Source organism: Eptesicus fuscus, chromosome 5, assembly GCF_027574615.1.
Source record: "Eptesicus fuscus isolate TK198812 chromosome 5, DD_ASM_mEF_20220401, whole genome shotgun sequence".
NCBI classification, from domain to species: Eukaryota; Metazoa; Chordata; class Mammalia; order Chiroptera; family Vespertilionidae; genus Eptesicus; species Eptesicus fuscus.
In genome coordinates, this window is record NC_072477.1 from 10,537,719 (window position 1) to 10,793,303 (window position 255,585).

General features: G+C 43.4%; 1 protein-coding gene across 2 annotated transcripts; it reads left to right on the forward strand.

The window, feature by feature from the left end:
- The first annotated feature begins 310 nt into the window (after positions 1-310).
- On the forward strand, positions 311-130,287 carry EFCAB11 (EF-hand calcium binding domain 11). 2 transcript variants are annotated; one of them, XM_008148416.3, is made up of 6 exons: positions 311-502; positions 1,008-1,103; positions 7,429-7,474; positions 22,046-22,147; positions 23,996-24,086; positions 130,099-130,287. In XM_008148416.3, exons 1-6 carry the CDS (start codon positions 428-430, stop codon positions 130,172-130,174), a joined length of 486 nt encoding a protein of 161 aa, XP_008146638.2. In that variant the 5' UTR covers positions 311-427; the 3' UTR covers positions 130,175-130,287. The 2 variants fall into 2 exon arrangements, with proteins under 2 accessions (XP_008146638.2, XP_054571813.1); XM_054715838.1 differs by lacking the exon at positions 130,099-130,287 and adding an exon at positions 31,890-32,023.
- Positions 130,288-255,585: the final 125,298 nt, after the last annotated feature.

A 255,585-nucleotide genomic window follows, 5' to 3' on the forward strand; every position in this document is an offset into this window, starting at 1 on the left:
TGTTCAGCTCCTATTATGCTTTGCTCACACTCTTTTTTGTGTGTCTCATAATAGTTAGCACAATGCTGTAGATCAAAATTATCAACAGTAATTTTTTACGAGGTGTGGGGGCCGAGGATGAGAAGCATCATTGAAGCAGCACCCGGGTGAGCTAGCTCCCCAGCGGCGCGCGTGGAGTTAAGGGGGCCAGACTGGGCGGAGCCTAGCGCTGGGGGCGGGCCCGGGAGCCTCTCCGCCATAGGCTGCTCCGGGGAAACGTTATAAACAAAGCGTTTGGCCAATAGAACTGCGGGACGAGCCGTCCAATGGGAGGAGACGTTGGAGGTGCCCGGCCACTTTCAGCTTCCAGACCCGCAGGGTGCGTGGCGGGTGGTCTGCAGCTCCTCGTCGGGGTCTGACGACCGAGGCCGCTGGTTTGACCGTCGCGATGTTTTTCTCCGAGGCCGGAGCCCGGCCACGCACGTGGGAAGCCAGCCCCTCGGAACACAAGAAATGGGTGGAAGTAGGTGTCTCGGATTTTAACTTGATTCGGAACTCTCTCACTTTGGTCTGTCTGAGCCGCGTTGCAGTGACTTTGTTAGTGACTGAGCCTAAGGCTGCAAGGCTCTGCCTCTCTGTCCTGTGTTCTGGCTCCTTGTCAGTCCTTTCCCTTCTACGCCACACAGTCCATTAAGTAATCTGCATCTCTTCCCGCCTTTCAAAGCAAGCCCCTTTGACTCACCTTCCTGATTCTAGGGCCGAATTTTGGGTTGAAGTTATCCTAAGAGTTTAAAGGAATTAACTTGTGTCCGTTTAGCGATTAAGTCGTTGGCACTCTCGAGGGGGTGCATGTTAGCCCATTCATTAAGATTTCTGGAGCATTAAAAGTAGGATAATGAAACTCCATTTCCGAGCCTACTGGTGGGCCGAGTTTTAGATTTCGGAGGTTCAAATGTAATATAAGCTGGTAATAAAAATAATAGGACAAACGGTTTCGGTCTGAACTAAAGATATTTAATGTTCTTTAGGTATTCAAAGCATGCGATGAAGATAACAAAGGCTATCTAAGCAGAGAGGACTTTAAAGTTGCTGTTGTAATGCTGTTTGGGTACAAGCCCTCCAAGGTACAGCTTTCTTTATTTGGGGGTGGGGCTGACAGTAGAAAGATCCTACTGGTGAGTGGATCCTACTGGTTAAGTGCAGAGGGCTTGCTTACCATGTTTATAAAACTAATTGCTGGGTGGCGGAGGGTGGGGATATAGGGGAGAGATCAACCAAAGGACTTGTGTGCATGCATATGAGCCTAACCAGTGGTTAAGGACAACAGAGGGGTGGGGGCATGCGTGGGGAGGGGTGTGGGATGGGAATGGGGGAATGAGGACAAATATGAGATACCTTAATCAATAAAGAAATTAAATAATAATAATAATACAAAAAATAAAATAAAAATAAAAACAAAGATTATATCCTAAACACACACACACACACACACACACACACACACACACTAATTGCTGCCTTATAAGCAGTTTCGGAGATGTGCCCAGTGCTGAATTTTACTTTTTTCTTCAGAATCCAATTCAGGGGTGAATTAGAAAGCTATCTCACCACCAGACTGCTAATAATTATAATAAATATGAAATGCTAGAAAGGTATGAAGAGGGAAGGCTGGGAAGGGCCGTGCTGGTAATAGGAATTCACAGAGGAAATGACATGCAGGTTGGTTTTGAAATTTAAAAAATATTTTTGTTTGTTTAAATTATAAAAGTAATACATGGCCCGGCCGGCATGGCTCAGTGGTTAAGCTTTGCCCTATGAACCAGGAGGTCACGGTTCGATTCCCGGTCAAGGCACATGCCTGGCTTGCAGGCTCAATTCCCACTGTGAAGCGTGCAGGAGGCAGCTGATCAATGATTCTATCTCATCATTGATGTTTCTCTCTCTGTCTCTCACTCTCCCTTTCTCTCTGAAATCAATTTAAAAAAAAAAAGGAATACATGAACAACTAAAAAATTCAAACAGTGCAGAACCGTGTAAAGATGAATGTAAAATGCCCTCCCTCCTGTGGAGGAAAAAGAGACCACATGCTAACCTGACAAGCTCAGGGGAGGCCTGCGTGGCGGTCTTGCAAACTCAGAGACCTAAAGAAACCACAAAGGATGGTCTGAAATTAAAACTTCAGCTGAAAGCAGTTTATAGTGGGCACTCACTTCCTAAGCCTGTGCCTTCTCTGACAAAGGTCAGTCTTTACCTTGACTGAGCCTATTGTCTTTTTGCATCTAAAATAACATACCTGTGGCCCTAACCGGTTTGGCTCAGTGGATAGAGCATTGGCCTTCGGACTGAAAGGTCCCAGGTTCGATTCCGGTCAAGGGCATGCACCTTGGTGTCGGGCACATCCCCAGTAGGAGGTATGCAGGAGGCAGCTGATCACTGTTTCTAACTCTCTATCCCTCTCTACCCCTCTCTCTTCCTCTCTCAGTAAAAAAAAAAAAATCAATAAAATTTATTTTAAAAATAAAATAAAATAACATACCTGTGAAATGTCAGGGTAACTTGTAACTTCCCTTTTTCTGGACCCCTCAGGCCACAACCAAAGGCAGGAGGGCTCCTGGACACAGACCACAAATGCCTTCTTTGTTATTGAGTTAATTGTTGACTGTTAACTATCCTACACCCACCTCAGGAAAAGAAGTATGTGCCTGTCATTTTACTTTTTATCCAATCAAAGAGGTTCCCCTACCACCTTTGCTTTCTCCCGCCTCCCTAATCTGTCACCAACAGATTTCCTGTAACCCACTTACGAGAGTCTCCTCCTTTGATTGTAATACATAAAACAAGGTTAATAACTGTCATTCTCCGGAGCATTATCCCAATACATTGAGATTCTGCATCACAGCAGTTGTCAACAGTTTGGCTCGAATAAACTCACAAAAATTCTTTATAGGTTTGAATGGTGTGTGTGTGTGTGTTCTTTTTTTATTTTTACATTAACACTCCCTACTAGAGGGTCCCACTTAGGGGTTACCATTATTAAGTTTCTATGTATCATTCAAGATTTTCTATGCATGACCAACATATACATGCATAGCATTCTTTGAAAACAGAACTTTCTTTTTTGACTTAACCATAGGTGAACATAAAAGCACACACCATCACCACATTTTTTTTAAAAGTTGCACAGTATTTTCATTAGCCAGTTTTCTGTTTTTGGTCATTTAGATTCTTTCCCTGGTTTTTATTTCCTACAAACATTGCTGCTCTGTGCATCCTTTATATCTGTATCTGTGCTGTGGATGCACATCTGTGGAATAAATTCCCAGAAGTACAATTGCTAGGTACATTTGAAATTCTGTTGAATATTAGTCTCCAGGAAAGGTTGCATTAATTCATGAATAATAAGGGTTGAGCTGAATTTCAATGAATCTCTTACTTTAGCAGGGCAAGTTTCCTATCCACCCCCACCCCGATCTTATTTTTTTATTTTATTTAAAGTATATTTGTATTTATATTTTTTAATTGATTTCAGAGAAGAAGGGAGACAGAGAGAGAGAGAAAACATCAGTGATGAGAGAGAATCATTGATCAGCTGCCTCCTGCATGCCCCCCAGCTGGGGATCAAGCCTGCAACCCGGGCATGTGCCATGACTGGGAATTGAGCCATGACCTCCTGGTTCATAGGTCGACACTCAACCACTGAGTCAAGTCAGCTGGGTTCCCACCCCCATCTTTGTGCTGCTCCCCTTACTATTACATCCCATTTTAGAAATGCGTTCTTGTTAAGCTGCTGAACTGGAATTAATCAGAGACAAGACCTCGTCCAGGATTAACAAATTTAACTGCAGTCATCAGGCAGAGGGACACTCAGAACTCTGCCTGAACCGCTCTCCATCATAGCCTTGTTAGACCAAAAACAGCAATCGCTTTGACCCGCTGTTGCTCATGGGTGGCACACCTGTCAGATTGCAAGCTCAGTGAGGCCAGGCACCATGTGATGTCCACTTCTCCATCCTTCGTTATGCTTAAATGCATCACAACTTCACAGTCAACATGGTGTGTTGACACAAATAGGTCCCCTGAATAGCCCAGGTGGGTTCAGCTACCAGGGGATGTTAGTTACAGAGCTCGGAGAAGTAGGGCTGGCTTCTAGAAACTACAGCTCTCCTGTTTACCTGCAAGCATTTCAGCTGGAATTTTAAAGCCGGTCAGCTAAGCAGACTCAGCCTTTGAAGCACTGTATTTAACCTGGTTCAGCTGGAAAGAAATCAGGTCTCTTGCCTCTATCACCCCTGTATCTACTTAGTTGGTTTTAATTTTAGAACCTAAGTGAGGAACTTAATGACAGTGGTGTGGTAACTTATGTATGTATGCTCCATGACATTTAACAGACTTTAGCTTGTGTTTTCATAACCGATTGAGGTTTTGGATTTTGTTGTTGATGTTGTTAATCCTCTCTGGAGACTATTTTTTCCATTGACTTTTTTTTTTTTTAAGAGAGAATGGAAAGGAGGGAGGGAGGGGGAGACAGAGAGAAACATCAATGTGGGAGAGACACATCAATCAGTTGCCTCCTGCATATGCCCCGACCTGGGCCAAGTATCAAACCTGCAACCCAGGTGCATGCCCTTGACTGGGAATCAAATCCTCGACTTGACCCCTCTGTGTGCAGGCTGACGCTCTAACCCCTGAGCGACACGGGCCAGGGCTGGATTTTATTTTATTTTATTTTTATTTATTTATTTTTAAAATATATATTTTATCGATTTTTTACAGAGAGGAAGGGAGAGGGATAGAGAGTTAGAAACATCAATCAGCTGCCTCTTGCACACACCCCATTGGGGATGTGCCCGCAACCAAGGTACATGCCCTTGACCGGAATTGAACCCGGGACCCTTGAGTCCGCAGGCGGACGCTCTTTCCACTGAGCCAAACCGGTTAGGGCTGGATTTTATTTTTTAACCTAATGAAATGTTTATTGTCTGCAGATCACTAAACAGTAAAGTACTGACACAATAAATCAACTATGTACTTAATCATTTGTACAGTGAAGTCTTATTAAATAAGTAACACTTATGTGTACCCTTGGTAAAATTTAACAGGTTTTTACTTTTATACTGGGTTGAGGTTTGGGGTTTTATTTTTGAGTATTGCTTTTGAGCAAATGAAATATTTACTGAATGCTGGTTATGAAGCAGTAAAACACTTATGTAATAAATCACTTATACACCTATGCAATTATTTACATGATGAAATTTATTAAGTGTTCCTACTTAATAAAAAGAGCATTTGCTACTTGCTAGAGATATAAAGGTGAATAAAACTTAGACCCTACTTTGAAGCTGATTACAATTTAATGCAGAGAGACTTATAAAACTATAGTAAATACTAAGATAGAGAGGAACAGGAAGTGAAGGAGACAAGAGGAGGCAACTGTAATAGGAGTCCGGGCATTGTTTAAAGGAGCAAGTTCTGGCCGGTGAGCTAAGTGTTTAGAGCATAGGCCACTGCACCAAAGGGTGACCGGTTTGATTCCCGATTGATCCAGGGGCTTTTGCGGGAGGCAGCCAATTGATGTGTCTCTCTCACATCAATGTTTCTCTCTCTCTCTCTCTCTCCCCCACACACACATGTCCCCCTCCCTCCCCTTCCCCTCTATCCCACTCTCCCTCTCTTCCTCTTTCTCTCCCTTCCACTCTCTAAAAATCATTGGGGAAAACATCCTTAGGCGAGGATTAACAACAACGTAAAATAGACTAGTGGAGCTAGACCTCTGATAGGAAGTGTCTGGGAGCACTTGGTGGTGGTGGGAGGAGTTGCGCCCTTATGGTTGATTGGATAAGGTGGTGGTAAGAGAGTGGCGTGACACCAGGACTGAAGCAGTTGTGATGCCACCAAGTAAGAAAATTCGGGAGTAGATTCAGGGAAAGGGCAGTGCGTTCAGGTGGGGGCACACTAAGTTTGAGGAGGCTATGAGCGTGCAAAGTGCATTCACTCATTAGATGCTGTGCTGGCGCCGGGGTTACAGTGGTAAAGACCTGCTCTCAGATTGTGCTGCCTCTTAGATACAGGAATCTGAATTGGGTGGAGAGGGGAGGACTGGAGACAGATTGGAGACTCCTCCGTTTCCAGGTGGTAATGCAGAACAGGAGACTGGATGGCATTGCCCAAGAAGAGTATGCGGAGTGTGAAGGGCAGTAGCTTGAGGGTAGAACATTGGGGGTGCACCAACATTTAAGGGGAGGCAGGGGGCCCATGAAGAAAATGTAGTCAAAACCATCTGGGGGAGGCAAGAAGAACCAGGAAAGTGTTGGGTCTGGATTAATCAAAATTAAAAGAACTAAAGAGAGAGATAGAGATACTATCCAATATAGAGATACTATGTCAAGTACTGCCAAGTTCTAATTCTATACTGTTTATACTGTATTTTTCAGTATTTTTAAAATTGATTTCAGAGAGGAAGGGAGAGGAGAGGGGAGAGAGAGAGAGAAACATCAATGATGAGAAAGAATCATCAATAGGCTGCCTCCTTCACACCCCCTACTGGGGATCGAGCCTGCAAGCCGGGCATGTGCCCTGACCAGGAATTGAACTGTGACCTTCTGGTTCATAGGTCGATGTTCCATCACTGAGCCACCCTGGCCGAGCTATACTGTATTTTAATATTTAGTGAAAGCAGGTCCCTAAACTTCATATACAGTGTGTTCTCAAATATGTTTAAAATGCATAGACAAAAAAGTTAGACCAAAATGTCAATAGTTTTCATTGGATGGCTGAATTAAAAAATTTTTTTCTTCATAATATTTTATATTTTTAAAATTTCAATATGTTACTTTTACAATTAGGGGGAAAATTAAAAATAAAACGGTTGTAACAATTTCTGTATTTGTGTAAAATGGAAAAGTTACCTATTAGGTTATGCTACCTGAGTGACAGCCAGGTTGATTTCACATGCTGAAACTGTTTTGGTCAATGGAGTGAAGCTTTGGGGTCATTAGAGTCTGTAGCAGATTAGAGTCTGGTCAATGAAAGATACTGATGGCCTAACCGGTTTGGCTCAGTGGATAGAGCATTGGCCTGCGGACTGAAGGGTCCCAGGTTCGATTCCGGTCAAGTGCATGTACCTTGGATGCGGGCATATCCCCAGTAGGGGCTATGCAGGGTGCAGCTGATCGATGTTTCTCTCTCATCGATGTTTCTAACTCTCTATCCTTCTCCCTTCCTCTCTGTAAAAAAATCAATAAAATATATTTAAAAAAAAAAAAGAAGAAAGATACTGATGAAGAGTAAAGTGACTGTTATCGCTGTCCTGTGACATGACTTGTCTGCAGGGCTCAACAAAGTGGGTTTCTCATAAAATACATCCTGTCCCCACACCCTAGGAATGAAGAACTTGCACTGTGAAAACATTCAATGGAATGATGTGCCCTATTATTCTTCCTTCTTTTCTAGATAGAAGCCGATGCTGTGATGTCTTCAGTGAAGCCAGACACTTCCGGTAATTCATGAAGTTAATATTAATTTTTTAGTACTCTTATTTAGACATTTATGAAACTAAAACTAAGGGCAAACATGGAGACTAATAAAACATTGTGTTTAAGCACATCTTTGTTTTGTTCGGTTTCAAATAAGTTTTGGTTCTTTTAATTGTGATTAATTCATGTATTCATAAGTATACACTGAGTGGCCAGTTTATTATGATCTCTGCACGCATAATAATCTGGCCACTCAGTGTATCTGTATCTCCAATGGGTACCAAAAGTATTCTAGACTTTTGCTGGAGATCAACCACCTATTTGCCCTGAGCTTTCTATCAGCCAGTGCAAAGGGGAAAACTGATCAGGTACACGATTTATAGTATCTTTGATATCAAATAAATGAGGTACTCAAGAGAAGTACACTGAGTGGCCAGATTATTATGCTTTCAGAGATCATAATAATCTGGCCATTCAGTGTATGTTTATTGTAGGAAAATTTTAAACCGTTGAAAAGCGTAAAGAAAAGAAATGTTGCTTATCATTTCAACATCCAACGGATGACCTGGGTTTTGTGATGTGGGCAGCTCAAGTGGCGCTTACTGAAGAGTGGAGGAGACTAAGAGTTCCATTTTGAGGAGATGCAAGCCACGAGGGCAAGACAGTTGGAGCAAAGCTGAGGGCTGAAGAAATACATTCGGGAGACATCAGCATGGAGGAGGTTTTGCAGCCCCGGGAATGGATGAGACCACCTCGTGAGACAGAGGGAGGGGCCTGAGACCCTTAGGCACTAGAAGCATCACAAGTCAGGCAGAGGATGAGGAAATGGAAGAGTTTGGAGGGGCAGAGGGGCAGGGGGAAAATAAGCGTGTTTGCTCCGAAGCCCAGAGAAGTAGGTATTTCAAGGAAGAGGGTGTGGCCAGCCCTATCGGATGCAGTGGGAGAGTAAGTAGCATAAGGACGGAAGAGGATCCCTCGGTGTTGGCAGCCGGCGGGTGTTTGGTGACTAGTGAGAGCAGTGTAAGTGTGGTGATGGCAGAGGCCAGGCTGGGAGGTGAGAAAGTGTGAGAGTGTGAGTAGCTAGGTCTTTCAGTAGGTCCAGAGTGGCTATGGATCAAGAGCGATATTTGCTTTTTTTTTTTTTTTTTTAAGAACATGATTCTAAGCTTAGCAGAATGATCTAGAGAAGAGGGAAAAGGAGGATGAGAGAGAAAGGGAGATGAATACCTTTTGTTTGAGGAGATAGGGGTCAGTGCATGCTGGATTGGCTTTTTAAAAATTACTTTTTTAAAAAAATAATGTAAAGTAGTATAGAGAATAGCTGTATACCCTTTATCCAGATTCACTTAATGTTAACATTTTACCCCATTTGCCTTCTCATTTGCACTTTCTACCCTCTCTTGCTGCACTGTCCATAACTACACTTAACATTGTCATAAATTTATATTGATACTATATTTTTATCTAATTTCTCGTCTATATTCCATTGTCACTTTATTATTATTTTTTTGCCTTTAATTTTTTTTAAAAATTGATTTCAGAGAGGAAGAGAGGGAGGGAGAGAGAGAGAGAGAGAGAGAGACATCAATGATGAGAGAGAATCACTGATCGGCTGCCTCCTGCATGCTTCCTACCGGGGATCAAGCCCACAACCTGGGCATGTGCCCTGACCAGGAATCAAATTGGCAACCTTTGGGTGCACAGGATGATGCTCAACCAACTGAGCCACACTGGCCAGGGCTAGTTGTAACTTCTTGGTGAAGGCTTCCCTACAGTTTTTTCCTTGGGTTTCTATGTCAATATTCTGTCATCTGGACATTTCCCACATTTTGTTGTTGTTGTTGTTGTTGTTGTTGCTAAGGTTTTGCTCCTTTAGGAGTCCCCTGATAGACAGTGAGCGATTTTGTCTGTCTGGATGAGTGTGGATTGTACACACCCATTGTATGCACTCATTATATGTATATAGCGTTTCTCCATTTGTGGCTTTTCTGATGCATCAGGTTTGACTGTTGCTGAAGGCCCTCTCACATCCATGTTCTCACAGATTTTCTTCCTTATGTATAATCTCTGAGTCCGAATTCTTTCCTTCACCAGTTCCTTGATGTATAGAGAGGTATTATTCTGGAAGAAAGATTTCCCATGTTCTCTGCAGGTGTCGTGAGTTCTGACGTAAAGATTGACTTCTAGCAGAACTTTTCCCACATTCAGTATCATAAGTCCCCCTCCCCCACACTCTCCAATATGTATGAACTCATGTTTAGTAAGATATGACTTCATAAAAAGAGTTTTTCACATGTATTGATGTTGGAAGCTGCCCATTGTCTTCACTAGCAGAGAGGTGTGGACAAGGAGCCCGAACTCTGGTGAACCTTGAGCCCTGGCAAAGGTCAGAGCTATGCACTGACTATTTAGTCGAGACAATGGTAGCTGAAGCAATTTCCCGACCAGATAGTCATGTAAATCCTTACTGATAAGATAGTCTGTCCGATACTGGAATTGCCTGCCTAAGGGCTATAGATGTATCCCAAACTGAATAAAAGGATGGCAAGGCCTGAGCACAAGTGGAGTCCTTCCTCTTGCGTTGGGCTCCTGCCTGGCCCCCCAATTTCCAAATTATTATTTCTTGTCTCGTCTCTGTCATTTGCGCGTGGCCCTTCTCCAGAGCCCAAACCTGAACCACACGGCATGTGGGTCATTCACATATTAACATTCGTATGGTTTCTCTCCTGTGTGAGTAATTTTATATACAATGAAGAGTCAATTCTGGCGGAAGGTTTTCCCACCTTCTTCCCTGATGTAAAGTGAGGACTGATTTGTGGGAAAAGGATGCTCCAAGTATCCATCGTAACACCCCCCCCCCCCTTGTGTTTTCTTTCTTTCTGATGTTTGAGAGATTTGGCTTGTGGCTGGAGATATGTTTATGAAACATACAAAATATTCTCTCCTTTATGAGTTCCCTAATTATTGAATTTTTACTTTTTTTAGAAATATTTCTCACATTTGTTGCAGGGATAGAGCTTCCTTTTGCTATGCATTCTGATATTCACGTGGTCTGTTCCATGCCTGGGTTCTCTCAGATATACTGAAGGCTGCTTTATTATGGAACGTTTTCTCAAATTCATTATGGCCTAAAGATTGCTTCAGAACTGGGATTTTTTAAAAACATATTTTATTGATTTTTTTTTTTTTACAGAGAGGAAGGGAGAGGGATAGAGAGTTAGAAACATCGATGAGGGAGAAACATCGATCAGCTGCATCCTGCACCCCCCCCACTGGGGATGTGCCCGCAACCAAGGGACATGCCCTTGACCGGAATCGAACCTGGGACCTTTCAGTCCTCAGGATGATGCTCTATCGACTGAGTCAAACCCGGTTAGGGCTGAACTGGGATTTTTTAATACTAGTACTGAAAGCAGTCTTCCCTCGGAGGGCTTTCTGACTTGGATGATATATGCTCCTTCTCCCGCTCCCGCCTCTGCCCCCGCATGCATTCCCTTGCATTTCATATCCAGGATATTACATCTGCTCTCACACCCACTTCTCCATCAGATCATTACGATGCTTCCCTTCACAGCATCTTTTCCTAATAACTAATTTAAAAATATATTCCAAAAGGTTACAATGTAAATTAGTCATCTGAGAAACTCAGGGGAAGATCGGGTTAGAGGGACGAGATTAAAATGTAGGTGTATAGTACCTTGCTCCGAAATTACCATGAAGGACTCCCCTTAGTCTACAAGCTGCCAGTGTTCCCCCTTCCTCTTCTGGTCTTGATATCAAAGTCCAATTAACTTCTCACAGCACCGCTTTCTTCATGATGTAAGGGAATAGACTTGCAGCCGGGATGCTAACTAATTAGCTTCAATTCACGTTCACTGGAAAGGGGCGACTCAGGACCACAAGCATCCAAGAGAAAGAGGAAAACAGCCATCCCAGCAGGAAATAACTGCTGAACTCTGATTACTGCGAACATTTGTTTCAGAACTTCCAATGCCTAGCCAATTTCAGGCCACCAGCTCCCTCTTTTTCTCCCTCTCAGTGACGTAAGTCATCTTTATGTTCTTTTTCTTGCAGAAGGAGGGTTTATGCACAAATTCAATGTTTTATTTTTTTCTAAATATATCATTTCTCTCAATATTTTGATCTTGAAGAAGAACTGAAATGTTGGACTTGGCTTTCCGGGAGCAATTTTTTCAGGTAACTTTCCAGAGTTGTCTGGGTAGCTGTGACGTGGGGATTCTCCTGCTACCAACAGCTTTTCTTACATCTGGACAGGGTTGGGCCTCACCTGCACATGCCACCTCCAGGATTTTCTGTGTAGTGCCCAGTTGCTGCCCAACCTTCCTGGGTGAGGTCCAGATCCACATCCTGGACTGACCCTGACTCAGCAGAGACTTGATGATGCACACACTTCACATATGACCTAAACCTAAAAGGGACCCTAAAGGGGACGCGGAAAGCTGGCCAGCCAGGGAGGGACTGCGGGAGGGCTCCAAGGCATGCCCGGCCCGTCTCGCTCAGTCCTGGCCGGACCCCAGCAGCAAGCTAACCTACTGGTCGGAGCGTTTGCCCCCTGGTGGTTCGTGCACGTCATAGCAACTGGTTGACCGGTTGACTGTCTGCCTCCTGGTGGTCAGTGCACATCATAGCAAGAGCTTCTGGTCTCTAAGTCGGTCGTTTTTGTAGGGGTTCCTTGTGAAAATCAAGATGGAAAGTTAAGTTAAAGCTATTAGAAATAGGAGTAGAATGTCTCAAGGAAAGTCACTCTAGAAGAATCTGAAGAATCTGAGGAGCCAGAATGAGGAGCAAAAAGGTGCTAATACCATTTGTAATGCTTTTAACAAGCGAGTGTCCGCAAAAACTGTTTAAGTACCAGGAACTAGGGATTAAATTAGTGGGAGAAAAAAATCAAGGCATTTGTTTAAGGAAGCTGCAGATTGCTGTTGGGGTTGGATCCCGTATTCACTATTGCTGCCTCTCTTATAGTATTTTATTTCATTACAACCCTTGTTCTCTAAGTACAGAGGATAAAAAAAGTTTGCAACTGGAAGAAACCTAACAATCTGTCATTGTTAAAATGAGGAAACTGGACTCCAGAGAGAAATAATAAAATATCTTAATCCTGACATTTGATGGTTCTTTATTTGTTTACAAACACCTTTACATGTGTTTATTACTATTATAGACTAGAGGCCCAAGTGGGGTCCCTCGGCCTGGCCTGCGGGATACGGCTGAAACTGGCTCTGAGACATCCCCTGAGGGGTCCCGGATTGCAGGAGGGTGCGGGCCAGGCCAAGGGACCCCACTGGTGCATGATCAGGGCTGGGGAGGGACGCGGAAAGCTGGCCAGCCAGGGAGGGACTGCGGGAGGGCTCCAAGGCATGCCCGGCCCGTCTCGCTCAGTCCTGGCCGGACCCCAGCAGCAAGCTAACCTACTGGTCGGAGCGTTTGCCCCCTGGTGGTTCGTGCACGTCATAGCAACTGGTCGACCGGTTGACTGTCTGCCTCCTGGTGGTCAGTGCACATCATAGCAAGCGTTTGAGCGGCCTTAGCATATCATTAGCATATTACGTTTTGATTAGTTGAATGGCCAACTGGACGACCGGACGCTTAGCATATTAGGCTTTTATTATATAGGATATTATAACTCCGATTGCTAATGCCTACCACTGTGATGAGCAATATTCATGGATTGTTAAATTTGAGGCAACTATATGACATGGGGATTACCCTATAAGTTTAAAAACCCCTGAAGCTTAGAGAGGTTGTGTAATTTGCCCAGGGTGGCCCAGCTGGCTAGTAGCTAGCAGACCAGTGGTCTGACCTCCAAGCTTACCCTCTCAAGCAGCCAGTAACCCATTCCCTTGCTTTTAATAGTGCCATGAGTCATTATTAGTCATTGTGGCCGAGTTGAGGCCACTGTTCATTCCCTTAGAAACTTAATGAGTTGAAGTCAGGAGTGGTCAGAATGCAAAAGGCAGGTTCTATGTAGTTGGTAGATGTTGATGTCTGATTTGGTTCTGAGCTACCCAATACAGAGCAAATAGGGAACCACAACCAAGTATAGCGGTCCGTACAATAGAAACTCCTTTCTGGAGGGACATTGTTTTCCATGATGCGGGAGATTTCTTCTGTGATGTCTCATGATGGAGAGACTGATGAGTGGACATTGATGTCCACAAAATGGTTCAATAAATAAATTAGTGAATTTGTATGCCAGTTCCTTCAAATTCCTTTAGTGTAGTAGGCCAGGGGTCTAACATCAGACATGTCTGGGCAGTTCCATGAAGGACAGAGACCATGTATGATCTCAGATGATTTGACTTTATGGTGGGATACATTGTAGAGCATTTTGTATACATAGCAACAGCTGAGAACCTCATGAACGTTGCCCCACGGAATCCTCCCACAGCTGTCTGTGTGTTATCCCAGATCCATATAAAGTATGCCTTAAGGAAAAGGGCAGAACAAAGGACACCAGAATTTTGTTTTATCTGGGTGATTAGATTGAGGTTTTTGGTTTTTTTCCCCCCTTTCTGTTTCCTTACATTATTACCCTTTTAGAGCAATGAACTTATTTTGCTTTCATGCTTAAACAAGAAAAAGCTTTCTAGGAACTTTTAACCTTTAACTTTGAATGATGGCAAAATCAAAGAGATTGATTTATCATAAAGGTGATTATGGACTGTTTGACGCAGTCATGCTATCGGGCGTCAGTTCGATTGAAAAGTAATTTGTGGGTGCTGAGGTGAATGGCCAGTTGGCTTGTGTGCTTTCACTTATTACTATCCTGTCTGATTTGTTTTGAACCAGTTTACTATTAAATATATTCTTGGTCTAAATTTAAATTTCCATTTTCTAGTCTTTTAAGTTCTATGTAAACATCTAAGGCCATGCTATACCCAGTATAACTAGGTTTTGTTTGTTTGACTTACGATGTCAAGTGACTCCTTAGTTCTTTTCTATAATCAGGAAACTGCATATGCTTTAAGGTTTCCTTTTCTTGAAACTGTAATCATATAGGACCATTTTGTGGTATCGCCAGATATTCATCCCTAAATTAGTTTATTTATTCACCCATTTAGAGGACGTTAAGTTTCATTGTTGGGATAGAAAAGAAAAATTAGGAGACATAGACATTGACCTAAAGACATTTTAAAAAGACACAATACAGGGTAGGGAGGATGAAAGAAGTATGGTCCCTTCTTTCATGGCGAGGTGTCACATGAGTACACATGAGTGTGCAGGCCACACTCCCTGCACAGGTGTAGGCAGGAGCCGGATGTGGAAGGATGGGTGGGATTGGAAAGGTGGAGAAGCAAAGAAGAGAACATAGTGAGTGAATGCATGCAGTGCCCACACCAGCTGGGAGCTTTCCCGCCAGCTCCCGGCGCTCTCCCTGTACCTGCCCGCACCAGAGCGGATGTGGAACTCGGCGTGAATTTAGACGTATCCCACACACTCCACTCCTGTAAGTCAGTAGACTTTGCGGAGGCATTTTGTTAATGGTACAGAGGAAGGGGCTTTATCCCTCACTCTCCACAGCTGGCAATGGCAAAGGCCAGGGTAGCTTTGCTCCTCTGTGGGGGTTCTTTCTCCCAACCTCCCCTGCGGAGTTTCTCAGAGGGCCTCTTCCTCCATGGTGTCCATCTTTTTTTTTTTTTAATTTTTAAAATATTTTTATTGATTTCAGAGAGGAAGGGAGAGGGAAAGAGAGATAGAAACATCAATGATGAGAGAGGATCATCGAACAGCTGCCTTCTGCACACCCCCTACCGGGCACCGAGCCCGCAACCCAGGCACGTGCCCCTGACCAGAATTGAACCTGGGACCCTTCAGTCCGTAGGCCAACGCTCTATCAACTGAGCCAAACCAGCCAGGGCTGCAGTGTCCATCTTAGTGGCTGAGATTTCTTCTCTCAGATCCCTGTCCTTCATTTTACAATACCCCACTTCTCTGCCCCCCATCAGATTCACATACCCAGAGCTGTCGGCTGTCATCTATATATATATTAGAGGCCCGGTGCACGAAATTCGTGCACTTGGGAGGGTCCCTGAGCCCAACCTGCGCCCTCTCCCAGTCTGGGAGCCCTGGGGAATGTCCGTCTGCCAGCTAAGCTGTCAGTCGGACGTCCTTAGTGCTGCTGCAAAGGTGAGAGAGGGTCCCACAAGTGCTGTTGCCCTCACCAGCTATGAGCCTGGCTTCTGAGCGACACTCACCCTGGGAAGTGCACTGACCACCAGAGGGCAACTCCTGCATTGAGCATCTGCCCCCTAGTGGTCAGTGTGCATCATAGCGACTGGTTGTTCTGTTGTTTGGTCGATTTGCATATTAGCCTTTTATTATATAGGAAAAGCCTAATATGCAAAGTGTCCCCTCAGGAATTTGACTGACCAGGAGTTCGATCCCTCACTATGATGTGCGCTGACCACCAGCGGTGGCGCAGAACGAAGGGAGGCCCCAGCTGGCAGCTGGCAGCTGCTAGGGACCCTACCTGTGCACGAATTTCGTGCACTGGGCCTCTAGTACTGTTAATAATGAGTCCTACATTGGAATCCACACCCTTGGAATATTTTTACTTCCTGCACTACCAAGGAGTAAGGAATCATGAAGCTTCAAATTCCAGAATAAAGTATCAGGACTTTGCACTATTAACACCAAGGAACCTTTGAAGGGTTATGGGCAGGAGATGCACATAATAAAGAAGGTAATGAGTCCTGTCCGCGTTTGATTGAAATAAAGTTTTATTGGTTCAGGTTTCTCTAGTCTACTATAACCTGTTTTACTATTTCTTGTCAATTTCCTCCCCAAGATATAGTAAAACTTGATTTCTTCCATTAAGGACGATTCTCTTCTCTTTATTCCCTTACTCTTTCTTATACAGGAAGCTGAAATATTAGTTCTCTGAATTTTCTTGCCCATTTTACTGTGACAACACGTCACGGATGCCACTTTCACCTTCTGTCCTTACTATATTTTTATGTGCACACATTTTATTCCTTTTTCCCCCCTCGTGGCCTCCAGAAGTCATAATCTGAATTTTATTTCTCAAACTAGAGAAGGCTTGCATTATACCTTTTAAAAGGTAAGCCTTTTAAACCCTCATTTTCAATCCCTAGAAAAATTAATATGTGGCATAATGAACGCAAACCCTCCCTTTTCTACTAAATCTAGGGTCAGACTTACAGTCTTAAGCAATTTGGCATTTTTATTGTTTTCTCCTTCATCCCCCAGGTTTATTGCAGTTTCTAATTTTAGCTCCTGCGATGGCCAAACCTAGAACAGTGCTTCATTTTCCACAGGGTTTCTCTGTGTGCATGGGCCCTGAAGCTTACACCCGTGAACCACAAAAAATATCTATACATGATGAAACTTTCAAGGAAAATATTTGTATATTTTTATTGGACTTTTTGAATATATCCATCTTGTAATGAAAGATGATTACCTTCCTAGGAAATTGCTTAGAAGCAAAAAAGAAAAAAAAGAAAAGATAACATTTCCTAGTTTGTCTCTTTATATGACACTAGAGGCCTGATACACAAAATTCGTGCACTTGTGTGTGGGGGTGGTCCCTCAGCCCAGCCTGAGCCCTCTCGCAGTCTGGGAGTCCTTAGGGGATGTCTGACTGCTGCTTAAGCCATCAGTCGGACATCCTTAGTGCTGCCGTGGAGGCGGGAGGGGCTCCCGCCACAGCCGCTGCGCTCACTCAGGGCTTCTAGCTGAGCAGCGCTCCCCCTGTGGGAGCGCACTGACCACCAGGGGGCAGCTCCTGCATTGAGCGTCTGCCCCCTGGTGGTCAGTGCGCATCATAGCGACCAGTCGTTCCACCGTTCTGTCGATTTGCATATTAGTCTTTTATTATATAGGATATCTATATCATAGGCATTAAGTAGTTTGGAAAGTAAAATATATGCATTCATTATAAAACATGAAAAGGGTCCATTTTGCCAAGAGTGGTTTAAATTATTTATTGATTGATTTGAGAGAGAGAAGCATCGATTTGTTGTTCCATTTATTTATGCATTCATTGGTTGCTTCTTGTAAGTGCCCTGACCAAACCCACAACCTTGGCGAATTCGGATGATGCTCTAACCAACTGAGCTACCTGGCCAGGGTCGCCAAGAGTGGTTTATAAACTGGGAGGGACTGTTTCCAGTGGTGTGGAAAGTGCAGAGACTAGCAGAGTCTAGCAGGATTTGTAAAGATCATTGGTCCCGTGGTTTCTAAGGCATAATCCTCAGCCCTGGGTCCTGTTGGGGTATTTCTGGGAGCACTGCTGGCCAGGGAATAGTGGGGAGACCACCTCACTCCAAACCGAATAGCTGTTTTCATCCCCTCTACACATTATACGCATTAGGGTTCCTACAGCTTAAAAGAAAAAAAAGTCTGCAAACTACTGATAGAACCCAACTGCCCAGGCGATTTCTGAACACCTTCTGGAGACAAATTAATAATAAACTCAGATAAACGCATTGTTCTGTGTGGTTCCTGACATTTTTGTGATCCTCATCGTATATAATAAAAGGCTAATATGCAAATCAACCAAACTGCGGAATGGCCGGTCACTATGACGCACACTGACCACCAGGGGGCAGACGCTCAATGCAGGAGCTGCCCCTTGGTGGTCAATGCGCTCCCACAGGGGGAGCTCCGCTCAGCCAGAAGCCGTGGCAAGCGCAGCAGCAGTGGTGGGAGCCTAAGGATGTCCGACTGATGGCTACATCCCTCAAGGGCTCCCAGACTGCGAGAGGGCACAGGCCGGGCTGAAGAACCCTTCCCCCCACTCCTCCCATGCACAAATCTTGTGCACCGGGCCTCTAGTGTAACTATAATAAAGTGCGTTTAGGTGACTGTGATTAGTGCACAGTATGCATGGAAGACCCAATGTTGTGTTTGAAACATATTGTATCCCTCCAGGAGTGGGCACAGGTAATGCACGTTTCATTGGAGATGAAAGCCGATGGCAGTAGAATCTCTGAAAGTGTTCGTGAAGTGACGTGGTAATTTTAGGTTTGACTGTTGGAACAGCAGGTGGAGCTAGTGGGAAGACCTCTATTTCTAGGCCATTTAAAGAGCAGCAAGATGCCCAAAACTTTCCTTCATGTGTTTGCATTTCAGAGCTGCAGGCAGGAACGGCAGACGGTTCTGCATTGGCTTTGAAAGGGATCGCAGTACTACAGTGTGAGAGCCACGCTGAATGCAGTGTGAGAGCTAGCCCTTTAGAGAAGGGGCTTGCATTTCCATGTGGGTTGCCATGGAAGTTTAAAACAAGTTAAGGGCATGTGGGGTAGCTTCCTATTATTTTACTTACTTATTCAGCACACATTAATGAACGCCTGCCTATGTGCGAGGTATTGTGATAAGCACTGGGGATAACATTTTAGACAATAAACAGTGCTTTCCCTCAGCATGTCTCAGGCAAACGTGTGGCCAAATAATTACCATAGGATGCAACAGAGTCTATGACTTTTTTTTTTTTTTTAATTTTCCTCTTGTGATGAGAACTTTTAAAAAATATATTTTTTAAATTAATTTTAGAGAGGAAGGGAGAGGGAGAGAGAGATAGAAACATCATTGATTGGCTGTCTCCTGCATGCCCCCCACTGGGGATCAAACCCACGACCCTTGAGTCCGCAGGCCAACGCCCTGTCCACTTAGCCAAACCAGCCAGGACATGACTATGTTCTTGTTGAGAGAGACAGACATTGATGTGAGAGAGAACATCAGTGGGAAAAAGAAATACCAATTGGTTGCTTCCTGAACTTGCCCCGACTGGGGATTGAACTGCCAACCTGGGAATGTGCCCTGACTAGGAATCTAACCCGCCACCTTTTGGTGTATGGGATGATTCTCCAACCAACTGAGCCACCTGACCAGGGCTGGTTATGTCTGTGTTATAAATAGTGGGCTGTTGGGTCACAGAAGAGGGACTCAGTTGAAAGAAATCAGGGTAGTCTTCAAAGAGGAGGTCAGGCCCTCGTTGCACCTGGAGGGAGATGTAAAAATTCACTAGGAGAAAAGTAGAACATGCATTCCGGGCAGGGTGTCCAACATGCGCACAGGTATGGAGGTGTGTGTGTGAAAGAGCTGACTGTCTTGGGGAAACATCGGGAAATTTGCTAGGGAGGTTAGCAAGGTAGACTGAGGCCAGATTGTGAAGGGACTCCTAAAATATGCCAGGGTCAGTGAGTACATTAGTCAAGAATTCCAACTAATCTGGACGCTATTTAATTGATTAGCTTTCGGTGTTCGTGAAACTAGTTATGGATTTGGTCCTGTGGGAACATGGCATGATGACTTCAGTTTTAAATATGTCCTCTGCTCACAAGGGTGCATGGATGAGAATGAAGCTGTATCCAGACATACATGTGGGGAAATGCTACATGTGCTAATTCCATGCAATGCATAGGTATTGAGCACACCCCAAGCACTCTGGTAGGTGCTGGGAGACAGGCCTTGTTGCCTAGAGCAGTGGTCGGCAAACTCATTAGTCCACAGAGCCAAATCTCAACAGTACAACGATTGAACTTTCTTTTGAGAGCCGAAAACCGACTTCTGCGCATGGGCCACGAAGTTTCAATTGCACTGTACGTGCGCGCCCGCACGTGGTATTTTGTGGAAGAGCCATACTCAAGGGGCCAAAGAGCCTCATGTGGCTCGCGAGCCGCGGTTTGCCGACCACGGGCCTAGAGCATATCCAGCTGCCTCCTTGAGTTTTGCTCTTGGTTGTCTCCAACGCATCAAACACTTAAGTCCAGATCACAAGTCTCATCTCAACCCCAAATCCTGCTCTTTCCCAAGTCTTTCTCAGCTCTTTAAAGGACTCTACTTGACATCTCCCTCTTTCTCACCTGCCTCATCTAACCCTGCATCTGTCGTGAAACAGGTCCGGACACCTTCCTCTCCTCCATTCCCACTGCCAACATCCTAGCAACCATGTCTCTTGCCAAAGGCTCCCAGTGGGTCTCCCTGTTTACCGTTCACTCTCTCCCAGTTCTTGTCGAGGTAACAGCCGGGAAGATCTTTAAAACATCTAAATCAGATCATGCCACTTCCCAGTTCAAACCTTGTATTTTTTTTATTGACTTCCTATTGCCACTTAAATGAAAACCAGACGACTTCCTGTGGTCCACAAAGGCCTGCCCACCTCACCAACCCCATCCTGTCCTGCTCTCTCACTCGCTACATCCCGACCACAATAGCCTTTTCCCATTTCCCCACTTCTCCCCACCATGGCCTTGGCACCTGCTGTTTCCGCTGCCTGGAATGCTCTTCTTCCCATCCTTCAGCCGCTTGGTATTTTATCACTTAGGCTTACAGATTACCTGCTCTGAGAGATCTCTCCTGCACGAGGCCGCTCTGGAGGAGGGTTCCTGGGACTCTCTGACCGCCTCCCTTTTCCCCTCATTGCATGTGCCACAGCTTATAATTATGTGCACGTTTGCACCTGAACCTGTATAGTCACTGTGCTCCCCACTAGCCCAGGTACTCCCTTGGGACTGGAATCCGGGGTGTTCTCTTCTCCCCTCTCTGTCCAGAGCTTGACACGGCGCCTGGCACACGGTGAATCCTAGAGAGTTGTAGAAGCATCATTTCAACACATAAAGATAGATGGGCACTTTTAGTTTCTAAATCTCTAACTACAAACAAGAAAAACGTGGAAAATTAAAACGATTTTCTATGTTTCCCCCCACCCTTGGAACTATTTTAGGAAGGGTATGCAGCTCTGTGTGACCTCACCACCGAAAGGAAGAGGGTGCAGGTTTTTAGAAATCAGCACATGGTTTTTGTGTGATTTGGGGCTATTTTTAAGACAGTGATATTTTATTTAAAAATGGAAATCCTGAGGTATAAAAATGAACTGCTCTTTTTTTTTTTATATATATTCAGGGCTCAGGACACTAAGATGTTTTAACTTCTTGGCTCCGCTCTTTAAACCTATTACAAAGATCACATTAGAATTCATTTTAATAGACTTTGTAAGCACAGTACCCAATCTCATATGATCCTGCTGGGCTCTTTTATTATGAGAGTCACGGGAAGCAGAGCCAGAGGCTGCAGAGCAGTCCCCGGGAGGACCCAAGGCTGGGGACCGTGCCAGCTCCATTGTTTATGGAATATTCTCTCCACTTTTATCTGTGGGGTGCAATTGGTATTGACTTTTGAGAAACTACTTCTTTGCCCCGATCTCGCAGCTGGAAAAAAAACCTGCGGTAATGACATCTGGCTAGGAAAAAAGGCATCAAAGCTGCAGAAGGAAAGAAAAATTATGAGACCTTGTTTGATATATAGTTTGGGCCCGTCTGTTAGATCTGTTAAAGGGACGTGTGTTACATTTTTGCAAGGTCACCATTCTTTTATCCCTAGGAAATGCCCAGTGAAGTAAAACTGTCTATTGTTTTTGCTGTTGACTGCTGGTGTTGGGCCTCCTTAACATTTAGCGAAATGTCTTTTTGATTTTATAGATCTTCAGGGATAAATACTGTTCACCAAAATCAAGATAAAATTTGTGATATGTATTACCGTTTACTTATGTTTTTTTCTTGAAGAGTAAGGCAGTCATTTTTGAAAAAAATTTCCCCCCCAACTTTTAGGTCTAACGCTTGAGGAGTTTTTAAACATTATAAGGAAAAAGAAGGAAGCTCAGCTGTATCGGAATGAAATAAGACACATCTTCACAGCTTTTGACAGGCACTGTAAGTCTCTTCAAAGTGTTTTGAAATTAAAAATTGCTGTTAAAGAACTGTAAATGGGCACATATACTCAGTACATGAAATTAATATACTTGGAAGTTTCTTTTACTGTCCTCATTAGCTGTTACCTTAGATGTTGGTGTGAAAATTTTTTCTCCACTGTGATTTTAATTTCTTGACATTTACCATGGATAAAATAAAGTTAATAGTTATATAATTGTACTTAGCGGTTATAATCCAGGCAACAAAAGGGCTGGCCATGTGGGGTTATAGGTCACTCACTAGCCACCTACACATGGCATCTCCTTCGGCTCCTGCTGTGACCCACATTTTACTGGAGGAATTGTTTTCCCACACTGGGTGTGGCCGAGAGGAGTGACTTCAGGTCCCCTACAACCCATACATCTCACACAGGATGAAAATGCTCATGTAGTCCAGGTTCCGTATCTTGGCTGTCGTTATGGCTTCCCTCTCAATATGATCTATACTAATAAAAGGGTAATATGCTAATTAGACCGGGAGACCTTCTGGACGTCCTTCTGGACAAAGCCATGGTGGCGGGGCCAAGGCAGAGGCGGTTAGGGGTGATCAGGCCAGGAGGGGAGGCAGTTGGGGGTGATCAGGCCGGCGGGGGGGACAGTTGGGGGCAAGCAGGATGGCAGGCCGAGTGGTTAGGGGCGATCAGGCAGGCAGGCAGGTGAGCGGTTAGGAGCCAGTAGTCCCGGATTGCGAGAGGGAGGTCTGACTTCCAGTTTAGGCCTGATCCCACAGGGGTCCCAAATTGGAGAGGTTGCAGGCCGGGCTAAGGGACATCCACCCCTCCCACGTGCATGAATTTCGTGCATGTGGGATTTCCCTCAGCCCAGCCTGCACCCTCTCCAATCTGGGACCTTTTGAGGGATGTCCGACTGCCTGTTTAGGGCAGTTGGACATCTCTCTCACAATCCAGGACTGCTGGCTCCCAACTTCTTGTCTGCCTGTGCCTGATTGATCCTAAGTATTCTGCCTGCCAGCCTGATCACCCCTAACCACTCCCCTGCCAGCCTGATCAATGCCTAACTGCTCCCCGGCCGGCCCAATTGCCCCTAACTGCCCTCCCCAGCTGGCCTGGTCACCCCTAACTGCCCTCCCCTGGCAATCTGGTCACCCCTAACTGCCCTCCCCTGCAGGCCTGGTCACGCCCAACTGCCCTCCCCTGCAGACCTGGTCCCCCCTAACTTCCCTCCTCTGCCAGCCTGGTCACCCCTAACTGCCCTTCCTGCCCCACAACTGCCCTCCCCTGCAGGCCTGGTCCCCCCCAACTGCCCTCCTCTGCTGGCCTGGTCACCCCTAACTGCCCACAACTGCTCTCCCCTTCTGGCCATCTTGTGGTGACCATCTTGTGTCCACATGGGGGTAGCCATCTTTGACCACATGGGGACAGCCATCTTGTGTCTTGGAGTGATGGTCAATTTGCATATTACTCTTTCATTAGATAGGATTCTAATATCAAGCAAGAAAATAAAAGAATTTTGAAGAATAAATTGTTTTGGCAATTTACAAAGACTTGAACCTGATGCTGTTACTGCAGTGTATGTCTCTACAGTCCTCTCCCTGGGACTCAGAGAGTCTGAGAATGATCGGGCTGGAAGTGGCCTTCCGGATCACCCCGACTGCACTGAGGGAGAGTACGACTGGATTCGTAAATTCTCCCAATGAGACAATCTCAGATTACCTAACATGTAAAATCGACCGTACGTTGCTGTTCTTTTCCTAATAACATATTAAAGCATCATGCAAGTTTTATGGCTGACGTAACAGTTCATAGGGTTAATCGAGGTAAGTGAATGTTTACATTTTGTTTTCAAATAGATCGTGGATATTTAACTTTGGAAGATTTCCAAAAAGCATTCAAGCAGGTGGCTCCCAAGTTACCAGAACGGATAACTCTCGAGGTTTTCAGGTAAGGCCCCCAGATCCTCACATGCACCCACCCCTTGATTTACCATGTCCTCTCACACGTTTTCAGTTTTATGGAGAACACCTTTTTATGCTGGTTTCTTCGCGAATGAACATTTTCATCTCACAGTATATGATCATGACCCCGGAGAGAAATTATTTACAGTTAGCTCTTCATGCACCGATGCCCTCGATGCTGGGTGCCTGCCCACCTGGGAGGTGCGTAAGAACGTTTGGTAGGGGTGGGAAAGGGACAGGAAGAGAGTGGAACTTGTTTGTGTATTTACGTGTTGACCAGAAACAACGAAGCTTTAGTGTGTAACATGGATGCTGGTGTTCTCCCGTGGTCAGTATTTCATCAGACACGGGCTACGCATATTCTCCAGAGAGAAGAGTTGATATTGCTTAAAGGAGCCCCCCTGACTCCTGCTTGTCGCAGTGCACGCATACGTGATAAAGTAGATTTGAAGAGTCTATTATGTTACCTTTACGAACTAATTTGGACACAGTGGGCAAGTGGCTTGAAAGCAGCCCCTGTTAGGAAGCTGCCGATTGAAGGTACCACGCTGACATGAGAAAATAGCAGAGCTGCCTCTTCTGTGACTGCCAGTGTGAGCGCGTCATCACCTGTGGCCAGGTGTATGCGTCAGGGCGCGGAACAGCAGCAGGAGCCAGAGATCCAGAATAGCACAGCCCAGGAAAGGTGGCGGTGGACTGCTCTCGCATAAACACAGGCAGTCAGGGCCGATTCGATGGCAACAGAGCCACGAACGACCCAGGTGCCTCCTTTCTTGTTCTGGCTGCCTCCACACCCAGCTTCGCCCTCCTGCTTCAAGGATTGCTTACATTTCAGCCATCCAACTTGAACTCCAGCCAGTTAGGAGGAAAGGGAACAGAAGATAGGACCCTCCCTCTAAGGCACTCGTCCCTATGACCAAGACTCAGTTCCAAGGCCATGTGCACAATGCCATCTTTGCTCTGGGCGGTCATGTGCCCTCTGAGTTTCTGATACTGAAGGAGAGAATGGCTGCTGGGGGACATCTGGCAGGTGTTCCCATTTGGGATAAAAATAATTTAATGAAATCTGACCAGCCGTCAGCCCTGCCCATTAGAAATGATCAAGTAGGTTATTTGAAATAAGGATTTGCACTCACTGTTATTGATAGTGACATATATGAAATTGTTTTGCTGTGTCATTCACAAGCAAGTCGTTGAGCAAACTATCGAAGGAGAGCAGTTAAAGGCACATGCAGACAGTGCCATAAAACAGTTTTGCTATTCTGGACCAGCGGGTTCTTTAAAATATAATGGAATCTTTGTACACACTTTGTGATGAGATGAATAATGAATGTCAATGTATTTCTACCACACAAGGGTTGTTTTAACAAAAGAACAAAGACTTGTTACTTTATTTTCCTTTTACTAAAAGACAGGTGTCCACAATTGCTGACCTTTCTGTGTTAAGTGGTTTCAGGAGGAGCTCATAGAAATTTTTTAATAATACACTTAAATATAGCCCTTCAAGGTATAAGCAATGTTTTAACAGGGAGTGAGCGAGTACCTGCTTCTCCAAAGAAACCTGTGCTACCTGGAGAGCATTTTTGGAATTGGGTATTTGGAAATGTGATTAAAAAAAAAAAAAAAAAGGATGGCCCGGCTGGCATGGCTCAGTTGTTGAGCATGAACCAGGAGGTCACTAGTTCAATTCCCAGGCATGTGTGGGTTGTGGGCTCGATCCCCAGTAGGAGGCGTGCAGGAGGCAGCCAATCAATGACTCTCTTCATTGATGTTTCTATCTCTCTATCTCTCTCCGTTCCTCTCTGAAATCAATAAAAATATATATTAAAAAAAGATGCATGTCACCTATTAAAACCCTTCACATCTGCATGTTTAATAAGTTGAAACTGGAATGTCCTAATCTGGTGGGGAAAAAAATCTTACAATGTTTTATTGGTTTTAGGACACAGTTTTTAAAAATATAAACATTTGATAGCTTTCATAAGCTTTCAAGAGAGACTGATTTTGGGAAAGATGGACATTTACTTGCTGAATGTCAGTGAGCAGTAACGGCAAAATAATAATAATAATAATAATAATAATAAACTTTAAACTTTTCCTTATCAGAGAGAGGTTGGACTCAAAACCAAGGGCTCAGTGCCATGGTGCCCTTTTCCATTCATATCTGCATATCTTCGTGACATGACTCTGACAGCCATTCAAACCAAGGATTAAAACAAATTGCTCAACCACAAAGGATTAAACTGAGATGTTCAGAAATAATAACGGATATTAAGTCATGTTCTTGATAAATATCATGAGTCATTTCTGTGGATAGCAGAAAGTTGTTTGCCATTAAATAAAATATTTGCATCTTTAATTCTTTAGAATTTCTATAATATGTTTTATAATGTGCACCTAAAAATAAATGTATTGCCTGGCTGGCATGGCTCAGTGGTTAAGCATCAACCTGTGAACCAGGAGGTCATAGTTAGATTCCTGGTCAGGGGCACATGCCTGGGTTGTGGGCTTGATCCCCAATGTGGGGCATGCAGGAGGTAGCTGATCATTGATTCTCATCATTGATGTTTCTCTCTCTCTCTCTCTCTCTCCCTTCCTCTCTGAAATCAATTAAACAAAAATAAATAAATGTATTCATAGGTCCATACATCTTATCTTTTCCAGGATTATGTGATCAACGCATTTTGGGGACCCCTGCAATATACAACCTAGCAAGGCATTTTAGTTCATTGAACGTGCCCTGTTTAAACTCTCCTTTGTATTATTTTTTTTTTATAGCACTACAACCCCTAAGCCAGAATAAATGATGCATAATAAGTATTAAAGGAAGTTATGAAACCAAGGAAGGATAGAAAACTATGTCCTCCAAGTGTGAATTGAAGTAGGCCCAACTGGCACCCATACCTCTGATCCGGTGGTGCACACAGGTTTCAAGGATAAGGAAAAGAAAACCAGGGATGCCAAATCCCGTCATGTTTCTAAGGTTAGACACTTGCTCTTCGAGAAGCTTGAGCGGCATTTGACTTAATTGACGAGCACAAATGGGGTTCATTGCCCAGGTCCGTGGTTACCCAGAAGCACGCTGGTGTCTGAGGATCCCTAAAGGCAGGCAGCTCGGTGGGGAGCCTTCTCCTTAAAGCAGCAGAGTGGTCTGTGCGGTAACGACTGAGGGAGTTTTCATAATCTTCCATTCCTGGGCTGCCAGACTCTCACCAAAGAAACTTCTAAAGATCAAGAGCCGTCTCTCTCAGAAGTACTTGCCCATGTTGCACTTCCCTTTCACAAGCTAAACCAACAAAGCACAACAGTAAAACCAACCAGACAACTCAAAAAGACAGGCTCGGGGCATCAGGCATCAGAGAAGCATTTCACTTCATAGCTCGATAGAAACACTGGTGCGTCATTGATTAAATCCGAGGGCGTTCCGGGGACCAAAGGAGAGACTTTGATCCGGTTTGTGCGTTGCTGCCTGACTGCTTTGGTTACGTCTACCTTAGTAACGTAAGGTAGACATAACCAAATCATGAGTGAAAGCAATGTCTTTTTAAATATCTCTGGTCAGGGTCTGTGACAGTCACATTCTGTTCTGCAATCATCACCTCTTTTGGTTTAATGTGACTTCTGTAGTTAAATGGATTCAGAGCTCACCTCCAGGCCTTGTGACGTGGCTTCTGTGTAGCTGAAGTTGATCATAAGAACTACCTTCCCTGGTGCCTTTCACGTTCAACAATGTTTATCTGGGCCGTTGTCCTTGAGTAAAGGTATATAATGGATTGAGCATTAACACTTCATGTCATGTTCTGTTTCTTTTTCTTTTTAAAAAAAATATACATTTTATTGATTTTTTTACAGAGAGGAAGGGAGAGTGATAGAGTTAGAAACATCGATCAGCTGCCTCCTGCACACTCCCTACTGGGTATGTGCCCGCAACCAAGGTACATGCCCTTGACCAGAATCGAACCTGGGACACTTCAGTCCGCAGGCCGACGCTCTACCCACTGAGCCAAACCGGTTAGGGTACGTTCTGTTTCTTTAAGAACACTGGCTATGCTTATGTTGGAAGTCCTTTTAAATTTTATGTTAACTTCTGTTTCATTTGCTTGTTTTGCTCACACCTCTCAGTATACGTATTCTCCGCAGTGTCTATTCTCCCGCGTGCTGCATCTAATAGGGCATTTCCCCTCCAGTTACAGTTCACTAGTATTTTTCTCTGACATTTCTTTCTTGAGCTACATCTGCAGATGTTTCACTTCTTCTTGTTATTTTGCTGTATCTTGTTATTTTATGTTTCCCCTAAGGTTTTCTGTATCTACTTTCAACTCTTGTTTTATGGAGGTGCTTGCTTTTTTTGGGAGAAGCAGTGATTTTTGAGATTTTATTTTTAATGGGTGATTGCTTGGGGCCTGCTGTTACAGCTTTTTACGTTTAAATTAAGGATAGCAAGTTTTCTACCGAAGGAAGGGTTTTGAGGAACAAGTTACTTTCTTAAACCAAGAGATGATACCTTGTGTAGAAAACAAACACAAAAAAAGTTGGTACAAGCTTGTTATTTCTAAGATATAAAATGTTTAATATTTGGATTTCAAAATTTGAGATTCCTTTCAGTGTTTAAAACATAATTTCCACGTAGAGCCGATAACCAGGATTTGTGTATTTGTGTTCTCAAAGAACGGAGTGTGTTTGCGTAACTGAAACAGCTTTTTTCTACCCACCACCCATGGCAGAAGTTCAAGCGGCATGTGAACTGACAATACTATGTATACAATAGAATCAGTGTGAGGTAATAGGCTGTTTCTAGCACAGAAAGGTTGAAACAAACAAACAAAAATACCTTTCCTTTTTTAAAAAATATATTTTTATTGATTTCAGAGAGGAAAGGAGAGGGAGGGAGGGAGGGAGGAGAGAGAGAGAGAGAGAGAGAGAGAGAGAGGAACATCAATGATTGGCTCCCTCTAGTACGCCCCCTACTGGGAATTAAGCCCACAACCCAGGCATGTGCCCTTGACCGGGATTGAACCCGGGACCTTTCACTCTGCAGGCTGACGCTCTACCCACTGAGCCAAACCAGCCAGGGCCCTTTCCTTTTTAATATTAATAGAACTTGCTGAAAACTTCATAGTGCTATCTTTTTAAAAAAAGATTCAAAATCTTTCACGATGAATGGGTTAAGTTAAACGTATTTAACTTGGCTAACATCTGGTCACCTTTCTAAACTCCTCCTTCATTAGTCCCATATTCCTGTGTTGTCCTTGGCCTGGTGCTTGTTCCTGTGGATGTGTGATGTGTATTTAAACTTTGTTCTGTTTCCCTTGCTGACTGTGCCTTTGTCTACTTCCTATCTGTCCAAGGTAGACCTGTCTTCTCAAGGTCCTGCTCAATAGAGCCCCTTTGTCCTTTACATTGAACATTCTTCTCTCCTTTCTCTAAATTTTTATTGTACTTACTTAGAGGCCCGGTGCACAGATTCGTGCACCGGTGTGGTCCCTCGGCCTGGCCTGTGGGATCAGGCCGAAACCGGCTCTCTGACATCCCCCGAGGGATCTCGGATTGCAAGAGGGTGCAGGCCAGGCCGAGGGACCTCACCAGTGCACAATCAGGGCCGGGGAGGGACTGCGGGAGGGCTCCAGGGCGTGTCTGGCCCATCTTGCCCAGTCCCCTTTGGGGCTGATCGGGGCTGGCCGGCCAGGGAGGGGCCGTGGGAGGTTGGCCGGCTGGGAAGGGACCGTGGGAGGTCTCCAAGGCGTGTCCAGCCCATCTCGCCCAGTCCCCATTGGCCGGACCCCAGCAGCAAGCTAACCTATTGGTCAGAGTATCTGCCCCCTAGTGGTCAGTGCGCATCATAGCAACTGGTCGAACGGTTGAACAGTTGGACACTTAGCATATTAGACTTTTATTATATAGGATGGTTGTGTATTTTTTTCAATCCCTTACTTGGTAAACAAAAATACTGTGTTGAGGATTATCTCCGTAGACTGCTACAAGTTCCTTGAGTTTATGAGCTTACCTACAGCGTTCACTGTTCCAGCGTATTGCTTTATGCATTGTAGTTACTTAATAAGTCAGTGGTGTTGGTCCATTGTCACTCTACATACCCAGTGACGGTAAAATTCTCACTTACAGTTTCCTCTATAATTAATTTACTTCTTATCAATGAAGAAAGAGGACATTAAAATACAGTCAGGAGCTTTATAACCACATGTGGCTTTGCTTCCCATTTTTCTCTTTCTACGTGGGATTTTTATGCATCCATCTCTGATGGCCCCTTTTGCTTTATTTGGGGGACATTTTCTGCTCATGATTTAGCCTCTGCTGTCGTCAGGAAGCTGGCTTAACGTTCTCTCTTGACTTTGCCCGCCAGCAGTGCCCTGTTATACATCTGGCTGGCATTTTCCTCTGAGAGGATGTTTCCTCCACGCCGGGGAGCCTTCTCCATCGCATGTAAGCACTGAAATTTGCACCTTCCCACCCACCCCCTGTCAACTGGCAAAAATCTCTGGGAATCTTCTGCTTCCCTGCCATGCAATGAAACCTGGCTGTGCAGAGGGCCCACTTCCTGGCTGGACGGGCAAGGTTCTGAGTGGACAGGCGGGCTGTCAGATATTAATGGAACGTGGAAATACTGAGGCACCAAAGTGCTCTCCAGGCTCGACAGAAGGCATTTAAGTTATATCTGATATTTCTGGGGTAAAAATTCCATTCTTCATGCTACGTGGGAAAGGCAGAAAACATAGAACATATACTTCTCCTTTTTGGGGCATTAAAACTTGTTGACAGTAAGAGCGTTGTGACTTGTAGACTAATGCGTTTTCAGTGTCAGTGTCAGTGGGGGTGGGGCGTAGGCAGTTTTGTTTATTTAGTTAGTTAAGTTGGTCCTCACCTGAAGATACTTTTTTCTATTGGGTTTTTAGAGAGACTGGAAGGGAGGGGGAGAGAGAGAGAGAAAGATCGATGTGTCATCGATTGGTTACCTCCCGCATGCGCTGTGGGGCTGGGTACAAGGCTGGGATTTAACCTGCAACCCAGGCACGTGCCCTTGACCAGGTATCCAACCCGAAACCCTTAGGTTCACAGGCCGATACTCTAACCACTGAGCAAAACCAGCCAGGGTGGTTTAGGCACTTTTAAAAGGGAGTGATGGATAGTCTCTTGGCAGAAAGTTCATCTATGCTTTATATCGCAGCCATTATAAAAGGAAGGATTGTCATGAGCTTGGATAAGAGGAACGAACAGACTCTTCGGTTACGCTGCATGGAAGGGAGTCTTAATGAGCCCAGGGTCCTATAGGAAAGCGATGTAAGGTAGCATTTATTTTTGCAAATCATTTGCATCTCTTTTTTTGAGTGTTATTCCTCACTGCGTTCTTTAAGTTCCTAGGATTCCTTCCAGCTGACTTGTTAAACAGCATTTTCTCGGACAATCTCTAACAAGAGAATTTCCCAGTCATTATTTTATGCATCAGAATGATTCTCTTATCAGTGTAGTCATGGGACCTCAACAAAATCGCAGTTATTAAGTGAGGGCCTACTTTGGTGAATACGATTTTTGATCTGTAAGGATCTACATGCTTCTGTATCTAGAAAAGTATAAAGAAACGACTAGAAATCCTCTCTCGTTCTTTGTAACCACACATAGCCGGCACCAGCTCTACCTGGTGCGTGAGTGTAATGGCCAAAGAAGGAGCCTTCTTGAGTTTCCAATTTTTATTTTATGAATTTGTGTATTTTCTTTGCAATGGTAATGCTTTAGTTTTCATTTCAACTGTTTGGTTTTAAAATTTTATTGTCTTCAGGTGAGGATCAAATTGTCAGAGATCCCCTTTTCTACTTACCCTTTCGCACGCGATCACCGTGGATGTGTGTAGCTTTTCGAGATGACCTCAGAATGTCCTTCCTCTCACATGTAACATATTGAATAAAACTGGACTTTAAAAACCCAGCTACAGAAACAATCACAGTCTAATCATTTCAAGAAAATGTTTGTGTTTCAGAGGGTTCTTAATCCATATTGCTCTTTGGACAAAAATGATATCCTTGTGTTGGAGGATAATCCTTTTACCAGCATAAACTTTAGAACTGGTGATGCAGGAATGAAAGCTCAGAAACTGGACCAGAAAACGCGTAGAGAACAATAATGACTTCATTACATGGATTTGCGAATAGAACGTGTTGTTTTGATGTCTTCAGTTAAGCTAACTTAGTTCATGTTACCCCGGATATATTGTTTCATCTCTTTCATATTTGGGATGTCCAGGTATTGTATTCCTCTCTTACATTCAACCCATTCAGATGTCCAGTCTACTCCTCCTTCAAGGCCCTGATGTTAAGATATTTTTCTTGAAAGCTGGCCCTACCCACCACTTCCCAACCCTCTAAGAGGAAATCGACTCCAGCTTCGGCTTTAAACTCCCAATCTGTCATAAATAGCTTTCTTGTTTATGCTTATACCTAGGTATTGGCGTACCCATATTATTTCCAGTACCAGAATGTGAGCTTAACATAAGCAGGCACATGAGGGCATGCATCATCACGCTCCCCGCAGCGCAGTTTTGTACGTGTCGAATAGTGACTCCATTTTATGTAAATGAGCGGCATATGTAGTGAACATGCTTTTTGTGATGTATTTTTGTTTTCCTCTCCAAATGCCACACTATCGCCACGTTAAGGTCACGAGGTGCAGTGAGCCCCAGGGCCTGGGTATCGAGGGACTCACGTTCTGGTCCCAGCTCAGCCACTTCCCTGACTTCCCACACATCTCCGAGCCTCTCCGGCCTGCACTCTCCTCATCTCGGAAATGAGGGTGTCGTCTTACAGGGTCTGGCAGGCCTCTTCCAGCCCTGAAACTCACGGATGCGGTTATCTATCCTGCAGAGTGGCCTGGCAGTCTTCTTTCTTTTCTCTGCGTTTCACAGATTTTATTCAGAATCCACCGCCCCGTGAATACAGATGTGCTCTGTCGGTGTGGCAAAGCCCGCTCTCCAGAGGACACTGCTGGGTCTGACAGCCACCCAGCCCAGGGTGGAGGGTTTGAGATGTCCCTGTAACAGGTGTTACGGCCGGCGTATCCCATCTCTCGTCTGCATCTGTGGCTGAATACGCTGTTCTCGCTGTAGTAGCACCCAGGCTGTTTTTCTCTTCATCCACCTGTCACACGAGAAACGGCTGCCGTGGTGTCTTTCTTGTGACCTGATGTTGCTGACCCTTCCAGTCACCCTTGAAGTTATTAATGGCCGCACATCATGAATGTATTCATGCCATTTTCCTTTCTACAAGAAGGAATCCATTTCTTAACGTTTTTCTTTTGTAGTTGATAGGTAACTCCAGGTGAAAATTTTGATGAAATTGTGTGTTGTGTTTATAAAATAAGAAAAATGTGTACGGCCCTAGCTGCTTGGCTCAGTGGATAAAGCGTCAGCCTGCGGACTGAAGGGTCCCAGGTTTGATTCCAGCCAAGGGAACATGCCTGGGTTGTGGGCTCGATCCCCAGTAGGGGGCGTGCAGGAGGCAGCCGATCAATGGTTCTCTCTCATCATTGATGTTTCTATCTCTCTCTCCTTCTCCCTTCCTCTCTGAAATCAATAAAGAAATATATATTTTTAAAAAATGTGTACATAATTGGAGAAATTTCTATTTTGTATGAGATTTTTAAATTAACATTGTTTTCGATGTCAAGAAAAAAATAAGGTCAGAATGAAGCGTTACATTTCAAAGTTTTGGTTATTCTCTGAACATATAGCCTAAAATCAGAACCAAAGATTTCCAGGACTGGGTTTGTCTGTGACAGGCTGGCCTGTGGCTTTGCTACCTCGTGTCTAGCCATCTTGTCTACCTGACTCCTCTGCAGTCACTCTCCTCCACTCAGCTACCTTGAATAGATACGTTCTTGTCATTCATACAGGCTCCAGAGACCAGCAGCAGCCCAGCAGGGAGCTTGTCAGCAATGCCCAATCTCAGGCCTCACTCCCAACTACTGAATCAGATGTGTTCTCTTTAATGCGATCCCTGGGCAATCCATCTGCACATTAAAGTTTGAAAATCACTGGTTACTCTTCTAGTTAAATTTTGGATAGTGAGAGTAATTTAGCGTTACTGTTTTTGTGTTTTCTAAAATATGTTTTTATTGATTTTAGAGAGAGAGAAAGGGAGGGGGGAGTGAGACAGAAACATTGATGAGAGAGAAACAGAAACATTGATGAGAGAGAAACATCAACATCCATCAGTTTTCTCCTGCACATCCCCCACTGGGGATCGAGCCCGCAACTAGGGCATGTGCCCTGACTGGGAATTGAATCGGCGACCTTGTGGTGCCTGGGACAACACTCAACCACTGAGCCACAGTGGCCGGGCTTTAGCATTACTTTTTGTTGTTACTCCTTAACTTCAATAGCTCTTCATTGCCTACCTGGTAACGTCTAGATTCCTCAGCCTGACTTACAAAGACCCTACACACAGACCTGGCATGCCTTTTTAGCAATTCTCCTAGCATTTCACTCATACCACAATCCACTTCCCTCTCCCCCTCTCAAAAATTCTACTCCCTCCTTCTGACATGCTTGCTCTATACTGATCCTGTCTCATTTCTCTTGTAGCATTTTTGCTCACGTCAGGTTCACTTCCCTCTCTTCTCTTGCTCTGACTTCCCATCCACTTACCCAAATGGTGTCCGTGCCTTAGAGCTTCGCCTTCCTGGATCACTCCAGCCCACATCAGCTCTCTTCTTCCTTAGCACTCCAGCAGCACTGGCCACATTGATGCATCTAACAGCAGCCACGTGACACTGGCAGCTGGCATTTACTGAGTGTTTAGTATGTACCAGACACTGTGCTGAATGGATCCTCCTCATGGGTTAGGGTCTGTCCTAATGATGAGGAAAAAGCCCGCAGAGGTCAAAGGACTTGTCCAAGGTCACCAGCTGGTGAGTAGTGGAATCAAGTTTCATACTCAGGCAGGCTTGTGCTCTTGATTTTCTTCTAACTTCGTGTGTGTGTGTGTGTGTGTGTGTGTGTGTGTCCGTCCCAAACCCTCTCTCCCTCTCCCTCTCCTTCTCCCTTCCTCTCTCTAGAAATCAATAAAAAATTCTTTTGAAAAAAGAATACCACTGCCTAATAACAATAGTACAGTAGATGGAATTTACAATTAAAATGTCTAAGTACACTTGACATTAAGTGTCATTCAGGAATCAAGTTAAAGAATGTATTTAGGAAGAAAAATACAAGTTAAAAAAATGCTTGTCTTAACCCAAGTCATCTTCTTGTTAGGGTTCCTGGTAACCCATTTGTGATTTCAAGCAGAAATCTTCTCTGACTTGGAGATGGCAGATCAAGGCTCTCTGCCAAGGAGGGGAGGGGGCAGTAGAAGTCTCGAACTTGTTCCCTTTTTGTAGAAATTCACCTGTTTGATGGAGAAAGTATTCAGTGAATGCAGGAATGAACGAGTGAATGAATAAACAAACGAGCAAAGGAATAGAATGAGGTTGAGCAAAGTTTGCATGTTCAAAGTATGTCGTATTAAATTGGGTAGAGCAGCTGCTGGCCCTTAATTTTATCTGGGCCTATTACAGATTGTCTTCTTCCCTGGGTTTTCAATTGCAGATTTAGACTCAGAGGCTTTTAATTTTTTTTTAATATATATTTTTTAATTGATTTTTTACAGAGAGGAAGGGAGAGGGATAGAGAGCTAGAAACATCGATGAGAGAGAAACATCGATCATCAGCTGCCTCCTGCACACCTCCCACTGGGGATGTGCCCGCAACCAAGGTACATGCCCTTGACCGGAATCGAACCTGGGACCCTTGAGTCTGCAGGCCAACGCTCTATCCACTGAGCCAAACCGGTTTCGGCAGACTCAGAGGCTTTTAAAACATATGAACCTGACCACGCATTTGTATAGAGATTTAAACTGCTATCATTATAAACTTACTGTAGTAGTTTTATACTCTACCAGAGGCCCGATGCATGAAATTCATGCAAGACTAGGCCTTCCTTCCCTCAGCTGCCAGCACCGGCTTCCCTCTGGCACCCGGGACCCAGGCTTCCTTCCCAGCCCTGGCTTCCTCCGGAAGGTCGTCCAGAAGGACGTCTGGTCTAATTAGCATATTACACCTTTTTTTATTACAGATGAGAAAACTTGGTGACAGAACTCTGCCATCAGGATCAAATTCAGTTAACTGGACGGAACCTTTTTCTTCTTGTACATTGTGTAGTAGAGAAGTTTCTGCAAATTTTTACAGTGTAGAATCATTCTACTGGTTACAAATTTGTCCTGACAACAAGTGGCTGGATGTACTTTTCATAGACATCTTGTATCCACAAATTGGTTGTTTTTGGGGGGAAATTGGACTTCTTCAGGAATACTTATTCTCACAGATGGATTTATTGTACAGAGATCAGTTTTGAGCCCCCAGGGCTCAGTTGTGCTGTATACTGCTCTCCGTTGCCAGATATGGATCAATTAAACAGGGAAGAAGGATAAATGGCAACATATAGCCATACCTCAAATGGTAGACTCCATCTTTGAGTCAGGAATCTTGGTGGAAAAGGCTCAAAATTCTTGAAATGTGAAATTGCCTCTTCATTTTCATTTCCAATTAAATGAATGTCTTACATAGACACTGTAGGCTAGCATAGTATTCCGTACCATTTACCTTGCTCTCTTTCTCTCTTAGTTTCTAATTTTCATTATAGTTCTTATTAGTCCTTGCTTTTGGAGTGTGAGCTTATGGTCGAATAAATCAAATTAGCTTTAGTGAGTAGATTTCGTTGTCTCTAATGACTTACTAACCGAACTATACCTTCTTATGTGAAAAAGCCAAAGTGGATTGTTATTTATTTGACTGACAAGGAAAGTCATTTCTAATTTTATTTAGAGACGGAAATAAATTACTTTGCTGTAAATTAATTGTGAAATAAATGTATGATCCTCTCTTAATGAACAAAGCAGATGGGAGAGCCAAGCAAATGTGTAGTAGATCCAGGCCACCAGGTGGTGGTGCTAAAAAACTCCGATAAGAAATTAATTGGGAGGAGAGGAGGCTCACCTGGAGCGTTTCCTAATAAATGTTATTAGTTTTTGAAAAATTAGTACTGAAAATATATGCCCAAATGATTGCATCTTCTAAGCTTAGGAACCACCCCACATCTCTGACGAACAGCAGAATACATTTCTACACGGTGAAGATGTCATTGGCTCTCGTCCCGTTCCTTTTGGAAATTGCATGTTGGGTGGCATCTGGCTCCATCCGGGGAAATGGCCTTTAGCCTGCGGCCTGGGGAATGGAGGTGCGGGCAGTCACGTATTCCTGGTCCTATTTAGGTGCCGGGTTTAGATGGAAGAAATGTCGATTCTTGTTAGCACTACTCTTACTTCACTATGATGTGCTTTCTAGGGGCTGGATTTGTTTGTTAAACCCTTTTTGGCCCATTGTTTTCAGCGCCCAGGAGGTCCCATAGAGCAGTAGTCTGCTGGTTGAATGTGGCCGGAGAGGCGCTCAGAGCCTCGGAGTCAGGGAGAGCGGGTTTTGAATTTCCCTACCTATTTCGTAACTGTCAGTCACTTATATAAATTCTTTACAGCCCAGTTTCCCCAGTGTGTAACAGCTCTCCCCACAGTTGGCATAGGCGTTAGATGAGGGTCAGGAGTGCTCTTTGGATCTTGTTTACCCTTCATTCAAGCAGAGACTGCGGCTCAGATATATATTTATTTACTTTAAACTAGAGGCCCAGTGCACAAATTCGTGCACAGGTGGGGTCTGGCCGGCCCGCCCCAATCAGGGCCAATCAGGGCCAGGCCAGCTGGGGGGAGGGAATGCAGGAGGTTGGCTGGCCAGCCCCATCCCCAATCGGGGTGCGGGGCACCAATCGGAGGCCAGGCTGGCTGGAGAGAGGGGCCTCAGTAGGTTGGCCAGCTGGACCCACCCCCAATCAGGCCAGTTGTCCAGCTGCAATGTGCATGATAGCGACCGGTTGTCCTGGTCATTCCAGTCATTCCAGTTATTCCAGTCGTTCTTGTCACTTGGCTTTTATATATATAAATCCTCACTTGAGGATAAGTTTTATTGATTTTAGAGAGAGAGGAAGTTTGGGGTGGGGGGAGAGAGAGAGAGAGAAACATCATGTAGGAGAGAAACATGGATTGGTTGCCTCCTGTACGCGCCCTGACCAGGGATTGAACCCGAAACCTGGGTATGTGCCCTGACCAGGGAATCGAACCTGCGACCCTTCGGTGCACGGGACGATGCTCCAACCAACTGAGCCACACCAGTCAGGGCAGTGGCTCATTATTTTTGGGCCCGCACCATACCCCCAGGCGTGGACTGGGCCTTAGGACAATGACTCGTGCTTCACTAGTGGAAAGATCTTTCTAGGTTGTAAAGTTCCACACAGATTTTGTAAGGACTCAGACTCACAAAAGAGATACCTAGTTATATCTGCCCGTCTGTCCTGGAGATATTTATGTGTTGGCCTGAATCTGACTAAACATTGAAAATTGAGGAAGGGAATGCATGATTGCTGAAGGGCGGAGCGAAGGTGTTACTCAGAGTTTGTCCACTCATTTACTTGTTCCACACACTTTTATTGAGCATCACTGTTCCCAAGATGACGCCAGGGGCGCCTCAGCTCGCCTCTGAGAGCTGCGGCCTTAAAGAAGCAGGTGCTTCGCCCTAACCGGTTTGGTTCAGTGGAGAGAGCCTCAGCCTGAGGACTGAAGGGTCCCAGGTTCGATTCCGGGTTGGGGTCTTGACCCCCAGTAGGGGGCATGCAGGAGGCAGCCGATCAATGATCCTCATTGATGTCTAAGTGGGGGTTGAGCCTGCAACCAGGGCATGTGCCCTAACCAGGAATTGAATCGTGACCTCCTGGTTCATAGGTGGACAGTCAACCACTGAGCCATGCCAGCCGAGCACATGATTGATTTTAGAACTTTTAAAAACTCTGATTGTACTCTGGCCCCTGTGGCTCGGTTGGTTGAGGGTCATCCCATGCACCGAAAGGTCACCAGTTCGATTTCTGGTCAGGGCACATGCACAGGTTGCAGGTTCAATCCGGGCCAGGATGTGTGCAGGAAGGTAAACCGATTGTGTTTTTTGTTTTTTTTTTTTCTCTCTCTCCCTCTTCCTTCTTCTCTCTCTAAAATCAATAAAAACATATTTTAAAAACAAAACTGAGTGTTTTTATTACATTTTCCACAGCATATTCTGTGTTTGGAAAGTTGAAACAAGTCCAAAGAAGGCTTCAATAAACAGTAAAATTATAAAACTCTTAATAACTAGGTGCCTTAGCCAGTATAGCATTTAACTGTTATATGGACAGTATAAGGAATATATATATATATATATTTATAATATATATTATATATTGATTTCAGAGAGGAAGGGAGAGGGGGAGAGAGCTAGAAACATCAATATTAACCCTTTGCATTCGCTTTTTTTCTCGATTCCTTTATTCTACTCGGGATTCAATTTTTTAAATATCCCAGATTTTACAAAGCGTGGTAGTAGAATAAAAAACTGGAGTTTCTTTTCATACAAACTTATTTATTTGGATTTTTTTATATTTCAAATTATTGATACATTCAAAGAGTAATTTTAATCTCGATGCTAACCGTGTCGAGTCACACTCGACATCCGAGTGCAAAAGGTTAAGAGAGAATCATTGATGGACTGCCTCCCGCAAGCCCCTACTGGGGATCGAGCCCACATCCCTAGGCATGTGCCCTGACTGGGAATCGAACTGTAACTTCCTGGTTCATAGGTTGAGGCTCAACCACTGAGCCACGCCAGCTAGCCAGGAACATATTTTTTGAGGAACAGCACAGCTAACATCTTTGGTTAGATCGGGTTGATAGATTCAGACCTTTGGGATTTAGAGTTTCCAGAATCATGGAATCCGGTGGTGGCAGCGACCTGAGCAATCACAGATGCCCGTCTGTCCTGTTGTGTAGCTCAGAAGACGGAGACTAGGCGAACTTAATCACTTATTCACAGTGGCATAGACCTGGATCAAAACTCAGGTCCCCTGACCCCCAACTCTGTGCCTGAGCATTATTGTCCCATCCTAACTGCCACACGATGAGCCATTTTCAATAAAAACAAGTGGATGCCTGTTCAGCCTCCAAAAACTTTCCTATTAAATACGGAGTATCATTTCTGCCCAACTGTCAGAATGCAAACTTCGACGGTATCCAAGGCAGTTAATTAAGGTGCTCCAACCGACACACGTTTCAGAGCAGAGAGAGCTAAGGGGAGGGCAGTGCTCAGCCCGAGCAGCCGAGCGCCCGCGTCTGCGCCCTACAGGGCAGGCAGGGCTTTCATTCAGCCTCTGCCTCGCCTGCCTCTGTCTCTCGCTGGATGAATGGCATCCCCCGCTGCAGGTGTATTAGTAATTTCTGAGTTTGTTCCCCACGAAAAGTGACCTCATTGCTTTGTGCTTCTTATCCATAATTATGCAGCAACAGGAAAATAAACCGGCTCTGAGCACAGCCCACAGCAGAAGCCGTGTGCTCTTTATGCAAGTTTGATTTATAGACGCTCACTGCAGCACCGAGTGACTATGAAACATTCATCTTCCCCTTGCTGGTTGCCATGGAAATCAAGTACACAGAGCAGTGTCATTCCGGTCCTGGTGATGCCTGCAGTAGTTTATTCCTTTGTTGTTCTCGTTTCTTAAGCAACTGCCTAGCGTTCTTTCATCGTCACAATTAATCTCACACATGAGTTTTTATCTTTCATCTCAAATAGGAAGCACTAAAAATGTAGGGGCAAAATAGGGAGAATTTAAATATTTTTGTGGCTTTAAATATGCATGTGTGATTTTTTTTCTCTCCCCTCAGTCCCGTCGGAAAATAGGTCATGTGAAGAAAGAAAAAAGCACACATTAATGTACAGAAATTTCAATAAAGAAAGCAATGTAAAATTTGAGCGAAAAGCAGTGCTGTACTAAGGAGATTTTAAGGAACTTTAGATCCTCAAGTCTCCCAGTGTTTGAAGCTAAATAACTCTGTTATTTTGGGTCCTGCCACCAAAAAAAAGCCTCTGAGCTGTCTCTTATCAACTCTCCTTTTGTTTTGTTTTGCTAGTCTCCGTAGGGGTTGGAACAACCTAAATATTTGCTGGATAGATGTGGTAATATTAAGAGTAGGGGGTCATTTAAAAAAAAAAGGCTAATAAAGTTCAATAATTTTTTTACAGTGTAAGTGAAAGGAATTCTTGGTCTTCTTGTTTTTAAGGAATCCATCTTATCCCTGTTTCACCTCGCCTGGTCCATAGTACTGCATACCATGCTGCAGTTAAATAAGTCTTGTTGATGATCTGCCTTCTTTGTGGGCTTCTGGCCAAGTCTGTTGTGAGAGAGCACGTTCCGGGAGAACTGTCTGGGTCTGAAGCTCGGCCCCGTTGCTTACTGGCTGTGATACCTTTGAAAAGTGTCTCCATTCGCCTTGGCTCCCTTGTCTGTAGAGTGAGTGGCTATGAAATGAAGATGATAAGGGGTTGTGGGGAGGGTTCTCCGAGCTGATTCATGCCAAGGGCCTAGCTCTGTGCCTGGCACAGAACAAATGCTCAGGCAGGGGCCTGGGTGTAGGGGGACTGTTTTGGTGGCGGTGAAGGTCATTACTGCTAGGGTCACTGCTCTGACTGCTGTGCCTATCCCAGGGCAAAACTGAGGAGCACGCTGAGCTCTAACCCAGAGGACCCTGTCCCCAGCACCCAGGTCCACAGAGAGCTGCCCAAGCCTTGTTTCACTTGGGCTACCTGGCTGGATTCATTCATCTCTACACTTTTAAAAAAAATACATATTTTATTGATTTTTTTTTACAGAGAGGAAGGGAGATGGGATAGAGAGTTAGAAACGTGGATGAGAGAGAAACATCGATCAGCTGCCTCCTGCACCCCCCTCCTGGGGATGTGCCCGCAACCAAGGTACATGCCCTTGACCGGAATCGAACCTGGGACCCTTCAGTCCACAGGCCGACACTCTATCCACTGAGCCAAACCGGTTAGGGCCATCTCTACACTTTAGATACCAGGGCGGTAGCCTGGATGTATTTACAAGGGTCTTCCTGTCTGCACACGGAGAAGAGAAGGCTGTCAGATTTCTCCACTATGACCTGGACTTGGTTCTTATCCCTGGCAGTGCATGGGGGGAGAGAGGGCGAGGGGAGTGGCCTGTCTGATCCTGTCTTGCTAGGGGAAGGTTCCAGTGTTTGTCTACAGCACCTGAAATCACACGTGACCTGCCGCCTCTCCACCCCGTGCTCCCCGTGTCACCCACAGTGGCTGCCGCCTTCCCCCAGCCTTTCAGGAGCTGAAGTTTTCCGAGCTGGCGGCCTAAGCATTCTTTGTTGAAAGGCACTCTCCTGGGCCGTCCTCCAGGGCGCAGGGCAATGCCCATTTATTGGGTTTAGCGTTTGTTGGGTTAGCCTCGTATTTTGTCTGTTTTGCTTTGTGCAGTTCTTCTCCCCCCAATTTTCATGTTGAAATTCCTTCGACTGCATTTCTGTTTATTTTATTGCTGGCTTCCGAGTGTTGCTAAAAGTGGTTTGCTTTAAGCTATCACAAAGTGAGTAACCTTAGGTTAATTTGTCTTGCTTCCCCCCAAGCCTGATCCATAGCATGTGACCGAGGTGCACTTTTGTTAATGATGAAAACAAAATAGCCTTGATGGTTTGTTTCCCTTTGCCACATCCCAATACTGGAGCTCAGCGTCCCCAGTTCTCTTTATTTCGTTCTTGGTTTTTCCCGGTCCCCCAATCAGTGGGCTCAGGTCAAGGTCGGTTCTAAAGAGATAGCCGTGTACTTTGCTGAATCCTTGGGTTCTCCCTCCTCTTTCTTCTTGCTTCTCCCACGAGATAAAAACTCCAGAGTCAGCTTCTCGTGTCTTCGGAGTGAAGCTCTGGACACTCAAAGTGACCTGGGTACTCAGCAGACATCTAGATTCTTGGGACTCCAGTGGACACACTGTGTGTGGCTTTCAAATCAGAGCCTGAACTTGATTTGATATTTGCCAATGTTTCCACTTCCTCCCTGGACTCCTGATTGGAAGTATGGCCCTCACCTCCTACTTAACACGCAGCATACCCTCTTGTCTCTTTGCCCTCCAGTCACTAAAGGAGGTGGCTCTGCCCTGTGTACTTCTCCCCTCAGTCTTATATCTTCCTTGGTTTTGGTAACAAATATTTGTTAGCATCTACTGCATTGCTGACACTGGGAATATATGACAGCAAACAAAACAATGCCCCACCCTCTAGGATAGGGGTCCTCAAACTTTTTAAACAGGGGGCCAGTTCACTGTCCCTCAGACCGTTGGAGGGCCGGACTATAGTTTAAAAAAAAAACTATGAACAAATTCATATGCACACTGCACATATCTTATTTTGAAGTAAAAAACCAAAACGGCAAAAACACCCGCATGTGGCCCGCGGGCCGTAGTTTGAGGACGCCTGCTCTAGGAGCTTGTAGTCCAGTTGGGGAGATAGGTAGTTAGAATCTAAGATAGTTAATCCCGAAAGATGACCACCAAGCATTGTGGGAAAATATAGGAAGGGCACTATAGGCTGGGGACGGGCGGTGAGAAAGTGACAGCCGGTGTGAGCCCTGAGGGATGGAAGGAGCCAGGCCGGGAGAGGGAGGGTGGGTCCTGGGCCAAGCGCCTCTGCGGAGGTCAACAGGAGAGCACTTGGGATAGCTGAGGGGTGGTGGGACAGTCTGCCCTCGAAGACACTTGTTTTCATTTGTCTGGGTGGGTGGGTGGGTGGCACCAGAAGGATACATGCAGAGTGATGAGAGTGGAGAGGTAGGCAGCGGCCAGATCACGAAGGGCCTTGTAAATTGCTGAGAAGTCTGAACTTCATCCTGAGGACTTTGAGAAGCCATTGAAACGTGCAGGGAAGTGACATGATCAGATTTCTGGTTTTCCCCACCTCTCCTATTGCGGTGCGGAGAATGGCTCACTCGAATGTGGCAAGGGTGGCCTCTCTTTGGGTTGATCCCAGGCACCACCTTCCCAAACTCACCTTCTCCTTTTCCCCACAGTGTGTGTCCAGCTCAGCATGTCCAGCTTCTTGCGTTTTCCTGATTAGCACGAAGGCTTCTTTCAAACTCTAACTCCCCTTTCCTAGCTTCCTGCCTTGAAGGCCAGAACTCTGCCTTCTCCCAAGCTCCTGGCTGTCTCTGCTCTAAAATGAATGTGTCATCTGGAACATCCACTGGGTCTCCCATATTACTGTTGCCCAGAGACTCCATTGCTTTGCCTATCAGCTTGCATCCCCTAGGATTTGGGGTCAGCTTGCATCTAGCCTGAGCTCCTCTGACCCCTGAAATTCATTGTAACTCACACGGTTGGCCCTTCCTGCCCACCCAGTCCAGACCAGACCTGCACCCGAGAGAATTCCTCTGACCCTCGTTTTCCAACTAGCTGTTGAGTACCCTAGGTATTCCACACTGGTCCCCACTGCACCCCATATTGAACAATACATGTGGGAAGATGGATTGAAATAAGATGAGTTGAACTAGCCAATATACTTTGGGAAAGTTACTTAACTTCTCTGTGCCTCAGTTTCCTTATCTGTAAACTATAGAAATGAAGAGAATCGACATCATAGTGTTGTTTGGAGGATTAAATGAGCGACTGCATATAAAAACACTATGCCTGGCCCATAGTAGACACTCACTGTTTATTGATGATTTTGTGAAGGTGTCTACATTTTCCTAGAGAAAGAGGCAGAAGAATGTACAAGGTTTGTGACTGCAGGAATAATTGGCCCCAGCCAGGTGAGCATTTATCTTGGAAGGTCCACTCCTCTTCACTTTGGGTAATTGAGAGATGACAAAAATGTACACCCTGTCCATTTTGGGGGGTTGGGGGTGGGAAGGGGATACAGACCAAGTGGGCTTTCTTTTAAATCTGAGGTTTTTTTTCTGTACTGATTTTGTTCCAGAAATTCCCTTAGTTTTCATGAAGTCAAACTACCTCTGCATTTCATAAGTTATGCTTTATTCCAGAGGGCAGTCGTGATGTTTGTCTCAACTTTGCAGTTTGGGCCTCCTAAGACCAGCCTTTCCTCCTCAGTACTAGTGATAACAGCAGCTCCTCGTTGGTAAGGCAATAGAAGACGACTCTGTATGTCGATTTATCCCACAGATAGTTATGAGCACGTGCAAGTGCAAGGCATTTTCGGGGCCACCAATCGGGCAGGGACAGTCCCATGGAGTGGCCATAAGGTAAGGCAGAAAGTGGTGCCCACTGTGGAAGGACAAAGTATTTCGTTTCAGCCAGGGCAGTCCAGGAACTTCACAACTGAGTTAGGTTTGGAAGAATCCCTAGATGGAAAGATGTAGTTGGTAAGGTAAGTAGACATGAGGGAGCGATCAGAATACCTAACACATATCAAGTGCCTACTGCGTGCCAAGACCTGTTCCACGTGCTTGCTTGTCTTAACTCATTTGATCCACACAACAAGCCCCTGAAGTGGCTGCTGTTATCACCCCATTTTACAGATGAGGAAACTGAGGCACAGAGTGGCTGAGTAACTTGGCTAAGGTCACATTAACTGATAGACTCTGGCTTTGATCCAGACAGCCTGACTCCAGATTGGAAACGCCAATAAACATGCCCATCATGCAAGGGACAACCTTCGCCTCCTCTTTTGTATCTTTCCCCATGCGCACCCTTTAAAGGGATTTTGAGTCTTTTTATCAGTCAGATCTACTACAGTTTACAGATTTCGAAAGAATCATTTTATTGAAGTCCCTTTTCCAGTTCAATTTCAATAGAATAAAGATCTAGACAGCATATAAATTTTCACAGTCAAAAATAGAGCTATATAATCTATGGCTATAACCCTTTTCATAGACCTACGGCTGTGGATATAGGAAAACACTAGCTGAATTGTACATTTTACCCCCCTTGATTTCTGACAATTTGGCCATAAAATCTTTTGATAAAAATATCAAAAAACCCTCATACTGCAATGCTGTAAGATGTGACTGCGCTAATGGCAAAAAAGTCCGTATTTTAGACTGTCATGAACGGTTTAAACATCATAATGGGAAACATTTATGGCTCAAATAATTGAAGTCCACGTTTCTCGGAATCTATCTCAGCCTTTTGTTAGACCTTGAAACAAATCACAAAATTGACTGGCTTGAGTTTCTCCATAGCTCTTTCTTCGCCTCTGGGGGGTAGCGGGATGTGCCCGGGGCCGTGGGGCCGTTCTTCAGGCTCGGATCCCATATTAGGGGGAACCGACTTGGGCAAGCCTGTTAGCCTCTCTGGATTTCTGCCTCCTCTTCTGAAGGACTTCGAGTCTCTGTTTCCATGCCTTTTGTCTACCGACTCTAAAGAAAGTGATCATTAATAGTGCGCATGATCTAATGGCAAGAAATGAAGAACAAAAGAAAAAGCAGATAATTTCGTTTCTTCCATTTCATTCAGCATTATTTAACAGATGTTTATTAAGCACCTACTGTGTACGTGATAAATATTTGTGCTCATCTCTTCCCAGGCTTGCTAAGAATTGCAGTGTTAAATTCTCAGACTTCCCTGGGGTTTACCTTCTCTCAGTTTCCCCATTTCTAATGTCCCCTTTGTGGCTACATTATTACTATAGAAGCGTATGCTATTTAATCTTATTTTTTAAAATCCCAAACAAAGAAAGCAAAAGAGAAAACTTTCATCTCAAAGTGATCCCTTAGAATGTTGCAAATTATTATTAAGTCATGTATGATATATATACAGATTTTGAAAGAATCATTTTATTGAAGGGCCCTTTTCCAGTTCAATTTCAATAGAACATGACATATATATATATATATTTCAAGCTTTTCAATGTACAGAAGCCCCATTTAAACTACTGGGTAATGCTTTTTAGGAAAAACCACAGTCGCAGCCTGGACCAGTGGCGCGATGGATAGCATGTCTGACTTCGGGTTAGAAGATTCCAGGAAAGACCACAGCCATCCAATGTTCACATTTAATCCTGATGGGCCAGCTGACATACCGGTTTTAATGGTTTGCAGTGATAAATTTGTCGTAGAAATTGGAGCTTTCTCCAGGTTATAAATTGCTCAGACCCAAACGCTGTGGAAAATTTATAAGGACTGCCATTAGCATAGAATGTTTTAAATTATCTGTTGTATTGAGAGAGAGAGAGAGAAAAAGGACCCAATAAGAGGTTTATCAGATAGTCATGAGTTCATGTGACACAAAAGAGTCATTGGGCTATTCGTCAAGTGATAAATTGGATAATGATGACAAAAGTATGTCATTTTTTTTTTTAGTGCTTTAATGGGTGCCAGGTATCCATTATTTTATCCAATCCTCACAATAACCGAATGAGGTGTACACTCTTCTTATTCCTATTTTACAGATATGAAAACTGAGCTTAGAGAGGTAAATAATGTTCCCAAGGCCACACAGTTAATAAATGGCCGATAATGTTCCCAGGTGCTTGTTGTCCCCTTCAGTTCGTCATCTTTGAGGTGGAAGTCATTATCCTTGTCCTCGAGTCAGCTCTTTCGATTTCTGTCAGTGATACCGCGATTTTCTCAGATTTGTTCTTGCAGTCACCATTGATTTTTCCTTCTGTCTTTGCTCGGATCCATTCGATCACCCACTCCCTCTGCGTGTTCTGTGTCTTTCTATTGTCAACCCTCTTCCCATCTCCTTAGTCCAGGGGTCTAGGCCTCCACCTAGGTGTACAGGGTAAAGGCCGAAGTCCTGAACTCAGAATTCAAGGTTGGCTACCCTCTGGCTCCTACCCTCCTCTTAGGTGCTTCTGCTAACTTCTCCCCTAACCGAGGAACCAGTTACCTCAACACATCCTGCCTTTTTCCCACGTGGCCCCTTCGGGCATGGTGACTCCTTTCTGGGATGTGCCTTCCACTGTACCTGCTGTCTGAGCCCTGCCCCTTCCTCGGGTCCCCTCCCCGATAGGCGTTCTGATCATCCTCTGTGATGTCGGGACCTCTCAGTTTGCGCTAAGCGTGTGCTGCCTGCCTGCATTGCGGCACAGCTCTTCCCGTCTGTGATCTGCCGCTCAGTGGTGCCCAGGGGTGGGGACGCAGCCCCTCACACACCTAGAACATTGCTGTGCATGCCAAAGTGCAAGGTCCATGCCCATGTGCACGTGTGAAGATAGAAGGTTTTATGGTAACTGCAGTAAATCTCTCACATTGAACTCATTGAGTGAAGATCTCCCATGAATCCCCCAAGCCTTATTCAGAGAGCCACTACACTGGAAAAGGACCACACGCATTCACAGGTTGTGGGGATTGGTTGTTTGTAAGGATGGTCACAATGCCCTACCCCTGTCAGTAAGCCCTGTGCAAAGTGGCTTGGCCTTCTTCCCATCAAGAGGTAGAGTTGAGCCCTGCCCAGCATGGATCAGTGGTGAGAGCATAGGCCTGCGAACCAAAGGGTCGCAGGTTCGATTCCTGTGAAGGGCACGTACCTGGGTTGCAGGTTCCCTGCTCCAGTTGGGGCGCGTGAGGGAGGCAACCAATAGATGTGGCTCTCTCACATCTCTCTCTCTCTCTCTCTCTCTCTCTCTCTCTCTCTCTCTCTCTCTCTCTCTCTCTCTCTCTCTTCCTCTCTCCCCCTCCCCCTCCTTTCCACTCTCTCTTAAAAAAAAAATCAATGGAAAGAATGTCCTTCAGTGAGGATTAACCAAAAAAATAAGAGTTGATTTCTCTGCTCTCTGAATTTGAACTGACCTGTGACTGACTTTGATCAAAGACTGTAGCAAAAAATACCAAATCACTATACCTGAAGGTGATCTTGGGAATACACCTCCCCTCTCAAAAGCTCCCATCTGCTGCCGAGTTCCCACTGTGTGCACACAGAAGATGAGGTTTGTTTGTGTTTTTTTTTTTTTTTTTTTTTTTTTAATATTTTTTATTGAGGTATTATATGTGTACATATCTTACCATTACCCCCCCACCCCACACCCACACATGCCCTCCCCCCCCCGAGTTTTGCGTCCATTGTTTATGCTTATATGCATGCATACAAGTCCTTCATTTGATTTCATAACTCCCCCCCCTCTCCCTAACTTTCCCCCTGTAATTTGAAAGTCTGTTTGATGCTTTACTGTCTCTGTATCTATCTTTTTGTTCGTCACTTTATACTGATCTTTACTATCCCTAAATGAGTGGGATCATGTGGTATTTTTCTTTCATTGACTGGCTTATTTCACTTAGCATAATGTTCTCCAATTCCATCCAGGTTGCTGCAAATGATGAGAATTCCTTCTTTTTTATGGCAGCATAGTATTCCATTGTGTAGATGTACCACAGTTTTCTGATCCAGTCATCTGCTGACGGGCACCTAGGCTGTTTCCAAATCTTAGCTATGGTGAATTGTGCTGCTATGAACATAGGGGTGCATATATCCTTTCTGATTGGTGTTTCTAGTTTCTTCGGATATATTCCCAGGAGTGGGATTACTGGGTCAAATGGGAGTTCCATTTTCAGTTTTTTGAGGAAGCTCCATACTGTTCTCCACAGTGGCTGCACCAGTCTGCATTCCCACCAGCAGTGCACGAGGGTTCCTTTTTCTCCGCATCCTCGCCAACACTTGTCGTTTGTTGATTTGTTGATGATAGCCATTCTGACAGGTGTGAGATGGTACCGCATTGTTGTTTTGATTTGCATCTCTCGGATAATTAGTGACGTTGAGCATGTTTTCATTTGTCTCTTGGCCTTCCTTCTGTCTTCTTTTGAAAAGCTTCTATTTAGGTCTGTTGCCCATTTCTTTATTGGATCATTTATCTTCCTTTTATTAAGTTGTATAAGCTGCATGTAGATGTTGGAGATCAAACCTTTATCAGTGATGCCATTTGCAAATATGTTCTCCCATGCAGTAGGCCTTCTTGTTGTTTTGTTAATGGTTTCTTTTGCTGTGAAAAAGCTTTTTATTTTGATGTAGTCCCATTTGTTAATTTTCTCTTTAGCTTCCATTGCCCTAGGGGCAGTGTCAGTGAAGAATTTCTTTTGGCATATGTCTGAGATTTTGCTACCTGTGGATTCCTCTAGTATTTTTATGGTTTCCCGTCTTATGTTTAAGTCCTGTATCCATTTTGAGTTTATTTTTGTGTATGGCGTAAGTTGGTGATCAAGCTTCATTTTTTTGCATGTATCTGTCCAATTTTCCCAACACCATTTATTGAAGAGACTGTCTTGACTCCATTGTATGTTCATGCCTCCTTTGTCAAATATTAATTGAGCATAGTGGTTTGGGTCAATATCTGGATTCTCTATTCTGTTCCACTGATCTATATGTCTGTTCTTGTGCCAGTACCAGGCTGTTTTGAGAACAGTGGCTTTGTAATACAGCTTGAAATCTGGTATTGAGATCCCTCCTACTTTATTCTTCTTTCGCAGGATTGCTGTGGCTATTCGGGGTCTTTTTTTATTCCAGATGAATTTTTGGAGAGTTCTTTCAAGGTCTGTGAAATATGCCATTGGTATTTTAATGGGGAGTGCATTGAATCTATAGATTGCTTTGGGTAGTATGGACATTTTAATGATGTTGATTCTACCAATCCATGAACATGGTATGTTCTTCCATCTGTTTACGTCTTCCTCTATCTCTTTTTTCAGTGTCCTGTAGTTTTCCGTGTATAGGTCTTTTACCTCCTTAGTTAAGTTTATTCCTAGGTATCTTAATTTTTTTGGTGCGATGGTAAATGGAATTGCCTTTTTAGTCTCTCTGTCTGTAAGTTCACTATTGGTGTATAGAAAGGCCATAGATTTCTTGGCGTTAATTTTGTATCCTGCTACATTGCCAAATTCATTTATTAAGTCTATTAGTTTTTTGACGGAGTCTTTCGGATTTTTTATGTACAATATCATGTCGTCTGCAAATAAAGACAGCTTTACTTGTTCTTTTCCAATTTGGATGCCTTTTATTTCTTCTTCTTGTCTAATTGCAATGGCTAATACTTCCAGTACTATGTCAAACAGGAGTGGTGAGAGTGGGCATCCCTGTCTTGTTCCTGTTCTTAGGGGAAATGTTTTTAGTTTTTGTCCATTGAGTATGATGTTTGCTGTGGGTTTATCATATATAGCTTTTATTATGTTGAGGTATGAGCCTTCTATTCCCACCTTGTTGAGAGTTTTTATCAAGAAAGGGTGTTGGATTTTGTCAAATGCTTTTTCTGCATCAATTGATATGACTATGTGATTTTTATCTCTCAATTTGTTTATGTGATGTATCACGTTTATTGATTTGCGGATATTATACCATCCTTGCATTCCTGGGATAAATCCTACTTGGTCATGGTGTATGATCAGGTTTGTTTGTGTTTGTGATACTTCTTTATATCGCAGTCAATGCATTTTAAAATTTATATTTCTATAGAAAGGGTCTTAAAAGTAGATAATAAATTGTGATTATTTACATGCCCCAATACAATAATTCTGTTTTGTCTCTTATACTTTCCTGAATACACTGAGTGGCCAGATTATTATGATCTCTGAACGCATAATAATCTGGCCACTCAGTGTATATCCTATTTAATAAAAGGCTAATATGCAAATTGTCCCCTCCACCAGGAGTTCGACCAGCAGTCAGGCCGGCCTGCCAACCGCCCATGTCCCCTCCCCCTGGCCAGGCTGGCCAGACCCCACCCATGCACGAATTCATGCACCGGGCCTCTAATATATATGTACCGAGTGGCCAGATTATGCGTTCAGAGATCATAATAATCTGGCCACTCAGTGTATAATCCAAAGCTAATATCGATGTTTAAAATGCTAATATTTTCACAAGTCTAAGTTTAAAAAACCTTGTGTTCTAGGTTTGCAAACAGCTGGAGTTGCCTCTTCCCCTCTCTCCTACCCATTATATGGAAACAAGCTCTGTATCTGCCACATAGCAAAGCAGCCTTTATTTGACAGTGTATATTTCACTTTTGTGATACTGCTGTGTCCCAGTAACATTTTCTTTCACGGGAAATGACGATGGCTTCCAGGAGTATATGTGTTTTTTCAAAATCATGAAATTTAAAAAATGAAACTTCATTTCAGACAGAATGATCTTTGCTTTTATAAAAGTGGAATTTTTTTCTTTTTTATGGTTCTGGGGCTATACAAAATAAACTAACAAAATAGAAACAGACTCATGGATACAGAGAACAGACTGACAGCTGTCAGAGGGGAGGGGGCAGGGGAGTCGGGGTAAAAAAGGTGAAAGGCTTAAGCAGAGCAAAACAAAACAAAAAATCCTCATAGACACAGATAACAGTATGGTGATTACCAGAGGGAAAGGGGGGTGGCAGAGGTAGAAGAGGGTAAATGGGGGAGGGGGCGGTAAACAGACTTGACTTGGGGTGGTGAACACAATACAATATACGGATGATGTAGTACAGAATTGTACACCTGAAACCTTTATGATTATATTAGAGGCCCAGTGCATGATTGAATCATGCACGTGTAGGGTCCCCTACACGCTTTCGCTTTCGATCACGGGGGAGCTGGGTGCCTGTCCACTGGTGCATCAGGCCTTTCAAAAGCCTCCAGCGCAGCGGAGGCTTCTGAAAGGCCCGGTGCCTGAGTGGACAGGCACCCAGCTCCCACGCTTTTGCTTTTGATTGCTGGTGCACCAGGCCTTTCAGAAGCCTCTGGCATGGCGGAGGCTTCTGAAAGGCCTGGTGCCTGAGCGGACAGGCACCCAGCTCCCCCGCTTTTGATGGTCCACGCAGCGGGATATGAGCTCGCTGCCCCAGAGGCCCCTTCTGTGCCGCAGCACAGCCATGGCACAGACGCTGAGCTCGCACCGCCGCCATCAACACAGCTCAGTGTCCCGCCGGCCCAATCGGCCACCCCGGCCACCCTGAGTCCCGCCCCCCCGCGCCTCCTGGCCAATTGTGGGCATAGCGAAGGTACGGTCAATTTGCATATTTGTCTATTATTAGGTAGGATTAATGTCACCCCAGTAAGTTCAATAACATTTTAAAAAATAAAATAAAACCTATTAGTTTTAGCAGGTCAGCTTGAAAAATGAGGAGTTTACATTTAACATAGACAAAGTAGCTCACAATAGTTAGACTCAGAAACTGTGCCAGTAAAATTGTGTTTGAATGATTCTTGAATTTGCTTTTTTAAGGGATAGCTTTCCCCTTTAAATGTGTACTCAGTAAAACCGTTATTCAAATCCTGGTAGACGTGTCGGAGCATCAGATTCATGCCTCACACAGGCAGGGCTCTTCGTGGGCTTTTACTCCTAACGACTGACCTAATGTGTTGTGTCTCCTTTTTCTGGCTGAGAGAAGGCATCCCATCTCATAGGCATTTTACTCAGTAATATGTTCATATTGCATTTCACCTCTTACTGTTTCCCAGACGACAAGAATACCTGCAGCATTGAGATAGCTTGTATCATTGCTAGAAAAGTACATGGTAATTTGGATAGAAAATAATGTAAGAGCTTTGGTAACAAAATATAATTAAATTAGTGCCTCGTGTAAAAATAGTGAAAGGATTTTTTTGTTTGTTTTGTTTTTAATGGATCAGATCCGTGTGATTAAAATATGTAAATGAAATAATATCCACTTCGGTGATCTGGGTGATGTCTGCTCTCTCCGATACTCCTTCTAAGAATTCCATTTTCTTCTACTCTCCCCCATTTTTAAGTGAACCCAATATTAACAGTTTTGAATTTGATAAAATAGGGAATGCATCTGCTCTAGTCTTAGAAGCCTTGAAATGAGGACTTTTAAATTGGGCAGGCATATATTCACTAATCCATTCAGTCGGTGGTTATTGAGCACCTACTGTGTGCCTCATATCTTTCTGGATGCTGGGGTTAGAGCCCTGAACAAAGCAAAGTAGGTCCCTGCTGCCCGGGAGTTCACAGTTCACAGAAGTCACAGTAAGAAGGCAGACGATGACTGAGTAAGCAGGTGACTTCAGACAGAGATAGGCTGTAAGGGAGTAAACCGGAATAAATGACAGAATGACTGAGTTGAGAGCGGGGGTAGTTTTAGATGGGAGGTTAGGGAAAGCATTTTTTTGTTGTTGTTAATCCTCACCCTAGGATATTTTTTCTATTGATTTTTAGTGAGAGTGGAGGGAAGGGAGGAGAGAGAGAAACATCCATGTGATAGACATATCGATTGGTTGCCTCCCTCAGGCGCCCTGACAGGGGCCAGGGATTGAACTTGCAACCCAGGTAAGTGCCCCTGACCGGGAATCAAACCTGAGACTCTTCAGTGTGCGGGCCAGTGCTCTAACCACTGAGCAATGCCAGGCAGGGCAGGGAAGGCATTTTTGAGGGACATTTGAATAGGACCTAAATGATGAAAAACTGACTGCCATGGGGAGAAGAGCCACCCAGAAAGAGGAAAAGCAGTTGAAAAGGTTCTGAAGTGGGTCTAACCTTGGGACTGAGGAACAAAAAGGAAGCTGGACTGTAATGAGCAAGAGGAAGATCTGAGGTGGGATTTGAAAGGTAGACTGGGGCATGCTGATGCATCATTCATGGATGTCAGCTCATATTGTTATATTATGTTCTATTATATATTACTAGAGGCCCGGTGCACGAAATTCATGCGGGGGGTAGGGGGTGGGGAGTGAGGGGGCGTGTGTGTCCCTCAGCCCAGCCTGCACCCTCTCCAATCTGGGACATCCCTCTCACAATCCAGGACTGCTGGCTCCCAACCGCTCGCCTGCCTGCCAGCCTGCCAGCCTGCCAGCCTGATCACCTCCTAACCACTCCCCTGCCAGCCTGATCGATGCCTAACTGATCCCCTGCTGGCCCGATTGCCCCTAACTGTCCTCCCCTGACAGCCTGGTCACCCCTAACTGCCCTCCCCTGCAGGCCTGGTCCCCTCCAACTGCCCTCCCCTGCAGGCCTGGTCCCCCCCAGCTGCCCTCCCCTCAGGCCTGGTCACCCCTAACTGCCCTCCCCTGCAGGCCTGATTGCTCCCAACTGCCCTCCCTTGCAGGCCTGGTCCCTGTCAACTGTCCTCCCCTGCTGGCCCAATCGCCCACAACTGCCCTCCCCTGCTGGCCATCTTGTGGTGGCCATCTTGTGTCCACATGGGGGTGGCCATCTTTGACTACATGTGGGCGGCCATCTTGTGTGTTGGAATAGTGGTCAATTTGCATAGTACCACTTTATTATATAGGATAGCATGTCATGTTATATATTATACTAAAGGCCCGGTGCATGAAATTCTGCACAGGGGGGTCCCCTCAGCCTGGCCTGCACCCTCTTGCAATCTGGGACTGCTGGCTCCTAACCTCTCACCTGCCTGCCTACCTGATCGCCCCTAACCACTCGCCTGCCTGCCTGATTTCCCCTAACCACTCTGCCTCCCTGCCTGGTGCCCCTAACTGCTCGCCTGCCTGCCTGATCGCCTCTAACCACTCTACCTGCCTGTCTGATTGCCCCTAACTGCTTGCCTGCCTGCTTGATCACCCCTAACTGCCTCTGCCTCAGCCCCCGCTGCTGGGGCTTCGACTGGAATGACGTCCAGAAGGTCGTTCGGCTGTCTGGTCTAATTAGCATATTATGCTTTTATTATTATAGATTCTGTATTTTAGTATATTGTATATTTCATGTAGTTTGTACATTACATTTACACTGAGTGGCCAGATTATTACGATCTCTTAACACATAATAACCTGGCCACTCAGAGTCTGCCATCTTCGTCTTCGCTGCTTCGCTGCAGACTCCAGCCAGAGTCTGCCGTCTTCATCTTTGGTGCAGACTCCAGCTGGAGTCTGCCATCTTTGCTGCAGACTGCCGTCTTTGTCTTTGCTGCAGACTCCGGCTGGAGTCTGCCATCTTTGTCTTCACTGTGGCCAGAGTGCTGCTCCTGTAGATCCCTTTGCCCCTCGCCCTCCCTCTCATAGCAGGTGGCCTGCCCAGCCCAGCCACTCCGGGCCTGGAGCAGCTGGACAGCCACCATCTTTCTCCTTCTAATTTGCATATTTCCTCCTGATTGGCTGGTGGGAGTAGCGGAGTGATGGATAATTTGCATGTTTCTCTTTTATTAGTGTAGATTAGAGGCCTGGTGCATGAATTCGTGCATGGGTGGGGTCCAGCCAGCCTGGCCAGGGGGAGGGGACATGGGCAGTTGGCCAGCCTGCCTGCTGGTCGAACTCCTGGTTGAGGGGACAATTTGCATATTAGCCTTTTATTAAATAGGATATACACTGAGTGGCCAGATTATTATGTGTTCAGAGATCATAATAATCTGGCCACTCAGTGTATATTGTATTAACATTGTTTAGGTTTCGAACCTTGTAAAAAGGGAGATGAAGGTTAAAGGAAGATGTTATGGTCCTGAAGATGTTTAGGATTTCTGCGCATCCCTAGTATACAAAGGCATGCCAGTGGCCAGTCTTCTCCTTTCTTGGATCCCCGCCTTCTTCCCGTGTTTGTTTCTAATTATCAGTTCAATTCAGTCCGTACTGGGCCTGAGACGCTGCTGCATCCGCCGGGCTGTTGCAGACGAGTGCGCAGGAGATGTGGAAGGCCTTCACGGGACAGCGGCCCTCCTGGGTTGTATCTGTTACTCCAATCAGCGGTCAGCTGCCTTTTCTAGCATCTCATTGGTCCTTAGTTACATATTGTAAAATGATATCAAGGACCACGCATCCAGTATGGATGTCGGTGATCTGTGACGTTAGTGTAGTCTTCCGTTGTTCCCCGTCCTCGGAGACACAGACATGAAAAATTGGGTTCGAGGCCTGTGCACGCGTCCGTCCAAAAGGGTTTATCATTTGAATGCCTCTCTTCTGGAGGAAGGAAGTTGTTAAAAATTAGCAAATAAATACATGAAAGGCTAAAAATATCCGTTTTATTTTTTATTTTTTGGTTAATCCTCACCCGAGGATATTTTTCCATTGATTTTTTTAGAGAGAGTGTAAGGGAAGGGGAGAGAGAGAGAGAGAGAGACATCAATGTGAGAGAGACATCCATCAGCTGCCTCCCACACACAGCGAGGGCCAGGAATCAAGCCTGCAACCCAGGTACATGCCCTTGACTGGAATTGAACCCGGGACCCTTCAGTCTGCAACTGAGCCAAACCGGCAAGCGTTAAAAATACACATCTTTTTAAATGAAGCGATGCAGATTTGTAGACTCTGTTCTGTTATTACAGTTAAGATTCAGGGTGTCTGATTGAGACAAGGGAATCGGGAAATAATATAGACTGTCTTCTTTCTGTGTCCCTCAGAGCATAGGTGGTCATAATATGTGGACTTAGAATTTCCACTGAATTAAACTTTCCAGTGATTTCAAAGACACTGAGATGCATTACTAAGAGCACTTACCGGCTCTTCCTTCAGGTATCATTAATAAAAATATCTTGTTATTTTTAAAAAGGCAGCCGTTTGGGCAAGATCTAGAAGCCCGTCCCCGGTTTGCTGCTGGAAACTCCACTGCTCGGGTGCCTGCTTGGCTTCGTTCGTCCCGACTCCCCCAGTCCTGTGGTTTACCAGGTTTTCCTCCTGGCTGGGAGCACACCCCGCCGGCGCTACCTTTAGTATCTATCTCCAGGCACGGCCAGCGCCTCTTCCCCTGTCCTTGCTGTCTGGGCTCTGGGAAGGAGCTGACGCCTGGCGGTGGCAGGGCACACAGCTCTGGTAGCAACTTCAGCTCTGCTGTGTTTCCCCAGTAGATGGGCGTGTGGTATGTAAGTCTGTGTACGCGTACATACGTGAAATATTTGAGGCGGGAAAAAAACAAAACTCCGTGTGTTCCTCCCAGGGTCAGAAGCAAAGCGTTCCATTCCCAACAGGGTTGAGGCCCCTTGGGCAGCCTGGCCAGTTGCCTTTCCCTCCCTCTTCCCCTAGCTCAATTTTAAAAAATATATATATTTTATTGATTTTTTTACAGAGAGGAAGGGAGAGGGAGAGAGAGTTAGAAACATCGATGAGAGAGAAATATCGATCAGCTGCCTCCTGCACACTTCCTGCTGGGGATGTGCCCACAACCAAGGTACATGCCCTTGACCGGAATCGAACCTGGGACCTTTCAGTCCGCAGGCCGACGCTCTACCCACCGAGCCAAACCGGTTAGGGCCCCTAGCTCAATTTTAAAAACCACTCATGTGTGCTTTTATATTTTATGACACAGATTGATGCATTTTAAATAATACGTAGTATTGTTCTGTATATTTTTAAACCTTACATAAATGCAAGTTGCTTTTTCTCGTCTGATAGTTTTAAGACTTATCCATGTTAACACATATGTCTCTCCTTTATTTTCCCTGCCGTCTAGTGTTCTGTTGGGGCGCAAAGGGGCACACTAGCTAGCCCCCTCTCTTCCCCTCTAGACCAAGCTGAGAAATAGATGCAAGTGTTAGAGAGTAGTGGGCAAAAGTGTCAGCTTTGTTTGTGAGATAACCTCTCGGAGGGATGGGCTTGCTAGAACGCAGCCAGAAAATTAAATAGGTTTTACCCTTCCTGGCACAGGGTGTGCAGTTAGCCGGGGACTCCCCCCAGGAGGGCGCCCCTGTGACATGGGGGAGCAGAGCATATAGAGAGCAGGAGGAGGGGCACCGAGGAGATAAGTCACTTCTCTAGGAATGATGCGTGTGGAGGTGGAGGGAGGCTGGGAACGTTACTCCTGAAGCGGTTCCTCCGCGTGGAAATACGAGGACGGGGAAAAGGGCGTCTCCCCCAGACATTCTTCTCCATCATATCTGTATGTTCATCCTCCTACTGGTGGACTCCTCTGTTGTTGTTGCGAATGGGGCTGCAGTGCGTATTCTGGACCACGGTGGGAGAGCGTGTGCAGGGCACCTACGTGGAGGGTGATGGCAAGGTCATCGCTGTGCGTGTCTGCACCTGACTCCCTTCCTCGGTGGCCCTTCACCTTCTCACTTACCAGCACGTTAGAATCCCTCCCCGCCCTGTTCTCATCAACACGTGTTATTCAGCTCTTGAGTGTGTGCCAGTCCGCTGGGTGGGAAATGGCATCTTATTGTAATGTCAGTTTCTCTGATTACTCGTCAAAGTCAACATCATGCCTGCTAGCCGGTTGGTTATTCATATTATTGGACCACATAAATAGGTTGAGTTATTTTTTTATATCAGTTTAAAGGGATTCTTTATATGTTCTGGATACTAAGCCTTTCTCATTTTTGAGTCACAATAATTTTTACCTGTTTGTGGCTTGTCTTTTCCTTTTCAAAAATAGGATACCTTTGATACATATCTGATAGACATGAATGATTTGGAAATTTCATTTGACATTATATATATATTTCCCCCCAGAGGGCTTAGAGGGAACTTTAAAAAAGAGAAAGTATATAGCCCAGCCGGCATGGCTCAGTGATTGAGCGTCGACCTATGAACCAGGAAGTCACGGTTTGATTCCCGGTCAGGGCACATGCCTGGGTTGCAGGCTAGAACCCCAGTGTGAGGCATGCAGGAGGCAGACGATCAATAATTCTCTCTCACCATTGATGTTTCTATCTCTCTCCCTCTCTCTTCCTTTCTGAAATCAATAAAAATATATATTTTAAATAAAGAGAGAAAATATATGACTCTGCTTGTCCAGAATCTAAAATTATGTGGAGAATGTGTGAAGTATCACCTGAGCATACGAATAGGGTCTCTCTTGGGATTTTCTGCCTGTTGGAATGTTCATATTCTCTTTGAACAATTGCTCGTCTTTCTTTCTCATATTAGGCAGTTTGAGCAATATTTCTGCAAGATTTACCTTACTTTTCAAATTCTTTGACATCCTAGAACTGAATGCTTAATGTTTGAACCCTAATGCTTAAATTATGAATTTTTGCCTCAGCGTAGTCACATGAAAAGGCTGTACCACAAAATACCTCTGCTCTACCAAAAATCAAATTTATCTACCACTTGCAAATTCTTCTGTGTAATAAAACGTTCCCACTTTGACTAGTCCCCGGTAGAGCTGAGCTGATGCTCCATTCTCTCCTTAGAGCTTGTGGACGTTGTTAGCATCGAAAGGCACTCAAGTACTAAGTCATATATATGCTCCCATTGCAGTGGTCGGCAAACTCATTAGTCAACAGAGCCAAATATCAACAGTACAACGATTGAAATTTCTTTTGAGAGCCAAATTTTTAAAACTTAAACTTCTTCTAACACCATTTCTTCAAAATAGACTCGCCCAGGCCGTGGTATTTTGTGGAAGAGCCGCAGTTTGCCAACCACGGTCCTATTGCATCTTTTTAAAAATATATATTTTTATTGATTTCAGAGAGGAAGGGAGAGGGAGAGAGAGGAACATCAATGATGAGAGAATGATTGATTGGCTACCTCCTGCATGCCCCACACTGAGAATCGAGCCCGCAATCCGGGCATGTGCCCTGAACGGGGAGCCAAACCGCCACCTCCTGGTTCATAGGTTGACGCTCAACCACTGAGCCACAGCGGCTAGGCAGGAAATTGCATCTTGACTTTGGCAATTATTGATAAGAAATTTTTTCACCACTAAAAAAAAATCCTTACAGAGCAATCCATGCCATCTCTTATTTTACGCATGTGAGAGTAAATGACCCACCCAAGGTCACACACCGAGGCGGGCAGATTAATTTATGATCCGGGTCTCACCTTGCCACCGTGTACTCTCCATTGCAAGGGTGTCAGTGTCCCTTGGGGACGCTGTGACAGAAGACCCTAGGCTGGGGCTTAAGCAAGAGACGTTCTGGAGGCTGCAGTCCCAGGTCAGGGTGCTGGCAGAGTCAGTGTCTGGTGCGGACCCGGTTCCGGGCTCACAGACCACCGTCGTCCTGGTGTGTCCTCACCTCGGGGTCCCTTTCATAAGGGCACTAAGCAACGCCCAAAGGCTCCACCTCCAGATGCCGTCACATGCTAGGTTTCAATGTATGAATTGTGTGTGTGTGGGGGGGAACACTCACATTCAGTCTATGGCAGATGGGTTGTAGATAGAACCATAGCTTTGTTCTCTGTCTTTATAACCGTGTAGATTTTTACAGCTAGATATCTTTGAGAGGTTTCATTGCACTTGGCTTTTTGTTGCTGGCAGCTTTTTTGTTTCTTAGCGCTGAAGGAACTACGTATCATACTTCCTTAAGTTAGCTCCATGGGAGTAACGTTCACTGTTTTCCTTCCTTATTTTCGACTGGTGTTTACATGCTAGTCTTTCCAATAGGTGGTATAAATAAGTTAAATGTTATGGTAAATTATTCCAAAATGGCATATTAACAGTTTGCATAAATTAAAACGAGGCTGTAATAGTTTGAATCAGATTAGAACAACATGTAAATTTGTAAATGTGTGCAGTTAATTTCTTTTAACAGAATTTTTTTTTTTCATGCTTGGCTATCATTTGTTTATTTAAGTCAATGTGTTTAACATTACAATGAGTGCATTTAATCCAAGAATTAAAATATTACCATTAACTCACGTACACCCACTTGCTCCTCCATCTTATCTTCCTGCTTTCCTACCCTAGGAACCACTATCCGGAATTAAGTGATTATTATTTTCCTGCTTTAAAAATACATACATACATACATACACATACAGACACACATACATACATGTGTATACACTCACATGCCTGTGTATTTCCCTAATTTTAAAACTTGCTCATTTTAAAACTATATAAATGAGTGTCAAATGTATAGTAGTCTTTTGTGACTTACATTTTTCACTCAATATGTTTCTAATATTTATCCTTGTTTTGTATATAACTAGAGGCCCAATGCACGAAATTCATGCAAAAGTAGGCCTTCCTTCCCCTGGCTGCCGGCACCGGCTTCCCTTTGGCACCCGGGACCTGGGCTTCCCTCCGGCTGCCGGCAGGCACCGGGGACCCAGGCTTCCCTTGCAGCCCCGGCTTCGTCCGGAAGGACATCCGGTCTAATTAGCATATTATGCTTTTATTATTATAGATTATAATTCACTCATTTTAAATGTGTATAGCATTCCACTGTACGACATTTACCATAGTTTATCTATTCTCCTGTTGACGAGCATTTAGTTTTTCTCTCCCCAATTCTGTTTGTTTTTGCTGTTGCCAGTAATAGTGTCTGACGGTCTTGTATCCTCGCTCCCGGTGCCCGTGTGCAAGTGTTTCTCTCCGATACGTACGTAGGAGTAGAATTCCTGCGTTATAATGTATGCGTGTGTTTACTTGGTGCCAAAATAGTATAATGCCAAATGATGTTTCCAGATCGTTAGTATTAATTTACACAAACAACAAATTGGGCAAGCCCGGAATCTCGACGCCTGGCCTCTTCTCCCAAGAAGCCACCAAACCCAAGTTCCAGTGCAGCTATGGACCCACAACCTCGGGCAAAAGTGGCTTTGGGATGCCAGCTTTTCACTAGCCGCTTTGGGCTTGAGCTACCCCAACAGTATCGCCTGGCCCCACTGTTTTAGTGTCTTCTCCAGCATTTTTGTGTGTGTGTTTCAGTGGGGGAATTGATCTGACAATCCCAAAACAGAAACTCAACCTAAATTATTAAATACGTTTTTCTCAAACTTTTCTTTCTAAACTCTCTTTTCCAGATATTGATTTATTGAGCGGAACACCGGCTTTGTTAAGCGCTGGAAAAGACTAACCACTCATTTGTAAGAGATGTAGAGAATTCTTAAAATTAGTGATGCATTTCTAAAGCTCAGGGGCTCCGGCATTTTAGTTGTGCTGTTTTCTCTGATTGCTATTGGAAGGCTATGCCCAACTATTCGACCATTCACTGTTCTCCTGAATATCAGTTAGAAGGTGTAAACTATTTTGTTGTGTCATAAAGCACTTTACCAGGAAATCTCTATATATAAAAGCCTAAGCAACTGGCCGACCGGTAGCTATGACACGCACTGACCACCAGGGGGCAGACACTCAACGCAGGAGCTGCTGAGCTGCGGTGACTTGGCAGCTGTTGTTCTCTGGTGACACACCCAGAACCAGAGAGGAGGGAGCCTGATTCTGGGGTGCGTCACCCGAGAACCACCCTCTCACAACCTGAGACCCCTCAGGAGATGTTGGAGAACCGGCCAAGGGACCCCACAGGTGCACGAATTTGTGCACCGGGCCTCTAGTAGTGATATAATGTAATGAACATGCCACTAAATCTCAACCTTTTAATTTCCTACATTATCTGTAAGAAGAAACAGTGCAATGTTTTCTCTTTTCATCACGGAATTAAGTCTAAAAATCACGCCTTGAACTTGTCTTCGAGATTTATTAAAGTGCATTTTTACTGTAGTTACACCCGGGATAAAACCGTTAGCTGTGTCTGAGTGTGTGGATGGGTCCTCAAGACCACCACCATTCTGACGATTCACTGGCAGGGCTCGGCATGTAATTGTACTTGCGACGGCCGTTTGTTACAGCGGGAGGGTGTGGAGCAAGATCAGCAAAGGGAAAGGCAATGGGGCGCAGTCCGGGGGACCCAGGTGCAAGCTCCCAGGGGGCCTCTCTCGGTGAAGTCACAGGACACGCTGCATTCCCCCAACAAGTGTGTCAACACGTGTGAAATGTGGCCAGGGGAGCTCATCAGAGACCCAGCACCCAGGGTTTTTATTGTGGGACGATCATGAAGGCAGTCTCTCTGTCTGGCATGAACCCAAATTCCAGACTCCCCAGAAGGAGAGCAGGTGTGCCACATAAACCCTATGGCTGCACAGTCTCAGGCCCAGTGACCCATTCTTACGAGTTAAACTTCCGGAAATCCAGGTTCTCAGATGCCGGCCAAGGGCCATCCTCGTAAGCAGGACAGTCAGGGCTGGTGTGTGAGCTCTCTTCTGCACGTGGAGTTACGGCTGAAATGTTTTAAACCGCTTGCTATTTGTCAGGCACTGTTCTTCATTTATCTCATCCTCACAGCAACCATTTCATTGGTGAAGACCTGAGACACAGAGAGGTTAAGAAACGTGTCCAAGGCAGCACAGCTAATAACTAGTAAATCAGCATTCAAACTCAGGTTGCAGAATCTGTGATTTATCAAATGCTGTATTGGTGTGTGTGTGTGTGTGTGTGTGTGTGTTACTTGTTTCATTTTATCCTACCTCATGGATAAGATGTTTCATACATTTCCATAAAACTGTGATGAAAATAAATTGTCTTTATACAGCCTTGTCTAATCTTTAATGTTTCATGGCTCTTAATTTTCAAGTTTGGAAAATCATGCTAATTATTGTATACAAACCTTTCCTGGTCGCATACGCTTTTCTCAGCTGTTCCTGGATCTGAGGATCTGAATTGTTCGTTTCCATTTTTCTACAAGAAAGGGTCCTCTGGTCTTTGACTACAATGTAGTCCCCCTGTTCCTTCTGTGCCTCCTTCTGGTCTCTTAGAATTGCTATAATAATAAAAGCGTAATATGCTAATTAGACCAGACGCCCTTCTGGATGAAGCCAGGGTTGCAAGGATCGAGCCCCTTGCACGAATTTCATGCACCAGGCCTCTAGTGGTTTATAAACGAAGACACGGCAGCATTTTCTGTTTTATTTCCTTTCTTATAATTCTCATCAGTGTTGGCCTTATTTAGTATCTTGGACAATGACTTGGGTCTGGGATAGAGATGGGAACTCATAGCGTTGGAAGAGCTTGCCTCTCTATTAGTGTGCTCCAGATTCTTTTTTTCTGAAATGAAGAGATCAACTGTTTATTCTATCCATTCCCAAGAAAATACATTATAGCTTCAAGAAAAGTTTGAACGTTTACACATGTGCTCAGATATGACACAGATGTTGAAATGCCTTACTCTGATATTCTTTTACTGTTCATAGTCACCTGTTTTGATCCCTGCCTGAACTTGCTCGCTTTATTCCGTAACACCTGTTCTCAAGAATACATTTACAGTCTGTTGTCTTTTTTCAATGGATGGTACATCCGTTAGAAAAAGGTTGATTTTCGCCAGTGTCATTCAATGAATACCTCAAGGAGTCCTTGCTATTTTGTTTTCAGTGTTATTTTAGTTCAGTATAATACCGTCATGCTGTTTTTACTTAAATACTGTATGAGAAGTCCCGCTGTACGACTGAGGTATGATGCTTATTTAGATGTTCATGGATAGGAAAGAAGTTACTTTTAACTTTATAGAAAGAATTGTCAAACTTTTAAACTACTGCCCGATGACAAATGTGCCTGCATTTCTATAGGCTTAGAAAGCTTACGTCTCTTTCTTTCATTATGAGGACCCGAGCTTCTAGCTGTTTGAGGCATTTGCTTCTTTCTATTCTGGGTCTTTGCATTTGTGGTTCCCTGTTTAAACATTGCATCATCCGAGAGGCCTTTCCTATCCAAAGTGACTTCATCCTGAACTCCCTCACCCAGCAGTAAATCTCTACCACCCGGCTTTCTGCCATTCGTGGCACTTACCGGTCTCAGAGATGGTCTTTCATCTCCTTTGCTTATTGTCTGTTTCTCACACGTGACTCTAGAGCTCACCAGAGCAGGAATGCTGTCTGTTCTGTTTTGATTACCTCTGGGTGTTCAGGTCAGCACAAAGCACGTGGCCATTTAGTTCTGGTTGGATGAATGAATGAATGAATGAATGAACGAATTTATTAAAGACTGTCAGAAAAATAAGTTATTTAGGTTAGATATGGTATTTGATTTTTACCGATTTAAGCACATCAGATTTTCTTTGGGTTTCTTCAAGAGGGTATCTCATTGAAAAAATAATTCTACATTTTTTTTAATCCAGTTGCCTGTGGATGGGCTTAAATATTTAAGTTGTTTTAAGTTTTCCATACCTTTCTGTTGGTGCGTATGTGCAAGAATTCCTCCAGGGCAGTGCTTTACAGTCTTTTTCGCCTTATTTGCCCCCATATAGGCACAACAAGATTATTTATAAAGCACAATTAGGTAAACAGACAAGTTTCTATTGGCTGAAAGCAAATTGCCTGCCTGCCCTAGAGACTTTGGGGCCCAGCATCTTGCCACACCTGTAAACCCTCCGCGGCCAAGTTTTGGGAAGTATTCCAGGCAGCGGTCTTCGTATTTCCCTAAAAAGATCCTTAGAAACTATGTACTTCCTCGTGCGTCTTTAGTTCGATAGCTGATGGTTGCCTAGCATATCATTTCCAGTGTATTGTAAATATTGGCATTTAAAAATAAAACTGTTATATCACTCTTAAATGTATCCAGTGGAATCTAAATACCATAGTGATTTGATACTCTTCATTTTTCTTTCAAAAAATGTGTGAACAAGCATTGAAAGTGATGTGAACACAATCTTCTTTAACAATTTGAAATTTTATTCTAATGTAGTATTTTTTTCATCTTTCTGGCTTTCACTGGCAGTATTTTAAAATTAGGTTTATTAAATTACTAGAGGCTTGGTGCACGACATTCGTGCACTGGTGGGGTGGGGGGGGGGGGTTTGTCCTCAGCCCGAGCCTGCTCCCTCTTGCAGTCTAGGACCCCTCCGGGGATTTCTGCCTGCCACAGAAGCAGGAGAGGTGCTCGCCAGCTGTGAGCCCGGCTTCTGGCTGAGCAGAGCGCCCCCTGTGCAAGCACACTGACCACCAGGGAGCAGCTCCTGCGTTGAGCATCTGCCCCCTAGTGGTTAGTGCACATCATAGCGACCAGTCATTCCGCTGTTCGGTCGATTTGCATATTAGTCTTTTATTATATAGGATAATTTACATATTGTAGAATTCTCCATTGATAGGTGTACAGCTATATGAGTTTGACAAGTGTACGTCGTGTATAACCAGCACCACAATCAACATATAAAATATTTCTATCCCTTTTGATTCCCTCTCTCTACTCCAGTCTCTGGCACCACGGATCTCATTTCTGCCCCCATGTTATTGCCTTTTCCAGAATGTCACGTTAATGGAATCACACAGTTTGTAATCTTTAGTATCTGGTTTTGTTCACTTTACATAATGTTTGAAATTCATCTATGTCGTTGCACGTATCCGTGGTTAGTTCCTTTTAATTGCTGAGTTGTATTCCATTGTATGGATGGACCGTAGTTTGTTTATCCATTCACCACTTGATGGACATTCGGATTTTTTTCAAGTTTGGGACAATTATGAATAATGCTGCTATAAACATTTGTGTTCAGGTTTGTTTTGTTTATTTTATTTTTCATGATCTCAATTTATTTATTTATTTTTGTATTTCTCTTTTTTTTTTTACATTTTTTTTTATTGAGGTATTATATGTGTACATATCTTACCATTGCCCCCCACACCCCACACCCATACATGCCCTCACCCCCCTGTTTTGTTTATTTTTTATGTGTTTTTTTTTTAATTAAATTTATTAGGGTGACATTGGTCAACATGAATGTATAGGTTTCAGGTGTGGTTTCTCTGTTAGAAGATCTGTATATTGCGCCCTGTGCCCACCACCCAAAGTCAAAGCTTCTCCTGTCACCATATATTGGGACCCTCTTCTCCCCTCACCCACTTTGTTCAGGTTTTCATTTGGATATTTGTCTTCATTTTTTTTTTTAATATATTTTATTGATTTTTTACAGAGAGGAAGAGAGAGGGATAGAGAGTTAGAAACATCGATGAGAGAGAAACATCGATCAGCTGCCTCTTGCACACCCCCTGCTGGGGATGTGCCCGCAACCAAGGTACATGCCCTTGACCGGAATCGAACCTGGGACCCTTGAGTCCGCAGGCTGACGCTCTACCCACTGAGCCAAACCGGTTTCGGCTGTCTTCATTTCTTTTGGGTTAATAAGTGCGATTTCTGGGTCACGTGGTAGGTGTATGTTTTAATTTTATAGGAAACCGGTGAACTTTTTTTTTTTTTCAAGTGGCTGTACCATTTTGCATTCTCATACGCAAAATAGAAGACTGCTGTTCATTGTTGCTGACACTTGGCATTGTGAACATTTTTGTTTTGTTTATGTTTTTAGCCAATTCTCATAGGTGTGTATTGGTATCTCATTGTGCTTTTAATTGGTGTTGCCCTAATAACTGACTTAAATCGTTATTTCTTGTCCTTGTTTGCCATCCATATCTCTTGTAATGAAATGTTTATTCAAATCTTTGGCCCATATATGTGTATATATAACTACTGCATTGCAAGAGTTTTATATATTCCAGGTACAGTCCAGTCTGTAATCTTTGTTTTTATTTCCTTAACATTTTCTTTTTTAGAGACAGAAGTTTTTTATTTTGATGAAGTTCAGCTTATTTTTTTTTAATGATTCATGTCTTTTTATCTTATTTTAGAAATCTTTGCCTAACGCCAGTGTGGTGGTGAATTTTCTACGTGAACTTAGCTAGGCTGTGGTATCCGATTTTTTATCAAACTCCAGTCTAGATGTTGCTGTGGAGATGTTTTTAAAGTGTGACTCACATTAAATCAGTAGACTTTGAGTAAATCAGTTTACTTCCATAATGTGGGTGGGCCTCACCTAATCAGTTAAAGGCCATAAGACTGAGGCCCGTGAGAAAGAAGAAATTTTGCCTCTAGACCACCTTTGAACTTGAGAGACTGCAACATCAGTTCTTCCTGGACTGTGTTATTTTGCATTGGTCTCCTTGTCTACCCTTGAGCCAATACCACCCCCTCTTAATTATATGATTTTATAATAAGTCTTGATATCTAGTAGAGCAAGTCCTAGAGCTTTGTGATTCTTCAGAATTTTCTTGACTTTTCTTAACTGATTGCATTTTCTTATAAATTTTCAACTTTACACTCTCAACCACTGTGTTCTACTGCCCTGTGAGTAATATTAGTTTTCATTTTAATGAAATAGCCAAGATTGCCAGGCCAACTAACTCTAAAGTCTGTATTCTTATTTTTTAATCCTCACCCAAGGATATGTTTTCCATTGATTTTTAAAAAGAGTAGAAGGGAAGGAGGAGAGGAGAGAGAGAGAGAGACAGAGAGAGAGACAGACAGACAGAGAGAGAGAGAGAAAAAAAAAAACATCTACATGAGAGAGACACATGGATTGGTTGCCTCTCATTTGAGCCCTGACCAGGGCCGGGGATTGACCTGCAACTTGATGGGGAATTGAACCCGAGACCCTTCCATCTGCAGGCCGACACTCTAACCACTGAGAAAACTGGCCTGGGCTAAAGTCTGTATTCTTCACTAAACTACCTGCCTCTCAGTAAGCCATAGAGTTTATAGCTAGACAGAGCTGACACATTTTAGTCACTTGTTTTCTTTTAAGTAATTAACATTTATTTTCCCTATTTTATTATCTAGTTTCCATTGATACTTTTCAATTTATTATAAGCCACATTCAAAAGAAAAGAAAAATGAAAACAAATTCTCAATTTAGGATCAATTTGAAATATGGTAAGAACCTTTGAGTGTGAGAGCAATTAATTTGACCCCTTCACCTGGCTATGCAGTCCAGTGTTCAGGAGAAAGGAGTCATGCAATAAGTATTAAGAAAGCTATACTTGCAAAATTTAGAATAAATGGAAACTAAGAGTTATTAATAGGCCAGATGTGAGAGGAGGATATGCTAATACTAACACGCACTTCTGCTTACATCTGTCTGACATTTCTGATAGAACAGCTTTGTTCCAGAGAGTTTATTATATACAATGACTTTTGCTTAAAATCCCTGTTTTGTAATAGGGGAAGAATCATCACTTTTTTTTTCTTTTTATAATTAGAAAAAAAGAAGGCTGTATAAAGTTATGGCCAGAATAGCAGATAATCTTGAATACTAAGCCAGTCCACACTCTACTTAGAAATCATTGTCTACGAGAGTGCTGAGAGGAACAAGAGCCATGAGCCCAGCAGTGCAGATTAGCCTTGGAATTTGGTTTGGCGAAAGGAAAGCATGCGCATTGTGTTCTTTAAGACTGTTGACTCAGACATGTATATAAGAGAAAATGATGGTATATGTTTGTAAGTAATTGAGGTATTTGTTTTTTGTTTTGTTGCTTTTTGTGTGTTGTGTGTGTAGGGAATTTATTATTTTTTTTTGGGGGGGGGCATCTTACCACAGCTAAATAAATGCTTATAGCTCATTGAAAAATAGAGCAAATTTAAGTTGAGTACGTGGTAGGGTTTTATAGGATTATCCCACAGTTAATATTACAATCACTAAAGCAAACATGTGAGATGAGGAAGAGAGCAGTAACAGGTGTTATGGTACAGAAAGAAACCAGGTTGGGGAACCGCGAGGACGTGGTAAAAGGAAAATAAGAGGAAGTGACCTAAATTTCGTAGAAGAGGTGTCTTTAAATACAAATGAAAGACGTAAGACAAAGCGAGTAGATGAAAAAGGAAAGTAGTCATATGTTATGAGTCTGTCCACCAGAAGTTAACAAAAACAATGGAGAGTAGGAAAAAATGTGGCTAAACACTGAACACAATAGCTATTGAGTAATGATCAAAGGAGAGGAAGATGGGGGAGGTATTTTGGCAAAAAGAATGGTCAAAAGAAAGCAGAAGGTACAGTTTAGGTCAATTCAAATGAGGTAAAGGAGTAGAAGACAATAATTCCAGGCAGACAGTGTTTGAGGTGATAATGTATATCCTAATGTTATGCATATCACTTAACAGCAGGCAATTTGTTTAAAAAAAAAAAAGAATGAAAAAGGATGTACAAAAAGCAATTAGAGGAAGAAAGGGACATGTCTTGTAAATTTGTAAATAATCGACACAAGGTGAAAATGAGAAAAGCCAAGATGAAATGTGAAATTAGACCTCAAAGAAGCTTAAGATAAATATTCACATTTGTTAATTGTCTCTTAGGTCAATTTAAAAAAGCAGTTCGACACTGAATTGCAATAACCATTATAAAACTGCCCAAAGTAGGCATATTGATTGCTGGCAAAAATGTACTTTGTAATAGTCTATGTAAAGTATTGAAAATGGATCTAGATATTCATGTTTTCATATTTTTAAAATACATTTTTATTGATTTCAGAGAGGAAGGGAGAAGGAGAGAAAGAGAGAAACATCAGTGATGAGAGAGAATCACTGATGGGTTGCCTCCTGCACGCCCCTACTGGGGATCGAGCCCGCAACCCAGGCATGTGCCTTTGACCGGAATTGAACCTGCGATCCTTCAGTCCACAGGCCACGGCTCTAGCCACTGAGCTAAAGTGGCTAGGGCCGTGGTTTCATATTTAAGAAGACATATGTTAATTCAGTAAGATGAAAACAAATCTGTGAAAGTGTTTATTTTTAAAATATGATTTAGGAAGGCATTTGGCAATGATTTCCACCTTTCACTTTCTTATTTTGGATATGGATTGTTGCTTTGTACATACTTAATACCTCACTTAAAAATATTTGGGCAGTAGGTAGCATCCAACCTGTTTGTAAAGTTCAAAAGCACCTTTATGTAAATAATAAATAGCATCTAAAGGCCAGTAGACACATTTAAAAATAAGCAAATAAATCGATTCCTCTCATACTCAGCAGTTAAAATAGAATGCATTTCTAATGTATGAATTTAGATTTGAACTTGTAAACACTGAAGGCAGTAGAAACCCCAAATACCACAGTTATCGCAGCGTTCATCTGGTAAAAGATTTCAGTCTTAAATGTTTTTCGGAACCATCTTTCAGTAAGTCCCAACTTCAAGCTAGAATTTGTCGTCTGTCTTTTGAAATAGCAGAGTCCCCAAGGCATACCCTCCCCCGGCCCCGTGTCGTAAGGGAATGGCATTCCTCAGTGTTGGAATGAAAGCACAAACTTAATTATAAACACAGAAATAATTGAACACACAAAAAATGATAATAATCAGGCTCTTTTTATTGAGTTGTGGGACCTGGATGTCATCAGTCATGATAGAGCATAACTGTTTTTTGTATTTTTTCCAGTTGGAGTTCTTGCAGGTCAGTGTTTTGAGAGGGTAAATTACATGCACAGCGGGCTCTCCTGGGAGTTACTCGGAGTTGTAATATATGAAGGGGTACCTTTGAGCCACTCTGTGGAGAGAGAGAGCACTTAGAGCTTGTGTGTTACAGGAGTGATGTCCACACTATACCCTCCTCAGTAGCCCTAGAGTCTGCCCATCGCTAAATCTGAGTACTGTTAGTTGAAGCAGCAGGTCAAACGAAGCAAATGCCACAGCCTTTTCTAGAGTAGAATCCCATAGCATTAAGTCTGAGACACCATTGATTCCAGGGCCCCATGTATATGGTGCCACTAATGAGAGAAAATATTCTGCCCGTTCAACTGTGAAGATACCAATGACTATAAGACGCTTCCCAATTTTAGGGATTTTAAAATGTGGGAAAGGTGTCCTGAGAGACAATGGATTAAGATCATGTGCGCCGTAAGCCCTAACAAACATGTCATAGCTATGGTGTTCTGAATTGTTTTCAAATTCCGTATATTAAATGCTATCCTCAGTTTCCTTTCTTCTGCCTTTTAAAACCCTCCTTGGCCTCATTGTCTTAGTTCCCTGGCTGTAAACTTGACATCGCTCAGAAATAGTTTTGGTCATCTACCCGAGAGTTGCTCTCTGACAGTCTCAGTTATCCGTCCCTCCCTGACCCGTCCTAGTCTCATGAGAGGGTACAGACCTCAGGGGTGGACACTCACTGGGCTCATTCTTGCCTCGTGAGCAGGACCCGGCATGAGGCATGCAGCCCTGGCTCTGGGGCCTTCCCCTCTACACAGCCATGGTAGGGCTTTCACTCGGTATTGCTCGGGCTCCTCGGTGCCTGCATCGTGTGGGGACTCTAGGTAACAACACTGACGTACCTTGCAGCCTGGTAGGAGAGTAAATGTGTAGAAAGCGACTAGAATTCACCTAACTTTAGCCATGGCAGACAGCTCTGTCAGGTGATAAAGTTCCTCCCATCTCCTTCTTGATTCACTGATCCCCTCTTTCCCCAACCCAGCTTACCCCTTCATAGTATCCCATGAGTCTGTATCATCTACCTCACATGGCCGAGAAGCCTGTGAGGAGCTGTCCGCAATGGGCTACCTGCCCCCATGAGCACGACCTGCACCCCTGAGCATGCTTTGAACAGGAATCTGCTCTAATCCAAATCTAACAGGCCCCTCCCCATGGGCGCAGGAACAACTCATTGTAAGGATGATGTTTGATAAACACTTAGAGGGATAATAAGTCCAAGAGGCCCAGTGCCCTCTGACCTTAGGATATGACCACTGAGCCCCATCTGCTTACACCACCACCACCACCACCACCATCACTACCACCCATCAGAATCATAGAGCCCTCTCCGGACCCTGCATCACCTCTGGCTCCAACTCAGCCAGGCTTCTGGCAAGAATAAATACGTGCTTGCTGTTTTTATTTCACCCCACCCTCTTCACGTCTCAACGCAGCATCACATGGCTTTCACCTCTGACAGCTCTACTGAATCATTTTGCCAAGTTCACCAATGATCTGCCAATTGTCCAATTCAGTGGACACTCTTCAGTCTCGGACCTCTGTCCCGCATTCATCCCTGATGACCACTCCCTCCGTGGAACACCCTTTTCCACTGGTGCCTGTGAGGGTACTGGTTCCGGGGTCTGGTCCCACCCATAGCAGCCATTCCCTCCCACCTCCTTCAGTGGCTGGCCTTCGGCTGCACACCTCCCCACCCCATATTCTCCTCTTTACCAACATGCCATCTCTGGGAGGTTTCATTCACAGCCTCTACTTCCATGTGGAGGACTCCCCAGTGCTGTGCCTTTATCTCGGTCCTGTTTTCTGAATTTCAGACCCATGCCTTCATTTCCTACTGATTCTCTCTCTCTGGATGTCTCCATTGACCCCTCAAACTCCACATGTTGTAAATGTCTAATATCATCTTCTACCTTGAGTTGCTAGTCTTTCTCTTTTCTTATATGACATTTCTGGCTTCACAATATCATCATCTACCCAGGCAGCCCCATCCCAGAATCCTCTAGATCCACTTCTTTCTTGACTGCTTCTAGCCCACAGATCTTGTCTGTTCTACCAGCCAAGTCTGTCTCCGGTTTCTTCTCCTCACCCTCCTTGGCCCATGCTGTATTAGTTTGCCGTAACAAATACAGAGTGGGCGGCTTAAACCACAGAAATGGATTTTCTCAGAATTCTGGGGGATGGAATCATCAGGGTTGGTTTTTTGGAGGCCTCTGTCCTCGGCGTGCAGATGGCATCTTTCTCTGGGTCTTCTGCGGGTCTTCCATCTGTGTCCTCATTTGTGGTTCTTGTAAGGACACCTCGTGACCTCATTTTAACTTAATTAACTCTATAAAGACCTGGCTCCAAATAGAGTCACATTCTAAGGTGTAAGGGGTTAGGACCTCAGCATGTGAATTTTAGGGCGGCAGCAGTTCAGCCATTGATACGTGCCCTCATCATCTCCTTCTCGCTAATAGTGTGCTCACCTAATTTGCTGTCCTACCTCCAGTGTCATCTCCATTCTAACATGTCCTCCTTACCACCGTCTGAGAGATTATTCTGATTTCGGATGCGAGCTCACTACTCTCCTGCTTAAACTCTTCAATGGCTCCCACTTACACTGAGTGGCCAGATTATTATGATCTCTGAACGCATAATAATCTGGCCACTCAGTGTGTGTGTGTGTGTGTGTGTGTGTATTAGAGGCCCGGTGCATGAATTCGTGCATGGGTGGGGTCCAGCCAGCCTGGCCAGGGGGAGGAGACATGGGCAGTTGGCCGGCCTGCCTGCTGGTCGAACTCCTGGTCGAGGGGACAATTTGCATATTAGCCTTTTATTATATAGGATATATACTGAGTGATTATTATGCATTCACAGATCATAATAATCTGGCCACTCAGTGTACACTGAGCGTAATGTCCACGTTCCTTCAGGGGGCTCTTTCATGACCCAGTAGCTTCAGCACCTTCCTACCCAAATGTTTTCCAACCCTTTGGACGTGTTTGAAGTTCCCTAGAGGTTGTAGACCTGCACCTCTGTGCCTTTGCATGTGCAGTGTTTTGCATCTGGAATTTTCTTAACTCGACTCCCTTTGTCTCGCCAACTCTAAGTCATGTGAGACTCAGCGGAGGTAGCACATTCTGCAGGAAGCCTCACCTCTGAGTGACCAGGAGGAAATATGGCAAACAGCCGTAGGACCCTCTGAGGGGAATTGATAACATATGAGCAAGCATCTCTTTCATATGGATGCAATAAAAGAGAAGGCGTTAAATGTAAAGTGTGCTAGTTGTCATGGACTTTGCTCATTCTGCGGAGTCCCTGAAGCTTTCTTAAAGGACGGATGATACAGTTTACATCTTTCTCTCATCATTTACTTAGCCATCAGCTCAGGATGCAGCTCATCATATTTAATCACATCCTAACGCCTTTCTAAATTGGGAGCCCAGTCCAAAGCCCTCACTCTGAGCAGTCTGTTCCTTAGCCCTGGACACACGGTAACAGTGCAGTTTTTCTTCAGTACAAATTGCAAGAAATGCAGCACAAATTGTGAGATGCCGGTACATTAGCAGTGGCATGGGAAATCTGATGGGGTCGGGGGAACAGGTGTAAATTGCGGGATAATAGAAAGGGGAGGTCAGCCCGTTGGTAATGCAAGGAATACGGCGGACTTAAAGGAAAGGGCCAAATTGCAGGGTGATATAAGGAAGAGGTCAGTGCATTAGTAACATGGGAAAACTGACAATTTGGGAGGAAAGGGTGCAAATTGTAGGATAATGTAAAGCAGGGGCTTAGCAGTAAGGGTGAGCTTCCATTATATCAAGGAGGCTCGCTAGCCATGCAGACCCCGGATAGAACTTCCAGCATTTTTATGGTTGTGTGTCACAGCAGATCTTTATGTGTCTTAGAATTATGAATTAAATTCCAAACGAATATTGGAGAGCAAAACTGTTTTTGTCTAATAGAGGAATCCGAAAGATTCCCTCCAAGCTTCTGAATGCCTGAACCTAGAAACCTCATGTGTGTCAGCCCTAATAAACACACACCTTTTTGGGGAACCCTTTGCACCACACAGACATGCATCCCTCCACGAGGCTTTGTAAATAGGAATGTCATCTCTGGGCTCAAGATAGAATTTAAAAGCAATCATACAATAAAAAAAAAAAATTAACAGGAACTTTAAAGGATAGCAGGTGATGGGAGACTGTGGGGACTCGCCGGACCTCTCTCGTTTCCGCACATCTTGGGAGTGAGGCGCTGACTGCCCTTTGTTCCCGAATGCCTTTTCAAGGACGTTTGTGTGGTGAACAGCCTGGGAAGACAGAGTTAGGGTCTCCCTCTAGAACAGGGGCGGGGAACTTTTTTTTCTGCCAAGGGCCATTTGGATATTTTTGACATTTGTGGGCCATCCAAAATTATCCACTTAAAAATTAGCCTGCTCCATGTGGTCAAATACTGAATGGACTCACCCCTAATGCCTTGGCAGGGCCGCACCAGATGATTTTGCGGGCCTTATAGGGCCCACGGGCCGGATGTTCCCTACCCTTGCTCTAGAACAAGAAGCAGGCATGCTTACTAATGGTTTAGGCCAGTGGTCGGCAAACTCGTTAGTCAGCAGAGCCAAATATCAACAGGACAACGATTGACATTTCTTTTGAGAGCAAAAACCGACTTCTGCGCATGGGCCACGAAGTTTCAATCGCACTGTACGCGCGCGCCCGCACGTGGTATTTTGTGGAAGAGCCACACTCAAGGGGCCAAAGAGCCGCATGTGGCTCGCGAGCCGCGGTTTGCCGACCACTGGTTTAGGAAGATTCCTCTCCTGTAACACACCCTCTGTATGTGCAGGCATCTACCGGGGCGTGTCTGCATCCCACATAGAATTGGGGGCGGGGGGGCGGAGAGGGACTGAAAAAAATGTGCCGATCCTCATGCTGCTTGCTATGCCCTGAGCAGTGAAGTCCTTTGTCTATGATCCAGTTGTCCTGGGTCTTCTGCCAGCAACCGTGAGACTGTGGCAGGCTCCTTGATAGCTTGCGAGGAGGCTGAATTCTCAGATCCGTCTCATCAATGAGGATGGGTTGCCGACCGTGACATGGTTTCCTGGAAGAAGGATGAGGAAACCATGGTCCCTACGAGGACTGGAAGGAAGTCCGTGGGAATTAGTAATGAATGTGTTGACCAAATTATATGGTCAATCAGGCAGTAAGGGTCCTCTGCTTTGTTAGTTGTTAATGAAGGGGAATTGGGGAGGTGGTGGCTGTAGATGCACAGACAGCAGCCCAGACAGTGTTGGGGCTGTTGCAACTCTCCTCCAGGCAAGAGTGTCCGCTCCGTTGTAACCACTAACACAAAGATTCCTATCGGGTGAGCAGAAGGTTCTCAACCCATTTCCGACAGCAGCTACAAAGGCAGACACTGTCCTGAGTGAGAACGAAGGTAATCGGTGACTGCTACGAGTGGGGTCAGGGCAGGCACATGACACTTGTTAAGGAAGAATGTCAGCTGCTGAGGCCAGCCCCTCCTACACCCTGTAGTACAAACTTTAGACCCATTTGGAAATAAGGCCTCAAATTGTTTAGCCAAATTAAACAATATGCATTTCAAGGTCCATATTTGGAAAAATAATTATTTTGAAAAGCAAGGGAAGGATAAATGCAAAATTGAGGAGAGTGATGACTTCTGAAGGCAAGGCACAGGGCTGAGATCAGGAAGGGAGCACGCAGCTAGCTACAATAATATTGGCCATTTTCTGGTTCCTACGTTGGGGGTGGGTTCACAAGTTTTGGTTTTATTATCCTGCTTCATAATGCAGCTATCGTTACATGTATTCATTCTTTGGTATGTAATAAATTTTTACGACCCGCTTTGGGAAATTTAGTTTATAGTTAGAACTATTGGATTGCTATGAATTACACAACATCTGTTAGGTTCCTATGTGGATTTTGGTAGAGTGGAGGATAATGTCTTCTCTTAAGAATCCTCAGGATCCAACAGGAAAAGGGTATATCTACCCACCTTAACGGGAGAAATACTGGGGTGGTGGGGGAGAGGTTGAGTGATTGACCTTTCTTAGTAGGTATGAATTTTGTTACAATTTAATTGTTCTCATATTTGCCTAAGTTAAGATGAATTAAAATTATTTTAGCTTGTTCTCCTAGGCCCGTGGTCGGCAAACTGCGGCTCGCGAGCCACATGCGGCTCTTTGGCCCCTTGAGTGTGGCTCTTCCACAAAATACCACAGCCTGGGCGAGTCTATTTTGAAAAAGTGGCGTTAGAAGAAGTTTACGTTTAAAAAATTTGGCTCTCAAAAGAAATTTCAATCGTTGTACTGGTGATATTTGGCTCTGTTGACTAATAAGTTTGCCGACCACTGGTCTAGGCAGAATGCAAACTCGGTTCTGCGGATTCTAAAACTCCTGCTTTTAACAATGTCAGAACCTTGTTTAATCCATTCTGATAACATCACATGAGCATATAGATTTTTTTTTTTATCCCAAGGAAGTGAGAATTCCACACCGTTGTAGCCATCAGAAGTTACGTAGCAGGACAAGTGGGCCCAGCTCTGTGACCTCCAGGAGGGTGACTGCAGCGGGGGTGTTCTAAGATCACGTTACCCCTCTTTTTAATGACTTTCATGCCTTTTCTTCTCACCAAAATGGTATCGTTGGTATCCGGGGAGTTCATATGTTTTATAAACTGGATTTAACGTTCTAAAGTGGGAGGAGGAGGAGGAGGGAACAAGCACATTAGAGATATTTTTATTTCGCTGAACGTGGTTACGTTTCTTTAACCTGCTGGAACGCGACGTGTGTGCACACATCTGTGTCTATAAGAAAGGAAGCGGGTTTGAATGGCGTTTCAGTCCCTGGCATTCCAGTTAATGGCGTGGATGTCACTTTCCTCCTGACTTATAATTGGTCCCTGTGAGGGAAGTCAATTACTTAATGGGAAATGCGCTTCAAAGGCAGAGTCGGAAGTGTCTTTATCCTTAGTTGGCAAATATATCTTTATTCAGCTACAGAAAAAATACACAAACAAAAAATACTTTAATCTGACTCACCGAGCACTCAAAACAAGGACGTGCAGCATAAAGATAGCAGGAGGGGGCCCGCCCCGGGAGGCACCTCCTGATGGCAGCCTTGTTGGGGACAAACCCTCGGGCTCCAGAAACCAGAGAAATCGGGGAGAGAAGCCTCGCTCAGTGCTTTCAGGAGAGCCTCTCACAGGAGGCAGTTCCCTGCAGAACTCTGTGGAGGACTTTCATCTCGATACGTACTTACCCAGGCCTCATTTTGGTGGGGCTTGGTACAAAATCAAAATACCTTTCTTCATAGTAGGAATATTGTCTAAGTGTCATGAGCTCTTCCCGAAGACCGCACAGCCCCATATGCATTAGTAGTTGAAACAGAATGCCTACTTGGAATTGCAGGCCACCCCCGCCTGTAGACTGCACGAAGGCCTCAGACAGTGATAAAAGGGAAGCCTTTATTTTCGTTGAGTGCTGGGGCTCACCCCAGGGGCCAGTTGTTTTGATTCCGTGATCAGACGGCTCATAGCTTTAAACAGGTGTTTGTTGCACAGTTGTTACGGCCTTCGTTCAGAGTTTTTCTCTTTGAAAGAATCAGTGAAAGAATAGCTGCTAGCAGAGAGGGCATTGGTTTCCTGAGTTTGGGAAAGTTGAATCTGGAACCTGGACTGTAATGACTGGACAGTGCAATCAAATGATGCTTATTTTTCCAGGCCTCTCCTCCCTAGTGGGGTTGACTCATGCCAATGCCTATGGGTCCTGTGGGTGTTAAAATACAGAAAGGAAAGGAGGGGGGCCCTTTCCCCTGCCTTAGACTCTAGGCTCCCCCTTTCTTCAGTGCCGTCCTCTCTCACAGGTTCCCATGTCCGTGGATCACTCTGCTCCCAAATCACCAGCCTCTTCTCCCGGGCCCCCACCCCGTCTCCAGTCCATCAGAGCTCTGGTTTTCTCAGCCGAGCTGGTCTCAGGGAGGTGTTCGTGGGCAGGCATTTTGATTTCACTAATTCATACTACAGTGTACATAACCGATAGACCCCTAACCCTCCCGGAGGCATTTGTATTAAAAGAAAATACTTTTATGAAGTGCTTATTAAATCAAACAAGTATAGAGTATTCAGAGCATAGCACACAGTGAAATAAGAGTTAAAGGCCGAGCGAGGGAAGTTAGGTTGGGGCAGGAGGAGACAGAATAGCCCCATGTGGAGTTTGTTCTCCAGGGAGAGCGCCCCCCAAGCCAGTCCTGCTTTTCATCATTCCTTCCTTGTGCTGAACTCCTTCGTCCTAGAAAAGGCCAAATGCTGACATGGTGAGGCAGCAGTCCAAGCTCCCCGGTGGAGGTGAGGTTTAGCGAGGGGCTGGGGAGGACCGGGGTGTCGGCTGAGGATGTCACTGACCCGTTGTAGGTGTGAGTTTTGCACAAGCCGGCTAGAAGGCGTGGGCCCTGGAGACAGAGGTATCACACTAAATAGAGAGCAGAAGTCACGAGATCCTTCAGCAGATTCAGGCCCCGTAAACGTGATGAGCAAATAGCCCTGAACCTGCCCTTGTACTTAGGGACAGACGAGTCAGGAAAGAAGACCTGGGTAAACAGTTTACGCTGAAACTAGATCGTCACAAATCTCCACCTGCTGTGTTCGAAAAGCAAAGGATGAGATGGGGTTCGCTGGCATCTCTGAGGGAGGGACACTTTCAGCCAACCCTAACCCACCTAACCCACCCCCCAGCCATGGGTGTGGGAGGGATCCTTCCCTCCCAAACCAGGGGGCTCCTGGATGCTGGCACTGGGAGCAGGATTTAGTGGCTTCTCGGGAAGCACCCAACAATGCTGGCAGCATAGGGGCATTTGTATGTTAAGTCTACGTCTACTTGTAGAATGTAGAACCGAAGGGAAAGGAGTGGACAGTGGGACCATCTAAGAGTCCCTGAAACGTGTGCTCCCCACACCAGCCTCCCCCCGCCCCCACACCCAGACAGTCACTTACCTGCTGGTTTGGCTCTGATCGCCCCGTGATTTTTGTCTCTGACACGCCTGTACCTACCTGTGGCGTTTGAACCAGAGAGTCTGTGAAGTTTAAATAGGCTAAGTGTGTGGGTGTGGTGGGTGGAATTTTAAAAAGGCATAGATCCCATTTGTTTAAGACACTTATGCATTATTTAAAATTATTTGTCATTTTAAAATTTTTAAATAGTATTCCTCATTGGATTTATTAGAATTACTTTATCAACTGGGGTTTGGCAGGAGGGGGAAGGAGATGAAAAGAAAGGTTATTGGTTAATGAAATGTTTGATGATCTTTTGTTCTCTGTATATCTTATCAAAGTTTAAAGAGATTTTAAAATTCAGAATAGCCCTGGCCGGTGTGGCTCAGTTGGTTGACTATCGTCCCATGTACCAAAAGGTTGGTGGTTCTATTCCCAGTCAGGGCATGTACCCAGGTTGTGGGTTCGGTCCCTGGTTGAGGTGCATATGGGAGGCAACCGATCGATGTTTTCTCTCGTATCGGTTTTTCTTTCTCTCTCTCCCTCTTCTGTCTCTCTCAAATCAATAAAAAACTATTTTTAAAACTTCAGACAACTGAATCTTCATTTTTTTCAATGGGAATGGTTTCATTTCTTACCAGTTTTACTTGTCTAAATAAGACAGGGCTACATTTGAATTCCTCAGAAATCTCGCCAAGTAAAGCAAAATATATAGCATATAACATGTTTAACCTTTCTTCGCAACCAACTGTATTTTGTTACTATTTGCGGAAATATTGAAACTAAAATTAGCGTATTGGGTTCTCCTCCACAAGCATTTATCGTGTGCAGAGCCTTTCTAGTTGCCAGAGAACTAGGAAGCATACTTCCTGTCCTCAGGGAACGGCATGTGATTTATTTGGGAAGAGAGGCAAAAACATGGAAAATAAAGAGTCACTCACTGCTAGTTCCACTGGCTGAGCTGAAACAAGGAGTTCAGGAAAGGGAACAATTGCTGGGGTGGGAGTGGGGGCGGGGGGGGGGGGGCGGCGGACTGCAGAGAGCGGAGAGGCACAAACATTGGCAAGGAAGGGAGGCCATTCTGGGCCACCAGGTTAGTCTGCTTTTTCATTCTGCTTCCCCTAAAATTATTGTGGGAGCATGTTGTTTAATTTCACGATTTCCTTTGTTAATGTACTTCCCGGAGAATCGTTAGGATTTGGTCGTATGGTTCACTTCCCACTACTTGTGTATTTTTCCAGCGTTTCTGTAATAATTTCCTGTTACTCTTTCAGAATTGTTTTATGATGACATAATAATGATGAAGAAAGTATTGCCAAGAGCAAACTAGAAAACAAAACGATCCACGGTTATTTCTTATGAAATAAACGTAGGGACAGTTTATTGGTGGTTGCTAAACACTGTTCCTACACAGGCACTGTTTGGCAGCATCTTAAAATGCTTGGGACCGTCACTCACTGTTGCCTTGGCCTGCCACGTTCAGACAGGAACCTTTCAGAGAACGGAACCTGCCGTCAAGCTGCCCGCGTTCTTCACTGGCTTCGTTTAGCATTGAGCTGTTGGGTTATTCTTCCTTTAATACATTTAGGAGTAAACCTGAAATTTTCCATTGAGTGTTTTCTTCCCCCTTTTAGTTATTGCCTGTCCTTGACTCTCCATTTCTTTCCACTGAGCCTGGGAGCTCCCCTGTTTGGCAGTGAATGCCTTTTGGACGGAGATCATTGAATATCTGTCGCCTTTGAACAGTGTTCAATAAATGCTTAGTGAATGAATGAAAAAAGACTTTCCACGTGTGATTAGAAAGAAATAATGCAAAGGAAATGAGATACAAGCACACATGTGTGATTTTCATTTTTCACACGTGATTTTTTGAACAATCTTATTATAGCCAGCTTCCTGCCCGCTGTACCCTGCCCGGGAGCTAACCTTGACATGAAGGCTGTAAGATTTAGACGCCTAGCAAAGAACTCTTGAGCGTCACTCACTTTGTAAGACAGACCCGTTCACCTGTGGCATATTAACACGTTTGATGATGCGGATGCTCAAATTTGAAAAGATCTTTGGCTTCCTCTTCTGCATAAAATTCTTCGCAGAACAACTTATGTATTGTAGATGCCGCGTGTGTATTTCAGACCAGTCAACACAACTAAAATTTGATCGTGATTACTCGCTTTTCACAGCCTCCCTTCATTTCCCAGCGGGCTGCTTCCTGTCAGAATTCATTTTCCGTTTGGAAAAGATCTCTCTGACCCCCAGTTTTTTTGGACACAAGTCATCCTTCACATATTTGAGTCTACCCATTGTCATCAATCCTGAGCTCCTCAAATGCCAGAAGACCCCTTTATATTCAGAGTGATAAGATCTTTCTAAAACATCAAAGGAGAGACAAGAATGCTTAAGATTGTGCTCCAGTGATATTTCCAATTAAAACAAAATGCTTTGAGTGTGTATTCATCTCCGATTTTACATTTTAAGAAATTAAAGTATAACTGTTACATTTGAAACAAGATGTGCTTTCTATTTCCCCTCAGTCTTTATAGAATTAAAATGAAAGCTTTGGCAGCGCTGTGGTATAATTACGTTCAATTTAGCAAACGTTTATGGGGACCCTGTTGTCGGCCCCTCATTACCGAGGTCTCTACAAGCACTGCCCTTGGGTTGCAGAGAGCCGGTGTGGGAGACTGTGATCCAGATGTGACAGGAAATTAAACTTCACTGTGGAAGGGGGTTCATTGGGAAGGCCTCACGTGAGAAGGAGTTTCTTGTCGGGTCTTGGAGGAAGTATTGGATTGGACTTGCAAAGGGGAAAGTCATTCCAGGTAAGGTTGGCATCAGCAGGGACCGTACTGATTCCTGGACAAGGAAGGGACATGTGAGAACGGCCCTCATCTGGCTCCAGGCCGCAGGATGTACAGAGAATGAAGGGACTGGTCCCCAGGGAGCATTGAAACTGACTAGGGGAGCGGTCGGCAAACTCATTAGTCAACAGAGCGGCAAACCGCGGCTCGCGAGCCACAGTTTGCCGACCACTGGACTAGGCTTAATCATCGAGGTCCTGTTTTGAGGGTAAAGGAGATGGACATGTGAAGGGAAGGTCAAATCTTACAAATGTTACACAGCAAGAATCAGACAGCTTCGAACACTGATTGGCTATTGGGAAGCAATGCCCAGGGAGCCGTCGAGGTGAGCTCCGGGGGCTGGGGAGCCTCGGTGGATAGGAGAAGCCTGGTGCCTGTCAGCGTGTGTGGAGGGCTAGAAGGGGACGTGGACCGGTGGGGCCTTGGGAGGAGGCCCAGGGTTCGGAGGGAAGCCAGACACGGGGGATGGTCAGAGGAGAGCAGGAACCTACGGTTTCATAGAGACAGAGGGAAGGCGGTGTTTCAAGACATGGTGACCGGAGGTGTCAAGAAATCCAAGATTTGGGACAGAGGGCGCCATGCTGACCTTGGAGAACTTAGAAGAGTGGTGGACGGAGGTGCCTGCTGGCAGAGACTCTGCAAAGGGAGAGGAGTTTGTGTTATTGGTAACACAGGATCCTTCAGGTATTTCCAGCAATAAGCACCTTTGGCGGAAACCCACTCCCTACCCAGCCAGTGTTATGGAACAAACTGCCAGCGTGTTATTAGTACCTGTAGATGTAAAATGCACCTATTTCTCCACCGAAGCCCCAAACATCATTTTTACAAACCATTTGGCACCAGCATTTTTATTTTCTTTGATTCTACTCTTTCAGGATTTCCCTCGTCCCTTCCTGAGATTTATTTCTAGGTCACTGATTTGGATTCCAAAACCAGTGTTTTCTATAAGCTTATTTTATGCCTACTAGACTTTAAATTCATACGTTTTTTTCTGACAGCAACAACTGAAATAGCTTCAAAGACATTTTTTACAACTACCTTGCTTTTTCTTTGTTGATTGTATCTTTCTGAAAACGCCCCAGATTGATAGCTCCTGAGAGAGTGTGCTGTAGTAACAACAGGAAAATTGTGTTGTGCTTTTCAGAATTGAGAAGTATGCTTTGACCTTCTGGTTCTCGAAGACGCCCTGCACTCCTTTGGTCTCTCGCAGTTCATTCCCGGCCCCAGGGTAATGTCTGGCAGAAACTGGGTATACAAATAAACATTTGTAAATAAAGTGAATCCAAATTTTGAGATAAATATCAATGAGAATGAAGTGCCCTTTATGTTTGCTGCAGATGCAACACCTTGAAACTTTAAATACGAGTTCACTCTATCCATAAAAAAATATTTTTTTTGCTTGTTTGGTTAATTCTCATCTGAGGATATTTTCCCCATTGATTTTTAGAGAAGCTGGAAGGGGAGGAGGAAAGGGTGTGGGGGGGGGGGGGAGAGAGAGAGAGAGATCAACGTGAGAGAGACACATCAATTGGTTGCCTCTCACATGTGCCCCAACCAGGGCTGGGGATCAAGCCTGCAACCCAGAAAGGTACCCTTGACTGGGAATCGAGCCTGTGACCCCTCAGTGTGTGGGGTGACATTCTAACCACTGAGCTTACCAGCCAGGGCAAAACAAAAATCTGTATTTTTAAAAACATGAAATAAATTATTTAAGTGCCCAAAATCACCAGTCCTAATAAACTTCAAAACTCATGGTTTGTTACCTAATAATCGTGGCTAAGACTACTTTGCTCTATTTGCCCAATTCTTACAATTTTGTGATAAGTCATTGCCTATTATATACCTTGTTTTTTTATTTTTTTCTAGTATCACACACTTTTTTTCAGTTACACTTTACATTCAATATGATTTTGTATTAGTTTCAAGTGTATTAGTTTCATAGTGGTCAGACAATCACATCCTTTACAAGTATATGTTCATATACCTGTGTTTTAAATTGCATTTTAAGAAGTCACAACCCATCACGCTTCTGCAGTTACGTAATTCTAGTATTTTAAACTATAGTTTCTTTCTTTGGGGGGAATGAAGCGGAACCATCATTAACTCTGTGTTGTCTCACAACCTGCGATTATGCATGTCATGTTTCTATGCTCCAGAGGAAAGAAATTGAGGGAATTGTTTTCTAAGAAAATCATGCTATCCTGAATACAAACACTTACCGCTAATAGCCTATTGACCTGTGTCTTCGTTATCTGCAGGCCTGCCTCTTTTTATTGCGCTTTTTGCTTGATCACCATTCACAGATACTGCATTTTTTTAAACAAACCTAAGGCAAGACCCTCCTTTGACTTGCTTGATTGCAATAGGTACTCACTTTATTGCGGTGGTCTGGAACCAAACCCGCAATATGTCCGAGGTCTCCCTATATTTCTGAGCCACAAATTACCCCGACTCTTAGGCACATTAAAGCAATGAACATTTAGCACTTCACCTGTGGGTCAGGAATCCGGGCGTGGCATAGTCTGTGGTCCCGGCTCAGGTCCTCTCATGAGGTCACATTCAAGACGCTGGCGGGCGCTTGGGCCATTTGAAAGCTGAATGGGGCTGGAGGACGGACTCCTGGCATGGCTCACTCAGGCGCCTGGCATTTAGTGCCTGCTGTTTGCAGGAGGCCTCGGTTTCTCTCCACAACGAGTCAAAGACTTTCATCTTCGAGTTCCAAGAGGTCATCGTCAGGGCTTCTTGAATGTCTTCACGACATGGCATCTGGCGTTCCCCCAAAGCAGGTGACTCAGGACGGGGAGAGCAGGAGGAAGCGCAGGGCCCACAGTTAAGGGGCGGGCGCTCAGGCTCCACTGCTGGGGGAACATGAAAGAATTTGAGGACGTGTTTTAAAACCACCACAGCCAATATAAACATAAAACAAAGCCTTTGACGCTTTGTCTAGGATCTGAAAGTGTCTGGGAGCCAAGTTATTTATTTCATTTCTTATCCACAAATAGAAGGTGGATATCAGAATTTCTGTTTCCCACCGTATTATTCCCAGTGCCTGCTAGTATTTTCTTTTTATTTTCTTGTATAAGATAATGAGGTGTGGTGGTAAAAATCCTGAAGTGTTAGCATCAAAAGATGCCTTTTCTCTCTGCATTCCACACTACAAGCTCTCCCCATCTAGAATACAGTTCAGAGTTTACCCTCTCTGGGGAGCCTACTCAATGGAGGCGGGAGGGAGTTTAAGAAACCTGCCCAATTTCCCGAGGAACCAGTGAGCACCACTTACCTGGTACTCATGGGTGGTTAGAAGACAGGTGTCCAAAAAACAAGCCTTCAGAGGAGCATCGTACAATTAAAGGATAACAGCTCCAAAAATGGAACCAGTGACCTGGCCGGCGTGGTTCAGTGGTTAGAGCGTAAGCCTTCAAACCAGAGGGTCGCAGGTTTGATTCCCAGTTAAAGGCATGTGTACCTGGGTTTCAGGTTCCATTCCCCGCCTCAGTCAGGTTGCATACAGGAGGCAACCATCAATGTGTCTCTCTCACATGAATGTTTCTCTCTCTCTCTCTCTCTCTCTCAGGAGGCAACCATCGATGTGTCTCTCTCACATGAATGTTTCTCTCTCTCTCTCTCTCTTAAAAAAAATCAATGGAAACATTATCCTTGGGTGAGGATTAACAAAAAATAAATTTGAAGTGCTATGGGAAGGTCCCTTTATCTTTTCCCATTTTTCCCCAGGGATCTTGCCCTGGTTGATGAAGGAATCAAACATGGTATTTAGATATGAAGTGGGAGCTCAGTAAATGAAAGATCGGATATCAGACCCCCTGGCCACACTGAGCATTGCTAAGAAGAGTCCTCTAAGCAAGAGTCTAGGCCCTAAACTAAGGGAGAAGGGAAGAGCAGATGAAGTCAAGGGATATTTTATGTCTAAATCCACAGGACCTGGTGACAGGTGTGTGATGGAGGGAGGTAGGAGCGTGGAGGAGTGGAGGAGTCTGTGCGAATGGTGGTATGACGTAGAACATGGGGAAAGGAGCAGGTGCAGGGTGGATGACGCCGCCCATCTGGGATGTGTCTGTGGGACCACAGGGAAGGTGTTCTGTCCAGAAATGGGCCTCCAGGTCAGATGGTTCCACGAAACAGAAGTTGTCGCAGAATATCTGGGAGGGAGCCTGGTCCTTAGATGTGGTTCTATTGGTGTCCACTCCGTGGATTGTTGGACAGAAAAGAGCCAACTGGCCCGGCAGCCTTTCTCTGCAGTGCTGTTGCGCTGGGAATCCCTGCTGCTGTCTGTATCCCAGTGTCCTGGCTGAGGAGGGGAGCAACGGGTGACCTCCTGTTTGCAGATGTAGAAGGTGTGTTGTCCTGGGGGAACGGCCCTTCTGTCTGCCAGGTCTCCCGTAGGCTGTTGCCTGGAGCTTGCTTCTACTCACTAGGATTTTATGATTTGGCAATCTTAAGTCTTTCTTTTGGGGGTTTGCTTTTCATGTCTGTATCTGTTTGAAATGTCATTCACTTTTCTTCTTAATAGACAACCACAGATTCATGCATTATTTTCCTGGGGAAATACTTCTAATAAAACTGCAGCTTGGTTTTTCCATGTGGGTGTTGATATGGATGGTTGTAATGAGACCTCTTTGATTAGTCACTTTCTGTCTGACTATGAATTATTTCAGATGTGCCGGCTTCCTTTTTTATTTTGATTGAAAGAGTTATCTTGAGACATAACACACTTAGCTTTTATTATAGTCTACAAACTTTCCAGCTTACTCCCTCTTTTGTGCTAATCTGATCGCATAATTAAAATGTCTGACTTCAGTTCTTACAAATATCTGTCTTTCATTAAGTGAAATCAATCCTGTGTAAACAAATAACAATTGCAGATTGTCCTACCCACACTCCTTTCCTGTGAGGCCTTCAGTGCCTCCCTTGTTTGTTAAATTACAGTTTTTGATAAAACCTAGATGTGGCATATTTTCTCACTTTGCATGATGCCGGTAGAAAACAAAGGTTTCCTGTACATAAAATGAAGACAAGGATAGTTGCCTCGTGGATTATGGAGATTAAGTGACATGATGCATGTCACGTGCTTCTCACAGTGACTGGCGCATAGTAGGTGCTCATTAAATGCTAGCGATGTCATGCTATGCAGCGATATAAAAGAGCTACCAATACGGGCAACAACATAGGTGAATCTCAAAACCATTATGCTGAGTAAAAGAAGCTATACAGAAGATACAAAATGCTGTATTGCTCCATTGATAAGAAATTCTAGAAAAAAGAATCTAATCTATTGGCAGTTGCCCAGCCTGACAGTGGGGAAAAGCCATGGAAATCGAAGGAGCGGGAGGGCATCTGGGGAGTAACCAAAATCTTCTGTGTCATGGCTGTGGTGGTGGTTACGTGATTGTGCGTATTTTTCTAAACTCGTCAAATAGTATACTTAAAATTGGTCTTTTTTATTGTATATAAATTATGCTTCAATGAAATTTATTAAAATAAAATTCATCAGACTGTACACTAAAAAAAATAAAATAAAAAAAAAATGCTAGCGATGTCTATTTTTGTTTAGTAGAAGAAGCTCTCTTAACCAGTTCGCCAGCATAAAGGAAACTCACAGTCCTGATGCCGAGCAATCCGGTGGGCACACGGCAGCCTTATGCTGGGGGGCTTCTCTCCTATGCTTCTCCTACGAACTGATGTGTATTTGCCCCCCAGCCTGTGTATGTTGTTTGTTCTCAAGCCTATTTATGCCCGTTGGACTTGCTATTGTATTTATGTAATTTAATTAAATATTAAGCAAACAGAATGCCAAAATCAAGTTTTGAAGGCTTTGGGAAGACTTAATAAAGATCAGTCACTAAATTAGAGACAGAAAGTAGAATAGTGGTTGCCAGGGGTGGAGGGAAAGTGGGGGGTGGTCAGGAGTTATTACTGAATGGTTACAGAGTGTCAGTTTCGTGAGACGAAGGGTTCTGGCGATGGATGGTGGTGACGGTTGCACAATATGAATATACTTAATGGGCTGAAAAGTTAAAAATGGTTCTAATGGTTAGGTATTATATGTATCTTATTACAGTCGAAAAAATTTAAATGTCGCATTAGCTGTGGGTGAGATAACTGTTCAAGGTTGGGGGAAGGGGTAAGAAATTCAGAGGGGTTCCACATGTGGGTTGTTCTCCAAGGGTCTTTAAGTTTTCATGCTTTCAGGAAACCAACACAGAAAAGTCACCGGGGACGCACTGTTAGGCGCAGCTTATGCAAGAAGGAGAGCGTGCCTGCCCCTCCACGGGCTTCGACAAAGGGCAGAATCTCAGGGATGCGTGCATGTTTATGTTTGAAATTTAAAATTTAGCATTTAAGTTATGGGAATGCCTTCGTTTGGGCCTGGGACACAGACTGGGAGCTCTCGGAATCAGGGAAACGGGACTCACGGAGAACTGAAGCTCAGGCGAATCGAAGCTCAGGCGGGCTGGTGCCGACCCAGCACCATTCAGAGATCTGGCAGAGAGAGGCAATTTGCGTTTGTCCTCGGCCTTGACCAGACATTGGGTGTGGGCTTCCCCAGGGGAGGGCCGTCACCTTGAACAAGGCAGCTTCCCTCAGCTGAGGCCCACAAGGTTCTCCGCTGCGAACGCTCAGCAGGTAGCCGTGTCCGCCCGGGATATGATGGTATGCCAGAGCATCCACAATTGTGTGTCTACATTTGTTGAGCATGTCCCCCTTTCTACAGACTTTTGAAAATCAGCTGATTGGCTATTGTCCAGACTGCTTCAGCTAAGAGGATCTCCACCTCCATGCACAGTCTCCTGAAGGTGTCATTGTGTTTGATCTTCCTTTCCTACAGATGCCAGTCGTCCCATTTGTGACAGAGCCTCTCTGTGGCTTCAGGACAAGTAGTAAATGTGGGTGATGTGTTTGAACCTCCACTGACGTTAGGACTGTCGACTTTTAAATACTCGCCAGTGTGTATTTTGAGATGCATGAAACCTCAGATTTTTGCTTCTTAAATTTCCAGGCCTTTTTGGCATTTGATGATTTTTTTGTGTGTGTCAAATTCCCCATTTTTATACGAAAGGTCATGCCCTATGTATGACCTGTGGCTCTATATCCGTATATTCTTCAGTTATTCTTCCATCGGCCACAATAACTTTCCACCCCTGTTCCTTTCAGACCTGCATTTTCCATTCATTCATTCATTTATTTATTTATTTATTTTTATTGATTTCGGAGAGAGGAAGGGAGAGATAGAAACATCAATGATGATAGAGAATCATTGATTGGCTGCCTCCTGCAGGCCTCCTACTGGGGATCCAGCCTGCAACCTTGGCATGTGCCCTGAACAGGAATCAAACTGTGACCTCCTGGTTCATAGGTTGATGCCCAACCAGACAGGCTGCATTTTTCCTTTAGACCTCATCCCGTTATCCTGATCCTAGTCTCGCGATGTGAATGCTGACCAGAACCCAGGATGCCCAAATTTCATTTCAGATGCACTCTTTCTATCCTGAAAACAGGAGTGCTGTTCATGTGATTTTTTTTTTTTACAACCATCTTAACCAGTTTTAAGTGTATAGTACAGTAGTGTTAACTATTCATATTGTCATGTAACCAGTCTCTAAAACTATTTCCTCTTGCAAAACTGAAAGTCTGTACATCCATTAAACAACGTCCATTTCCCCCTCCCCCAGGCCCGTTCTACTTTCTGTTTCTATGAGTTACACTTCTCCTGGTGGTCCTTCTTATAGACAAGTCCTACAGCATTTATCTTTTCTAACTGGCTTATTTCACGGAGCATAATGTCCTCAAGGACATCCGCCTACATAGTGTCGGGATTTCCTTCCTTTTAGCCAGTTAACTGCCGCGATAGTTTGAATTCAATTAAAAAATATCCGCTGCTTGCGTCTATAGACGCTTATGGCGTACAAATGGTTAAAGGCTGAATAATATTCCATTGTGTGTGTACACCACGTTTTGTCTAACCATTCACCTGGCGACAGACTTTTGGGTTGCTTCCATCTTTTGACCGTTATGAATAATACTACGGGCACGGGTGTGCAAATTTTTATCTATTTTTAAATGCATCGTTTTTGTTTCTATCCGCTTGTAGACGATAGAGAGGAAGCCCGAATCCCTTTGCAAGTGCGACCATAAATACAGCACAGAGCTGCGGTGATTACCCCACGGCGTCTCTTTTCCTTTCGCATTTGGGCGGGTGCTGACCTTTCCGTAGGAGGGCTATTCGGTCTCATTTATCCTCAGCTCTTCATTTCGCCACGTTTTGGTGTTTCCTTGGTTTCAAATTTTATCTCTTTAGGTGAACTGGGAACTGGAGCTTTTCATTTGACTTGTGATCTTGTACATTCTGGAAGCTCATACATGTAATCGTGGAACAAATAAAGCAGCTGGAAGAAATCTTTCCTGAACAAAACCCAAGTGGGGCAGTTGGGCGTGAGCCAAGATTTCAATAGCTGCCGAGGGAGATGTGAAAAGGCTGCCCATATTCCAGCGCCAACAAATCACACCTGGCCCGACAGGAATGCCCTGTGGGTCAGGATCAGATAGAGGCGGGAGACCTTTGCACAGTTCATCGCCTGCCCGCAAGATAAAGCGTTTGCGGCCTCCTCCCAAGGTCTCTGCGCCAGGTTAAGTGCCGTGATGAGGCTGAAGGCAGAGCAGCACTGTGGCTCCGTGGGCCCCGCCGTGGGTGGACACGTCGACACGTGTCTGGACAGACACAAAAGCAAAAGCTTGGGATGGAGGTAGGTTTAAAAAAACATCAAGGGAGTGTCCCAGGTTTTTCATCATTTGTCCGTTTATTTAGCCAACATTAACAGTTCCCTGGAGTAAAATTGCTTCTCAAATGTTAGGTGCAGAAGTCAGTTGGAAGGCTTTTTAAACACCTTTTTTTCTGGGGCCCATCCTCAGAGTGGCTGATTGAGTAGGGAGCAAGCCCCTGTGGCTGAATGTTGAGGAGCAGGAGTCAGCCCGGCAAAGACGGGAGGACCCTGAAAATGTGTGTCTCTGTCTAGCAAGCTGCGGGCAATGGTGTCGCTTCGGGTGTGCCAGAGACACTTAGAATACCAAGGTTAAGAAGACACATCACACCCAGCCGGCGTGGCTCAGTGGTTGAGCGTTGACCTATGTACCAGGAGGTCACGGTTCAATTCCTGGTCAGGGCACATGCCGTAATTGCAGGCTCCATCCTCAATGATCAATGATTCTCTCTCATCATTGATGTTTCTTCTCTCTCTCTCGCCCTCTCCCTGAAAATCAATAAAAAAATATTTTTAAAAGACTACACATCATATCCATACCACAGAGGGGGTTAATAATAATACTTGATACGACCCCATCGTATCATGCATGTGTACACACGTGTGTTTTCAGAGAACACAGCATATGTGAAGGTATAGAGACTGAAACCACGGGACATGTTCAGGGATGTAGAGTTTGCATTACTGGAGCAAAGAGTTCATGGCCAGCCAGCAGGTGTTTTGGGGGAAGGTAGGGGAGTTGAGGAGAACATGTGTCTAGAGAGATGCCAAGAGCTAGACCGAGCTCTGATCATAATGGCTCTGTGTCTCCTGAGGAATTTGATTGTTTTTCTAGCCTGGTAACAAAGGGAATGGAACAGAGAAAATTGGAAGATTCACAGGAAATCTCAAGGAGGTAGAGTTAACAATAGCATTTGGCCAAATATAATTTAGTCAACCCAGGAATCTCTCTCAAATCGCACTTTAGTTCAAAGTTAATCTCCCTAATGTCTGGTTTCTTCCGTTCTGGTCATTATTATACGCTATAGGATGATTTACCTGTTCTTAGAAATTACCCACTTTTCATTATTTTCCGGGTTCTTTTTCTATCTAGTGAATAGACGGCCAGTCATCTTTGTTCAAAATTGCTTATAATAGTTAGCAATTGGAATGCAAAGGCATTAACAATACAAGTATCTTACAAAAACAGGTTTTCTTATTACAACGCATGCTTACAACAGATACTATAGATAAATAAAGAAATAAAATCGCACATAAGCCCACCCACTATCTAGAACGTCTTTGCTAAAACCCCTAAAGATGACCTTTTCAGGCCCTTTTCTGTGTCTATTGCATTTTTCCCTGCTGACCCAGATAGGGTCAGACCTCGCATGTTTGGAAAAGCAGCATAATTTAAGAGCCTGCCAGGCGATGGGCATGTGCACTGGTCCAGCCAGACTCCCGCTGTCTGATACGTAGTCTGTTCCGAGTAACCCCTGTGGCTGCTGACCAACCTGAAAGTAGGAATCAGCCCGGCAAAGACCGCCAGTGGAGGAACAGAGGTCCCAGGCCCCGGGCACTGCCAACGCCGAGCCTCGGAGGGGAGACCGTAGCACCCGCAGGCGAGGGGAGTGGAAGCTGGAGAGATGGAAGCCTTGCAACCAACACCTGTGGTTGGACATCCTGGGGGATAATTGGCCCAGATTAAGTTAGCTAGGAGGGGGGAAAACAAGTAAAGTAAAAAGTCAAAGAAAAATTTAAAAGTATTGCAGCCTGCCTCTAAACAGTATTCCTTTTCAACCAGATTGTGTTAACATGTTGCTTTCACCACCTTGATGTTCACTTCGTTGTTTTCAGCAAATTGCTTTCAGTCACATTGTCTGGATCCAAATTGACAGGATTTGGGGGCTCACTGGGTACGGTGGGGTGCTGAAGGCGGCTTGTGCCCATCTTTTCCCACCTGTCATTGTGGTGTCGTCTTGGTAGCTTTAAATCAGCAAAGGCTACAAATCAGGGCCCATCTTCAGCCTGCTTCTCCCTGGAGCGCAGACGCACCATGCCTTTGAGCACCCATCGCCGCGTTCCACACTGCTTTCCCACGACAGCGACCCTCCCTGCCAGGGCCAGCATGAGGCGCCTTCCCAGAGTTCCCTGGAGATTAAACCTCTGGCCTCTACTTACAACCTTCCTGTATTTCCGAGGTCCAGGTGTCAACACCCAGGGGTTGAGCCCAAAACCAGGTGTTGGGCGGGAGGAAGCAGCTGGGAAGCCCGAGGAGGAGCAGAGGAGTGAGCCGTGCAGCAGGCGCTCAGGGTGGATGTAAAGTTGGATGGGCCAGTGCCCCAGGTAGCACTGTCACAAGTACCCAAGCTGGCCGGTGACCTCCCTCCGTCCCTGTGTTCACTCATCTAACCCAGGGTCAAAACCATTTTCATAAAACCAAGACACTGTTTACCTCGGCTCACTCTGTTGGCATTAACATTGAAGATGCACAAGGTAAAGCTGCGTGAATCGTTCTCCCTGGTTTGCGTGAATCAAGGCAGCAGCACCAAAATGTGCTAGTCGTCATTGTACTCTTCACTACCTTCTGCTCACGGTTTCACTGCAGAATATCCTTGATGGAGCAATGGAGATTATTTTGTTAAATCTCAGTCCTCAAGTGCACATCTTGTTAAGCTTGGGAAGTATCCGCACCGCATTTCCGCTACGTGCTGAAGCACGGCGTTGCTCCAGAAGCACTTGCCCGGTTGTTTAAGTTGAGCTCTGAACTGGCCACTGTCTTAATGGAACGCTGATTTTATTTGAAGGAATGACTGACAGGCAAAACTACCGTTATTCAGACCTAAGTATTTCGTCAACATTTTCTCCAAAAATGAACGAAGTAACCCTGTCATTTCAGGAAAACAACTGACAGGATTTGTTGCCTATGATCAAATTCAAGCTTACAAGTGAAAATTAGAATTTGGGAAATTTGTGTCCACCACTGTGAGCTTGACAGTTTCTCAATACTTAAAGACTTTCCTCATGAGTTCAGTGGTGATATTAACAAGTGTGATTTCTTATATTGTATAATGAAATCTGTTAACATTTAGAAGATCTATATAACTCAGTGAATTAATATTTTTCAGAGAACCAATGTAGATACTACAAAATCATGCTCTGGTAAAAGATTTATTGAAAGTATAAGATACACCAGTGGTTTTTAATATAACAAAGTATGAAAAGTTAATTGATATGGTTTCTATTTCTGTTATATCTAGCCTTTAAGAAACTACCACTTATTGAGTTTTCGTATCAGAAAAGAACATGTACAGTTATCTGAAAAGACTGTGCAGCACTCCTGTCCTTTCAGGAGCGTGTCTGCGTGAGGCTGTTTTTTTTTTTTTTTTTTTACTAGAATCATACCGCCACAACGGGAACTCGGAAGCAGATATGAGAATCTAGTTGTAATGTATTAAGCAATATATTTAAAAGACTTGCAAAAACAAACAAACAAACAAAAAATAATTCTTTCCTTGCTATTTTTGTTTGTTTGTTTTGGAAGCTTTACTTAGTTTCCATAAAAATATCTGTGTCCAAATGCAATGGGCTCATTGTTATTTTTAAATGAATTAATGTTTTAAGGTTTTTTTTTCAGTTTTAATAACTAGTATGGCAAATATTGATAGATATAGCTGATGTAAACAGTAGGATTCTCAATTTTTAAGAGTGTAAAGGAATCCCAAAGCCAAAACATTGGAGAACCACTGACCTAGTTCATACTGACTGCCCACCACGTCCCGGGCCTGGGCTGGTACAGGGATAGTGTGGCGTACTCGTCAGATGTGGGTCTTACCCACGGAGGTAATAGTCACCCACAATTAAAGAGATAATTCCCATAGAGTGTGGGAGGTGCAGTGATAGGAGAAGCACCAGGTGACATGGGAGCCCATTGTAGGGCCACCTGGCCCTGTGAAGGGAAGACTCCCAGGAGGAGTTAATGCCTCTGCTGACTCTCGAAGGATGAGGTAGAGTTAGCCAGACAAAGAGGAGAGGCTGGTTGTGTGGGGTGTGTGGAAGAGCATGGACAAAGCCCCCATGCAGAAGATCAAGTGAGTGTAACCGGAGCACAGAGTGGAGGGGATGGTGAGGCATGAAGTTGAACTAGAGGACAGCAGCCAGACTGTGAAGGGCTTTGTGAGTTCAGGAGTTAACACCTCCTCCTAGGGCACATGGAGGGTCCTGGAGGGTTTTACGACAGGAGAGTGACATCAGATTGCATTTTAGGCAGATCTCTCTGGCTGTAGAGAATGGCTATCAAGAGGCAGGGAAACCCATTAGGGGTCATCGTGGCAATCAAATAGAGAGATGATGGAACCTGGGCTAGGGCATGGCTGAGTTGTTGGAGTGATGTGGATAGGTTTACGAGACATTTGCATGGAGAAATGTACATATCTAGGTGAATAGCCTGGATGTGGTTAAAGCAGGTAGGATGGGATCAAGATTGAATCTAGGTTTCAGATTTAGACTGGGGAGTGGTGATAATGTTCCTCAACAGAGGGAACGCAGGAGGTACAGGTTTAAAAAGGAGAGGGATGAATTCCATCTGGGTTGCCCATGGCTATCCAAGAGTGATGCCCCGTCAGCATTGGGATATGTGGTTCAGAAGCTGAGGAGGGAGATCTGGACTAGAGACGTAAATCTGAGGATCACCAGCATACACTCGGTAACTGAAGCCATGGGCTGAGTGAGAGGTCCCAGAGAGGATATTTAAACAAGAAGGGAAGACTGCCTAACAGAGAGCTGTGGTAAGTACCAATGTTTAGGGGATGAGCAAAGAAAGGAAAGTGTGCAAAGATGTCTGAGAAAAGTGCCCAGAGAACTAAGAGAATCCAGAAACCATGTGGTCATTGAGACCAAGGGAATAGAATTTCTAGGAGGAAGGAGGGGTCAGTGGTGACCAATACTGTCTAGAAGTCAATAAAGTGAGGATTAAGAGGGTCTTTTTGACTTAGCAACAAGGAGGAAGTTGTTGAGTCAGAGAGAATGGTAGGCTCCAACCGCGTGAAGAGTGAGGAAGAGGAGAGAGCAGAGGATTGGTGAAGGAAGGGGGAGAGAGGGAAGGGAGTGAGGAGAGAGACATGAGATCATTGTAATTCTGTGGAAGAGCCCGTTAGAGAAGGATGAAGATACAAAAGAGAAGGGGAAGTCAATAGAGTGAGCTTCCAGAAGGGCCAGGAAGGGAGGGGATTTGGGGGACCGGTGGAGGGAAGCCATGTCTCCATGGAGAACCAAGTTCCAACCAAGGTTCGAGGTGGAAAGAGCATTAGCTGAAGAAGTTGAGGATGTAGGATCAGTTAATTAAAAATGGCAGCTCCATGGTGCTCAATGGAAAGGTTTAGAGGAAGAGTGGGAGCTTAGATTAAAGGAGAGAAAACACAGAGCAGTGAGAGGAAGAAGATAGGGGAGACTGGAAGGCCAGAGGGACTCATCAGAGTGACCATGCATAATAGTTACAGGAGGAGACAGATAGGCAAGATGGACAGAAAGCTGTATCTCATTTTAGATATCGGTAATTTAATTACAACAGTGATCTTATCGTTTTACACAATAATGCATTTGCATCACAACCTAAAAATTTCCCTCAACAATAGTGATTCATTTTTTCTTTTTAACCACCAAAACATCATTTTCTGGCCAATTTAAATAATCCGTATGCATTTCTGTTGTTGGCTTTAACAGTTACCAGGTTAAATCTTCAGTGGTGTTCCTGCCAGGAAGAGTTCCTAGGCAGAAAAATCTCTTCATTATGAGCACATTTGTTGCTTCATTGAGTTGCCTATTTAAAATGCAGAGAACCACAAATTAAATGTAGTGCTTTTCCATTTTGAAAAAAGCAGATGAATGGGTACTATTTCCTTGAATACATCGTGTTTGTTGTACATAATTAACAGTCCAGATTCATAGGCTCACGGATGCCAGTCCTTGCTTGTTGTGATATCTGTCCCTTGTGGAAAGGAATGCTTCCTGAGACTTGCACGTGCCATTACCTGCATCGGGAAATGATCAGGCTGATGGGATGGAGGCGATTGCTTTTGGGGAGCAGTTCCATGGTCAAGAAAGAGGTCGGTCTCCAAAATCTATTTCTCTGAGGTTAATTATGCAAAGGATAAAACGATTTCTTCATTGAAGTGGTAAAATAAACGATCTTATGTAGCTCCGATATAAGATTAACCTTTTGCACTCGGATGTCGAGATTAAAATTACTCTTTGAATGTATCAATAATTTGAAATATAAAAAAATCCAAATAAATAAGTTTGTATGAAAAGAAACTCCAGTTTTTTATTCTACTGCCGCGCTTTGTAAAATCTGGGGTATTTAAAAAATTAAATCCCGAGTAGAATAAAGGAATCGAGAAAAAAGCAAGCGAGTGCAAAGGGTTAATCTATGAAATATTTCCATGTTTCAAGTCTAGAGCCCTCTGCTAGAGAGTTATTGTGTTGAAGACTTTGGTGTTTATTGCAGATGCATTCTTGAGTGACATATCCTAATTTCTCTAGATTCCTAATACTGGTAAATTGGAATACACCTGTGTTGAATATGTGTAAGCGTGGACGGCCGTAGAGTACAAGGGCACCATTAAATGAGAACTCTGCAATCAGTATTTAATGGATCTGACCTGATGGCCAGAGTTTATTTATTTATTTTTATTTCTTCTTATTGTTGCCCCAAAGAGGCCTTGTGTTGCATTTCTGAACCCATACGATGGACTCTCCTGTCAGTATCAAGGCTGTGGAGAGAGCCACCTACTCCCACCAGGCTCATAACTCCACCATCTCTGTTAAGAACGGAAGGCCCTCCATTCTCTCTGGCTGCCTCATCCCCTTTCACTTTGATCTTCACCTGTTCTGATCAGCCTCCTTCAGACTCTTCAAAGACATTCCTGGAACCCCTTTTCCATTGTAAACAAACTTCTTTACATCCTTCCCTGGGGGGTAGAACATTGCATCTGCCTTCTTGCTTTAACGGACATGGCTCCTCCCTGAGAGCTCCGCCCAGTGGGTCTTCGGAGGAAACACTGCTGCAGAAGCACAGTGCCCCTTGGAGACCACCATCTCCCACCCTGTGGGATGCCCTGCTCTTCTGATCACCTGTCATCAGACCGATTTTCTCTCTGCGTCCATGGCACTGTCATCCACCAACCTCCGGGTCACCTGCATCCCATGTAGCCTCCCCCCAGACTCCAAGCCCTGACCTCATCCTGGGTGCTACCTAGCACGTTAGATTTCCAGGTCCTTCCCTCTCTGTTCTAATGACCCTTGTCTCCATTATGTTAGCCATCTGTCCCTTGAGCTATACCTTGGACCGTTACCAAGAAATGCAACATCTCTAACATTTCACGTTCACGTGACTCTTTTCCATGGGTCAGGACCTCTGATACAATGTTGGGTAGTAGCGATGGTAGTGGGCATCCATATTGTGTTTCTAGCTTTTTGTGGAAATGCTTCTAAAGTCTCACTGTGTAGTATGATACTGCTAAAGGGTTTGGGTGGAAGGAAAAATCTCTTATATTTCAAATCTTATACATTTTTCCATTGTAAATAGGTGTTAGACTTCTTTGAGTGTTTTTTCTTGTATATATGTACATGCTCATATTTTTTCTCCTTTATTCTGATATTTGCAGCATTAAATATTTTCTCTCATCCATTTTATTTTCTCTCTCCTGAAACTTCTTTTAGTTTAATGTCAGTGCTTTGCCTTACATCTTCTGTGTCACCTTACTTTTCCTTTCTGGTTTTTCTCCCTTTTTAAAAATCTCTCTCTACTGCATTCTGGGAGATTTCCTCAGTTCTGCCTTCCAGTTCATTAAATCTCTCTAAAGTAGTGTCTAACTCGCCAATTACCTTCTTTCATTCCAAGATTTTCAATTGGTCCTTTTTCATTTCTATCTCCTTTTATCTTACAACCTTTCTTTATCCTGCGTACTTCTTGTTCTGTGGAGAAGAGCCGGAGCAGAGCCCTCTAAAATGCAGGCCCAGGTCAGGTCCCCTCTGGCCTGGGTCTAGAGCTGGTCCCATTGCACCTGATCTTCACCTCCATCAAGACCTGCAGTCCTTTGACCCTCTATGTTTTTCTCAGACCACCAACCTATTGCGAGGCTCCCTCCTCTCCCTGTTTAGTCCGGAGCCTGTGATCCGTCATACCCGCAGCAGTGCCCTGCACCTCCTGGCCCCCTTGATCTTCCATCACCCCCACCTAGCAAGACCTCACCCGTGGATCCACCCGACTCTCCATCTTCCTGCTTTACACTCAGGTTGTTGAGTACCTGCAGAGTAAATAGCATAAGCGGTGTGTACATGCCCATCCCAGCTGGACCTCTGCATCTCCAGGGCTTCCTCAATGGTTTCATAAGCAGTTCTTCCCTTTGTACCTTCGCCTCTCTTCTCAGGCCCCTGCCCCACCATCTTCCCTGTCACTCTCAGCGATGGCCTTGCTCCCTACTTCCTGAGAAAACACAAGTCACCAAAGCAACCATGTCTTTTCCTTCCCACTCCCCTCTACCGTTTCACTGTACACCACTGGAGATGAGGGAGGCGGAGAGTGATGGGCAACCTTTTTACACCACTAGCACTGACCTGCTACTGTGACTCCTCCCCGCCTGTCACATGGTAAAGGTGCTATTTCCCACCCCCTCCCCCCACAGCCTCAGACAAATCCTTCCACCAAAGCTCTGGATTCTGCCCCTTTCTGCTTCCTCTGGGCCTGGCTGCATCCATTATCCTCTCGGTTTAAAGCGCTGCAGTCACTCTGCTTCTCAAATCAAGTCCCTTCCAGTCCACTGCGATCTTATTTCTGCCCCAGGAATTCCAGGTTCAACACTGTTGCTGAAGCCCATGGGTACGTGAGTCCTCTCCGCGGTATTTGACACTAGTGAGCGCGCCTTCTAAACATGCTCTCTGCCCTTGACATCTGTGCTCTTCCTGCTTTCCCGGCCCACTTTCTAAGCCTCCATCCCTACAAGGTTGTCTCCCTCAGAGTTCTGCCCTCTGTTTCTCTTCTTATACGCTCAGTGCTTGGCCTGAAGAAGGTCCTCCATCAACATCAGATTATGTATGCAAATCTGCTGGTTTCAGATGCTCAAAAGTCTTTAAAAGTGTGAGCAAGGAGGAACTAACTTTTCAGAGGGATACACATTTCCCATTATAAGTGATGTATTACTTATTGCAACTGGAGCCCACTGAAGGGGAAAAAAAATAATAGCTTATTTCAGAACTAACATGGCTATACGTTAGCAACAGAAATGATGTAGCTATCTTATTAGAAATACAACAGAGATTACTTAGCAGCTGTCTCCCCACGCTGTCATTTCATTTTGCTCTGTAGTTCTTGGCAGCGATTCTAGAAAAAGAAAAAAAAAAATGATTAAACCAAAGTGTGTTCTCCTGGAGTAAATGATTTCTGTTGTTCTGAGAATCCAATCTGAAAAGGCAATGCACGTCCCATGATTATTGGAAATAGAACATGTTCGAAGTATTTTTTTTCTTTTTTCTTCCCTAGAGACAACTGATTAAACATTATAGCCCTTCCCCTCCCATGTTTTGTGGTAAAGTTTCTCTTAGCTCCATGTTCCGCCCTCAGAGCTTGAGGGCCCACACACCCAGCAGCAGCCCGGGGGCCATACTTAGACCTTGAAACCGCACTTTGCAAAGAGAATTCCGCCCAGAACTCTTCCGTGTTCTCTTTTTATCGCGATCAAGAGATGCCACATGCAGAGCCTTCATTTGTTTATTCATTCATCATTCATTCAACGAGTAATTGCGTTAATAACCACTTAGAGTCATCTTAGGACAGATATTATTTAATGTGTGGAAAGACGCCTGGCAAACAAGACGCTGAGTTTATGTTCTACTTTATTTGGTCTTCACCTGCCACTGTTTCTTCTCCCCGCCTTCAGAGCGTGTCAGTCAGCAGGACCTGCTTTGCATAGTCACACATCGTACTGTTATGCTTCCATCGGTCTCTGCCAGTCACTTTATAATGATCTGTGTTGTGATTTCTCTATACTTAAGCAAAGGGAAAATCCTACCAGCCCAGGAAAAGAAGAAGTTGTCAAAATTAATTGGAAGTCAGGGTTTCGTTGCCTACTGATTTGTATAGTTCACATCGTTACGATATAATTGTGAACCAAAAAGGTGAAATTATGGTCACTTTAATTTTTTTATATATATTTTTATTGATTTCAGAGAGGAAGGAAGAGGGAGAGAGAGAGAGAAACATCCATGATGAGAGAGAATCATGGATCGGCTGCCTCCTGCAAGTCCCCCACTGGGGATCGAGCCCACAACCCGGGTATGTGCCGTTGACTGGAATCGAACCTGGGACCTTTCAGTGCGCAGGCCGACGCTCTATCCACTGAGCCAAACCAGGGCAGTGGTTGGCAAACCGCAGCTCGCGAGCCACCTTCGGCTCTTTGGCCCCTTGAGTGTGGCTCTTCCACAAAATACCACGGCCTGGGCGAGTCTATTTTGAAGAAGTGGCGTTAGAAGAAGTTTAAGTTTAAAAAATTTGGCTCTCAAAAGAAATTTCAATCGTTGTACTGTTCATATTTGGCTCTGTTGACTAATGAGTTTGCCGATCACTGGGCTAGGGCATGGTCACTTTAATTTTTCTTGACCTGTCCAAGAAAACGCATATGGCTAAAAGAGGGGTAGATGAGACACGTGAAGGTTTTGTGGGGAAAATGATTAATGTTCCTAATCTGCTGGCTTTATCTGTGTGCCCAAGACAGCACAAGGCAGAACTGAATGCGGTGCCTAGCCTAGGGGAAGAACTCATGCATGTTAGTTCAGGAATGTAAAATCATGGCCCACGGTAACAGAAATGTGTAACTAGGCTGGATGGTGCTGTTGGTTATCGATCCAGGAGGTACAGAAATTGAGAGTGAGCATTAGAAGCTTTTCAAACAGTTTGAAATTGTCACAGTGGTGAACTCGTCTCATTGAAGAGGGCCTAGACCAGCGGTCGCCAACCTTTCAGACCTCACAGACCACCAGTGCTCCACGGACCACCGGCTGGCGACCGCTGGTCTAGACCACTTCAGTCCTGCAAGGCTCAGTGGCGATACGTGGTGCACGTTGCATTGTCAGTCATCACATGCAGTAGGACCCTATTACAACATGTGGTATTTTATGATTAGTTTGACAACTGTATGCTAGAAGTGCAGGAAAACCTGTGAAAATATAAGAATTTATTTTAACATATATATGTGTATATATATACATATGTGTATATATATATTTATGTTATTGATTTCAGAGAGGAAAGGAGAGGGAGAAAGAGAAACATCAATGATGAGAGAGAATCATTGATCAGCTGCCTCCTGGACGCCCCACACTAGGGATCGAGCCCACAACTCAGGCACATGCCCTTGACCAGAATTGAACCCAGGACCCTTCAGTCCCCAGGCCAACGCTCTATCCACTGAGCCAAACCGGCTAGGGCAGCATTTATTTTTATAACATATTGACACATTTTCATTTAAAATTTTTTTTCATTTTATTAACATTATTAGTTAATTGGGGAGGTAAAACTTTTATATTAGTTATGTTCACCCTCAATTTGCCGAAGGTAAAACTAGCCTGCCTGGAGTTTTTGTTGTTGTTTTTTGGTGAGAAAATATGTTTTCTGAATGTGGCGAGAATAACCACGTGGGGAAGATGGAAGTGATTCTGAAGAAACACCCAAGAGCTCATGTTGATTTTCCTCAAAACTATGATCCCTCACACACTGAGGTCCGTTTATAGCTGTTATTGATGCCGACATCCTAAAAATAGTACTTAGTTACTTGTAGAGATGTACTTACTGGCTATGAAGCAATGGAGCCATCAAAATGTATGGGGCATTTACTTATAAAAATTAAGTGTAAACCCACAAGAATGTATTGAAAGAAAGGATATGGGTCAAAAAGCTGATGGACACAGATGTTCCATATTTCACATATAAGCTGTAGGGTACTCCAGGCTTCTTAACAAGTCGCATTTCAGCTGCCAAGACTACAGTCCATACACAGCCGCCGAGGCCTTGGTGAAGGACTGTGGCAGAGGGTTTGCTTGGAAAGGTTGGGTGAGTCTGCAGCACAGCAGGTAGCTCACTGCTACTTCCAGGGCCTCCTCGCTCAGCCCACTCAGGGACCGGCTAATGACAGGGAAGACTGACTCACGGAGCAATCAGAGCCAGCACCAATAATTTTTAACTGCAGCGTGATAATTTCACTTTATTCCTGTGCATGTGCAATTGGCCCGCCATTGTGATATGAAGGAAGAATTCCCGTCCACGGCTTTGTTGCTGACAATCAACTAAGTCTGAACTGAATAAAACAGCTAAGGATTACATCATCAACAAATGTGGTTTGGCGTTTACGTTTTGTGGAGGAGCGTGTTCTGAGGGTGCAGGAAACATCGTGGAGTTTGAAACCCTGATTAAGAGCCCATGTCAGGATATAAATCACTGTGCTGATTCTCTCATGAGGGAGTCCCTCGATGAGGACCGTCGGTGGAACTAAGTGGTGGGCTCTGTGTCATCCTGAACATCATGCATTAGGGAAACGCCGGTCATGTGATCCTGTGGAAGGATCTCCAGCAGCTGTTAGCGTGTGCTGAGGAGTGATGATAACCGAGAAGACAAATGTTGGAGAACGTTTGATCCACAGACCAACTCAGTGTTTCTTGCAAAACCAGACGATAGGCTGGTCCCGGCTTGTTGAAGACATGAACTGGACCAGCAGGACTGCTCATGTGTCTCAGATCTTCAGCACCTTTAATGATCTCCGTACTTTCATAGAAGGGAGAATGCACCCTGGTTTTCAATGGCAGATAAGATTAAAGGGCAAAAATGGAAGTTAGAAGCTCGGAATAAAAGTTTCTACAGATTATTATGACACATGTTCCATAATTTAACACGGATCAGTGACATAGGTGGTGATCTTGATGTTGCACATCTGTGAAAAGCTATCGTGAACACTTTAGAGTTTGATAAAGCATTTCTAATTTTATTTTCCATCAAAAGAAGGTTGATGTCTTAAAAAAAAAAAAAAAAAAGCATGGATCCAGAATCCATTTCTCTCATCAAAAGATAATTTAAATTTAACTGTAACTTACAGGATACATTGCTGGAACTGACTTCTAGTGAAAGCTTGCACTTTCTCCTTTTAATTTTATTTCTTTTATATTATTGATTTTTGAGAGGGGTTGGGGAGAGAGAGAGAAACATTAATTTGTTGTTCCACTTCGGAATGCACCTTGGTACGTTGGAGCGATGCTCTAACCTGTTGAGCTACTGGCCAGGTAAAGTTTAAAAATGAATAAACTGAACTCACTGAAATTGCTCAAAAATCTCTTATTCTATTCCATTCTATGAGACTAGTTTCTTCCTTTCTCTTTCCCTCCTTTCCTTCCTTCCTTTCTTCCTCTTCTTCTTCTTCTTCTTCTTATTATTATTACTAGAGGCCCAGTGCATGAAAATTCATGCACTGGAGTGGGGGGGGTCCCTCAGCCCGGCCTGCTTCTTCTCACAGTCCGGGAGCCCTCAGGGGCGGGAGGTGACCCGGCGATCAGGGGAAGGCGATGCCCCCATCACACCTCTGCTGCTGCCACTGCTGACAGCGCAAGCCTTGGCCAGCCATGGTTACCTGAGCCTCGGGCAGCCCTGGGCGGCTGGGCAGCCGGTATCCAAGGTTGCCTCGCCTCGGGCTGGGCAGCCGACATCCGAGGCTTGCCTGTGCCTCGGGCTGGCCCTGGGCAGCTAGGGGGCTGAGGGGACTGGGGGACTCCGGAGGCAGGTGCCCTGGCGGGGCTGAGGGGATTGGGCGCTGCCATCTTGTGGCTGTGGGCGCCACCATCTTTGAGGGCATGGCAGTCAGTTAGCATATTCCCTCCTTATTGGCTGTGGGTGCCACCATCTTTGTGAGGGTGTGATGGTCAATTAACATCTTCCCTCTTTATTATATAGGATTCTTATTGTTATAAAGACAGAAACAGTTTAGATATACATTATACTCTCCAGGTAGCCTTGTTGGCAATCCCATCTAGATTAGATAAAGTATCAAGCAAGAAGCAACTCAGTTTGTCATATTAAAAACTTTGAATATTTATATACACTTTGCTCATTCAAAGTGTATCTATAGACATTTAATATGGGGATTTACTTTCCCCTTCAAAATGAAAAAAATGTTACAAGTGTAATAGTGGGCCTATATATCAGTTGCCTCTGTGCACACTTTCAATGAATAAACAACATGTACAATTTCATACTTCCCCCCCCCTTTATTATGTTTACCCTGGTGATATTTATTGCAGGGTAATTTCCTATTTGTTGAACTAATAATACAAAACTACAGCTTTTATCGTGTCTTTTTTTAATTTTGTTTTTCTAGTAATTCATTTTTATTAATTTTTACCAAGTATCAGTTTGCAACAGACTGGAAAAAATTTAACAGTGCCCTTTACCGCAGAGAATTTAAGCAGCACTGACTTATGGGACTGAATATAAAATGAGGCTTTTCTTGTAAACATACCCCTCTGGAAAGCATCAGTTCTCTTACAGAGTCGCTCAGACTACCAAGCATGCTCTCCGTTACTTTGTTTTGAACAAGAAAATAGTAGTTGAGCCTGAGACAGCCTCCTCCAGTTTGAGGTTTTGATGCTCACAGAGGTCACTTGACGAAACTGGCAAATAAAGGAGGAAAGGAAGTTAACACAGATGCAGTTTTTATGCCTGGTCTTGTAAACTCATCATTGCAGATACTGGCCATCATTGTAAACAAGCCTTTAAACATCATGTTAAAAGCAATACCCTAAGTCCGTGGTCGGCAAACTGCGGCTCGCGAGCCACATGCGGCTCTTTGGCCCCTTGAGTGTGGCTCTTCCACAAAATACCACAGCCTGGGCGAGTCTATTTTGAAGAAGTGGCGTTAGAAGAAGTTTAAGTTTAAAATATTTGGCTCTCAAAAGAAATTTCAATCGTTGTACTGTTAATATTTGGCTCTGTTGACTAATGAGTTTGCCGACCACTGCCCTAAGCGATTACATATCGGAAAAATACAGATGTGTATCTCATATTAAATGGGGTAGGGGAGACCCAAAACACCCCTTTTATAATGTTACACAAATAGCTAGTAAGTGGCTTTAGGTAAGCATTTCTAGTGTCAGTAACAGGCATGGAATGACTAAGTCCTCTGCCCCAGGCAACTTTAACAGATGTGAGGATGACATGCCCCGAACACCGGAGTCAGTGTCTCAAAAGTGGCTCTGTGTGATACAAAAACAGTTATCTGAAGGCGCATGGCAAGAATGAATAAGATTATTTGGTGAGACTTGGTCATGGAAGAAGCAGGGTATGTTGGTGGTGAGCCATGATCCCTCAGCCCCGAACCCCCTCCACACTCTGCATGCTGAGGCCTGGACTAAGGCTGACATCACGGTTTCCTCACCAGCTGCCTCTCATCAGGCTCGTCCTCCCGGGTGCAGGGGATCCGGACGCTGCAGGATGGAGAAGCCATGGCTCCTTCCTGTCTACTCCGTTCCCGGGAGGGTCGCCCGGCAACAGCTCTTCACTCCAGCACCTGCCATTGGTTCTAGTTCCCGTCGTTTCCACCCCAGCCCAGCCTCCGGCTCTGTCCCCAGCGTCTGGTCTCAGCTTCCCAGGACTTCCCACAGGCCTTCTAGGTCCTTCCAACCTCAGTCTCTTTTTCTCGTGGTTTCTCAGCCCTGCTGATGATTGAGGCTTCATGTATTCATCATCACTGCCATCTTTTTTACCATCTTCTTTTGTTTTACATTCACTATTATTTTGTGTAAGTTTCAGATGTGCAGCATCGTGGTTAGACAGTCATGTACTTTACAAAGTGTTCCCCCCAATATTTCTAGTACCCACCTGGCACCGTACATAATTATTACAATACTAGTAGCCCATCGCATGATATCGCACGCAGTAGTCTGCCCGCCGCTTCCGCAGGAGCCGGGAGGGACCCGTGCCGATTCCACGGGAGGTGGGAGGGAGCCGCACCTCCTGCTTCCATGGGAGGCGGGCCCGCCGTCTCCTGTCCGGGCGTCTCCTGTCCGGGCCTGCGCTCGGCTGCAGAGGGTGCGGGCTGGCATCCCTGTCCCTGTCCGTGTTCGCTCCGGCTCCGGGGGGCCAGCCCGAGCCGGGGCACAGCGGCTCGCTGGCCCCCCTGTCTCTGTCTCCGTCTCCGCTCCAGGCCTCACCTGCACACGCAACCTCCTCCTGTCTGGTCGTGACCCATTACAGCGTCCTGGCCTAATTTGCATATTTTCTCTTTATATAGATAGATGACTAACTATATTCCCTATGCTGTAGTTTACAGCCCCATGACTGTTTTTGTGCCCCATTGGAGGGAATGCAGATTGGTGCAGCCAGTGTGGAAAATAGAATGGAGGTTTCTCATAAATTAGAAATGGAACTGCCTTGAACTGACAATATGATGTTTTTTAAAGCAAGTTTTCCCTTATTGTCCAAACCAGTCTTCAATTTTTAGAAATTTTATGGAACAAATTATCCTACTATTACTTGAAAGTGTATTAAATATGTAAATTAACTTGAAATATTGCCATGTTTATGATAGTTTTTCTTCTATAGGATATTTGTAGCTTATTTTTATTGGGCTGATATAATCCATCTTAGGTTCGTTACCAATAGGTACTCAATAAATGTGTATTAGGTACTGATATACGTTGACCTTGTTATAAGGGAAATGTATTTCAAAGCAAAATTTTTAATAGTTGCTATTGTTAAAGAATGCTATTGTTAGTTTTGAATGTATTTCATATGGTAAATATTCTTGAATTATTTTATTTCCAAAATTCTTAGTAGATTCCTTTGAGTTTCCTGGGTTATATATATCATCATGATTTCAGCATCTAGTGACTTTTATTTTCTGTTAATTTTCTTACTTGTTTTTTCTGCCTTATCGCCATGGCAAGACCCTCCAACAAACAGTGTATTAAATAACATGTATGACTAAGCATGTCTTTGCCTTGACCTTGCTTTTGGGAAACATGTCACTACTGTTTGTAGCTGCACTAAAAACAATTTTGGCTTTTTATTTTAAAGGTTTTGTTTTATTTGGTTTTCAGAAATGAAAAATCAAGACTCTGTGCCACATTGTATAAAATTCCCCTTTTAAGCCATCTGATATACAAATAATTACGGGTTTCAGCAAAGTATGCCTGGGGTGGATTAACTGTCTTTGATTACTTCCCATTTCTGGTTCACACATTTTTCATCTTTTGCTCTGAACTTCCCAGGCTTTTCTTTTTGAGGAGACGGGCACTCATCCGCCTCGTTGCCAAGGCTTTTGGAGACGATCACGTTCTCCCCTGGAGTCCGGCGCTGCCTCTGATCTCCTCACTCGCTTTTCCCCTGGACACGCATTGTTTCCTAAGATGCTCTATCAAGTCAGTCAGAGCCCTAATCTTCAGGAAGTTCCAGGAGCCCTTTTCTCCTCTCACCGTGTACTTCCTCCCCATTGCTCAGAGCGATCGACACAGTATTAATTAAAGAGGATTTTATAAAGAAACCCCTCTAATTCTGATACCCGTGCTTCTGTTAAATTCAAGTTTTTGCTAAGGGCTCTTTTCTTAAGCACCACCCGGCATCTGGGGGAGAAAACATCATTAGGAACTTTAATGGAAACGTTTGAAATGTACACTTACGACAACATTTCGAAGTGCTAGTATTTTGAAATGTTCTTGGGCTTTTTCTCCCCTGGCCCCCGCTACTCTCCTGCGGGGCTCTGGGGAGGATGCTGGAGGTGATGCCGTGATCAGGGCATTCCAGGTCCAGGTCTTATTCAGCCCGTAATTCTGCGTGGCTGTGGGAAGCTTTCCAGCGACTGCACAGCAATGGGATCGGGGCCCAGAGTTTGTCCCATTCCCTCACATAAGAGGAGACTGATTGAGGAGTTGGAGGTGAGGAGTCTCCAAAGTCGAATTTATTCCTAGGCCGGCAGGTCGTGTGTACATAGCTTTGAACTCGAGGTGTTCTGCAGCTTGGCTCTCCTTCTGTGTAACACGAGACCCGCGATCTCCGAAAGCCCAGAATTGTTAGCTAGGCGTAGAGGCCTGGCTTATTCCCCGGCTGGTTTGGCTCAGTGGATGGAGCATCGGCCTGCGGACCGAAGGTTTTCCCCGGTTCAATTCTGGTCGAGGGCATGTACCTCTGTTGCAGGCTCCTCCCCAGCCCGGGCCTTGGTCAGGGCACATGCAGGAGGCAACCAATCGATGTGTTTCTCTCACATGGATGTTTCTCTCTGTCTTCCCTCTCTTCCACTCTCTCTAAAAATCAATGGAAATATATCCTCAGGTAAGGATTACAAAAAAAGAGAGAGAGAGAGAGAGAGAGAGAGAGAGAGAGACCTGCTTTTCTATTCTGGTTATGTTGTCAACTGGATATGTAACGTTAGGAAAGTTGCTTGATGCTTCTGAGCCTCAGTTTCCTCATCTGTAAAGGGAAAAGAGCCGGCAGGGTGATTCCTACAGTCCCTTACAGGAAAAAGGGACTAGTGCTGTAACTCTGGAGGGAGGGTCAGAATTGGGGAGCATGGTGGAGCGTTAGAAGTGGCCTTTCTCCCAGTGCACCGGGGCGGTGGGACTGACAGGTGGCAGGCCTGAAGACCGCAGCTCAGCAGGTCACGTAGCTGTGCAGGGGGCGGTGGTGGGCTGGGACACAGAGAAGCCACGGGAAGAAAAGGTGTGACAGTTCTGTATGGTGCTGTGAAGCTCAGGGTTGTTCTAGCCCCGTGATTTGGTCCAAACCAAGAAAAAGGTTTTGTTTAGTTTCCTCTCCCCCGGGGAGGTGTTTTCAGAACAACTTCCATACAGGGATGTATTTCTTACGAAAGAGTGTCGAGTGAGCCGAATAGTCAGACCATGCGGTCACGGAAAGGCGGGGGCCGCTGGGAAATGCACCCAGACAGGGCACCCTGGGACCCGCTCCTCTCTCCAGATTGGAACACACATGTTTCTTGAAAGGTTGTAGCCGTAACATCTCTCTTTTTCATTCCTTTCTTATAAACTCATGTTATGTAAGCCCTCAGAGTGCTAAATGTTTTTCCTTTGTTGGCCATCGCGCTCAAGATGATTTTATCAAACATGAATTTTCCCTGGGCTATCAGCTGCGTGCCAGGGAAGCTAGCGGAATCACAGAGAGGTGGCCGTGTGTGTGTGTGTGTGTGTGTGTGTGTGTGTGTGTGTGTGTAGGACTCGGGCACTCTGCTCTGTGTGCCCACGCAGGTGTGCATGTGTATGGGGTGGGGGACACCTGGTTACAAAAGGGACAACTGCTCCTTCTAGAATATTTTGAAAATAGGGAAAGGTAGGAAAGAGGAAATAAAACCCAACCATGTTCCTATCAAACCAAAGATAATCATTGTAAGTATTTTGGTATTTATTTTTCCGGTTTCTCTCCATGTTCTTCCTATTAAAATAAATGAGAGTTTTATAGCCCATGCTTTTCTATTATTTTGCTAGTTTCACTTTATAAATAACCCTACAATCAACATAGTTGTCTGCACTTTGAAGTTATTTTCTTAGGAGAGGTTCCTAGATGTGGGAATACCATATTAGAGACTCTGAATTTATTTTGTCATTTTTATGACTCCTGATTCTTCTTCCTAAATCACTTAATTAACAGATTATACTCCCTCTGGCAACATCTACCCCCTCCCCTCACCATGTTCTTGCCACTGATTGAATGGTAATTTATTTTTTTCAAATCTTTGCTAGTCTAAAAGTTTAATATAGTGTCTCATTTTTTGTTTTATTTCACTGATTGCTAGTAATGGAGAACATTTTTATAGGTTTATTAGCTCTTTAATTCCCTCTTCTGTGAATTATCTATTCATGTCATTTGCCCATTTTTTTCTTTCTGTAGTAAAAATATGTACCTGCTTCGATTTTTATGATAATTATTTTTCCAGTTTATTGTTTGCTTTTTTATTTTTATGATTTTTGATGTGCAGAAATTTTAATATCCTCAAATCTGTGATCATTTCCTTCACAATTTCTGCCATTGCATTTTTACTAAGAAACCTTTCCTCGTCTAGAAACCAAGTTAACACTTTGCACTTGCTTGCTTTTTTCTTGATTCCTTTATTCTACTCGGGATTTAATTTTTAAATACCCCAGATTTTACAAAGCGCAGCAATAGAATAAAAAACTGGAGTTTCTTTTCATACAAACTTATTTGGATTTTTTTATATTTCAAATTATTGATACATTCAAAGAGTAATTTTAATCTCGATGCTAACCGTGTCGAGTCACACTCGACATCCGAGTGCAAAAGGTTAATGTTCACTTCCATTTTCTTGGTTGGTTTGAATCTGTGGTTTGGTTTTTAAAACTATCTAGCCCTTTAATATATTTGGAATTTATTTTGGTATATAGCATGAGGTGGTAATTTAAACATTTTTGTTCCAAATAGCTAGTTTTTCCATTATCATTTGTTAAATAACCCCTTAAACAAAAATGAATAATAATTCATTATCGTATTCGGTATTGAGTTCTTTTACATACTAGGAGACCTCTCCCGGCTGACTGGTCTAGTCCCTGCTGTCCTTATTCTTACATCAAGGATGCACCTCCCCCCCCACCCCCAACCCGGTGTTTCTTGTTTTCAAATTATTCTCGGCAGTTCTTGCTTGTTTATTTTCCGGATGAATAGTGGAATCATTTTTGTGGAGTTCCAAAAACCTCCCTTTGGGGTTTTGATGAAAATTGCATTCAACCTATAAATTAATTGGGAAGGACTTGGCTTCGTTACAACGTTCAGTCTTCCCAGCCAGGAATACACATATGGCTGTCCCTCCGCATTCTCAAACATCCTTTTGTACGTCTCGGTGGAGTTTTGTAGTTTTCTTTACATAAATTTGACAGATTTCTTATTAAGGTATTCCCAGATTATTTTATATTTGGGGTACTGTTTTTTTTTTAATATATTTTATTGATTTTTTTACAGAGAGGAAGGGAGAGGGATAGAGAGTTAGAAACATCAATGAGAGAGAAATATCGATCAGCTGCCTCCTGCACACCCCCTACTGGGGATGTGCCCGAAACCAAGGTATATGCCCTTGACCGGAATCGAACCTGGGACCCTTCAGTCTGCAGGCCGATGCTTTATCCACTGAGCCAAACCGGTTAGGGCTTGGGGTACTATTTTTAATGGAATCTCCCCCCTTTAGTTTAAACCCACTATTTTTAAAAAAATTATTTATTTATTATTTTTAAAACTTATTTTTAATTATAGTGGACACACAGTATATTAATTTCAGATATACAGCATAATGATTCAACATTTATATACCTTACAAAGTGATCACCACAATAAGTCGAGTAACCATCTGTCACCATACTTAGTTGTTGTGATATTATTGACTATATCCCCTATGCTGTACTTTATATCCCGTGAACTTATGTTATAACTGGAAGTTTGTACTTCTTAATCCCCTTCCTTTTCCACCCTGAACCCCCCCCCCCCCCCCCCACTCCCTGTCCTCTGGCAACCATCAGTTTGTTCTCTATGACTTTGTTTCTATTTTTAATTTCACTTTTTCCCAAATGATTGCCAAGAACTGACAGGAATCTAAGTGAAAATCGAATTTGTTTCTTTCCAAGCTTATAAACTCAGAGATTTAGAACTGGAACCAACCTGAAATATGTTGTCTTTTTCTATGAAAGTCAAATAATTTATATACCTATCCTGTAACTTGTTAAGAGAGTAGCTAAATAGATGAGTACTCCCACGTGCCCATATTCGTTGTCTCAAGGACATGTGCAGCTTCAACATCCCAAGCCTCAGGGCCCTTTGGATTTCAACCAGAATCCTTAAGTGGCTTACAGGGTCCCGAGACCGTTCACTGCGTTCCCTCTCCCCCCTCACTGCGCTCCATGCTCCACCTCACTCTGTACTGAGGCCACGTTGCCTTCTTCCAGCTCCTTGACTGTACTTGGCTCTCTCAGGCCATGAGCCCTTTGCACATGCAGTCCCCTCTGCCTGGAAAGCTCTTCCCCGACCTTCACCTCCCAATGATCTCCCTGCTCCTTCTTCGGTTCTTAGCCTGCAGGGATTTTCCTCCTGACCTTTTCCCTTTATGCCACCCTGTCACAGCACCTTCTGTCCCTCCTTCAGACTGGTCATTCTACTTTGTGTAGAGGATTATCTCATTCTCCGCCTGGCTGCACTAAAGTTGCAAGGGACCCTGTTTCTTTTCTGCTCACCCCTGCAACCTCAGAACCCAGTGCAGCTAGCTGGCCCATCCTGGGCTCCAGGTTTGTCTGATGAATGAATACGTGAACTCAAGAACCTATTTTTAAGAAGAAAAAGCATTGCCCTTGCTAGTTCGGCTCAGTAGATAGAGCATAGGCCTGCAGACTGAAGGGTCCTGGGTTTGATTCCAGGTCAAGGGCACATGCCTAGGTTGTGGGCTTGATCCCCAGTAGGTGGTGTGCAGGAGGCAGCCAATCAATGATTCTCTCTCATCATTGATGTTTCTCTCTCTCTCTGAAATCAATATATATATATATATATATATATATATATATATATATACACATACACATATATAAAAGAAAAAGCATTAATGTATTCATTGACACATTTATAAAGCAAATAGACTGAGGTATTTTAAAAGTCCAACAACTAAGGAAACTATTGTAAATCCACTTGATAAAATTATATAGTGCCATTGAAGAATGAAAATGATGGCTCTGGCCACGTGGCTCAGTTGTTTGGAGTGTCATCCTGTACACCAAAAGGTTTCGGTTCAGTTCCCAGTCAGGGCACATACCTAAGTTGTGGGTTTAATCTCCAGAAGAGGTGCATATGGGAGGCAACTGATTGATGTTTCTCGTTCTCTCTCTCTCTCTCTTTTCCCCCCCCCCCTTTCCTTCCTCTCTCTCAAAAAAAATCAATAAAAACATATCCTTGGCTGAGGATAAAATGAAAATGATAAAGACTAATGTGGGGGGTATGTTTATATTATGTTTAGAATATCAGGATATAAAATATATTTATGTTAATAAGAAGGAATGGTGCCAAAATGATCATAGCAATTGGTTTAAGATAATGGAATGGGTCCTATCCGGTTTGGCTCAGTGGATAGAGAGTCAGCCTGCGGACTGAAGGGACCCAGGTTCAAGGGCACATGCCCGGGTTGGGGGCTCGTTCCCCAGTAGGGGGTGTGCAGGAGGCAGCTGATCAATGATTCTCATCATTGATGTTTCTATCTCTCTCTCCCTCTCCCTTCCTCTCTGAAGTCAATAAAAACATATTAAAAAAAAAAAAAAGCTCATGGGATGGTAAGTGATGTTTCTTTTCTCTCATACCCACACTTTTCCCATATATTCAGCACATGTTTCTTGAATGCCAGCATGTGGCGGGCACTGTGTCAAGTGCAAAGAAAGGCACGGTGCACAAGGTGTGTGTGGTCTCTGCCTGCTGCAGGTTTACAGTTGAGGCGGGAGGACACTGATGATCATCATCAGACAGACGGTGCCGTGTTCATGGACTGCAGCTGTATTTGAGAAAACATGGTTCCTTTACCACAGTGGATATCACAAGCTAAAGAAAATACTTTTGGGGATTGGATCCATCATTATTATTGCATTAAAATTTTAATTGTGGGGGAAGTTATAGGAGTAATAGACCCATTTTCTTTAGTTTTTAGGCTTTGTAGGAGATTTCCTAAGTCATATCTTCAATCCTTAATCACTGCTTTCCAAGACGTAGACTGTACACGCTGGGAGCAAACGCCTGGGGTCGGGAGGAACTTTTCCTGGTTGCCTTCATTCAACTCCATTAAAAAGATTTTAGTAGCTGGAAAATCAGTACCTTCCTCATATGTACTAGCCAAGGTGGTTAAAGCTCAATAAAAGGAGAAGCGAGTCATTTCGGCACCTTTTAAAAAAAAGAAAGATTTGTGGAGGTGATGGTTAGGACACCATGGGTGCCTGCCCACCCACCTCAGACTCATTCCCAAGCATGCGTTGGGTCCGCAGCACCCGCTTCGGGGAAACTGAAAAAGCCGAGTTCTCCCAACATCAATTCTCTTGGCTTCATCTCCTCCTACTGATGCCCTCATGGCTGTGCCTCTGTGCTTGGGCATAATGTAAATACTTAACTTGTTTAATAAATATCCTGAAATAGCCTCTTGCAGTTGTTACTAGAGGGCCACGAACCTTTTAACTCACTTAGCCAGCACAGATCAACACTTAATGTCTTTAATGATGATCCAGGTCTTTTTTAGTGGCTGAGGCGCAGGGTAATCAATGATGTGGCCCTGCCTGCAGGCACGAGGGACTAGATAATCGGCAGAAAATGTCACGCTGGATGGGGCCAGTCATTTGAATCCCTGAAATTGGTATTAGTGTGGCCATTTCCGGGAGAGTTTCTCCCCAAGGCTAGGAAGAGCCCCCTCATTACTGAAACCCCTCATGGCCAGTTTTTGTTTTCAGCCTGAAACCTCTGAAGATTCTTCTCCCCACCCCGCAACCACCCACTAAGGCAAATGCCATGCCAACTGATGGCACAGTGGGGCCCCCGCTTTAAGAATAATTCTCTCCCGGCCGGTGTGGCTCGATGGTTAAGCATCAACCCATGTACCAAAAGGTCCCCGGTTGGATTCCTGGTCAGGGCACATGCCCAGATTGTGGGCTTGATCCCCAGCAGGGGGCATGCAGGAGGCAGCCCATCAATGTTTCTCGATTTCCCTCTCCCTTCCTGTCTCTCTAATCAATAAAAACTTCTTTTTTTGTTTTTTAAGAATAATTCTCAATGCTGGGCAGCAAGAGAGAGGCCTGTCAGGGTTGGGGCAAGGGGGTGTCATATGCAGTTTGTCAGACCTCATTTAGGGGGGGTTACATCCCCTTTCTTCCCCACCCCTATGATCAACCCTGAGAATTATTATTTCAAGGACAGAAAGCAAATCCCGTTTCAGGGTTTCGGTCCTAAAATATCCACTCTGAACTTGTACTTAGAGCCCCTTGGCCTTAGCCTAGGATTTGAATTATTTTGATTATTTGATTATTTTGGCCGCGTTGACATTCTCTGTGCGTTTCATAATTTTCTAAACACTTATCATGTGCCCTCTGAACTTTCATTTCTTTCTACTGAAATTCTCGTATTTAAAGGCCCCGTAGTCATCCCATCTGGTGTGACTTTGCGATTATAGGTGGGCTTTTATTAATAGAGTCCTTCTGATCATCTGAGGGAACTGTTTCATTATGAAATATTCATTTCTTTATGTTGTTTATCATTGTCCACAGACCTGAGGTTTTAAATGCTGGGAGCGTGTTGTAGATGAAAACATAAATAATTTATAATAATTATGCTGAACTAAGGCCAGAGTTTCTATTGGCTCACTGATGCACATCAATGAGAAATGGGCTGGGATATAAAATTCTTATTTTCCCGAGTGTTTCATTTAAAACTAAAGTGTAAACAAAGAAGAATTCGTAATTTTTGTAAATTTCTGCATCCTCATTAAATGAAGAACGTGACCTGATAGAATTTTCCCATCTGGAGGAAATCCCTGGGATCACCCGTGAGGCTGTTACACAGTATACAAGTATCTTTCAGGGTTTGGCCATGGCACAGCCCCTGGGCGACTGTCAGGTCCTGCACACTCCTTTGAAATGGGAGTGCTCTTAATTAGATGGAGCAATGGATATTCTTTGTTTCTATTTTCTTTTTTTAAAATATGCTTTTATTGTTAGAGAGAGAGGAAGAGAGAGAGAGAAATATCGATCAGCTGCCTCCTGAACACCCCCTACTGGGGATCGAGGCTGAAACCTGGACATGTGCCCTGACCGGGAATAGAACTGGTGACCTCTTGGTGCATGGGAGGATGCTCAATCCACTGAGCCACGCTGGCTGTTACTATCCTATCTAATAAAGATGGAATATGCAAATTGACTGTAACTCCATGACAAAGATGGTGGCACCCACAGCCAATAAGGAGGGAATATGCAAATTGACGCGACAAGGCAAGAGACGGAAGGCGGCTCCAGGCCAGAGCGAAGGTGGTGCCGGCAGCCAGGGGAAGGAAGGCCTATTGCACAAATCTTCATGCATCGGGCCTCTAGTGTTCTTATATATGATCACTAGAGGCCCAGTGCACGAAATTCGTGCATGGGGTGGGGGTAGGGGGTGTCCCTCAGGCCAGCCTGCACCCTCTCCAATCTGGGACCCCTCGAGGGATGTCCGATTGCCCATTCAGGATCGGGCCTAAACGGGCAATTGGACATTCCTCTCACAATCCAGGACTGCTGGCTCCCAACTACTTGCCTGCCTGCCTTCCTGATTGCCCCTAACCACTTCTGCCTGCCAGCCTGATCACCCCCTAACCACTCCCCTGTCAGCCTGATTGATGCCTAACTGCTCCCCTGCCAGCGTGTTTGCCCATAACTGCCCTCCCATTTAGGCCTGGTCACCCCTAACTGCCCTCCCCTGCAGGCCTGGTCCCCCCCAACTGCTCTCCCCTGCAGGCCTGGGTCCCACCCAACTGCTCTCCCCTGCAGGCCTGGGTCCCACCCAACTGCCCTTCCCTGCAGGCCCGGTCACCCCCAACTTCCCTCCTCTGCTGGCCTGGTCACCCCTAACTGCCCTCTCCTGCAGGCTTGATTGCCCCCAACTGCCCTCCCTTGCAGGCCTTGTCCCTCCCAACTGCCCTCCCCTGCTGACCATCTTGTGCCGGCCATCTTGTGTCCACATGGGAGCAGGATCTTTGACCACATGGGAGCAGCCATCTTGTGTGTTGGAGTGATGGTCAATCTGCATATTACTCTTTTATTAGATAGGCTAGAGGCCTGGTGCATGGGTGAGGGCCTGCTGGTTTGCCCTGAAGGGTATCCCGGATCAGGGTGGGGGTTCCCTTGGGGTGTGGCGTGGCCTGGGTGAAGGGCCTGTGGTGGTTTGCAGGCCGGCCACGCCCCCTGGCGACCCAAGCAGAGGCCCTGGTATCTGGGATTTATGTATCTTCTACAATTGAAACTTTGTAGCCTGGAGCGGAGCCAAGCCTCCTGCTCGCTCCGTGGCCGGCAGCCATTTCTGTTTGGATTTGTTTACCTTCTATAATTGAAACTTTGTAGCCTTAAGCAGAGGCCTGGGCAGGCCAGGGCTGCAGAAGCTTTGCTTCCTCCATTGCCGGGGGCAACCCTTGCCTCCTGCTCTTTCCAGCTCCGTAGCTGCCGCCATTTCTATTTGGATTTACCTTCTATAATAGAAACTTTGTAGCCTTGAGTGGAGGCTTAGGCCTGGTAAGGGCAGGCAGAAAGCTTGGCTTCCTTTGTTACCAGGGAAACCCAAGCCTCCCTCCTGCTCTCTGTGGCTGTAGCCATCTTGGTTGGGTTTATTTGCATATTTGCTCATGATTGGCTGGTGGGCGTGGCTTGTGGGTGTAGCGGAGTTAGGGTCAATTTGCATATTACTCTTTTATTAGGTAGGATTCCATTGCTAGTTGAGTCTAATTGCAAGGGAGGCTTAGCTATGGGGCTTAGCTAAACTCTCGGGAAGGGAAGGAAGTCAGTTTGTTGAACACATAGCAGGCTTTGCCATGAAATCAAACTCCACCCATCCCCAAAACGGATATCCAACAACACCAGCTCCTTTTCCTACCAACCTGCTTCATCCCCACCAATTGGAAATGCTGCCTTTAACCTTTGCTGGGTTCCTGTGTGTTTACATGCTCTGGGTGCTGTTCCCACACACTGATTCCTGGGTCCTAAATCACACTGTTTTAATCGACCAGGCATTGTATTTTGTTTTTGTTTTGATATTACTGTTTTTTGAAAAATCTTCTGACATTGTGGTGTGTTTTTTTTTTTTTTTCAGGTAAACTTTAAGGGTTCAATTTACCAAATTTCCTTTATAAAGGAAAAAATAAGCAAACAAAAATCCTACAACTCCTGTGTCGTATTAAAAACATATTCCACTTGGAAAATATTATCCTATTAGAGAAAATAAGCACTGTCGGACAATTGGTGTCTTCTGACTCCGAGGAAATGTGCTTTTAAAATAGCAGGCTTCCCATCAAACGGCGGCTAACAATGCCATTAGCGGGGCCTGGATAAATGGCTTGATGTTTGTAGTTCCTATGTCCACTTCAGCTCTATTGGTTGCATTAGCAGAATGAAGCTCATTAAGCCTTATTCTCTTAGTCCATCTCCCCAAGCCTCTGAACCCACGACTACCCAGTTCTCTTGTCTGGAAGGAGGTCATCTTTCCTACATTACCCTTGAACGCTCGGCTCATTCCTACACCCGCAGCCAGAGATGGGAACTTGTTGCTCTCAGAGAGGCCGCGTCTGTGCTCGCAGCCTGTGCTCAGAGCCGTTACGCCATCTGTTAAAGTGGTCAGAGTCCCTTTCATTGCCTCCTTTGTGGAAGGGCTTGTACTGTGAAAGTGTGTGTTACTGAAAACAGCATTTTCCTCATCATTATGCTTTCTCTCTGGCCGGATCATAACCTGCCAGAAATCTATTGAGCTTGGAGTGAAAAGCTTTTCAGAATAGCTGTTCTTAAAGAGATTAAATGATTGCCATCTCTGTCCCATTTCTTTTATCTCATAATCAAGTTCAAGATGGTACTAGATGTCTCCGCTGAAGTGATTATGTATTTGAACCAGAAGTGGCTTTATCTCCATTCATAGTTTACACCGTGGAAGGTAGGATGGGTTTTTCCTCCCCCCGCATTTACATTTATATATGTGTATGGCTCTTTACAACTGCCCACAGGTTGAAAGACTCTAACTCCTTTTTAAAGGCTACCAATGGCTCGCAGGAGTTGGAGTGCTTTTTAAAATTTTCTGTGTACACAGTCGCCCGTTGTCTAATAACACCCAGCCTACAGCCATGGAAACGTAGAGCTGTATCGACGCTTAGTATTCATAGCCCTCTCATTCAGCTTGACAAGTGAGGAGCTGGAGACGCACAGCAGCTAAGCGACTTGCCCAGGGTCACACGGCTCGCCAGCAGCCTCGCTGAGAGGACAGCGCACGCCCCGGCCGTTTCTGGTGGGCCCACCGCCTCCCTGCCATATTCAGAGTATTCGTATTTTTCAGATTTGGCGTGGGGGGGGTGGGGGGAGAATGGGAGCTCTCGGCACCCCAAAGCACAGGAACCAGGCTTTTTATGACTCGTTCAAAGATGTCTACTTCGGCTTTTTGTTCTTGATCTCTAGAGCTGCCTGATCGGTGCTATTTTCTGACATCCCGCTTTCTCTTCCAGAGAGGCAAGCTGAGGAAAGAGATCATGTCACTATTTATTAGCAGCTCTGCTAAAACACTTGATGGAGGAGGACTCGGGAACCCTTTGCCGGAAATGAGCCTCTGGGCTCCCTGTTGATTGCATTTACCCACATGCCCACAAGTCGTCTGTAGTCAGATGCAGGGAGATAACATTCTTTCCTGCTCTTAAAATATTTCTAGCTGTAAATAAGACTCCTCATTTTTAAAACCTAGGAAATAGGAAAAAGTGAGTCATTATTATGGATAATCACTTTTGCCAGCTGTGACTGCATTTTACATCCATTTATTTTTTTTCCTTTTTCTTTCCTTTTTTTTTTTTTTTTTTGACTAGAGAATCTGTCTTGTCACTCTTTAGGGAAAAAGCCATATTGGTCCTATCAATAGCCTCTTTTAGCACATAATCACAGTTAAGGCACTGTGAACAGAGATTTTTCTTAGAGACAGGAAAAAAATGACTTTAGAATGCAGAACTATGGAGAATAATCCAGAATCACCTAAAGAGAAAACGGACTTATTTCAGAGTTCTTTCCAAAATGGAATAATCATTTCAACAATATGATGGGTATCGAGTGTCTGCTCTATGTCTACCACGTTCCAAATGTTGCAAGGCTAAGTGGTTTCAGGTGGGACACCTGGTATCGGGACACTTGTTTGCAAGTGGCAGGAAATCCATTTCAAACAGCCGTAGCCACCCTGGGAACTCCAGCGTCAGGCACAGTTTGATTAGGCTCTAGCTCACTCTGCAATTCTTCCGACTCTTCCCCTCACTGTGGACAATTCCATTCTCGGGCTGATAATCGACACGTAAAGACATGTGCGTGAATGTTTGGGTCAGTGCACCATTGCATCAAAGAACTTGTGGAGGTTGCATCCTTACGGTAGGCAAAGGGCTGTTGTAATACCAAACCTCCCTTTTGCATCCCAGCTGTCCAGTGGAAGAGCTGCTTTCTCAACTCAAACAAAATTCCTGGGCTCCCTTATGGTTGGACCAACGCTTTACCAATTAGTGGTGCCAGGGGGGGGGGATGCCATGTACTAATTGGCTTAAGCCAATCTATTAATCCTTGAACCATCACTATGCTAAGGAGTATGGGATTATAATGACTGGCATAGGCCAGTCAAATCCCACTTCTGGAGCTTGGGGTGGGGATCCCGCCACACCAGTCACACAGCTGCTGCCTGGCACAGAGAACAGATCATTTCAAATAGATCCCCTTCACCTGAGTGAGAATCTGAGCATGTGACATGCTATGGCTGATGGCAGTTTAAAATGCCCCATGAGCCCTGGCCGGTGTGGCTCAGTTGGCTGAGTGTCGTCCGGTACACTGAGAGGTCGCTGGTTCAATTCCTGGGCAGGGCATATGCCTGGATTGCGGGCTTGGTCCCCGGTGTGGGGGCTGGGCAGGAGATGGTCGATCGATGTTTCTCTCTCATCAATGCCCCTCTCTCCCTCTCCCTTCCTCTCTCTCTAAAATTAATAAAAATATTTTTAAAAAATAAAAACAAAATGCCCCACGAGAACGTCACCTCTCAGATAAGCTCTCTGCTGTGTCTCAGCCTGGGTTCCTCCTGAAAGCAGAGTGGTAGATGAGGGCTTGCCTGCAGGTTGTTTGGGAGATAAGCTCTGTGAACAACAGTGGAACAGAGAATGATGGGAAGCCAACTCAAGGGTCTGGGTCCCAGTTTGGTACCTCTGTGAGCGACTGGAGCTGAATCTCACCAGAACCGAGAGCCGAGAGAAGGACCGCCGAGGCGTCTGCCCGTCTGCCCGAGGGACAGAAGCACAGAGCATTTACCCATTGGCGCCTGTTCCCTCCTTGGTCAAGCGCTGCCTATGGGACCAAGTCCTTCTTTTTTCATTCTTCTAGAGAGCTCTCTGATCTGTGTGAGGGCCACCCCAGGTGTCAGAGCAGCCCCGGCCCACCAGCAAGGGGCCCTTGGTGCAGGGGGGCAGCTGGGAGAGGGACTCGGGCAGTGTGACAGGTGGGGCACCAAGGAAGTCGGACACACTCCGAACTTAGGGGCCCAGACAAGACGGAAACCACCTACACGTCTCCTTGTCTTTCCTGCGTGTCTCAGTGGCTTTTCCTAACACGTGCCTTTAGAAAGGTAAAATTAATGAACTGAATTGAGTAGAGCCTGCAGAACTCTCATCGACAAAGAGGCAAGGATGCCGGTGGGAGGCACCAGCGGGTTCCTGGAGAGCAGGCTGCTCTCTGGAGAAGCAGTCATCATCATCCTGGCATCTGCAATTGGCGGGTCCTCTCAGGCCCAGCAGGGGCTCCCTGCGTAGAGGGTGATTTCTACTCTCCCTCTCCAGTCAGCGTGACAGCTCTGTCCCCATGTAATGGCAGTTTTGACTTGAGTTTAAATTATTCCGAAAAGAATCAAAGAGAAGGAGAGTCTCTCTCCCTTTGCCGTTCCCCAGAAATTCCACTAAGGAAACTTTGCTCATGGAAATCTTTGCCTCCACATTACATTTCTCATGGATGTTTCAGGTGAATCCATAAGGCATCAGCTTTCACAGCCCTGCGTGGCTGTCACAGGGACTCAGAACTTGCTGCCTGTCGGTGGCTTACGCTGGGAGCACAGGTCCATGCACCCATCACTGGCTCTGGTACCGCCACCAGGAGCTGGCCTCTGAAGCGGGGAAGGGGGGCGGGGGGGGGGGGGAAGGTCTTCTCTGCACTCAATTTGGAACCTAGTGTTGGTGAGGCAGTTCTCTGCATAATCCATCCAAGAAACACATATGCCTCAGCTGCCCCCAAAATCACTTGTCAAAAAAAAAAAAAATCTTTAAAGCAATTATAGTAAGTGCAGATGTAGCTGGAATGTTCCAAAGAATTGCCTCCAATTTTGGTTCCTCTAGCTCAGTGGCTTTCTTTTTTGTTTTTGTTTTTTTTAATTTATTGATTTGAGAGGGGGGGGGGGGGAGAGAGAAACATTGATTTGTTGTTCCACTTATTTATGCATTCATTGGTTGATTCTTGTATGTGCCCTGAGCAGGGATCCAACCCACAACCTTGACATATGGGGAAGGCACTCTAACCAACTGAGCTACCCGGGATGATTTTGTCCCCCAGGGGACACTTGGCAATATCTAGAGACAATTCTGACAGTCACAACTGGAGAGGAGAGGGCTAGTGGGTAGAAACCAGGGACGCGGCTAAACATCCTCCGTGCACAGGACAGCCCTCCAACGAGGAGTTATCCAGCCCAAAACATCAGCTGAGGTTGCAAAACCCTCATCTGGCTACTGGGGATCTATCCTTGAGAAATAAGGTCACTTGTTTAGAAATTCAGACTAAAGAGAAAGAAAATATTCCTTCAGTTGAAAAATAGATCAATGTTAAAGAATATTTTAAGGCAGATTACTCATAAGACAAAGTTTCTGGTGAGCATATAACTTTCAACTTTTACCCAAATAAATATATATGTGTATGACATCGCAATTGTAATATATGTGCTAGTTTGTATTCTTGTTTCCACTGAAAAATGTCACTTTTATAGTCTTTATATCATTATAATAGAAAGTATGTTATTGTTTCAATGTAATGAAATTCAACCATTTCCTCTTTCCTTTTTTTTTTTTTTTTTAAGTAACTTGGCCAAAAACAGCTTATTCCAGTGTGAAATCTGACTTTGGAGAGCTGGCCATGGAGGACTCTCTCAACTTATTTTACAGCAAAAAATATTTTCAAAGAAATAACTACTTTCAGAACATTACAAGAAATGTTATGATGTAAATATTTTTGTACAAAAGAAAACATTTACTACTTGTGAGAAACAGTCACTATTTACATATTTTTTAAATTAAAAAAGCAACAACTTATGTTTCTCTTCAGAGTGTATTAGAGCAACATTACGCCTTCACTTAAAGATTCTCACTGTGAAACCCTGGCTCTTTCAGGAGGGGCCACTCAGCTCCTGGTCACCGGGGCCCATCTGGTCTGGGCTGTTGAAGTTCTCACAGCGTCACAGAAAGGGACAGAACAAAATCTTGGCTAACAAATCAGGATGTGAAAGAGGCAAATGCGAAGGCTTATGCTGATGAAAATAATTATAACCACTTCTGTGATGAGTCAGAAAATGTATTTTAACAGATATGAAAACTGTCAGAACTCAGCTGAATAGACCGAGTCTACTCCTGCCTGAAATTCCATGAATCCCAGGGTCATCCGAGGTCTTCCTATGCCTCCAAGGCTTGATAGAATTGCCAGGAACCCCCATTCCACACCCTGTGGGATTTTAAAGCACCTCCAAGATTTATTTATTTATTTATTTTTTATTTATTTATTTATTTATTTATTTTGCAAAGTTCTGGACAGCTTTTGGCTCTGAATTCTTATCTCTCTTAATTCATTCAATGGATAGATCATCTTACCGTTCCCCACTTGCTTCTCTTGCACTCTTCTGCGCCCACTCAGACCAAACTCATCATCTAACTCAAATAGATACCCCCAACACACCATCCCCCTTTAGAGTGTCTGCCTGTTGCACCCCTTGGCAAAGATGGGGAGAGGTGAAGTCATACAAACAACTGCAGGTAACTCAAGGACTTCTGATCACTGCACCACTGGGGATTTTTTCATGGTCCAGTTCTACTTGTACAGTATCCTAGCCTCCCCCTACATTTCTCTTGGTAGCCCCCTCTTCCTGCACCCTCTTATTTTGCTTGTCATCCCCTTCCACCCAGATGGTCCTAGGAGATCTGTACCGATTACAGAGCAGTTCAGCTCTCTTGAATGACTACTTCCAAAATCAATTCTGGATCTTCCTTTTGCATCTCAAAAAACAAGCAAACCAGCCTTGGCTGGTTTGGCTTAGTGGGTAGAGCATCAGCCTGTGGACTGAAGGGTCCTGGGTTTGATTCCAGTCAAGGGTACATGCCCGGATTGTGGGCTTGGTCCCCAGTAGGGGGCATGCAGGAGGCATTCTCTCTCATCATTGATGTTTCTCCCTCTCCCTCTCCCTCTCCCTCTCCCTCTCCCTCTTCCTCTCTGAAACCAATAAAAATATATTTTAAACAAACAAACAAACAAAAAAAAAAACCCAAGCAAACCAGAAAGTCTTTCATTTAATTGGATCTACATTTCTAAAAGCAGTTATTATCGATAACCATTTATATTTCTCTCACACATCTATATAAGCTTTGTTAACTCCTTTGAAAAGCCAGTTCTGAAATATAAGCTTGTTTATATGTCTACAATTGACACTTGAACTGCAGGAGTCCACTTATACATGGATTATTTTCAATAAATACTTCAAATGTAATTTCTCTTTCTTAGGATTTTCATAATACCATTTTCTCTTCTCTCGCTTACTTTATTCTAAGGGTACCGTGTATAGTACATAGAACATACAGAATCTGTGTTAACTGTTTATGTTCCGGTCAGTAGGAGGCTGTTAGTAGTTAAGTTTGGGGGGAGTCAGGTTACATGCAAAATTTTTGACTGTCTGTGGGGGAGTCAGCCCCTAACACCAGCATTGTTCAAGGGCCACCTTACCTATATCCACATGTCTGGTGAGAGCGCAGCCAGGTGCCTGGACTGAAGTGCTCAGATTTCACCTGCAGGCAGGATTCTCCCTGTTCTGCCTTGGCGTCCAATTTCCTGCTCTTTATCTCCAAACCGTCCAGCCTGCCTCTCAGTGGGGTCCCTTCCGTCCGGTGCTGTCCTCTGCAGCCTCATTCCCCAGAGCTCACCCCGGCCTTGGTCTCTCTTGTGCCTCGTCTGGGTTTGTATAATGGGGTTGGGCATAGACCATAACTGCCATTGCTTTTAGGACCCTAGGGGGCCTCGTCGGTGTGTATTATCTCTCTGGCCAGTCAAGACAGTGGTGATATACTCTTTCCTTAACCCCCCAGTACCTCCTGGAGGGTAGTTAGGTATTCCATCACGTTGTCCACTGTTTGCTCCAATTCATTCGTCCCACAAGTCCATTCATTGCCTGCTTTGCACTAAAAGGTGGGGACTGGGAGGGGGGTGTGTGAATGAGGGAAAGTTCTGGCCATGGTAGAGTTTCCTTCTGGTCGGGGTGAGGGGTGGTAGCTGGTTTCCTGCTGAATACACACTCTCATTTCATAACCTGAATACACTCCTTTTAGGGCTGAATGCTGCAAACGGAAGCAATAAAATTTTTCTACCCAGCACCATTATCTCCACCTCCTCCCCACGCCACCGAGTCCACCCGCCGGCCACATCTGTTCTTCCTTTGCACCGTGCTTGAGTGTGGGTGCCGTGAAACCTTCCTTCGTTGCAATAATTCCGTCTGCGATGCACAACAGTATATTTTAGCTTTTAAAATGATAGCTCTCAAATGCGAATTTCCTCTTCACACTCCCCGAAGCAACCAGATCTGCTCATATAAATGTGCGATGAGGAAGAAAAGTTGGAAGGCAGGAAAGTATTTTACCATGTCTCCTTCTAAATATAAACATAATGTTCCTCCATTCATTACATAAATAAAATGCCACTCCACACCTTATGAATAAACCTTTCCATTTTAGCACCTCTCGGCTATGCTGTGCCCATTTTAGGATGGGACGTTTTGGCAAGGACAGCAAAAAAATAAAAAGAAGTGAATGCTATTTCAGTGAAGGCCATTTGCTGAGAAAATCAGGCAAAGGGATTCCCTTTTTCTACAAGCATGCAGTGTCTCCATAAGTGAATAAACACACCAAAAAATATTATCAGAAGCCATTTATTCTGAACATTACTTTTCTCCGTTATCCACTTAACTCACCCTCTGAGATGTAGAATTCAACCATACCAGTTCAGAGCGGAAAGAAAAAAAGGCCATTTATCTAATCCAATTCCTGGAGGAAAAAATACTTAGGCAATATTAAGAATCTTCAATTATCTAATTTAATACAAGCGATGGTTTCTGTTCTGTAGTCAGTAACATGTGATACTGATTACTTCTAATCCCTTAGAAGAGATCTGACATTCTGCTTTTGGTCCTGTATAGCATGAAATTGTCATGTATATTTTACCAAAAGAAGTAACAAGAATAATGGCCTCCACAGTCTGCAATCATTTTATACTAACACACTGCAACATGGTTTTGCCCTGGGGCAGAGAAGTGGGGGTTTTCTCTACTTCAAAAGAATGAAAAATTATCATCGCTCCATCCAGGACCATTAAAGACTTCAGAGACTTTGGCATGAAATATTCAGAAAGTTTATTTTAGAATTCAATATTTTAAAAGCCTGCTTTAAAACGGTTCCACTGATTAGTGGCTCTGTTACTTGGGCCAGTCTTGGTTTTAAAAAGCTCTGTGTCATGGTGGAAACCATTTGTTGTTTCAACGGAATATAATTTCCATAAGTCATGTAAAGCTTTGTTTTAGAATGCCCCCCAAAGAGGAATTGTGACCACGACTCATCAGTTATCCTTTCAAACACTCTGTTTAAATAAACATTACTTTTCCTGGTAAGGGTTGAATGTGTGGCATAGGCAGCAATCATGTCCTTCTGCCATGTGGTAACCTACCCACGTGGGTGCCATTCCCCTGCTCCCTGTTTGGGTGGCAATCCTGTCTCAAGGGAGCATAGGCCAACCCCACTGAGGCCACCCACCCCATCAGACTGCCAGCCAGAGGCTCACATCCTCACTGCTCTTTACAGGAGCCAGAAAAGGTGCTGGGGTGTTGGTGAGGATTTAGCAGAGCTTACGAGGCCACGAATGAAGCCAGTGAGAACTTCAGGAGCTAGTGTGAGCCCCATGGAAACTGCGGTACAACCACTTCTCTCCTGAACGTCCTATTCACGTAGGGAGGCAGCATGCAGTAGTGTGTAGAGCCCTGGTTTTGGAAATTAATGACCCTGATTTGATTTCCAAGCCTGCCACTCACCAGCAGTGTGATCTTGTGAAACTATTAACCTCTTTAAGCTCAATGTTTCTATCTGTAAAAGGGACCCCTCCTAGCATCAGTGCACAGACTCAATGAGAGAAGGAACGTAAAGGCAATGTGAGGCACGATGTCAATCATTGTTCCCTTCATTACTGTTCCCCAAATGTTCTGACCTCTTATTGGTTTATTCCTCATTTCTGTTGGGTAATGCATATATGTTTTATCGATATATCACAGAAAGAATTTGCAAAATGACTGGAAGAACCATCAGTCCTGCTTTTCTTACATAACCTGTGGGTTGGCTTCATTCCATGCAGTGTGTAGAATATATTATTTCAGTAGGTTTTCGTAAATACCTTTCTCTTTCCATCCCACTTATCAATGTAAGCGAAAAACTAGGCATTAACCTTAGCCTTCAAGTAAATGAATAGGTGCCTCTCCCATAAACACGCAAAGACCTCTCCTGAGGTGCCCCTGATGCACACGTGGGGCGAAAGAAACCTGTGAGTAACTTCTTGTTTCATTTCCCAGGGAAGTAGACCGAGACTCAGATGGCCATGTCAGCTTTAAAGACTTCGAATATGCCATGAACTACGGACAGAAGTGAAGCCTGACGCTGTGAGCAGCTCTCGGCAACTTCCGGGGAGACCAGTAGACTGTCGTGTATTTAAATGTCAGCATTCACTCTGCATACTTGCGATTAAACTCTTCCTCGCGGTTTTCAGATGCTGATCATTGGAAGCGTCTCCGAATCCTAGAGGTGGTCATTACAGTCATTCCAGGTAGTTTCCTGCATGTGGCTAGCCGCCCTGAGTCAGGCTCTGCCACTGGGGAGGCCCCCACCCCCTCCTCTTCACTCTCAACCCCCCACTGCAAACCTCCACTCCTCTACTAGTCCTTGCCAGGCCACCTGGGCTCCCTGATTCTCATCAGTTCCTAATTTCAGGAGGACAGCCGCTTTCTCCTGCCAATGGGCCAGTTTCCTTCATGCCTTCAGTTTGGTTGAACAAAAATAGCACCTACTTGTACTGTGTGCTCATTAGGTTCGGAGTAATGAGCAAGGAGCTGGGAATGCAAAGCCTTAAGACTTCTCTATGATAATGTATCCAGAGTCAACGGCATCAAAAAATGCCCCCAGGGCACTGGCTGTGCAAGACAGACACAGGTGAGTCTTCTCCAGCTGTACACGGAGGAAGAACAGAGTGGAGTAAAGATATTGGGGAAGGACTTGTTGCAGAACCCTTTATGCTGGGCCAGTTATTACTAAACTGCAACAAAAACTGTGACACTGGCCCTAACCAGTTTGGCTCAGTGGATAGAGCGTCGGCCTGTGGACTGAAGGGTCTCAGGTTCAATTCCGGTCAAGGGCATGTACCTTGGTTGCGGGCACATCCCCAGTGAGGGGTGTGCAGGAGGCAGCTGATCGATGTTTCTCTCTCATCGATGTTCCTAACTCTCTATCCCTCTCCCTTCCTCTCTGTAAAAAAAAAAAAAAAATCAATAAAATATATTTTAAAAAACACACAAAAACCGGTGATACTGGACATTCAGCATTTATTTAAAATAGATACCGGCATCAATATTAATATTTTATCTCTAGATGTTCAGAATTCCTAACATTAACAACATGAGGAAAATATCTAATGTAATTCCAATTATAAAAGTATTAAATATTTAAAGATGGATAAAAATGTAAATTTGTAAAATAGAACCATTAAGTAAGCATCATTCTAACACAAATTATTAGCAGATAAACTTAGTAAAAATAAGGTCTTAAGTGGTGATAAATCAGAGGAGCCTAAAGAAACATAACGAAATGTAATTTGGTATTCTGGATGGGATCCTGGAATAAAAAAGGACATCAGGGAAACACTAATAGAGTATGGACTTTAGTTAATAATATTGTATCAGCAGTGGCTCATTAGTTGTGACTAATATGTCATACTCATATAAAAGGTTAATGATAGGGGAAATTGGCTGAGGTGTTTATGGGAACTCTACCATCTTCAAAAATTTTCTATAAATCTCAAGCTATTCCTGCTAATGGGGCCAGGATGGTATCATGTGTGTTTTAGTTCAGATTGTTCTGGCTGGTGGAAAGCCCTTTCTGACTTTAGGTAGAGTTTTGTTCAGCAAGTATTTTCATCATAAATTGAATCATTGAGTCGTTGATCCTTATCTTCATACATAAGTCATGCTGATTTTCAATTTTTTAAATATCAAAGTTGGAATAATACACCATCAAGTGCCAGTATGTCAGTCATTGCCAGCACACCAAAACCTCCTATTGCAAGCACTAGGGTGGGACCTCATTTCTCCCAGGAAACGTGACAAGAGAAAGGGAGGGGTCACTTTCTCCAGTTGAAATGGGAGGTTAGAGGCCAGGCTGTGAATAGCTATTGGATAACTCCCTTGATGTTAGATTAGCCCAGGCTCCCAGAAACCTACTAGCAGTAGCTTAGACCAGCGGTCGCCAACTGGTGGTCTGTGAGGTCCGAAAGGTTGGCGACTGCTGGCTTAGACATAGAGAGAATGTACTGGAAAGTGGTGGGCCAGTCTGTAGAGTCTAACAGGGCGGACAATGGTACAGCTGGTGTCCAGGATAACTAGGACTAGCACCCCTGACTCCATCTCTGTGCCGTAGTCACCATCGGCCTCCCACCATTCTAAATCGCACCTGACCTGGGATCTGTCCAGTCCCAAGTTCAAAGACCACAGAAACAGGCTCAGTTGGCCCCTGAAACAGTCAACTCTGGTTCCCCAAGAGTAGACATGGCCAATGGGTGCTCACCAAGGTCCACGGAGGGCTGCCTGGTCCTGGGGGAAGTTGATAAGAGCTGGGCAGTTGTTCGGTTTTCTTTCTTAGCAGAAAACAATATGGCTGGCATCTGATCTAGGAAGGAGAGCACCCCTAGGATTTACTGCTGAGGAGGACCCAAGCTTTCAGAGCACAGACCAGAAAGAAAGAGGGGAGGTGAGAAGCTGCTCATGCCACCTTCCCTGCCTTATCACTCCCTCAAGCCCAATCCTTATGCCCATCCTGTAAGCTTCTCCCTCAGCTTCTCCCCCAGGCCCCAGGCCCTGCCCTGTCTGTGCAGCATGACCTGGTGGGTCTGCCCTTAGTTGGATGGCTCAAGGGTGGGCATCTATGCAAGTTGGTCAACTCATTCTCTTCCTTTGGAAGACATTAGGAATGAAAGTGAGACAGCAGGGCTCCTGAGTGGCTGAGGGAGTGGGTATGACTCAGAGCGACGTTTTCCACCACGTGGCCTGGAATCTGAGACAGCTGATCTGTGATGGAGGCAGGAAATGAAATAGACACCAAGAGGGGAATAAGAAAGAAGCTGCAGAAACCCTATGGTGCTTGATTTCTAGTTAAAGCTAGTGTGCAAAGTCCAGTCATAACCCTTAGGTCCTGTGAGGTAACCTTGTCTCCTTCCCATAAATCTTTCTGCTCAAGCCAGCTGGAGTTGCTGCTGTTATTTGAAACCAAGAGAATCCGAACTGTTAGGAGCCAAGGATAGAGTCCTAGGTAACATCAACATTTACTGGGCAGCAAAGAAAAGAGCCTCTAAAGCGACTGAGGAGTAACTGAAGATGGAAGAGGAAGCTGTCGCTACTTCTCTCTCCAGTGCCCCAGCCTGAACCTGCCCTCCACTACAATCAGCTCCAGTCTTCCTCCGTGGCCACGGCTCTCAAAGAGGTCACCAGTGACCCACTAAAGGTCAAACCCACCAGCCCCTCTCAGACCCCTTCTGGGATTTTCTCTCTTTAGCCTCCATAACATTGGCCTTTTGTGGTATTTCTATGTCCATTTTCTCCCACTATCTTTTCCTGTTTTCTCTCCTACAACCATCCACAAAGTGTTAGTATTCTCCATGGTCCTGTAGTTGGCCAATCTTCTGGATCAACACCTTCTCCAACCAAGGCTGATTTCATCCCAGGACTTCAGCTGTCACCTTCCCGAGTATGATGCCACAAACAAATCTCTCCTTTAGTCTTGACCTCTGCTCAACCCCAAACCTGTTTTTTGTTTTTATTTTTGAGCCTGGAGCATCTTGTAGTGCCAGAAAGTGAGGAAGTACTTGAAAACAAACAAACAAACAAAAAACCAGGCACACAAAAACCCTATGTTGGTAGGACATATGTCAAAGGGACACAAGAACCAACAGAAAGAGCTCCTGGTGACCAAAGCTGAAACAATTTGAGCAACAAAATATAGTATTGGATTATAACCCAAAGTCTAAAATAAATATCTCTGAGTCCATACTGATTCAAATAAATCATCGAATAACTAAATAAATGGAAGAGTAGAGATAAATCTCAACTTACAGAAGAATTCTGAGTCGTTTATGTAGGTACCCTGCCCTCAAAGAGGAAGCGTAGCTCTCTTTTCCGTCAGTGTGGACTGCGTAAGGTGACCTTCTTCCCAAGAGTGCAGTGCAGAGGGCGGGACAGTAACAGTGAGAAAACCTGACAGTCACCACCTCAGCCAGGTGATCAAGGTCAATATCAATAGTGATAAGTCATGTTGACACTATGCACCTTTATGTAGGTGATGAAAATGACACTTTACCTCTCTGGTTCTCCTGCCCAAAACCAACAATCCCAGCCTAATCAGAGAAAAACATCCGACAAATCACAACTCAGACACATTTCACAAAATACCTGGCCAATCCTCCTCAAAACTGCCAAGGTCATCAAAAAAACAAGAAAAATCAGAGAAACTATCCCAGCCAGGAGGAGTCTAAGGACCCAGGATGACTAACTGTAATGTGAGAGCCAGAACAGGATCCTAGAACAGTAAAAAGACATTTGGTAAAAAAACAGGAAATCTGAATAAAGTATGGACTTCAGTTAATAATGATGTATCAATATATTTCATTAATTATGACCAATGTACCATACTAACATAAGATGTTAATATTAGGGAAAACTGGGTGTGAGGTGTATGGGAACTCTGTATTCACCTTTTTTTTTTTCTGTAAATCTAAAATTGTTCTAAAATTAAAAGTTTATTATTTTTTTCATTTTAGATCTTACTTTATGATGGAATTTCTATCCCTTTCCACTATTTACATTTTAAAATAATGATATAGGACACATTTGTTTATTAGCAAAAAACTTTAATGACCAACGTTTTATGGCACCTTTATAAAACTCTCTCAACTCTCAATGATGACCCACTGGGAAGTACGTTCACAGCCTTTCCTATGATTTGGGCTGGTTTCTGACAAAGAAGAGACCTCACGTAGTTTAAAGCATTTGCTTTTGAATGGCATTTGGAGAACCTTAAAAAAACCCAAAAAACACAAAAAGGCTCCGTAAGATGAGTAAGTTCTGGGGACCTAAGGGGCAGCATGGTGACTATATCTAACTATATACTTGAAAGGTTCTAAGAGCGTCAATCCTAAATGTTCTCACCCTAAAAATAAAAAAGGTTATTATGTGAAGTGATGGAGATGTTAACGAACCTTATTGAGGTAATCATTTTGCAATGCATACATGTATCAAGTCATCACGTGTGCACCTTCAACTTACAATGTTATATGTCAGTTATATCTCAGTAAAGCTGGGGCAGGTACCTGTTATGATGGAACATGTATATTCTCTGCAGTCACAGCAGCTTGGCCTCAGCGTGGCACTGTGTCCTAGCCACTGTAGCCAGGGCGGTCACTGTGAGACTATTCAGGGACAAGTTTGGTTTTACCAAGTTTATATTTTATTCATTAAAGTTATAATGGTGCTTTAGTCTGTGCCAGCTGCTATAACAAAGATACCATAGACTGAGTGGCTTATAAATAATAGGCAGGCATTTCCCACAGTTCCGAGGGCTGTGAGTCTGAGACGATGGCATTGGCAGGTCTGGTGTCTGGTGGGTGCCTGCTTCTTCATAGATGCCAGTGTTCTCACTGTCACCTCATAGACAGTCAAGGAAGCTCTCTTGGGCCGCTCTTATAAAGGCACTAATGCCATTCACATAGGCTCTGCCCTCAGGATGCAATCACCCTCTAAGGGCCCTACCTCCTGGATTGCTACATATGAATTTTAAGGGGGACACAAACATTCAGACCAGAGCAAATGGTAATAAGCCTAGTTCTTCCTTAAGCTTTCATCTCATATGCAGATCATATTGTTTTATTTATGCCATAAAATGTTATTAATCACTTTAAGGTGATTAAGGCTTTTATAATTTGATCCTAAGTTCCTTCAGTTTTAACTGCATGTATAAATAATGTATTCGGTTATCTTTTCTTGATTGGTCTTTCTAGGGGCTTATCAATTTTATTAATCTTTTAATTTTGGGTTGTTGCTCTTCTTTACTTTTGGATTCATTATTTCTGCCCTTATTATCATTTCCTTTATCTTTTGCTTTTCTTATGTCTAGCTATGTGAGAGGCTAAGATCATTGATTTTCAGTCTCTATTCCAATACTTATATTTATGGCTATAAATTTCCTCTAAACACTGCTTTGGCTGCATCTCACAAGTTTTAATATGCCTTATCTTCACTATTATCTTCAAAATATGTTCTAATTTCTTGTGATTTCTTTTTTGATGCATAGGCTATTCAAAACTGAATTGTTAAGTTAAAAACTTTTTTTCCTTCCAGTTTCATTATTGAATGCTAGCTAATTCCTTGAATGTTTTTGATTCTCCAATGAAAAATACATCTTCCCATGTATTACATTGTTATATTTAATTAAAATCTACAATCTGATATTTCTTAATTCTCTTAAATGTTCCAACACTACTTTTAAACTTAGATTTCAACATCAAATCATAACCCTAGAGCAACTTGTATTTTAAATTGTTCACCAGTCTGGAGAGAGGAACCAAGATGGCGGCATAGGTAAACACCTGAACTTGCTGTCTCGCACAACCACATCAAAACTACAACTAAAAGAAAAAACAGATATCATCCAGAACCATGGGAAGGCTGGCTGAGAGGAAGTTCTACAACAAGAAGCAAAGAGAAAAGCGCATCTAGACTGGTAGGAGGTGCAGAAGTGTGGAAGAGTGAAGGTACAGAGGCGCGTGCGGAAACGGGCTGGCAACTGAGTACGCTGTGGTCTTTTTCAATCAGGAGGGAGATACAAACTCCTGACTGCTCTGAATTCCAGTACCGGGCCAGACTCTGGGGACCCAGACTCATACGGGGAGAAATTGGACTGTCTGGCGTCTGACCAGAACACGAGGGCGGCTTTCTCTCAGAGGTGGTCGCAGCGTTCATTGTTCCTGCATGGTGCTGTGGGACACAGAGACCCGGGGGGCCACTTTGGGGCAGGGCTGATGGGAAGCCATTGCTGTTTGCTCTGCCCTAGTGATTCCCTGAGACCCCGCCCCACCCAATTTACAACCCCACCCAAGCTGAATGCAGAGGCGTTTGCATATGAATGGTCTGGCCTTTTGCAACCTAACCTTACAAACCAGCTGGGTCAAAGATCCCCAGAGCTTCCAAAAGTCGGCCTAAGGCTCATCAGCAGCCTGCATTGCTTCATAGCTGCGCCTCATCTGGGCACCTCCAAACCCCAAACTAAGAGGAGGAAACTGCAGATCTCTCTGTAGCTCCTGCTGGGTGGCCTCAGGCAGGGGTCGACTTACCACCTCCTTGGAGATCCAAGAACCAGTGCACCCAGTGGTCAAAGGAGACGACACCAGATTACAACTCTTCAGATCCATAAGAGACACACTCAACGGGCAGACTCAGTGAGCACCAAAGCCCCACTGATGCAAGTCCTGCCCCATAAGGGTGTCTCCAACACAGCAGTTCTCCCATTGTAGACACAACTGGTCCTCACAGCCAATTGGTCTGGAGGTCAATTCCACCCAGTGATATCAACAGCAATCAAGGCTTAACTACAACAAGACTGTGCACACAACCCACAAAGGGGTGCACCAACAGCGTCCACCTCAGGTGACTGGGGAGGCTGAGCCACTGGGCCCTATAGGACACCTAGCACACAAAGCCATCCTATCAACACAGGGAAGCGGCCAAAATGCAGAGACAAAGAAACATGTCACAAATGAAAGAAATGGAGGAACGCAAACTACAGGATAAGGTTACTAAACCACAGTTACAAGATTACTAAAGAATCTTCTAGAAACCTCCAAGAAATTTAGTGATATCCTCAAGGATATGAAAAAGGACCAATTAGAAATTAATCATACACTGACTGAAATAAAGAATAATATACAGAGATCCAACAGCAGACTAGAGAATCCCAAGAATCAAGTCAAAGATTTGAAATACGAAGAAGCAAAAAACACCCAACCGGAAAACCAAAAAGAAAAAAGAATCCAAAAATATGAGATAGTGTAAGGAGCCTCTGGGACAACTTCAAGAGTACCAACATCTGAATTATAGGGGTACCAGAAGAAGAGAGAGAACAAGATATTGAAAACCTATTTGAAAAATAATGACAGAAAACTTCCCCAACCTGGTGAAAGAAATAGACTTACAAGTCCAGGAAGTGCAGAGAACCCCAAACAAAAGGAATCCAAAGAGGACCACACCAAGACACATCATAATTAAAATGCTAAGGGCAAAAAACAAAGAGAGACTATTAAAAGCAGCAAGAGAAAAACAGTTAGTTACCTACAAGGGAGCACCCATACGATTGTCAACTGATTTCTCAACAGAAACTATGCAGGCCAGAAGGGAGTGGCAAAAAATATTCAAAGTGATGAATAGCAAGAACCTACAACCAAGATTACTCTACCCAGCAAAGCTATCATTTATAATTGAAAGGTCAGATAAAGAGTTTCACAGATAAGAACAAGCTAAAGGAGTTCATCACCGCCAAACCAGTATTATATGAAATGCTGAAGGGTATTCTTTAAGAAGAGGAAGAAGAAGAAAAAGGTAAAGATAAAAATTATGAACAACAAAGTGACAACAAATACATATCTATCAACAAGTGAATCTAAAAATCGAGTGAAAAAAATATGATGAACAGAATAAACTGGTGAATATAATAGAATCAGGGGCATAGAAAGGGAGTGGACTGACAATTCTCAGGGGAAAGGGTGTGTGGGGGGTGCGGGGAGAGACTGGACAAAAATCGAATACCTATGGACGAGGACAATGGGGGGGTAAGGACATGGGGTGGGGTGGGAACCGGGTGGAGGGGAGCTATGGGGAGAAAAAAGAGGAACAACTGTAATAATCTGAACAATAAAGACTTATTTAAAAAAAATAAATTGTTCACCAGTCAAAAACTGCTAGCCAATGTGGTCGCCACCAGTATGTGTGACTATTTAAACTTAATTTTTAACTGATCAAAAAATTACATTAAAAATTCAGTTTCTCACTGCAAAGCCATATTCAATAGCCATATTATGAGTGTCCAGCAGCTATATGTGATTGGCAGCTACTATATTGAACATTGCCCAGTAAAACATTTCCATCCTTGAACAAAGTTCTATTGGACAGTGCTCTCTGGACATCCTATAGGGTGCTGGCCAACCTTTAGATTGGCTGCTGTATGGTCCTGATCCTGGTCCAATCGGGTGACAAAGTAATGTGGCACCAGCATGGTGATTTATGCAAACATTACCCCAAACAAGGGAGTTATTGTAAGAACCTCTTAGAAAGGGATTGAGGGAAGGGACAAATATTCTGAGGCAAACTCCTGGTCACCCTTCAAGGCCCCATACCAATGTCACCTCCTGTGTGGCTACTCTCCCAATTCCTTTAGGAGATTAGTCCTACTTTCTTCTGGACTCCTACAGCAATCTCTTCAGAGTTCTCCCATGTTGTAGTACAATGGGTACATTTCCATATCTATCTCCAAATCTAGCTTATGAGCTTTCCCAAGCCAGACACTATTGTCCTTTTTATCTTTGTGTCTTTAGCGGCTGGCACCGTGCCTGGAGCATGACAGTTCTGCGTAGATTGACAAATGAGAGGTAACTTCTTCTGAGAGGCAGTGTGGTATGGAGCTAAGCATCAGAAGATCTGACTTCTACTCTCTACTCAGGCCCTACCTCCTATGCTCTTCAACAAGCCACTTGTCTGAGGCCTCAGTTTCCTCTTCCTTATCAATTTCCATGAGGAGGTAGACTTAGGTGAGGTTGCTCATTGCCTGTTACACATAAATGTGATATGAGCAAAGGGTGCCATGCCAAGGAATCTTGAGAAATACTGGGTTAAAGATTATAAATGTGGTTTGTTTTTTTTACTGTAAGAGTTCACAGAACCTTTAAAATGCTAAAGTCCATTATGGCATTCTAAGAAATGTACAGGTTCTTAGACTTATTTGATGGACCATAGAACTGTGTGTGTGTGTGTGTGTGTGTGTGTGTGTGTGTGTGTGTGTGTGTGTAAAGAGAGCCATCTCTTAAAAAACTAATGTTCCATGGATCATTCCTTGGGAAAAGGTGGATTAGCTGACCTCAATGGGATCTTCCAGGCCTACGTTGTTATGACTTTATGAAGGTGCTGCCCAGTCTTCCCATCCCTGGCGCCTGACTTGGATAGTTGTGACTGTGAACCTGTGGAGTCACACTCCCTCCTCCCTGGCTTCCTCTTCTCTCCTTGCACCCCTGCCCCACCCAAGAGACGGAATTGGAGCAACTCTACTTGAAAGGCCTGTCAGCAGGGAAGGGGCTGGGGCACACACATGTACCGTTGGACGTCTGATAGTTGAGGTCATGTCAGTGCTAATCTGAAAGAGCAGCTGCTTTGAAAATTGAAGCATAAGACAGAGAGAATGATTTTATTTTAATTTAAAATTGATTTTCTCAGTTCTACCATGTTTCTTTCATGATACCATGGGTGTCACTGTTTAATATATCTAATTTGAGCCATAACTTAATATATCAGTGCCCAGGAATTCTTAAAGCAGCAACAGATTATTAATGTTACATTAACAAGAAACCAATAACGAAATATTTTAGAGTTCCTATTCCATATATTATTAATGAAGGCCTTTTGTGTTTTGGTGGGCCCGATACTTGATGATGTAATTGCCGAATAGATTAGACTCAGAGAATGTTTTTGCCTTCTCAGCAAAAGGGTCTCAAATCAGGCTTTGTGACTAGAAATATTTGCAACTGGTAACAAAAATGGCCATGAGGCATTGTGGGATAGGAGGGGGTGGACTTATTTGAAGCTGAGGTTCTAGGAATAGCAATATTCTTGTTGCTTAAGAGTGAAACAAATGGTTCGATCAACTGCCCTGGAAATGAAAAGTAGGAAAAATGGCTCCCGCAAAGCTTAGTCCTGTGCTAAATTGCTACATGCACTGGAACTTATTAACATTGATAGTAAAAACCAATGATTACTGTACGCCTGCCATTGGCTGACTGTCTTAAGCACTTCACATGCACATTTAATTCTTATGGCAGCGCTAACGGGGAGGCAGTGTCTTTACTCTGAGGAGGGGAATGAGCACAGAGACGTGAAGGGGCGTTAGTGGGAAGGGCGGGCCTGGGACTTGAACCCGGCCAGTCTGACTCCTAAGTCCACCCTTACAACCCAACACTGAGAACCAAGGCCCTGCCTTGCAGGTCTGAGCTCCAGGTCTGGGAGGCACGGCAGGCCTATCCAGAGGAGCTTCAGGGCTTCCCATAATGGACCTCATTTCAGAGGTCACCACCAGTATCACCATTCCCCCCTCCCCGCCCCAGGCAGACTGTTAGGTTGGTATGGGTATAGCAGTCCAGACAGTTCTCCCAACTACATTGCAACTGTCTACCAGAGGTGATGACCACAGCCATACACTCATCTGAGAGGCCACGTTGTCCTGCATGAGGCCAGTATCCCCAGAGAATTGGTGACCTGTGAACACTTACACACATGCACCCAACCTCTCCACACACGCTCCTCCTCCCACCCACCCTCCATCCCAGCCGTCAGCCCAGCACTGCCCTCAGTCATTGGGAATCTCTCTGCATCCCCAACCCTTTCTTGGAGGAGACTGGCCAGGTGACCTGAACTGGGTTGGGTTTTGTGCAGAAAGCCCGGGCCACGTGTTCACCCCCTCAGGAGGCCCAGTCATATACTCAGGTGGGTGAGGTACACCTTAGCCCCCTCCGCTCAGATCATGAGGAGGAAAAGGTTGTGTAACCCACAGATTCCAAGACCCCAACAATCACGTCGCCATCTTGGCTTCTCCTTCTGCCATCACCGGGCTTGGCCAGACACCTTGAAATTCTGAAAAGCAAAACGTTTTCTTCAATCCTTGGATTTTTGAAATGAGAAATGATACGAAGTTGACTTAGCCAGTCCCCTTTCTGTGCAGACAGGAAGTTCCTGGTGGCTGTAATTTAAACACTAATTCTATGCCAGTTTTAGTTTAAGGGGTTTTTGTTTGTTCCATTGCAGAAGCAGTCAGGGGAGTGACTAAAAGCTTGTTCATTTGCAGGGTTTTTCTTTTGGAAATGAACATGCTGGCACAATTTTAATTGGGTTTTAGTTGTTGTTGTTTTAATTCTCACAGTGATGGCTTGGCGATGTCTTCTGGGACTGCGGAGGGAAACTGGCATCTGGTGTGTGAGGATTCTGGGGATTTGCACCATATTTATGTGTAATAACTATACAGTAAATAAACAGAATGAATAATTAAGTGAATAATGAGTTTCTCAGAAAAGAGGACGACCTAGAAATTCTCACGTGACTGCCACCCTCCCTCCGTGTGGCAATTACCCTCTGTCCTCACGGGGGTGTCCTGGCCCCCGGGGAAACCAGAAAGGACGTTTTCCAAACCAAAATCAAGCATGACCTTAATCTACGTGATTTGCTACAAACAATATATTTTCTTCCAATTGCAAGGATTTTGGATTTATGTCTCTTAAAATTATCCTTTTTTACCCTAGAGAGAGATATTTGGCTCTTTAAAAATAAAATCCACAAGATTAAATTTCATTGAGCAGTGTTTCTCTGAGGGACTAAAAACTTGAAATTCCAGGAATTTGCTATTTCTACTGAAGGTACATAAATGCATGTTAATACCCATATTAGCCAATACAAGGTGCCCTTGTTTCTGGCTGCTACCCATGCCACAAGTAAATCTTCCCAGAGGTAAAACCACTGTGTAATTACTGTTTCTTTCATGCATGTGCTCATTCATTCACTCAGATATTTTATTCATTCATGCAGAAGTATTTAATGAGCACCTACTACATGCCAGGCACTTTGCCAGGCTCTGGTGATACGGGGTTAAGCAAAACCTGTCCTATGGAGCTTGCATTATTCTCAGGGAGATAGTAATTAAATAATGAAATGAAAGTTTGGTTGCAACTATGACAGTTTCTATGAAGGAGAAGGTCTGCTCAGGCTGCCCCAGACTATACCACAGACTGGGTGACTTCCACAACAGAAATATAGTTTCTTATAATTCTGAAAGCTGGAAGTCCAAGCTCAAGGGATAAGCAGATTTAGTTTCATCTGAGGCCTCTCTTCTTGGCTTACAACGGCCACCTTCTCATAGCATCCTCACATGCTCACCCCGTAGGTGTGCGTGTCTGTGTCCAAATTTCCTCTTCTTGTAAGGACACCAGCCAGACTGAATTAGGTCCCACCCTAATGACCTTATTTTAACTTAATCACATCTTTAAAGGCCCAGTCTCCAAATACAGTCACCTCCTGAGTACCAGGGGTTAGGGCTTCAACATGTGAATTTGGGGAGGGAGTGGGGAATGAACACACAATTCAGCCATAGCAGACAAGTATCTGATATCTATATATATAAAAGCCTAAGTGACCAAACAACCGAATGACTGATCACTATGATGCGCACTGACCACCACGCAGGAGCTGTCCCACAGGGGGAGTACTGCTCAGTCAGAAGCCCTGAGCCAGGCTCATGGCTGGTGAGTGCAGTGGCAGTGGCAGGAGCCTCTCCTGCTTCCGCAGCAATGCTAAGGATGTCCAACTGCCAGCTTAGGCCCACTCCCCTTCCCCCGAGTGCTCCCGGACTGCGAGAGGGTGAAGGCCAGGCTGAGGGACCCCCCACACCCACAAGTGCACAAATTTTGTGCACCAGGCCTCTAGTAGAGAAATAAATGAGGATGGGGGAGATACCCAAGCAGGGACCTAGGATGGGCTTGCTGAAGATTAAATGGGGATCTAAAGGATGACGAAGAGCTAAGCAAACAAAGAGGAGAGACGGCCATGTACCAAAGCCTCTGGTAGGAGGGGCATGGCAGGGAGCAGAGGCCAAAGGGAGGCAGACCCTGTGGCTGAGGGTTTGTGGGGCACAGCATGGAGCCTAGGGTGCTGGGTGCTGCTGACTTTATAGAGGAAGCCAGGCCAGGCAGGGCCTTGTAGTCCGGAAAAGGCATTTTGTCTTTTTTCCTAAGGGCAATGGTAGAGGCTTATGAATGCCAAGACTATGTCTGTCTATCTAGTGCAGCAGACTGGTGGTTCTAGAGCCTGGCTCTCTGGATTTGAATCTTGACCCCCCCAGCTTCCGAGTGGTGTGAACTTGGGCGGGGTATTTCATTTTGCTGTACCTCAACTGCTTTGTATGTAAAGTGTGGATGATGATAGTACAGCCTTCATAGAATTGTTGGATGATTAAATGAGTTGATTAGTATAAAATGTTTAAAACAGTGCTTGACACATAATAAGCACTCAATAAATGTTAGTTATTATTCATCATCATCACTACATCCTTAAATATTTGATGGACAGGTGATGAGATGGATGAAACAATGAATGGGTGGATGGAAGGTTGGTAAGGTGGCAGGAAATAAAACACTCTTCTAAGAGTCATACTGAGTGAGCTCAGTGGAAAAGTAAGGAAGCCCAAATGGGTATTGTGGAAAGGAGGACTGACCCCACATGTCAAGTCCTAGTTAAATTCTAAGACACTGAGTCTCACTAAGGCAGCACCTTAAGGAATCTCTATCAAGCCTCCTTCAATGATAAACCAAGTTATTTGTTTCTTTTTTTAAAATATATATTTTATTGGTTTTTTATAGAGAGGAAGGGAGAGGGATAGAGAGTTTGAAACATTGATGAGAGAGAAACATCGATCAGCTGCCTCCTGCACACCGCCTACTGGGGATGTGCCCGCAACCAAGGTACATGCCCTTGACCGGAATCGAACCTGGGACCCTTCAGTTCGCAGGCCGACGCTCTATCCCCACTGAGCCAAACCGGTCAGGGCAAGTTATTTGTTTCTTGACTTCAGGAACGAGAAAGCAAAACATCACCACAATCCAACCATTTCCTCCTTAATTAAACTTGTGGCATATTTCCCAACTTATCTGTGAGGTTTTTTTAAAGTGTAATTTTAAAAATTAAGTTTATTTAAACAATAAATTTGTTAATCCAAGAATTGTGATAAGGTATGGGGTGGTCATCAAGTCAAATAAGATACTGTCTCTGTCCTCAAGCAGCTCAGAGACTTAGTACTTCTCAAAGAGATCTTACCAGTAAAGAAATATTTACACTCCGGATATGTATACTCCGGATCAAAGCAAAACTACAGAAGCAAATGCCGCTTTCTAAACTGGGCAGCAGGCTAGGACGGGTCATCCTCTAACTGTGGCTCGCCCCAGCTCCGCCCTGCCTTCAATGGTGAAGCCAGCTCGTAGAGTAGCCGCTCAGCCCCGCTGGAAGGCATTTCCATTGCTGTCACTCTATTTATGAAAGCAACTCATGTCTGGCATCTTCTTTTTTGCCCAAAGGATTCTCTTTCTGTAATTTATTACAAAATTCAAGGCCATTTCATTAGGGAGAAATGCGCCATATCATTATTATAACAACTCCCCCTATTTTTGTTCAATTTTGAAACTGACAATCTAAAGACTATTTTTAGCTCAGTCATGTGAGATTATTTGTTTCCTTATTATGAGTTTTTCCTTCGGACTAGTTAACATGAATTTTATGCTCACTTATTATGTCACATGCTCCAATTCAATTTATTTTAAAGCAGATTCTTTGGGGGAAACTGGAAAGCTAATTTGAATCGATTCTTTAGAGATTCCATTTTAAATGAAGTGCTATAAAATTGGCAGACAACGTGAAAAAAATGGAATTGAATTTTCTTCTTCAGCTACTCATTGGAATCAGAAATCTTGCTTTTTGACACTGCCAAGGGTTTTGATATAATGTTTTATGCAATTTTCATAACATTTATCTTAAACTCAACTACTTTTAGTTCGGCTGTTCAACTCAAAATGGTTTCCTGATATTTCCATGAAAAAAAACAAAACAAAACAAAAAACACAAAGTTCTTGCTACAGGGAGAATTTTGTGCTTTGATACAAACTTCCTACCATCACAGTGGTGCCCAGCTGAAAAACATCTAATGCCAAGCAGGTGTTTTAATTCCGAAGTGATGATTGTGGACAAACGTGCTGAGGGGGGTGTGGAATAAAACTGCACCCCCAACTTCCTCCCACTTTGCCCAATTTATGTTCCCCCTTTCACAGCTGATGGATTTACAGCTTGAGGAAAGCTGTGGGAATCGTAGGCAAGATGCCTGATGGCTTAATTTCCTGTCCTCTCCGGCCCCGAGAGATGCCCATTGTTTGTAGGGGCAGCGGGCTCCACGCTAATCAGAAACAGCCGTCACTGGGTGGGGAATGGGAACCCCAGGATTGGTCCATCTGATTCCACTCAATGATTTATATCTGATTATTAACCATCTAATGGGAAGTACATGGAAAACATGTGCCTGCAGTTTCACCTTGAGACACACTTGTTTTCTTTGATGTGCTTTTAAAGGGGAGTTTCATTTCACACTCATCTTTTGTCCTGAATTCCCTAAATGGCAACTAGCATGCCTGCTGGCCCGGCTAGTAGACTAAAAGGCAGGCGCTCGGAGGGTCTTGGGCCGAATCCGCTCTGCTTCCACGAATGCAGCGTCAAGGACTCGGAGTTGTCCCCCTAAACTCGGGCTGGTCTGGAAAGGCACAGATCACTGCTGGTTTTGTTCCAATTACAAAGAAGACCATGTGTGAAGAGAGCGCACCTGTGGGCCAGGGCGCGGGGAGAGAAGCAGGCCCAGGGCCAACTTCTCCATTAGACACACAATGCTTAGGGCTCCTGATGCTTGTAGGGGCCCACAAAAGCGTAGCGTTTCATTAAAATGAGTATACTAATGAGTATAAAATAACGAATCCAGCCTAAATCATATTTGTTTTTATACCCAAATAGCTTTAACATATCAATTAAATATTTATTTATTTTTTTAATGAAGGAAGGGGCCAGGCCCGTGAAGGCAGTGTCTTGGGCCCAGGAACGCAGCCCTGAGCAGAACCGCTGTGAGGAACGTGAGGTTAGGCTTTGTGTGGCCGGGGGAGCTGGTGGAGAGGTCCCAGCAAGCCTGCGTAGGCCTTCAGGTGGGGAGCCTGAAGTTGCTGTAGGTCACAGGCCAACAATTGCGAAGCAAAGCTGGGTGTTTTCAAGTGGGGATGATTTTGCCCCAGGAAGACACCTGGAGAGCCTGGCTGGTCAGACTGGGGTGAGGTTGCTACTGGCATTTAGGGAATAGAGGCCAGAGACCTGCTAAATATCCCTCAATGCACAGGACAGCCCCACACCACAAAGAATTCTCTGACTCAAAATGGCAACAGTGCCAAGGTTGAGAAACCCGGAGGTTAAGATAAAGAAAGTCTGGGTCCTGTGAGGTCAGCGGGAGTCCATATCTGTCTCCCACAGAAATTGCTGGTGCCCTTGGCCATGGAGCTATGCTTGCACCTGGCGGAGGACTCGGAGAAGCGGAAGGAGGAGATAGGACGTTTGCTGAGAAGCTGCTGTGGGCTGCTGCCCCATGCAACACGGTGAGCCAGAGATGAGCAGCAATGCACCGGAGCAGCAGCAACACAGGGAGCAGCATCAATGCACAGGGGCTGCAGCCATGCAGGGAGCAGCAGCCATGCACAGAGGCTGCAGCCATGCAGGGAGCAGCAGCCATGCACATAGGCTGCAGCCATGCAGGGAGCAGCATCAATGCACAGGGGCTGCAGCCATGCAGGGAGCCGCAGCCATGCACAGAGGCTGCAGCCATGCAGGGAGCCGCAGCCATGCACAGAGGCTGCAGCCATGCAGGGAGCAGCAGCCATGCATGGGGCTGCAGCAAAGCATGGCACCCTGCACCTACGGCCAGAATGTAAAGGCAGCCGCTTCCCTGCCGCCTTCCACTCTAACTTGGAACCACACAGGGAATGGAGCTCTAGGTAATGCCGTTCCAGCTTAGCTAAGATGACAGAGTACATGACCTCCTCAGCTTTTCCTCACCTCTCTCCAACCTCGCTCGCATTTACACTGGACTTGGTATTTCACTTGTTGTAATCTGCCAGCACCAGGTGTGACTCAGACTGACAGTTGTGCACCAACCTCTTTCTTTCCTTCAGACAGAGAGTCATGGTTAGACACACAGCTGCCCGGACAGACTACACGTCCCAGCCTCCCCTGCAGTTAGATGTGGCCGTGTCACTAGTGGCTGTGCACGTGGCCGTCCACGTAGCCATGAAGGCAAGCCGCTGTGCCAGCGCCAGAGCTTGGCCTTCAGACACCAGCTGTGCACTGTTTCACGTGTTCTTTCCTCTTCCAGTTGGAACCTGAACACAAAGACTATCAGCTTCACCCAAACATGACAAGAGCAGAGCAGCAAGATGGAAAGGTGCTGGAGACTGAGGTCGGTGAGCATCCTTTTTCTTAAGGCGCTCTGAGCCAGCATGTTAGTCGCTTAAGATGATAAAGGCCAATTCAAATTCACTTAAACAAAAAAAAGGGACTATATTTGCTCACACAATTGCTAAGTTTGCGCAAGAGTTTCAGGCAGAGCTGGATCTAGGGGTTCAAATGATGTCATTACGGCTCCCCATCTCTCAACATGGGCTTTCTGCAGGAGTCTAGGGAGGATGGCCTTGAGAGAGTCCAGGCTTACCATTTCCTTATAGCTCCCGACTCAGGAGACAGGAGCTTCTCTCTTCCAACATGTACTTTTAATTACTCAGAGCAAACACTGAACGGTCCTGCTGGGATCGCAGGCTCACCCCTGAACTAATTGCCATGAACCCCAGAAGGAGAGAGAATGAACTTGTTTTTTAATTTTTTTTTTATTTCATAGAAGAAGGGAGAGGGAGAGAGAGAGAGAACACCAATGATGAGAGAGAATCATTGATCGGCTGCCTCCTGCACACCCAACACTGGGGATCGAGCCCACAACCCCAGCATGTGCCCTGACCGGAAATCTAACCGTGACTTCCTAGCTCATAGGTTGACATTCACCCACTGAGCCATGCTGGCCGGGCTGAATTTATAAAATTAGTAACTGCTACAGTCTACCCAGAAAGTTTGCCAACATTGTCACCAACATTACCAGGAGCGAAGACGGCGCCAATGAGGGAAGCATCAGCTGGTGTTCAGAGGAAGGAAAACCATGCTCCGCTGGGGTAGTTAGAAAAGGCTTCACAGCAGGCGTGGGCTTTGAGCTGGGCATTGAAAGCCTTAGAATTTAGAAATGGAGAATGAAGAAAATTCTGTGCTTTGATTCCTGACCACTTTCAAAGGCTCAGGCAGGCTCAGTAGCCCCGTGGGGAGGACAGGACCCTGTTGTGCTGTGTTTTTCCCCTTTACCATTGGTGCAGGGTGAGAAGTGTTCCTCTTTGAGCACCGAGGCCTGCCAGAGACTGACAAAAGCGGGGACAGGCTGGCTGTCAGGACACAAAGCTCCAGCCCACATAGGCTGTCCCAGGTACGTAACGCAGGAGGAAAACTGAGCTTCTCCCAAACCTGAAGAAAGGCTGGTGAGTGTAATTGGCACTTCCCTTAATCAGCCCAGAAAGGCTTGTTACTTAAATAAATGATTCAAATAGGAAGTGACTTACCTTAGGAAGCAGGTATTTCTCCTTTTCGTTTTTTTATGTCCCTAGAATGCTTCCCCCCGCCCCGCCCCAGGTTTGGAGTGGAACAGGCTTGTAATTTTAATACACCTTTATTAATTCCATAACTGTCTAGTGTTAGGATTTTAGGAATACATTTTTTTAAAATGAGGTTTCAAATAGCTTAGGGATTTTTCCAAGCAGCCAGGCAACAAGAGCCTGTGGCTCATTTCTTCAGTACAGGGGTCAGTTCTTTGGGGTGGAAACACCCCTGTGGCCAACCAGGGTGCTATTGGTGGGTTCAGGAGGATGATAGCTGGCTTGACCTTAAAAGGTGGCAGTGGTGGTGATGACAATGTGATGAACAGCCACCTTCACAGCAACCCAAATTCCCCTGCAAGAAATTAACCCTTTTGTTTGCTGATGGTTGTTTACCAGTATATTATATTGCTTATTTATACTGTTTGTTTGTTTATAGGTATGAGAGAAAAGCAGGGTTGTGGGTACGGTTCTTCAGGAAACAGACTTTGAGGCAGATACTTATTGGGGCATGCTTTTGGGAACAACACCTGTAAGAGAGTGAAGGAAAAATTGGGTACAGAAGGAAGTTGAAGTTCAAAGCAGGTGCAAAAGAGGCTCAGACCAACTCACAGGGAACTGTGAAGATGGGATGGTCCTTCAGAGATGTCTCAAATTGCGGCAAGGGGCTTAGTTCTTTGAGTGTCTCGACAACACACCATAGGGTCCACCAATGATGGACTGAAGGATTTTGGCTGGTTGTGGTGAGACTCTCAGGGTGGTTGAGTGACTACCCTCAGAGTCTGATACTTAATCTCTGAGGCCCAGAACCTGAATTATCTGTATATGTCCATATGTAATCAGCTTCTCCGTGACAAAGCCACACTCACTAAATTCAGACAAGACTAATGAATACATGCACATTGATTCGTCTACAATGAGGTGATCCTTTTGCAGTGATCAAAGTATTTGGGTTCTTTACCTCTAACATCCCTTTTCCCAGGTCCAAATTAAAACAGGAAGTGAGTGAGCTCTAAGAAACCTCTCTGTAAAAAAACAACAGAAGGCATTCGATGCATTAGTTGGAATGAGTAAGAAGCCAGAAATGTTTGTGACATGGTGAAGACAAAATGTTTTCTCTCAACAGCAAAAACAACAAACAAAAGAAAAACAAAGAGAAAGAGAGAGAGAGAGAGAGAGAGAGAGAGATATCTAGGAAAAACTCAAAAAAGTATAAGAAAATCACGGTCCAGATAGTGGCACACTAAAATCTATTATATATAAAAGCCTAAGAGATCATTACAACTGAATGACCGGAACAACCTGAACAACCAGACGAACAGCCAGTAGCTATGACGCACGGTGATCCAGACCTTGCTGCTGGGGCCCTGACAGCCCGAATCTGGACCAGACCTTTGCAATGACTATTAATAAATCACAAGGACAAACTCTAGACAGAGTAGGAATATTCCTTCCTGAAGCCATTTTTGGACATGGTCAGTTATAAGTTGCTTTCTCTCAAGTTTGAAGAGTGTGTGACAATGAAGTTGTGAATACTTCATCACAAGGGATATTACTCAAGCACTCTGAAAGTGTTTTTACTCTTAATGTGGTATACAGGGATATTAGAATAAGTTTAATCAATTTATCAGTCATTGTTTATATCAATGTTGTTTTCATATAATGTTTTTGTTGTTTTTATGTCATGTTTTTATTGTTTTTATATCATTTTGTTGTTTTAATATCATGTTGTTATTGTTTATTTATTAATAAATTTATATATTATTTTCATATACATTTTACTAATTTTCTTTAATCTCTGACACTTCTATTATAGAGAAAAGGCAAATAGCAATATTAAAATATTTCTTCTAATTAATTCCCTTTCAATGTGCATGAATTCATGTACTGGGCCACAAGTGAGCTTATAAAAGAAAATCAATTTGTAATAAAAGAATCAATTTTATCATGCTAGTGGGAACACTCTCCTTTGACTCACCCAAGAGTTGTGACATTGAACTAAAAAGGAAGAAATGTGGTCCTAACACAGTCCTTGTCTCTCCAGGGACCAGCATCTACCTACCCAAAATAATTTAAATGCAGTTTTTGGTTTTCAACTCAGAATGAACCTGTAGACCAAGCAGAGAGGACTTATGAGTAGCATGGTTACAGAACAGGATGTAAAGCTGTCAATCAGAACGATGGAACAGCATAGATCAAACTGACAGAAGTTGAAAGGGGAACATGGGGAGCTGATATCTTCATCTCACACCCTGTGGAGTTAAGAATTTTTGTGTCAAGTTCATGGGATGAGAAATAGACTTTTAAGTACATTAAACTTATAAAAGTAACCAGAAGAAGAATTAAACATAATACTATGACTACCAAACTTTGGAAGAAGAAGTGAACACAGACTAAGTAAACTTTTATTTTCAGTACTGACAGATAATATATAGTAAATTGATAAATTATGAAAAAGAGGAGTCAGATATTGCTTATGGTTATGGGGTAACCACCAGAAGACACACAAAAAAGAAATAGTCAAGCGGTTGGCTTTGGGATGTCGCTGTGGGTCGAGGTGGTAGAATGCTACTTCTATAGTATTTTATTTTTTTATCCTATACTAGGTGTACCGGTTAATAATGCGGATTATTTTCAATAGATGGAGTTACACATATGTTGATATATATGCGATTTGATATGTATGCTATTTTGTTGTATTGACAGCAAGCTTCAAAACTTCATATGTCAAATTTGCTGAAGGTGTTAATATCATAGATATTTTTACACTTAAAAATATCGAATTTCGTGCCAAAAAAAAAAAGAGCATTTGCGGGAAGTTTTAATTCATTACTTTGTTTTGAAGAAAAGTGCTGCTGAAAGTTATCGTATACTTCAGGAAGCTTATGGTGAACATGCTCCACCTCAAGATACTTGTGAATGCTGGTTTAAACTCTTTCAAAGTGATGATTTCGATGTGAAAGACAAAGAACGTCCAGGTCAACCAAAAAAGTTTGAAGACCAACAATTGCAAGTATTGGATGAAGATGCGTGTCAAACTAAAAAAAACAACTTGCAGGAAGATTAAACGTTGCTCAGCAAACAATTTCCGGTCCTTTACAAGCAACGGGAAAGATTTTAAAGGAAGGAAAATGGGTGCCACATCAACTGAATGAAAGACAAACGGAAAACCGAAAAGTCATCAGTAAAATGTTGCTTCAACGGCATGAAGGAGTCTTTTTTGCATCGATGAAAAGTGGATTTATTTTGAGAATCCCAAACGCACAAAATCATGGGTTGATCCAGGTCAACCATCAACATCGACTGCAAGGCCAAATCACTTCAGAAAGAAGACAATGCTCTGTGTTTGGTGGGATCAGGAAGGTGTGGTGTATTATGAGCTTCTAAAACCAGGTGAAACCATTAATACTGATCACTACTGACAACAAATAATCAATTTGAACCACGCTTTGATCATGAAATGACCAGAATGTGCCAGAAGACACTGCAAAGTAATTTCACTTCATGATAACGCACAATCACACGTTCAAAATCAGTTAAAGACATGTTAAAAGATGTTGCCTGGGAAGTATTAACCCACCCGCCATATTCACCAGACCTTGCTCCTTCAGATTACCTCTTGTTCCGAGCGATGGCACACGCACTTTCTGAGCAGCACTTCAAAACATACAGAGAAGTGGAAAATTGGGTCTCTGAATGGTTTGCCTCAAAACAAGAAAAGTTCTATTGGGACGGTATCCACAAATTACCTGAAAGATGGGGGAAATGTGTAGCTAGTGATGGACATTACTTTGAATAAAGCACTTTTGATGTTTCTCTTGAAATTATCCTGTTTTCTTTGATTACAAAATCCGCATTATTAACTGGTACACCTAGTATATGTATTCCTTTCAAATTTTGAAAAATATGTATAATTTTAAAATCACTAGGCAAAGCTTAATCAGAGGATGTTTGGCAGATATAGACTCTTGTGTTCTGGGAAAGCCCAGTGAAATTCCTCTCAACAGCAATAGAGAACACAGCCTTGGTGTTCCCTCAATTTCAGGACCTGCCTACACCAAAAAGAGCTGGGTCCACACAGACACATTTAAATCCAATCGACTCCATTTCCTTTACTTTCCACTCCTCTGTGTCCCAACAACATGGATCAACGTGAGTCTGACGTCTCCCAGGTGTTTCAATCCTTTGTTGCTCAAAATAGGGAATAACTGATTCTCAGCTGTGGTCACACGTTAGGCTCTCTGATGGGGCTTTAAAAATATATCCTTGCCAGGCCCCCTACCAGACCAATGAAATCTACGGCCCATGCTTTAATATTTTTAAAAATTCCCAGGTGTTTCTATCCTATGCTTAGAGTTGATAATCCCTGACCCAGTAGTCCCATGTGTTCTCATCAGATTATTGAAACAGGTTCACGTCAAGGCAGCTTTCACCTCCTTCATCATCACAGTCCTTGCAAGAGGGGTCAGATTTCTTCTCAGCACAGCATTTGAATCTCCTGACAGCTCTTCCCATCTTAAACTCTCTCCTTTACTTTCTTTGAGCCCCACTCTCTCTTCTTCTCTGCTGAACCATCCCTCTCTACTTCATGGGACACCCTTCCCTGGCCTTCTTGAGACTCTCATCTCCATATCGTTCATATTATCTCAGGAATTTTAACCACCTTTTTGATCACCATTATCATCTCCCTAAGGATGGCTCCCAAATTGTCATCTCTATCTCAGATCTCTTTCCTGAGCTCCAGGACTGGATATCCAATTGTCTATTGGATATTTCTACTTTCACATCTCATAAGTACTTCAAACAAAAGCTGCCCCAAATGGAACTCATCATCTATTGCCCAAAACCCTTTCTTCTATCTTTCCCACCATGTGGAATAGCACCAATTATCCAACCCCATTCAGCTACCCAAACCCAAACTCCAGGGATTCCCTAGACACTCCCCTTTTCCTCCTGTGACCAACATCCAATTCATTCTGCCTTAGTCAACCCCCTTCTGCTTTATCTCTATGACTTTAGGTCAGTCCATTATCATCTCTTCCTTGGATGTCTGCAACCATCTCCTACCCAGTCTCCCTCCCTTAATAACGTCCCCTTCTCCCTGCCTTACTATTGTCCCCTTTCAATGCTCACTTTGGCCAGAGTGATCATTCCAAAGCACAAATATGACTGTGTCAATCTCCTGCTTAAAACGCTTCAATCGCTTCCTCGTGGCCTTCCAAGTCCAAACTTAGAAAGGTCCACCAGGCATGTAATAACTCATTCCTCCCTGCCTCTCTGGTTTCAGCACCTGTTCAGTGCTGCCAACAGATGCCCTGCGCATCTCACCATCCCCACCCGCCATCCCCCTAGTCTGCCAGTCTGCTTCCTCCCTGCCTTCCCCTGTAGTCTCCTGGGCCTGGAACGCCCTCCCCGACTTTCAGCTGTCTTCTACTCACACTTCAAAATTTTGCTCAAACCTCACCATCTCCCAAGTCACCTCCTCCTTCTCAGGGCCTATCCCAGGGCCCAGAAAACAGTAGGGGGCCTCAAGAAATGTTTACAGAATGATATACAATCGCTATGAACTTCAGAAAGGGACTAGAATTACTGTATGAAGAAAGTGAAAGGATTATCTCTAATTCTCAAATACATTGGCTTTAAAGGAAGTTTTTCAATGGTTTTCAACATACTCTGAAGAACCCTGGGGATCTCACAGAGCCCCTTCAAAGGCCCCCAGTGGGGATCTCCATTTTAAACAAGAGGAGTACTCATTTCATCTATTTTATACGTTGGTCTTCTGAGAAAGGTCTCATTTGAATGAAGTGTTTTGTGGCTAAGAAATACTTGAAAACCAATGGTCTAAAGTATTCAATTATTAAGGTAAAGGGTAATATCTATTTGATTACTCTCCCCCCAAAAAGTTTTCAGCAATTTCTATTTCTTCTTTAAGCAGAAGAGCACAGAGATGTTTTCTACTGGTTAGTATGTCTTAGTGACATTTTTTTTTTTTTGCTTTAAAAAGAAATTATTATTTTGAATTGGCAATATAGGACTATGGTTAAAAAAGGAATTCAGTGAAATATTAGCCTCCACAAACACCCATCCCCCATCCTTCAGGGAAAATACTGTGTGTCATTTCAGAGCTTTCCATGCAGGGGTCAGTGCTCTGGTGGGAAGGTGGACATCCCCTTGCTAGGAACAATGGAAGGACGGCCTTCTAGATGCCACTGATGGTTTAATCATTACAAACTCAGAGTGGTCCCGGAAAGACACCTGGCCCTGCTATCCAATGTCTGTCAGGAAGAAGGGCTTAACATCAACTCTTCAATAGCAAAATCATTTCTGGCAGACAAACTCTAGCATTTGCTTGGCTCATATCCAAATACCCATTGAGGTCAGCTTATTTACTTACCAAGGGGGACATTTTTCTCCTAATACTCCTATTTTGGAGGAGTTATCAAGAAATTACACTGCTTAAAATGAGATGGTCTGTACGTACTTCCTGACTTTTAAAAAAGATGATTATGGTAAGTATTTGCTATTTCCATAGATAGTGTTGGGACAATTTATCCTCAAATAGGCAAGAAAAGAATATTCCTACCTATCCCCATCACAGAAATAAATTTAAAATGTACTAAAGACTTAAATGGGGGCGGGAGAAATACTCTAAATCTATCAGAAGAAAATAGAAGAGACACCTTTATGAATTTTGGAGAGAAAAGGCTTTTTAAAATATATACATATTTTTTTATTTCAGAGAGGAAGGAAGGACAGAGATAGAAACACCAATGATGAGAGAGAATCATTGATCAGCTGCCTCCTACACACCCCCAACTGGGGATCAAGCCCACAACCCAAGCATGTGCCCTGACCAAGAATTGAATTGTGACCTCCTGGTTCATCCTAACCACTGAGCACACCGGCTGGGCAAGATAATGTTGTTTTTTTTTTAAAGATGACACAAAAAAAGAAGAATTATAAATAAAGATACATCTGATTATACCTAATTAAATGCTTTTGTCAAAATAACACCATGAACAAATTTAAAAGACTGGGAGAAAGTATTTCCAAATCAGCTAACAGACAGAGGATTATAATCTAGAATGCATATAATTACCACAAACCAGGTGGGAAAAGGCATATAACCCAAAGGAAATGGATTGAGAATTTATACAAGAGGAAATAAGAATGCACAATGCATGTATGAAAAGTTACTCAATTTCATATATAATTAGGGAAGTGCAATTACAACAAGATATTTTTTTGCCAATCATATTGGCTCAATTTAAAAAGTTTAAATGTTGGCTAGGATGTGGGAAAACTGGTATTCTCATTCACTATTGTTGAGAGTGTAAATTGATGCAGATGCTTTAGAGAGCAATTTGGCAGCCTCTTAAAACTTTGAAAATGTGCCTCCCCTGTAACAGCAATTCCATTTCTAGATATTACCTTAGAGATACTCTCATACGTGTGGACAAGGAGCCACGGGCAAAGATGCATATTTGTGCATGTAAACGTTTTCATGTAAACGTCCACCACTAGGGACTAGCTAAAAATACTGTGGTATTTGTACTCTGTGGAATATTTGCTGCCTAGTCTTAGTTTGCTCAGGCTACCATGGATAGAGTGGCTTAAACAATAGATGTTTATCATCTTACAGTTCTGGAGACTAGAATTTGGAGACCAAGGTGTTGGCGGGGTTGATTTCTTTTGCAACCTCTATCCTCAGCTTGTAGATGGCTATCTTCTCTCCATGTCTTCATACCGTCTTCTCTCTGTGTGTGTCTGTATCTTTATCTCCTCTTCTATAAGGACACAAATCATTGGATCAGGGTCCAACCGAATGGCCTCATTTTAACCTAAGTATCTCTTTAAAAACCCTATCTTTAAATAGTCTCATTTTGAAGCATTGGGGATTGGGATGTCAAGGTGTAATTTGGGGTGGAGTTGGGGGGCACAATTCAGTCCATAAAACAACCCCTGGAGCCGAAACCGGTTTGGCTCAGTGGATAGAGCGTCATCCTGCGGACTGAAAGGTCCCAGGTTCGATTCCGGTCAAGGGCATGTACCTTGGTTGCGGGCACATCCCCAGTGGGGGGTGTGCAGGAGGCAGCTGATCGATGTTTCTCTCTCATCGATGTTTCTGACTCTCTATCCCTCTCCCTTCCTCTCTGTAAAAAATCAATAAAATATATTAAAAACAACAACAACAAAAAAAATAACTACCCCTAGAAGGAATGAGCGAGATCCACGTGGAACAACGCAGCTTCGTCTGAGAAAACAATGTCGAGTTGCAAGGGCAGGAGGCATAGAGTACATACCATCGGCCACTGCTCACTACTATGGGCATGAAACACACACACACACACACACACACACACACACACACACACACGAACCTACACAAAGGCCTCATGTGTCCACGGTAGTCCTCCCTTGCCAAGGTCCACCACGGGCTGAAAATATTAAATGAAAAAATTCCAGAAAGAACCACTCCGTAAGTTTTAAATTGTGGGCCATTCGGAGTGGCCTGACGAAATCTCGCGAGTCCCGCTCCGCTCTCCCCAGGACGTAAATCAGGACGTAAAACCAGCGTCCGCACGCTGTGCACGCGCCTCTCCCCACCGTGGCCGGTCCCCGCCGTTCAGTCACTCAGGAGCCGGCCGGGCGGCTCAGGGCTGGTGTTTCTGTCACCCTTATTTTACCAAAGAATGGCCCCAAAGGGCAAGAGTGGCGGTAAAGTCCCAAAGAGAGGCCGTAAAGTGCCTCCTTTACGTGACAAGGTGAGTACCGTACAGTAAGAGACTTAGAGAGAGGGCACAGTCACAGAACTTTGATCACATCGTTTTAGCACAAGAATGGCTTTATGTTTTTGTTCGTTGTTGTTGATCTCTTCCTATGCCTAATTTATAAAGTGAACTTTATCATAGGTATGCATGTATGTATGTATGTATGTATGTATATAAAACACAGGACATACAGGGTGTAGTCCTGCCGAAGTCAGCCATCCACCGTGGGTCTTGGAACGCCTCCCTTGAGGAGAAGCGGGGCTGCCTGTATAGAAACATGTCAACGTTGGGAAGGGTGATTTCAAACCCACTGCACATGGCCTCTATGTTTGTTGGTTAAACATGACTTCACCTATCATGTTTTAACTCTTTAAAAATATATTGAAAACAAATAGGGTAAAATGTGGTTTCTAATTCTGAGTAAAACATGGGAGTTCCGTTATTATATTCTTTGTATTTTTCTGTATGTTTTAAAACTTGAAAGACGTTTTAAAAAGCAAAGCGGTGACCAACTCATCCATTCTTCGAGATACTGTAGATTTCTTTTTGGGCGAAGTCAAACCGTGAGGGAGCTGCAAAGTAGGCCTTCACGTCATCTCTACCTCCCCAGGAAAACATTGCTCCTCCTCCCTGCATTTGGGGGGGGGCGGGGGGTCATGCAACGGAGGGGTGCTTTACAGATCAGCCCTTTTGAGTTTGTTCTAGGAAGGTGGTTGATGATCTCGGCTACTATCTCACACTATTTCTCCCTTATGAGGATAATTTGTCCTGGAGATGTTGTTATGAGCTGACGAAAATCCTTTTCAATTGCAGAGGGGCACAAGTAAATACATGAGTATAATAGCAAATGCCATAAACGTTTCTCTGCTGGTGGATAACAGGCTCAGTCCTTGAGAGAGATGAAAGCAAACCTGTACTGAACTCCTACCATAGGCCAGGCACTCTGCTAGAGGGTTTAACTAATTGCCATTTGAATTTGAATTTTCATAACCTTATGAAGCAGGTTATGAGGAATAATGAGACTAAGTAACTTGCCCAAAGTCACATAGCAAGTGACCAAACCAGGGTAATTATAATAGGATATTTTGAGGAAAAAAATATTTGGGAAGCCATGGTGTTTTAGGATTGCACTGGGAATGGAGGAGGGGAGGAGGCAAGTTCTTGCTCATTTGTTGAGAATCTACTTACAGGGCAACAATTCTGTAAACCAAAGATTTTTATCCCAGTTTTTAAATGAAGAGACAAAAGTTTAGAGAGGTAAAAAAAACAAAAAACCTTTTGTCCCCCTCTAGATGACACAATAAATGCATCTAGGAGGCAGGTCTGTTTTTAGGATGGGAGGAAAGGCTCACGGTAAGGATCTCCCATGGAAAATACGTATGAGACCCTGCTTCCTTTGTCCCATTGTATCGGTTTATAGGGCTGCCATATCAACGTACCACAGGCTGGGGGACTTACACAAGAGAAACTTATCTTCTCACAGTGCTAGGGGCTAGAAGCCTCGTGTCAAGGTGTGTCTGTCTGGGTTGTTGTTTTTCTGAGGCCTCTCTCCTTGGCTTATAGATGGTTGTCTTCTTCCTGTGTCTTCCCATGGGCTTTTTTTTTTTTTTAATAAAAGGACACCAGACATATTGGATCAGGACCCATAATAATGACCCCTTTTTAACTTACCTGCTTCTTTAAAGACCCTGTCTCCTAATACAGTCCCATTCTGAGGCGCTGGGGGTTGGGACTCCAACATCTGAATCTCACGGGGAGACAATTCAGCCCATGACACCCATCATTCATGGTTGGGCTCAGGCCAGGCTACTGAGGAATAGGATTATTTTAGGAAGTGGTCTGGAAAGCTGGTAATCACCCTAAAAAAAAAAAAAGAAGTAGAAGAAAGAAAAAGGAAAGGAAAAGAGAGCCCTAAGTCATAGATCTCTAGAGGGATGATTAGGGGAAAAGGCTGCCCTTTTCATAATGAATAATTCCTTATGAACTAGTCTTCATTTCAATTAATTCACACCGCATCCTACTTTAGTCAAGCCACTGTTAACGTGTTCAAACACAGCTGAGAAAAAGAGAAACTACTTCTTTAAGGCATGAATGAAATCATCGACCACTCAGATAAAAGCTGCTTGGTGTTTCCTACCCAAATTTAACACCAGACTTGAAAAGGACAATCCAGTGTCCGCTTGAATTGGTGATTCTCTTTGTCATTATTTACTAAAGTGATCTATTTGGGACCCGGGGGAGTGGTCTTCCCCAAACTGAATGGAATGAATGACTTCTTATTTCCTGGGAATATAAATCTTACAGGAAAACTCCTCTACTTTGCTGAACAATCAAGTGATTCAGTAACTGTCTGTAGAAGGATGGGAGTCTTCCTTGCAAGTGATGTGTGTCTGTTTCTAGATCATTCAGCAAGAAAGAAAATCTTGCCCCTAACACTTTATTATTATTATTATTTTAAATCTTCATTTTGGAAGTAGCACGTGGCTTGGGACACTGTTGTTCCTCATTTCTATTGACTTTTTCTCTTGGCGGGTATTGAGTCTCACCGCTTTAATTATTACTTATATACAGATGACATTCAAATTTACACTTCATTTCCAGCCCTTTCAGATGATGTCACCCTTTGCCTCACCCCAAATTTGGCTCACGTCTTGTCTTGGATGAGCCACAATTTTCTCTGATTGAATATGGATGAGATGGAGGCTTTGCAGCCTAGTTGTAAATAAACTCTAAATGCACCGGAGTTAATTTACCTCATTGATATCCTGCCCCTCCAGTTAAAAGCAAGGGTGTTCAGTGGCTGACTCTGAATTACTCTCCTTTCATCACAGACGACTGGGCCAAGGGGTTAATCTCTAAAAAAATCATCCAAAGATATGTGACAGTTCCCATCCCTCCCAATTGCAGCCAGAATTTTGGTTATCTCACAGCTGAAATTCTGCCATGGTCTTTGCAAAGGCCTCCAACAAACCTCCTGTTCACGGTCTACTTGGAATATGGCTGCCCTTTGGCCTGGCTCTGTGTGCGCAATCCCGGGACAGTTTCCCTTCAGGCAGCTGTGCTAGTTTCTGGTTACTGAATAAAATGTCGTTTGTCAAGATCTTGGCCAGATTCTCTGCTTTCACACAAACTAGCTTTTGACATGACTTAAAGTTATCGTCTCTCCTTTTCAAGACTTGCTTGCTGTTTTGTTTCATCATGTGGTTGGTGATGAACCTTGCATAGCACCTCAATCCTCGTAGAACATACAATCTCAAACAAAAATGTGTATTTGAAAATACTAGGACTATTTCATTCTAATCATTAGCCTATGAGAACCTGGCACATAATGAGCAATAAGCACTCAATAAATACTCATCAGACCCAACCAGTGTTGCTCAGTGGTTGAGCATCAACCTGTGAACCAGGAGGTCACAGTTCAATTCCCGGTCAGGGAACATTCCTGGTCAGGGCACAATTTGATCCCCAGTGTGGGGCATGCAGGAGGCAGCCAATCAATGATTCTCTTTCATCATTGATGTTTCTATCTCTCTCTCCCTCTCCCTTCCTCTCTGAAATCAAGAAAAATATATGTTAAAAAATATAAATAAATAAATAAATACTTGTAGGAATAAAGACTGAGTAAATGAATTTGTAATCCTTTGACCCATTTGCGGGTTTTGCTGCTGTAGTTATTTATATATATATTTTTTACCTCTTAGATTATTATGTAACCGTGTCCGTGTAATTATTATTTCAACTAGAACATATTAGAAATCTCCATTAACATAACTGAAGGGTATAAAATAGAATGTTTGGAGTTGTCAATTAGCTAATTTGTCTTGTGTTGCTTTTCTTCATTATTTCAGTGCAGCTAACGGTTCATTCAGCACATTTTAATTAAAAACAAACATATGTGGGACTGCTAAGAACTCTAGTGTGTAGTAGTGTAGTTAGACAGGGATGGCAAATATTTCTAGCAGTGACCATATGATACCTTCCATTCATCTCAGCAATAATCCTCCAAATCTAATTATTGGGAGGATGGCAGCTGCACTGGGTTAGGCTTTGCTTTATTTTTACCGAGATGTATTTTTTCAGCCTGTTGTATTGTGGCAAGTCAGCTGCTGTGGAGTCCTTTCCAAGGCTGAAATCTACAGGACTTTCCCCGGTTGCTTTCTCTTGAGACACTACCCATTTGTTCCTGCTGTGTGCCTTCTGGCCTGAAGATGTTCCAAAGAAAAGTATGGTCTTCTGACAATATCCCTTTCTCTGTTTATACAAATATGTTAGATACATTATTGTGAACCCAAGGTATAACCATGGAGCAGGTGTCACCAGGGAAGCCTCGTAGAATGATGTGGCATCATCTGCATGAAACCGCCATGTCCCAGGGTCTGGTCTTCAGCTGTGCAGACTTAGAAGCACAGTTCCATCAGTGTCAAGAGAGTAGCAGAGTTCCTTACTAAGTGAGGACACAGAGGAGAATGTAGTCATTTGAAATGAGAATTACAACAATTTAAAAATATGCACTTATACGCCATGCCCCTCTAGGGAAATAATTGAGAACAGAGACCCTGGGGTCAGATATGCTTTGTGCTGTTCACTAGCTAAGTGGCCTTGAGCATGTTGCTTAAGTTTACTAAATGTGATAGGCAGACTTTACAGTGGCCCCAAGAACCCTGCTTCCTAGTGTCACACCTTTGTGTCATCCCCCTCACCACAGTGTGGGTGGGACCTGTGTTGTGCTTCTAACCAGTGGAAGTTGGCAAAGGTAATGAGATGCATGTGATTATGTAAGAGCATAGCACCCATCTTGGTAGAGGCTCTCTCTCTCTCTCTCTCTCTCTCTCTCTCTCTCTCTCTCTCTCTCTTACTGGCCCTAAGATGCCATGATGTAAGGAATTCATCTACATTGAAGCCACCAAATTGGAATGAAGACATGGAGAGACCAAATAGAAATAGAGAGAGATGCCCACAGAGTGGCCTGTTTTCCAGCTATTTGAGTTTTTCCCGTGCAGGAAGTAGACATGTGTGTGATGAGGCCCTAAAGAGGATTCCAGCTCCATTAACATGCTGATTGCAACCATGGAGAGATCAATCCCAAGCGAGAACCACCCAATTGGCTGAGCTCAGTCAATTGCCAAAACTGGGTGAGAGAAGGAGAAATGATTGTTAATTGTTTTAACCCTTTGCACTTGCTTGCTTTTTTCATCGAGCTGCTACCGATGCTAACTGTGTCGAGTCACACTCGACATCCAAGTGCAAAAGGTTAAGTCATTGCCTGGAGGTAGCTTGTCAGGTAGTGATGGAGAACTTGAAAATATACACATATCCAAACTCATGTTTCTATGCATATATAGCCACATGGACATATATTCTGTTTTATATACAAAACTAGGGGCCCAGTGCACGAATTTGTGCACCTTGAAAGGAACTGTGGGCCACATGGCTACAGTGGGCACAGGGGTGGGTCTCAGCCCATCCTCTGAGCCCTCGCCTGGTCCCTCCAGCCATGGTCCCCAGTCCCCTGTCTGCCAGCAACCCCGCTCCCACTGCTGCTGCTCCCATGTGCTGATGGTGCTGGCCCCGCTCACACCCGCTGACAGTGCTAAGCAATTGGGACCAGCGCCAGCAGCAGGTGCGAGCAGGGCCAGCACTGTCAGCGGGTATGAGCAGCGGCTGCTGCCCCGATCACCCCTCAGGAGCAGGTGGAGGTGGAGAAGCCCTCAGGGGTGATCAGGGCCAGCTGCTCACACCCGCTGATGATGCTGAACGATTGGGGCTGGTGCCTGGCACCAGAAGTGGGTGTAAGCAGCGGCTCTGGCTCCGCCAGTGAGTGCGAGTGGGGTCGGTGCCAGCACCCGGCGGGACCGCGGTGCATGGGAGCAAAGAATTTTACTGCTGATGACCGCCATGTTCCGTGTGCTCCCCCTGGTGCTCAGCACACATGATAGTGACCGGTTGTTTGGTTGGTTGTTCCACCATTTGGTCTATTTGCATATTAGGGTTTTATATATAGATAGATAGATATATAGATAGATAGATAGATAGTCACAAGGCTTCGTAATAGTGTGATTGCCACATTTACTATTACATCATAGACACTTGCCATCCCTAGGGTCAGCATGCCTGGTTTGATTATTTGTAAATTCCAGATCCATGATGTATGGTCATTTTGTAATTTTGCTGAGCCATGAATCTGAGTCACAGGCTTATGGGTGGGAGTGAGTTTCTCAGCTAGCAAGTGACCTTAACTGACTACCAGCACAAATTGGGTACTGTTCTTTACTAATAGATTCTTATGCAGTAAATTTTATGATGTGCTTGTTTTGCTCCTTTCTAAAAATAAAACAAAAACATATACATACAAGCACCAAAATAAACACACACACACACACACACACACACACACACACACACACACACACACAAAGCCAGCTTTAAAAATACCAGCTGACCGCTAATCTTAGTGATACGAATGAAGGAAAATTAAACAAGGCTGACAAAGCAAGATTCCCCACCCAATAACAGAAATTTCAAAGTACAGGATGTCAAATGTGATGGCAGCTTGGCTTTATAATGTGAAAAGAGTTGGCAGGTGCAGTCCCAAAACCAGGGAGCATAATTGGTTAAGCCATTTTAGTGAGAACCCCAACCAGAACATAGTAGTTTATAAAGTCATTAGTAGCCTGAAGCATCATTCATTTTTTTTTCCAGTTAAAATATCCTGCATTTTGGGAGGAAATTATATGCTAGTTATATTGAACAATTTGTGGGATACTCACCTCTTGAATTTCAACATAATGTAGTCCTTAAACTTCATGTATGAGATGCTTTGCTAGGCATTTGCAGCACTGAACCAGGTTTAAGTTGCTTGCCCTTGACATGCAAATTGTTTATCCAGATGATGGGTGTGGAGGGAGGAGGGGAAATAAGAAACAAACAAAAGACAACTTAAATAGTATCAGTCTCACGTATGGTGGTGAATGTGGCCTACATTAGTTGGTATAGAATATAAGGACTGTTAGCTCAGAGGAAAAAAGGAGAGAACTTGAGATCTCTCATGGGATCAAGTCCAAGCTCCTTGGCCCTGCATTCAAGGCCTTCCATAGTCTCACGCCAGGTTTATCTCCAACCTTCTGTCTTAATATCTGCTATATAAAACAGCCCTTCCAGTCAATTTGGTTGAGTCATTAAGAAATACACCTGCCTCTCAATTTATGTCCTATTAATTGAAATACAATGAAAGAGAAATGAGCAATTTTAAAATGTGCTTTTAAGTATTATTATAACATTTTTTAATGAAAGAGAAATGAGCAACACACACATACACATGAAATAATTTCAGAACAGCAAATTTAAACTGCCTGCCAATTTCTTGAACAAAAAATTCCTTCACAATAGTGAGTGTAAAAACTTTATCATGCATGATCTACCATGCCCCCTTTTCCTTCTGGCTGAGCTGGAGTGCAGTCAAGCCCCAGGGGATCCTGGAAGCTACATGTGGAAGATGGCAAAGCCTCTGGCAGCTGGGTCCCTGAATGAGTATGTACAGGAAGGTCACCTAGCAACCAGGAGGGTCCCTGTCAAACGGTTACATATGTGAGAAGTAAGCATCTATTGTGGTTGGCCTTTGAAATTTAGGGTTTGTTTATTATAGCAGCTAGCGTCATAGGCAGTTTGCATCATTGTAATCAACACGCTCAGCTACTATGAAGAAGTGGGGAAAAGCTATCACTACTAGCATCAAAATAGAGGTTACCAGCTGCACTGGTACAGGCTAACAGGACAGTTTCCATCAAGAATATGGATTCTGGCAACAGACTGCAGGATTGAAAGCCAGTTCTACTATTTTCTGGGTTATATGCCTTAGGCAAGTGTATTAGGTTGTATTCTCCGGTGAAGCAGAACCAATAGGATGTGATATCTACATCTATGTCTATGTCTATGTCTATGTCTATGTCTATGTCTATGTCTATCTATATATCTAGTCTATAAAGAGATTTATTGTAAGCAATTGGTTTATGTGATTTTGGAGGTTTATCAAATACAAAATCTGATGGGGGAGGCTGGCAGTCTGGAGACACAGTAAAAGAGATGCGATTCAAGTCCAAAGGCAGACTGCTGGTGAACTGGGAAGAGCTAGTGCTGCAGATGACGTCCCAGGCAGTCTGCTGGCAGAAGGTCCTCTTGCTCAGGAAGGCTGCTCTTCTCATTCTCTTCAGGCCTTCAACTGATAGGATGGGGTCCACCCAACATTATGGAGGGCAATCTGCTTTACGCAAAGTCCCCTGATTTAAATGTAAATCTCATCCAAAAACACCCTCATAGAAATATCCAGAATAGTATTTGACCAAATATCTGGGCGCCATGCCCCAGCCAAGTTGCCATATAAAAGTAACCATCATAGGAAGCTACTCAATCTCCCAGTGCCTCAGTTTTCTCATCTGTAAAGTGGAGATAATGAAAGAACCTATCCTATTGGGTGAATATGAAGACTAAATGAATCAATGTATATGGTTAGAAAAGTGTTGGCACATGGCGCTCAGTAGGTGTTTGCTCTTGACTATTATTATTGTTTATTATTATTGTTATTAATTACTCTTGTCACAGGCTTTGGCTATATGCTTCACTCTGATGAAAATGCCAAGAAAAAGTTTAAGAAGGGTCACCAAGAGTGATAGAGTATTTGGTTGGGAACACCCCTAATATGCTGAGAGAATTCACACATTAGAATTCTTACAGTGTTGGAAGTGGAGATTTGCATGCTAGCATTTGCAGGTTATATTAGCCAATGTGCCATTAGTCAGTGGCTATTTTTTTTCTTGTTGTTATTCTATGAATAAATTTTAATATATTCCATTTTCCCCATAAACTGTTTATTTACTGCTCATAGGAATGCAATATGGCAAAAAACATTTATATGACTAGAGTCTTTTTAAGTCTAGCAGAGCATTTCTCCTGCTTTTCATTCCCTTCATTTCTGGTGAGAAAATTCATTTGTGCTCTATATGTTTTTTAATGTACAATTGCTTCTCAGGCATGCAACATCAGCATAAATCAAAAGGCTGATGTAGGGTAGAGTAGAGTAGAGTGCTTAAGAATCTGGCTTGGGGTTGGCCAAGCCCCAGCTTCTTCACAAAGGGTTATTGTGAAGTTTGAATGGGGACTCTCAGCACTGTGGCCGGCACTCAGGAGGCACTGGGTGAGTGGGCACTGGGGCATTCCTTCATTAGTGTTTTCTATATTGTTGTTACAATGTTCCTCCTTGAGCTGAAGAGACCTAGCATCCTGGGTCCCTGAATAACTGTGTGGAGGAAGTCACCTAGCAACCAGGATTACTCCTGTCAAATTATTACATAGGTAGGAAGTAAACTACTATTTTGGTTAACCTTTTCAATTTGGGGTTTCCTTTTTATAGCAGCTAGCTTGTTAGGCACTGTGCATCACCTTAACCAATGTGGTCAGTTAATATTGCAAAAAGGTCACTTACCATTCGTGATATCCTCTCTCCCCCTTTGCAGGCTTCAGAGGCCATAGACTCCTGCAGAAAGTATCAGCTACATAGCTTATTTATGCTCTATCTACTAGCCAGTGCCAATGTTTCTCCTTTTGTGGAAATGCCCTGCTTCCCCAGTTAGATAATATCACAGGTATTGCTTTCAGGATGCAAAAAACAAACAAACAAACAAAACAAAAACATAACTTTATTTAACTTTTTTCCTTGAGTTACTGGCAGAGCAGAAAAGGAGTTCCAGTTAATTTGGGGGTTTTCCAAATTTCGTTTGAAGTTACATCTAAGTTCTGGATTGTGAGGATGGGCATCTGGTCTTTAATGTCATCATCTGATGCAAGCATCCTCATTTCTCTTGGTATTTCATTGTCAATTAACTCTAGAGTTTTCACTTATTCTTGACTGTGAGACCTACCTCCATGGGTCCAAGTCTCAGCATTTTCATGATGCTTATAGGTACATGAATATAGGGAGGCTTGTGTGAGAGTCCAAGGTGTATGGAAATCTGTCTAGAGGTCAGTGGGTAGAAGAAGGTACTAAGGACAAAATAAAATCAGTTAATACTTTGATATTTCAAAAATATAGTTCCACCAGAAAAAGAAAGCCCCTTGAGTGCAGGAACTGTACCCTATCCTGGTACCCTGTAGAGTAAATCAAATTTACCTCATTAAATATTGGCTTCTGCTACTAAATGATAAAGAACAGTCTATGGGCCACAGAAACAGAAGAGGAAAAGATTTCCCATCAGTTTTGAAATAGTAACTTCAAGGGTAAAAAGATACTGCTAAGGGCTTACTTGTGTCTCCCCCAAATTCATATGTTGAAGCCCTACCCCCCAGTATTTCAGAATGTGACTGAATTTGGAGACAGGGCCTTTAAAGAGATAATTACTAGTAAGTTAGACCGAGGTCACGAGGGTGGGCCCCAAATCACTATAATGGATGTTTTTAAAAGAAGAGGTGATTAAAATACAGACACATGAGGGAAGATCATATGAAGACACAGGGAGTTCCTCTAATCCTCTGCAGTGGATGCCCAGCCCAAAAAAGGCATGCTACAATTTGTCAGCATAGGACTGAGATGCATCTTCAGTTCTGTGCTGAGGAAGTTTTTATACAAGTCACACTCTATATATTTGTTTCTCAATATGCAAATTTGAACACATTACTTCTCTTCTAGTCATATTGGAATAACCAGTACTAAGTACCTGGTACTACTTGTTTTCTTCTTGCTGTAAACAGCGAGAGGACTATACAAACTATATGATAACAATTATTTTTAGACATTAAACAGAAGGACTTTAATCCCTGAGAGAAGGGAGAAAAACAAGGTGAACGAACCAAATGGGAACTATAAATGGAAACATTCTCAGCATTCTCAATTATCTGAGAGACAGCAGAGTTCCACCGAGTCACAGTGGAAAAATCTCACTGCGGTGGTAGTTTTCTATGTCTGCTGTAACAAACACTATAATTTTAAGGTCCTTAAAAAACACGTTATTGAATTTACTGGGGTGGCATTGGTTAATCCTGTCTAATAAAAGAGTAATATGCAAATTGACCATCACTCCAACACAAGATGGCCGGCAGGGGAGGGCAGTTGAGGGCAATCAGGCCAGCAGGGGAGGGCACTTGGGAGGGACCAGGCCTGCAGGGGAGGGCAGTTGGGGGGGACCCAGGCCTGCAAGGGAGGGCAGTTGGGGGGGACCAGGCCTGCAGGGGAGGGCAGTTGAGGGGGGACCAGGCCTGCAGGGGAGGGCAGTTGAGGGGGGACCAGGCCTGCAGGGGAGGGCAGTTGGGGGGAACCAGGCCTGCAGGGAGGGCATTTAGAGGGGGACCAGGGTAGCAGGGCAGGGCAGTTGGGGGCAATCGGGCCAGCAGGGGAGCAGTTAGGCATCGATCAGGCTGGCAGGGGAGTGGTTAGGGGGTGATCAGGCTGGCAGCCAGAAGTGGTTAGGGGCAATCAGGCAGGCAGGCAGGCGAGCGGTTGGGAGCCAGTAGTCCTGGATTCTGAGAGGGCAGTCAGACATCCCTTGAGGGGTCCCAGATTGGAGAGGGTGCAGGCTGGACTGAGGGACACCCCCCACTCCCATGTATGAATTTCGTGCACCGGGCCTCTAGTAAAATTATATAAGTTTTAAGTGTACAATTCTATGATACATCACCTATATATCTGATGTGTGTTCACCACCCAAAGTCAAGTCTCCTTCCATTACCACTTATTCCCCTTTATCCTCTTCTACCTGCCCCTACTTACCTTTCCCTCTGGTAATCACTCTACTATTGTCCGTGTCTATGAGGTTTCTCGTTGCTTAATCCCTTCACCTACTTCAGCTCCCTCTTCAACCCTCCTCTCCTCTGATAGCTGTCAGTCTGTTCTCTGTATCTATGAGTCTGTTTTCTATTTTGTTTGTTTGTTTATTTTGTTCATTAGATTCCACATTTAAGTGAAATCATGTGGTATTTCTCTTTCTCTGACTGGCTTACTTAGCATACTCTCCAGGCCCATCCACACTGTAACAAAAGTTAAGATTTCCTTCTTTTTACAGCAAAATAGTATTCCATTGTGTAAATGTACCACAGCTCTTTTATCCACTCATCTACTGATGGGCGCTTGGGCTGCTTCCAAATGTTGGCTATTGTAAATAATGCTGCAGTGAACATAGGGGTGCATATATTTGTTTGAATTAGTGTTTCAGGTTTCTTTGGATATATTCTTAGAAGTGGAATCACTGGGCCATATGGCAGTTCCATTTTTAATTTTTTGAGGAAACATCATACTGTTTTCTACAGTGGCTGCACCAGTCTCATTTCCACAAACATTGCATGAGGGTTTCCTTTTATCCACATCCTCTCCAACACTTGTTGTTTGTTGACTTATTGATGATAGCCATTCTGACGAGTGTGAGATGCTATCTCATTGTGGCTTTAATTTGCATTTCTCTGATGATTAGTGATGTTGAACTCAAAATGAATGAATGACTTATATGTAAGACTCGAAACCATAAAAATCCTAGAAGAAAAGATAGGCAGTAAAATCTTGGACATTTCTCGAAGTAATTTTTTTCTGATATGTCTCCTTGGGCAAGGGAAATGAAAGAAAAAATAAACAAATGGGACTACACAGCAGAGAAAACCATAACAAAATGAAAAGACAACCCACTGAATGGGAGATCATATTCACCAATAATATATCTGATAAGGGGTGAATTATAACAAACTTATACAACTCAACAGCCAGAAAGCAAACAATCCAATTAAAAGGGCAGAGGACCTGAATAGACACTTCTCCAAAGAGGACATATAAGGATGACCAATAGACATAAATTTAATGTCTTGAAACAACACATATTTATTATGTTACAGTTCTACAGATCAGAAGCACAGATCTCACTATGCTGAGACCAACGTGTTGCCATTGTGCACTCCTTTATGGAAACTCTAGAAAATAATTTGTTTCTGTGCCCTTTTTACCATCTGGAGGCCACCCACTTTCCTTGGACTCATGGCCTCTTTCCTCCATCTTCATAGCCAACAAAATTGAGCTGAGTCCTTCTCATACTCAACTCTCTGGTTCTCTCTTCTGCCTCCTTCAACTTAAGAACCCTTGGGTACACCTAGATAATCCAAAATAATCTTCCTATTTTAAAGTCAGCTGATTAGCAACTTTAATTCCAGCTGTAATTCCTCTTTGTAACCTAACATATTCCTAGGTTCCAAAGATTAGGATGTGGATTTTAGGGGAGGCCATTATTCTGCTTATTAAAACCACTGAGGCATTTATTAGAGACCTCAAAATAGTTATTCCATAGTGGTAGAGATAAATTAGACCTAAAGTAATTGATATTCTAGACCCAACCTAACAAGCTTAAATGTAATATTAAAAGAATTAAACAAGTAAATGAATGCTTGTCCAAATAAACTTCAATATGCTTTATAGAAAGACAAAAAATTCCATACATAAAACAATGTGATGTTTATAATCACAATCAAAAGTTACTAGATATTCTAAGCAGGGAGATATAATTCATAACAGGAGAAATATTAATCAATAGACACAGATCCAGAAATGATAGCAATAATGGAATTATCAAATAAGAACTTTAAAACAGCTCTTATAGATATGCTCAAGAAAGCATGATTATTATGAGATAAATACAATCTATAAAAAAGAAAGGAATGGAATTACAATATGACCAAGTGAAATGAAAAGATTTGCAGGATATGTTTAACAAGAGTTTGGACACCACAGAAGAAAAGATGAGTAAACTTGGAGAAATTAGAAAAGAAACTATTTAGACTGAAACAGAACAATAAAATATGAAAGAACTCCAGTGACCTGTGGGACAAGATCAAGTGATCTAATGTATATGAAATGGAAGACCCAGAAAAGGGAAGACAGAAAATCTATTTGAAGAAATAATGACCAAAATTTTCTCAAATTTAATGAAAACTATAAAATATAGACCCAAGAGATTTAATAAATCCCAAGCAGAAAAATAAAATACAAATAAAAACACATTACAGGACCTCAGAATAAAATTGCTGAAAACAAGTGATAGAAATGTCCTTACAAGTAGCCAGAGAAGGAAAGACCATTACATTACAAACACAAGAATTTCAACAGACTTCTTGTCAGGAACAATGAAAGTCAGAAGACAATAAAAATGCACTGTCATAGTGTTGGAGGGAAAAAATTGTCTAAGTTATATATCCAGAAAAATATAGCCTTCAAAAATGAAAACAAAATAAGACTTTTCATCCAGGAAACCTACTTTGCAAGGAATTTAAAGAAAGCTTTACAGGCTGCGGGAAAATGAAACCCGGATCTACACAAAGCAAAAAACACTGAAAGTGATGAATGTGTGTATAAATATGAATTATATTTCCCTAATTTACAATGTTCTTTTTAAAAAGAATTGAACTTTAAAGGCAAAAATAATAACACTATTGTGGCGTTTATTATATATGTAGAAATAAAGTGTATGACAACAATTGCATAAAGGACCCAAGGGGAGAAATGGAAGTATACTATCGTAAGGTTCTTAGGTGATATATTAAGAAGTATATTCTGATTTGAAAGTAGACTGTGATGTTAATGATGCATATTATAAACTCTATAATCTACTCTACCAAAAAAATAGCGCAGGAGATATAGATAATAAGCCAGTAGAAGGAAAATAGAATCTAAAAATAATCCAAAAGAAAGCATGAAAAGAGAAGAAAAATAATAGAGAACCACATAGGAAACAAAATGTAAGTTGGTAGAATTAAATCCAAACATATCAGTAACTACATTAAATAAAATTTTAATTAAAAGCCAGAGACTTAATTAAAGTCAGACTGGATAAGAAAGCAAGATGCAATTAAATGTTGCCTACAAGAAGTCTAATTTAAATATAAAGATACAGATAGGTTAAAATAAAGGAATGGAAGAAGATATACTATACAAACATTCATTACAAGAAAGCTGAAGTGGCTATATTTAACATGAGACAAGGTGAATTTTAGGGTAAAGAATATAACCAAGAATAAAGAGGGACAATTCACAATGATAAAAGGATCAATTCATTAAGAAAATATAACAGTCCTAAATGTGTATGTACCTAGTCATAGAACTTCAAAATACACAAACACTGAAAGAACTGGGAAAAGATTTAAAAATTCACAGGGATGAGTGACTTCAAAATGAAACATGTTTTTTTTCTTTCAACAAATGGTGCTGGTGAAACTGGATATTCACATGCAAAACAACCAAGTTAGACCCTTATCTTACTCTATGTACAAAAATTAATTCAAAATGGATCAAAGGCCTCAACATAAGTGCTAAAACTATAAAACTCTTGGAAGAAAACCGAGAGAAAAAAATTTTCATGACATGGGATTTGGTGATGATTTTATGGATATGACACCTAAAGCATAGGCAACAACAAAAAATAAATTGGTCTACATCAGAATTTTAAAATTTTGTTCATGAAAGGACACTATCAACAGAGTGAAAAGACAACCCATGAAATGGGAGAAAATACTTGCTAATCATACATCTGATAAGGGATTAATATCCAGAATATATAAAGAACTCTTAGAACTCAGCAGTAAAAAAACCAGCCAGATTAAAAATGAGCAAAAGACTTGAAAATAGGCAAAAAAAGATATACAAATGATTCAATAAACACATGAAAAGATGTTCAACATCACTAGTCACTAGGGAAATGCAAATGAAAACCATAATAACATACCACTTTACGCTCATTAACATGGGTTATTTAACATTATTTACAAAAAACGAACAGAAAAGAACACATTTTGGTGAAGATGTAGAGAAATTGGAATCATTGTGCATCACTGGTGGGAAAGTAAAGTGGTATAGCTGCTGTGGAAAACAGTATAATGATTCCCCAAATAATTAAACACAGAATTATCAGCAATTCCACTTCTAGGTATACAGCTAAAAGAATTGAAAACAGTTAGTCAAACAGATATTTGCACACCCATGTTTATAGGAGCATTGGTCACAGTAGCCAAAACATGGAAGCAACCTAAGTGTCTACAAAAAGATAAGTGGATAATTACAATGTGATACATACATACATACAATGGAATATTACTCAGCCTAAATAAAGAAGGAAATTCTGAAACATATCCCAAAGTGGATGAACCTGGAAGATTCTGTGATAAGTGAAATAAGCCAGTGACAAAAGGATAAATACTGTATTATTCCTCTAATATGAGATTCCTGGAGTAGTCAAATTCATAGAGACAGAAAGTAGAATGGTGGTTGCCAGAGGCTGGCAGGGGGTGGGGGGGGGTGGCGGGGGGAGGAGAATGAGGAGTTGTTATTTAATGGGTATAATAGGATTTCAGAGGAGAAAGATAAAAGTTCTGGGATGATGGCGGTGATAGTTACACAATAATGTGATGTACTCAATGCCACTGAATTTTTTTATGCTTTAAAATGATTACTATGGTAAATCTTACATTATGTATATGTTACCATAATAAAAAGAAAAAAAAAAAAGGAGGAAGAGGAGGAGGAGGAAGAGAAAAATAAGGAGTTTGAGAGAAAAACTTCAATATGTTTTGACTGAGATGATTACATTTCTTTTTCTTTCTTTTTTTTCACATCACACTGACATTCTTATATTGCAGTCTGGCCCAGTTCCCCTCTAAGCGAGCTGTGTGCTAGAAATCCGTGGCCAAGTGGGCCTGTGGGTGTGTGCGCTGGCATGTCAACTAGTTTTTTCTTAACTTCCCAGTTTAATTTAGGGGAAGGCACTTCACCAAAGTGCTTAAACAGGAAGGAAAAATTACCAACACTGTTATTTTCTCTTAACACAGCTTCAAGATTCTAGCTAAAGCTACCATTATCCTTTTCCCTCAGTTCCTCTAAAAATACCCATTTCCCTAGTGGGTTCCTCAGAGAATGGAGCTTTGGCTGGTCCTGCAGGGGCAGGTGGAGCCCTTGACCTGCCGGTTCCTTATAGGCTATTGCAGTGACAAAAGGACCTTGTCCTCCAGGGCCTCTGGTTTATCCTTGGGCGCTCCTCTTGAATTCGGGTGTCAGGCCAGATCCCAGACTTAGATATAGACTTTTCAAATGATTGAATAAGTGATTAATATTTCCAATAACTAATAGACCCCATGGATAGTTCATTAAACATGGTAACAATTCAAATCCAATGCCAAAGTGGTGCCTTCACATTGAGCAATAGGACTCCGGCATTGATGTAGTAATTTTTAAAATGGGAATGACAATTGGGGAACTTTCCACATGTTGGTTTATTTAATTCTCACGATAATGCTATAAGGCAGGTTTTATGATTATCTCCATTTCACAGATGAGGAAACTTTCCCAGTCACACGCTCATCCATAAATGTTTTGTTTCTCTTGACAACTACTTTCACCATGAGATGTTCCACTGAGAAGCAGACTAGTTTGGGAATTGCTCTGTGTTGCTATATTACTCAATTTTTTTTTGCTAGCAAGCCACAGGAAGCCAATTGAAAATTTGCTGAAGTAAGTCTGGGAATTTATTACTATTATAACCAAGACAACTAAGTGTATCCTAGCTATACCCAAGGAACCAAATGGTGGCTCTGTCTTTCTTATGGGCTTATCTTGAGTTGCCCAGTATCCTTAAACCAATCATTGTGGTTAAGTGGAAGGAAATCTTGGGTTGGCCCTGACTGAGCCAATTGCCCATCTTCATGTCTAGTGCAGGGGAGGGGTTTGCCTCCACCTAACCGGTGGGAATCAAGAGCAACAGAGGCAAATTGAGTTGCTGTTACCCCAAAAAGGAGGATTACATGCAGGCAGACAGAAATAACTGACATTCATTGCTGCTGCCCCTGGTGGACACTGGATATTATCTGACCTCAAGGTGGAATACTGGGAATCTCTGTGTCCTTAGATTGGATGTCCAGTAGCCTGTTGGTTGTGTGTGTTTTTTTCCTACAAAGCTTGCTGACCAAAGTCCTTTTAAAGATTTTTAACAGCTTTGAATTCATGACTCAGGCATCATTCAAGAAACTGAGTCACTGCCATATTTTTACTTTTATTTTGCTATTCATTTATTCAACAAATACTAATGGAACTCTAAGGATATGTGAGGACCTTGAAATACAGAAGTGAATCATTGTCATGGCCCTCGCTCACCTTCCAGAGCGGGTTAATGTCTGTGGCCATTTAATGTAGATTTGCTTAACTATGTAAATCACATGAAGCTCTTGCATAAAAGGTTGGATTTTCCTATAACACTATGGATAGAATTTCAAAAAGTAGCAAGTAGTCAATGTATGTTTGCTGGTTGATTATATGATGGTAAAGCTTCATCCTTCTGTATTGTTATTTTTTCTCTACGTATCTGCTCCTCGACCAATCCTATCATGAGTGATGGAATCCGTGTTTCCAAGAATAGTGATGTAAACCTATTTCTTATATGTGGTGGGAATGGAATTCTTTGCAGTGGGAACCCCACGTTACTAATCATTTGCATGGTGGTAATCCTGAGTGGGAATGGGAAATCTCGAAACTGCCTTTCTTCCCTTTCTGTGTTTTTGCTACCTTTGATCTGGAATTTTAATTGTATTGGGTTAAGTTATTTCTGATGAGGCGTTCAAAGACTTTCAAGTATCTCTGACTTTTTTGGACATTAGCTTTTTTGCGGTGTGTTTTTTCCTAATTATTCCAAATGTTGTGTAAGGAGCGTGAAGACAGAAAAAAAAAATGTTATGTTCTTGAATTTGATTTCATATTCACAGCTTCCACTTAGTACCTCTTTTGTTATTATGTTCATTTCAATGTAATTTCTCAAACTCTTTAGCTATATGCCCTATGGCACACTTGGGTTTCTTTCTAGCTCTATTGTTCTACAACTTGACCCCTTTTCCTGTCCCTCTACGAAATTCAAATTTTTCCTGAATTTAAGGGTTTTAGCAATTTAGATTTCTAAGAAAGACAGTTTATTAGGAAACCTTGTGTTTACTCAAGCATACAGCAAATCCCACTTGGCCAGCAGGCTAAATGTGATTCCTTGAAATTCTGTTCTAAGCATGAACTCTGGGGAGCTAAAGTTAACATTTAGTCATCAATAGGATAATTTAGGTTCATTCTTTCTACTTACCTTCTTAAGAATGGATTGGGGTTCACGCTGGTATTCTCTGAAAAACGGAACGACCTTCCTGCCCCGTAGAGGTGTGTTATTATTGAAAGAGCCACCCATTTCCTGTGTTGGCTTCCTCTGTGTGTTTGGATTTAGGCATAGTATCTTTTCAGACGTGCTGACTTTTTATGGCTTCAGCAAGGTAATGGTGTATAAATGCCGTTGGCCGTTTACCATTTGGGATTCAGCTCCATGTCTGGATCTTGTTATGTAGGCATTTTCAGAGCATTACTGCTCAGCTGTGAAAGCACTCTGGCTTAAAGCGAAAACGCAGTAGAACCTTGCTAATCTAACAACTTAATAACACTTGCCACCCCTTCACAGCAAGGACTTAATAGTAAGACTCAAAGTGAGGCTTCATGGTTTCAGAATGCACCGGAACTCATTCCACTGGTGACTGTGTTATCATAAGTAATTTCTAACTTTGCCTTTATTAGAGCAAATGAAACAACATTACTTTACCGCCGTGCGATCCTTTTAATTCAGCCATCAAGGACAGTGACATTCTGGCTTATGCTTTGCATTCTGTCCTTCAGAGCCAAGACTCACTGAAAAATGTGTTGTGGTCCTAGGGCATTGGGTTTCTTCCGGTGCCTGAAGACAATCTTTAGAGGAACGTCCTAACACAGTTGAGATACAGAAATAAGTGTTAGATTCTTTATTTTACTAAGGACTTGAGTCCCACATATAGAATTCTAATTATTTGACCAGAATAGGTTAGTCCATTTTCTCTCCCTGTAGTGTGAGAGTGAGGGAAGCTTTTGTATTCATCTTAAAGTTGTTTCTAGTTATCTCTAGATGATTCCATGGCATATACTAGTTAAATTTGTTACCTATTTGCCATCTCCCCCTTTCATAAAACATGTATTGTGTTTCCCAAAGAAGACAGACTGAAAAAGTCTGTGTTATTTTTGAAATGTAACTGATCTCTTGTAAAATTTTACTAACTGTAGTCAGGACATTAGAGTTGAAAGTTTGTATGTGTGTGATATTGTTATAGTATTCTTTTATATGAGGAAACTGTACAGATGCTGGAAGGCAGCTCTCAGTAGCAATTACTTAGTTACTACAGACCAAATCATCAAAACCTTTTCTTCAAGAGAAGGGTGTTCTTCCATATATGCAAAATGAACTAGGTGTTTCTCTTGTCTTAAATTCAGCATCATGGAATGTGGTAGGAGAAACCGCAGCAGTAACCAGTATTCCAAATAATTCTTAGCTGATATCTTAACCTATGAGGGAAGGAATCCTTGAAAGTCAGTGAGAGTAACCTCTGAGGTCTGCATCTTAACTGTTCCAAGAAACTTTTCTAGGTTTCATGATCAGTATGACCTTTCGCATTGAGTTCTTGGGAGTGTACAGAATATCTGTTGTAAATTTTATAATTATCTGTTGAAAGCTTATGTGAGATTTATCTCCCTGCTCTGCCCAAGACACTCCTATGAATTCCTATGACATTCAGAAGGAAATTCAGTCCTGGCCATGCTTCCAAGGTTCCTCGTGAGCTGGCCTCTGCCTCAGCCTGTGGCATCCGTGCCCTCCCTGCTGGGCCGTGGCCTCTTTGGTACTCCCACCTGGAGCCTGTGCACTCGGGGTTTCCCCTACGGTAAGTCCTCTTCCCCCAGATGACTCAGCCTTGGGCCATGACCCGTTCCCTCCTCCAGGTCTCTGCTCAGATATCTCCCCTGCTCAGACAGCCCTTCCTGCCCCTTGTTGTGGCTGAATTGTGCTCCACATCCCTGCCAATTCATATGTTGAAGCTCTCACCCTCAGTATCTCAGAATGTGGCTGTATTTGGAGATAAGGTCTTTAAAGAGGTGATTGTTAAAATGGGCTTGTTAGGGTGGCCCTAGTCCAATATTTACTGGTGTCCTTATAAGAATAGGAGATTAGCATAGAAAGAGACACCAGATATATGCATGTACAGAGAGACAACCACATGAACACATAGCGAGCATATGGCCACCTGCAAGCGAGGGACAGAGACCTCAGAAGAAATCGTACCTGCTGACACCTTGAACTTAGACTTCTAGTCTCTGGAACTGAGAGAATATTAATTTTCTGTTGTTCAAGCTGCCTTGTCTGTGGTATTTTGTTATGGCAACCTGAACAGACCAATACACCCTCCAATCTAAGAGTTCTTCCCCGATTCTACCCCATACGCTGCTTTACATCTCTTCAAAACACATTAATATGAACTATTTACTTACACATTTATTGTCTATCTCCCCCCGTACAATGAAAACTCCTCGAAAGTGGGAACTTTATGTTCAGTGCTGTATTTCCGATGCCTTGAAGTAGTACCTGACACAGCATAAGTGTTTGATAAATATTTGATTAGAAAAGTAATCAATATATTAAATAATGCACAGTAGCCCGGCTTCAGGTATAAATAACAATGAGGTTTCTGTCCCCAAGACCCAGTTCAACAGGTAGTATGGCAGCCTTGCCACCTCCAGCTGGTGGTAGGTTTGGGCTTTTTAGAGGGTACTCTACTCAGAGGAACTGCCTGCTGCTGAGATGGGCCAGCAGAAGGGTTCAAGACGAGAGAAAGAGCAGCAAGGAAGTGAGCCGCCAAAGCCCCCACAATGAGGAAAGGGGGTTATGGAGCCCACAGCCTTCAGCTTTAGTCTGCCTGGCTCGGGGGATTTGAGCAGGGGCACTGGAATCAGCTCTGCCACTCGCTGCCTCCGTGGTCAGGTTTCCAGCTGGTGCTGCAGAGCTGAGAAAAGACACTGCTGTGAGATTAATTTTCCAAAAGCACAGCTTCGAACCCATCCTTCTGCTGTTCAGAACTGGCTGTGGCTCCCAACTGCTTAGTGGAGTCTGTCCACTGCAGGCTTTGGAGACTGAGTGAGTTAGGGAACCCGCCTACACCTCACTCTCTTCTTCTATGAAGTAAGGATGATAATAGTCACTGTCTATGCTGGGATAGGGTACAGGTATTCAATCATTGCTCAATGAATAAGCCCTAACAAACGCTGTATACCTGATAGTGGCAGAGATAACTGGCTTATTCATTAGAAGTTGAGCTGGAAATAGACCCTAGGATTTTTGTTAGTCCAGAGGTCCATGCCCAAGACCTTGACAGAAGCCACCTGTCCACAGGGTCTTAGGAGAGCCTATCACCCTCTCTAGAGTTCTCTTTCATGGCCTGTAAAATTAGGAGTTTAGACCGGCCCTGGGCAGCTGGGGGGCTGAGGGGTCTGGGGGAATCAGGAGGCAGGTGCCCCAGTGGGGCTGAGGGGACTGGGCGCCGCCATCTTGTGGCTGTGGGCACCACCATCTTTGATGGTGTGGCAGTCAGTTAGCATATTCCCTCCTTATTGGCTGTGGGCATTGCCATCTTTGAGGGTGGGGCAGTCAATTAGCATATTTTCTCCTTATTGGCTGTGGGCGCCGCCATCTTTGTCACTGCGCAAGGGTCAATTAACATATTTCCTCTTTTTTAGATAGGATAGGATATATATATGAAAAAATTTAAGGTCTAATAATCTTAAAAGCCAGTGATTACCTCTGCTACTTTTTTGAAAAATATCATTCCAGATGTTTTCTATGAATTTATATGCCTTTTTTTGTGTCAAAAAATGAGACCTTGTTAGACATCACTAGTGCTCTATTTTGAGTTTTAGCTTTTTTGGATGTCTTTCTTCCATGTTTGTTTCTTGGTTATATTTCTCTGGTTCAGTTTTCACTCCTTACAATGGAATCTCAGATTCTGGTTTTATTGCAAACATTGTGGACAAGAGGCCAGCGTTTGCCTCAGTGGCTGGAGGAGAAGGTTCAGAGGATCAAAATATAGAGAGCTCTTGGGAAGCGGGCAGCAGGGAGGAATTTTATCCAGGTGAACTCTTTCTGGTAGTGGGTTGAATTGTGCGCCCCCCTCCCAAAAAAGATCTACGTCCTAGCCCTGGGGACCTGTGAATGTGTCCTTCTTTGGAAAGTGTCCTTGCAGATGTAATGAAGGATCTTGAGGTCATCCTGGATGAGATATTAGCATATTTCCAGAAAGATGGGCCCTAAATCCAGTGACTGGTGTCCTTCGAAGAGAAAGGAGAGGCATATTTGAGATTCAGACAGACACACAGAGAGGGAAAGGCCATGTGACAATCGAGCAGAGATTAGAGAGATGCAGCTACAAACCAAAAAAAACCTCCAAAGAATGTGGACAACCAGCGGAAGCTAGGAGAGAGGTGTGGAACGACTTCTCCCTCAGAGCCTCTGAAGGGAAACAGTCCTGCGGACACCTTGATGTTGGACTTCTGGCCTCCAGAGCTGTGAAAGAATAGGATTGGGTTGTTGTAAGTCATCAAGTTTGAGTTAATTTCCTGTGGCAGCCCTAGGAAGCCAGTACAATCTCCGTATCTTAGGCTCTCTTTCATTTCGTTCTTGTTTCTTGGCTTGGCTGGTGAGCTATTGAAGGCCTTTTCAGCAAACCTGGGAAGTCAGTTCTGGTAAGTGGGGTCAGGACTACTTCAGTTTCCTGAACAAGAATGTCAGTGGAGGTTTTCTCAGAGTAAGAACTACATGGTGTACAAATTGGGTCCCCCAGCTCTCAAACTTCCGACTGATAAAAGCAGTTGAAGACTTTATGGAACCCCAGGAGTGATTTATAGTTTTATAAAGTATTTAGACCAAAGCTCATCAGAATCTTCAAAATGAAAATAGAGCCATGACTTCATCAGTTCCCGGTACCAGTTTTAAAGTCACTGGATCCAAATAGGAACACCTACTAGTAAATTACTGTCTCATCTTTTCTCTTTGGTCAGACTGTTGCTGCTGCTGATAATAGCCGAGGAGATACCACAGGCAACAGTGTCCACTGCAGGGAGAGAATTCTGTTCTAAATAAAAATCAATTTTGCTCATAGCACTACATTTGAGAAGAGTTCTTTAGATCTTCTTAGCTATTTTTCTCTCCTGAACTAGCACCAGATGAAGCAAATCTTGCTGTATTTCCCCTTCTTTTCATTATGCCAGTAGGAAAAAATGCATGTTACACTTTCTAGGAAAATTTGTGAGGGAGGGTGAGAGGCACATCCTCTGTGTGGGCTTATTCCCATATGATGAGGGGCGTGGGGGTCTGTACAAATTGAAAATAGATTGATTTGGAGGCAGTAGTGGAGGCATTTGAGAAACTTATTTTAAAATGTGTGCTTTAAATTACAGAAATGGATTCCATGCGGTTTAAATTTCCAAAGTTAATTTAATTTTGTTTTCAGGAAATTTTCTATTGTGCTAATAGCTTTGATTTTACTTAAAATGTCATTCATTTTGGAATGAAATTTACACACTGTACTAATTGCAATGTAGAGATCCAAAGCAGAGACATGAAGGTTACAAGGAAGTAATGAGAATATTTACTCAAGAGATTTTTTAAAATTGATTTCAGAGAGGGTGGGGAGAGAGAGAGATAGGAACATCAATGATGAAAGAGAATCACTGATTGGCTGCCTCCTGCACACCCTACACTGGGAACTGAGCCTGCAACTCGGGCATGTGCCCTGACCAGGAATCGAACCGTGACCTCCTGGTTCATAGATCGATGCTCAACCACTGAGCCACGCTGGCAGGGCAGATTTTTGTTGTTTAGTTTCTCCCGTGAACCAGGCCCCTGTGCTGGGTGCTTAAAGTCTGACCCCCCAGGAGCTCACAGGCCAGGAGGAGAGGGGACAATGCTAATGAAGTGGGACTTTGGTGGGGTGGCACCCAACCTCAGGGCTGCCCTGACTTCAGAGACTGCAATATTTTAGTGGGAATCTGAAGAGTAGGTCAAGGCCAGGGAGTGGGAAAGGAAGGGACAAGACAGAGGGAATGGCATATGCAAAGGCCTAGTGCTTTGGAGGTCATAGAAAATGTGAGAAATCAAGAATAGAGCAGAAGGACAGAAATATGGAGGCTGGGGAGTGGGGAAAACCTTTGAGAGTCTGATGACAAAAGCCTTGAGACCAAGAAGTGTGCTCTTTGTCTTGAGGGGACCGGGAGAGTCAGTAAAACATTCTCAGCAGAGTGGGATGTGACTAGATTTGTGTAGCACATCCGGGATGGCAGTAAAAGAAGAGAAAGGTTAAGGAAAGAAAGCTCAGAGGCACCAGGCTTATTAGGGAGCAAAAGTGTACTCCCTCAAAAGGTAGAGTCCACTTTTATTTGTTTTGTTTTGTTTTGTTTTGTTAATCCTTACCTGAGGATATTTTTCCATCAAGTTTTAGAAAGAGTGGAAGGGACAGGGAGAGACAGAGAGAAACATAGATGTGAGAGAGACACATCAATTGGTTGCCTTCCCGCATGTGCCCCAACCAGGGCCGGGGATAGAGCCTGCAATTGAGGTCCGTGCCCTTGACCGGAAGTGTACCCGGGACCCTTCAGTCTGTAGGCCAAAGTTCTATCCATGGAGCCAAACTAGCTAGGGCTAGTCCACTTTTATTAAGTAAAGAATGACCACGTTGCTAATGGAACTTTCCCATACACATTTTGTCTGTGTTAAGAAAGTAAAATCACTTAATCATAAAATCTCTAAATAAATAACTATTATTTTGAATCTAGTCACTGAAATGAATAAAAACTGAGAAAAGACTTTAGATTTTTTTCTGACTCTGAAAACATGGTATGGCTAAGACTCTTGGCTTATACAGGAACCAGCTTTCATTTCATATACCTTCGTAGGGCAGGCCTAATGAAGGGTGATGTTTGAACATTTCAAACCAAGTTCTCTCAGTGGAGGGTGTTAAGCAACTTGTTATTTTAAGCAATTTGGACAGATATTTGCATATACAAGCAAGCCTGTTCTTTGAACCAGCCCATTATATAACCTCACTTATCCCTGCAGGTAATAAACTGCTATAAATGGAAAATTAGTTATAACCCAGGGTTCTCTGTGCATGCATATGTAGTCAGACCAATAAGAAATAAACACACTGTTAAGGACAATAGCTGCCTTCCACTTCACTTATCTCTTATGAATTATTTCTCCTCTCAATTCCATATCAAGAAAGACACATCATGTTTCCTAACACTCTCAGATAAGCGCCATAGGAGCTAATATTGATGGCAACTGTACAGAATGTGTTTGAGTGAGACATGTGCGTATGCTGGTATAATACCTATTGCTCCCTTTTCTTTTTCCCCATCCTACTCAAGGTATTTCATTCATTCGTTCACTCATTCACTCATTCAACCAGCTTTTTAAGGGTCCTACTATAGCCACGTTTTGAACATAAAAGGTGAGATTCCATGTCTGATAAGATATATTCCTGACCCTCAACAGTTAACAACTCCAACTGAGGAGTTGGAATTGTTAATAATGCACCAGAAAAGGACATGTCTGTGTGGCATGATCCCGTCTCTTCTCTAAGAAGCATGCCAAAACTGGTTTGGCTCAGTGGATAGAGCGTCGGCCTTCGGACTGAAAGGTCCCAGGTTCGATTCCGGTCAAGGGCATGTACCTTGGTTGCAGGCACATCCCCAGTGGGGGGTGTGCAGGAGGCAGCTGATCGATGTTTCTCTCTCATCGATGTTTCTAACTCTCTATCCCTCTCCCTTCCTCTCTGTAAAATATCAATAAAATATATATTTAAAAAAAAGAAGCAGCAGCACACGCTCTCAGGCCAGGCTCTGCAGGGGGTGAATCCCAGCACTGCACTCATCAGTGTTGGACCATGGCAAGTTATCCATCCTCTGTGAGCCTCATTTTTCTCATCTGAAATGAAAATCCTAATAGACCCTTCTGATGTGATCATTGTGAAGATAAATAAATTAAAATTTGTAGAGTGCCTAGAACAGGGCCTGGCACATAGTAAGGACTCAAATCAATTTCTGTTATTATCATAAATGCCTGGAGTTCCTGCCTAGGAATAATTTACTGTGTGACTGCTATGTGCAGGGCCACTCCAGCTGCTGCATGGGGACCCAATGGTGGGCATTGCATTCTGCCAGGTAGATATAACCTGTATATAGGTAAACCATATATGTATAAGGTAGATGTCCTCAAGCCTACAGGCCAGCTGCAGAATGCTAGTATTAGTTATCTATTGCTACAAACTTAGTGGCTCGAAACAACATGCATTCATTATCTCAGAGGTCATTTAGGCCAGGGATCTGGGTTTAAGGGTCTCTCACAGGCTGTTATTAAGGTGTTGGCCAGGGCTGGGTTCTTGTGTAAAGGCTCCGCTGGGAAAGGATCCTCTTCCAAAGTCATGCTGGCAGAAATGAGTTCCTTGAGGACTTTTGGAATCAGGGTCTCAGATCCTTGCTGGCTGTTGGCTGGAGGCCTACCATGTGAGCATTTCCAACACAGCAGCTTGCTTTATCAAAGCATGCAAATCTAAAAACACAATAGCTAGTCTACCAGCAAGATGGAAGTCACAATCTTATATAACCTGGTCACAGCAGGTAATGATCTGCTCAGGGCAGTGAGGGATGCAAAATGCTCCACAGTACCCATCTCTCTGATGCTTTGAGTTTCCATGCACTGTGCCCAACACCCTCCCGCCCCATGAGGGTCCCCATGTGGGTCAACTTATCTATGTCTCCCTAGTGGTTTATTCAGAGTTAGATTCTGGAAGGAGGCAGAAGCTCAGCTTAATTTACCATCTTGTCAGCAACCAGAAGCTCCATGTCAGTTGTTCACATGTTAATCTTAGGTCCTTTAGCAGTTGTGGTACTCTGTCTAGATCCCTGTAAGTCCCCCTTATAGGTTCAGTGTACCCATCCCCCAGTTTCCACAGCCTTTGCTCCAGAGAGCTCATCTCTATAACTTCCTTCAGGGAGTTACCCTTGGTACCCTAGAACCACTTCACTCAGATGCCCCAGAACCAAAAGAGCCTGGGAACTTATAAACACCCATGGTGGCCTGTAGCTAATGGCCAACTGGTGCAGAGGTGTGAGAACCTAACTCCCTTACTTTCAGGCAGGATAAACTCTGCTGGGTAATTTATTCTCGAAAGTGCTCAGGAGTTAAGATTGAGTCTGGAACTTTACTTGTATCACAACCTTGCCTGGCTAATTTTTGTTCCTTGTTCTGGCTTTCCCACTCCCTTATCAATTTTTCCTGGGGCAACTTGCTTAATAAATTTCTTAAATACAAATCCTCTCCTCAGGGTCTGCATCTGAGGAACCTGCCTGAGACAGTTGGTGCCACCAGTAGTCCCAGGATGATGACTTTAAAGATGGGATTCTGGATGCAGCTCATTCACCAGCAAGACGAGAATGGGAATCCCATTCCTGGTGGTAGGTGGCATCGTGTATTTTTTGTATGTGTTAGAAATTCAGCATATCTTTATTTTATAATAGAGGACCAGTGCATGAATTCATGCATGGGTGGGGTTCCTCGGCCTGGCCTGCGATTGGGGCTGATCAGGGGGTAGGGGGAGAGGAGGGGTTCCCAGCCAGCCTGGGGAGGAACTGCGGGAGGTTGGCTGGCTGCAGGAGGTTGGCTGTGGGAGGTTGGCTGTGGGAGTGCACTGACCACCAGTGAACAGCTCCTGCTTTGAGCATCTGCCCCCTGGTGGTCAGTGCACATCATAGTGACCGGTCGTTCAGTCGACTGGTCATAATGGTCACTTAGGCTTTTATATATATAGATAAAGAAAAATTGCATAGAATAATATCTCATTTTACTTAGATTTAAGAGCATATATACAAATAAACCTTTAATTAGTACTGTATGATAAAGCATCAAGGAGGCAGATGTTTTTATGTACCTGGCGTTCATTGTGGCATTCTGTATCTTTGTATCAATGCAGTTATTAGGACTTTTACTTTTGGTGAACTGTGAAGGGATACAAATGGTAGGAGATACAACAGCTTGTGCAATATCTCTAGCTTTTGAGAAATACAGAGGAAATAGCAATTATAAGGGCTCTGTAATTAGGTGAAACTGGACTTGAGCAGGCCTAGAATATATGAGTAAACTGCATCAAATGTGGGGGGGTGTACAGACCTGTATGTTATTCCCTAACCCTGTGGTCGGCAAACTGTGGCTCACGAGCCACATGCGGCTCTTTGGCCCCTTGAGTATGGCTCTTCCACAAAATACCATGGCCTGGATGAGTCTATTTTGAAGAAGTGGCATTAGAAGAAGTTTAAGTTTAAAAAATTTGGCTCTCAAAAGAAATTTCAGTCGTTGTACTGTTGATATTTGGCTCTGTGGACTAATGAGTTTGCCGACCACTGCCCTAACCAATGCATCTACATCAGCTCACACCTGTGGCCTCACAGGTATCCCCTATGACCAGCTGACAGAGGAAATATCCCAAGTTTGGTTCACAAATGGATTGACTCAGTATGTTGGTGCCAACTAAGAATGAACAGCTGTACACTATAGCCCCTTCCAGAGGTGGCTCTGGAGAGACTAATAAAGTTATATTGTTGTAATAAGCAGAGCTTTGGGCATTGCACATGGTCATCCACTTTGTTTGGAGAGAGAGGTGGCCCAATATAAGGATATAGACTATGGACAGTAGGAAATGACTCCACTGGATGATCAAGGGACTGGAAGGAGCATAGTTGGAAGGGGGTTTGGGGAAGAGGACCTATGGGAGTGAAGGTTTTTTGTTTTGTTTTGTTTTTTGCACATTAATACCTACCTGAGAGCAATCACGGCAGAAGAGGCACTAAGCAACCAGATGGACATGATGATGTCAGCCAGCCTTTGTCTTTAGCTGCCATAATCCTTGTCCAATAGGCGCAGGCCCATGAATGTAGGAGCTACAGTGACAGACATGGAGACTATGCATGAGTCCAAAAGCATAAGCTCCCTCTCACCAGAGCTGATAGCTGCTGGCACTGCTGAGCGTCTCTATCAACAACAGAGATGGACTCTGAGTCCCCAGTATAGTGCCATTCCTTGAGGAGACCAGAGACTTGGTGGCAAGGCTCTTTCACCCTCGATATGGCAGCATTTTGTTTTGACTGCAATTGACACAAATTCAGTGTATGAATTTGCCTTGCCTGCCTGCAGTACGTTGGCACGTTCCACTATTTGAGGACACAGAATGTCTGATTTACGGACATGGAGTCCCACAAAACACTTTCTGCCTATCTTTTGGAAAAGGAATTATGGTAATGGGCACATGACTGTGGGATCCACTGATCCCACAACATACCCCACCATTCAGAAGCTTCTATCATGATATAACCATCTTTTGAAGGTATAGATAAGCACTAGCTTAGAAATGATACCCTGTGAGGTTGTGGCACCATCTTTCAGGATGCAGCATGTGCATTAAACCATTAGCCGTTGTAGTGTGTTGTTTCTCCAGCAAGTTGAATACATAGGTCTGGGAAGAGGGGTGGGAAGAGGGATGGCCTGGCTTACCATCACTCTCAGTGACTTTCTTGGGAAATGTATCCTTCCCATCTTCACAACTCCAGGCATTGGGTCTAAAGGTTCTAGTTCCAAGAGTGAGAATGCTTCACACCAGGGGACATGTGAAGAGTCCCACCAAACTTCCAGCTACAGCTGTAGTTTTTACCATTTTGGACTCCATGTAGTCAAAGCAAGCAGTTACCACAATGGCAGGGATAACGACCCTGATCTTCATGGGGAGATAAGGCTGCTGCTACATAATGGGGCCAGGGAGAAATGTGTTTGGCACTCAACTAATCCACTGGAGTCTCTCTTACTGTTTTAACTGAAAATAGGCAATTGCAGCAACCAATACCTGATAGACATGGTAGTAAGATGCTCATTCCCCTCACAGATGAAGACTTGGATTACTCTACCAGGCAAGTGACCTAGACTTGCAAAAGGGCTAGCTGAGAATGAGGGGAATCTAGACTGGAGGGTAGAGAAGAGAGATAATAGGTATTAGTTATAGCCTTAGGACCAACTGCAGCGGCGGGGCTGTGGTTGGTCCCACTAGATCTGTGACCGATTAGGATCTGGTATAAGCTGTGACAAGATGAGAATAACAAGAGAAGCATGTGGATCTGAGTGGTGCAAGGGGTGGACTATAGTTGATGCTTTTTGTGCTCTACCCAGATCCCTTCAGATCCCCTTTACTGGTTTATTGTATGCATTCCCTGGCTTCTGGGTGCTTCTCTCCTAATGGCTCACACCTCTAACCTCCTCCAGAGAGCTACCTTCCCTTAAATCTACAGAAGCTTCTCCACTCAGACTCACCCCAGAATAGAAGTGCTGGGTATTTATGGCTCCCACCCACTCCAGGAAGGCCTGTAGCCAATGACTGACTGGTGTTTGGGTATAAAAACATAGCTTCCTTGCCTCAAGGTGGGATCAACTCACTGTGCAATTTGTGTTCCAGAACTGCCTTTGGATCAAGCTTGACCTTAAATTGTTCCCTTGCTTGCCTTCTTCTCCTGCCCTATTTTGTTTCCTTTACATCTTTGCTAGTTTCTCCTGGAAGCACTTTCTTAATAAACTGCTTGCACACGAATCCTTGACAACACAAGACAGTTCCCTAGTAGAACACACACTCCTCGTGAACAGACACCATTTAGACACTGGTTGTTGTTGTGTGGTTTTTTTGTTTTTGTGTTTGTTTTTATTTTAATCTCAGTATCTAGCCCAGCATGGGATAGATACCTAGGGAGTCAATATGGGTTTTGGCAAAATCTTTGGTTTAGATTTCTCTTTCTTTGGTAAGAATCTGAGGATCCTAACTGGTGATTGCAGTAGGACGTTACAGACTGGGACATCTGTAAATTATCAGTGATCCAGCATTATAAACGGTATGTCCCAGGTTTGGGGGGGCAATCCTGATTTCAGTTTTTCAATCCCCTTGTCAGACTATTTCCAGACAGTGGATCCCAGTTGGTGTGGCTGTTTGGACAGCAAATGGGATAATGTGCTAGCTAGCCAAGAGGCCGCTGAGGAAGGCACTTCATGAAGCATTATAACCAATCAGAGACCTTGAAGTTAAGCAAGACCGGACCTCAAATCCTTGCTCCACTCCAACCAGCTGTACTACCCTGGCCACATTTTATTCATGTCCAGATGAAGTTATACTAGTTCTTACTTTACAGAATTGAAAATGAGTTCATGTATGCAACGTACTTAGCGTTGCTCCTTGATATAGTAAAACTCGAGAAATGGTTCTTTCAGAGTGGGGAGTCTGGGGACGTTACTGTGCTCATAGAGCCAGCGCGGGCAAAGGCAGCGCCAAAGGGTGTTCGTTCATTTTTCCTTCCAGAGCACAGACCACAATCCTTATAAGCCAAAGGGAAGGAGGCCGTCATCTAGGCCGGAAGGGCCGGCCTCACTGTAGAAAGAGCCTGAGACCGCGGGCCCCCACGTGGCTTCTCGACCGCCCTTCCGACCCTCCCCCACTTCCCCCTTCACAGGGCTGAAGTAGGTGAAGGGTGGAAGCCCAGACAACGCGCCCCGGAGGCGGACGCCCTCGCCGGTTTCCTAGCAACACCCGCCCCGCCCCGTCCCGCCTGGCGTGACGCGACGGAGCCGGGAAGCGAGGGGGGAGGGGCACCGTTGCCATGACAGCGGGGCCGCCGCGCCTGACGCCGGCGGCGCCTGCGGGAGCACGGGCTCCTGGCCGCGCGTGGGCGGTGGGGTGGCGTCCCCGCCTTGCTCGGGCTCCAGCCGGGACCAAAGCACAAGCTCGCTTGGAGCCGCGGGGGACAGAGCTGTCTCCATGCGTGGCCGGGCCGCAAGGCCGGCTGGCCCCACTCACTTCCCCGCCTACCGGGCCATTCAAAGGCCTGGAGACTTTTCATCTTGTCTTGTGGGGAGGAGTTGGTCATTCGGGGCCTGGTCTAGGCTGAGTGAATTGTTTTGGTTTGGGCATTTCGTCGGACCTTTTCCCCTACCTACAAGAGACGTGTACACACACACACACACACACACACACACACACACACACAGCGCTTGGCCTCACCTCCTGACCTGTTCTCTCATGTGTTTCACCGAAGGATCTTTAATCTTGGAAAGAGAATATGCAGAAAAAGGAGCCGTTTCCAAAATCAGCCTTTCAAAACAACACTGAAAATAAGTATCATATTTCTCGAGGGCCATTTTCAATTGAAAACATCCAAGCCTGGAAGGGTTTTCTGGATTCCGGACTTAAATTTGCATTCTCCTAAATCCCTCTCTGCAATGAGCCACCTTTGGAGAATCCAGTTATAAGAGTATTAAATTTAAACATATAGTCCTCTAGCTAGTGTTATGATTACTCTGCTAAAGGGCCCACTGTCAAAGACAAAGCAACAAGGATCTCAGTCATTCTCTGGCTTGAGAGTATTTTTAACAGAGGCGGAGTCAGTCACGTGTTTGTGAGTTTAATCAAATTGACAAGGGCTCTGAGCTAGAAAAGCTTGCTATCTACTGCGAAGACAGCATTAGGTACGTGGAGATGCATTCTCTTTGGACTTATTTGAATCAGAGCTTTTCAAATAGAATCTTCTCTTGCATATATTTTTCTCAATCTGCTGCAACTGGAAAATTTAAATCAAAATCCTATTTCTTATATTCATTTTTATGGTAAATGTGTCTAAGCTGAGATTATGCATTTTCTTGATCAACAAGAAAATGCGCAGCAATCACTGTGAATTGAGCACCTTGCTGATTGAGCAACACTTGAACCTGGAGGCAAGAAAGACCATAATCTTAGAATAGGAACCCTCCATAGCATTATTTCACAAGCATATTCACAGCTAACCTTTTCCCACTCCAAAGGATCATTCACTTGGAACTTTTTTTATTCTTCACTTTGTCAGAGTATTTAATCTCTTAGAAAACCACTTTCACATACTTTTTAGTTTGAAAATGTGACTGTGGTTGGACAAGTAATCATTTAATTTATAATATGATAATAAATTATAATGAATATAAGTATATATTATTCTCTCACTCCTAGATCATTTTCCCCCCAGTATCAAAACAGAACCTTTAATTTGCAAGCTGGAGAATAGAGGATAAATTCTGAAAGTTAATTCAAGGACCTGAAAATAATCATTTCATGTTTAGCACTATTTGGGAGAAAAAAAGAACTTAAAAAACTGATTTGTATCTAGTGACATTTTTGTGCATAAGGCAAATCACTAAACTATTCTGCTTCAGCTTTGGCAGTTTAAATGTTACAGTAGCAGACATAATAATAATATATTGTGTATTAATTTTTATTTGGTAATTTTCATAGTGTCTGATTATTCATTTGTTATTCTAAAAGTGTGTGTTTTTTCACAGTCGTTACTAATCAGTATAAGCCCAGACCCACTTGATTGCAAGATATTGGTAAGGGCCCACATATGCCTGGCGCAGCAAATACAACTGACCTGATCAGCTATTTCCGTGGTCAGCAAACTGCGTCTCGAGAGCCACATGCGGCTCTTTGGCCCCTTGGGTGTGGCTCTTCCACAAAATACCATGGCCTGGGCGAGTCTATTTTGAAGAAGTGGCATTAGAAGAAGTTTAAGTTTAAAAAATTTGGCTCTCAAAAGAAATTTCAGTCGTTGTACTGTTGATATTTGGCTCTGTTGACTAATGAGTTTGCCGACCACTGAGCTATTTGATTGATTGTTTTCTATAGAGAGAGGTTTAGTTACACGCATAAGTTAGCCCAACCTTCATTCTTTAGACTTCATTGACCACTTTGGAGAGTTCACTCGACACCAGAGGAACCCATAGGATTTGTTGCATGTCCTGCTTTATGAATAATATGTGAATGTCGAGAACCTCACTAGATTTTCTGCATAATTTGCTAACGTGGGAATGATCTCCATACAGCTGGTCCATTTAGTTCCCAGTTTTACAAGGTTACCTTATCACTTACGGTTGTTATTTCCTCAGGAACCTTATATTTATAAGAACCAGGTCCCTACCTTGCATGCTCACCTTTTCCTCTCTCAAATAATCAGTGACCTTAAACTTTCAGCATCTTATCGTTATTATTGACTGCCAGCTGCTTAGCTAATCCTGCATTAAACTCGATTTACTGCTTTATCTATACTATTTTAATCTTTTAGAAGCTTATTCTAATATGCACTCTTTAATGAAATATTTTATCATAAGAATAAGCTAACTTTTCTTCATTTTTCCAGATTCCTTTAGTTTTGCTCATTTACTTATATACCTTTATCTTTCTTTAACTATTCATAAGTTTCCTAGTTTCATTTTGTATACAATGAAATAAACCAAAATGCTTATCTTGTTACTACAGAATGATTGTGTTACTTCAATATGTGGAATGCTCTTGTTGAACTCTTAATGACTTATTTAACTCGCCTGAGCTCAGTAAATTATAAATGCTTTTGTTGCTAGAAGACTCCCCCATCCTGAAATCTTAAAATATTATCCCTATCAAGCTGTAAGGCCACCTAATATTCTCATATCATGTCTTTGGATTTGAAGAGGCAATAGAGTATAGCAGTTAGGAGACCAGATTTGGGACTCAGACCAAGATTCGAGTTCTGATTCTAACACTTACTTTCTGTGTGACTTTAATCAAGGTTTTTTTAAAAAAACTTATCAGGGCCTCAGGTTCCTCATCTATAAAATGGAGATAATAGCACTTAACTTATTAGGTTTGGGGAATTTTTAAATATGTTTTTATTGATTTCAGAGAGAGGGAGAGAGAAAGAAACATCAATGATGAGAGAGAATCATTGATTGGCTGACTCCTGACCCCGCCCCCCCCCTTCCCAAGCTGGGGATAGAGCCTGCAACTGGGTATGTGCCCTGACTGGGAATCGAACTGTGAGCTTCTAGTTCATGGGTTGACACTCAACCACTGAGTCAACACTCAATAAATGTCAGCAGTGGCTATCATTATTATTATCAACATTAAAACATTGTCTCCACTGTTACCAATTAACATAGTCTGAACTAGTTTATTTGATTAGACTATCCACAAATAGGCAGGATTCTGACAGGGCATAAAATAGACATTTTAGTTAAGGAGGGGAGGAGGACAATGAGAAGGGAAAAGTCCAGAGCATGAGCCAATGCTTGAGGGGGAGTGCACAGAGATATCCTGAAAAGTTAAAGCACAGCATGGGGGCACCAGGCACCTAAGGTGAGAAAGTGGAATTCAAAATAGAGCCCAAAGTAGAATGATGTTCATAAAATTAGCCATGACTTTTAAATATATGTAAGATTGTGAGACCTACCATATAGAAAAAAAACATGAAAAAATGGAGGATTCTGATGCATGACAAAGACATAAGACCTAGATGGGAAGAATGAATAGATAGCTGATATAGATATAGATATAGATATAGATATAGATATAGATATAGATATAGATATAGATATAGATATAGATCAGGATTCCCTGGCAGAAGTCAGATCTATTGTAGGGAGCATAAACAGAAAGAAATTTATTACAGGTGATAAATGGCCTCCAGATTTGTATTTAGGATTGAGGAAAGATTCTAGCTTGAGCTTTAGGACTGATTCTCCAAACTCCCACACAGAACGGGGCCATGGCAGGAACTGCTGCCTTTTGTGCAACAGGAAACTGAGTGCCAATTGTGAACCTGCCCCTCCAGCTGCTGGCTTGGGCAGCACCCTGCCACTACTGTGATAAGTTAATCATGCCCATAAAACCCTTTATAAAATATTAGGGACAAAAAAGGGAATAAAAAGGAAAGTGGAATATATGTGTGTATGTATACCCACACACATATCCTATATAATAAAAGGCTAATATGCAAATTGACTGAATGGCAGAATGACCGGTCGCTGTGACACACACTGACCACCAGGGGGCAGACGCTCAATGCAGGAGCTGTCCCCTGGTGGTCAGTGCACTCCCACAGGGGGAGCCCCGCTCAGCCAGAAGCCGGGCTCATGGCTGGCGAGTGTAGCAGCGGTGGCAGGAGCCTCTCCCACCTCTGTGGCAGCGCTAAGGATGTCCAACTGCTGGCTTAGGCCCACTCCCCGAAAGCCATCAGTCAGACATCCCCTGAGGGCTCCCAGACTGCGAGAGGGCACAGGCCGGGCTGAGGGACCCACCTCGCCCCCTCAGTGCACAAATTTTGTGCACTGGGCCTCTAGTGTGTGTGTGTGTGTGTGTGTGTGTGTGTGTGTGTATGTATGTATATATATATATATATATATATATACTAGAGGCCCAGCACATGATTAAATAGTGCACGTGTAGGGTCCCCTAGGCCTAACCTGCCATCAGGGCCATGTCCGCTGCCCCACAAAGCCTCACACACTCTGCGGATGCTACCGGCAGCCCACGATGCTCCTCAGACACTGCCGGCGGCCTGTGATGCTCCAGAAGTCCTGCCTGTCGCGGCTGCTGTGTGGGACTCATCAGTGCACTTCCTGGTGAGTCTGGTAGTTGGTCATGACACCGTGAGAGTCATGACCACAAGACTTTTATGATATAGATATGATACATAAAGAGAGCAAGAAAAAAGCATGAGTAGCTACTATACTTCTTGCTATCTGTCACAAGTCTATAGTCAGTATTTGTAGCTTCCTTCATCTGCTACCCATTCCATGTAGTCTTTGCTTCCAGCAGGTTGATCAGTGGACCAGACTTCTCTGCCTGTTGGCATGACGCAAATCTTTATTCCTGAAGTGTCTGAGTTCTAGAGTTGCTGGCTGAACTGTTTTCTAATTTTTGCCAGTGAATATGGCAGTCCTAGGAGGCACTCAAGAGAATCTGCTGGCCCTCACTGCATAGCCACAACCTTAATTTTCCCTGATAGTAAGGAACCCAATGATCATGAGGAACCCAGTGACCAAGTGTAAGTCTCAGCTTCCACTGTAGAACCATCTGTTCCCTGATGGACTCCACAAACCTCTAAATCAACAAAAACTCGAAGTCACAGAGATGTAAAATCTTGCATGTCATCAGGCTTAGTAAGGAGAGGTGTCTTTCTCATTTCTACCCTTCAGTTTCTTCTAGTCTCCAAAACTGTAAGACAATTAATTTATGTTATTTCAGTCACCCAGATTGTGGCACTTTGTTATAGCAGCCTTAGCAGACTAATACAGAATATGTGACCACCCCTACCTGTAATTTTTGTGGGGCTCAGCATGTCTCATCAGGGTTACTAAAAAAGTCAAGTCAATGTCTTCTCTATAACTGATAATTCTGCAAGGAAGTTCCCAAAACCATTTGGGATGACATAATTATTTCTTTAATTAGTAGCAGTACTGAGATGATTTAGAATTTAGCTTATAAACATTTAAGATGATTCAACCTATAATGTTTATATTTCATGTCAAGAAGGAATCCGTTCATATTTATATATATAAAAGGCTAATATGCTAAGTGTCCATCCAGGGAATGATGTCACGTAGCAATGCCCAGCTTCCTCTCTCTAAGGTCCACCAACCTCCTCGCAGTTTCTTCAGCCCAGGAACATAACTTGCTTTATAGCCAGGTGCAAACATTTCACACTTTAACCAAATGTCTGTGAAGCATTTTCCTGTGCCTCATTTCATTTGATCCTCACAGAAGTCCTGGAGTAGGTAGATAGGAGACTCGGTGGAATCCTATTTTCTTTTCATTATCTGAAAAACAGAGATTTAGAAAGCTTAGAAACTTGACTTGACTGAAAAGAAGAAAGAAATGGTGGACCTTGAAAATGACTTCAGGTTTTCTCACTGCACAGAATATAGTCAAACACTACTGCAGTTAAATATTTTACCCTTTGCGCTCCCTGCATGATCTACAATAATAATCTGCTTCATGCTGAGGGGACCCCCTTTCCACTCCCCCCTAGCCTGAGTGCACGAATTTTGTGCATGGGGCCTCTAGTCTTTCTATATTTATACAAAGTACTGGAACATTTAAGAGAGCTTAAGACTCAACATAGTTATAAGATTATAATAGCTGTACATTATAAAAACTTATAATCAATATATAAGTATTATATACATGACATAATCATAAAATACCTCAATATAATTATATGTTTATAAATATATATTTATAAGATCCAACATATTAAATTTACAAGACTAATATGAACACTTGGGAATTTTTTGTTTGTTAAAAGATAATATACTTGACATATTAAAAGTAAAGATCTTTATGTTGAATCCAAGACAAGGGTTGGCAACTCTCTGTAAAGGGCCAGATAGTAAATATCTTAGGATTTATGGGCCCTATTGCACCTGCTGCAACTACTCAAATATGCCAATGTAGCACATAGAAAATATGTAAATAAATAGGTATGGCTGTGTTCTAATAAAACTTGATTTACAAAAATAAGCATCCAGCCAGATTTGACCCACAGACTGGAGTCTGCCAGTCTCTTACCAAAGAGATTGAAGATGTTCAAATGCACGTTTTTAAATATATAATTTCAATAAATCAAATGTTAATTATAAGAACAAACATAATTGCTGAATAATATTTCCTGTGCGCAAAAGCCACCTTTAAAAGAATCTAAACTCTCAGACTGTAATGAGCTAGGTGGTATTGGGAAACAAGTGTTGTAGCAGAAAGAAGGTGAATTTTGGAGTTTGAGACCTGGTTTCCAGTTCCAGCTCTTCGACTCAAGTAACTACACTATTTGGAGAAAATCATTTAGCCTCTGATGTTTGTAAAGAAAATAATATAATCTCCACTGTACCTATACTCATAGGTTTGTGGTGATAGTCAAATAAGCATATTACATGCAAGTGTACATTGAAACAAAAAAATCTCTTTCAGAAATAGAGTATTATTATCATGAAGTATAAATGCATTTGCACAAATTATAGTCCACAAAATATAATAGGTATTTAAAATAATTTCTTATATTTATCATTTGAAATGTTTTCATCTTGGTTGTAACTAAGCTGTGATGTTTCTCTAATTAGAATTTGAATTAATTTAATAGTCAGAAATTTGTCTCTTTAACATAAAAAATATTAACATAGACACTATATAACTTCTACAGATTCAACATGGATTGTTTCCTAATACCAACTTGTGCCCAGTATTTTTTTCATTTTTAAATGCCTTTTTTATTGTTGATAGTATTATAGATATCTCCCATTCCTATCCCCCCCGCCTTTTCCTCCTCCTCCCAGCCCCTATTCACCCCCCAGATCTTAACTATGGGCCATAGGGTAGTGCCAAGTATTTAAATTTAATTTATATTTTTGTACCATAGTTTGCTACATTAATTTTAAAGCTAGAAAGAATCTTAAAAATCATTCCATGCAATCTTACAACTGTTTGCAGATTACAATCCTGAGGATTTAATGGGCTAAGTGAGCTGCCCAAGAGCACATTAATAGGAGCACATTTATAACTTAACTAGAGGCCCGGTGCATGAAATTCGTGCATGGGGGTGTGTGTCCCTCAGCCCAGCCTGCACCCTCTCAATCTGGGACCCCTCAAGGGATGTCCAACTGCCCATTTAGGCTCGATCTCGGTAGGATCGGGCCTAAACGGGCAGTCAGACATCCCTCTCACAATCCAGGACTGCTGGCTTCCAACTGCTCACCTGCCTGCCTTCCTGATTGCCCCTAACCACTTCTGCCTGCCAGCCTGACCACCCCCTAACCACTCCCCTGCCAGCCTGATTCATCCCTAACTGTTCCCCTGCCAGCCTGTTTGCCCCTAACTGCCCTCCCCTGCAGACCTGGTAACCCCTAACTGCCCTCCCCTGCAGGCCTGGTCACCCCTAACTCCCCTCCCCTGCAGGCCTGGTCCCCCTCAACTGCTCTCCCCTGCAGGCCTGGGTCCCCCCCAACTGCCCTTCCCTGCAGGCCCGGTCGCCCCCAACTTCCCTCCTCTGCAGGCCTGGTCACCCCTAACTTCCCTCCCCTTCAGGCCTGGTCCCCCTCAACTGCCCTCCCTTGCAGTCCTGGTCCCCCCAACTGCTCTCCCCTGCAGGCCTGGGTCCCCCCCAACTGCCCTTCCCTGCAGGCCTGGTTGCCCCCAACTTCCCTCCTCTGCCGGCCTGGTCCCTCCCAACTGCCCTCCCCTGCCGGCCATCTAGTGGAAGCCATCTTGTGTCCACATGGAGGCAGTCATCTTTGACCACATGGGGGCAGCCATCTTGTGTGTTGGAGTGATGGTCAATTTGCATATTATTCTTTTACTAGTAGCCCATTTGCAGGAAGAATCCTGCAAGCGGCCACTGCAGCCACGTGCGCTGCCGCTGCCGCTGTCGCCGCCATTGTGGCTGCCGCGCCTGCACCCGCACACCACTGCCGCCCGCCCCGCTCCTCCCCGTTCCGCCCCGCCCCACCCCGCTGGGGCTTTCCCTCTGGCAGCCACCTTGCTTTCCACTTTTCCTCCCTCTTCCTTCTAAGTTGTCTTCAGTCTTCACTCCTCCCTCCCTCAGCGTATGCAAATTAACCGCCATCTTTGTTGGGTAATTTGCATACTCACCCTGATTGGCCGGTAGGCATGGCTTTGGCTGGTGGGCATGGCTTGGGCATAGCGAAGGTGCGGTCAATTTGCATATTGCTATTTTATTAGGTAGGATTAGATAGGATGATGTTATGAATTAAAGTACAAAACCAATAATGATGGACCCTTTGTATTCCTAGGGCCTGTTTGCTGTGTATGATCTGAACATTACACAAATAAGATACAACTAGAAAAAGCAGATAAGTGATATACAGCTAAGAATGCATACTACAGCGCTTTCAAAATCTATTAAAGTTAAATATTTGGAATCACATCTGCAGGAAAAAAAATGATCACTCATTCCTTTGGGTTTTTTATTTTTCTCATTTGTGCTATAATTCCTCTGTAGGTTTCCTAGGGTATATTGATAGGAGAAAATAGTAAACAAATCAATTCTCACATTCTTTTTCAGTGCTTTTCCATGGAGGGTTTGCCTATCTAGTTTACTTGGTCTAATCGGGTCCCTGTAAGAAATGCCACTGAGGAAGATTGTCTAAAGGTATTTGTTTTTATGCTGGCATTGAAAAGCATTAATAGAAGTTAAATGTGGAAATCCCAGCATGCTGAGATAAGTTTACAACAGTAAAATATCATTTCCTTCTAAGTCTTTTCAAATCTAGAAGGTTGAGGATGGCTTGTTAAACTCAAATAATTATGTAGTTTTGATAGTATCAGAAAAAAAGAGCTTATTTCCATTCTATCTTTTGCCTTTATCTTCTTACAAAGTTTATAACACAATCTATTCAACTGGGTTTTCCTCAATTTGGGGGACAGAGGTCTCACATAGATATACATGCACTTGTAGGGCCAGCATGGATGACCAGCGTAAGTTGGGAGACCTTTCCCCTCACCAAATTGCTATTCAGAATCTTCTGTATGCACAGAATACTTTTATGTATACATGGTCTGGCATAAAATTGGCATTATGCTTATATATTGTTGTGTAGCCTGCTTTTGTCACTTAATATGGATGTTTTCTCTGATGATTAAGTGTTCTTTTGCAGCGTGGTATTTAACGGCCACATAGTATTTCATCAGCAAGATGAACCATCATTAATTTACGCACTCTATTGTTGGACATTTGTGTTTCCAATTTTTCACTCTTATAAATAATGTTGTGATGAATATCCATGTACATAAATCTTTGTGCCCAGTTATGATCATTTTTATAAGATAAATCCCTAGGTATAAAATTGCTGGCCCAAGGAATATGAGTATTTGTAAAACTCAATATGTAATGATCACTATAATACCCTTTTTTGGACTCTCTATACTGGGCATTGTGCTATAGAAATAATCTCATTTAAATCTCATAATAAATGTATAATATAAGCACTATTAACATCCACATTTTTTCCAGAGGAAACTGAGGCTTGTGCCCAGAAAATGGTTAATACATGACAGTGGTTGGCAAACCCAGCCCAAGTCTGTCTGACTTCAAGGCTTATTCTTAACCACTGCTCTAAATTGCCACTTCCATATTGCCAAAATATCTCCCCCCCCAAAAAAAATTATTACAATTTAGATTTCCACCAGTGATATATCAGGGTGCCTGTTTCCCTGGACTATTGAGTATACTTTGATTATGAGTGAGGCTGAACAGATTTTTTTCATGTTTGTTGGCAGATTATGGATTGTCATATCCTTTGCATAGAATACATGTCTGAAATCTTTGCTTTTGAGATAGACAGTCCAATGACCTGAATTCTAATCACAGTTCTGTCCCTGATTAGCTAGGCAATGTCAGGGAAAAAAAAATCACTGCAGAGTTCTGAGTCTCCATTTCCTCTTGTGGAAAATTAGATGGTTAAATTAAATAATCTCATTGGCCATCTCTAAAGTTTTGTGATTGTATCCATCGGTCCACCCACCATCAGTCCTTGTCACTGGGCAATGTGGGAGGAATTAGGAGGTCACCTACGCAGTATATCTTCATTTCTATATTTAAGGAAGGGCCTTGACTCCAAATCATCTCTCCCAGGCCCTGGGAGTCTGCTGAGTCGCTCTCTGCTTGAAGGTTTCTTGTTCTTTGGCTTCCCTTTCTTATGGTTTGCTCCTGCTCAGATTCCTTCTCAGGTTCCTCTCCCTTTCCCCTAAAATGTTGGAGTTCCCCGGGTTTGCCCTTGGCCCACTCCTCTTTTAATCAGATCACTCTCAGCCACAGTGATCCAGATGGGGCTCTCGGAACATGCTATGAGTCTCTCGCCTCTGAACCCTTGAACGTGCTGTTCCCTCTGCCTGGAAGGCTGTTTTCCCTTTCTTTACTAAACTGAGTCCCTGTGGGTCTTCTGGAAAGCAGTCTTGCTAAAACGTGTCACCTGGATTTGGAGTCTGTCAAATCCAGGTTCCAAATCTACCATGTACTAAACATGTGACCTTGGGTACATTATGTATCCTTCCTAACCTCCATTTCCTCATGTGTATAGTGAAAGTATCTACCTCTTACGATTATTATGAGAAGGACATGAGATAATCCAGGCAAAGCCTGGCCCATGATGCAGGATTTTTTTGAGCTTTCATAAGCACCTCATGTGCACATCTATCAAAGCAGTTAACATACTACATTCTGAATATTCGTCTTTATCTCCATGCATTAGTACTGCGTCTGGCACACCAGAGGCGCTCTGTGGCCGATTGTTGGAGAAATAAAAGAATCACATTGCAACTACCTTTAGGAGACTTTTTTTATGTGGTGGTGGTTGCTGTGTGTTTTTTTATTATTGTTACTCTGGTTTTTTTTTTATTGATTTGTCTTACTAACACCCGATCAGGAATTGCTTTCCAACAAAATTAATTCCCTGAAATTCTTAGATGGTTGGGGAACACGGGTGCCCAACCCAGAGAGACAGAATAGCACCAAATAGGGAGGTAACAATATGGTGGAGACAGAAGTTTGCATCTCTGTGCTTTCACTGTGGATACTCTAAGAAGTTTCCCTAATGACCCTGTGTTTCTCCCTAATTCTGGCAGAACCTTTGGCTGTGTTAGTTCATCATCATGGGCAAGTTCAAGTCCATCCATACTTAGACATACCTAATGTTACCTGTTTATCAACACCACCTCATAGAGCAAATGAGCAGTAAAATATCTCAAACCAAATATTGTCACTAAAAGTTAAAAAAAATAGCATACATGTTTGGAAAATGGACTGCCTGGGAAGGTGGCCAGAGGCTAGAGATAGCAGAGAAAGCGAGGGTAAGTGTATATGGGAAGAGAGAGGCCTAGAGGCTTATTGAAAATTGAGATGTCTTTGGGGGAAGAAAAATCAATATGGGCTATGAATCTTTTAGTATAGACTGATGGTGAAAAGCCTCACAACAGTTTTTTTTTTTTTTTTTTAAGGATTTAAAAATAATTATCCATGCACATTAGCTGGTGTTTCTCTAAGGAAGAAGAATAAGAAAACCTCACAAGTACTGTATTTCAAAAAGATTTTAAAATAGCAAAATCGCCTCCCATGTGCAAATCAATGCCTGGTCCCTCCCTAAAGTGCTACACAGGTTTATCATCAGTTCTGAGAGCCTCAGATACAGGGTTCTCATTAAGATCAGCTCTGGCACTCACTTAACAGCAAATGCCTAGTCGGTTTTACAAAAACAACATCTACCTTCCCTCTAAGTCCCTTCACACTTCCCACAAATCCAGCCTTCCTAATGCCTTTAGAGCGTTGAATATATTTTGTGGAGTTTTGCCCTAGAAATGTAATGCCTTTTACTGATTTGTTGCCTTCCCATCTCCCTTGTGGTTTTCATTAGGTCTTCACGGTCAATGACCCTCCAAGACTGCACGATATTAATGCCCTGAATGGCAACTCGAGGCATTCACATAAGCAGAACAACAAAGAGAGTGTGGTGGTAGAGGCAGGTCATCCACTGAGGACACAGTACTAACTTTCTGGCTTGAGAAATTAAAACTCATGGCGAGTCCAGGAATTACTCATGATATGGAAAGATACAGCCCAGCCTTCCTTCCACATACTTACATTCTTTAGGAATGCACGTAGAGTAACATATTCTTTTGACATTTTATAAAAGCATTTTCAAAATACTTTTCTTTTGCTACTTTCTAATGTTTTCCCCTCCTTTCCCCCCATGTTGTATCATTAATTTTTAAAAAGGAAAAGAGAATTGGTGTGGGATTAAGGGTGTGAAAGGGACAAGAGGAAATGCCCCTCTTTGCCTCTGCCTAGAATTCCCTCTTCTTATTTATTTATTTTAATTAAAGTATAGTTGACACACAATATTATTTTTAGTTTCAGGTGTACAACATAGTGATTTGACATTTTTATACCTCTCGATGTGATCACCAGGATAAATGTAGTAACCATCCAAAGTTGTTATGATATGTCATTGGCTATATTCCCTATGCTGTACATTATACTTCCATGCTTTTTTTTATTTTATAACTAGAAGTTTTTGCCTTTTATTCCCCTTTACCATTTTTACTCCCTCTTCTGTGGCAATCATCAGTTTGTTCTCTGTCTGTGAGTCTGTTTTGTTTGTTCACTTGTTTTGTTTGATTCCACATAAAAGTGAAATCGTACGGTATTTGTCTTTGTCTGTCTGACTTATTTCATTTAGAATAATGCCCTGTAGGTCCATTCATGTTGTCACAAATTACAAGATTTCATTCCTTTTTATGGCTGAGTAATATTTCAGTGTATGTATGTGACACATCTTCTTGATCCATTCATCTATTGATAGATACTTAGGTTACTTCTATGTCTTAACTGTCCTAATATATAAAAAGCCAGGGCCGTCACAACCGAAATAACCAGACGGACAACCAAACAGCAGGCTGCATGGGGGCGACAAGGCCGGCAGGGGGGTTAGTTAGGGACAACCAAACGACTGAACAGCAGGCTGCGTGGGCGACCAGGCCAGCAGGGGGGTTAGTGAGGGACGACCAAACAACTGAACAGCAGGCTGCGTGGGCGACCAGGCCGGCAGGGGGGGTTGGTGAGGGACGACCAATGACTGAACAGCAGGCTTTGTGGGGTGACCAGGTTGGCAGTGGGGGCAGTTGGGGGTGACTAGGCCGGCAGACCAGGCCGGCAGAGGGGGCTGTGAGAGGCAACCAGGCTGGCGGGGAGGGGCAGTTAGGGGTAACCTGGCTGGCAGAGGGGGGCAGTTGGGGGCAACCAGGCCGGCAGGGGGGAAGTTAGGGGTGATCAAGTCAGCAGGCAGAGGTGGCTAGGGGGCCCAATTAGGGGTGATCAGGCAGGCAAGAAGGTGAGCAGTTAGGAGCCAGCAGTCCCGGATTGTGAGAGGGATGTCCGACTGCCAGTTTAGATCCAATCCCCAGGATCAGGCCTAAACCGGCAGTTGGACATTTCCCCAAGGGGTCCCGGACTGGAGAGGGTGTAGGCTGGGCTGAGGGAATCCTCCCTCCCGCCCCCGCATGAATTTTGTGCACCAGGCCTCTAGTTATAAATAATGCTGCACTAAATATAGGGGTGCATATATCTTTTTCAATTTGTGTTTTTGTTTTATTTGGATAAATGTGCAAAGTGGAATTTCTGCTTTATATGGTTGTTCCATTTTTATTTTTTTTTTAAATATATTTTATTGATTTTTTACAGAGAGGAAGGGAGAGGGATAGAAAGCTAGAAACATCGATGAGAGAGAAACATCGATCAGCTGCCTCCTGCACACCCCCTACTGGGGATGTGCCCGCAACCAAGGTACATGCCCTTGACCGGAATCGAACCTGGGACCTTTCAGTCCGCAGGCCGACGCTCTATCCACTGAGCCAAACCGGTCTCGGCCATTTTTATTTTTTTTAAGCAACTTCCATACTCTTTGTCAGGAGCCAAGAGTTGGTCAAAGGATTAACTCTGACCTTCAGTAAGTTACTGAAACTAGGCCCACTTCCTCTTGCCTGAGGACAAAGCATTCCTTCTGTAGCCGCCCTTCAACCACCACACCCTTTATCTATAGTCAGCACCCTTTACGACTTTAGCCGATTATCTAGGTCAGCCCCCACCCCTCCTAGGCATCCACCCCTCTAGAAACCACATACAAGGAACGCTGTAAAAAATAAAATTTCGAGGCTTGATCAGAATCCCTTTTGTCTTGCCTCCATTCTTTGCGTCCCTTGTCTGTCTCTCATTCTCTTAGGTGCGCCGCCTCGGTACCCCCGTTAGAAGACCCCGCTGGCCGGGGCAACTCTTGATGTCACTAGCATCTACTCATCTTGAAGATACAGGTGAGGCACCAGTTTCTCTGAGAATTCCTTCTAGACTCAACAATCTCTGCTAGACATGGTTCCTCTGAGGTGCTGGAACCCCCTCCCTACCCCCATCATATCATCTCCCCTAGTAAACCACACAGTTCTGGATAGCAAGTACTGGATCTTGCCTATCTCTAGCCACAGTGCATAACCTGCCACATGCTACACCTCAACCAGTATTTGTTAAGTGAACAATTGAATGAATGAATGAATGAATGAATGAATAGATACTCAAGGAAGAAAAAGAAAAAAGGTGGCAGGTGGTAAGCAGTTTTCAGAAAGTAAGAAACAAGAGCGTGAACCCTCATTCAAAAAATTTAAACATGAAGAAGTTCTGAAATAAAACCTGGTTTTCAGCTTCCACTGAGAGATCTGTTATACAAATTCTTGACCAAAGTATAAGTCAGTTCTGAGTAAACCACAGTCCCAGTTAAAACTGTGAAATGCAGAAAAGCCGAGAGTCATATTCAAGCATACAGTTATAGCAATTTGATTTAGATACAGTAAAAGCTGCATTTCCAGAAATTTATTCCAGAAAAAGAGTTCTAGGAAAAATCTATTTCTGTTATTTTAAAATGTAAATATTCAAAAGAGTGCATTAGCCCCCACTGAAGCAAATACATCTAAGTGATCTATAGCAGTGGAAAAACTTCTGTGAACCCTGAGGGGAAAAAAACAACACATCTACTAAGAGGGGTTCCTGGTGGCTAACTGGGCTCAAATAAAAAAGCAGAGCCTAGCAGCCATTTCTCACGCAAAGTGTGCTTCCGGGGGAGAGCCTGCACTGAACTGCCTGCCTTTGCACTGAACTGCCTGCCTGCACAGTGTTTCTGCCATCTGAGCCAGGCCTTACAAAGGTTCCTAGAATCCTATTTCAACCAATATGATTGAGGCTTTTGCTACCCACTCAGAGCTGTGCAGCTCTCACCAATCAGAGTGGCTCTGTTCTGACAGTGTCTTTTGGGACAATCAAACTTCCAGGATTCGGAGCCCTCATTTGCATGAGGATGGACCAATCAGGGACCAGGGTGGGGACTTCTGTCTGTATAAGCCAGCTTCTCTCTGGCTCTGAGAGTGCACTTTCCCCTTCTACAAAGTCTCCCTGGCTGAGCTGAAATGCCAAAGATGTCTCACCACAGCAGAGCAGGTCAGCCCAGTACAAAGCATGGTGCAGAGCTGAGCTGGCTGGCTGGAGGGGGCTAGGGCCCCCTGTTTTCACAGCCCTGCTGTTTTCACAGTTGAGCTGTTTTGCACTAAATAAAGTTTCCTTCTTCACCACACCCCAAATTGGGGATTCTTGTTGGGGTTGAATTGGTGCTAACAGCTGTTGGTTGACACTTGGATGACAAAAGCAAAGGTTGACTTATTTGCTTGGTAGTGCTTTTGGCACCAAATGTTTTCCCTTCCAAAATGTTTACTTTCCCCTTTCCTAGTACTTGAAATACCCTTCATAAGGAAGCCAGTTTTTTTTTTTTTTTTTGGCTTGTCATTACATTTCTAGGAACTATTCAATTCAACTGAAGTTCAATTGAATTAACTTAATGCCTAGGAATAAGGCACTAAGGTAGCCATCGTAATACACAATGTACTCCCTTGTACTGATTAGAAGGGAGCAGGTAAGTTTTGCTAAAATAAGATGTATGAATCACATGATGCATTCATTCTTCACATTGCTACTGGAATTTTCCTCCTAGAATATAGAGCTGATTAGGTCACCCCCTCGCTACTCCCACAACTCAAATGCCTTTGATGACTTTGTCTCCTACAGAATATCAGATTCCCTAATGTAAAGGATGTTCATCTGGCTTATCCAAACAGAAATGCCCGATTCTACCGTAACTTGCCCCAATACCCCATTCTCCCCCAACTTAGAAGCTAATTATCTCAAGAATGTTTACCAGGACAAGGACATAGAGACCATTCTGGTTGATTAGATATCCCTTCTTTTAAAATCTGAAAGAGCCCTGGCTAGTGTGGCTCAGTTGCTTGGGTGTGGTCCCATGCACCAAAAAGCTGCCAGTTGGATTCCTGGGCAGGGCACATGCCCAGGTTTCAGGCTGTAGGGGGCGTGCAGGAGGTAGCTGATCAATGTTTCTTCTCTCACATTGATGTTTCTCTCTCTCCCCCCCCCTCCCTTCCTTTCTAAGAATCAATGAAAAAAATTTTTTTTTAATTTGAAAGAATTCATAAAATCGGAGCAACAAACAAAAGGAATTATTGCAAAATTTCTGAAGAAAAACTATGGTTGATATCAATACATAATTATTGAACAGCATGTTAACAAGCATCCTCTGAAACAAAGCATATTACTGACATGATCTACCGTGTTCTATGTGCAACTGTGGTGTTAACTGCCTGCCTCTCCTCAGTCAGCACCCTCTATTTACAAGGCCAATGTGTTAGCTCTCATCATTGTCTGAAGTTAACTTCTGGAAACCTCCCCGTGTCCACATGAGATTCGTCACCCACTTTGTATTGGTGCTGAGATGCGCCAATTCGTTGAGAGCATTCAAACTCTCTTCTCTGCAGTTTCTCAGACCTGTGTCTTTAAATTCAGTCTTTCTGCCTCCATTATAGGAGATTAATCAACTACCATTAATAGATCTTTCTAATCCGCTCCTATTTTGTATTGTTCTTGATTCCTGACAAATCCGACGAGGCAGTGAAACGGGATTCTGCCTTACAGGGTCCTGGGAGAACAGATTTGGTGGAGTCTTTGCAGTTTGACCATTTCATGCCCTCTGCATGTGGGTGATGTTAACACGCCTTCAAAGCCCTTCAGTACTTGACTCTTCCTGCTGTTCTATTCCGTGTCTGTTAACCTCCTTCTTCATCCAACTGCCTCCAGGCACATTGGCATGATCATTTTTTCTGTTCCACATGTATATCTAGAATGACAGCTATTGCTAAGGGCTCATTGTGTGCCACATGCTTGCAGGAAGGCCACACGCAATAGATTTATACCGAGGTTTAATTGGGGTTCTGTTACCTGATATCTTGGGCACGTCTTCCAGAGTTCTCAGGTTCACTTTTCAGAGCTTCTACTTCCTTATCTGAAAAATGGCAATAAAAACTACCTCATGGTCTTGGAATATACAGGGTGTCCCCCAAAAATGTATACATGTTTTGAATGATTATAAAGTCAGTGTCTATTAACATGTAGTTCATTTTCAAAATTTAAAAGAATCTACAAAAATGAATAATTTTTTTGTCAATGCCTCTTTTCAAACTAATGACCATTCTGGTCCAGGCACTGCTGATAATTTGAAGCAATGGAATTGCAAATATCAAGAATCATTTCGTTCAGTATTTGTGCACCCTCAATTCGTCCACTGTTACCAGTTTTGTACCATGTACTTTATCTTTTATGTATCTCCATATTAAAAAGTCTAAGTGGCACTTTAGTGTAAATATTCTTTGTTCAAAGCTTAGTCTGGCTTCACCATTATTTCAAGTCAATTAAATCTGAAAAGGGAGTGAAAATTAAGTGAGTTATCAGTTGTTAAAGTGTGTAGACATTTTTTGGGACACCTATATGTGTATATATGTGTATGTTACATGTTTATAAAATTGTTCATCTCATTCCTTTATGTTTAGTGTCTTTGCTTTTACTGTTTCTTCCTCCTGGAATGCTATGTGCCTCCATCCTCCGCCTGTTAGAACCCTGCTCATATTTCAAAGCCCAGTAAAAATGCCTCCTTTTCTAAGAAGCCTTCCCAGATCTTACAAATCTATGTCCCATGGGTTCCCTTAGCTCCCTATCCACATAGTTTATAACCGGGCTTTCCAGGTACGTAGACCTAGTATAATAACAGAGCAATCACAACCAGCTTTTCTCCTCCCTACCTGCACTTGCAGGAACTTCTCCACCCAACTCCCTTTGCCTCAGGAAAGGAATTTTATAACCTCCCAGATGACCTTGATCCTAACCTCTTTATACTTTCCCAATCCTGTACTTTTCCTTCAGAGTGCTTACTCACTGAAATAATCATTTATGCAAGAACGAGTTAATATATCTGTTTGCCTCCAGCAGACCATAAGCCATTTGGGCCAGGGGCCAGTGTCTGACTGGTTGGTCATTGTATCTCCAGGGTCTAGTCCAGTGCCCCACACATGGGTGATGCCCAGTAAATGGTGGGGTCGTAAATGAACACAGGCTCCGTGGTTGCCTCAGGTTGTTCACCCTCCTGGATCTCTCATTCCCCACCCTCCCACCCCCGTTCTGCTACCTTTGATGTTACTGTCACTGTGAGGACAATATTGCTGACACCTGCCTCTGCCAAAGACAAGCCTTTCAAAGGAACTTCTGTCTTCTGAAGCCGCAAGGATGCCATTGATGACCACAGGGCAGATTCATGCGGTCCTCCCATGCATCTTTTTTTGATCCAACTTCTGGCTGGACTGTCCAGCTTCTTAAAACCATGGGTTGAGCCAAGTCCATATGGGTTCCAACGATAACCCCAGTGGGAGATGAAACGTCCCCACCAAGGAAACAATGTGACTTTGGGCACTGGATTCTCCCCAGACATGTTATTGATGGAAAAATTTTGTCCCTTCAGGCTTCACTGTTAAGACTCAGAGGGGTGGCTGAAGACCATCTTGGGCCAACCTGTCTCATTACTCTGACTTGGAAGGGCTGAATTTGCAGCCATCTAATGCATCCCTACTCTATCTCCCCAGATGATTATTTCTTCCCGAAAGGTCTCTCAATCCATTGGACATACAGATTTCTACAAGTGTATCCCATGGGACTTCCAGAAACTCTGAGACAAACCCTCTCCGAGGGCATTTTCCAGTTCCCTGCCACACAACCATAGCCCTGGATCCTCTCAGTATTTTCCTGCAATCATACCCATCTTCCTTAGATTTTAGGTTCCTTTAAGAAACGTATTATATCTTATTTGTCTTTGCATCTTTCTCTCTCTCTCTCCCTTTCCCCACGAGCTCCTCCCCCGGCACCTCGCCCAGGTCTTGCACATATTAGTTGCTTAGTAAATATTTGTTGTGTGGATTGGTGAATCAACACCTGAGCAGTTATCAAGGTTAGAACAGACTCAGCCGAGTTTGTATGAAATCTCAGAGGAAAAGGGGAGGGCAGAGAGCAAAGGGGCACCTGGGGAGATGCCTCTCCGGCCTGGCAGTCATGTCTATGTCGGAATGTTTCCCTCCTTCCTCTTGTTCCCCACGATGAAACGGAGAAAGGAAGCTATAGATCTGTGCCTTACAGGGCTCCGGCAAAATCAATACTTTCTGTTTACAAATTATTTTCCTTCCATTTATGTATAGGTCTTCCAAAGAGAAAAGGAAGTAAAGAGAAGACAAATAACCTGAGACGTATGGCTGGGGAGAGGTCGACATGAATTAACCAGACCCGTTGGCCAGGTTTCTGGACAAGCTGATGTCCGTCCAATTTCCGAACATCAGGTAACAAGGCTTTTACTCTACTAATGTACCCATCCATTTCTCTTTAAGTCGAGTATTTTTTAAAAATACATTTGTCTAGCTCAGTGTTTTTCAGAGTTCTACGTTTGCGTGCACAGTTGTTCTGTTCTAGTAGATAGTTTACCACCATTATGCAATGAGTCTTTCACTTCTTCAGAAACACACAGTCTATTTTTACAGTTCCCCCCGTCTCTGTGGTGAATGTTAAAGTGCCAGGAGGAGCGTGCAAAGAAAGTACCGATTTATGTACTAGCCACGCTCCCACTCAGGGCTTCATGGTTTGCTTCCTTCTTTGTAGTTTTGCAGGTGACGTGGGTGATGGGAACTTATTTAACTTAATCTAAGTTTTCTCATTAGAACATCTTTGGCTCATTAACGGGGTCATTCTTTATAGCTGAAGGCTTGGATTTCTATACAATATATACAAAATAAATGTATCCTCTCCACCCCTCCTTTTCTTTTGAATGTTGAAATTAAACTCTTTTCCCCCCACTGGCTGAAGCATTGCCCTCGATTGAAATACTTTCAATGCCAGATTCAGAAGCAAGCCTTCTTCTGAAAAATGGACAAACAGTAAGTCTTTGACATTAAGTGTTTTTAATTACTGTGCTGTGTTTCATAAACCTTGAGAAATGGAAGACCTGAAATTTTAAAATGTCACTGTTTTTAATGAAATATGGCTCCTGATTGACTGAGGGTGCTTACACCTTGGTCTATGCCTTATGGTTCCCCTATGAAAGAAAAGTGTTGGATTCCAAGGTAGGTGTGATATGACATATAGTCTCCAGCACAGTAAAGTTCGTTCTCTTGCTGGGTTGGAAATAGGACATACGTATTGGAAGCAGGACTAAACATTCGGCCCTCATTTTTCACAGAACCCCATAGTACCTTCTCAGTGTCATGAGCCAATCCACCAAAGAAAGAAGGTTAGAGGGAAATATATAGATTATCCTTGAGATTCAGGTTCACTGCTCCTGGTTTCACCTATTTGGGTGTGTTGCCGTTTCCACCTATGCAACATGCTGGCAATTCGTTGTGCATTTTCCTGACCCTCTAACCCTCGGTGTGGAAGAGGAGGTTGTGTTACAGAATTTGTCTTATGAGGTCTGCCCCGCTGGGCTCACTTTGCACTTGCCCTTCCCTTTTAAGCCTCTCTACTCTTTTCCTTTCTCAGAATTTCATGATCTAGCTCGGTGGTGACTAATCTATATATATAAAAGGCTAAGCCCTAGCTGGTTTTGTTCAGTGGATAGAGTGTCAGCCTGTGGACTGAAGGGCCCCAGGTTTGATTCCGGTCAAGGGCACATGCCTGGGTTGCAGGCTTGATTCCTGGTGGGGGCTGTGCAGGAGGCAGCCAATCAGTGATTCTCTCTAATCATTGATGTTTCTCTCTCTCTCTCTCTCTCTCGCTCTCTCTCTCTCTCTCTTTCCCTCTCTCTCTCTATCTCTCCCTTCCTCTCTGAAATCAATGGAAATACCTTTTTTTTTTTTAAAAAAAGGCTAAGTGTCCATCTGTCCGACTGGTAGCTATGATGCACATTGACCACCAAGGGGCAGACGCACACTGGCCATTTAAAAATAAACAGCACCACGGACCTGGCACCAACAAACCAATACTCAGCTTTCCCCAAGTCGGATACCACCCCGGAGCAACACCCCACCAAATCCCAGCCAACGCTGCCAAGACCCCATGGTGCAAAATGTGGCCCACAGCCTAGCCTAGCCTAGCCCAGAAATGGTTGCTCTGGGTGCCGGGTAATGATGTCACATAGTAACGCCCAGCTTCCTTTCCCTAGCAACAAGCCTCCTTGGAGTTTCTTCAGCCCAGGAACCTAGCTTGCTTTATAGCCAAGTGTAAACATTTTACAGTATTACCAAATGTCTGTGAAGTGTTTTCATGTGCCTTATCTCATTTGATCCTCACAGAAGTCCTAGAATAGATAGATAGGAGACTCAGTAGAATCCTATTTTCTTTTCATTAGCCAGAAAACAGAGATTTAGAAAGCTTAGAAACTTAACCTGATTGAAAAGAAGTAAGAAATGGTGAACCTTAAAAATGACTTCAGGTTTTCTCACTGCACAGAATATAGTCAAACACTGCTGCAGTTAAATATATATTTTTAAAATATATTTTATTGATTTTTCACAGAGAGGAAGGGAGAGGGACAGAGAGCCAGAAACATCGATGAGAGAGAGACATCGACCAGCTGCCTCCTGCACACCCCCCACCGGGGGATATGCCCACAACCAATGTACATGCACCTGACCGGAATCGAACCTGGGACTCACCAGTCCGCAGACGAAACCGGTTTCGGCTACAGTTAAATATTTTACCCTTTGTTTTCCCTGTGTGATCTACAATAATAATCTGCTTTGTGTTGATATTTACTGCTGTGTATCTGACAATTACCTGAAAGAGAACTTGAGGTGCTTCACTGGGCTGGAAAAAGTTTAGCTAAATCAGAAAGCAGGTCTAATTAAGGAAGTTTATTCTATACTAGAGGCCCGGTGCATGAAATTCGTGCACTTGGTGGGGGGTCCCTCAGCCCGGCTTGCGCCCTCTTGCAGTCCAGGAGCCCTGGGGGGATGTCCGACTGATGTGGGGAACAGGCCTAAGCCGTCAATTGGACATCCTTAGTGCTGCTGCGGAAGCAGGAGAGGCTCCCGCCACTGCCACTGTGCTCGCCAGCTATAACCCCAGCTTCTGGCTGAGTGGCGCTCCTCCTGTGGGAGCACAGTGACCACCAGGGGGAAGCTCCTGTGTTGAGCATCTTCCCCCTGGTGGTCAGTGTGCATCATAGTGACCGGTTTTTCCGCTGTTTGGTCAATTTGCATATTAGCCTTTTATTATATAGGATTATATAGGATATATAAAAGGCTAAGTTGACTTGTGCATGCTTGATACATATAAAGCTCTCTCTGGTGTCAATCACACCCATGTGTTTTGATCTGTCATTGTTGATTGTGAATTTGCTTGACACTTCTATTATAGAGAAAGAGTGTATAGCGATATTAAAATATTTCTTCTAATTAATTTTGTTTCAATGTGCACAAATCTATGCACCGGGACACTAGTGAAAATATAATATGTTAAAGACCTTCAAGACTGATAGGTTTTGTGAAAGGAAATGTTTAAAGAGCCTTATGCTAGCCAGAAAAGTGACCAGGTCCCCGGGCATGCCATCTAAACCACCAGCCGCAGGGCTAGACGGCCAAGGCCATCCTGGGGTTGAGGGGCCTCATTTAGGCAACGTGTTTGGAGAGGAAAGATGTAAGTTATTTGGAAAGAATTTGCGTTGGCTATAGATAAAGGGGGTGGGAGAAGGTGAGGCGGGGTGAGCTCTGGAATAGGTGCGTTGTTCATGAGGAAGAAGTATTTACCGCTTTGGGATTGGTTGTAGCTAATGGTCCCCAAAGTTCATGCATAAACAAGATATGGCGGCGTCTGTCAGCTATTTTCTCTAGATAAGAGCTGAAATAGCCACTTGGACATTGGTTCACAGTTTCCACATACAATCAGGAATGTGAGCGGTCTTGTTGGTTAGGGCCATTGGCTCTGTTAACTGATTAACTTCGCTTGTCTCTCCTACTCTCTGGCCCACTGTAACCTACTTGAAGACATCTCAGAATTTATCTCTTGTCATATGTGTGCCACATAGGTAATTTGACATTATCTAGTAGCCATCTTAAAAAAACAGTAATAAGAAACAGGTGAAATTAATTTTAATAATATATAACATTTAATAATATATCCAAAAGATTATCATTTCAACATTTAATTAACATATACATTTGAATGAATTTTACATTCTCTTTTTTTACACAAGTTTTAGAAATCCAATGTATATTTTACCCTTTCGACGCATCTCGATTCAGACATTTCAGTGGTGGGACAGCTGCGGGTGACTAGTGGTACCTTATTGGACAGCACAGATACAGAATATTTCCATCCCTGCAGAGGTTCTATTCGACAGGGCATATCTAGCCCATTCATGAGGATTTTTACCTAGATATTTGTTCTCTGAAGAAGGCATCACCTGTCATCTTCACTTTCTAAGGAGCCCTAGGCAGTGTCTTTCTAGTCAGCAGAATAACAGGAAAGCCCATTTCTGACTATTTGGACCTGCTTTTCCTCAGGGCTCAAACTACACTATCATCCCCTAAAAGCAAAGAAAAGCAGTCAAATGCTCTCGCCTGCCTGATGCAGCCTCAATGTTACTCCCTCAGGAAACTTCTTACTGGTGTAAAAGTGAGTTTACAGGTCATTCCTTAAAGCTTCCAAGTCTCATTTTAAAAAGGCCCACCTTTCATCCACCTTCAAAAGTGCTCAAAGAAGCGGTGTGCTTATAAGTGTTTTATACTTCACTCTGAGAATGAAGTCCTGACTTGCAGCATTTGCCAGCTTCTGTCGTGTAAATACTCCTACTATGGTCAATGCTTTCAAGCTACCAATGTGACGTCTCTGAGCACTGAGGTGGGCAGAGATGCCCACAATATGGTGGGAGATGTTGCAAACACATCATTAGAGAATAGGGAAGTATATGCACCCCTCTCCATCTTTAGGAACCTATAGAACATCCTTCACATACAAAGCAAAAATGTCCCAAGGGCTCCGTGCATTGGGTAAAAGGGATTTTAAGCATAGTTGAATTTAGTAATAAGGCTCACAAATTAGCTTAACAAAATATATAGCACAGTATGTATTTATCATGCTTATATTCCATGTCTATACTCTTAACAGTACTGATCTAATCAATTTACTCTGTTTAAATGTGGCTGTGAAAAATGAGATAAATCAGACAGAGAAAGACAAATACCGTATGATACCATTTATATGTGGAATCTAAAAAAAACAGAGAATAAAGTGGTGCTACCAGGGGATGGGGTGAGTGAAGGATAACGTGGAATGAAGAGTAACTAAGCCATAGAGATCTACTGCACAGTACAATGAAGAGATGATAATAATACTATACTATAGTTATGTAATATGATAAATACCACTACATCATATCACAGTAGATAACTGTACCTAACACTAACACATTGTCAAATTTGTTCAATTTTTTAAAAAGGTAGTTGAAAGTAAGATCAGCTTTCATTAGCACTTTTTTAAATATCTGGTCAGATGACAACTCTACTATCTGTTGTTCCATAAAAAGAAACATTAAATACATAAATAGCTTGAGAATTCATCTGAATTTCTCACTGATCCATTCTTCCAGAAAAAAAAAAGTGTGAGCTTTGTGGGGCTGAAATAAATGATGTGAAGGCAAGATAGTCAGTCTTAAATGTGAGACTATAAATCAGAGTCCTGACTACCTCTGACAAGCCATGAGATCATGGGTAAACCTTTAAAACTACTTAAGGCCTCATTTTCCTCATCTATAAATTAGAGGTTGGACTAATTCAGTGTTTTCCAAAATTTGCTCATTCTTACATAACTCTTAATATTTTAGTCATTTTTAAAAATCCTCACCTGAGGATACCTTTTTATTGATTTTAGAGAGAGAGGAAGTGGGGGAGAGAGAAACATCTATCTAAGAGAGAAACATTGATCAGTTGCCTCCAGGGATTGAACCTATAACCTAATTATGTGCCCTGACTGGGAATCAAACCTGCAACCTTTTGGTGCATAGGACAGTGCTCCCACCACTGAGCAACCCGGGCCATCTTTGTCATTTTTATATGCCACCTACACTATTCTTTTCTCAATATTTTTCTTTAATCAGCTCATCTCCTTTTACTTAAGTACTGAGCCTTTTCTTAAGTAAAAGTAAAACATTTATGAAATCATAGCTTCAATATGCTAGTTGTGTGTTTTTTTCCAGATACACAGTGATATACAAACATAACTGTAAATTTAACCAATGTGTGTGTACTTCCTAAAATTGTTTACCGCATGTGGCTAGCATCCTGCAGATGAGGTGATATCTGTGGGTCCACAGAGTTATTGGTTTGAAAGCTGTCATACATAATGTCAGACAGTTTGGTGCTTACTGTGGAAATTTCAGGATTGATTCACATTGCAGGGACACTTGTCAATCAAGGAGATGAGTGAAACTAGTGGATCATCTAGCCATACTGTTGTCCAGGTCTCTCATTACAGATAAACATGGTTTGAGACTTCTATGCTTAAATGCATTTGCTACTATACCAATATAACTTTCTTGCTCCATCAAGCAGCAGAAAAATCCGATCAAAAATTTAAATGAATGCATTTTGCATATAATATTTTGTCTCTTATTATTAAGCTCCGTAAATAGGTTGAAATCTGCATATAAATCACTTATATTTGCCTAGTTGTCTCTATGGGGGTTGCAGTGATGGTGCAGTAAATATCATGTGAAATGTTAAGTGATTGCTGAGCATGAGAGAACTATGAAATTATTTTTATTAAAACAATAGGAATTAGAAAGCAGGACTTTCTTTAGAGTTGATGTAGCTTAAATAATTTCAACCAGATGAACCGTTGTCAACAATTTGCATTTAAAATATAATTAATTATGTTAGTCTGCCTGCTGTTATACTAGGAAATTAAGATACCGTGCATGTTTGTAATAGGAAATTTCTCAATTGTCTTTTTGAATCCGCCACGAAGCTGCACATTTATTTCCACAGGAGGAAAGAAAAACATATTATGCTGCTAACGTAATACCAGTCTTTTTTAGGATTAAGACTCAGTGGATGGTTTGTGGGATTAGTGATTTCTATTCTCAAATGAAAACCAGATGGGCCAAACTGACAGCATAAACAGTTGAGGAAAAAAATTGGCAGAAAAAGCCACATTTGATTATTACATTTGTTTTTACACATTCTCTTATTTGAGATAGTCAGAATGTTGGTTTGTAAGATATTATAACTCCTGAATTATGATTTAACCCAATAAAAGTTCAGACTCTATTTCACATGTGAATTATTAGGTAACAATATGACAATCAAGTGGTTCTTTTATTAAAAACAGAAAATTCTTGGCAACAAAAAAATTTCAGGAAATGTTTATTCAATTGTTCATTTAAATGTGTAACAATGAGTTTATATATATGTTTATACTAAAAAATAACATAAACAAATTTAATGTACACCTTCTATTGTAAATGTATTAGCAATACCTATGTAATTACTAACCATGCATTTTAGTAATATTCGATATTTTAGCATAAATACAAGGAACTACTTTTAAACTAGAGAGTAGAAACAGTTGTTAATCATGTAATATTTTAGAGAACATGGTACTAAAAACATAATGCATAGCTTGCTATTTAATCTGGGCAATTTGTCTAGAATCTCAGATTCACTGGCTCATACATTCACCCACATTCCATGACAGCTTACCACGAGTTGAATCCCATCATTATCCCCACTTTTCAAAGGAGACTGAGACTCTGAGGGGCTAAGGTGATTGTCTAGGTTTGCCCAGCCAGCATGTGGCAGAGTGGGTTTGTACATAGACACCCCACAGTGGAGTGGTGCTTTGAGTTCCTGCTGGGTGCCAACCCCTGGGCTGAGTGCTGGGGACTCGCGATGAGTAAGGCATGGATGCTGATCTTAGGAATGTTATGCAGCCCTTCACATAGAACCTCCGAAATTGAGAGTTAGAAGACACCATGGAAGTTGCCTGGCCAAACTCCCTTTTATCACAGATAGGAAAACAGTGGCCTTGCCCTAGCCGGTGGTCAGAGACCTGGAATCAAACATGCAACCCTTTGCTGCAAGAGATGATGCTCCAGCCAACTGAGCCACACTGGCCAGGGCCAGGATCATATTTCTTTTTCCTAAAAATCTTTCTTTCAATGGAGGAACCAAGATGGCGGCAAAGTTAAACAACTAAACTGCCACCTTGCACAACAATTTCAAAAATACAACTAAAAAACAAAACATCTACCACCCAGAACCACGGGAATGCTGGCTGAGTGGTAGATTTACAACTAAGAAGAGAAGGGAGCGCAAACGCTGGAGAGCTGAGGTACGGAGGCGCAGGAAGCGGGCTGGCGGCAGGTGACGGGGCGCGCGGCTTTTCTTCAAAACGAAGGGAGACAAACTCCCGATCACTCTGAACTCCAGTTTCTGGGGACACGCGGGGGACCCAGACGCCTACGGGGAGAAGCTGGACTCTCGGCCATCGGTCGGAGAGTGAGAGTGACTTTTCTGCAGAGGTGCGCCCAGCAATCAGGGTTTGCTGCGCTGGAGCACGGGACACGGGGACTTGGAAACACGGAAAGGCGGAGACGGCTGAAGGCAGCCATGGCCGTTGGCCACGCCCCAACCTAGTGACTTCCTGAGACCCTGCCCCGCCCTGAGACCCCACACCGCACATTCTACAAACCCGCCCAGGCTCCACACAGCGGCTTTTACATATAAATGGCCTGTTCTGTGGCAGCTCAACCAAATTAACTGAAGCTCCAATCAGACTGCTCCAAGACCACCCAAGCAAAGAGGAGAAAACTGTAGCTCTTGCTGTAGCTCCTGCTGGGAGGCCTCAGACCTGCACCCCATTGGAGATCCAGACACTAGGGTATCTAGTGGTCGGTGTGGACAACACCAGATTTCAACCACTCTCATAAGGGACACATTCAAGAGGCAGACTCAGTGAGCACCAAAGCCCTACTGTGTCTCCAGCACAGCAATTCTTCCGTTATAGACACAGCAGGTCCTCACAGCCAATTGGCCTGGAGGTCAATTCCTCCCAGTGTACCAACAGCAATCAAGGCTTTTAACTACACCAAGACTTTTCACTCAGCCCACAAAGGGGTGTACCAAGAGCGACCACCTAGAGTGATTGGGGAAGCTGAGCTACCGGCCCCTATAGGTCACTGACCAAACAAAGCCACTTCATCAACACAGGGAGGCAGCCAAAATGCAGAGACACCAAAGTATGTCACGAGTAGGAGAGATGGAGGAAAGCAAACTAATGGACGACATAGTGTTCAGAACCACATTTATAAGGTTACTCAAGAATCTTCTAAGAACCGCTGAGAAACTTGAAGAGACCTTCAAGGACCTTAATGATAATACCAAAAAAATGGAAAAGGACCAGTCAGAAATTATGCATACACTGTCTGAAATAAAGAATATACAGACACTCAACTGTAGACTACCGTACCCGAAGAGTCAAACCAAAGATCTGGAATATGAGGAAGAAAAAAACACCCAACCAGAGAGGCGGAAAGAAAGAAGAATCCAAAAATGTGAGGATAGTGTAAGGAGCCTCTGGGATGGCTTTAAGCGTACCAATATCCGAATTTTTGGGGTGCCAGAAGAAGAGAGAGAGCAAGATACTGAAAACCTATTTGAAGAAATAATGACAGAAAACTTCCCCCACCTGGTGAAAGAAATAGACTTACAAGTTCAGGAAGCGCACAGAACCCCAAACAAAAGGAATCCAAAGAGGACCACACCAAGACACATCATAATTAAAATGCCAAGGGCAAAAGACAAAGAGAGAATATTAAAAGCAGCAAGAGAAAAACAGTTAGTAACCTACAAGGGAGCACCCATATGACTTTCAGCTGATTTCTCAACAGAAACTATGCAGGCCAGATGGGAATGGCAAGAAATATTCAAAGTGATGAATAGCAAGAACCTACAACCAAGACTACTCTACCCAGCAAAGTTATCATTCAGAATTGAAGGGCAGATAAAGAGCTTCACAGATAAGAAAAAGCTAAAGGAGTTCATCACCACCAAACTAGTATTATATGAAATGCTGAAAGATATTCTTTAAGAAGAGGAAGAAGAAGAAAAAAGTAAAGGTAAAAATTATGAACAACAAATACATATCTATCAACAAGTGATCCTAAAAATTAAGTGAATTAAAAATCTGAGGAACAGAATAAACTGGTGAACATAATAGAATCAGAGGCATAGAATGGGAGTGGATTGATAATTCTCAGGGGGAAAGGGGTGTCTGTGTGGGGGGTACGGGAAGAGACTGGACAAAAATCATACACCTATGGATAAGGACAACGGGGGGGAGGTAAGAGCAGAAGGGGGGTGGGAACCGGGTGGTGGGGAGATATGGAGGGAAAAAAGGAGAAACAATTGTAATAATCTGAACAATAAAGATTTATTTTTAAAAAATCTTTCTTTCGGAGGAGGAACCAAGATGGCGGCATAGTTAAACAACTGCCTCACACAACAATTTCAAAAACACAACTAAAAGACAAAAAGTATACCACCCAGAACCACGGAAAAGCTAGCTCAGTGGAAGATTTACAGCTGAGAAGAGAAAGGAGCACAATCGCTGAAAAGCTGAGGTACGGAGGCACGCGAATCGGGCCGGCGGCGGGCGGCTGGGTGCGCGGCTTTTCTTCAACCCGCAGGGAGACAAGCTCCCGATCACTCTGAAATCCAGTTTCTGGGGACACTCGGGGACCCAGGCACCTACGGGGAGAAGCTGGACTCTCGGCCATCGGGTCGGAAAGTGAGAGTGACTTTTTTGCAGAGGTGCGCCCAGCAATCATTGTTTACTGCGCTGGTGCGCGGGGCACAGGGACTTGGAAACGGGAAAGGCAGAGACGGCTGAGGGCAGCCATTGCCGTTGGCCACGCCCCAGCCTAGTGACGCCCTGAGACCCCGCCCCGCCCTGAGGCCCCGCCCCGCACATTCTACAAACCCGCCCAGGCTCCACACAGCGGCTTTTGCATATAAATGGCCTGTTCTGTGGCAGCTTAACCAACTACAGCTCCAGACTGCTCCAAAACCGCCCAAGCAAAGGAGGAGAAAACTAGCCCTTGCTGTAGCTCCTGCTGGGGAACACACAGTACACAAGGGTACACCAAGAGTGTCCACCTCAAGTAACTGGGAGGCTGACCCGTTGAACCAATAGGACACCTAGTAGACAAAACTACCCTACCAACTCAGGGAAGCAGAGAATATGAGAAGGCAAGGAAACAGATCACAAACCAAAGAAATGGAGGAGAATAAGCGACTGGACATAGAGTTCAAAACCACGGTTATAAGGTTTTTCAAGAATTTCATGGAAAAGGCCGATAAATTCAATGAGACCCTTGAGGATATGAAAAAGGACCAACTAGAAATTAAACATACACTGACTGAGATAAAAAATATTATACAGAGACCCAAAAGCAGACTAGAGGATTGCAAGAATCAACTCAAAGATTTGGAATACAAAGAGGCCAAGGACACTCCTCCAGAGAAGCATGAAGAGAAGAGAATTCAGAAAGTTGAAGATAGGGTAAGAAGTCTCTGGGACAACTTCAAGCGAACCAACATCAGAATTATGGGGGTACCAGAAGAAGAGAGAGAGCAAGATGCTGAAAACCTATTTGAAGAAATAATGAACGAAAACTTCCCCCACCTGGTGAAAGAAATAGACTTACGAGTCCAGGAAGCGTACAGAACCCCAAACAAAAGGAATCCAAAGAGGACCACACCAAGACACATCATAATTAAAATGCCAAGGGCAAAAGACAAAGAGAGAATCTTACGAGCAGCAAGAGAAAAACAGTTAGTTACCTACAAGGGAGCTCCCATACGATTGTCAGCTGATTTCTCAACAGAAACCATGCAGGCCAGATGGGAGTGGCAAGAAATATTCAAAGTGATGAATAGCAGGAACCTACAACCAAGACTACTCTACCCAGCAAAGTTATCATTCAGAATTGAAGGGCAGATAAAGAGCTTCACAGATAAGAAAAAGCTAAAGGAGTTCATCACCACCAAACCAGCATTATATGAAATGCTGAAAGGTATTCTTTAAAAAGAGGAAAAAGAAGAAGAAAGATAAAAATTATGAACAACAAATACATATCTATCAACAAGTGAATCTAAAAGTCAAGTGAATTAAAAATCTGAGGAACAGAATAAACTGGTGACCTTAATAGAATCAGAGGCATAGAATGGGAGTGGATTGATAATTCTCAGGGGGAAAGGGGTGTCTGTGTGGGGAGTATGGGAAGAGACTGGACAAAAATCATACACCTATGGATAAGGACAGCGCGGGGGGAGGTAAGGGAAGAGGGGAGGTAGGAACTGGGTGGTGGGGAGATATGGAGGGAAAAAAGGAGAAACAATTGTAATCTGAACAATAAAGATTTATTTTTAAAAAATCTTTCTTTCATATTCTCAGTAGAACATATGTTACTAAAAAAAAAAATTTCAGTTTTTGTTTGCCTGAAAGTGTTTTCATTTTACTTTCATTTTTGAGGAATACTTTTTCTGGGCATAGAATTCTAGATTGGCAGCTCTTTACTTTAAGCACTTGGAAGACATAAGTCCACCATTTTCTGAATTCCATTGTTTGTTTTTGTTGAAAAGTCAGATGTAAATCTTATAGAGTATTGCTTCGTTGAAGCTAATATGCTATTTTTATTCTGGATGTTTTAAGATTAAATCTTTGTCTTTTTTTTTTTTTTACTTACCTTTATTGACTTTTGAGATTGAGAGAGAGAGAGAGAGAGAGAGAGAGAGAGAGAGAGAGCCGTAGCTGGTTTGGCTCAGTGGATAGAGCATCAGCCTGTGGACCGAAGGATCCCAGGTTCAATTCCGGTCAAGGGCATGTGCCTCAGTTGCAGGCTTCTGGGCCCTGGTCAGGGCACGTGCAAGAGGAAACCAATGGATGTGTTTCTCTCACATTGATATTTCTCTCTGTCTTTCCCTCTCTCTTCCACTCTCTCTAAAAAATTCAATGGAAAAATATCCTCAGGTGAGGATTTAAAGAGAGAGAGAGAGAGAGAGAGAAGAAACAGAGAGAAAAACATTGATTTGTTGCTTCACACTTACTCATGCATTCATAGGTTGATTCTTATATGTGCCCTGACTGAGTATCAAACCCACAAGCTTGGCACACTATATTTATATAGTATCTTCAGAGTTTTTGACATATGTGTGTTTTAATATTCTCTCTAGGTTTTCTATTTTTTCTCATAAGGAACATTAGTATAAAACACCTCATTAGTCACTGCTAGAAGTTTTGATTAATTTTTAAAAAAATTTTACCTACAATTGAATATCCACATGTATAAATGACCACAAACTTGTTTACAGTTATCCAGCTTCAGAGAAACACATAGTTGATGGCCTGATAGGGAAAAAAGTAAGGACAATCAAGAATTGATTTGAAACAAACTTTAAGAATTTTATTTTTTTTAGTTGGTATAATGCTCTAGATGGCTATAAAGTATAATACAATCATGAGTGTTCAGTAGAAGCCATTGGAGTTTGTGTGGGGTAAAAAGAGTGAGGTTAGGGAGAAACCAAGATGGCGGCATAGTTAAACACCTAAACTGCAGCCTCGCACAACAATTTCAAAAATACAACTAAAAGACAAAACGGACATCATCCAGAACCACAGGAAAGCTGGCTGACTGGAAATCCTACAACTAGAAGGAAAGAGAAAACCACAAGGAAAATCAGAGGAGCTGTAAAAGATTGAGGTACGGAGACACGGGCATGTGCGTGCGGAGAGGACGGAGCCAGAGAGGACAGGGTGGCTGAGTGCCTGGCTGGTGTTCTCTTGCGGGAAGGAGATAAAAGCTCCAGACTGCGCTGAACCCCAGCTCCGACTGCACTGAACCCCAGTTCCGGGCGAGACCCTAGGGACCCAGGCTCATAGTGGGGGAATCTGGGCTGTAAGGCAGAAACTCAGGGGAGTGGCGAAAGGCAGAGCTCCGGAGGCGTGCACGTGAATGTGCGCAGAGGACGGACTGTTGACTGTGCCGCTGAATTGCCCTAGAGGGAAGGAGACAAGAGCTCCAGACTGCGCTGAACCCCAGTTCCGACTGCGCTGAACCCCAGTTCCAACTGCACTGAACCCCAGTTCCAGGCGAGAATCTGGGAATCCAGATTCATTGGGGGAGAGACTAGACTGTCTGGCAGCAGGCGAAACTCCAGGGTGCCTTTCTCTCAAAGGTGCTTGCAGCGAGTACCGAGGGACACTGAGACCCAGGAACCTCATAGGGCGGGGCTGACGGGAAGCCAAGGCTGTAGGCTCCACCTTGAGACTCCGCCCCATCCAAGCTGAGCACAGAGGCTTTTACAATTTTGCAAGTCTAGTTGAATAAGGCTGTCTCCCTGCGTAGACACAGGTGATCCTCACAGCCAATTGGCCTGGAGGTTAACTCCTCCCACTGATACCAACAACAATCAAGACTTAACTACAACAAGGCTGTACACACAGTCCACAAAGGGGTGCATCAAGAGTGTCCACCTCAGGTAACTGGGGAGGCTGAGCCACTGGCCCATATAGGATAACTAGCACACAAAGCTACCCTACCAACTCAGGGAAGCAGCGAAAATGCGGAGACAAAAAAAACACAGATCAAAAACCAAAGAAATGGAGGAAAACAAATGACTGGAGATAGAGTTCAAAACCACAGTTATAAGGTTTTTCAAGAATTTCCTAGAAAAGGCCGATAAATTTAGTGAGACCCTAGAGGATATGAGAGAGACCCTTGAGGATATGGAAAAGGACCAACTAGAAATTAAACATACACTGACTGAAATAAAAAATATTATACAGACACCCAAGAGCAAACTAGAGGAACGCAAGAATCAAGTCAAAGATTTGAAATACAAAGAAGCAAAAATCACTCAACTGGAAAAGCTAAAAGAAAAAAGAATCCAAAAATTTGAAGATAGTGTAAGAAGCCTCTGGGACAACTTTAAGTAAACCAACATCAGAATTACAGGGGTGCCAGAAGAAGAGAGAGAGCAAGATACTGAAAACCTATTTGAAGAAATAATGACTGAAACCTTCCCTCACCTGGTGAAAGAAATAGACTTAAAAGTCCAGGAAGCACACAGAACCCCAAACAAAAGGAATCCAAAGAGGACCACACCAAGACACATCATAATTAAAATGCCAAGAGCAAAAGACAAAGAGAGAATATTAAAAGCAGCAAGAGAAAAACAGTTAATTACCTACAAGGGAGCACCCATACAATTGTCAGCTGATTTCTCAAAAGAAACCATGCAGGCCAGACGGGAGTGGCAAGAAATATTCAAAGTGATGAATAGCAGGAACCTACAACCAAGACTACTCTACCCAGCAAAGCTATCATTCAGAATTGAAGGTCAGCTAAAGAGCTTCAGAGATAAGAAAAAGCTAAAGGAGTTCATCAACACCAAACCAGTATTATATGAAATGCTGAAAGGTATTGTCTAAGAAGAGGAAGAAGAAGAAAAAAGTAAAGATAAAAATTATGAACGACAAATACATATCTATCAACAAGTGAATCTAAAAATCAAGTGAATTAAAAATCTGATGAGCAGAATAAACTGGTGAATATAATAGAATCAGGGGCATAGAAAGGGAGTGGACTGACAATTCTCAGGGGTAAAAGGGGTGTGGGAGGTGCGGGAAGAGACTACAAAAATCGTACATCTATGGATGAGGACAGTGGGGGGAGGTAAGGGAAGAGGGTGGGTGGGAACCAGGTGGAGGGGAGCTATGGGGGGAAAAAAGAGGAACAACTGTAATCATCTGAACAATAAAGATTTATTAAATTAAAAAAATAAATAAATATAAAAAAAAAAAAGAGTGAGGTTAGGAATTAGACAGGTTACCCACATGGAAATCGAGAATCCCTGAAATGACTCTAGGACCTGGGATGGAGAGGGAGACTGAATTTTCTTTTATGAATATGGAGATCAATAGGAATTATATTGATTATGTCACGAACTTCTCCATTTATGAAGTGCCTCTACTATGCTAGTCTGTACCAGTAAATGACAGACATGAGAAGTGGTAAGAGGCCACATAATTGGATGGCATGAGGTTCAAAGAGGAAGAGAAGACCACGTGAAAGTAGAGAAGTGATGACTTGAGAAGCTTAGAGAATGCCAATCCCTTCCGGCCCTCACCCCACCTCCACCTCCACCTCCACCTCCCTGCCCCACCACACATCTGTCTTGTGAGAATAAACAACTTCTGCTTGAGATTCCTATAAAGAACATCCATGTCCTCAAAAGAGAGCAGATTTCAGTGATAACTAGGAAGTGGAGGGAATATTTTATGACGTGATGGATTATGTTAGAAAATTTGCTTAGCATTTAGCAGAGGTTCTAAAGGATGAAACGGAGGGCTTGGGAGAGAGACGAGTGCCCCTAAAACACTCCTGTGCCATTTGAAGAGTGTGATGATGAAGTTACGGCTGAGATATTCCAGCAATCAATATTGAGGCCAGTGATGTTTATTCATGACAGTGTGAGAGTAAATTGAAAAATGGTTGCTGACAACATGGCATCCTTCAGATAACTTAGAGCCAAAGAGATCTACAGATGGCCCTAACCAAATTAGGAAATGAGTAACATCATAACAAGGCATAGGTTTTATAAATTATGTACATGGATAAGAATAACTTGGAGTATAATGATTTACTTGTTTGACTTAAATTGCTATAAAAATAATCCCTTAAAGAAAAAGATGCATATTAGCATTTGGCCTTATATAGTGTGCCACTATGGTATTATATGACATATATAGGGGAGAGCAAAAGTAGGCTAATAATAATAATAATAAATACAATAATTAATGCATAATAATATAGGAATGAGCTCTGCGTTTTGTGTACTCACAACTGTAAACCTACTTTTATCCCACCCCTGTGTACTGAAGGCAAGTAACAGACCAAGCTAAAAGGAGGAGCAACAGTATTAAAATAATTCTGAATTCTATTGGACAACATGGATGACATTTCCATCTTTAGAGAGTAACAAATAGGAAAACCAAGAAAGGACAAGACAACAAAGAGACGATGAGGACATGGAGAGGAAAGGTTTTGAAAAGCTGTTGTTAAAAGAAAATATAGTCTTAGAGCAAGAGGCACGTCTGGAAAAAGCGATCACTTGTTAGGAAGTTGCTAGTGCATGGAATCCTACTCACGTGGGCATACTCAGGCTTGAGACCATCATTTTGCCTTTGAGAAGCCAAGGGCTAACATGGCAAATGTGGCTCATGAATGCAGAAAAGTATAAAGTGTAAGTCATTGTTACATTTCTTCCCTGTCTTTGTTATGGGTCATTTTTATGGTAATAAGTTCATGGTTGAGAGTGGACCCAGGGATGGCATATAAAGCCTTTTGCAATAACATTTTACAACCAGCATATTCTTTGATTTTTTTTAGACCAGGCTTTAATCTTTTCTTCCTAGGAATCCTCCCCCCCCCACCCCCTCATATAAGTTATCTTTAAATAATAAAACCCATTTTCTGACTAGTATGCACGGCTTGTAATGACTTCAATGAAACATTTAGGTCATTTGGAGCACAGAACTATTTTGTGATTCACATCATTACAAACTATTTCCCATTAAGATGATGCAAAGCTGAACTGGAGTTAATGAACCTACATTCTTACAGGATAATTCAAACTTTAAGGGTGATATTAACTTAAACGAAATAAGAGAGGGAAGGAAAATCAGGTTCATTGTACACCAGAGATCATGATCTTTATCCTCTCAGTTCATAAAAGCTTATCTGTAGCTCAGTTACTCTCAGTCCATTATGAGAGTGGTTGTAGAGCACATATATGTTTATAATTAAGTACCCCTCTGTGGCCATAAAAGGGCTGCATGTGCTTCCGCAGAGTACATGTGGAACTTGATTCATAAGAGAGTGGGTATCTTTAACCTTTATGGAATGCTGCATGAAACTGTGGCATATCCCCGCGTACTGTGCAAAGCAAGGGTCTGAACACTATATAGCCCATGGCCAAATCCTCACAGCTGATTTTGTAAATAAAGTTTTATTGGAGCACAATCACACCTACTCATTTATATATTGTTTATGGCTACTTGAACCCTGTAACAGCAGAGCTGAGTAGTTGCAGCAGAAATTGGATGGTCCAAAAAGCCTCAAATATTTACTGTCTGGCTCTTTAAAGAAAAGGTTTACCAATTCCAGACCTAAAGAGAAACCTTTATTCTATATCTGTTGACCATATACAGAATTGCAAAGTGAGTAAAATCTACATTAAATTAATCAAATGTTATTTCAGAGCACAATGTTTACTTTATATACAGCGACAAGGTCCGAGGATCCCCTGGACCTACTTAGGAACGTGTCTTCTTCAAAAGCCTAGACTTGGTATTTTAAACTCTTCTGCTGTCAAAAATTAAATTAATTAATTGAAACAATAGCTACTAGTTTTTTAAACCCCCCTGAAAGACAATGTCTCGTGTTCCCCTCCTGACTCTCTGTGGCAGCTGTTAACTATCAAATACTATTTCTAGAACTGTGCTGACATCAGTCGACGATCATACACAAAGCTGTTTGGCAGGACATACACTGTGTGAGTTGAGGTTGTTAAAATGAAACAGCTCTGTTAAAATTAACTCTATTCACATCACAGAGAAAAATATCTAAGTTTGCCAAATCAAATCTTTCCTATATCAGTGGGAAAGAGCCATTTCCCAACCTCTAAAAAAGGTAATTCAGGCACAGGAGGGGGAAAAAAAGAACCCTCGGAAATTAAAATGATAAAACAAAAATTTGCTTGACAGCAAAAGTACTTCCAAATGTATGAAATTGAATCCAAATCTGAGCCTGCAACAAATTTAACTGACAAGAAAGTCTGCATAATGGACTTGGTTTTATTATTAATGCTAATATGGGTACATTTTTGTTCTATTGTGCTGATGGCAAGAAGATAAATGGCCACCGAAGGCACTAAAATATCTCCACTCTGTTGAAACACTGATTGGAGTTAGAATGCAAACACTTATTCTTCACTTGTGAGGAAAAAAAATGTTTTTTAAAGGAAGTGCTACCGTAGGGGCCATTTCAGAATCAGGTATAGCTTTGAAATAGAATTTCTTAAAATAACTAAGCAATATTTAAAAAGCTGTTTCTTTTAGAAATTTAAAATCATGTAGATATAATTTTATCAAAATGATAAATATATTCCTGACGTGATTTTTAATGAGAATTTCTTGGAAATGAATAATTCGCCTCACATAGCGGTTGAAGTTTACATTCAGGGCACCCAAGTCAAATGGTGTCAATGCTTTTCTCTGCCAGCTCACCTCTCCCTGAAAATCATTATTTAAAGTCTTCGCATCCCCTGAACCCAGGTCTCCTTGGAGGTCAAGCGGCGACCAGACAGGGACTGTGAGAGACCGGGTCTGCGCCCAACGACATCTGGCCATTTTCAGGTTCGGGAGCCAGGGACGGAGGATCCACAGTTGTTTGCAGGCGGGAGAGCCAAGGGTCTGGAAGCCAGGGAGTTCAAGCCAAAGCTAGAGTGTGTCAAGCCAGTAAATCAGTTAATCTGAGAAGGAGCAATTGGGTTTTGGAGATCAAGACGAGCAGAAGGTCAGAAACTCTGGGAGGTTAGTAACAGCGAGGAAATAGAATAGGAATGTCAGCCCTTAAGCTACCGTCTATTTGTGTTTGCTTTTACGAGTCTTGTGTATACTCCTCCACGGTTGTATGCAGAGCAGTGGTTACCGCTACTTTGGAGTGAAACTACGATGGATAAACCTGGATCCTGGCTACAGCCGGCCTGTAATTACAAGATAACTGTTGCAGACGTCGCGCTGTCGAGATTATTTAAATAGCAATGACGCCTGTGCTATAAGCCTGTGCTAGTCGTTCCAAATTCTCCCACCAATTGCCTTCTCTATTTATTAATTTATTTAACCTTTTTCTACTTTCTAGATGAGTTCTGTCTGTGGTAGACAGAATTTTAAGATGGCTCCCAAGATTCCTTGCCCCTTGGTGTACATATCCTCTAAAATCCCCTCCCCTTGAGTATGGGCAGACCGGTGAGTAGAATGGGATATCACTCCTTCCATTAGGTTAGGCAGCAGAGTGGACTGAGTTAGTCAAAAGGGTAATTATCCTGGGTGAGCCTGACCTAATCAGGCAGCCCTTTGAAAGCAGGGGAAGCATCAGAGAGATCATATCCTGAAGACTTCCAGGAAAAAAACAACAGCAAACAGCCATGTTGTAAGAGGAAGGGGATACGTGGTATGGACCTCAAGGTGGCTTCTAGGAGCTGTGAACGTGCCCTTGGCCATACAGATATAAATTCTGCTACCAGTCACGTGAGCTTGGACAAATACCCCAAGCTTCAGCTGAGACCCCAGCTCATACGTTGATGTCAGTCTGGGGAGACCCTGAGCAGAAGACCCAACTAAGTGTATGTGGGCTCCTGATCTACAGAAGCTATGAAATAACATTTGTGTTGTTTTAACCACTAAGTTTGTGGCAATTTCTTCTGTAATAATAAGAAACAAATACACTGTTTAATAGAACTTGCCATCACAATGGAAACTTCCTATATTAAGTTGCCAATATGGTAGCCACTAACCACATGGGGCAATTGAGCACTAGCCACATGAGGCTCGTGCAACTGAGGCACTAAATTTTTATTTTATTTTATTTAATGTTAACAAATTTAAACTTGAATAGCTGTATATGACTAATGGCTACCCTACTGAACAGTGCATTTCTATCTAGATTAATAATAAGGAAAAGAACAATCCTTTGATTTTAGTGTTCTTGATTACAAATGGCTCTCCTCTGAGTTTCATTTTTGAAATTTAATCTTAAACAAATTCTTTATGAAGAACATATGAGAAGCCATGCATGATCTAGCTCCAGCTCATTCCCTTCTCCAAACCACAGGGCTTCTTGTATCAAGTTCTTTCTCCGCGGAGGGCTTCCCTCTATCCAGACACTCTTTCCTTCATTCTTCATCTGTGTAACACTGACTTAATATTTAGGTCTCAGTCCAAGTGTCACTATCTTAGAGAATTCCCTGATGCCCTGCATCTGTCAGCTATTGCTGTGTAACAAACGATGCCAAAATTCAATGGCTCCAGAAATCATTTTTTACTGTAGTTCCTGCACCGATGGGTCAGCTGAGTCATCTGATATAAACTGGTCTCACACTTGTGAGCTGGAGGCTCTGCTTTAAACTGCTTTGACTAGGTCAGTGGTCGACAACTTTTTGGACTTCACGGACCACCAGTGGTCCACAGACGACCGGTTGGCGACTGCTGGACTAGAGCACATCAGCAGGGTCAGGCACTCTTCCTCCTGGGGCCAGGAGGCTAGCCTGGGCACGTTCAACTCATGGCACTGGCAGAAGTAAATAGGCAAGTATAAGTCACAGGGACTGGAGGCGTAGGCTCAAGACTGATACAACATCACTAGCCTCGTTCTATCGGTCAGACTGTCACCAGGCCAAAGCCGGAGTTTAAGGGTGAGAAGTGTACTCTGCTCCTTTTGTGGGAGGAACTGCAACACTCCTGTGGCACAGGGCTCAGATACAGGAAGGGTGAAGAATTGGGGTCAGTGATGGGAGGCTTTCATATTTTTTTCATTTAAACTGGATCCTTCATTTTTAATATCTCATAGGAAAGATTTTTCTTTCAAGGCACTTGTACTTGGTAATTGTAATTGTATATTTATTTATGAGATTATTTGTTTACTGATAGTCTCCCCCATAATGCTGAGTGAGCTCAATGAGGTCAGAAATCACATTTATTTTATTCACTTCTGTGTCACCAGAAACTATGACACTCAATTATTTATTGAATAAATGAGTAAACAAAATGTCTAAAGAACATTTGAAAAGCTAAATATGTTCTGATAAGCAGGATCTGAGAATAGATAGTTAAAGTTTGAGCAAAATTTGGTAGCTATTATCAGAGCATGAGGAGACATCATTTAACAAGCTGATATATGAATGTCAAGGGAAGTAATTGAAAAATAGGACAGTGTGTGTGTATGTCTGTATATATAAAAGCAAGAGGGAGGGAGGGAGGGAGGGAGGGAGGGAGGGAGGGAGGGAGGGAGGGGAAGGAAGGAAGGAAGGAAGGAAGGAAGGAAGGAAGGAAGGAAGGAAGGAAGGAAGGAAGAATTGACAGGTATTAGCAATCACAGACCAGGTATAGCTATCCTTGGAACTATAATACAAAAATCCTGCAATAGTCAATGAGTAATCAACCAGAATATGCTTCACATAGGAACCAATAATATAATGATAGAGGCTGTATACTATAGCATCTGGTTTGCATGTGAAGATACTGCTTTTTAGGAAGTTTGTGGCAATTTCCAAACCACAGGGCTCTCCAGAGGCAACTTAGGACAGATAGTTCTAAGATCCATAAAGTCTGCTTTTTACTTACAACCATATCAGATGTTCTAATAGAATCTATTTTTCCTCTTCCCCCCACCCCTGGTCTAGGCAGAATCACTAAAATTTATAAAATCCTTCCATCTCTTATCACCATACTATATTATTTTTAATTGATTTTAGAGGAAGGGAGATAGAGAAAAACATTGATGTGACAAAGAAACATCAACCAGCTGCCTCTTGTATGCACCCTGACTGGGGATCGAACCCGCCACCTTTCAGTGTACAGGACAACACTCCAACCAACTGAGCCACACCAGCCAGGGCAATTATTTGGTTATTTGGGAATGCTCAGCAATGTTCTCAGCAGTGTTACTTGAGAGTTATTCTGTTGTTTGTTTGTTTTGAAAATTCGTAAAAGACATATGGAAAGGATCACTGAAATATAGCTGCCCTTGCTTGGATGCTGCATTGCTGGGATGAATGTGGAACCATCTCTGATTTTCACTGAACCATACAGAATTTCAAACACAACACAAATTTTGGGTTGACGTTCATCTAGTCAGTCTTAGGTTCCAGTAAAGATTTCCTATGTTTCTTTATTTTACTTGCATGCATGGTGCATACATGTCCTTTTTCATCAGAATCACAAATAGCTGCAGGGTGTTAATGACATTGCTTTCTTTGCTGCAAGCAGCATCTTGAATTCTGAATCACGGCCAAAAATCTAATCGTAGTGATGCTAGCCAGTAAGCTGCAGGGTTTCTAACTGCCTTAAAGACAGCGTCTTTTGAAAGTTGTACATTTGCATATGGTGTAAGAAAGTGATCCGGTTTCATTTGTTCCCATGGAGCTGTCCAGTTTTTCCAACTACTTGAAGAGACTGTCTTTACCCCACTATATATTCTTGCCTCCTTCATCATAAGTTAATTGACCCTATAGGCATGAGTTTATTTTTGGGCTCTCTATTCTGTTCCATTGATCTGTACGTCTGTTTTTATGCCAGTGACATGCTGTTTTGATTACTATCGTCTTGCAGTATAGTTTGATATCAGGTAGCGTGATACCTCCAACTTTGTTCTTCTTTCTCAAGATTGCCTTGGCTATTCAGGGTCTTTTGTGATTCCATATAAATTTTAGGATTATTTGTTCTAGTTCTGTGAAAAATGCTATTGTTGCCAAAACCGGTTTGGCTCAATGGATAGAGCGTCGGTCTGCGGACTGAAAGGTCCCAGGTTTGATTCCGGTCAAGGGCATGTACATTGGCTGCGGGCACATCCCTGGTAGGGGGTGTGCAGGAGGCAGCTGGTCGATGATTCTCTCTCATCGATGTTTCTAGCTCTCTATCCCTCTCCCTTCCTCTCTGTAAAAAATCAATAAAATATATTTTTTAAAAAAAAGAAAAATGCCATTGTTATTTTGGTAGGGATTGCTTTGGGTAGTATGGCCATTTAATAATGTTAGTAGGTGTATAAAAATGCAACTGATTTCTGAATATTTCTGCTACTTTACTAAGTTCATTTATTAGTTCTAATAGTTCTATTTTGGTAGAATCTTCAGGGTTCTCTATATTATCATGTCAACTGTAAATAATGACAGTTTTACTTCTTCCTTCCTGATTTGGATTTGCTATTTATAACTAATGTGAAAGCTTGCAGAAATACTTATTGAGCATCTACTATCTTATGCTGGAAACACTAAGATGGATGACCCAACCCCATCTTCATAGGGTACATAATCTAGTGTGTGAGGCATATGTGTGTAAACAAATGACTCCAAAGAATATGTACGAAGTCGACGGGCACGTGCAAGATGAACTGATTCACTTCATCTGGAGAGCAATCTGAGAGGGAGGTGATGCTTAGGCTTAGGATGAGTGGGAATTTGACAAGCGGGTAAAAGGCAAACAAGGCAGGAGACAAAATCTGAGAGATGCCAGGGTCCAGACCATCTCTGGTCAGAGCACAGACAAAATCTGAGAGATGTCAAGGGTCGTTACAAGAAGTCTGGGCTTTCCACTCTAGGCCAGAGGTTCTCCAAGTGTGGTCCCCAGACCAGCACCAGTGCCCATATCTGGAAACTTGTTAGAAATGCAGATCCTTGGCCCCCACCTCAGACTTCCTGAGACAGAAACTCTGGGATTGGAGCTCCATCATTCGTGCTTTAACGAGACCTTCAAGTGAGCCTGACGCATGCTCCAGTGTGAGAACCACCGCTCTTGGCGATGAGGGGCCATGAATATGTTAATAGGATCAGCTGTAGACTTTCCGAAAGGTATCCCTGCCCAGGATGGAGAGGGTACGTTAGAACTGGGATAGGAGGTGAGCATGAGTGGAGACTGTGAGACCAGATAGGAAGCTGTGGAGAGCATCAGTGGCAGCCATGATACGTAACTGGGGATCCAGAGAGAGGACCTTGCATTTGCTCGGATTAAGATGCAGAGACCTTAAAGACCAGGCCATTGAGAGACTTCACACTCCCTTAATGAAAAGTATTGGAGGAGCCCTGCGGCCACGGAAGAATTACCCGCTTGTGAATCCAGGTACCCACCTAGACTAAACCAACCATGGAGCGCACACACGGGTGCTACTGTTCCCAAGAATACACAGTTGTTTATGAGTAATAATATGCACCTTCCTTTAAAATATATTCCAAATTCTTAGTAACTTTTTGTCATTATGTATGTTTTATATCCATGTTTTACACTGAAATATGGCTACCATTCTATAAGGGATCTGGGGATTTTAGAAATATTATAGGGAGTCCCATACTCATAAGAGTTCCCAACCCTAGATATGGGTCCTGAGTGCCACTTGGTTATACCTGTCGGTAATAGAGGCCTGTTACAGCATTTGACGTTCACACAGAGATGGATATTTTAATGTGTTGGTTCTCTGCTATCTCTTTCTCTTTGTGGGGTTGAGTTTGTAAGCTTGGCACTCAAAAGATTGCCTCGTTCTTCTTAGTGCTTTGTAGATGATTAGGGTACCTACCGCCACATAAGTGACGATTCTTACATTCGAACTTCACAGTCTAAAAACCCACGTCTCCCTAAGGTATGATTAGCAGAGAGATTAATTTGTTTTAGGTTCTAATTGTAACTTCTTTTTGCAAAGAAGAGATATCTTTATTAAAACAGATAGCAAACATTAAAGAGCAACGAAGATAGCCCCACAGAGTCAATTACTAAAAAATATATAACTATTTGCTACATTTCTTGCCCATTCTTAATTCCTCTCAGTCGTTGCTGATCTTAGCTTTATTCTGAAAGCTTTATACAACATTTCTTTTTTAGTCATGGGAGTCCTTATGCTTCCATTCGAAGCCTCTGGCTGGCCCTGGCTGGGTAGCTCCATTGTTCCAAGGTTGCGGGTTCGATCTCTAGCCAGGCCACATACAAGAAGCAACCAATGAATGCATAAATTAGTGGAACAACAAGTCCCCCCCCCTCCCTCTCTTTCTTCCTTAAAAATCAATGAATTAAAAAATATATTTAAAAAAGAAAGCCTCTGGCTGTTCTGTAGCTTTCCCCAAAGCTCCTGGCTCTCAGAATTACTAGGGTGCGATCTGCTTGGATGCAGAACCATTGTAAACAAGGCCCGAGTTTTCCCTCCCTCCCAGTGATCCCGAGGAACGCCCCCGGAGGCCTTAGGTGCAGGCTGGGAGAGCGAAGGTGGTATGGCACAGGTGGGAGCCCAGGGAAGAGTTGATGCTGAAGTTTGACTCCAAAGGCAGTCTTCTGGCAGAATTCTCTCTCGTTGTGGGACAGTCTTTTCAATTAAGGCCTTCAACTGATTTGATGAGTCCCACCCACATTATGAAGAGTAATCTGCTTTACTCAAAGTCTACTGTTTCCAATATTAATCTTGCCTGCAAAGTATCTTCACAGAAATAGCTAAAATAATGTTTTACCAAACATCTGGTTATGGTGGCCTTGCCAAGTTGACACATACTATTAACCATCATAATGTTCTTTCTTAATAGGGAAAAAAACCTGTCCTTCCTTCCACCCCCTCCTCCTCCTCCTCTTTCTTTCACTCCTTCTTTTTCTTTCTACAAATATTTCCTGAGAGCCCTCTAGATTCCCAATCCTAGAAGCCTACTGATGAAGTTGAGCTGTCTCCTTGGTAACCATCTCTAACCCGAATGGAATACAAAGTACTTTCAGAAGCAGACTATCTTCTTTAAAGGGATCATATATCCCTTTCCAATTTTAAACCCTAACTTACAAGAACACAATTTTGCTATCTCTTTTAAACAGAAAAATAACTGTCTTTAAAAAGAAATTAATGACCGACACCATTGTTTAGCTGGTGGGTGCACTAATTTAGATGCTTCTGATTTAAAATGTCATGATTTGGTCAGAGATCGGCTCAGAGATTACTCTTATATCATAGGGTTTGTCATGGAAATGAATGGTTTAAAAATATTTCTGAGGGAAACATTAAACCCACTTTAGAAAAAAACTGTTTTCAAAGTGATTGCATATTTAATTAATGAAATATATGTTATACTACACTTAAAAATAAATTTATTAAAGCTGGTCCAAAGATGTCTTATTTTTCAAAACAAACTGGAAAAAAACTTTGTAAATCTACTCTGAATTAGTATTTTGCTCATCAGCTTATTTATCATGGGGGTTGCTTTTCTAGAAGTGGGACTGCTACTCAAACCAGTACTGGAGGAGACTGTTGAAGCTCCGACCCTATGCAGTGTGTGCCCAGCATTGCCTGTTGTGGCCAACCCATGTGTGTTCTTTCCAAATCCCCTGGAAGGGACAAGCTTCCCTCTGTGGTTTCTCCCCACCCCGGGCTGTAGTGTTGTTCATGATACCCTCCATAGCATCAGAGCTTTCCCACCAAATCCAGTCACCTTCTGATCTTCCCATGTTTCCTCGACTATTTCCAGGAAGGTGTCTCAGGTTATTATAAAACTGACATTTAAGATCCCTCATGATACTTTGAAATCAGGTCCAGTCTTATCACATGTACACCTTTGCCAGCCATTAATGGGTCAGAACTATTAACCAGGACCAAAAATAGGTGTGGCAAAGAGAGGTCACCACAAACCAAACCACACTTTACAAAACCCATTTAAATAGCACAGCTAAAAGCTGATTGGTTGAGAGGAGAGTAGACCCGTGAACAACAGACACTGGGGCACCAACCCTGGTGCAGTCAAAAATCTGCAGATAACTTTTGACTCCCCCCAAGCTTAACTAATAGCTAACTGCTGACCAGAAGCCTTACTGATAGCATAGTTAACACATATTTTGGGTATAGTATATTATATACTGTATTCTTACAATGAAGTAAAGTAGAGAAAACAAAATGTTAGCAAGAAAATCATAAGGAAGAGAAAATACATTTAAATATTTATTGAAAATAATCTGCACATAAGTGGACCCTGGAGTTCAAACCCACAAAGGTCAACTGTATATGCTTTATAGTACAGTCATGCTCATTGGACAGGAGCACACAGCACAGCCTATCACGTCCTCGCTCACTGGCTGAGACACATGATCTCCTCGGAGCATGAAGAAAACAGACACTGCAATAGGCTCTGACGGGTTGCGTATGGAAATACATATCTTCTCTTTAAAATTATGAATATGAAGTCATTTCAGAGATAAGCAGCTTTATAACAAATTCATGCTGCATGGGACAGTAATAAATGTAGCATATGTGTATTTGAAAAATTATTTTAAGTTAAAATATATCATCTTTAATGCAGACTTTCATGATTTTAGACCAACGGTTTTCCCTGTGCCAAATATGGTCAATAATTACAAAATTAGGCAATACTTATTTTTGAACAAGAACACCTTGACCACTTGTGCTGAATTTTCTCATCTTATTGGGTTATGTTTGTCATGCTGTTATTGTGGACTTAGTAAGTCTTAGTGACTCATAGCATAGCCATCTGCTTTTATAAATAAAGTTTTATTGTAACACAGCACACTCTCTCTTTGGTCTTGGCTGTGGCTGTTTCTGTGATATAAAAACAGAATAGAACAGTTGTATCAGAGAACATTTCACCCTCAAAACCTATAATACGTACTATCTATGTTTGTAGAGAAAAGTTTGTGACCCCCTGCTGTAGGCACTAACATTTTTGTCCTTTTAGACAGACAGAGGGGATTTTATGGACTCCAAGGATGAAATAATATAGACCAGTGGTCTCCAACCCGTGGTCTGTGGACCACTGGTGGTCTATGAGGTCTGAAAGGTTGGCAACCGCTGGTATAGACTACTTCCCTCTCTTCCCATCATCCATATTGAATGTGCCAAGGAAAGAACTGCTCAGAGCAGTGCTGTTCTCTATCATTAGGCTCCCACTTAGGCAATTTTAAATTTTCTAGTAGCCACACTAAAAGGTAAAAAGAAACAGGTAAAATTAATTTTAGGAATATATATTTATTTTACCCAATATATTCAAAGTTGTGTCATTTCAACATGTAATCAATAGACAAAACTAGTAATGGCCTATTTTTCATTTCATTTTGTCCTCAGCCTTTATAATCCAGTGTTTTTTTTTATACTTTCAGCACACCTGTGTCCACCACATTTCAGGTGCTATTAGCCGTGCAGCGGTAGTGGCTACTGAATTGGCCAGTGCAGGCCTTGAGCAAGGAAAAGCAGATAGCCGTTACGTTCTTTTTGTTTTCATTTGCTCATTCAGCTTTCCTTCAACTTTAAAAACTACTTAAGTCTTACAAAGGTAAAGACAGAGATCCTGTTCTGAAAGACTTTAATTCTCACTTAAATACGTATATGCTTATGTAGTTATTTTGCACTTTTCTGAGTATCAAAAGTTGTAATGATGGTGGCCATTAGGAAAAGCCTGCTATGTTTCTGGAGGGACTGTCACTTACCAGAGCGTAACAAGTGCATGACCAGGACTAATAAAGAATAGGACTGGAGGAGATTTCAATCTCAAAACACCTTGTAGATGCTTATTTTTTTCTCTTAAACCAGAAAAAAGGCAGCAGCCACGAGCTGGTACTTCTCCTACGATGGCCCAGGTACACGGATGCTCCAAGCTAAACTCAGGAGCCCAACATTCCTGAATATTTAAATACTAGAGGCCCAGTGCATGAAATTCGTGCACTCGGGGAGGGGTCCCTCAGCTCGGCCTGTGCCTTCTCACAGTCTGGGAGTCCTCAGGGGATGTGCTGCCATGGAGGTGGGAGAGGCTCCTGCGACCGCCACTGCACGCGCAAGCTGTGAGCCGGCTCAGGGCTTCTGGCTGAGCAGCGCTCCCACTGTGGGAGTGCACTGACCATCTGGGGGCAGCTCCTGTTGAGTGTCTGCCCCCTGGTGGTCAGTGTGCATCATAGTGACTGGTCGGTTCGCTGTTCGGTTAATTTGCATATTAGCCTTTTATTATATAGGATAGTTGTGGGCCACATAAAGACGTTTTCGTCAACAAGTAACTGCATATATGACAGTGGTATACCATAGAGCAGTGATGGGCAACCTTTTGAGCTTGGTGTGTCAAACTTCGCCAAAAAACTGAGCATAACTCGGGTAGTTTGTCACTTTAAGGAAAAAAACATTATTTCGCAAATATTTCATCCTCAGGAGCAGCAAATGTTTCATCCTCGGCATGCGGCCGCCCCAGCGGCCGCATGTCATCAGAAATGGCTACGCGTGTCAGTGCTGACACACGTGTCATAGGTTCGCCATTACTGCCATAGAGCCTAGCTGTGTAACAGGCTATACCATTTGGTTTGTGGAAATACACTCTATGATGTCCTCATAACCACGAAATCTCCTAATGATGCATTTCTCAGAACATATCCCTGTCATTAGCGGCAGATGACTGTATAACATTTCTTCTTCTCTTTCTTTCCTCCTCTGATTTCTTCTAAAGAGCTGTCCCCCTTCCATTTTATTTCAGTCAAATGTACCTTCAAGTATATGGACTTATGTAGATAATTAGTGACTGTGCTTTGAGTCATGATGTGTCCTGTTGATCAGATTATAAGAAAGATAAGAAGAGGACAGGAGGAGATTTCAATCTCAAAACACCTTGTAGATGCTTATTGAAATCTCCTCCTTTCCCCTTTCTTATAATCTGGTTGAAAAATGGCTCTCTTTGACTTACACTTTTAAAAACTGTTCAGAAAAGAGAGACTCTGACTCTGTCAGGAGCTGGGTTAAGAAATGGAGAACGTTTTCATTGAAACATAGATTTTGTTTTCTGTGAGTGTTTGTGTGTGGCATTAAAAGTATATTTGTGTTGAATTCTTTAGTCACCTTAAATTATGTCCATATTTTATATAATCCACCCACCAAGTGGCCAAAAAACACCACCCTCATCAAATAAAGACACAAAATCCTTGCATTTCCCACAGGCAGTCACTGGATAGAGGTGGCTGGTCTTTCTAATAGACAGCGAGCCCAGGGCCAGAGAGAGAAGTTGAGCATGAACCAGGCCTCTCTTGGTTTACTGCAGGCAGAAAGCAGCAGTCGGATGGTGATTTTTCTGGCATGCATATTTCCATTACCTCTCTCTTGCCCATGAAGGATATCATTAATCAACGACTACATTCCTTCCTGCTGAGCACACATGTGAGCTCAGAAACTTTCTAAATGTAACACTCCAGGAAGGCACTGTCGAATGATAGGAGTTGGCATACAAGAGAAGACCTGCTTACCATCGCTGGTACACAAATTAGGGTTTAGCATCCGAGACGGTGATTAAAAGATAAGAAGCTGCTCTTATTCTACAATAAAATATCCCTTATGGCCGCCTAAAGATAGCATTAAGAAGTTCTGAAGGGGATGTTGGGGGGTCGGGGGCAGTAAAGAAGATGTTTTGTCCTGGGGCAGGTAAACAAAGGGCAGCATTAAAACCAGATAAAGGCCATTAAATCATTTACAAAATTTTTTTTGTCTGTTTTTCTTTTGCTAATCCTCACCCAAAGATATTTTTTCCATTGATTTTTGGAGACAGTGGAAGAGAGGGAGGGAGAGAGAAAGAGAGAGAGGAACAACCATGTGAGAGAGACACATTGATTAGTTGCCTCTGGCACATACCCCCGACCAGAGCCAGGGATTGAACCTGCAACCCAGGTACATATCGTTGGCCTGGAATCGAACCCATGACCCTTCGGTGACACTCTAACACAGAGCCACTGACACTCTAACCACTGAGCCACACCAACCAGGGCACACATTTTTTTAAATTAAAAATTTATTGAACAATTAGCCAGAATATAAACATCTGAGCTTTTAGGAGTTTTCTTCCCATTTTTCTGTTCTAAATATTTTACCAGAAGTTTTCATTTTCAAATTTCTTACTATACATGAAACTACAGAATTTTTAAATAATGGAATCTATTCTGAATTAAGTCATCTCTTCCCCCATCCTCTCCATTCAAGAGCACTTGATGTCTCATGAATAAGTTTGACAAATCTATTTATACACCAATTTGTTCTCTGTATATGTAACCCTTCTAGGCATTGTGCTTATTGCTATTGCTTTTGTTTTTGCTTGGTTCTTGTTTCTTAATTACAAAGGACATCTAAATTAATATTGGCTCTGCTACTATGAAGTTCATTTACTGTTTATTGACTTTTCAGTGTTATGAGCAAAACAACATTTATTTTCCTATCAACTGAGCTATTCATATAATGTGACTCACTTTAGGTCTTCTTTCCTAGGGTATATTGCTCCACCTTTTAAAAAATCTTTTATTGTTGGGCTTTTTTGTTCTCTTATTTTTAAACAAAGAATCCATTCTACAAAGAAGACAGAATACAGTATTAGCTGCCATTCTTATTCCTTTTAAAGGAAACAATGCCTTTTACAGCAGTAACTCATCTACCCAGAGGTCATTTTTCTAATAATGTCAGTCATAGAGAACACAGCTAGAAGAAAAAGGCCTCTGAGAAGTTGAAATGAATGCCACAGATCTCATTCATTTTATTTTCACCTTCTTACTCTGTCATTCAGTAACTGTCTTTTCCCATTTTTACACACAGTCGTAACAAACCTGGTTACCCAGTTTCTTAGCCCATAGAAGATGAGAAACAACTAGTTAGAAGGAGATCGAGGGGCAACATGATAGCTGGTGACAAAGGAGAAGATAGAAAAGGAACCAGACTTAAGGATTCAAAACTTATAGCAACCAGGAGCCCTTATATGTTTGTCAGGTAGTCCTCCATTCTCTAGTCATCTCCATGACACTGGAAATCACGTTCCTAACTCCGACTTTGAGTTGTTGAGTCTGTTTCATGATCAATACTTTCTGTTTAAGAAGAGGTGGGTGTGTGATTTACTTCAGGAGACTCCTGGATGGTGGAGGTAATGTGGTAAAAAGGAAAGAGGACAGACTGGAACAAAAAAAGATCTCCTGGCTTCCTGCCCTTTTCTATTTCCTGTGGAACCCGACATCTCTTAGTCTCATTTTCTTTGTCTATAAAATAGATGAAATAATCAATGAAATACTATTGATAAAGTACCTGCCTGAATAAAGGTGGGTGCTGGAATCCCCCCATCTAAAGTCTCAAGTCCAAAGGCAGAAGTAGAGAGAAAATAACAGAATCAAATGGGAAGGGTGTGATGAAGGAAAGGTAAGACCAAGTGGTGGGGGGAGGGAGAGGGGGTTAAGCTATGGGAAGATTTTTAAAGGCCACAGTACACAAGAGAAGGAAGAGGGCTCCTCCAACCTACCTCATGGATGGGGAGGGAACTGCTAAGGACACTAGCTAGTTTGGGAAATTTTTTAAAACAAGTTTAATTGAGGTATGTACATGGTGTGGAGACACTGGGTGCCTGCATCAGACTCTGTATTTAAGTTGGGAAAAGGGAGTTCAGGAAGCATTTCACCTCATTTCTCTTTTCTGAGTATTATTAAAATATATATATATATATATATATATATATATATATAATTTTTAAAATAGACTGTTTTTGAGAGCAGTTTGAAGTTCACAGCAAAATGGAGAGGAAGGTGCAGAGATTTCCCATCTACCCTCTGCCTCCACACCTGCACAGCCTCCCCCATTAGCAACATCCCCACCAGAGCTGTCCGCTTGTTGCAATGGACAGACCTACATCCACACATCATTATCACTCAGAGTCCATACTTTACGTTAGGCTTCGTTCTTGGTGCTGTACATTCTTTGGTTTGGACAAGTGTATAATGACTGACAGGCGTCCATCATTATGTATCCCACAGGGTAGTTTCACTGCCCTAAAAATCCTCTGTGCTCCGCGTATTCTTCCCTTCCCCCTCCCCCAACCCCTGGCAACCACTGATCTTTTTACTGCCTTTTCCAGAATGTCATATACTTAGAATCACACAGTATGTAGCCTTTTCAGACTGGCTTCTTTCACTTAGTAATACATATTTAAGTTTCTTTTAGTGGCTTCATAGCTCATTCTTTTTGAGCACTGAATATCATCCTTTGTCTGAATGTATAACAGTTTATTTTTCCATTTACCTACTGAAGGACATCTTGGTTATTTCCAGTTTTTTGTAATTATGAATAAAGCTGCTACAAATATCCATGTGCAGTCTTTTTGTGTGGACATAAGTTTTTAACTTTGTTGGGTAAATACCAAGGAGCGCAATTGCTGGATCGTATGGTAAGAGCATGTTTAGTTTTGTAAGAAACTGCCAAGCTATCTTCCCAAGTGGTTGAACCATTTTGCATTCCCACCAACAGTGAATGAGAATTCCTGTGGTTACACAGCCTCACCAGCATTTGCTGTTGTCAGTGTTCTAGATTTTGGCCACTCTAATAGGTATGTAGTGGTATCTCGTTGGTGTTTTAATGTGTATGATGTGATATGATGTGAGCCAGTTTGTGAAATTTTTAAGTGAAATGCAGTTCCTTTCTCCACCCTCAAACCACATAAATTTCTTCACTACGCTATAAGGATCTCTTCATTCACGTATTCACTTCGTGTTTAATAAATGTAATGTGCCTACTACATATCAGGGACTGTGCTATTTGCTTGGTATGCAGTAGTAGAGTAACTATAGTTGTTTAAATAATAATAATAATAATAATAATAACAACAATAACAACAACAACAACAACAACATAAGGAGTGTTTCCTACTTTACCACTACCAAAATCCTGACAAATATGGAAACGCCCCACTGTAATACTTGGCACGTGTCAAATTTGAGTTGATGTTAAATTGGGTGGTGACAGAGGAAATAAGGGTTGATGTTGATTGTTTCCCAGATATAAATAATTAGTTGAACTAAGGAAGATATGAGAAGAAAGGACTTGGTCTTGAGTAGGCAATCAGCAAGCAAAATACTTCTCTTCCACTCATCTACTGTAGAGTGCTACTGGTGTGGCATTACCCCCTGTAAAGACCTCACAGATGGGTGTTCGATCTGTAGGAGAGAAATCTTTTTTACTGAAAGGGTACAACCCCTGGTTTTGACAAGTGGTCTCTTGTTTACCAACCTAACATTAGAGCCAGTCTTCTACCATACCTTAATAATCTCAGTAATGCAAAAAAAATTCGATCATTTACATTTTCATCAAAGCATTCACCTGAGATCATGTTTGAAAGATGGGTTTATATGTTGTAGTTACTAGAGAAGATGACTTTATTTTCAAATGGTGCTTCCTGCTTTAAAAACGCCATAGACTACCAAAGAAAAAGTACTTGAATTTGGGGCATGAAGAAAGGGGGTCAAAGTCATTGGGATGGTTTTCCAAGTGGCTGGTCATAGCTTTGTGCAAGCATAGAAAAAAATAGTTAGTCTCACATTATATTAGAGCATCTATTTTCTTCTTTTTATTGATTTTTGCTTTGGCAAGTCTCGGAATTATGATTTCAGAGACCCCGGGGGTTCTCAGGTGATCACCTGCTGCATGTTACTGGTCAGGAATTGAAGCCCCAAGAGGTTACCTGATGCTCTGGCTGTCTCTTGTGTTGGGAGCGGAGAATTTACTGGGCTCTGCGGAAGGCCCAGCTGTTGCTTCTTTCTCAGAAAAGACTTTCTGGCAGAACATCTGGAGCACGATATCTGGGCTACTAAGATAGCTATCTTAGTAACTATCAAGAGTTTTGTAAACAAGACAGAGGGACTTTCCTCGAAGGGATGGTCGATCCGTCGTTGCCACCTCGTTTTAACTGCAGTACCTAGATTAGCTTTATTTTCCTGCTAAATTTGCTAGGGCTTAACATCGGTTTCAACCTTAGCCTCCTTCACTTCACTGGAGGTGGGCCACCACGAAATGCACAGAGTTGTTCCTTCGGATCTCACGGCTTCCTTCTAGACCACTTTCCTTTAGCAGCAGGACACGCACTCGCTGCTTATCTAATAAAACTGTACATGCGTGTGCGCGCATGTGTGTGCGTGGAAAGCCCAGTGGTCTAAGGAATTTTACTGCCCGTTTAACAACTCAGCAAAGGGGATCTTACATTACTAGCTTTTCTTTCTTCTTCTTCTATATGATGAAGGAATGATTGGTCTTTTAATTTACAGCCTCTCTTACAAAGGAGGTTGCATCAGCCACAATAAATTCTGGATAAAAATGTTTCTGCTAAATTCATTTTTCACTGAGCCAACCAGGCTGCCAACACACTGCTTCTTTATTTGAATTCAGATTGGTAGTGAAATATTTTAAAGCGATAGATTGGTGACTTCTTTTCTCTTTTTAACTTGTTTGATCATTTAAAATCCAATATTGCACAGAATGTAATTATCTTGTTCAATAAATATTTGCCGTGACTTTGGAGTTAAGTGGTGCTATTTTAGAAGCAGAAGGTAAACAAAAATGGGCTGAACCAAGTAGGGCAATTGAAGATTTTGATGAACCATATGACTATGAAGGCCAATCCTATCTAGTCCAGAGGCTTCGAATGGCATCCACATGTTAGCGATTTCCAAATCTCTGTCTGTAGCCTAGTCTCTCTCTGGAATGCTAGATGCACGCACCAGAGTATGTATTTGTGATCTCCACTTGGACGGTAGGCATTTAACATGGCCAAGCAGAATTTCCAGCTCACCCTCCTAGCCTCCAACGTACTTTTGCTCTAGTTTTCCCAAATCAGTGGGATGGTTTTACTGTCCACCTACTCGCTTAAGCCAGAAATCTAGGGGTTGTCCTCAATTTCTCTCTTTCCCCACTAACATCCAGCTATAACTTCAAAAGTTATCCTCGGCCTTTCTACTTTCATTACCCTCATCCAAGCCCTCATCGTCCCTCTCCTGGGCCACTACAATTACAGCCCAACCTGTTCTTTACCTTCTCATCTTGCCTCTCTGCAAGCTACTTTCCACACAGACGCTAAAGTGAGCTTTTAAAACTCCTCAGTGGTGTCTTATCACACTAGGGATAACGCCGAGCTCCTCACTCTGACTTTAAAGCTCCAGATGATCTGGTTGCTGTCTTATCCACGGCCTCACTTCCTTCACATTTAGCTTCCCCCATTTCACTCCAGCGACTCTGACCTTCTTTCCTTCCCTTTAACATGCCTGTATTCAACAGGGTTCTCCAGAGAGGATCAATAGTATATTTATATGTATATCCATAAAGAGATTTAGTATAAGGAATTGGCTCACATGCTTATGGAGGGGGGAAGTCCCACAGTCTGCCATCCATAAGCTGGAGACGAGGAGAGCCAATGTGGGGATTGCTGTCTGAATCTGCAGGCCTGAGAAGATGAATGTCCCAGCTCAATAGTCGAGGCCTTCAATGGATTGGGTGATGCCCACCCACACTGGGGAAGGCAATGTGCATTATTCAATCTACTGACTCAAATGCTAACACCCTCACAGACACACCACCCAGAAATAATGTCTTAACCAAATATCTGGGCAACTAATATATCATGACCCAGTCAACTTGACAGAGAAATTTAACCATCACACATGCCATCCTAATTCCTTACCTGGGGTCCTTGTGCTAGTCCTCTCTACTTACTCAAATGCTTTCCCCATCATCACATGGCTGGTTCCTTCTTGAATGACCACCTTGGGAGTCACCTTCCCCCAAAGAATCGTTCCCTAGCCATCCAATGTAGAGTAGCCACCAAAGTTTCATCCACTAATTCTAACTTCTGGATTGAGGTTGAAACCGGAGGAAGGGGAGAACAGTTGAATGATTTCACAGGATCTTTTTAACCTGAGGGCCTTGAACTCCACAGTTCCCCTGAAATGGTTGCCGTATTTTATATGTCTTTGTGTATGAATATGGTTGCCTCAAATTCTCAAAAAAGTGTGAGATCCACAAACGTTTAAGAGACATTCAGAATGGACCCGGTGGCCCACTCATTAATGTCCCATCTCACTTTGCTCCACATCTTCCTTTTTATCTAGAAAATTAGCATTTACATTTTATAAGGCATCACAGGTCATTTCCCCCTTGATGCCCGTTCTTGCATCCAAGCAGAGAAAAAGGGCCTGTTTTCACTGTGGGCAACAACAACAACAAAGTTCAATCCTAATCATTCTGCACCAATTATGGGAAGACACGCACCACTACATTTCTGACAGGCTTTTACAATCCGGTTTTATTATTCTGCTCTTACTAAAATGCTAATCCCCTGGGAGGCAAAACTATCTCTGTATGAGTTCTTGAACACAAACAAACATCTTAAAGGAAATGTGAATGAAAAACCACGTTGACATAATTTCAAAGCTACAGCAGGAGAAGGAATGACCAGAAACCCTCCATTGGCATTGAGAAGGGGAGGGGTGGGGAAGTAAGCAGCTTATATAAAGTAGGGTGAGCTGAATTGGAAAGAGGGAAGGTAGGGGGGCACATGTTCCTAAATCCATGAGCCGTGTGACAATAGAGTAATCCACCAACAAGGGTTGAGACTGGGGCTTTCTGGTGACATACATTCTAGTGTGGTGGCCCAGCAATAATTTTTGGAGCAATGTTCAAGCATATCCACTCAAGGGAGTTAACGTCTCTTTTTTTGACATGAACGAAAGCAAATCCCATCACGTGATCTAGGCTATATGGTGTCCTGCCAATAAAAAATATAAACACATCCTGGGGTTTAAACTCATAACTACCAGAAATGATGAACTTTTCATTTTTTAACTTTTCCTGGCAACACCAGTAGACCTGCCCTTGGAATTCTGTCCTAGAAATTAAAATAATAGTCTCTATAGGTAATATCAATGCTTTAATCGGTGCTTCTAAAGGTCCTTGTCTCCACCAAGTTCTCATGCAAAGGAAACATTAACTGAGAGAATGAATGTAGGGCTCTTTTTGTGTTACTCACTGTGTTTCTAACCTCATTTCCCCCTTCCGAAGAGACACCCACGGTGATCAATTCCCGTTTTCAGATAGCATGAACCAGGGCATGCGACATAAGAAAGGGTGCCATTTTCATAGTAAAGACACGTTATATGTTTCAGGCAGTTGGCCTTTGGACCTAGGAAAGTATCCAGAGCTGCCTGGTTTACCCTCCCTATGTTCTACTTCAGCCCTAGGATGGGTCACTGTTCACCTCTCTGAATCTCATAATGAGGATCAGAGATAGGGCTGGTCTGTCTATCTATCTATCTGTCTATCTATCTATCTATCTATCTATCTATCTATCTATTTGCATTATCCAGGGCAGCAGAACACTCATCATGCTCCATGGAGGAAACCAGACAGCCCCTCCTACCCTCCTTCAATCCCCTCCCTCAAACTCAGACCACATGTGCCCAGCTTCCTTGAGGTCTCTTCCGTGGCTCACCCAGACAATAGAGACTCAGCAATATGAAGATACCCCATTGGGTGACAAAGGCTCCCTAGCCTCTGGGCTGAGGTTGAGGACCTTTTTTAGATTCCCTCATTTGCTAGCACCATTGTAGGGTGGATCGCACTGTAATGTAACTTCCTTTTCCTTCCCCATCCATCTTCCCCAGTGGATTAGGAACTCCTAGAGGGGACAGATTTGTCTTCTTCGCTGGAGCTGAGTTGGCCCATGGTTGGCTCTCAATCAGTGTTGGTTCAACAAATGAATAATCCTGTGTGAGCTAAACAAACTGGCTTGAGGAATTACAGGACAGGATTGCAGGAGGAGAAAAGGCATAGGCACAATTTCAGCGACTGGAAAACCAAGGTCAGTAGCTACGAGTGGCAGAGGAGAAAGATTAATTTAGGCGAGTGAGTGGAGATACACGGAGAGAAAAGCCGTGAGAGATTATGGGGGTCCTGGATTGCTCGGAGGGGATGTAAACAGTCTGCTGTGTACTCTGTGGATGATGGGGAGTCACCAAAGCTTGGGGGCCAGAAAGTGCTGGAACTAAAGTGGTGTTTAGGGCAACTAAGCATATGGCCACAACTAAGTAGGAGGCTAGTGGAGGCAGGGAGCGAGTGGAGGCAGGTGGTCGTGTACAGACCCTGGGAGTAGCAAGGGATTGGCTTAGCTGTGAGTAGAGGCAGAGCTTGCTGAGATCTCACAACTCTATCAGGCACCAGAATTGTCCAGGGTCCTGACCCTCCGAGAAGTCTCTGTTCTTTTTCTAGCTCCCATCTGCTTGGAGGCCCAGGTCTGATGGGCTTTTCTCCCTTGGCTCCCCAAGCAGCACATGTCATCTAGTCTGAGAATAACTGGGAAGCAGTGTGGAGTTCACGGCGTGGGGGGGAGGGGCAGTGGCAGAGGTCAAGAGATGGACGGGGCCTGAACCAAGGCATAGGCTGCGGGGATGGAGAGGAGGGGCCTGGTTTGAGAACAGTTTCCAAGGCAGAATCTATAGACGCAGAGGGAAGGGCATGTTACAGATCATTTTGTGGTTTCTGGGCACTGAACGTAGGGACACAGAAAGAGGAAGTTTAGAGCAAGAGGATAAATAATTCCATTTCAGACATATTAAATTTGGAGCGACAGCAGAATTTCCAGGTGGAGGAGTCCAGAAGCCTACTGGAGACAGAGATTTGAAATTCAGGAGGGAGGTGGGTGCTGGTTCGTGGTTAGTGGTGATCATTCAAAGGCACAGACATGGATGTGATCACCCAGAGAGAGCATGTGGAAAGAAAAAGAGGCAATGAGCCCGGCCGGTGTGGCTCAGTGGTTGAGCGTCGACCTATGAACCAGGAGGTCATGGTTCCATTCCCAGTCAGGGCATATGCCCGAGTTGCGGGCTCGATCCCCAATGTGGGGTATGCAGAAGGCAGCTGATCAATTATTCTCTCTCATTATTGATGTTTCTACCTCTCTCTACATCTCCCTTTCTCTCTGAAGTCAATAAAATCAATAAAAATACTTTGTTTAAAAGAAAAAGAGGCAATGATAGAACTCCAGCCTTAGAAGAAGGGTGGGGGAGGGGAGCCAGCGACAGCATCAGGGAAGGACTGGCCAGAGAGGTAGAAGGAAGCAGAGCTCAAGACCGGCAAGAGTTTCAGAAAATGAAAGTAGCAGCCTTACACAGTGCAGCCAGGGGGAGTAAGCCGTAGGGGATTCATTAGTGTGTTAGTGAGAGTGGTTTCAGTGGGAGCCAGGTTGAGAGAGGCGTGGGAGAATGGAGGTGGAAACCCTGGCCCCATCTTTGCAGCATGTGGAGGATGCTCACCTTCCTCGCTGAGCATCAGTCTCTGGACCACTGAGCGCAAAGGAATTCAACATGAGGCAGAGGGCGATGCCTTTCCTTGAGACCTCCTCCCTGATTCTCTCCCATCTACCCCGCTTTCATCTAAGACCCTGAGCATTGGTGTCTGGTCTTGTTCGTGGCTGCTAGCAGTAGTGTAAGTGAAAGCCTTAATGATATTTTTGTTTTCTTGTTTTGTAAGAAATTATTCCACTTCCGCTTTTTAACACGCTGGGAGAATAATATGGAAACTTGCCTGCCTGGTTTTCATCAATGAAAGGTCTTATCTTCTGAATCTCTTAAAGAATCAGTTCTTGGCTCCTTGAGACAAAATGATCCGTCTCACGTTGAAAATTTCTGATCGTCAAGTCCAATGTCATCAAGAAGAGTCAGTAGATGGATTATAAGTATTCACCACAAGGTGATTTCTGTAGAACAAAGAGGGAAGCCCGAATAAAGAACTGAATATCGAAACTGTTTCTTCTCTATTAAAGAAAAAACCAAACCAGCAAAAATTGTGTTTTCTCTACCACTATGGAGGTTTGTTTTACTTTTTGTTTTTGGCCAAAACTCTCATGTATTACATTCTTTAGTGTCATAAAAAGACTCTACCTGGCTTGTGGTATCAGAATCATGTATAGGAGACCCCTCCTTTTCTATGGGGATGCATTCCAAGACCCTCAGTGGATACCTGAAACCACAGGCAGTACCGAGCCCTATATATGCCATGTTTTCCCCTATGCAAACATACCTTTTCACTATGGCTTCTCTTGAATTGCCAGCATCACTCTTGTGCTTTGGGGCCATTATTAAGTAAAATGAGGGTTATTTGAACATACCGCTCCTGTCAATCTGATAACTGAGATGGCTACTAAGTGTCTAATGGGTGGGTTTCGTGTACAGGGTGGATACGCTGGGCAAAGGGATGATTCACATCTGAGTGGGATAGAGCAGGATGGCTCAAGGTTTCACGACACTACTCGGAACAGTATGCAATTTAAAACCTACGAATTATTTATTTCTGGAATTTTTCTATTTAATCCATTTGGACCACAGTTGACTACAAGTAACCGTGGGTACATGAGACTGTGGAAAGCAAGACCGTGGATAAGGGGGGAACTACTGTGCATAGCACATTCCCCATTCTACCCATGCAAACGTGTATCTGCGATTACATTTGCTTACATTTCTGATTGACCCACTGAGTACCAGCAGCCAAGGGTAACTCGTTAAATCCCCCAGGAGAGCTACTGGCTAATTCTGTGACCACAGGCAGCCCTACACCTAAGTGTGTGTGGTTATGACAAGAGGAGTCCGGAGAGAGTGGGGGATCCATGCAAACTCACAGCTGCTGCTCAGAAAGCAGTGGCCGGTTGGTATCCAAGAGGGAGCCTCTGGGGCAGGACCCTGATGTCAGCCGATGGAGGCTGACTCTGGTTGATCTAAGTAGAAAGGGCACTTACGTACAGCATGGGGGTGGCCCACAAGGATTCTCTGGGGGGTTGGGGCACCAGCCACGAGGTGATGCAGCCTGGATCAAGGCCCAAACCAATGCCACAGACCGGTCTGGTGATGACCCTGCAAATGCCCCCTATACTGCTGCGCCCTGCCCTGTGGCTGCTGAACCTGGCGCTGTCCCCCTCCTTCCTGCTGCCCGCTGCTGCCCGGGGAGCCTTGGTCATGCTCCTCCCCCACCGCTGCCAGGAAGCCTGGGAAGATGGTCTCGGGCTCTCCCTTCCAGTCTTTAATGGGGAAGTGGCTTTGCCTCCTCAGGTTGGGGATTCCCCAGGCACAGGAAGGAGGTCACACCCTGGGCAACCAAAAAGAGTGACAAATGTCATTCTTGTGCTTGAGAACTAGGAATATATCTTCACCTTCTTGCTGGACCCAGAACCCAGCACAAGGCCCAGAACATAGCAGGTGCCAGCAGAACTTTCAGTTATGAGTGCTCTGGCTACAGATGTTCAGGAGTGAGTTACAGCTCACAGATAGCTAATAGCCTAGAGCCAGCAATTTGAAGACATCCGTAGTCTTTGCTTTTTGTTTTGTTATTGTTAATCATCTGAGGATATTTTTCCCATTGGTTTTTAGAGGGAGGGAGGGAGGGAAGGGAGGAGAGAGAGAGAGAGAGAGAGAAATCGACGTGAAAGAGACCCATCAATTGGCTGCCTCCCACATGCACCTCAGTCTGCCCTGGGGATCAAACCTGCAACCTGGACACTTGCCCTTGACCAGGAATTGATTCACAACCCGTTGTTGTGCAGGCCAGTGTTCTAACCACTGACCAACACGGGCCAGGGCCGTGTTTACTTTTTAAGTTGTGGCTGTTTTGCTGAACCTGTTGTAATGTGGCCATATTATATTCACGTTCTTTGATGGGATCTATGCCAAAGCCATTAACAATACTCACCCTCCACTCAGTGAAAATCTCCTTCTGCCCCCCTCCCCCACCCCCTCACCCCCCACTCCCGAGTACATCACAGTTTGCATGGTGTAAGAAATAAGGAAATAAAGTGTTTCAATCCTCTGGTCTCTATTTAAAGTTGGAGAGAGAAAAGATACTCTTGGCATTTCCAGATGAACATCTCAAAACCTGTACTCAGGGCGGCGAGCGGTATAATCCACGGTGTTATTTGACAAGATTGTTCTTGCTAGTCACTGCCCACCAGAACGGAAAGTGAGGAGCCGATGGACTGGCCAGCCATCCATTTCCTGTGAAACAGGGAAAGCACCGGGGGCTTAAATGGTAAGGTTATCAAATCTCTACATCCAAACAGCTACCTGAAAATGACTTCCACACGGGCAACATTTTTTTCCCCTGACAGTAATGTTTGCTATTTTCACGTACAATATGGTGCCTTGCAGACACTGGAAACTCAATGACTTTTTTTTTTCTTGGAGGTGATAACAACTAGAGATAACATAAATTGCCTCTTATTTTGGTAACAAAAACTTGCTACCTTTTTGGACCCCGAGGGGGTATTTTAGTATAGTATACTAAAAGTACAGGTGAACTGTTAGACCTACTGTTGAGGGGAGGCCTTACTGATTTGGATGCATTTTAATAAGGTTATTGCTATTGTTAGATGAGCATTTGTTGCCAAGATAGAATAGAATTCTTCCTGCATACCACTCACCCACAGTTATTTTCCATAACGTTAATATGGCAAATAACTGATACATTTCTCAAAACCAAGGACTTGACATGGAGACAGATGTCAACTAAACTACAGACCTCATTTGGATCCTCCCCTCCCCCTCCATTTCTTGTCAATGTCTTCAGTCCTAATTTGAGCTGGAGGGTCCAGCTTGCTATAGCAGAACAATAGAACAATATTAGTTCAGAAGGACTGGGATTAGCTGTAGAGATGGCTCAGAAAGACTATAAAATCGACCGTCTTATGTGCCAAACATAAAGATGTTTTAAATTTTGGCCCCAAATATTTTGCATGTGTGATCTGACTTCATTCTCCTCCCAGAAACCAACGGGGTTAGGGCAGATACTGACAGATCCACTTCACAGCTAAGACGGCAGATTGCGGATTCGAAGCCATGTTTGCAAGACAGATCGGCCGGGAAGTGGCAGAGCCTGGATGTGGACTGAAACCTCTCTGATCCCCAAGCCCACACCTGTGCCCATCAGCACTGCAGTGCAGACTGAGGCCCTGTCACAGGTGTGGTACAGGTCCCCCCCCACCCCGCCCCAGTCGGTCAGCGCTGTTGCCCAGGATTCACCTTC

Bases quoted from the DNA above. Each gene is read 5' to 3' on its own strand.
- EFCAB11 (XM_008148416.3), top strand. From the start codon at position 428: ATGTTTTTCTCCGAGGCCGGAGCCCGGCCACGCACGTGGGAAGCCAGC. The intron at 503-1,007 runs GTAGGTGTCTCG...AATGTTCTTTAG, and splicing joins AACACAAGAAATGGGTGGAA to GTATTCAAAGCATGCGATGA. The intron at 7,475-22,045 runs GTAATTCATGAA...CCCAACTTTTAG, and splicing joins AGTGAAGCCAGACACTTCCG to GTCTAACGCTTGAGGAGTTT.